General features: G+C 46.4%; 2 protein-coding genes and 1 long non-coding RNA gene across 8 annotated transcripts in view; all 3 read left to right on the top strand.

The window, feature by feature from the left end:
- Positions 1-1,694: 1,694 nt before the first annotated feature.
- tyn (trynity) lies at positions 1,695-135,949 on the top strand. 6 transcript variants are annotated; one of them, XM_070532705.1, is made up of 14 exons: positions 1,695-1,808; positions 61,570-61,673; positions 76,490-76,759; positions 76,899-77,165; positions 80,334-80,446; positions 94,183-94,417; positions 98,343-98,477; positions 108,030-108,205; positions 110,675-110,808; positions 110,909-111,054; positions 116,395-116,476; positions 116,567-116,711; positions 134,159-134,333; positions 135,028-135,949. In XM_070532705.1, the coding sequence occupies exons 1-14, from the start codon at positions 1,771-1,773 to the stop codon at positions 135,183-135,185; spliced, it is 2,178 nt and encodes a 725-aa protein (XP_070388806.1). In that variant the 5' UTR covers positions 1,695-1,770; the 3' UTR covers positions 135,186-135,949. The 6 variants fall into 6 exon arrangements, with proteins under 6 accessions (XP_070388806.1, XP_070388799.1, XP_070388810.1 ...); XM_070532698.1 differs by having other exon boundaries at positions 1,696-1,808; positions 110,894-111,054; XM_070532709.1 differs by having other exon boundaries at positions 1,697-1,808; positions 110,909-111,048.
- A 21,735-nt stretch (positions 135,950-157,684) lies between these two features.
- LOC139055012 (uncharacterized) lies at positions 157,685-248,238 on the top strand. The gene is made up of 3 exons (XR_011511620.1): positions 157,685-158,233; positions 161,426-161,483; positions 247,953-248,238. It is a non-coding gene; the product is annotated as an uncharacterized lncRNA (long non-coding RNA).
- Positions 248,239-256,311: 8,073 nt separating this feature from the next.
- The window catches only part of LOC135899324 (cytochrome P450 4V2-like), a 69,938-nt gene continuing 37,891 nt past the window's right edge, over positions 256,312-288,358 (top strand). The window contains exons 1-4 of the mRNA XM_065428558.1: positions 256,312-256,543; positions 266,535-266,647; positions 274,386-274,471; positions 285,615-285,802. Coding sequence (XP_065284630.1) covers positions 256,312-256,543; positions 266,535-266,647; positions 274,386-274,471; positions 285,615-285,802 — 619 coding nt within the window. The remainder of the gene's footprint in view (positions 256,544-266,534; positions 266,648-274,385; positions 274,472-285,614; positions 285,803-288,358) is intronic.

The following is a 288,358-nucleotide window of genomic DNA, read 5'->3' on the forward strand; positions in this document are numbered from 1 at the left end:
TGCTTCCAACAGTCACTAGAACTTAACTTTCTATCTCAGATGCAGCAAACTTCATTAAAATCGGTCCAGGGGTTCTCTCAGAAAAACGTTTTTGTGGTTTACATGTATTTTAATGGGCCGCATTGGAGTTGGGCCCAAGCTAACGCTTCCTATTAAGAAGTCACAGTTACTATATCACAGTCACAGTTACAGCACTGAATGAACTACACTTGGGCCAGCTAGCGTATATATACAGAGGGTGCCCCAGCTCACGTTAGCCAAGCTGTTCAATGAAAAATTTGCAGGTTGTCCCAACTATCATGCACCAAGATTTAAAAATATGCGAATACCACGTAGCTGGACGGAACCATGGCAATGCGTCGCTTGGAGATACTGAGATGATCTTTTGCACTCCGCCTAATTACATAATTAGTCCTACTTAATTACTCAACTTCTGATATTATATTTTGATGAAAAGATGCACGAAGGCAAGCTTTCTTGTAGAAACGCGGCCTCTTTTCCGCGACATGCGGAAACAATGCTGTGCCGCTTACGCTTGGCCGTCGCATCCACCAGTGCATATACGTGTTTGATTGGAATGGCTGATGGCGCCGACTGCAATGCCTGCGGTGTCTAGGAGACTATAGAACGTCTACTGTGTTACTGCCCATCTTTTGAAAATGAAAGGCATGACCTCTGCCCAGCTCTAAATCAGTTAGATAGAAAACCGTTCACCTCGAACAAGATATTGGGACCATGGCCTCGCATATCGCAGCTACAAAAGGCCACAAAAGCGCTGCTGCGATATTTGAAAGCTACCGGGTTGAGTCACCGTCTGTGATCCGGACTGAGTGACCTATCGATATCCACAGTGGACTTTCTCTCCTTCTTTTAATATTTCCCTCCCCTTTACCCTTTCCTCAGTGTATGGTAGCCAACCGGGCGCAATTTTGGTTAACCTCCCTGCCTTTTCATTTACCATTTGCCCTCTCACTGTCTTGCGTGGGTCGATGTTCTGTTATTGTTTGGTACTTTTAATATTTCAGTCTTAGTAGAGATAACATAAAAGATATGCACGGTCGGTGTTTATTTTTTTTCATTATATTTGTTTGTGGGCTGCCGTTATCAAAATTCCGGGGAATAGCTTTATAAAGATTGAAAGACAAGGTATGAGCAACTTTGGATGTAGAAGAGTGGTTGGGTTCGGAATTTGATTCGAAATTCCTCTTGCGGAGGCGACGTCCGGCGCCGGACGCGGGATGCCGGACGCCGACGCACGCCGCATATTCTGCGATACGGGGCCCTTAACGCTATCGCGTTAAAATTCCTGATGCAGCTTTCTGTTGCTCAAAACGTGCTGCATAATAGTGTTTTTTTCCGAGCGTGAAAGAAGCCCGCCAATACACGCGAAGTGCCCGGAGTGGCCAGTCGCGCGGCAATTCTGCGTGCAGTGTAATTTTATTTCCCCTCTTTCTTGCTAAAGTTATAAAGAAAGCGAGATTTGTGGCTGCTCGTGGAAATATATGCAAGGGGCTGCGCGCTGCCAACTGACGTGATGTATTGTTTGAAGAAGCATTCGGAGCGAGAGTTTACGGCAGAATTCAACGCTCCCCGGCTGCGAGTACGAGCGCACGGCGTCGCACAGGCGTTTTCTCGGAAGTTGCGAGGCAAGGCCGGCAGTGCCTCTGGCCTCTGCAAGTTGTACAAAGGATAATTCTAGCCTAGTGGATACCGCTTGCCGTTGCTGTTACCGATACAGCCACGTACCAGTTTTGTGCGCACAGAAGCGATATGAAGAGGTGTGAAGGAACTATAAACTACAATGACAGGTAATACAGTAATGCAATCAGCTTTGATGAAGAAATCAGCAAAATCTAGCTATTCCGTTGATTCTGCACACATTTCCTTCCGTTATCTCTACTTTGTTACCACTTTACCTCCCCCTTCCCTCTCTCCCCAGCGTAGAGTAGCAAACCGGATCTTCCCCTCTGGTTAACCTCCCTGCCTTTCCCCTTTCCTCTCTCTCTCTCTCTCTCTCTCTCTCTCTCTCTCTCTACTAAGGCAGCAGTTACCACCGCAACAATTCCAACTTAGTGCAACCGTTCGCAATGCTTATTTTTTCCCCCTCTCTCTTTGTTCACTTGTCTTGAAAAGACTATCTGCCAAGCGTTTTTTGAAGTGCTTATTAACACCACAAAGAAGGCTTTTAGAAGCCGTGCTTCAGTAAATCAACCGCAGGACCGAAGCTTTAGGTGGAAAGCTTTTAGGGAAATGACCTGGGGAAGCACTCTTCCTCGGCAAGGTTCCAGCGTTATCGCCTGATATTTCACGACCGCGGACAACTCTGTTAGTTTTTTTATGAATCCGGTCCAGGTACTGTGAGCGTAATGGGACCGTTTAAATGGCATGACGGTCGGTGCTTTTTGTGTGTGTGTGTTTGTTTAAAAAGCTTAGCTGCAGGAGATGCAAATGAGCGCATGATTTTCAGACAATTAACTGTGCCAGAACTGAAACAAGAAAGCAAGAAACCAAGCAAGCAAGCAAGCAAGCAAAATTTCAAGCGCAACGTAAACGATTAACAACCGTATCGTTGTCTGCGATGACGACCACCGGTAGCGAGCTTTCAATGCATTAGCGCAATCAGTGCACGTGCGTTTCAGCCAGGTTAACGTATTGTCTGTCTAGCTTCGGCTCCTCTCTCTTAGGCCACGCGTTTGAAGCGAAAAACCGGTATGCGTACACGTCGAAAGCGTATAGGCCCGAAGGCTGCCGGACAGCTTGCGTTCGCGCCAAGCCTGCACCGTGAGCGCGCGCGTCGCGCCATCGGGGTAAATGCTCGCCCATTAGAGGCTGGTACGGCCGCGCGCGCCATCGGCCGAACAGAAGAGCGCGCGATGCCACCCGTCTCGTTCCTCGTCCGTCGACCGAGGAACGCCAGTGGCGCGTGCAAGTACAAGCGACACGCCTGGATGTGGGTCGCGTCGCCGCATCCGACGGAACCGCGCGCGCAGCCAGAGCGAGCTTGCGCGCTTCGCAGTGTTTCTTTCGGCCCGCAGAATTGGGTGAAACAGAGTGTGGCGCAACAAGCACTCGACGCGGGCTTGCACTGCCTCGCGCCAGAGTTGCACCACCGTGTAAACGAGGAGCGCGGCGCTGCGGCAGCGCCGTTTCCTTTGATCGCGCGTCTTTGTGTGCTGCTGCGTCTGTTCCATATCCAGCACCAGCAGACGCGCGGCTTCCACTTGTGGAAGCGTGCGTATTCCAGCGACCTCTTATGGTTCGTTAGGTATATGGTTTTTTTACCCTACGGCGGGTGCTCAGTGTAAACCATGCGCAATAATCCTTCCAAGCTGGGAGGTGGTGGGTTCAAACCCATTGTGTTGTGTATTGCAAACCGACTCCCGGGGAAACCGTGATTACGTGCAGCTGTACGTGCAGCTGTGTAGGCCTGGACATTACGGTGTGCCGTAACAGGACAACACACACACACACACACACACACACACACACACACACACACACACACACACACACACACACACACACACACACACACACACACACACACACACACACACACACACACACACACACACACACGCACACGCACACACAGACACGCACGCACGCACGCACGCACGCACGCACATATATATATATATATATGACAACCTTTTATTGGGCGACACTTTTGCGCACAAAAGCAGTTACACTCTTACACTCAAAGCACCGCGAAAGCAGCGAACACGGCCGGCAGTCGTAGAAAATCTGATCCGCGGGACAAGCGCGTTAATCGCTGGTGCCCGCGTGTCTTCCAGAAAGTTCTGCACCATTCGCGTCGCACATACGTGCAATGAGATCACACAAGTATCGCTGACAACAGACAACGGATAGAACCATCGATAACATTCCAGAAACTTCCGATACATGCAGGCGCGTCCTGCGCTGAGCAGTAACATTTGTTAGACGACGAAACGCGGTCACCGGATAAACAATTACGCGTCTCTCTCTCTCTCTCTCTCTCTCTCTCTATATATATATATATATATATATATATATATATCACAGCGAATCAAATGTAAACGAGTGTGTTGAGTTACGCCAGAGCTGAGTAATCGTTCAAAATGCGTAGCTTCCGTTTACATTAACGATTGAAGGTAATGAGAAGGGGGAATGCTGAGAACTTGGAAAGTTTATTCCAGATATCAATGCTGCGGCCTGAGCTCACTGGATATTTAAAAGTGCACAGCGTGCGCTATAGTCAAGACATAATGCGCGAGAGTGATATTTCCCGAATGCGATCGCGCATATCGAATAGCGCATTATAGACGTTCAGTAACGCCAAGACGCTTATGATGTGTTACGCCAACCACTTGCTGTACTAGCGACGACCGGCGGCACTATTTCGCTGACTTTATCCGAATCCTATCTCGGTATATGCTGATACACTACCAATTTTTTATATTTAATATATTAACGTGACAGGTAACGCGATTCTGTCACATCGTTTAGCTTACTTGAAGTGCCTGATATTATACATAACAAATCATCATGCTCAATTAGCTAATTTAGCAACGTTTCAGCAATTGACTGTTGCATTATTAACTTTGTGATGCGAGCTACAAATTCCGGAATTGAAATTGGGCTGTAATGAAGTTATATGTCCATGTAGCAGATTTTTGACAACCGCCCCAGGTTATAAATAATGTCCTTAATCTGTGTTACGAAAAACATTGGCGTTCCACTCAGTTTTGTCCCCGCGTCGCGTGAAGGATGCCTTTTGGAAAAACGTTACCTGGCAGAATGTAAATCGAGCTACCGCGGTAGCTCGATTGTACGATCGCGGTGTACATTAAGCAACTGCAGATTGCCTAAGTGGCACTGCGCGTGGGGGGTCTTTAATTGTGAATGGATGATAAAAACCTACCGAGCCAACTCACGCGAAGTATGGAATTGGTTTTTCAAAGACCACCGCATAGGAGTACACGTAGGAGTACAACGGTGGTCTGATGTCATAACGGTGCGCTTTCGTTTACGGCGAACAGCTGTTAATTCCGCATGGGGAACGAACCATGTTAGCCACGCTGGACGTTTGAAAAAAAAAATACCGATGTCGCAAACTGCTTGCTGTTGAAATGTTCTGCACCATGAAATGTCACGTGACGAGGAACACGCCGCTTTAGAGTACGCCACCAGATAGCACTACCTCCGCGCGTCGCTTCACAGCGACGCGCGGGTGTGGCGAAGGAAAATGCTACAGTGAAAAGCATACATAGCATCCCTGATTAACTCAAGGAGGCTAATGATTATTTGTCACCGCCCCGTTTCAAAGGGGATGCCAGTAAATCATCTTAATCAGCAGCAGCAGTGGTAGGAAAGCCAAGCGTTACGCTTGTCAAGGTGACAGTGACAAGAACTTTATTAGAGTGCCCTGAAGAACTTGATTGGAGGGAACCGAAGGCTCCTCAGTCAAGTTGGTGGCTCCACCCACGACGGGACAGGGAGGTGGTGACTCTCTGCGACGTCGCGGGCCCTCTGGATGGCCTGTATATATAGTTGGTTCGTGAAATCCGAGCTCGTCAGCAAGGCGTTCCACTTGGACTTGTATTGAAGGTCGGAGCCCACGTTGTACGGGCACAGCCAGAGCATTTGGTCGAAGGAGCAGCATGTGGGATCGCTTTTGGAGCACGACTGCGGGAAGTTCGGGTCTATCCAACTAAGCGCTCTGGGGGTTACGTAGGACCTGGTCTGTAGGAGCCTGAAAGTAACGGCCTGAGCCCGGTTAAGTTTCGGGCTGGGGAGAGAGAATTTCCTCCTGCTGTGTCTGCAATACGACGTGATTTCGTGAAAGGTGGTAAGATGATCTTTGAAGGGGCAATCCTGTGGGAGAGCCGGACCTTTAGCTCGGGCTCGGTTCGTGAATTCACGCGCCAGGCAGTTGCCCGCTCGTTAGGGTTGCAACCCGCTTTGTTGGTGAGATCGTTCACGTGGGCCGGGAACCACGCTATGGTATGGCCTCTAGTTTCTTCTCCCGTACTAATACGAAAGGATCTGTTGACCAAGCCGGCTGCGTGTTTAGAAACTAGAGCGGACGAGAAAGCCCTGACCGCCATGCGCGAGTCGGAGAAAATGGTCGTCGGGCCTTTTGCGGCTTGAAGAGCCAAGGCTATCGCGGTTTCCTCCGCCTAATTCGTGTGTTTAGTGTAGATTGACAATGCGCTGATAAGTGTTCCGCGCGCGTCAACGATGGAGATTTCAGACCTCTCTTCGCTGCCATATTTGGCGGCGTCCACGCAGAATGCATCTGCCCCGTAAGGATCTATTCGTCGAAGGATGGTTCTAGCCCGCGCTCTTCTGCGACCTTCATTATATATTGGGTGGATGTTCCTCGGTACGGGCTCAACTTTTATACCTTCTCGGGCTAATTTAGGCAGGAACTGTCTGTCGAGCGGTGCCTGTATAGAGAGTAGACCAGCTTCATCAAGAATCTTAATTCCCGGCTTAGTTGACGAAAGCCTGGAGATCTGTGCAATAAACTGGGCTTCAACTAATTCGTCTGTGGTATTGTGAATTCTGAGTTCAAGTAGTTTTACCATGCTAGCGGATTGGGGAATACCGAGTGTTCTTTTGACGCCAGACCTGATGAGCGTGTCGAGTTTGTTCTTTTTGATTTTGCTCCATTTGAGGTACGGTGCAGTGTAAGTAATATGACTGACGAAGAAAGCTTGGAAGACCCTGAGGAGGTTGCCCTCCTTGAGTCCCCCATTTTGCTTGCGATTATAGTTCTGAGTTTTATTATATTTTTTGCCTGTGCGCCCAGCTTGTTTAGAGATTCTGCATTACAGCCTTTGGCGTTGATTAAAGGTCCTAAAATTTTGATGGAGTTCCCCCTTGGAATGGGGTGCCCTTCTCATGTTGTAATTTCGACTGGCAGCGTTTCTAGAGGCTCGAGGTTCCGAACGCCCTGCCTCGACTGTCTGTAGAGGAGGAGTTCGGATTTGGTCGGTGACAGCTTGAGACCCGTGCATATAAGAAATTCTTCCGTTACATCTATGGCCACCTGGAGACATTGCTCTAGATCGGCCAGGGATCCCCCCGGGGGCCAGATTGTGATATCGTCTGCATAGATTGCGTGGCCTATTTTTGGGAGTGCGGGCAGCCTTTCGGAGAGTTTATGCATGGCAATACTAAATAGTAGCGGGGATAAGACCGAGAACTGGGGGATTCCGCAGTTGCCCAGTTCGTAAGGACCACCCGAGATCGTGCCCAGTCGAAGGAACGCTTGTCAAGGTCTCTCGATTAATTCCGCCACACTTTGTACTCGGGGCTGCAATATACAGTATAGAAGACATTGCCGACACAGCACCAAATCTATTCAGGTAAATTTTTTCTCCCGCCGCAGAAGGCCTCGTCAACACCGAATCATAAATAAATACCTGCACAATACCAAAAGCATAATTGTTCATGTGACAGCACCGCACGCGTAATGCGGAGGATGCGGGTTCGGCTCCCAGCGGCGGCTGTTTTCGTCCACATACATTGCCCACTTCCTTATTAACTCCACACTTCAATTGAAAAGAACACGTAATAACCCGTATGTTTTGCTTGACTTCACTGTCTGTTGGCTTCATGTGGTAGTAAGTAAGAAAAAAAGAATCTGAGCCCTTTATTATTTGCACTCTCTGCAACTGCGGCATGTCAATGATTCGCTGCCTGTGATGTTTGTATACCTGCTGGAAGACAACCTGTTTTCACTACGTTTCGTTGCTTGATAGTTTGACAGCAGGCATACTACAAGGGCCTGCATACCGAGCTGATACAGAGTTAGCCTCCCGCTGGCGCAAACAGGAAGAATGAAGGTTGACTGCGTAACTTTTTTTACCGTATCAAATTTGTTCGTCCTCCTCTCCCCGAGAACACCTGACCTGGTCGACTTTCTTGGTGCCAGACTCTCCAGTGTGCCTTGATTAGACTGCGCCTTTTGTCGGAGCAAAGGTGCTGGAAGCCTTACCATTCATATCTCGCCATTAATCAGCCGGGAAAGCCACCCGAACTCTTCCGCTCTACATGAAGGCGACAAACTTGGGTGCCTCACTGTGGATGCGCTGCACTTGGGTTAGTGAAAGCAAACGTGGGATCTAGACACATGTCTTCTCTCTCCCTTTTTCTTCCTTTCACTCCCCCATTCCTCTCCCCTCGTGTAAGGTGGAAAACTGCACAAAGTGTAGTTAAACTTCCTGCCAATCGCAATGCCAATCGCAATGCCAATCGCATTCACTCTAATAGGCTTAACCAGCTGCTGAGTGTGCTGCTACTGCAAGCACGACCTCTGCGTCTGACCACTGCCTTAAAGATCCCGTAAACTAAGACGTTTATAAATGTATCTTCTTCACCCTCACTTTACAAACGTCCCGACTTCAACCGGTCGTCGTCCTTTTCATGCTGCTCATTATGGACAATTGATCAGCAGCTAGGCAGAATTAAAAAAAAAAGAGAAGGGCGACAATGGAAGAAAGTCCAATTAACAGCTCTGCTTAGAGACCAGCAAATGTTATCGAAAAGAAATGAACAGACCGCATGGCTGTGGCGTTGAGTGCATTCCCCTATAGTAGGCGAATTAAGCACACTTTCCTCTTCCGTCAAATTCCCCGAAGCTCCCTTGAATTAGAGACTAATATACTTTTTATTCGACCCACCGCAATATACATCACACTTATCAAGAACGAAGGAAAGGAGGAGAAGGAAGAAGAAGTGTATCTGTTCGGTCGCTGTTTTTATGTGGTGCTCTGAGTTTTCTGGTTTTTTGGATAGTTACGGTTACCTTTGACGACGATTGAAGATCGGGTGAAGTTCGGGTGAAGATTCGACGAGCCAGGCGCCTTACAGGTACGACATTTCTTTTTTGAAGACCTGGGGCCCTATAACGTAAAACTATTCCAATATGTTTCTATTCCAATTTCCTGACGTCAAATTTGCGTAAACACCGACGCAAGCACCGGGTGGTCACTCATAGGGTTGTCTGAACAGACCAATCAAACGCTCTCCTCGTTCATAGGAGGTACCTGTTGTTTGCTTGAAAAACGAATAACATTGCCTACACTGAGCGGCTTGTTGTATCTAATTGGCTGACAAGAGGCGAGGAGAACGCTCAAGTGGAGAGGGATTCACTAGGGCAGAGCCAGTGCACTGAAAACCGATAACCGGATGAAGAGGGTGGTGCCGGCGTTTGCTATTGGTCGGCTTTCCCTTACTTAGCTTGTGGTGGCTGGTCAAAAATCGCGGCGGCATGCAACGGAAGCTTAACAATGAAGCTAAAATTGACCCTCAGCAAAGAATAGTTGGCAGAATGAGGTAGTAAACGTGTCGAAAGTGCTTAAAAACGTTACACGGTCACGCAAGAAGTTTTATTATACGCAAATACACCCATGCTGTCCGGCAGGTGCGAATAGCCAGCGTCTCAGCGATCGGCGGTAGCTATCTTTTATTCCTTTCGGAACGGGACAGCCTGCGGCTATTCCGAAAAAAAATCAGTTTTGTTCGGCATATTAATGCATCTTTATCGCGTACACGTCACTTTGACGCGGTGAGTTCGTGCGGTTTTGTGACGTCGCGTGACAGGTAGGTGAAGTGGGTGCAGCCCGAAAACTTTTTACCAATAGCCGAGGGCTAATGGCGAAAAGGGGTCGAATCAGAAATAACTGTTTTTCATTTTTCTGTCAAATCATGCATAATCAGTGTGCACACATCATATCAGATGGGGAGGTATTGCGGTTTTTGTAACGTCGCGTGACAGACAGGTGAAATGGGGGGTGGTCGAAAAAAGTTTTTGACCAATCGCGGAGGGCTGATAGCAGAATTGGAATAGAAAAGTTTGGAATAGTTTTACGTTATAGCGCCCCTGTCTATTACCCCGCCGCTACGGTGGTCGGAAGCCGAGAACATCGTCACGAGCCTTATGCTCGTCCAAACCTAACAAGCCATATGAATGACGCTACGGGCCGTAATGAAAAGCCTGGAGCCTTGCAAGCGTCACAAAACTTCATAAAGCCGGCACGTTTGGTTCTCCCCAACTCAGAATCAACTTCAGCGAACTCAGGAATGATGGCTGATGGTGAAGCCGAGACCAAGAAACCTCGCCTAGAAGACGGCAAGGACGATGATAGAACATCGACTTATGAGCTAAGTGATGATGAAGATATGGGTGAAGATGCGCCATTTACTGTGGTCACGTATAAGAAAAAGCGAGCCGAAGGCATTCCGGTTGTCTTTCGCCCAACAAATGAAGGTACTACTTTTTGGCAAGTAAATCCAAACCGAGTGTCTGCCGAAATAGTTTCTGCTGCCAAAGAGAAAGTACAGTCTTTCAGGACGACCAGAGATGGAAGTTTCAGTGTTAGCGTTGCTTCCTTAGCATCGGCGAAACGCCTTTTGATGCTCTCAAGTGTAGGTGGCCTGGAAGTCAAGCCATTCATCCCAGAGTCGTACACGCGAAACGTTGGGAAAATAAAACATGTGCCTCTGCAGTACACAGACGATCAACTCCTAGACTTCTTGAAAGACGCAGGAGTTATATCGGCACGCAGACAGATAAGGTATTCCCGCCAAGAAGATGGAGCAGTGAAGTCATATCCACTTCACACGGTAATCTTGACTTTCAGAGACGATCGCCCTATTCCTGGAAGAATTTACTTGGGTTTCACCAGCCACCCTGTCGAGGAATACCTAGGACCCGCACTTCGCTGCTATAATTGCCAGAGATTCGGGCACATGGCGAAAACCTGCCGTAGCACACGTAGATGCAAAATATGCTCAGAAGACCATGACCACAAGCAGTGCAAGTCACTTCTTCAACCTAAATGTGCGAACTGTGCGGGGAACCATGCCGCCTCCTTCTCAGGCTGCCCACAGAACAAAGCAGCGGCGCAAATGCGTAGACATGAACTAATTCATGGAAGACAACCGCGACGCAATGAACCCGCACCAAACCTCGAGATTGTTCATCCAGTGCCAGATCACCCACCTCAGCGGGCACCGGAACCACCACAGCCAAGAGCACCAACAAGATATCCCTCCTCTAGAGAAAAACCAACAGTGCAATCAAGCGACCAATCAAGAGGATCACAGTCAAGAGCCCAGTCCTATGCATCAATACTACGGAAACCCAGAGGACAACAGGCAGAAAGTAATACACAAGAAAGCTCCTGTACTCCCACACACTTCTCTCAGCGACCTTACGCATCCACTGCAGAAGTGACACCAGCTAATAGCGAACATACTACAGCATCGGTGACACAACTGATTTTGCCAATGCTTTTCGCAGCTCTTAAGGCAATCCTATCTGCTTTGCCGGAAGCAAACAACCTACCAGAAGTAAAAGCCTTGTTGCCTCTAGAAGCACTGTTGTGTCAACAATCCGGGCCGAAACTGCGGCAGGCACTACATGAATAACCGCTACAAGAATGTCTCCATATTTCAGTGGAATGCCAACAGTCTTCGAAGAAAGTGCGCTGACTTTCGTAAACTGCTTGTGCAATACAACTTCCCAATACTTTGCATTCAAGAGGCGGGAATCACTGACGACTTTCGCCTCTCGAATTATGTGATATATAAGACTTCTCGTCAAGGTGCTGTTAGCAGAGTGCTCTTGTGCGTCAGAAAGGACCTACCATCTTATCAAATTCAGTCCAGTGATTCAGACTTCCCGGAATTCATCGCATGTAAAGTATCCTTTGGCAAGCTCTGTATAACAGTGATTAATCTATATCTACAACCTTCAAACCGGATTTCAGTAGAAGCGCTAGTGGATATATTCAAAATAGCTCATTCTAATGTATTTATATGTGGCGACTTCAACGCACACAATATCATCTGGGGCAGTGATCACTGTGATGCACGGGGTAATGTTATTGAATGCGCCATAGATAAATGCAACTTGACTGTTTTAAACGATGGGTCGCCAACATTCCTTCGTGGATATAATTACTCAAGCTGCATAGATGTTACCCTGTGTTCACATGATCTAGTGAATGGTGTGGGATGGACAACAGATATGGAAACGCGCGGAAGTGATCATTTTCCCATTCTTGTTAACCACCCTAGCATGCGCTATGATATCAGGCGTTACAGCAGACTAACCAACTGGCAAGCTTTTCGATACCGCCTAACGGATCAAATTAACCAACATGCAACAGTGGAAAAATTTACAGAATTTTTGCAGGATAATATGAACATATGCACAAAGAAGGTCCCAATACCAAAAGACTATGCTGCAGTTGACGGAGAATATGAACACCTAAGAGCCATCCGACGCCGATCCGAAAGAGCTTACCGACGGAGCGGAAGTTTAGAAGCATACAGAAACGCTCAGAAAATACACAATGTAATGCGCAGACGAATGGAAAGCTTAGGCAAACGGCGCTGGCGCGATTTCTGCGGCACGCTGTCTCCTCACACGGCTGTCCCACGAATTTTTCTAGTAATTCGTTCTTTAAGCGGACCTGTAACACAAAGCTTCCCATTTCGTGCTCTCGCTGTAGCCAGGGACACGTGTGAAATATTAGTTGCAGATGAATTTTGTGAGCTAATTTCCAGATCTGCCTTTTCATCACAATGTGCAGAATTTGATATTTCAGTAGAGTTGGCTAAGCGAAAAATTACTGCTTGCTACTGGGCCCAACATCCTCAGTTAGATCACACTTTCACATTAAACGAGCTCCAATGTGCAATTGCATCATGTCGCCAAAAGTCCGCTGCTGGGCCGGACGGCATTACGTACAATATGCTAAGAAACCTCGGACCGACAGGTACAAATGCGCTCTTAGACATCTATAATAACTTATGGATAGAGGAAACTGTACCTGACTCTTGGAAAGTCGCTCGAATCATACCAATTTTAAAACCTGGTAAGACGCCCTTGTGCCTTGAATCCTTCCGCGCCGTTAGTTTGACAAGTTGTTTATGCAAAGTAATGGAGAAAATGATTGACGCGCGACTTCAATGGTGGTGTAATGAAACGAAGGTGTTGTCCAACTACTTAGTAGGTTTTAGAAAACATAGATGCACAATGGATGCAATATTAGATATAGTAACCTGTGTGGAGCACGAGCGTGCACGTGGAAACATGACGATAGCAGTATTCCTAGACATCAAGAGGGCATTTGACACCGTTAGTCACGTTCATGTTCTGCTAAGCATGTTGGAACTTGGTCTGTCTGGCCGGTCCTTGCGATGGATTTCTGAATTTTTATCAGGTCGCAAAATATTTGTTCAGACGGGTGAAGGAAAGAGTTCTGAACATATTGTCAAACAGGGAGTACCACAGGGAAGCGTACTCAGCCCCTTCCTTTTTAACTGCGTCATGGCTGATTTAACGCGAAGACTGCCATCACAGTTAAAGTTTTCACTGTATGCAGATGATGTGTGTATTTGGACATCTGGGTCTAAAGCTCAACTACTCCAGATGGCATTGCAAGACGGCATAAATATCATCAACCAATTTTTGAGCGAAAGAGGAATGGTACTATCACATGCAAAGACTGCTGTATTGCCCTTCACTCGGAAGGTGTTAAAAAATTTCACTCTTAATCTGGAAGGACACCCTCTAACGATTGTCACACAGCATCGATTTCTTGGCATAATACTTGATAGGCAGCTATCCTGGGCACCCCACTTAAAAAAACTCGAAAACGAGGTCAATGCCATAGTGACTGTACTTCGCAGACTTGCAGGCACATCATGGGGCGGATCAGTATCGTCCATGCTGACTGTTTACAATGCATTAATACGACAAAAAATTGCATATTCCGCGCCCATCTTACACGGACTTTCCCACACGTCAGAAGAGAGACTTCAAAGACTTTTAGCTAGAGGACTACGCCTGTGTCTAGGAGTTCCACGAGCGACTTCGAGTTCTCTTGTAATAGCTGAGGCTCGCCAATCACCATTTCCAGTTATGCGAACTACAGAAACATGCCGGCATTATTTCCGCCTTCAAACCCAGCATAAAAACCACCCATTGGCTTTAGACATAATGAATCGAGATAGAAGTTATGTTCATATAGAAATTCAAGAAAATCTTCACATATTGCCAGAAAATGAATTTTGGAACTCAGACATCGAATATCCTCCATGGCTGCTTGCAGTTCCAAAAATTGAATTATCAGTAGAAGGGATATTCAGCAAAAGAGACATGTTCATTCAAGCTGCTCAACAACTAGCACTATACCAAATATATATGCGGTATTCAGGATACACACACGTCTATACAGACGGCTCCAGTACAGCAACCTCTTCAACTTCATCATTCATTATACCGCACCTCAACAAACAAGAATCATTTAAGTTATCTCGTGCGACTTCGTCCACAACGGCTGAACTTTTCGCAATCCTATGTGCGGTAAAATTTATATTGTCAATAGCAGAAGCGCAAAAATGGGTAATTTTCAGCGATTCACAGGCGGCACTAACATCACTCTGCAGCACAAAGGGGAAAACATTCAGCGACAGTGTAATATATGAAACACTTAAATACCTCACAAAGGCAAGCGAAGCAAAACATGCAATAGCATTCCAGTGGATACCAGGGCATTGCAACATTCCTGGCAACACAGCAGCTGATGAAGCAGCACGACAAGCGCACCTGAAAGATGATACGGCTCCGCTCCCAATATCAAAGAATGAATTACGCTGCATTATAAGGACAACGTCTTTCAACATGTCTAGAAACACTTGGTTTGACCAGAATTCTAAGAGCTCTGACTTATATCATATTGATCCATTTATTGAATTCAAATTTTCATTGTCATTAGATAGAACTATGGAAACGCTTATTCATCGATTAAGGCTAGGCACTGCCTACACAAAGCATTTCTTACACAGAATTGGCCGAGCGGAAACCCCCGAATGTGATTGCGGATTTGTAGATGAAGATATATATCACCTCCTTCTAGATTGCCCACATCACGACACACCTAGATGCCGACTTAAATCAGCGCTAAGTAAATTAGACCGCAGACCTTTCAGTTTAAGGAAACTTTTGGGCCCTTGGCCAACAACGGCCTTGCAGAAGAGCGCTTTAAAAGCACTAAAGGCTTTCTTTGAAGACAGCGGCATCGCTGGACGCTATTAGTGCTTTCATTGCTCTGTTCATTTCAATGTGACTCTATATATCCATCTGTTTGGGAATTATGTTATGTTGACTGCTATGTTGTGACTGTGAATGAATGTTTACACGATGTATATACCACCCGCTGACTAGACAATGTGCTATTAGGCAACAGTATCGTTTGTACTTTTGATACTTTCGACTACATAAGTGTGGAGACATTTGCCATGTATACTGTATATACCCGCTGATCCGCTGACTAGAAAATGTGTTATTAGGCGACAGTATCGTTTCTACTTTTGAGACTTTCGACTACATAGGTGTGGAGACATTTGCCATAGTCTTCCTGTGGAAACGTTGCTTTATAAGTCCTGGTGCTTGTGTGAAATGATTATTTGATATATAACCGTGAACCCTGAATGATGTATGACGGAACCACCCAAGAGATAAGGAGTAGCCGGCGCCTTAAATTGCGCGCCAACATCTCCTTATATCATATCAATAAAAAAAAAAAAGGAAAGGAATTGCAGGAGAGGCATTGCATCCGGTGGCCTGTGATGGATAGCGTTTGTGAGATTCCCCGGGATATATTGTTTTATTACCGCGGAATCTTCAGCGTGAGCGCCCCGGCTGGGATGCGACCGCGACGGCTGGGAATCGAACTCACGGCCTTGCGCTCAGGAGCAAAACGCCGTAGGCGCTGATTCTAGGAACAGCAACATATCAGGCATATCAATGTTTGTAGTTCTCCCGGTACGAGTTTGAGCAGCTGACGATCCCTTTACTGGCGCTGTCTGCCGTAGCCTAAAGCCCATGAAAAATATTTCAGGGCCTTCACCGTAACCACATGAGCATTGCCTATTCTTCACGCCTTCATCTCTCTCCGGCAATCACTCGTTACAGTGTTTTATTTTTTATTCCATCTCCGGCTCTCTGCACGTGCTTTCTTTTTTTTTATCTTTCAGCCTGCACTGACCGCTTTCCCAGTGCAGGGTAGCAATTTAGATGTTTCGCTTAACGTCCCCACCTCTCGTATCTTATTTATCTCTATGTCGCTTGTTACGGCACTAGGCCAGCCTGGTCGCTCAGGATGAATGCGGATACAGAGAGCGTGTCGAGCACCACATGGGCTCGTAGAATTAACGCAGAGTGACGAGTGTGCAGGGGCGACGAAGTCGCAAAGTAGTCGGGAAATGACCTGCTGGAGTAACCCCTTCGTATGCCGTTGTACCGCGACAGGGCGCAACAAGAGATGGGAAACGAATCAGCCGCGGCTGTCGACGGTCCACACCGCGGTGCCCCAGCGGGTGTCGCAGGAGCGTCTCGTGAAGCAGCCGACATTTCCGTCGGCGTTGTGGGAATTATGGGCATGGTCGACTGGTCGGACCATGTCCAGAATAGGAGGACAATAACTCTTTCTTCATTCGGAGTCACTAATTAGCCTGCGCGGGACAGTGCTAGTTATATTTAGTAGGATGTAACGGGAAATAATCAATATGACTTACGGCAGAACGTAATGACAGCTGCTCAAGCGTATTGACGATTCAAATTACCGAGAAAGCACTTTCCTGTTTCTTTTCTTCTTTGAAACTTGACACGAGGGATAACACCAACTTGCATATCTTTGGGGTTCGTAAATGCTATATATACTAATTGGCCAGAGGTCTCACTGTTAGCTTGTTCGCTGTAACGATTGGTCGGTGCCCGTTTTCGGGATCCACTCTTGCATGTGCGAAAGAACACGTTGCGAATGCAGACTATTTTGCTTCGCTCCGGCGAGAAATCTTCCTCTACGTCTGTTCACGATCAGCCAAAAGAAGATCAAGGTTTTAATGTGTAGGTGCTTCCATCCTGGTCCTTTTGTTACAGCCTAATCGAACATCGATTTCTTTCTTTCTTTCTTTCTTTCTTTCTTTCTTTCTTTCTTTCTTTCTTTCTTTCTTTCTTTCTTTCTTTCTTTCTTACTTTCTTTCTTTCTTTCTTTCTTTCTTGTTGTCACTCTCGTTGCTTTTGTTGGTTCTTTTTGAGTCATGCGCCTGGAGCTGCGAGACGTGCTTGGCATGAGATCACAGTTCTAGTTTTTCCTGCGGCGTGAATATTTACACACGAGTGACCCCCCGAAACGTGATGTGGGGTTCGTTCTGCGCGACGCTTCCGATGAACCATGTTGCACGACCGTGTTGTGTACTGTGCCCATTTTCTTTTTATCGATCGATAAAGGTAAACGAGGCCACTCTCGTTGAAAAAGGACTTGCGGAGAAACAGATTCGACGGCTGTATGCTAGGTTTGTCGCTGCCTTCATGTGCGAGGCGATAGGCACGAAATCCTCGCCGAAGTGCTTGAGCAAACTGCTTTATTTTGCGTGGGTTATTTTCTGCTGGGTGTTACAACTCACGCACCTGTAGATGCGTATGGATAAGAAACGCGAGATATGTTAAGAGAATACTCACAGAACGTGAACTTTTCGGGTGAAGGCAACTGGTCAATAAGCCCACATATGCTACCTGAAGGCATCAATGTTGCCGGATTCGAGACCCTCGTATGTAATAAACGAGAGGAAAGGGGGTTAACCGAGGGACCCGATAATTATTAGTCATATAATGAGAAGCCAACAAACACTGACACCAAGTACAACATAGGGGAAATTGCATGTACTTAATAAATGAAATAAAGTAATGATAAATTAATGGAAATTAAAGTGGATGAAAAAACAACTTGCCGCAGGTGGGAACCGAACCCACAACCTTCGCATGTCGCGTGCGATGCTCTACCAATTGAGCTACCGCGGCGGCGTTTCCCCATCCACTTTCTTGGGTATTTATGTGTACTAGTAGAACCCTGGGAGTGTTAGCCAGCGCCCCCACTCACAGACCTTGGCGGCGGACGTGGAACGTCTTTTTTGCCGCAGGCGTCACGAGAACGTGAACTTTTCGGGTGAAGGCAACTGGCCAATAAGCCCACATATGCTACCTGAAGTCATCAATGTTGCCGGATTCGAGACCCTCGTATGTAATAAACGAGAAGAAAGGGGGTTAACCGAGGGACCCGATAATTATTAGTCATATAATGAGAAGCCAACAAACACTGACACCAAGTACAACATAGGGGAAATTGCATGTACTTAATAAATGAAATAAAGTAATGATAAATTAATGGAAATTAAAGTGGATGAAAAAACAACTTGCCGCAGGTGGGAACCGAACCCACAACCTTCGCATGTCGCGTGCGATGCTCTACCAATTGAGCTACCGCAGCGGCGTTTCCCCATCCACTTTCTTGGGTATTTATGTGTACTAGTAGAACCCTGGGAGTGTTAGCCAGCGCCCCCACTCACAGACCTTGGCGGCGGACGTGGAACGTCTTTTTTGCCGCAGGCGTCACGAGAACGTGAACTTTTCGGGTGAAGGCAACTGGTCAATAAGCCCACATATGCTACCTGAAGGCATCAATGTTGCCGGATTCGAGACCCTCGTATGTAATAAACGAGAAGAAAGGGGGTTAACCGAGGGACCCGATAATTATTAGTCATATAATGAGAAGCCAACAAACACTGACACCAAGTACAACATAGGGGAAATTGCATGTACTTAATAAATGAAATAAAGTAATGATAAATTAATGGAAATTAAAGTGGATGAAAAAACAACTTGCCGCAGGTGGGAACCGAACCCACAACCTTCGCATGTCGCGTGCGATGCTCTACCAATTGAGCTACCGCGGCGGCGTTTCCCCATCCACTTTCTTGGGTATTTATGTGTACTAGTAGAACCTTGGGAGTGTTAGCCAGCGCCCCCACTCACAGACCTTGGCGGCGGACGTGGAACGTCTTTTTTGCCGCAGGCGTCACGACAACGTGAACTTTTCGGGTGAAGGCAACTGGTCAATAAGCCCACATATGCTACCAGAAGGCATCAATGTTGCCGGATTCGAGACCCTCGTATGTAATAAACGAGAAGAAATATATATATATATATACATATATATATATATATATATATATATATATATATATATATATATATATATATATGGCCTCACACAATGGCCTCGTATGTAATAAACGAGAAGAAATATATATATATATATATATACATATATATATATATATATATATATATATATATATATATATATATTTATATATATATATATATATATATATATATATATATATATATATATATATATATATATATATATATATATATATATATATATATGACTGCTCACATACTATCTGACTTAGTGTCTAAAACAATGTGAACTGTCGTTTCTACTGTCACGTAGGACTCCCCGAAAAGATCAATAGGATGCAGTGCCGTAAAATGGGCATGCGGAGATTGATTTATAACCGGGGCGATTTTGCCTTCAGTGCCCTCATTCATTTCTCATCATCATCATCATCATCATCAGCCTGGTTACGCCCACTGCAGGGCAAAGGCCTCTCCCATATTTCTCCAACAACCCCGGTCATGTACTAATTGTGGCCATGCCGTCCCTGCAAATTTCTTAATCTCGTCCGTCCACCTAACTTTCTGCCGTCCCCTGCTACGCTTCCCTTCCCTTGGAATCCAGTCCGTAACCCTTAATGACCATCGGTTATCTTCCCTCCTCATTACATGTCCTGCCCATGCCCATTTCTTTTTCTTGATTTCAACTAAGATGTCATTAACTCGCGTTTGTTCCCTCACCCAATCTGCTCTTTTCTTATCCCTTAACGTTACACCTATCATTCTTCTTTCCATAGCTCGTTGCGTCGTCCTCAATTTGAGTAGAACCCTTTTCGTAAGCCTCCAGGTTTCTGCCCCGTAGGTGAGTACTGGTAAGACACAGCTATTATACACTTTTCTCTTGAGGGATAATGGCAACCTGCTGTTCATGATCTGAGAATGCCTGCCAAACGCACCCCAGCCCATTCTTATTCTTCTGATTATTTCTGTCTCATGATCCGGATCCGCAGTCACTACCTGCCCTAAGTAGATGTATTCCCTTACGACTTCCAGTGCCTCGCTGCCTATTGTAAACTGCTGTTCTCTTCCGAGACTGTTAAACATTACTTTAGTTTTCTGCAGATTAATTTTTAGACCCACTCTTCTGCTTTGCCTCTCCAGGCCAGTGAGCATGCATTGCAGTTGGTCCCCTGAGTTACTAAGCAAGGCAATATAGTCAGCGAATCGCAAGTTACTAAGGTATTCTCCATTAACTTTTATCCCCATTTCTTCCCAATCCAGGTCTCTGAATACCTCCTGTAAACACGCTGTGAATAGCATTGGAGAGATCGTATCTCCCTGCCTGACGCCTTTCTTTATTGGGATTTTGTTGCTTTCTTTATGGAGGACTACGGTGGCTGTGGAGCCGCTATAGATATTTTTCAGTATTTTTACATATGGCTCGTCTACACCCTGATTCCGTAATGCCTCCATGACTGCTGAGGTTTCGACAGAATCAAATGCTTTCTCGTAATCAATGAAAGCTATATATAAGGGTTGGTTATATTCCGCACATTTCTCTATCACCTGATTGATAGTGTGAATATGATCTATTGTTGAGTAGCCTTTACGGAATCCTGCCTGGTCCTTTGCTTGACAGTAGTCTAAGGTGTTCCTGATTCTATTTGCGATTACCTTAGTAAATAGTTTGTAGGCAACGGTCAGTAAGCTGATCGGTCTATAATTTTTCAAGTCTTTGGCGTCCCCTTTCTTATGAATTAGGATTATGTTAGCGTTTTTCCAAGATTCCGGTACGCTCGACGTTATGAGGCATTGCGTATACAGGGTGGCCAGTTTCTCTAGAACAATCTGCCCACCATCCTTCAGTAAATCTGCTGTTACCTGATCCTCCCCCCCTGCCTTCCCCCTTTGCATATCTCCCAAGGCTTTCTTTACTTCTTCCGGCGTTACCTGTGGGATTTCGAATTCCTCTAGACTATTTTCTCTTTCATTATTGTCGTGGGTGGCACTGGTACTGTATAAATCTCTATAGAACTCCTCAGCCACTTGTACTATCTCATCCATATTAATAATGATATTGCCGGCTTTGTCTCTTAACGCATACATCTGATTCTTGCCAATTCCTAGTTTCTTCTTCACTGTTTTTAGGCTTCCTCCGTTCCTGAGAGCATGTTCAATTCTATCCATATTATACTTCCTTATGTCAGCTGTCTTACGCTTGTTGATTAACTTCGAAAGTTCTGCCAGTTCTATTCTAGCTGTAGGTTTAGAGGCTTTCATACATTGGCGTTTCTTGATGAGATCTTTCGTCTCCTGCGATAGTTTACTGGTATCCTGCCTAACGGAGTTACCACCGACTTCCATTGCACACTCCTTAATGATGTCCACAAGATTGTCGTTCATTGCTTCAACACTAAGGTCCTCTTCCTGAGTTAAAGCCGAATACCTGTTCTGAAGCTTGATCTGGAATTCCTCTATTTTCCCTCTTACCGCTAACTCATTGATCGGCTTCTTATGTACCAGTTTCTTCCGTTCCCTTCTCAGGTCTAGGCTAATTCGAGTTCTTACCATCCTGTGGTCACTGCAGCGCACCTTGCCGAGCAGGTCCACATCTTGTATGATGCCAGGGTTAGCGCAGAGTATGAAGTCTATTTCATTTCTAGTCTCGCCGTTCGGGCCCCTCCACGTCCACTTTCGGCTATCCCGCTTGCGGAAGAAGGTATTCATTATCCTCATATTATTCTGTTCCGCAAACTCTACTAATAACTCCCCCCTGATATTCCTAGTGCCTATGCCATATTCCCCCACTGCCTTGTCTCCAGCCTGCTTTTTGCCTACCTTGGCATTAAAGTCACCCATTAGTATAGTGTATTTAGTTTTCACTCTACCCATCGCCGATTCTACGTCTTCATAGAAGCTTTCGACTTCCTGGTCATCATGACTGGATGTAGGGGCGTAGACCTGTACAATCTTTATTTTGTACCTCTTATTAAGTTTCACAACAAGACCTGCCACTCTCTCGTTAATGCTATAGAATTCCTGTATGTTACCAGCTATACTCTTATTAATCAGGAATCCGACACCTAGTTCCCTTCTCTCTGCTAAGCCCCGGTAGCACAGGACGTGCCCGCTTTTTAGCACTGTATATGCTTCTTTTGGCCTCCTAACTTCACTGAGCCCTATTATATCCCATTTACTGCCCTCTAATTCCTCCAATAGCACTGCTAGACTCGCCTCACTAGATAACGTTCTAGCGTTAAACGTTGCCAGGTTCATATTCCAATGGCGGCCTGTCCGGAGCCAGTGATTCTTAGCACCCTCTGCAGCGTCGCAGGTTTGACCGCCGCCGTGGTCAGTTGCTTCGCAGCTGCTGGGGACTGAGGGCCGGGGTTTGATTGTGTTGTTCATATAGGAGGTTGTGGCCAAGTACTGCACCAGGGTGGCCAATCCTGCTCTGACGAGGGAGTGCGTTACCGGTTCTGGTCACCGGGATCAGGCCACACTCCAGGCCTGTTTATGCAATTTTATCAACACGCGAATTTTTTTTTTTAATCCGGTGGAAAATTGCCGGCACCGGGATTCGAACCACGGACCTCTTGCACGCGAGGTGGGTGTTCTACCTCTACGCCACCGCTGCATTCATTTCTAAACATCATCATCTGTTCCAGCGAGAACTCGCCTCGCCGTGTCCCGTTCAGTCCGGTACCGTCCTCTCCTGCCCGGATTTGCCATTCTCAAGTACTCCATACTGGTGTAGAGAGATAGAGAGACAGAGGAAAGGGGAAAGGCAGGGGAGGTTAACAAGAGCGTAGGGTAGCAAACCGGATCTTACCCAGAGGGTAAGATCCGGTTTGCTACCCTACGCTGGGGAAAGAGGGGAGGGGGAAGTATAGTTATAAAGTAGAGATATAGAAAGAAAGGAGCATAGACACGCAATCACAGTCGGTCACTGTCACCGCAAACTGTCACCGCACAGGACAGTAACACTTGCAACACTCTAAACATCTGTTCAGGCTAAAGCCGCTTGTCCAATTCTGTTGCCCTTAAAAACTGCAACAGTGCCCTGGTCGCCCTCCACTGCGATGGCTTGTGATGACGGCATTTTAAAATAAGTTCCCCTGTGAGAAGTCTTCGGTCAAAGCGCGCTATCGCGATTGCGAGCGATCGTCTCCGTAAATTATAGCGAGGACAGTCACAGAGAAGGTGCTGAAGAATCTCCTGGTTACCACAGTCATCACGCGAGGCGTCGTCTGGCCATCCGCTTCGGAAAGCAAAAGACTTGGTGAACGCCACCCCTAGCCATATTCGACAAAGCAGAGTAGCTTCGCGGCGGCAGAGTCCAGCTGGAATGCAAAGGCGTAGAGAAGAGTCTAGGTTGTGCAGCCGGTTGTTGTGAGAAATTCCTGCGTTCCACAAGGAGAACGTGATATAACGGCTAAGCATTTGAAGTTTTCTAGCGGAATCTGTCCTTGATAATGGTATCGGCTCCTTTTCGTCGCCTTGAAGAGCCGACCGAGCAGCGTTATCGGCGTCTTCGTTCCCTAACACGACGCAGTGACTTGGAAGCCACTGAAACGTCACCTCGTGTCGTTTCTCAGTCAAGGTGTGGATTAGTTCTCTAATCTCGAATACCAGTTGTTCGTCTGGTCCACGCCGCAGGGCTGATAGCAAAGACTGCAAGTGCTGCCTTCGAGTCACTGAATATTGACCATCTTCGAGGTTGTTCTTGGCTGACTAGACGAAGTGCAGCGCGAAGAGCTGCAAGTTCCGCAGCCATCGGTGTCCTTGGGGGGCATGGCTTGAAACTGATGGTGGTGGCTTTCGCTGGGAAAACCACGGCTCCAGAGGAACACTGGAGAGTTGCCGATCCATCGGTACAGATATGTACGTGGTCGGGGTACCTCTAATTAACCATAAAGAGTGCGTGGTACAATCTTAGATTCAGTGATCAATGACCAAAGTTACGATGAGCCTTCGTAGAGCGGGTGGTCGTCGCGGTAGCCGGTGAAGAGCCTTCTCGAAGCTCCTAACAGTCTCCATAGAAAAACTCCAGTATCGCCTGAAGACTGCGTCTGGAAATGCTGGCGAGCATTTACGGTATCTATCTCAGCTGATGACAACGTTCTTGGTATACACCTAAGACAGCTTTTGTAAATCTGCGAAGGTTTTCCTTTAGGCATTGCCAACAGGACAAAAACAAAGCGGCAGCCAGATGCGTGAAGCCTTTCTAAGGCCTCGCAAGTGGCCCGCAAACGGGCGCCGTACAGTGAAGAGAGGCGACGAGGCGTTAACCAACGCGCCGGTCACGAAATACGCCTTACGTGTGAAACGTTTTTGAATCGGCGGCCCCTACTCACAATGGCTTCTCGTTCGCGTGAGATATTTGTGAGCGACTGGTCGCGCTCGCTGTCATCTTTGTTCACTCTCTCGATTGGGCGGCACCTCTTGTTGCCCTCTTATGCTGAGTCCTGTATTCAGGTGGACCCTGCATTCAGGAAATGCTTAGCATTGCAGTCGATTATGCAGATGTTTTTTGTGTGTGTGCTGCAGTTGTATTATTTTTGCTCAGGGTGTTGCTGTGTTATACCATATTTGATTATGTACACTTGATTATGCTATTCACTCGCCGAGGTGTTGTATTTCGGGGAGGCGGGAGCAAGTCAAGCTATTTGTTCAGCTATTTCTCTCACATCTCCTCAGCTTTATGATAAAAAATAAAGTAACTATTACGGTATTATTATAGTTTTTCATTTTTAATCGTTCAGCAATTACAAATTAGAAGTTAATTGGAAGTTACGTGCAGCACTTACTTCGGTCAATGTAACCATTAAACCATACAATACAAAACATAACCGAGGCAACAAAACAGCAGGGCTATCGGAAGATACTGCACCGGAAATTCGCAAATGTGCCTGTTTATGAAGGTACAGCTGAAATAGAATTGTAACAACTTTCGCTGCCGTTGCGAACAGCTGTTTTAAATCAGTTAGGTCACTGCGGATGCATTTACGAAGCTCATAGAACAGCTGGCTGTATACTGACCTATCAGCACAGTCAAGCATCAATAGTGCACGATCAGCATGACGCCAGTGGGCCATACGGTTCACCATTCTTTGGTGATGAACAGCTTTGTGAATTCGATGACTGCCCCTCCCCCTCTCTATCACAGAGTCAGGTACAGTGCAATTTTATCTAAATTGTTTGACCAGTCGCTTACGGTTCACAGCGGGTGCTTTTCAAATTGTCATACACATCACCACAACCACCACCACCACCACCACCACCACCACCACCACCACCATCATCATCATCATCATCAGCAGCAGCAGCAGCAGCAGCAGCAGCAGCAGCAGCACCAGCACCAGCACCAGCCTATTTTTTAGGTCCACTGGGCAGTACAAAGGCCTCTCCCACCTATCTCCAATTACCTCCGACTTATGCTAGCTGATTACAACTTGCGCCTGCAAGTCGTATACAGAAGCACCAAAAGCACACTTGCAACATGCATTTCGCGAGAAGACGCGACCTACCGTCTTGAAAATATAAACGCGACACAACGCGACGCATCACTTCCGCGATGCTTTGTCACGTAATCTTAAATGAAAAAAAAAAAAAGCTCGCTGCATTCTTTTTTCTACCTATGCACTGCCGCGACGCAACAAGGAGGTGGGGATAGTTTCGGGGTCAGAGCACATAGCCCCCATGGTGCCATTTCACTTAGTGTGTGCACAAGAATAAAGCGACGTCCAAACGTTCAGCTTGACGTCCTGGTTTCATCAAAGGCTTCTATGACGGGGCAACTTTTGTTTCCATTAGTGAGAGAAAAGGAAGAGACAAACAACACAGCGCCGCGGGCAGGTTGTCACTGGCGGAGCAGAGCGAGATGGTCGAGCGAGAGAGAGAATGCAGGGCAGGCATGGCGCGCGCGAGCGTGCCTCGCGCTCCAAGCACGTCCCCGCCGTACACACAGCGGCCGAAAGACAATGGGAGGCAAAAGAGGGGAGAGAGACAAAAGGAATGGCGGCCAGAAGGAACGCCGCGCGCACCTTACGCACCAGGCCATGTGCAGTCCAGTATAAAGTCATCACCGTATAGCAGGCACGCGGTGGCACACTGCGGCGGCCAAGCTGGGCCACTGTGTCTTACGAGGAAGCCGAGACGATTTGCGTAAGGACGAGTCCGTCCCTCCGCCACGCGCTTCCCGGTCCCAAGAGCGGGGGGGTGGATGCCATGTGGGTACTCTACGAGCACTCGCTGCGATTGTGGGCGTCAAAGGGCGACGCGATGTGCAGTGCACTCCGTGCACGCGTATAAATGACCAAAGCGAGACAACTGTGGTCAGAAAACTATGAGCAGCGAGACAGTGCAGCAAATGCTGAGCCTTGATGACGTCCTGTGACGTGCACCGCCGCTGAATGACCACGGAAAGAATGTGGAAAGAGTGTAAATGAACGACGCTTTGAAAGCTCTTGATGTACGAGATTTTGACGGTAAAGCCATTGAATCCGAGCAAGTAAAAGTCTTTTGAATGCGTCTTTATATTCTCCCTGCACCACATATAGAAACGACAACCACTGACGCGTGTAGACTGACGCAGGATCACTAAGGAAAATTCACCACGGAGACCGTGCATCAATCAGATTCTTGATTTTTTTTCGATGGGTTCGGGCGGCGTCGTCGTATCACCGTGATGCAGCTACAGCATCTTCTAATTCTAAGAACGTGTCAAGAGCGTGTTCATCCATCATACCAGTAATAAATCGCTGCACTGATGAATTGGATGTACGCATGTGCTGCTGTAGATGGGCGTAAGCATACGGCGCCTCAAGGGCACCATAGTGCTTATGTACTGGGCTCATTATCATGAATATATGTACATACGGTATCCCAACGTTCAACGAAGCTAATACTTGCACAAATACATTGTTCCGCGGTCTTCCAAAAAGAATGGCTCAGCGTTCTGTATACTAGAGAAGGACCTTTCAGAATGTTCAGAGCACTTGCACAGTACTCAGAGTGAGTACAGAACGTAGGCAAGTTGGTACTGCAACAACAGTTACGGGCGCGTGACAGATGGACAAGACCAACGGGGCCGGGCCGAACGCGAGCCTGCAATGCACTACGTGTATGCACGGCAAAAGCTCTCTCCTCGTCACCACTGCGACTTGGGCCTCCGCGAGGTTAGCCACGCGCTTCTGAATGGGAGATCGCCCCTTGGAGCACGGCGGCGAAGCGCAACCGACAGGAGGGCGCGAGTGAGGAGGAAGAAAAAGACGGGGAGGAGTGCGCGGCCCTGCCAAGGGGGAAGCGGCGCAGCTGACCCGTGCGATTTAAAGAGAAGCGGCGTCCGGAGAAGAGCTCCATTTGCTCTCCCGAGGAGGAGCGGTCCGCCGTAGCAGACAGTACCAGCGGCATACAGCGCGCACGGCGGTCGTTCCAAGTGCACCCATCATCAGCTGGTCGGCCTCGCGCCGCCACCACCACCAGCGCCGTGCGAGGTGTGCTCTCGGCTTTGCTGTGCGGACACCCAGCGGCCAAGCTCCGTACACTCCGAGTGCTGGACTTCGGTCTCCGCGCGATCTTCCGGACTGTGCGACACGGCTTGCGGCTAGTGCGGATCCTTCCACACAGCTGCAGACGGTGCTCGTCCGAATCGACTCGCCTCTGAAGAACAAGGTGAGTGATTCTGTGAACTTCCAACTGCAGCCATCCACCTGACTCGGCGGTAGTTTGCAGCTTTTGTGGCAATAATAGCCAGGGAATGCTGTGTCAAATGTCTCTGTCAACGAAGTACGGCGCTGGGCCGGAAACGCGTACGAAGTGTTCCAGCGGAAACTGCATCTTATGGAAATATTTGTCCACAAGACGCAGTTTCTGTGCGCGGAAACCATGCGATGAAGTGCACATTCAGGACTCGTAGTGAAGAGACTGCCCTTTCCTTCCTTTTTTTTTTCTTCATCTTTGCCTCTCGAGAAAATCACCTTCAACTGCTGCTATTCTACAGCGAACGCGGCTGATGCGGGCGCCGAACCTATTAGTGACCCATCACCTGTCTATTAGTCGAAGGACAGGCTTTGCTCGACATAGAAATCAAGGTAGCGTCTTACGAGATCTTGTTCGCCACTGCATGTCTCTTGGCCAGAGGCGTTCACAACACTGTCAGAGTATTAAGTTATTTGCTCGAGCGCTGTCGAAACCAGAAGCTTCGCTGTATACTTTCTTTTTTTCCGAAAGCGGAGACAGAAACGGCCACAAACTGCAACTAAATGAAAGGTGTCCATTGGCTCGTGTCTCATCATACCACATTGTGAAAAAAAAATGATTCGTACTGTTTCTAACACATTGTCTCCTTCTCACCGTCGTAAACACTTATTACCTTCTTCAGGTGAATTTTCACGTGTTTTCTAAAGGCATGGAAAGGACAAGATTTCTCTTCAAGTGTTTGATAACTTTGAAACTGGAAAAAGCTAAATGTACAGAAACGTACGACTTGCTGTATGATATACACAAAGATATACAGCCATTGACACCATATTAAAATTATCTACCGAGTATTTACGTGCGCATCGTAACCACAGGCAAGCTGTAAACATACGTCGCTATGCAATGTATGACTTCGGGACATTGCTCAGCGACTGTCTATTTCGTGTTCCAGTGTTTCGAAAAGCGAGGCCCTGTTTAGTATATATTGTGGCCTTAAAGCAACAGAGACGTAAAATTTTGTATTGTGTCTTGTTGTCTAACATTGATATTATAATAGCCGATCGTTATTTAATGCGTAGAGTGCACTGATTCCGGATAAGATAGACAAGAAGGCCCGCATTCGCCTCCCCCCCCCCCCCCCCCCCAAAAAAAAAGAAAGCTCTTACGCTAGAATTTTTCGTGAGAGCGAACTCCAGCCAGTCCTGATGCTGGACATATTATTAGTGAAGGTGACCGGCCAATGGCAAAGAGCCCTTACGAACAAAAAGCTTTGGCAATTTACGCTCAGGATTCTTTCTTTTTTTGTATATCCTACAATGTGGTTTGGCTTTTTTTCAAGCCTTCCAACCAAGTGAATTCCATAGTATAGCCTGCAGTCCCGTTCACCCTTGCTGCGAAGATGTTGCCCCGTAGTTAGACTTTTGTGATCTACTGGATCGGCGCTGCGATTTAAAGGAGATCTCGCATTTGTCACCGCGCAGTCACTGCCATCCGTGTGCGAAATCGCCGGTTGATAAAAAGCAAAACTTACCGCGAAATATACGCAAACACCATTTCTGCGAACTCTAAGGATTTGGATTTGCTGAAGCTCTTGACGAAGGCGTCGCTAAAGGGTGCGCACAATATTTCACGGGAAACTAAAATGGACCTCAGCAACTGCGTGCACACAGAGCGCGATACGTACTGCGAGATCACTGTTTTCCTCGTGCCTCGTAACTGACTTGCCAACCGTCGACCACAGCTTCATACACGCTCCTTAATTCATTACAAAGGACAATGACGTAACTTTGATTTGCCTGTCTTCCAGGAATTAGAGCCAAACCGCTCAACAGGCGAAAGCTTGTCAACACCCACAATAAGAAGAAGCAAAAAAAAAAAAAGCCCACCGGGTCCATAAAGCAGCTCTCACGTAAACGTTGCTTATTCGTAGGGTCACCGAGGAATGTTTGTTGCAAACGAAACTGGGCAGTGAAGGTAGACGGCTGATGACAAACACTTTCTGCGCATGGAAAGCATTGTGCTTGCATCCCCTGAAGTGTGCTAGAACTCTTCGTTGTGGTTCTTAGCGATGACTTCCTCTTAAAATTCTTCTTAGGTAAATAAAGAAGGAAAATAAGAACAAGCGATAGGGTTCACCCATTTGTGCGCAGTCGTAGCGCGTATGTACTTGTATCGGCGTTACAGTGTGCTGAACGGAATTATATTTGTGTTCACTTTTATTAGCAAGGCGTGCTTGGTGTCCTCAGTGGAGTTCAGGATGTATTTGTTGCTTATTATCATGGCGGTTGCTTGTTTGCTCAAGAAGTACTGATCACTTCACCTAAGTATGTGGCGCAGCATTGTTGGGCGCGCTGCTGTATAAGAATTCACAAATTTCCTGTCTCTCGATATCCATTTTTCCTTTACCTCCGTGCAGGGTACCAAAGCAGATTTTTTTGTCTGGTTAACCTGCCTGCCTTTCCTCTGTTTCTCTCCTTTCTCCCACGAGTAGGCAAACTGATGAGGCCAAATGAACGAGTGTCTAGTTACGGCCAAATTACGCATCTTAAGCAAGCGCTTTTCTCTTCCTTTTGCTCTTGTTAGGATTGTCGACAAACAAAACTTACCAGATCAGCTTAAATTACTGAATTAATTTTACAGGTCGGTGGCCTGGTAAAGTTTTTTAGGCCACAGGTAGCCAGCCCGCCTAACCGATAATGTCGTCGTCATCACTGTTGCAAACAATTTTACCGTTTTTTCGACTGTGAATTAAACCATCACGAATCATTACGGGCGTACTACCATGTTATTGCCCATTATTAATGTCTTTCGCAAAATCGAGGTTTGCGTCGGATAACCCCGCCGACCTGCGTGACGCTGATACAAACTGGATCGAACAAGATATGGGAGTCTTTATATCTTCTCACTCTTGGAAATCCAGAACGATTACACGCTCAGAGAAGCAAGAAAGTTGAACTAAAGAAGTCAGGATCAAGAAGCAGAAATCCTTCATCAGGTTCTCTTGTACGGTGCTGGCGTTTATCTCAGTAATTGAGCCTTTACAAAGCAGTCATCAGCGCACACCTCACAAAAGGCATCGAGAAAAAAAAAAGTTGGTGCATTATTCTTGCGCGTATTTCATTGTGCCGAACTTGACTGAATATGACTATGCAGTTCGGCTGCTGAGCACGAGGTCGTAGGTTCGATTCCCGGCCACGGCGCCCGCATTCCCATAAGGTCGAAGCGCAGACTCGTCCGCTTTAGATGCACATTGAATAAGCCGGCCAATGCAAGAGCCGCTGTAACGGTGTTTTGTCTCTGTGGTTGCGCTAAACCCCACCGATCCTTATTCCCATTGCTCCACGGTTTAAATCTGTCGTTGCCGTTAGCCTCCCTCGTGTGTGTTCCGACGGGCTTTTTATATTTATATAGGTACCATACCTGAATTGATAAGTGGCGGAGCTATCGCGGCCAGTATCTGCAAGGCTATGTCTGCCTGCAGCTAGCAACACTCCTGCTCCGCTTCTTGCTATACGTGAGGATTAACGCAAATAGAGAGAGAGAGAGAGAGAGAGAGAGAGAGATCATTGAAACAAAGGAAAGGCAGGGAAGTTAACCAGAAGAAAAATCCGATATGCTACCTCACACTGGGAGGAGAGGGACGTAGAAATACAAGAAGGAAACAGAGAGAGAGAGAGAGAGAGAGAGTCAGAAACAGAGCACATGTACACAATCACCGCGGTTCACAGCATAGGGTAACAGATAACACTTTCCAGTCTAGAGTCACCGCTTGTGCAATTTTTGTTGTCTATAAAGAACTGCAACAATTATTTCGTAGACCTCTGCTGTGACAGCTTGTGAGGACGTTATTCTAAAGTGATTTGTTTTGACAATGGTCTGTTGTCGGGACAACCGAGTACCAATTAATGGGGGAAGGAGACTACGGGTCTTGCATTACACCCAAAGAAGAGCTAGCATGCTAAGTTTTCCTACACGTTCTTGTTGCATATATGGCCGCTATTCCTTGCCAGTGCTACACTGACGTCGTCGCTAACTAAGGCGCATTCGCAACTATTTTGATATGTTTCGCCAAAGTGCAGCTCACTCCCCCCTTCCCCAGATCTTCTCTACTGCAGTAGCGCCGGTACCTGCATATACTACAACGGTTTCCTCTTCAGAGGTCGTAAAAGTGAACGCAACAGATTAAGTTGAAAAGCGAAGAGAAAATAACTGACATGCGGAACGCCTGATTCGCGTATATTATAGAATTTCGACGTGTAATCGCTCTGTAGCCGGGTTCTAAGCACGAAACAGTCGCAAATGTACGTTTTGAAGATGGAATGAAGCCGCGCCTACAAATGCAGGTGACCCTGGCAGCACGATAACGCATTCGAGTCGTTTCCTAATTGTTCGCGTTTGTATTTAGGCTGACGGCACAGGTGTCCTTTTTTTCTCGTTTTTTTTTGCCGTCCTTTCCTTCAGTTTCTGGCGAGATGTACTACGTCATGTATCAAAACACAAACGCACATAAAGCTCGATAAAAACGAGGGAATATATTGCTACAACTGTATTACCGATCACTATGCAGAGCTGCGGAATTTGGACCGCCGGCGTTCTTTACCGTGCGCACAAAGCACGCTACACGAGCATTCTCGCATTGCTCCCCCATCGAAATGCGGCCGCCCCGCCCATGAATCAAACCCGTGAGCTCGTGCTCAGCAGAAGAATGTCATATAGCCACTGAGCCACCACAGAGCGTTCGATCCGATTTTTCGGTACATCTATCGCTAAATGTTCTTTTTCCGTTCGACCAATGAGACTGAGTGTGCGAGCATTACAGAAAAAAAAAAAAGCGAGAGGGGTAGAGAGAAAAAGAGAAATGGTGCGGGAGAGTTTTGTAAGGCATGCCGTTTCGTTTTTATTACATTTATTTGTCATTTATACATAAATTCCTACAAGAACTGTTGGGCCGGTAACCAAATGCTATAGTAGAGGCCCCTAGTGAATGTATGTAGATACAGTAGCAGCTACAAGAAATAAGCACACACCTGATGGCTAGTGAAACAACTAGTTTAAAATATTTAATTGCACAAAATGAATATATACATACATATTGTTACACGTGTGAGCCTATTTAGAATATGTATTTACTAGCAGAGAACGTTCGACGGAAGGGAGCCCAGCCAGGCTGTGTCGACTTTTCGTCGTCTTCGGGACCTTCCTCGTTCTCCTCTTCGCCTCACCATGACACGACCTCCGGCGAAAAAAAAAAAAACACTGTCCAGGTGCGTCACAGGGCGGGGTAAAGTTTTAGTCGTGAGACGTGAACGACGTCAGGTGAAGTTATGTCAGATGAGATGGTGGAGTAGACGGGGACTACCTCATAGGTGAGATCGGTCACTTGACGTAGGACGAAATAAGGGCCTTTGTAGCAAGGAAGGAGTTTTTCCGAGAGCCCCACTCGATGGGAAGGCGACCAAAGTAGCACAAGGGAACCTAGTGAAATGTGTACGTCATGGTGCAGCTGATTGTAAACGTGCTGATGATTTTCTTCGGATGCCAACAGACGAGTACGGCTAAGCTACCTCGCGTGGTCAGCATGGACAATGGCGTCGCGGGCATACCCGCTGCTCGGGGCACTAGCAGAGGGAAGTGTAACGCCCAAGGGTAACGCAAGGTCGCGACCGAACAAGAGGTAAAACGGCGAATAACAGGCAATGGGGGCGATATGCGAAAACACCCGTGTACTTAGATTTAGGTGCACGTTAAAGAACACCAGGTGGCCAAAATTATTCCGGAGTCCCTCACTACGGTGTGCCTCATAATGAGATCGTGGTTTTGGCACGTAAATTACCATCAATTTTTAATAAACGGCAGTTTCGTTGCGTGAAGAACAGTAAGCGAACGTTACGCGTAGGGCAGTGCAATGTCTCAATCACTGTGGTCTAGCGAAATTTACTGAGCATGTCAGTGATGGTCCGGTTAAAACGCTCAGTCAGGCCATTGGTCTGAGGATGGTACGAGGTAGAGAGCTTGTGCTTGCTAGAGCAGTATTGTAAGAGGTGAGCAATGATTTGGGAGAGAAAGTTATGCACCACGGTCCGTGAGTAGCTATCGTGGGGCACCGTGCACTAAAATGATGTCGCGGAAGAGGGAATCTGCGGCGACAGTTGCACAACTGGTCGGAAGCGCTCGGGTAATGGCGTCGCGCGTCGCGTAATCTGTAGCCACAGCTATACACCTGTTGCCGGACCTGCACTCTGGAGAAGGGCCTAGAAGATCTAAACTCACTCGAAATAATGGCTCAGTTGGGATGTCGAGGGGTTAAAGATAGCCGTAAGGAAGCCTTGCTGGTTTTTTCCATCGCTGACATTGCTCGCACGCAGCAACGTATCGCTGTACACAGCGAGCAAAGCCGGGCCAGCAGAAGCGAAGGCGGACGTGGTCGTAGGTGGGAGTGACACCAGGCTGTCCTGCAATTGGCGCGTCATGAAGCTCATGGAGAACGTCTGCGCGAAGGTGGCGCAGGACGACACAGAGAAGGAAGGAAGGGCCATCGACGTGAAAATTATGGCGGCACAAAATACCGACTGTAGGATGAACCACCGTATGGAAGGTTCAGTAAGCACAGATTCAACTCGCTCAATGAGGGTCTGCAAGGGGGCCTCACGGCGTTGCTCTTTGGCCATGTCCATACTTTGGGAGACGGAGAGAACGCATGGCGGAAGTGTCCGTATCGTCGACGTCGGGCGGTTCTACGAGGTAACGGGACAAGCAGTCGGCGTCTGCGTGCTGGCGCCAAAATTCGTAGACCGCTGAATAGGAATACTCCTACTGTCGCAAAGCCCATCGGGCAAGCCTTCCTGTGGGGTCTTTTAAGGCCAAAAGAGAGTGTGGTGGTAAGTGGCAATAGAAAAGGACCAGCCCTGGTGGTAGGGACGGAATTTTGCAACCGCCCAGACAACAGCCAGACACTCTCTCTCGTTAATGGAGTAGTTTCCATCCAAAGGTGACAAAAGGCGGCTGGCGTACGCAATAACGCGGTCATGACCACGCTACAGCGGGTTTTTGACGAGTGCTGCTCTATTACTTCGTGAAAATACCATCCTTGTTGTAACGAACTTGTTCAGCTATCATCTGATGATTATGTTTTATAAATTACTAAGCAGCTTTCTTACGAATTCATTGATTCCAGGTACCTCATCAATAATAATAATACCAGGTTTGCACGTAACTCCAATTTTCTACTGCCTATGGTTCATTCTAACTATGGAAAAATGACATCATCATTCGCTGCAATATAACTGTGGAATGGCTTACCCAACACTATTAAATATTCATCCTTTCATGCATATAGTCGTACTCTTAAGCCTTTTTACATGCATGTAAAACTAAGTTTACATCATTCATTAGACTACATTTGTCATTTGTATGTATTGGCAGGTTCTTTATTCACTATAGGCTTGTATACTGACAATTGTGTCGTTTATTTAATTATTCTATGTTGTATTTTTCGCCATTGTGTTTCTTTCTTTTACTTAGCTTGCTCATCTTCATACGTCCCTCCATTGGTATTATTAACCCAGGGTCCCGCTGCAGTCTTTGACTTCGGGACCCTCGTTTGTATATTGTCTCTTACCCATTCAACGTATTTAAATAATAACAAACTGAAACTGAGACTGAAACTGAACTTGCGCCAAGACAGTGCCGATCCCATGGCCACTTGCATCGGTGCTCAACTGTCTAGGGGCTGAAGCGTCGAAGTGGCCGAGGATAGGCGGGGTGGTGAGCAAGGCCGTTAGAAGAGAGGAGGCTGCAGATTGGGAGGGTCCCCATGCAATAGGCGCACCTTTTTTGAGCAGGTCTGTGAGTGGCCGTGCTATGGTGGCAAAATCTTTAACAAAGCGGCGGAAGTAAAAGCAAAGTCCTGCGAATCTGCGGACATCTTTTGGTGAGTGCGGCACAGAAAAGTCTTTGACGGCGCCAATTTTGCCGGGTCAGGTCGGATTCTAGAAGCGACAACGAGATGTCCAAGCACAGTTATCTGACGATGGCCAAAATCGAATTTTTTTTTTAGTTGAGATGAAGACCAGCCTTGCGAAAAATACCAAGAATGGCTGAGAGTCGCTCAAGGTGTGTACCGAACGTAGGTGATAACACTATAACGTCATCCAGGTTGCAAAGACAAGTCGTCCATTTAAACTCCTGAAGTAGAAAGTCGATGATCCACTCAAAGGTGGCCGGAGTGTTACATAAACCAATTGATAAAGTCCGTCCGGTGTTATAAAAGCTGTTTTTTTCACGATCAAGATCATCCAACACAGTTTGATAATACCCGGACAGAAGGTCGGTGGATGAAATGTACTGGGCACCATAGAGACAAACAAGGGCGTTATCTATTCGAGGTAGCGGCTAGATATCCTTGTCTGTAATGTCATTGAGGTCTGAAGACACCCGGAAATTGTTGATATCTTCAACTTTCCCGACTACACCCGGGGTGGGGGTGACAGAAGACCTATGGGCCCCGGGTGCCAGCCGACCTATAGCTACGCCACTGGAGCCCAGCCAGGCTGTGTCTACTTTTCGTCGTCTTCGGGACCGTCCTCGTGCTCCTCTTCGCCTCACCGTAACAACATTATACATATATGCAAACATAGACACATAAACATTTTCTAAATGCGACATTAATACACAAATGTCAAAACAAATACAAATTACTACTATAACAAATTGCGGTTTTCTAGTTTTGTTAGAGGGATCTTGGCGTCAAAATTAGATCTGTATTCTTTTTTCCCCCCTTATGCTTTCAATGATGTAAATGCCACTGCTAAGTACGGAGTACAGTGTTAAGAAGCGCACTCCCTCGATTTTCTTTCTGCCCGGTTTTCGGGGCAGTTTCGACTTCTCAAAAACAGGCTCTCAAAGCGACGTCATGACATCATCATGGCGTTGAGTACGCCTCCTTAAGGAACGTAGCTGTCTCGATGCGCCTTTCCTAGGCATCTGAAAACAAAGCTACGTCTACGTGCATATTGGCGTATCACGTTCGTCGCGACAACTATTTTTGCCTGCCTGGCGTCATTTATGTCGTCTGTCTACAAATGTCACTTTGCTTTTAGCTGCATTAAGCTTAATGCATTGAAGAAAAAAAAAGAAAAAGAAAAACCAGGATAAGTTATAAAATATCCAACTTAATAACTATAAAGAAAGAAACAATAAATAATAATTGTTAAAGTAATTTCGCGCGTTCATAAGTTCAGCGTTGCCATTCATGATGCCGGTATAACGGCGTTCCAAAGAAGACAATGCGAATCAACGTCTTGGTGTGAGCACCACGGGGAAGCCTTCAAGCTCGCCTACTACTTTACGCCTACTTGCACGAGTCTCTTGGCTTAGCTCTACTGTATCCATTGCACTTATAGTTCACGGGAAGCTTGTAAGGGGCGCACGCCGGCCGCTCATAGCAGCGCCAGGCGCGGCCACTCGTTGCCTCGTGCCCCCTATTCGCTCTCACCGAGCGCCGTCTTTATCTCACTCCTCACCGGTCCGCTGACGGGAAACACACACACCCCGAGCTGATCGCATCGCGCTGCATATACTGGCCAAATAAAACTGCATGTCAGTCTGCCAGCACGCTCGCTAAGCAGCTCCATTGACATATCGGCCCATTTCTTACAGCCAGTCAGCAAATTAGTACTCTCAAGGAGTTCTCTTCACGGAAGGGAAGCCTTTTGTTTGGCTGCTCGCAATCGCAAAGGCGCCTGTCTTTACACGCGGCCAGCTTCTTGTTCTGCGAGCGCCCGCATTTCCGAGAGCGCAATCACGGCCTCCATCGTCTCAGCCTCGTGCGCCCCTGCGCAAACACGGCATCCCGAGGCAGCGCTCGACGGCCGCCGTCGGTACGTGACGGACAGGCGCCGACGCCCCCGGGATAGCCGCCGCCTCCGAGTGGTAGTGCAGTAGCAGCTCAGATGCCGAGCGGTGCACTCCGGTCGGCCCAGGCAGCGCCATTACGTGGACTCGCTCACCGACAGTGCCACGCTCGGCTGCGGGAGTGCTCGGGCGCGCGCGCGTAAATACACGCGCGGTTGACACGCTGCGCGACAGAGATTGCACTGGAGAACCCGTATATATCGACGGGCGCGTTCGGTGGATGGCAAGCGACCCCCCTCTATCCCCCCCCCCCCCCTCCACGCATCTCTCTCACCGTGGGGAGGCCGAGGACGCGCGCGCGCGCTGACCTTGACCACATGCCGCCGCTCTGCGCGCGCTTGTGTACCGACCTCTGCGGTGTGATTTATCTGACCGACTCTTGAGACGACGGGATCCTAAACGCCGCTGCTGGAGCTCGATTTTTATCGTTATTTTCCCTCTATTTGTACACCCACTCCTCTCTCTTTTCTCTTTTTTTCTCTCCCCCCCCCCCCCCCCCCCCTCCGCCACACTGCCCCAGACCCCGTTTCTCTAATTCCGCCAGCCGGAAGAAGCTCGCCGGAGGCGCGCTCAGGTTGATTACTGGGTGTCACTTCATCTCTGGTCAACCGTTTTACGATCAGCGAGCATTTTCGTTGCGGGTGATTGCGTCTTTTCCCAGCGCTCTCTGGATGCGGCGGCGTGCAGAGAACAGGGCCGCCGCCGCCACCCCGTCCGCCGGCCTATCAGTGACTACGCCACGTTCCACTACACTGCAGTGCGGAGGCAGTAAAGTTGCGCTGGTCGGTTTATTGCTCCAACTAGGGGCGCCTGTCGGTGTCGCTAGTATCACCGATAAAGGTATAGCGAGCTTTGCTACACCGTCAGCGTGGGAGCAACTATAGCCCTATATAAACGGATGTCCGGCACCGATACTTCACTGTCTTGTGCTTATATATACTTTATTACCGTGCTGTGCGCAACGTATAGTGCCATGCTGCGCACATAGTTAATTCCGCGTTCGAGTGCTGCAAGGCGCTTGCTCGCCATGTCGACCAGATATAACCGCGCTATTTAGTAACATGTATAGTGGCAGCACAAGTGCGTCGCTAAATTCTGATATCCGTTGCTAGCACTGCTAAACCGGACTTACGGTAAATATTTGCATTTCTATTTTAAAGCGAATCTTTATTAGCGAACCATCCTAGCCTTTGCAGACAGTGGCTGCTTCTGCTGTGTCGCCGAATTTCTCACACACGAAAAATAAAAAAAAGTTGACAGTCACTTTAACAAACGCTAAAGAGAATGAAGGCAAAGCCTTCGCGCTCACGAGACATTTATTAAATACTTGACATTCTCGTTCGAATGCGTTGTTACTTCCTGTTACTTTTCTCCCACCAAAGGTCGTGGGATCGAGTGTGCTAATTAACTATATCTTAATTAACTGTGCCTTAATTACCGTCGTCCTAATTAACACCGAAGGTCGAGGGTTCGACTCCCACCAGAGATCATGCGTTCGAGTGCCCCAATTAACTTTGCCTTAATTGGAACGAAAGGTCATGGGTTCTGCTCCCATCAAAGGTCGTGGGTATGGGTACCTTAATTAACTCTGTTTAAATTAACGGTGCTTCAATTAACCTCACCTTAATTAACACCAAAGGTCGTGGGTTCGACTCCCACCAATGGTCATGTGTTCGACCATCAATGGTAGAACACATTCGATCACTGGGACTAGCACGGTAATTGTCTTTGAGCATGTCCATAACATGCACGTCTTCGATCGCTTCTACATTGCCAAGACATTCCCCTCGGAGCAGCAACATAGGGTGTAGAAACGGGTTACAAACGAAACTGGTGCTGTAGCCCTGTGTGATGCCCACTGTGGCAAAAAGGCAGCAGCAGTGCGCGATGTTGCCTCCTTCCTGCTTCATCGATTCATCCTGCGTCATGGACCACCTGAGGAACTGCTCAGGGATCGCGGACGTGTCTTCCTATCCAAAGTAGTTAAAGCCATTCTTAAAAAGTGCCACGTTGCTCATCGCACAACTACGGTGCACCATCCTCAAACCAATGGCCTAACAGAACGCTTCAGCCGTACGCTCGGCAAAAATGTTTGCAATGTACTACGTCGCCTCCGACCACACAAACTGGGACGTCATTCTGCCCTTCGTAACCTACGCGTACGACACCGCTACTCAGAGCACCAGCGGCTTTTCACTCTTTTTCTTACTGTACGGTAGACAGCCGTCGCACACCATCGACACAATTCTACCATACCGGCCGGATGCATCTGAATGTGCGCCCACTTCTGTCACAGCAGGACATACTGAAGAGTGCCGCGATCTCGCGCGGGCCTTTACCTACAATGACCAAGAGCGCCAGAGGAGCACTCGCGGTGACACCACCTGCACACCCACCTTCCTTGCTGGAGCGCTTGTGTGGCTTTCCGTTCCTTCCGCTGCAACTGGGCTCTCTTCAAAACTGCTACCCAAGTATGAAGGGCCATACCGTATCGCCGAGCACGCGTCCCCCTTCAAATACGTGACCGAACCCCCTGAACCGTGTTCGGTCATGCGTCGTCGTGGACGAGACATTGTCAACGTCGAGCGCTTCAAGCCGTACTATGATCCACTCATAGTGAGGAGCTGTTAGGTCGCCGGACGGCTCCCTTTTTCGTTCTCGAGGGTAATTGTAGCGAAGAAGAGGAACACTACAGTGGGTCATCCTCTCCAGCGCTTTCTGGTGGGTCAAGCTCTCCAGCGCTGTCCTCGGGGAACGCCGCTCGTGCTGAGAGTCCGTGCACTGCGCTGACGGTCGGCCCAACCGCTGGTGCCTAATAAACATCTTTGCAACCTCGACCTTGTGCCGTCCTCCCGGGCGAGATCTCCTTTGGCACGAATCTTCTTGCCACTTGAATAGCCACGCTTAAGATAATGACTCTTAGCCGCAGGCATCGCTTTGAAGTTGCATTGTCCCTGCAGCTGCCTTGGCCAATTTAACACAACATCTTGTGTTAGCACGCTGTTCAAAATGAATACGTGTATTTCACTCAAGTGATATCGCTGATAAGTAGTGCATTATAGGTTTCTTCTGCCGCGCCCGACCACCTATCAAAATAATTTTACCTAAAGTAACAACACAAGCTACTCGTATTGGTGTCACTTGCTCGGATGTACCAATAAATAAAATCCGGACGAACTGATGTCAGGTAACATAAAAAACACAACTCCTAAATGCCTCAAAGCGCTAGTGCATCGACATATACGTTTTGCTCAGAAAATTAGCATTTCACCTCATTAGCATTCCAGCGTGTGAGCAGTTTAATTTGCATACACAGACCTCTGCATTAATCAGTTTATAATAGACTGTATGACACAGTCTACACTCTATATACAGTCTGTGGTAGACTAATGTCTCATTAATAGATATCTGCCCGAGGCGTTTTATGAGCTACCTTTTCCCCAAAAAGTAAATGAAGCGTTGAAGTCATACTGTTCAAACGCAAATGACGTGTGTTCCCTTACAGTGGGTAACCCTGTATATCAATAGTATATCAATGTTCGCAAAAATTGTATGCTTTCGGCGGGTCACACGTCCGTTTACGAGGCCTTGCCGTAAACCGTAAATCATAACAAAAAGAAAAAAAAGGAAAAAAAGAAGGCGGAGAGACTAGACCTAAATACCCCAAAAACGGAATTTTTAGGCTAATTGTACTCGGAAAATGCGAAGAATGGGAGCGTCGCCACGGCGTTGGCTCTATTAGCGACGGAGTTCAGTTCCGAAGAAACAATCACGGCATTTAATGTCCGCTAAGCTGCCAGCGGCCGTAGGTATAACAACAACCCAAAAGCCAGCCAACCCTTGCACCAACCTCACCTCCTTTAGATTCTTTGTTCTACTTCCCGCATAGCACTGAGGCGGTTTCCCGGCAGCGGCGCGCACGCGTACAAAACGCAGTGCGTGCCGGAAAGAAGATACAGAGCCTCTCGTTGGGCACTATTTCTCGAATAAAACGCTCCCTTGTTAAAACAACAACGCTGGCGCAGCGCGGGCGCAATTACACCCGCTGCCAGCCGCTTCCGAATGAGCGCACGCGCCGGCTGAGTTTGTGTTTACGCGGCGCAGCCGCGAGACATCCGAGAGCGCGGACGCACTTTTACGCGGCCCGCCGGCCGACCGGTCGTAGAGCATTGTGCCATTAAAAGGGGGCCGCCGCCATTACCGCTTCCTCGCGTCACGGCCGCGTAATTTATGGCGAGCGATGCTTGCTTGCCTAAGAGGAGGAGGCACCGTTTCGCCGCCACTGCCCCAAGTGCGGGAAAGGGGTGGAGGAGACGCCGCGTGCGGGATTGCCCGGCTCACTAAGGCAGCGTGTTCGGCCCAGCGCTGTCCTTGACTGAGTTCCGCGGGCTCTCTCGTGCGTGGCCCGCATGTGCGCGCCCCGCAGAAAGCACGAGCGCAATTAGCCCGTGTGATATGCCCTCCTAAGCCGGAGCTGTGTACGAGTCTCCTCGGTCGTGTGTGCATAGTGTGCATCGCGTTCGATGCGCTTCCGTACGCGGTATGCGATCTCGTGCTGGACGCTGCACGGAGTTGCACGTCCGTTGCCCGCAAGGACACCAGGACCGGGCTCAGGTCGGCGGTGCCTGAGAACGCGGCTCGCCAGTCGTAAAGTTTTAATGAGGCCCATTGCTACAGCTGAGTCCCTTCCGGGTTGCATAGAAGAGGGTATATCGGCGATTGAAGGATCAGTGTCGAAAGTAAAGACCGTTGCGGGCGTTCAGGAAGTGAGCCAGTGGGCACGGAACGAAGCCCGCGAGAACGCGAGCGCGAGAGAAGTGCCGAGATCAGTGCCGGACGCTCAAGAAATATAGAGGCCGCTTGTCATCACGCGGACACGAGGTCGACGGACAATAATGCCAATGGCATGAACGACTTCATGGGTAATTCAATCTCGGTGTTCGGATGCGAATAAGTCAATTTCGGATGTGAAGAAGTCATGTCCAGCAGTGGGTCATAGGCGCTCTCCGCTTGCTCTGGACGCCCTGTATGACGGTACAAGACCACGACGCAAGTGATCTTATTGGCTTGTTCGCTGCAACTCTTGTAACCATTGCAAATATATTGTGGACATGGTCAGGAGCTCGTAATATCCAGCTCTCTTTTCCGCAGTATCATCGGCCTATATAAAGACGTTCAAGTATTGCTCACGTCAGCGCAAGGGTAAAATTAAAAGAAAAAAAAGTATGGAAAGAAAAAGATAATAGATAGTATGGCCGCATGTAGGCACGGCTACACGCGTTAAAATTTAACTCTTCTCCCCTCAGGTGCCTCTGCGGTGCGCGAAGCCCGTCTTACAGTCGTTGTTACTTCAGCGTTTTGCCGGTTTGTCAGGTGCGTCATTATGCGAGTGGTGTAACTGAGCGCGTAGGGTACTTGAGCTGCGCGGTTCAGTAACGGTCCCCTGCTTTCCACGAAGCGAGAAGGAAAGAGAATGCCTCCTTGCGCTGAATGTCCCCCGTATACTCGCGCTGACGCGCCTTGACAAGTGCCGTACTTGACGGGCCTGAGAGACAGTGGTGCGGAATCGTCGAGCCGGATCTGCGGCTCGGCTGCACATGACGCCCCAAGTGCACAAACGAATAACGCTCGGCGACGAGCGTGGCGCGTGGGCGGCCGCTGGGGGGCGGGGGAATGCCGGCGGGCCGCGCGCGGGCCTCGCCAGTGGCTCTGCGCGCATGTTTCCGGCCGTGCGTTCTGGAGCGAGGACGTTACCCAACGCGACCTGTTCGTCTCGCCAGGGGGGTTCCGAAAACAGCGCTTCATTCAAGTGCGCTCGCCCCAACAGAAGCCTCTGCGCGGTCCTTGCGTACGTGGGCGCGTCGTGTGCGCCACCGTCGGAATATGTTCGGCGGCGCGTTCTAGCCCAAATAGCCGGCCCCTGCCTTGCTGTCCCGGAGTAGTAGTACCTCTGCGTGCGGTTGCGCTCCGGCCGTGCGTTTAATGTAGTCGCCACTATGCGTCTCCTTGTTCCTTTCTCCTCCCCCTCTTCCAAGCTGCCCTGTTTTCTCTTCCCTCTCGCTGTCTTCCTTATTTTTGATACATTCGGTTGCACACCTCCGCCCCTGTCATCATTGTGTTGTCTTCTTGCATTGCAGCTGAATGCAACGCCACAAATCCTGGCCTTGAGCATAAAAAAGGCAGGTAAAGTTGAGATTGGGCTGTGTTATCTTTCGGGCGAGAGCGAGAGACAGAAATATGGGCTCCGGCAAACCAGAGCAGGGCTGCCTGTGTCTAATTGTCACTGAGGGCGTGCCTGCGCGTAGACTACGTGCATATATCTACATACGTGCGAACGCTAGACGTTTCGACACCGTTCGCATGATGGCCACTACTTCGCTGAATGAATACAGAATACGATCCTGCAGGCTTCGCGATGAAGAAGATGCGGCAGTTCTCACGCTCGTAAATTGTTTTTATCTTTGTTTATTCTATGCAAATACAGGTGCCTTAGGAAAATGTCCAATGCAATAATACCGCAATCACATAATCGCTGTTGTTGTGCAATGGCTTAGGCTTCAGCAAACTTTAGAAAATTAGAACAACAACTTCTCCTTCCCTAAAGGGATTCAAGTTTAAACAAAATACGTGCACATGAAAACAAACAAACAAAGCGAGAAGAAATAAAAAATAATTTTGGTGAGAAAGAGTAACGGGAAGGGGGCAGCTGGAACTAACAAATCAGGGAGCAAAATATAGCTACAACCGTTATATACATAGAAAGATAGCTCCTGCTGTAAAGGTGAGGTTATTGGAACAGACCCGTGTTAAATCAAGGTGCAAATGAATAGCAAATAATTTACAGGTATTAGTAATTTCCGTGATACTGTTGTTTAACGTGCATATGATGCGGATAATGTTCGGTACGGTAAAAGTACGCTGCGTAAAGGCGAATTGTCTTTTAAAGAGGTTAGTTCCATTAGTCAGGAGGCACACCACATGTTCACTGCATTCCGGCTATACTGAACGGCTAGCTGTTCACTGTTGGAAACAAATATTACCATATAACATAAACATCTGCAAAATGTCGTACTCGGTAGAGAAATATGTTCTTTGTGCTTCGGGCCCCACTCAAAGTAAATATTTTTTTTTTCGTTTTGTGCTAAGCAACAGATCATATATTACTGAACCGCACGATATTCGTGCGTCGCCTTCGAGGTATGAAGAAAAAGGATTGTATAGAAAGGACAGGAGGGGGAGGAGATGTCGGAAGGCAGAGGACAATGCGCATTGCAGCTTCCATATATGCCTACAAAAGCGATATTTAAGTAGCCTTTTAAAGACCATGCAAGATGAATAATTTAGCTTAGTAATCACCGCAGGAGACATTTAAACCAGACGGTAAATACCAGATCAGAGCAGAATATAGGACAGCAGCGATCTCTGGGTTCTGCTGTACAGAGTATTTCCGCGACGTCTGGTCAGCATTTATTGGAGGAGGAGTTCGAGATGTAATGATAATTCCTGTTGTCCAAAGTTCATAGTAGGGGCGGGCATCAGGAATTTATCGACAATCGCGAGTGCAAGCTCTTTAATTAATTAAATATCACCAATTAAATTTCCAATTAATTATTTTAGCGTAGATATAGCTAATTCGACAGTTAATCCTGTCAGAGCAGGCATCCTGAGATCAGACACAAAAATTAATTCTGGGGTTTTATGTGACAAAATCAATACTTTATTATGAGCCAAGTCGTAGTGGATCAATTTTGCCACCTGGCACCTAAATCCTGAGACTGGAAACACACATCCGGGTTGTTGAGATGAACGACGATATACACTGCCGGTGTTGAGCGTAGTTTTGTCTCGCATTGCTTAGTGAAGGTGTTGTGAGAAACTGGTACGTGGAACAACAGTGCATTTCGCCGCACGGGGACGAATACGTCAAAGCTGGTGCCAGGCTCGGGGTTCGCTACAAGGTGGTCATGCATTTGGGCCCTGACCGGCTCCATTTTCGCAGTTGTAACACGGGCACTGAAATCAGTAGGGAAATTTAGATGGTTGAAGAGCATATTCGTGATTATTGCACAATTACCGATGTCCGTCAATGCTGTGAGTTTTGACGAAAAAAAAGTGTATCGTTCACTCGGAGGACAGCAGTCGCTGAAACAACTGACAGTCTTGCAACGCTAAGCCCAGTGATGCCTCCAACGCAGAGCCATGCTTTCCTATATGTGTACCACGTTTTCGCGGAGGAATTATTTGTCAAACGAAGCATTTCTAAACTTATAACGGCTTTGTCAGCTTTTTTGCCATTAGGTGGTTAATGGGCTTTATAAACCCACTGCAAGCCACTCGAACGGCAGATTTGGCACCCACCTGAAACGCTGGCATCCACCTCATTATTTCTCTATATAGAAAAAGAAAAGAAGTTGCATGATTGCACTTATTCAGAACAAGCCTAAACAATCTGGGCCCGTGATACGAAAAATATTTTACGCTAGTATTGTTCGTAAGAGGAAATTTTAACCAGTCCTGATGCTGAACTTACCGTTAGCGGAGGCGGTCGGCCAATGGCAAAGCTCACTTATGAATGACAAGGTTCGTGAATTTGACCCCTGGTGTTGCTCGCTTAGTCGTCTGGGCGAGAAGCATTTTCACTTGCCGAATGGCCAGTAGTTTCCTCGAAGGTTATATAACAGTGTCAACGCGACATGGCTAAGGCAGCCGTCGTCTCATAAAGAGGCCTTAAAATGAAAGCTGAGAGCCTTGTCTACAAACTGGCCTGATTCATTAATGGTTGACAACGCTGTGCATCATAAAACGCGCTCCTCTTTTTCCGGAGGAAGTTGACAACCTGCATTCCGCTCTTTTGCTTATGTTTTTAAGTTTTATAATGAATGAATGATTGAAGGAATTATCAATTAAATAATATATAATAATGACACAATGCTTACTGATATGCTCGGAAACAACTAACTTATCTTAGTACCGGCATACTTAGCACAAAGGATCGAAACATATGAACCGTTTATGGGACTTCACTATAGAAATATAAAAAAATATATTACGCGAGCGCCGTTACATAAAGCAGGCATAGATATGCACAAACTATCTTTTTCTTTTTAAAGGTTATTTCCTTTTATCCAAAAGCATAAAAATATTAATATAAAAATTTGAACAAGATTCTATCTATGTTTTTTTTTTGTAAAACGCACGGAAATCTTGTTGAGACAGAGTAGCAACTGAAAGCACCGATACTGTAACGATGTATAGTCGATATTTGGATTGCGCCTAATTAGCACGAGAAACGGTATGCGTGATTGACGATGTCGGCGAGCTCGTCGCCTGAGACAAACCGCGAGTTCGCAAGCGAATAAGAGGCAGGGCCTCTTAAACGCGCACGGATTCAGCTCGCACTGACGGACAGGGGCCAGTAGCTGCTGGGAACATATGGGTCCCGTAACTAGGGGACCACCCCGTCCGGTGCCTGCGTGCACCACCGATTTACTTCGGGCCCAGTAAATGTTGATTCATCATCATTATCGTCATCATCATAAACGCGCAGGTGAGCGAACGCGTCGCACGAGTTGGCAGGCGAAAGCTGCAGTGATGATAAAGGCGCGCAAAAGCGGCCGCCGAAAGCGAATTGGCGAAGCTGGCCGCATTCAAGTAAACGTCTGGCCACCGACGCTATACACTTTGTTGGATGAAACGAGCGATAGCAAACATGTCCTCCTAGCAGTTTATTTCTTACTTCGTTTTTTGCTTAATCAGGCATATATTAGCGCAACTAATTGGCGGGAAAACGGGTCCGTGCACGGCCGATGCAGGTCGGGCCCGCCTCTATATGCACGGCGCGGGTGGACGTGCGCCGCTGCGCACAATCTCGCTGTGCCATTCTCTGCCTAATCACTCGCGCCGCATGTCGCTTTGCCTCGCTAAAGAAGTTTGCACGAAGGAGCAGGAGATTTCCCGAAGGGCTGACTGTATAGTGTGCACCTTTTAGAACGTCGGTAGGCCTTCTAAGCACTGGAAATGGCCGAGCGTGTATAGTGAGCCTGCCACTCTTTACTGCACTGCCGTTTCTTTAGATAAAAAGCTCTGGAAAACGAAATGCGTTGAGAAAGTATAGACCCTTTCGGTGGAGCAGTTTCGTCTAGAGGAACCAGATGGCGCTCTTGGAGGCGCGCCGCGCGTTGCCTCGGCGAACTAAAGCGCACGAATACGACACCGTTACCGCTTCTGGCCTGCAACTGTGGCGATCGGCTGTTGGAAAGGCGTGTTCGCCAAAGCATCGTGGTCTATCCATGCTGCAAGATGTGGAACGGCAGACAGAGGACGTGTGCAGTGTTTGGCTGCAAAGATTGAGGTATTCGGGAATGGAAGGAATCTGTGCGGCCAAATTCACAGACCGCTGCTACATAAGGACTGACTGATTTGCCGGCCCTTCGCGATGCACGACCTTCCTCGTGGATTAAAAAAAAATCCCTCATTGCCAGAGTTGTTCCGCTAGCCTCCACATAAAGAATTTCGGACCACAGATCGTCGGCAAGAGTGAGTGTCGCTTGCTAAATTGAGACGTAGCGAGTAGCGCCGCTTCCTGGCGTATCGCTCGTTATCTACACACGTTCAGCCCCACTCGCACGCAGACTTACCGTATCTACTCAATTTTAACGCGAGTTTTTTTTCATGATTTTTGCAGCTTGCACTCTACCTTCGCGTTACATTTGACAAGGACAAAATTTACGACTTTAAAACAAATATTCTAAATTTCAGCTCTTTTCGCGCCGCATGTAATACTTAGCAGAAACGGTCACTGGAGTGCATTGTATGCACAGCGCTTGTCAGCTCAAAATGGCCAGACATGGTGAGGAGGCCTTTAAAGGCTCACTTGCAATTTTCAAACAAATAGCATGTACATCTTTCGGCTGGCAAAAGCTGGAATATGCGGGTTTTATACATCCGCGTACTAAGGCTAATATCGATGCCCCTGAAAAAATTCAGAGGAGCGCAGTCCGTTTTAATATTTCTGAGTATATACGACTGCAATGTATATGTTTAGCAGCTTATGAAACATAACTAAATCAAAGCTTTCAAAACAAGAAGTAAATTAAATCGACTTATATTTTTATATTTCTTGTTAGGCCAGAAGTCGCACTTTGCGCTATTAGATACGTTTAAGCACTATTAACATCAAAATCCCGCCACTCACATTCACTTTAGTTGACCCCATATTTTTCTATGGCAAATCTGCTCAAGCAATCCTTTTACACCGTACAAATGCTGATCGGGACAGAATGCCTGAACATTGCCTTGGATCTGTAAAAGAAATCATTTCGTGTATTAGCTTAATATTGTTTCCCTAACTGCTTTGTTTTATAAGGTACACCATTATTTTTCAAGTTCTGTACTTTATATTTGGTGCTTTTGTATTTTTGCCATTCCAAAAGGCCTAATCTGCTACCATGTTCTGAATTATTGTCCCTCTTGCTTGGGCCTTCCGGATTTCAGTATGCAATAAATAAAATGTCGCCATGGGAGACCTGAGCCCGGGTCGCGTTAAACATTGCCGGACGTGCAATAAAGTTGCAGCCATCCATCCATCCATGTTGATCCGTGAATACCGTATGCATACTGACGCTGCGGAACGGAAAACATCACCTGATGAAACAAGGATTTTGAGTAGAAGCTTAGGTCCACTCAGCAAGAGAGGCCATACGTTTAGCTTCCATCTATATTTTTGAAATTTATTTGAAAGCATCGGACCGACGTGACGGAAATATGAAATCAGCATTCATCTACGGCTTTTTACTTTGTTGATATTCCTGCCTGTTGCACAAACTACGTGGCTCGACTGCCAGTGCAGCTTCTCCACACTTTGAAGAACCATCGCAAGCTCTGCACTTGATGCACTACCTTGGGGATTGCACATTAAGCCAGGAAATGCACTTGGACCAGGACTAGTGCCAACTGTGCGTCCCCCGCTATACGAAGGCACATTTAATTTTTCTGCGATACACTAGCCTCAATACCAGGCTTCTGGATGCTGCGCACTTTTTGTGCGTTGTGCGCTTGACTTGTGCGTATCATTCCATTTATCGCAGCAATCACCTGGGGTAGCATGCTGTAGGCGTTCCGCCAGGGAACCCTCTCCAGTATTCGTTAAAGAGCCTTTCTCTCAGCGCAAACCGACTTTCAAGTCTCCACATAACTGTTGCTCGATTACTCGGGCGCACACGAACAAGTATTTTTTTCTTTTGTGCAGGCAAACACCGAAACGAACAGCATTTATTTATTTTCTTGCTCGGCAACCTGAGAAATGTTCCAGTGCCGAGACGAGGTCATGGCTGCTAATCTTTCCCAAAGAACACAGACAAGAATAAGGCCACTGCGTATGTTATTGGTGCACTGTAAGCGATTTCGCCCAGTCCGTATCCGACATACTCTGAGAGGGACACTTGGGACATAGCGTAAACTCGCGTTTCTCTACCTTCCGTCTCTCTCCGCCGCACCTTTAATCCTGGCCAAGCCTAGCCACCTCTCTCCACTTCGCCTTATATTGGACGCGAGAAATATGCCGCGCCGAAACGACACGCGTGCATGAGCACGCACGTCTCTGGGCAGCGCCGGCCGTCGCCGTGCTTTGTACACGCTTTGCTTTGTGCTACTGCCTGCGTGGAGCGCTGGCGACCCCGAGACCGGAAGATCGACCTGGCCCTTGTTAGAAGGCGGCCGTGCCACCGCTGGACGCCTGCGTTGGGACGAGGAAAGGGAGGAGGGGGGGCGAGAGCATGCTGCTCCTCTCTTATTGTTCCCGGCACGGGGGAGCCCCGAAAAACAAACGAACAAGAGAAACAAAAGAGCCGACTCATCCTAGGAGGCGCTCTCGCGCGCGCATGTGTGCGCACGGCAGCCGTTTCCAATCACGCGCGCGCCCTTGCACATACCACACGCACGCACGCACTCGCTCACTTTGCTCCGAGTGCGGCTTTGGCAAAGCGAGGCGCTCCTCTGGGAAAACGCTTTGCATCGGGAATTAGCGAAAGGCCCATCTATCAAGGTAACGGACGCGCGTTCGACTTGCGGAAACGTCCGTTGTCTCCCCGAACGGGCGTCTCTGTCGTCCGCATGAGACGCGAGGCAAATGCGGCATGGCATGCAAGAACAGAAAGAAAGAAAGAAAGAAAGAAAGAAAGAAAGAAAGAAAGAAAGAAAGAAAGAAAGAAAGAAAGAAAGAAACGGCGCCTCTTGTCGCTACGGCTGGCGCCATAGAGCGTGTGCGTGTATATGCGTTGCGTTTGGGTTGGAGGGACGCCGATCGTGGGATGGAGCCCTCCTGTCGAGTCCGTTTCTCTTCTTCCCGGGACTGACCCAAACGATTCTCATCGATGCCTCGTCTCTGCTTAGGAACAGCTGTTGGCAGCAACTAAGAAACACCAATGAATGCCCAGGCCAGTGAAAGCTAACCTAAAAGTTCATGCAATTCATTTTTTTTTTCAGTAAGTTGTTAGTTTTTGCTAAGCGCTATCTTGAACATTTCGTGGAAGGGTCTGAAGAAAGAGATTGCCTCTCCAGCGTTTTCCCTTGCATTGACTGTTATAGGTTGAGCGCAGCGTTCTGCCATCGTTCAAGACCTTTCAGCCAGTGACATACATACTGTGTAGCGTAAGCACCGACCACCCATACTTTGGGTGTATTCCATAGAGCATCGCGAACGCCTCATTCCGAGTGACCTTGTGTTTGCGTTTTTGGAAGTAGCGGCTTATTTATGGTACGCTCAGTTTATAGCAAATGCTTCGACGCGCCATTGATTAGCATGAATACTGTGAGACGGCACTTAGGACAACCCTTGATCCGCCCGAGAGACTCCGCTAAAGGATCCAGCGCAGTCCACAATAAGGATGGTCACACACGCGTGATGGAGAGAAAAGACAAACGTATGATGACGACAATAATACACAGACGATGGAGAAGCGCGTAATCGATGCCCACAATGCCCAGGAAGTACGAAGTCCGGAAAGCGCTAGAAGCGTTCGTATAAATTGGCGATTTCAACGAGATTATTTACCTGCCACTAACAAACACATAGGATACAATAAATCGAAGATGCTCCGCGCAAATACACGCCACTCGTCCTTGGTGAGTATTCGATTACCAAAAAGTTTCTTAAATGTTTGCTGCGACCGACTTCAACGCGCTCCAAAACCTCATCATTATTTAGAGGCAAGAACAAATAGAACGCCTACAAAAGTCCTCGACGGAAACATACGTACTGAAACATACAGGGTGTGACAGCAATACACCGTATACTGTTTGGACCTCCCCCATCTTTGCCACAAAATCCTTCTAGCCTGGGAGGTCGTTCTAGTTAAAAAAAAAGAAGACTTATCTCACACCGCATCTGCAAATGCGCCAACAGAGGCTATTTACAAACCAGCCCACAATTACTGGTTCCGCTTAACCCGAACGCTCGTTTATTACGAACAGCTTTTCACCGCCAGAGGCAGCACGCCGCCCACTAGGGGCGACTTCGTGTGCCATTTCGCTTAGAACGAACGGACTGTAGCCCAGCGGCGTGACCACTATACGCCGCGCGTAAATTGGGAGCCACAAAGGAAATCTTGCGCGCTAGCTTGTACACCCGGAAATTGGCGGAAAAGCATGTTTGATGCCCTTAGAGGCACCAATAGAATATTGAATGTCAATTATTCTGGTGCCAAGTTGCCAAGAAGCTGCCTTCGCGGATGTAACAGAAAGCTTGCACGTAAAAAAAAAACACGATAATTAAGCGCAAAAGGTAGTAAAGTTTTACGACGAAGTTCACGCGGCATAGGGTATACCGCGCAGCGTGCCCTCACATGTGCAGCGACAACCTATATGCGCGGCGATCGTTATCTCTGACTTACTACGAGAGTGCTGTGAGAGGGCAGGTGCTACGGAACCAGATAACACGGAGGAAGAAGAAGAAGAAGAAGAAGAAGAAGAAGAAGAAAAAGAAGTTGCTGCACAGGTTATTTTCGCGCCTCAAATTTTGTTCCTGCTAAGCGTATGCAATTTTAGTTAATATCTCCGATAGCGAACAGCCTTCGCCCTATGAAGCGTAGTTCGCTATAACATATCTCGACGGTATACTTAGGCTGGCAACTTTGGTGTAACACCAATGCGGACGTGATACCGCAGTCACCAGTTGCCATGTTGCAATCCCCTCTGTGTTTGATCCGGACACCTTGCCGCTAGTTGAAGCCCCCCAAGAGTCCCTGCATACATTACACACGACACATAATTATCCGCTCTGCCGCTGTGACTGTCAAGATACACTCAGGATTTGCGATAGCACAGTAACAACACACATTCAGTGTTCGAGCACAACCTTTTTGTGTTCATCCCAATTCGCCCATTGCCATAGAATATAAAGCCATTCGCTTTTTATGCCAGTGTTACGATCGTGACTCTTCGCCCTCTTCTTAGCTCTCTTATTTTAACCTCACACCTCTTGATTTCCACCGACAGGCTGAATGCCTGATTTTTTTTTTTACATAGTAGTTAATACTCAACGGGAAGCACGAGGTCGCGGGATCGAATTCCAGCCACTGCGTCCTCATTTCGACGGGGGCTAAATGCGAAAACACCCCTATACTTAGATTTAGGTACACGTTAAACAAATGGTCCAAATGATTCCGGAGTCTCCCACTACGTTGTGCCTTATAGTCAAATCGTGGTTTTGGCACGTAAAACCCCAGAATTTATTTTAATTTTATACTCAATGGTTTTCATCTTTACATTACACAATTTTACAAATCTTAGGCTAGAAATTATCACCCTCTGAATCTTGCACCGATTTATGCCTGAATTGAAAGATTTAAACATAGAAACATAGCCTCTTCCGTCGTGCTACTATTGAATGCCGGAATATGTACGTTGCCCAGTGAATTGAGGTCCCTGTCCCTGAGGAAATTTGTACAGCTGCTGACCCCCACTTTGTGTAAACTTGACTTTTTGCAATGTTTTCTTAAGCCCAATTTCTACAATAGGTCTTTCCAGGGCTGCAGTATAAATAAATAAATAAATAAATAAATAAATAAATAAATAAATAAATAAATAAATAAATAAATAAATAAATAAATAAATAAATAAAATTCTTTTTCGCAGAGAGCATCGAGCCTACGATCTCTCCAGCACCGCGCCTTTTTTTGCGTCCTCCCCGCGTTCGAACGGGGATGTAGACCTTGTATATAACGAAGAGTTATTCTCTAACAAAGGGCGTCGTTCTCCTTCTTCTTATTCTGAGCTCTCAGAGCGGCAGTACTGCATATCATAGACCGGCGATGTTCGATCTATGATATCTCAGCTACCAACACTTGCATCCAGTTACGACTGCAGGGCAACCTCGCACCTGTTTTTTAAAGTTTGTTCGGATGAAATCGTAAATGCTGACGACTATTGTATTGCTGGTTTCTTCAAAAGCAATAAATTGCTCAGTCATTGAAGGATGACTGGGAACACTAGGTGACATGAAAAACGTTCCGGCAATAAACCATTTCACAGACGCGCTAAAACAGTAAAAAAAAAAAAGCAACAATATGGCACGATCTGCAGTTATCTACGATTAAACGCTAGGCAACCAATCAAGCCAATCCAATAACATAAATTTAATGTAAAAAAAGAACCCAATAACGTTATAAGATGGTAAATGTTAACAGATATGTGCGATATCACTCTCATTAAAGAAGGATGTTGAAACTTTTGGAGAAGATCACTGCAGTGATGCGTGATCATCTATAAGGCTGTCCTGGTAGGTTCACATACGCCCATACTCATTACTAGACCATTACTAAAGGCGTTTTGTATGTGAGGCCTGGTGAGAATACTCTTTCAGCAGCGGAACTGGCGTGTAAATATTCTCTTCGCGTTCAATAAAAGGCACACAGCTGCGTACACAGTACCAATTGCAACGCTCTCAGCAACATCAAGTTAGGTCCCCAGGGCATATGACTAGGGATTTTTCTAGACGTCGAAGGCGTATACGCAATGTGGTCGGATGTTACAAATGCGGAACTATTTAACCAAGAGCTGTTTCTTTGTGAAAGCGAGGAGGGCCCAAATTCAAACACCACATCTGCTGTGGCGTTCCACATGGCAGTGTGCAGAACCGTACATTGTTGGACCGTGTTTTGGCCATGTTTTGCGACTCGGAAGTAGCTATTCCTCATCCTCTAATTTTCTTAAGATAACAGAACGCACTCGCGAGCAGTTGGCGCCTGAAATAAGAGGAATGCTTCATCAAGCTGGGGAAAAAGGGCAGATCTAATTCTCTGAATAACTTCCGGCTCATTGGGGCATCGTCGGTAGCGGCTCTGCTGCACAAGGCTTCTCAGTGCACCCACAAAAGCAGCCCGATGGTCACAATTCCTTTGCCCGAAGAACTAACGTTGCAAGGGAACTCCGCATACTTGCTCGGAGAACGGCAAAAACATTATGGCGTTCGCGTAGCATCTCTAATTGGCGTTTGCGTGCGTTATATACGTTGTTACGGTTGCAAGGGTCAACTAGCCCCTCCTACAGTGATGCAACGTTACTTTATTGCATATGGGTGGGAATGACGCTTGTTCGCTTATTCCCCCTTATTCGTGAACACTTATTCTTTTTTTTATATTAGAATGGCTGGCAGACGAACGTGCCACTTATGTAGAAACCAAGAGACCATTGAACACCTGTTGGTAATGTGTCCCCGATATGGGGTCGAGCGCCTCTTTCTCTAGATTACGCGAAACCTGGGCTTCAGAGCGTTTTGAGAGGCTAATGATTCTGGGACCGTACGTGGCCGCATCCGTTGCTGGTGCAGAGTGCCATTCGTGCGCTTTTGCAGTTTTTTAGGAGCACCGACCTGAGTGCCCATCTTTATGCTTGCAATATCGTTTTTGTGCACGACCGACGTGGTGGTCTATTTATCTTTCTGTCCTCTTTTTTCTTGCCCCCAACCCAGTGTAGTGTAGCAAACCGGCCGTTCGTATGGTTGTCTTACCTACATTTCCCCTTTCATGCTTTCTCTCTCTTTCGCGTATAATTTTCCTGGACTGTGCTTTAGTTGCAGTACTATCAGTCGGCTGGGCAATATATGCACATGCTGGATGTGGAAGCAAAGGGGTTCCGTGTCAGGATGGAGCGTCGAGCTCATATTGTTTCATCCCAGCCCCTCCCACTACAGTCGAGACAAGGCGGAACTACATGGGATAAGTACACTAAGCGCCTGACCTATAGCACCCTGTGATGCGACAACGATCGACTTTCTCTGAAGATAAGCGCCAAGCGATTATTTCACTATCTACAAGTAATACTTTGGGTGAGCAAACTGTCCATCACGGCCAGGGATAGAGAGAGGGATATAAGGCAAGCAGGCATGTTAACCAGTCAAGCGTCACATCTGCGAAATGACAATGATTCTGCTTCATTTTCCTGTGCAGGCACATCAAATATCCAGTAAGGAATGTCGAGGAGCGCGCCATTTACATTTCCCAGTCGAATGGATCTTGTGAGGACTTAATTGAGGCTTTGTAGCGGCAATACTGATGTACAAAGACAATTCGCCCCATCGAAAAGGTTCGAGCGCTGCGAAACTCGATTAACGCTGAGGTCTTGTAGGCTGTGTCGGAATCAAGCGATTTCACTAAGGCGGAAGGCGCCGAACACAGCGTCGAACTTGCAACTATAGACACAGACTTGACGCCAGATGACTATAGCAAAAACACTATGGCAAGTCGTTATTTTCCTAGTCTGCTAGTCTTGCACGTCTAAAGCTATCTGCAAGCTGTGGACGCGCGTTCCAATGAGTGGGCGTGGGCGCACGCATACAGAAACGCGTGTGGTGCACATGGCGAAGTGATCGGAATGTCGGCCTCGCGCGGCTCGCCGTGACGCCGCGGGTCGGAAGGAGGAACGGCCGCGGGTCAGCAAGCGGGGGCGCGCGGCTTCCCTCCAGTCATTCACCGAAATCTCCCAGAGCACGCGAGCACGACGACGCAGTGGACGGCGGCCGCGCCAGACACGCCGCGTGGGCACGGGCTCCCATCGGCCGCCGGCGTGTGCTCGCTTTTCCGCCGGCGCCCACAACTCGCTCGGCGTGATTCGTGGTTTCTCTCTGGCGCGCGAATGACCGTCTCGGGCGCGGAAGCCGACGGAAGCCTCCTTTGCGGACGCCGCTCTCCCTCTTTCCGCTTTTTCTTTTCTTTTCATATTTAAACCACCGAGCTCCGACCTTCAGCGTGCGGAAAGCAAAACGCAGCACTGAGGAGGAGGCAGGAAAGAAACCCCGTCGATGTGTATATGCCACCGTCATGCGAGCGTGCAGGTCCGAGCTGCTTCTTTTGCCGGCAAGGCGAACGTCGTCGACGGTCGCGCACGCGGTAGCCGCGAAGCCCCGGTGCGAGGAGAACGATGACGGAAAATCGCGTCGTCTACCTGAGAAGTGAACAGCGAGCGACGACGAAACGTCCGGCCCCGAGTTTATTAGTGAGCCACGTTTTCACACGGCCGATCAACCGGCCGCGCATAGCGATATGTTGGGGAATCGCCGAAAGCTCGGAGGAGGACGGAAGGAGGGCCGATTCTGCCGGTACGCGTATACCCGCCGCTTCTCCTAGAGACCAGCACCACAGAACACTTGTAGCGCTCAAAATTGCACAACCCGATGCCCACTGCACGTGCCCACGCTCTTTGTCCCCTCGCGCGCCCGCCGCCGCCCCGCACCTCTTTTATTATTTTCTGGTAGCAGCTGGAGCCAGGTGCGCCACACCGGATCTATTCGCCTTGGTTCATTCGCACGAAGTTAACGGCATTCTCGGTCTGCCAATGCTCGCATTGCAACCACATACGTACGAGTATACAGTGATACTAGACAGTTTTAGTTACACGTACGTAGAGGCTTTGCGTACGTAGAGCTTCTACGTGTCAGCAGTGCGCATGCGTAAAACGTAGCGGGCGCGCGCGCGTCTCATGGACGTACGTGAGATTCAATTCTTTGCGTGCGTTCCTTGCGCACGTAGACAGCTTCGCGTGGGAGTTCCGCGAGATCACGAACAAGCGATAGCGGGCCGCGCGCGCGCAGACGGCTTGTATTGCAACACGGCGACAGGATCGAATTGGCTACCGCCGTGTTCACATTTCCCGATAGATGTGGCTACGGGGTCCCTATTGGCGTGCGTCGCGTACGTGTAACTAAAAGCGTTTCAAATGGCGTGCACGTAAGGTACGTAGGCTTTTCACGTTTGCGTACGTGAAGTCTCTACGTGCGTGTGACTAAAACTGTCTATTTATTGTAGCGTTACGCTTACCGTGTTAGTGTTCCACTTACCGGTGCTTTGTTTTCCATCAGCTTTCGCAGCAAGGTCCCATTTTTGTTCGAGTCGCTCAATTCGCCTTTTTCATGAGAGGTGATGCCGCCGTTGCATGTAGTGAGGGGAAGGAACACCATACGGATTGGACACAAAGTTACTGCGCAAACAAGTCTCTCCGCTGACTCATGCGCGGCCAAGGAGATGTGATCGGCTTGGACAGATGAGGTAGTGCGACTAACACATGCAAATGCCACAAAATAAGGTCACGTAGTTTCAGGCCGCTTAAACCACGTATTGCTTTCCAGTAATTCGAGCGCATCCATCGCGATTCGCTGGGGCCGTGAGGCCAGCTGAGGGCCGTATTCTGTGTCAGTCACTGTCGGGCACATCTACGTTCAACGGACGCGGGCGTAACTCCTATTGCTCTATATAGCGGTGCGTTTTCAAGGTATCGCTGAAAGTTGTGAAAATTCTTAGCATGCTTGAAACTGTTCACTCGAGAACATGGCTCCAACGCATGCCTCGCACAGCGCTATTCGCGGAAGCGCTCATCGCACTCATATATATATATATATATACATATATATATATATATATATATATATATATATATATATATATATATATATATATATATATATATATATATATAGAGAGAGAGAGAGAGAGAGAAATCTGTCAAAATTCTTGTTCTTGTGATCTGTTCTTGCTTTGTTCGCTCAGCGAAAGAGAGATACACAGATATGTAAAAGCAGAGGAAGGACAGGGAGGAAATGTGAAAGACCACTGTTGTATACTCAGCTCGCCATCGTAGGTGCGAGCTGCTGCAGAAATAGAGGTCTTCGAAAGAATGCGAGAAAAATACAAACCTATTTTATCGTAAACCCGAGCCGTTCGTTCTAAACCACTTGTTTATGCAGGCTTATGAAAACGTCTTGAGGTGAGAGAACCCTACCCGCGCTGCGAGAAATGAGAGCCGGGTGTGCAGCTCCCCCAGGCTACTCTGCAGCGCTGTGTAGATAGCGTCCACGTGTACGACGGTAGCAACTTTCACGCGTCTGGGCGGTGGCGGTGTGCGGGCCAACGTCGCCGAGACGTCATACAACGTCAGGCCACGGGATGTCATAGTAGGAGGAGAAGGAGAAGAAAAACAGAGAGACGGCGTCGCGGGCATGGGGTGCTGCCTCACGGCTGCGGACGCTCGCCGGCGCGTTTCGTCGGGGCGGCGGAAATACTTTTTGAGAGCCGGAAATACGAACGATGCTCAGCCGTCACGGCTCAGGGGTCTGCCGGCCGAAGCAGAAAAATGACGCCCTGCGTTGCTGTCCGCGCCCCCACGGCAATGGACACAAGCGAAACTTCCCTCCCTCTTTCCCCTTTACTTATTTTCTTCGTTTCTTCCCTCCGTATAGTTGAAAAACATTGGCGAAAAGGGGCAGCAGCTGGGCTTCGGCCACGCGTATGCGTGTTTGCCTGTCCTGTGTGCATAAGATATTGTAGACAGCGCTGCGGAATGGGAAAAGAAAAAGCTGGCTGCATGTTTTAAGTAATTCTCGAAAGTACCCTTAGAAACCCAGAAAAGATAACGCAAGAAAAACGAAGAGAGTAAAGGAACGAAGGGCCTCCGGCTGACAGTAGTGGCGCTCTTCTTTCGTGCTACGTTCTTCGGACGTTCCACGTGTTTAATGGTGTATCGAGGGCAAAGAGAATTACCCACAACAGTGCATTCTCGACTCCTCGGTTGGCTGCCTGGGTGCTAATCACACACTTGAGAAACCAAATTGCAGCCGTGTCTGGTACATGCAGGAAACTGGCGCATTCGCCTTGCCCGGCTAGCTGGCCACGTATGTGCAAACGCTGCCACATTTATTGCCTTTTAAGATGAGGGTCCTTAGTACTATTTTAGGAGCTGAAGTGCAAAGGAAAGTATAATGCGACAGAAGATGGCAAAAAGAAATAGAAGAAGGCAGCGACGGTTGTGATTATGCACTTTGCATTCTGACTTTTAAATTTCTGCATGACGCGCTTTCACCGCTTGTCATTCTCCTTCTCCCAGAGAAGGCAATGAGTTGTGTTTGTTCGAGTCATGTTTCGAGGGCAGCGAGATATATATAAGAAAAAGGAATTGTATGAACAACCGTAATGGATAGTTTATATCCCTAGAAGCGAATACGCGGATCTTAATTTGAATTGCCTCTGTTTTAAGGTGCTTGTTCGAGTAAAAGACAGGGTGAGACGCAGCTTTTCTTACCGATTAGTTGCGACGAAGTTTGTATAAGACTAAATATATATTTAGCTTATTGTGCAGTCTCTTCAATGAGACGTTACAGCAAAATATTAAGTGATGTTATTTGAGATAAGCACGCTTCTGGCAGTAGCAAAACGATCACTTATGCACCAAGAGCTGGCTGTTTGTAATCCAGAAAAGAAAAGAAAAAGTACGGGTGGAGCCACCACCCTGAGGTTCTTGCATCAGCTCGCCTCGACGTAATACATTTTCGCAAAGTCTGCTCGGGCCTAGTTTATTGATTAACGGCAAAGAATGACTGCATTACATTCTTAAGGAACCAAGTATTTAACCTGACACGTTTCAATAACCTTTCCTGCGCAAAAATGGTCTAAATGCAAAAAAAAAAAAATTGAAATCCGTGACTTCACGATCAGGTATCCGCGCCGAGGTCGTGGTGCCAGATTGAGAAAAGGAAGGACATTTAATCCTCATTTTTCTGGTAATTGCAAACTTTTTTTTTCTGTTCAATGAATAAAAATATTATTCGGTAAAAATACATTGGCAGCCTGAACTGATTAAATTGTCACTCTTTAGCGTCGGTTTAAACCTGCTTATTTTTCTGGCTGCCCTCCCTGCCTTTATAGGCCTACTTATTTTTATACTGTGTCTCATATGTTGAAATCTCGCTGCTAAAAACGTGTACATAACTACGATTTCTTGCGGCACCCTATGGGAAAATGAAGTAATAAAATCAAATAACAAGCAAATGAATATTTTCTTGGAGGAACCAGCTGTAGACGGGAACGTTACGGCTCACAAAAAGAAAGGAAAAACTGTACGAACGTAGCTTTCCGAACAGCTAAACTTGCGCGAGAAAAGTATTCGCGAGGACACTTTACGTTGTCACAAGAGACCGTGTACTTGTTGACGTACTTGCAAAGTAAACAGTGTTTCTGAAACCTCCGTATTACTCCGGCTCATTCACGGGCATTACTACGTTCTGCAGGAACGCTCCTGTAAGAAGTTGAACAACGAGCACGTAAGGTTGCTTGAGCCCTGTTCGGCGAAGCTTTGTGCGCCGTACTAAATAAAGCGCACGCGCAAAAAAAAGAAAGAAAAAAAAATAGAGAGGACGAAAAAAAAACATAACCTTACGGAGGCAGCCCATTTGAGAGCGTCCGCGAAGCGAGTGCGCTTTTTCGTGGCCGCTTCCGGCTGTGCCGGTCAGCAAGCATGCAGCCCGTAGACGTGCCGCGCGCGAGCGAGAGAGACAGAGAGAGAGAGAGAGAGAGATAAAAAAGGAGAGAAAAAGAAAAGATAAAGATGTGTAGTACAAATGTGAGCGTGTGTTAAGACGAAGTACGACTCCTCTCACGCAGGAATTCCGCACTCCCGGAGGAAGGGACGCAGATCGCCATCAGCATGAGGAGGCGGCACTGTGTCACGTTACTGGTGCTGGCCCACGTCACGACGCTCGTATCGGGTGAGTGTGGCGCTCTGACGAGGCGCGCGCCCGCGTCGGCCATACTGCTCGGCGAGCATTGCCGCACAGCGCGAGCCCTTTCTTGGAACGGAGGATACTCGGCCTCGGGACCGGGCCGCCACTCGCACACACCACACGGCATCGGCGCCACCACCGTGGACGGTGGTGGCGGCGATGGATTAATATCGCCGCGTAATATTCTGGCTAATATCTGACGCGAACTAATATCCTGGCAACGCCACTGCTGCAAAGGTTAAAAACCTGGGCTAGGTGTGCTTATGTGGGCTTGCGTTGTGTTGCTGCGGGTTTGGCTACGTATTTCTTTGTGAGATGGCGGCTATAATAATTTTTGCAACGCTTAGTCGCAAGTGAGCGTCTTCCCTGTCCACGTCTCCCTTTTCCGCAACGCTTCTGCGCTCCCCTTTGCGAAAATCATGTCAAACCAGCTAGCCCAACAGCTTACTATTCTAAAGGCTATAATGTGGTACTCTAAAACTTGGCCGTTAGTTGGAAGGGCCCTTCCGCATGTAGTCTCGAGCCAAGTAATTCCTTTTGAGTAAATAGCAAACATTATAAAATAATAAATATCAAATTATCTAGTGAAATGCGGCTCTAATCGCAAACTACTGCCGACTTGTGCTCAAAACGTTTGATACTGGTACACCTCTACTGCTTGTCTTTCGTCAGGATAGATACCAAATGTGCGTTCGTTTTATTAAAGTTTTTTGCCGGTTAGCCGTATGTACCGTACTCGAAACGCGCCACATGAAGGCTACTGCGAAATAAAGTGCAGAAGAGGACATTCATATATGAACGTCCTCCTCTTGTGGCGTTTATTTTGAGAAATACTTAGCAGAACCGGGAAGCCAGGCCAGTTCCATGTCAGGAGATCAGGGCTCTGTTAAAAAGTAGGGAGACGAAGAGCAATGAATGGTAGGCAGGTCAAGCAGACACGTGCCCGGTTTGCTACCCTACGCAGAGGGAAGGGGGTGAAGGAATGAAAAGAAAAAAAATAGCAGGGAAGGAAGCAGTAACCGTTGCAGCCAAGTGCTGTTAAATGTGTAGAACAAAGCCTGTAGCATCTGGCGCGTTTTGCGTCCGAGCCTCGGTGGTGTTGCCACCATAAGAAATTCGTAGTTTCGTCCAAAGAGCGCCGCTGTAACAATAGCGTGCTGTGTCACCTGCGAGAGAGACAGGGGTAGAGAGAGATAGAGAAAGAGAGAGATATGTGAAAGGCGGAGAGGTCAACCAGAAAAACAAACATTCGACAAACATGCAATGAGGGGGGGGGGGGGAATCTCCTGTGTTGACTAAAGCCCCAACCACAAGGGACAAGCCTCCGACGCATTTTCGGCCTCAGGCGGCGTCGGCCAGTGTAGTCAGGAGAAATGTGACGCAGGGAGAGCCGCGCTTCCTCGACGCCGAAGCCTGCCCATGCCAGATCACAGCGCCGACGCCCGAGGTGGCTAGCAAAGCACGAAAGCCGGCCGACACCGCGTGACGCCGGCGGGTGCCGACGCCGAAAATCTGTCGGCAACTTGTTCCTTGTAGCTGGGCCTCAATGGACACGTTTAACGCACACCCTTACGCAGTCATTCTAAATACTAAAAGGTGACTAATACTTTCTGAAACGTAAGTATGTACGTAAAAACGATAGCTATAAATGTGCACGGCTCAACAATAGTGATAGTTTTCCAGTAGGCACCCTGTAGTAAAGGCAGATCAAATGAAAGCGGAACAGTGCTCAGAAAAAGGTATGAAACCCCATGTTCATGTACACATAATTCCCATGGACACTATGGACAAGCAAGAAACGGACACCCTATCGGCACTTCTTCATAACTCAACGTACCTCATACAAGATGCAAGTTATTATACAATTCGATGCCCATAACTCCGGGTGTTCCACTTTCACACTACCTCTGGTTAACCTCCCTGCCTTTCTCTGCATTATTTTCTCTCTCTCTCATACACCTTTATATGGTATACCAGTGAAATTATACACCATCTTCTTCCTTCTTTTTTTCTTTTTTTGTTCAGTTCGAAGAGATGTTAAAAATCGCTTTCGACAGACAGCACTGTAACGCTTTTTGAGATACATTTTTGGAAGAGGTAATAATTGCCTACAAAAATAAATCGTGATGTCCAGGTGGCTGATGAGAAGGGTTTGCTAATGAAGTTTTTAATTATTCACTTGAGGGCACATGACGCAATCGCGAAATTGAAGAAAAGCAATAGTCAAATCATAATTGCTTAGTAGAAATCGTGACCACTTTCGAGATACATGGCCTTAACCTGTGCCGCTAAATACATCGGCGCTCCGGTTGACAGTTTACCAAACGCGAGCGTCAACTATTTTCGGTCAACCTCAATTGAAGCGCCATTGCATGCTTTAGCATCTTTTGGAGACGGATATATCGAAAATAGCGCTATAGACTTTGGACTTCTGCTAAGCAGACGTTACTTGATTACTAGTCAGCTTCAGCTTCACAATTGAAGAATGCTTTACTTCATTACTAGTCAGCTTCAACTTCAGAATTGAAAAACCCGCGACCTCAAGCGCAGTAGCGAAACGCCGTAGTTATTCAACTACCACGGCGGGTAAGATTGTGAAATCCGTCACGCACGGACGCAGATCATTGACGAAGTTGAGGGAAGATCCTACAGTAACGACTATCACTGTGAAAAATCGACCTGCCCAGGTGAGGTTTAGCTAGTGCGCGCGGGCGCGTTAGGGAGCTTTAGCGGAACGTTTCGGTCGCCCCGCTGCGCTCAGCCGCGAGCGTGTGAGCGGACGGGCGCCTCCGTTCCGCTAGAAAGCGCGCGGAGCGGATCGCGCAAGCGCGACGAGCGAGGCGAACGAAAATACAAAATGGCTGCCGCCACTGCCGCAGGTCGGCTGATCTGCTCGGGAGACGCATCGTTGACAGAGTGCATAACGAAACGAGGTGAGGGTAAAAACTCGGCGCCAAAAGCACGGTTGCGAATACGAGGATTTGTTGACGAGCACACAAGTGGCACAGCAAGCGTCTTCGACTAGGCGCAGCCTCGCGGCCTTCGTGTGACAATGCACCCGGCCGGTGTAGGAAAAAAAAAAGAATGAAAAGAAAAAAAAGGAGAGAAAGAGAGAGGGAGAGAGACAGAAAAGAAAGAGAAAAGAAAACGCCAATTATCGTTTCAAAAAGTGCAACATAAGAAAATTTCACTGCTAGGCACTGATCAAGTTGAATATGCTATATACTTTTGTCTATTGTCTCATATTCTACCACCAAGTGGCACAGCATGCGACTGCACGCCAGCCGAACGTGTGAACGCACAGCTAAAACAGATTCTTTTTCCGTTCAACCGCTGGGGCATATGTACGCGAGCGGATCGTGGAGCAGCAAACGTTCTGCTAAAACTGTCTATTAACAAGCAAACGGTGCGGACAGTGTTAAACACCGTACACGTCAGTGTTGCAGTGTTCACAGTAACGAGAGATTATTTAGCTGACGAAGATGAATTACACGGCTTAAGTTTCTGCGCATAAAGCTGCATTTGGCGCACGAATAAAAGAGACGACTAGAAGTGATCAAAAGGAATCGAAACCACGTGTTTATGTCTGACCTCATGTGGTTTGAGATAGAAAGTTGCTTACCTTGGGTCATCTCTCTTATTCGCGCCGACTGAGTCCAGGCTGACTACTACTACTACTACTACTACTACTACTACTACTACTACTACTACTACTATTACTACTACTACTACTACTACTACTACTACTACTACTACTACTACTACTACTACTACTACTACTACTACTATGCATGTGACAAAAAAATCGAGCCCCTCCGACCACCTCATTCTTCTCGCTCATATATCGAACGAAAAATTTATGCACCATCTTTTTAACCGGGTAATCAGAAGATTTACTTGACGCATATAACTGCACACAGGCGAAGCGAGGAGCTGGCAAAGAGGCCTTTGCAACCTCTTCAATTAGCTAGTTCCACGATAGCGTGCCATCAAAAATGATGCCAAGGTATACGGAATAATGCACTGAGGTGAGGGGCGTGCAAGAACAGCATGATGATTTGTACTTACGTATAAGTATACTTGTCGCTTTGGAATAATACTTGACATTTCAGGTTATTTGGAAATATATTGTTCCAGTGAAACACATCAGCCGAGTGATGTAGGCTCGTTTTGCTAAGTGTACGCTCCTTCATCGTAGAGTGTTTTCCTTATTTTTTAACTTCGAACATTTAAATATAAAGAATAAACCTACATAAGTTACTTGAATCACGTCACTACAGATTATTATATACGAAAATCATTTGGAAAAAAGAAACAAATGATCAAAAAGCACAGCAGTTAATTTACTAGTCACATTAACTAACGTTTTACTTACAAACGTTACGGCAGATGTCCATGTACGAAATTTGAATGGAATCCATCATAAATGTCTAGTTACGGGCTTCTACATTTCAAAACAACCATGTAAACCGAAATAACTGGCATCAAATGGCTCGTTCAGTTTAGCTGATCACGTACGCAACGCTGCGAAGGGCAGCTCGCTCCGCGACCCCCTTGTGACGTAGTAGGGCGGCGTGAAATGAAGCTTGGCTATATACGACGCGGCAAAGTGATCCTCCTCGTCCCTGCCGGTAAAGGGACTATGCATACAATCGAGAGTTGCGCATTGGGCCAATCGAAACGAGATCGCGGCAAAAGGGAAACTTCATTTTACGCCGCACTCTTACGTCACGCAGGGGTAGCACAGAGGGCCGCGCTTCACGGTTATCCGTACGTGGCCAGGTAAAATGAACGAATAATTCGACGCCAGGCTATTGCGGCGTTCACGGTAATTTCGAAGTGTCGAAACATGGAGCTAGACTTTTATTGCGATTCCCTTGAACTTTAGAACATAAACCTCTGCCGTAAAGTTGGTAACTAGGAAATTAATTAATCCGAATAGTTTAATAAGTAAATAGACTCGCTTTGTTTTTTTTTATATTGAAAATGATGCCCACCTGTGCAGATAATGCATATGTAGTGACTTAATTCAAGTACACTCTCTAGGATTTTAAATAACAAAGTTTTTGAAGTAAACAGAAAAAAAACCACACGCACACAAATAGAAATGTCTAACATCGTAAATTCCAAATAGAGCGCAAAAAATACACATACACAGAAAGAAGACGCGAAAGACACGGACAAGTGCTTTCGTGTGTTCTTTATGTGTATGCGTATTTTTTGCGCTGTATTTGGAATTCACGTACTATAGGCTGTACAATGCAAAACAAGACGTGTTTCATGACACACGCACGCACGCACGCACGCACGCACGCACGCACGCACGCACGCACGCACGCACACACACACACACACACACACACACACACACACACACACACGTATATATATATATATATATATATATACATATATATATAGTTATTAAAGATCAAGAAACCTAATTAATATACATATTATTTTCCTGCCAGTCGCGGCTGCTCTGCATTTGCGGCATTCTGCCGCTGGGTCGCGCAGATACGGGCTTGATTCTTGGTCGCAGGGGCTGCATTTTCACCGGTGAGGTATGCGAAACCGCCCTTGTGCTCATGTGTGTGTGAACATTAAATATTTCCCAGACGGACTGAACTAATTCGGAGCCCGTCACTGTGGCGCCTTAAAAAAAAAAAGAAGATTCTGTGGTTTTACGCGCAATAACCGCGATCTGATAATTAGGCACGTCGTATAGTAATGGACTCCGGAATAGTATTGACCACTTGAGGTTCTTCGACGTGCACCTAATGCACGGCACATGGGCGTTTTTTGCATTTCACGCCCATCGAAATGTGGCTGCCGCGGCCGGGATTCGATGTCGCGCCCTCGGGTTTAGTAGCGCAACGCCACAGCCACTCAGCCAACACGGCGGTACACGGCTCCTTTTATCCAGCCTGAATTTTAACACAACATCCTCACTGATTCAAATCTCTGCTTGCGGTGAAGTCTATCCCGTCATCAATGTTCAGTAGCCATAACTCACGTGATCAGTACCCGTAATAACCGAACATACCTATTACGATCGTGCGAAGATGTGTACGCTGGCATACACGGACCGTGGTCAATCAGAAAAAAAAAATAATAATCATACAAAAAAATCATCTTAAAGGACATGTAGTGGAGTTCTTGTGGCAAGTGACGTTGCATAGCGATGGAGGCAGTGGTATTTCTTTTATCTTGTCTTCTGCCCGCTAAGCTCACACAGAGCTTTGTGTTTAGGCATTACATCCATTTTAGTATGCTGATGAGTCCTGCACGACGGGCTAAAGGTTGGTTAAAGGTGTATATATATATATATATATATATATATATATATATATATATATATATATATATATATATATATATATATATATATATATATATATAAGTGGTGCTTTTTGCCACGGGCCGAGAATGTGCCGTATAGTGGCAAGCTCGAGTGCCCTTGAAGGTGCAGTGACGCCTTCAATGACTCTCTCTCTGACGCGTAGCGGCAGCAGTCACACAGAACATATTGCAGGTCTTCAGGGACGTCACATTCAGAGCACATTAGTCATGTGGAGGAGAACTCTCGTTAATTAAAATTGTCATTGGCACCTTTAACGCGCACTGCAACGACGGTGTGGGAGTAGGCGTTTCTTCTAAACCCCTCGCTTTTCGTGAAGTAAGGATGTCACCAACACTGGAAAAGAATGTATCCGTGAGAGCTTCGATTCGCCGCCGAACGTCGTGGATTTCAAGCAAGTGCTTGCATAGCGGGGAGCCAATCGACACCTGCGGTGCTATTTGTTCGAAGCTATTCTTGCGTGCATTGTTCACTGCAAACGTACGACGACACCACCCGTTCTCGCGGAAAGAAGTGCACATAGGCATAAACCGGGGCCCTCACGGAGGGGGGGCATCGGTGGAGGGACGCCGCCACAAAGCAGCCGATTGAAGAAAGACGCGCGCGTACAGCCGCGAGCAGCGGGAGTAACCGCAGAAGAAGAAAAAAATGATTCGCGTGCCTACGCCGTCACATGCGAGAACGGTCGCGGGTCATTGCGTCGCCTCCACATCCACTCAAGCGGGCCGCGGATGCTCCGTTCCGAGCCAGTACGAGCCAAAGACGCCCCACGCGGAAATGAATGTCTCCGATTCCGGAACTGCCTGGCGCTGCCACGCTTATCTCGCCCGAGCAGCGTTCGAGTGCGAAATAATGAAGGGGCTAAGTGCTCCGCTCGGAGCCGTGTAGACGCGGAGATCCTCCAAACAACCGGGATGACGCCGCGTTGACAGTCGCGCTTGTTTTCCAACGGGCGGCTAAACCGATGTCGAATCGTTTAGAGAGCGCGATGGAGGGGAGCGCCCAGGGCGTTGCCGCCCCCCTGTAGTGAAAACGACCCGCGAAAGGCTGTCCCTCTGGCTCTGGCCACTGCACCGGCCCTTCTGGGTGGCCCGTGGAAGGGCTGTAGTTTGGAAAGCGCAGGCTCTGCATTTCACATCGCGGTTCGGTAAGAATGGAGCTCGACTGGTAAGGCAACGGCTTTTTCGAGCTGCGGATGCGCGCGGCGGCGCATGGCAGAGCGCTTTCTGTTCCAGAGCATGCGCTCCTCATGTTTGTGCCATTCACGAGTTTCATGTTTGCATCTAGTCAATCATTCTATAGTATCCGGAGCGTGGGTAAGCTGAAGCTTGCCTGACGCATCCCTTCGGGTATGTCATGCTGCTAAAACTTTGCTTAGCACGATTGCAATATCTTTTAAGACAAATTACAATGATTACTAAAGGACGACATCGCTAACACAGAATAGTAATGCGCGGGTTTCTACAATCACTGTGTGTGCCTGCGTGTCCTCTCATCTGCGTGCTGAGCTGCAGCTACTTGTATACACATTCGTTATTCCAAGCACGGCTTACGTCTTTAGAAGTTGCAAATACATATGTCTAATCAGAGTTGTTAACTACTTCAACTGCGCTTTCGTTCAATTTTCTTTTTGTGCAACGAATTATTTTGTGCATTTTAAGCGTTATTAAAGCGATAGCTCTTTAAATCGGTGTCTTTCTTTAGTTGTTTTGACCTCTTGGGATGGTTGGATGGTCTCGCAGAATAAACAATGGAACATATACCTAATGACCCAAGTTGCCCGAATAGACGACTTGTTGCTGGCTGCTGCCTGGCCCAGTAAACAACTTGGATTCACTGGGTATGGTGATACTGGGCCCGTGCCCGAACAGATAACTTCGGCACAGGGTATGTGATACTGCTACGTGCCATTTCTTGGCCAATGCGATAGAATAGATGCGCCAAGGTGACGCAAGGAAAATCTAGCCTTAAATGTATTAAAGCGATATAGCGCCGAGTCCGCAACAGACACCACCCCGTCGAGCGCGGCCTCTTGATGGATAGCCATTGCCATGAAGAGTCATCCAGGATACTACATAGGACAGTGGAAGTTGCTACGGAGTTTCGATTGGGGAGACTGTGATTACAACGAGACATACTGTGTCGTGATATCATTCGGCATGGCGGTTGGAAGCGCGATTGCCACTCCGTGCGTCTGCTGATGCGCCCACAATGTTTCGCGATTCGCGGATGGCATGGGTAAATGCAGGAGGTTATGCAAGATAGCTATCGCTGACTTTGACAATTACCTTCGATGGTTTCTGCCACATTCTTTTATTTCGTCCGGTCCCTTTGAACGTAATCTGAACGAGAGCAGGAAGCCAAGTAATAAGCTACAGGCAGCTTCTCGCGAGTAGCATAGGTTATGAACGCACGTCGCATGACCTATTTCGTTACTACCTATAAAGACAAGGTATCATCACTGTAGGATCAGAGGACGCGGCACCCCTTATAACTTCGTCCCAAATCTGAGCCTTCTCGGTGGAGCAAGAAATGACAGGAGAGCCTTTTCTGGAACAGATGAACGGAATAATGATATTGTAACCAGGGGGCACATAAATCATGCACCTGTCCCACGCGAAGCGAGGAAAACTAATAAAAAATCTTTACCAGAATACATTTTTGCTTAACCTCGTGCTGAAAATGGAAGTATACATTATTATTGTGATTGTTCAACGCCACGCTTAACCAATAGCACGCAAGAGTCAACCGGACGGCAAGCCGTCTCGTTATAACGACGTTAGCGACGAGACCTGCGGGAACGAACGCTCGCGCGCGCGGCTCACGCTGTAATACAAGTGTCCTCTGCTCCAAGCCCTTCTCACAAGCACGCCACAGACCCTGCCCCGGCTAACTCGGTGGCCAAGCTTCTCGGCCGATCGGAGATAACCAAGAACGCGTGCAGCTATTAAGTGCACCGGTGGCGATGGTCTTTGTTATCAGCGTGAATGCGCTCATCTGGCTTTCCGGCGCATTTGTTCGACGTTCGTAACTAACGCAGAATACGCGGCAACAACTTAGCTTTTACGCCTGTGTGATGAAGCTTTTGAATATCGTGCGCTCTTCTATTAGCAGGTTTGTGTGCATTAAAGATGTATATATAAACCCGACTATGTATATACATAGAGGAATACCAGCTATCATGCGCCAAATTTGAGAATAAAGCGAAGCCTTGTATGTGGATGAAACCAAGCACTTTCCTGATGAAGCGTCCAGTACTTTTCGTGTTCTTCCTAGTTTGATTAATTATAATGCCTAAGGAACCAACGTTTCAATTGTTAATCTTAAGAACGTAATTTTAGCAGAAGGTGTCGAACACATTCGGTAGCACCAACTTTAATTGTCTGTGGCCCCCTATACCATTTGCGCGGCTCGTTTTGGGAACGGAGAAGTTCTTGTTGGGAACCAATGCGCATATTTTGATCAGGTTAGTTGAATTTAAGAGAGAAGGTCAAAATCTAATAGATAAAAAAAGTGATTTTAAATTTATGCCACACATTTTATATTTCCTGAAAATTCCAATATTTCGAAAAAACTCAAGTATTAAGTCTGCGACTCTGTACCTCAGCAGCAAAAGACAATGTCACAGTTATATAAACTTCACCTAATAATACATCTAAAGCGGAAAAAGTTGATGCATTATACACTGTTATTAAGTATACCAATAACTTGTAAGTATAGGACTCTTGCAAATCCCTCAACCAGTGTAACAATTTCACGTAATATGTTAATTCGTTAAAACAAGTTTGTCCGCTTCAGATGCTCTATCGGGTGCGTTTGACAGAACTGCGCATTTGGTGCAGAGTTGAGGATTTGTAAGCTTTGTGCCTACACTTTTTTTTATTCACCAATGTTCTGCAATTTTTGTAAAAACTTCGAAGCCCTAAATGAAAATTCTGTTTCCTGCAGTCACTAGAATTTAAGTTCTTCTATAAAATGCAACAAATGTCCCTCAAACTGGTACAGTGGTTGTCCCATCGAAACATGCCTGTGTTCAACAGGCATTTGAATTGGGAAATCACAGCTGGCCCCGAGCGAAAGCTTCCCTTTAAGAGAAGGTTCGCGAAATATATATATAAAAAAAAAGGTTACCGGGCTTTCCGCCGGCTCGCCGCAGCCGTAGGGCTCTCAAACACGCTGCACGGAAACTAAGTGCACTCCACGCCTGACACAGCGGTTCCATTGCTTTGACAGGCCGTCTATCTTGGCATGGCCACAAAATTCCTGCTGGCGACAAGCCGCGCATCTGAGCGCCCGGCGGTCTGTGACAGCGGTAAGCAGACTGCCAAAGTCAGGTCATGAAGAATCGCATACGTGCGCAATGGATTTTCCGCGGAAGGCCGACACAAACATGCCTTGGCGTAAATGTAGCAGTCGCCTCGATGAAATTGAACAGGTCATACTGTATCACCGAAATGGTTCATTACACAGGTGGAATTAGTCCGTTCGCCGTGCGTTTGGGAACTGCACTGCGGCTGCGTTAAAAACAACTGTTACCCCTCCCCCCCCCCTCAAAAAAAAAATAAACAGAGAGAGAGAGAGAGAAAACAAAACAGTGAAGATGCCATAATGCGAAGGAAAAAAAAAATAAGATGCTGTTCTTTTAAACACTGTAATGCTGAGAACTGTAATATGTTCAACTTTTGAATACTGAATTTGCACTGTAATGTTGAGAAGTCAAGAGGCGAAGGTTGCGTTTGTTGTTTCTAGGTCAACTTAATGCAAGCTATAAAATATATCTAGTAATGACAAAGCAGCTCTTATATAGTACGACCTAGTGTGCTGTCTCAATTTGTAGAAGTGGTTGTCTCGTTGTGTTAGAGGACTTTACCGAAATTTAGAAAAAAACCTGAGCTACCTGAACTGCGTCGCAGTATTAGTTAAAGGATATTTTTACGTGACTTCCGTCAAATAACGCTGCCAGGAACATTATAGGCGGAGTCGCGTGCCAACAGAATGAAGAGAATCATCCCGTCACTTGTTATCTGTCTCGACTGCGATACACGTCATTTCTACGGGTGGTTTGGTACTCGTAGAAACGGAACGCGCACTTGCAGCTCTTGCGGGGCAGAACTTATGCGATTGATCACGGCCTCCAACCGATCACTCTTCAGGAATCATGACTGGCGATTTCTTTTCACGCTGACCTTTAAGCACAAAATGGTGAAAATCCCGAAGGCAGCAGATCTTGTATGAATCGCTCGCGAAAAGATCCCGGATAAAAGAATGAAATGAAGGGAGGCTCCTTTAAGTGAGAAAAATTGAAAGAGAAACGGATCGCGTGAAAAGCGTCCGACGCGTCTGGATTACAGTCATCCGGTGACACTGAGCTCAACTACCGCGTTCTGCATGGTGAGCTATATCGATCAGGCTAACCGGCCGCCGCCGACACGTAGCTTCGCCAAAGGAAAGGGGTGGAGTACTGGTGCTGACCCTGACAGGCGCGTGGCGTCGCCTGCTGACCCTTGAGGCCCCCTCCCCCGCCGACCTTGCCTCGCCACCCACGACCGGCGGCCACCGCGCCGCGCCGCCGGCGCCCATTGTTTCCGGCTGGCTCCGTTTCCCTCCTCGTTCCATGTCCATTCACACGACCGCGGTGCCGGCACGGGGGATACGCCGTTCTCTCAGCACTGGGTGTGTGGGCCACCCGGAACTTTCTCAGGCCTGTCGGCGTCATTAGCGCTTTCGGAGAGCACGGGCGTCGAAATGCTCATTACGAGCAGCGGCGCTCCACACCAGGCCGTGCGCTGCCCATCTCCCGGGGGCCGCCGAGAGATCTGCTGCTGCCCGATGAGCGCGCGCTGTCACCGCGCGGTGATGTACGCGCCGGAGGAAACGAGGGAATAAATTGGCGGCGTTGAAGGGGGAGAAACACGTGTTCTCTGATGAGACGAAGGACGAAGGGGAAGGTCTACTCTCGTATTTAACGTGCAGCGCAGTACCAGACTGTGGCACCGCGCGGCAAATGGGCGAAACGCAAAATACAACCGCAGCCTCGGAAATGGGCAGACTTTTGTTTCAAATGAACGCGTTCGCCGCAGAGTAAAGGACTTCGCCTGTCCCACTGGCGGCCATGGCGAACCGATGAACGCTGTGACGTGCACGTGCACGCCCGGCGCACGAATCGCGCTCGTTTATCGCCGTAAACCAGGGTGCTTCGGGCGCGTGCCTTATCGCTCAGGGCCCGTGTTCGCAAGAAGGTTCTTACGCTAAAGCTGGTCGTAAGATTCCAGCCAATCATGATGTTGGACATTAGGACATTAACATGTCCAATCATGATCTTGGACATGTTGGACATTAGCGAAGGCGGCCGGCACTTCTGTGCACCAAAAAGCTTCGTGAATTCGGCCGCAGTTTTGGACAGGCCATCAGTGTAGATATTACGGCTTGTTGGTGTAACATTTTGAAGTTTTTCTTGTAGCGCAAAAGAAAAAGAAAGAAAAAAAAGCACGAGAACGTAGAAAAGAAACACAGACACACACAGGTTGTTGGCAGTTAGCGCCTGTGTGTGTCTGTTTTCCTCTTCTTTGGACAGGCGCAAGATTCCGAACTATACAAATCACGAGTGGCTGCCTATAATTTACGAAGGCAGTGACGGTTCTCGACAAAGAGCACCCGGTCACCGAATCGTGCGCGCGTTCTCCGTTTCGGAGTCCCGCCGGCGGAGACCTACATTCGTGTTTTCCTCGTTTCGTTCGAAACTTAAGCCCCTGCTGGATATCATTTTCTTTTTTTCCTTTTTTTTTGCTCACGCGGTGCGTTTTTGTTCAGTCGCCCTGAACATCAGATGACCTGGAACGCCGTGCAGAGCGTCTTCTGCGTTCAAACACTCGCCAAGTGTGGGAAAAAAGGCTCACCACTGAATAGAAGATATCTGAAGCTGCGCTTCGCTGGTTGGGTCTCCACCGCGCCTTTTATTATGACTTTACTTCCTCTGCCTAATAAGCAACTGACTCCTTGCGTTTGTTATTATTGTCATTGCTGACTGTGATGATGTGAAAAAAAAAAAAAACTTGGTACAGGCACTGATGTTACGTGTGGATAACAAGTGCCCCTGTGATCTCGAGTAGTGCACTTTTGCAGAAAATCATCCATGAACTGATAAATTAAAAATATATTATGGGCTTTTCCGTTCCAAAACCACGATTTCATTATGAGGCAAGCCGTAGTGGGGGACTCGGGAAATTTGGACCACCTGGGGTTCTTTAACGTGCACCTAAGTCTAAGTACACGGGTGTTTTCGCCTCCATAGAAATGCGGCCGCCATGGCCGCCGTGGCCCGGATTCGATGCCGCGACCTCGTGCTTAGCGGCCCGACACCATAGCCACTAAGCAACTACGGCGGGTCACTGATAATCTCACATCAACTAGGGTTTGATGGTATCATAAGCCGACATCATCGTCTTTTAGGGGCTTCGTAAGCTTTATTATTGCATTTATGGCAACGTCCCTTTTCAGAGTGCACGCACTGTGTAAAAACAGGGTGGCTACGAGGCAGGACACCGATACGTTGAATTAAGTAGCTGTCAGTAGAGCTTATATTGCCGTTGGCCATGCGTCGTGCCAGCGATTGTGCTTGCCGCAACTTCACATTTGCCCATTAGCGTTTTCTGTTTTTGTACACTTTATGTTGTTCATGTGTGTGGGCGTTTTTTTGCACGTTCTCTCCTGTGGACATTTTTTTATACGTGCTTTTCTGTGGCTGTTCACACTATAGGTTATCCGTCTTTCTAGGGGATACGGGAAATAGCTGTTGAGCATTACGTGTCATGGCTCTTGTGTAGGTTATTTTTCATAAAGTGAAATTGTTACATAGTCACATTGTGCCATTTCCTTCGCGATACCTCATGTGCAATAATGGTGTGGGTGTGTGAACAAACTCGGAATTCGGGCAACAAGTACACGAGTATCAAACAGTTAACAACAGTAAAGGGGCATGAATTGAACCAGTACAATATGTAGAAAGAAATGAGGAATGTGGCTATTGAAAAACCTCTTGCCTGTTTTGATTGCGAGAACAATTGCATTTCTGCTTAATTCCTCGTCGTATACTCACGGCTGTATCGTGACTGTAACAAGTGCTAATATAGTTTTAATGCGGTTTTCTCTCTTATACGTTCTGATTGTACTTTTACGCAGTGAAGTTTCAGCGTTGCATAAATACCGAACATAATTGCCCGAGCGTTTCTTTCTTCCTTCCGATGCTTGTATATCATTTTGATTTTGTTTGGTCCTGAAATCACAATGTAAAAAATATATACTTTAGTTTTTCTTACTTGAAAATGTGTTGCTTTTAGCCAAATGCGCTGAACAACACTAGTATCGTCATGGAGGATTCATTCATTCATTCATTCATTCATTCATTCATTCATTCATTCATTCATTCATTCGCTGACCGCAGCCAAGGTGAGCTTCGAGAAGCTGACCAACCTAGACTTCGCGGGCAGCGCGTACTACACCATCCGCAACCTGTCGCTCTACGAGTGCCAAGGCTGGTGCCGCGACGAGAAGGAGTGCGTCGCGGCCGCCTTCAGTTTCGTGCTCAACCCGCTGGCGCCTCAACAGGAGACCACCTGCCTGCTGCAGAACAGCACGCAGGCGCGCAAGCCCACCGCCAGGCCACAGCGGGCCGTCAACCTCTACTACCTCGTCAAGAACCACATACGCTCCGGTCAGTCACATTGCGCGCCCAGCAAGTAAAACCATTGTAGTGCGCAGAAGTCACGTTATAATGGGCGTAGGAGCGAGCGGCCCTCGCCCGCGCCAACAGCTTGTGTTCACGGGGGGGTTTTTCTCGCTCGCGTGCGCAGAGAAAATCTGCGACCGGCTATGGTCGTTCGAGCGGTTCCCGAACAAGATGGTGCGCGGCCACGACACGGCGGTGCTCTTCACGGCAAGCAAGGACTCGTGCCTGGCGGCCTGCATCAACGAGGACCGCTTCGTGTGCCGCTCGGCCGAGTTCAACTATGTAACCCTGCAGTGCCACCTGAGCGACGTGGACCGGCGGTACGCGGGCGTCCAGGAGAAGTACGGGGACGCCATCGGCGTCGACTACTTCGAGAACGCCTGCCTCGAAGGTTGTCCCCATTCTCTCTAACCTGTCATTCTCTAGGTAGCCTTGTTGCCACTTGCTATTGAGCTGCAGCTGACGGGCTTGTTGCATGTCTCGTACGTTCATGCGCGCAAGCTTTCTCTAGTAAAAGCTACACGTGCGCAACGCTTCTCTGTAGCTGAACGACCACGTCTTGGCTTGACCAGCTTTGTCAGTAACCGCGAATAAAACCGAGCAAATATCTAAAGGCACACGTGGCAGAGTGTTACTGTATGATCCTATTGAAACGGCTGTAGTATAAGCCATAACCACGGAAGCAGAGCATACTTTTGGAAATGCGCGCGACGCGTGTTTTCCGCTACCCTCAACGCTTGCTTTGCTGGCTGTTTTTGCAATAAGAAACTAACCTAAACAAAAAAAGAAAGAATAAGAAAGGAGATATGAAAACTGGTCCCCTGGTCCACCTCCGCCCCCAAAGCGGCAGTTGGTCCACTCATGTCATTGTTTCTGGAAACGCGTATCGACAAGAACGCGTGCGGCTGCGCCGCAGTGATTTCTAGATGTGCGGCAAAGCCCGCTGCACCTAACTTGAAGAAATGCATGTAAAAAGGAGAGATGTCGGAAATTGATCCATAAACTATCTTTATTTGTAGCATAGATGAAAATAATAGCTTATTTATTTTATACCGAGTGTTTCTGCGAAGACGTCAAGCAATTTTTAAAAATCTCCATGGCAGATAGCACAATTCTAGTCCGTGGGATGGCCCCCTCGAAGAGGCAGACATTACTTGCACGAGAAATCCAAATGTCCAATAGACTTACAAAATTTCACGTAAAGAATTGCGTTACGGCGCCCACTGCAATTTACAATTTACAAAAAGCCAGTGGGCCTGCAAGGCATATCCACTAGAAAATAAATCTGGGGATGACATCATTTTCAATATATGCTGCATCAAACTTGCGGTAAAAGTGCATGGTCTTTCCACAAGCTTTTTCACAAAACGCCATTTTATACATTGAAACACATAAGTAACTGGCCTACCAATTTATTTCTTCGCCATGTTCTGCAAATAATGTATCGAAGCTTGTGTTCTCCTGAGAATTCATCCCAAGTAGTCCACCTTGTAAACTTCCCGGCTGTAGTTTGTAAATTACAATGTGCGCAGTAATGTTATTAGTTAAACCTTAATTCGTAAATTTTAGTCAGTTATGCATTTCCATTTTAGGTGCAAATAACGTCCTCCCGTTGAAGCAATAGAGCTCGACGATTAGATTTGTGCTATCTGCCATAGGGCAAAATTAAACATTGGTTGGAATGTTTGCAGAAATACCTGCTAGATTGGATAATCATGTTAAGGAAGAGCAATGTATGCAAGAAACCACTGCGCACCGCCCTTTTAATTCTAATTGTTAAAGGTAAGGCTTGTTATTGCTGCAGTAGACATGCATTGAAGCCTGCTGCAGCGTCGATTAGCGCGAAAAATTCCCCATTGATTATAAAACATGGATATCTTTACAAGTTTTGATGTTGTTGAGGCTACTTGCAAATGACGTGCCTTGCCTTTAACTTAATTCGCATTAAATGAAGCGTTGTGTACACGTAAACAGAACTTCTTCCTTATGAGATATATCTGTCTTTGCTTAAAAGGGCCCCTCACCAAACCCCATAGCACATTTTGATTATACGCTGGAAGTTGTTGCGTGTTCTCTAGGGAGAATTCTGCCGCAAAAACGTTTTAAATCGGCTCATTAATGGCCGAGATAGAAATATTTCAGTGTCGCGAACCCATGATTTCAAGAGGCGAGCTTCACCGCAAACATAGACGCTCTCTCCTCTTGTCCCGTCTAGCCCCCGCAAGCGAAATTCCTTCCCTGCGTTCTCCAATATCGGAACTCGAGGATCGCGTGACGCATTACCTCACGGGCCCCGCCTTCATTTTTTTTTCTGTTCACTTTTTTTTTGTTCGGCGTGGCGCACTTCCGCTGACGGCGTCGCGTGCGGGCTGTTGCGATTGTCTCGTTTCGCGCAGCACACGAATCGCGCGCTGTGCACGAGGACACCTGACTAGCGGTATAAGTCTGTGCTACACGAATACTGAGGCAGACACAAGTGGATCACAGAGGATGATCCCGTACTAGAACACGGAAGAAAATGACATAGTTTCGGTGTCTGCGCGCGCGACTGCACGACGTGGGAACAAGCAGACGAAACGGAAGTACATCTTTCTTGCTGCGGTGCGAAGTAAAACAAAAACATGCAGACATTCGGTTTGTGTGTTTTATTATTTCTCTAAGATTCAATTCGTCTATTCTCGCAACATATTACACAAATAACAGATGTTGACTTGAATAATTCTCGAAGTCCCGTGTCACCACTAGCGACGTCACAGCGCGAACGCGTGTACGTAGGCACGCTAGCACGCGTACGTCATCCTCCGGCTTGGAGCCTGGCGACCGTGAGGAGAAGGAAAACGGCGTTCGGTTTGAAATTTCAGATCTTTCCGCGGCGCGTACAGATGTAATACTTTGCAGACACGATCGTTATCGCGCAATGCATGCTTTGCGCTTGTCAGTTCAATATGGCCAGAGCTGGTGAGGGGCCCTTTGAAAATGTGACCGACGTCTTATCTTGATCTTGACTTTGCTCGCACCCGGAACGTGCTTACCTAAATAGTCGCGGACGTTTTTTTCCACATCATAAGAAGGCGTGTGTCGTTTTCTTTTTGTTTACTATATCAACACTGCCTATATCTCGATCATATTCTCCTTCATCCTCTTGTTACAAAAGTGAAGAACTGAGGTTGAACAGAGCGAATACAGCAAGAACATGAAGAAACGAATACCACAGAAAAGCGATGAATATGAACCTACCAGCCCTCATTACGATCTTACTAATGCAAAAGTTAAGCTTTCTTTAGGTCAGTTCCGATGTTCGCGGTTTGATTTCAGCTGGTTGAGATAATCAAATCTAAGTATACGCTAAGGATGCTCTCGTATGCACTATATTAACAGGCATGACTAGTCGATCGAGTATCCTAGCCTACAGCTCTTTCTTTTTTTGTGTGTGTGTTCTCCTAGGCAGCCCTCTTACTTGCACAATTCGACGAAATTAAATGCCAGTTTCTGGATAGGGTGGCTAGCGTGGCTTTTCACCTGATGGGCTGTGTCGTCTTTTGCGTCTTGCCTGAAACAGCGAGTGCCGTCTGTTCGGGGATGAGGACGTACGACTTCGCTCAAGTAGGAGTGTCGCAAGACGTGGTGACGCACTATGTGGATCTCAACTTCTATCCGGATAAAGAACTACTGGTGAGTAGCCTCGTGCTAGCGATTTCGAACTTGAAATAGCAGAGGCTATCGGTGCCTGATAATACCACGTTTAGCGCTAAAAGAGTTCTGCAGCACCTCTAGTGCACGACTGGCAAACGGGGATGGTGTCTAACATCGGTTTTGGTGAACCAAGCAAAGTGGTGACAGGCCACTCGTGGCGTCTACTTTCACTTCTGTTTGTTTTGATCATGGATGTCCCCCTACATATTATTCGATCCTGTTTCATAATTTCTGAGCTGTACCTACCCAATGACCGTGTTTTTCTTCCTGAAATTGTTTTGAATGCGAATACACAACAAATAGAGCGAGGCTATTCAACCTTGTTATATGACGACTTGAATTCAGCGTTCACCTGCCGCCAGTGACATCCCCTTGACCTCATTATTCAGGTTGAATTAATCTCCTCAACCACTGACGTATTGATTTGTATTTCTCGCGCGTAAACTTACGTAACCATGTTCTGATAGTGGCGTTAAAGATCTATCAATATTATGATGCTATAGCGAGTTGACTATAACGCTTTATTGCACTTGTTAAGAGGAAGGCTTCAACGGAAAAAACAGGTTATGGCTTAGGTAAGCTGCACCTATACCTAAACTATACACGATACGTGTCAGAAGTCCAAGGCAAGATATGTACCTGCTATATACAAGCGGCTGAAGCAGTACCTGTTGCAGTCCAGCCTGAAATATTTCAGCGCCCACCTAATTTTTTTTTAATGAGAAGGTGCATTCCCGAATGGGTGGAGTGGGTAGCTGTGGCAGCTGGTAGCAGGCGTAGATTAGCGCGAACACTAGAAACGGGGTTCGACTCGCTAAAAGATTGGTGAAAGCCGCGTGTGCGAGTGCAATGCGCAAGTTTAACAGAAGTAGCAGCCACCGCCCGGGGTTAGCAAAGGTGTAAGTTCTGCAAGCTGAAGGCGGCGGAGACCGAAAAACCTTGTAGCAGCGTTGCAAAACAAAATAGGTCGAACAGAGCGGCGGTTGCGAATGGCAACGTGCCTCACCTTTGTATGCGGCTGGACGATACGCAAGAAATGACACTTGTTGTACCATTATGCCTTGTGTGCTTCGACTCAACGGGAACACTACATCGAGTTTGTGCGGTATGGCGCAGCAGAATGAAATTAATAAGTGACGTGAGTGGACATGTTCCTGTAGGCCGAGCACAATTCCCGCAAATGCTTCGCAGAAGCATTGGAACGGGAATTTTGCGCCATGTGCTTTCAGTCATCTGTCACTATCTTATATCCGATAGGGTTCTGGCTTTTTCAGTGTTTATTTTTGGTGGAATTGGACAAATGCTTTTCGGAGTTTACATGTATTCGAAACTTTCGTGCTTACTAAACTTTAATTATCTTTGACATTTCAATTATCTGAAATTCGGGCTTGTAGTCTTTAGAATCGTTGAAAGCTATACAAGCTAATATCATGGGAAAAAAGTTAAGAATGGTGACAGTAATCTTTATTAGGCTGAAATATCTTCAATCGGCATATGCTTCGGTCCATTTAAACTCGAACACGTCCAACACGAGCCCTAAAATACAGGGCGGCATGCACTACAGCTTAGCTGCAGCTAGGCGGTCGTACATAGCGAAGCTTCGCAGGTCCTTAACCAGGGAGAGTTCTGCATGTAGGATGCGGAATCGGAACGCAACAGTTTCATCAGCTGAAGTCATTCAACTTTGTGACGGCTTCTATCAACATACCTTTCGAATGCCATACTGTGCTTCTGGAGCACTTGAGCGTATATCGTCAAAGACCTGGGGTGCTATGCAGGATGCCCCGAGTTTCTCGTTCACCCGAGTTTTGCCCGAGTTTGCTCGACGGCAGTCAGTGAACGGAGATAGCGCGCAACGGGCCGAAGGTGCAGGCAAAAAATATGTAGACAGAAAGTCGCGTATGACAACATGAGCGCACCCTGCGCGGCACGCTGCTTCCACGTTTCAAGCGCAGAAGGCTGCACAACGAAACGCGCCAGCGCCGCGTATTGTTATCAACGGATTATCGCAACTTAGCGATACCGTGACTGCCCCGCTGTCTGTCAGCACACTTGCCGTGAGCCGTTTGCCACGCCTTTCCCGGGCGCGTCAAGGGCGTGCCTCATCTTCCGGGCGCTATCTATCTATCCTCCATCGGATGCGAACGGGGTACATGCGGCGCATTCTTGCACCTACACTTTCACTCAAACGAATACGTTAAAATGCGACAAATAAAATAACGCACATTTTTATTTCTTTAGGTATCTGTTTTTCGTTTTCAATGCTAGAAATTTGTGATGATAAACGGAGATCGAGCAAATTATTAAATTTTGCACATCTTGCCGTGAGTGGCGACAGGGAGGCGAAAGCTTAGAAGCGGTACATTGAAACGGGTCGCACGCACGAGGGCGTTCATACGGTGATAAGTCGCCTAGGGGCGCTGCAGTGCTATTCTCAATAAAGTCGGTCATGATCCATGGAGGGTCATGGCCACTCTTTCTCTATTAGGGGAATAGAAACGCAGCGCCGCGGTACGGCTGTTCATCGCAGGCGCTTCACTAGGCTATTAAGGCCCCCGCTTTACCGACTAAAAACGACACAACAGCTGTCGCTGTAAAATGGCGGTATGTTATTTTAGAGTGCGTAGTGTCGCAGTTCAGTGAAAATGTACCATTTCATCTTTGTGCGCGAAGCCTTTGCGATACATTGCGAAACGTGCGTGCTTCCCCAGCGACAGAATTCATCGCTTGTCATCGCTTGCCCAGTGAAGGCGCCTCTGAGCGCACGTACGCAGTATATGAGTGTGTTGTGCAGTCGAAGGTGCTTGCGGATTACCTCTGCTGGAGCCAGCAGCGATCGCAGATGGATATCGTAACGACACCGCAGCACTCGCATTTTGGCAGGTGAGGACTCTTGTGTGCAGTTATGAAATCAGATTTCGAACGGAGAGATGTGTTGGAACTGTTGAGTGCGCAGTGCTTGTGATGAAGAAATGTCATTGCACTGGGCCTAGAAGAGCGAGCGATTCTCGGACGCTGATCGTGTTTACGACGTTGTGGCTCCGTTTCATCACCGATGACAGAGCAGCTATCTGAAACGACTGCTGCAATAAGCCCTCCTCAGCATCGTCGTCCCCCTCGACGCCTTGCAAGCACCTACAGTGACGTGCCGATAATTATTTACTGTGCGCTACGCGCCGCAATGCAGGCAATGAAACCGTGTTGTGCGGCCATCTCAACCCGAGAAGATGTGTGCCAGCGACAGTCAACGCTTTGTTTTCGATAGTGGTGCTCAGTACATCACCGATGACAGTGCGTTGTGCGTGTTTTATGTCGGCGGTCAAGATTGTTGATGCCTCTCAGCTCGACACCGCGTCGCTGTTGCCGGCAGATAAGTTGGGCGTGGCCCAACTGTAGTGGGTGCGCGCGCAATAGTTACATGCCTCGCGCGGGGCGTGACCTCTGGTTTTGATTGACAGGCGAACTCGTGCTAAACTCGTACATCGCGAAACCCCCTCCGAGTTAAACTCGGGAACATGGCGGCGGCAGCAGCAGCGGCAGCGGCATTGCATCCAGCGGCAGCAAGCGTCAGTATGACCGTCCGGACCCGTTCACCTGCATGACCGGCGGGGAGTTTCAGCGTCATTTTCGCCTGTCGAAGACATCAGTGTGCTGGCTGTGTGACGAGCGAGGCGAAGACTCTCGTCTGCGGTGACAGCGTGGCGGGCTTCATTCGCTCACCGTCTTAGAGCAAGTCATCTGTGCCCTCCGTTTCTACGGGACTGGGAGTTTTCAGGGAAGCGTCGGCGCCGAGCGTTACATCGGACGCCATCAAACTACTGTTAGCCACTGTGTCAGAGATGTGTCTGACGCGCTTATCGATGCGGCAGTGCGTAAGCGGTGGCTAGCTTTCCAGAATACTGCGGCGGAGCGGGCATATATAAAAGAATGCTTCCCACTTCGTGGGAACATTACGAACGTAGTCGGGTGTGTCGAAGGAACGTACGTAGGAATTAAGGCGCCTTCAATGTCAGCGTTACTGTGATTAACAGACTTTTTCGCTGGTTGATCACTTTTTGTCGATTGTTCTATTTATCTGTCAGGGTGCCTTCCAAATGGCTCACTTTCTTGGGAAAGGGGTTAAGTATAAATAGATAAATGGATATCACTAATTGTGTGAAGTAACCTATGAATCCTAATCTCATAAAGAACTTGGGGTTCTTCATTGGTGAAGTTACTAAGTATGCACAATGCTGAATTTTGGTCATGCGTAATCTATCGGCCGCACTATGAAACAGCGAGGCATTGCACAATTTGTTGCAGCGCGAGATGTGGATGTTGCGCCAAGCCGGTTGTGCCTATGCATTTGTGGCGAAATGAAAATGCATTGAGAATCTTAGTGTGTTGGCTTGCATGAAGAAAATACTTCAGATTGTTTGCTCTGTTCACTGTCGATGCATGTGCCAGAGGTTCAGTGCATCTTCTTTTTTTTGGGGGGGGGGCGGCGTTATTTTGGATGGATAAATTGTATATTTTCGTCTCATAATGGGGCTCTAATTCTTAAGCATTAGAACAATGCACATCCGATACTCTGCAGAACTCTCTGTACGTGAAGATGTCATGAACCACCAAGGCATTATTACATATCGGGAGAAATGTGGTGCAGATGCCAATGAAAAGTGGGTCTTTAACCTACCATGATAAAAATAAAACTTGCAGAGCAAATAGACCATTTGTACAGCTTTAGAGCAATAACTACACAAAACGTGATATGCCCAAACGAGTAAACACTTGCCGCATTGCCAAAGTAGGCTGAGCGACATGCAGCATATGTTGGCATTGAACATGTCTCGTAACTGTTATTTTTATTGTAAGCCCTCGCTGTCACACCTTTCCCTCCAGCACTCCCTTTACTGAAACGTGGCACTGTATTTCCATTGGTGTCATGATGATAATGGTAACGGCGGCAGCAAGGCTCGTTAATGCTTGCCTCTTTGATTCCTGTGAGTTTAGTGGTAAAGAATATGGCACGTTCATACATACAGCTGTGCTGCAAAATTTAACATTTGTGATTTTTTGGAGAACTAATTTGTGTTGGGAAATTTCAAAGATGTGCACCATTGTGGCCTAATAACTAGAGCATTGGTGAGGTTGAAGACGGTGTATTGGTATAGAAGCTTGAAGTTTAATTGCACAACAATTCGACGGGGCACAAAGAGAAATACACACAGCAGAATGCTTTGCTGTGTGTGTTACACTCCTTTGTGTGCCGTTGAATTGTTGTGCGATCCAACTTAAAATAGAGCATTGGGCTTCTTTGGTGCAGGACCGAGGAAGTGTGAGCTATTCGACAACATGCCAGTGCCTTGCCACACACTTATGGAAGTCGGAAGGTTTGCAAACAAAGCTTTGCTTTCAAATCCACCTGCTCATGTAATACAAGCGCTGATTGAAAGAACTATCACACAAAAATAATGGTGAAATCAATGGCCTGTGAAAAGTGTAATTTGTATATAGATACTGTTGACATAATAGGTGCCATACCGGTGCCATAATAGGTGCCATACCGGCCTCAAAATTGTACTGGACAGAGCAGTTTGTTTCCTATGTGAAGCTCGACCTCCCATTACATGCTGTGCAAATAACCAAGCTCAGTTTGTTTTGACGTGCTACACAACATTCAGCGTAATCTGTTTTTGATTCTAAAGAAGTGCCAAACACCACCTCTTTTTCAAGGACGTCATGGGAATATTTGGCAAGACCTTTTTCAGCCCCTCATAATGGAAGTGTGGCCAGCCAGCTTTGCTTGGATGCCTTTATAGATTTCTGCTCCTGATCATTGTGTGCTATCAAATTGCAGAAGCCTATGCAACTGGTGCAAGGCATTACGTGTTTCTATAGTCGGATACAACTTTAGGAGGCTGCGGAATCTGCACTTTAAGGCAGGTGAACACAAGCCTGCACCAATGGGCACGCACTCGAGACTGATATCGTGCCGCCAGACAGACTAATATTGCTCATTGGAGAGGGACTATTTCTTTAGACGTGTAGGCAATCGGCTGCTGCGCTTTGGTCATCTGGGTGGGGCCTCTCCTGTCTTCTGAAGTTTTATCCGACTGTAAAGGATGCTGCTTTTCATACAACACAAAAGGACAAAGTGTACAATTATTTGGCCTATGAAATGGATACATCAGAAGTGTGCTATGCAAGGGCTTAAGATGTGTGAAATATGGTACATGCAATTATAAGACAATGTTAAAGAATATGTGGTATCGAACATGCATGTAATTTGTAAATGCATGGCACATTTGAATTGGGGAGTGTTGCAGTCATATGCACAGTCTATAGGTGATAGCATTATTAAGCTCCTGCTGTTTCCTTTCTTCATTGTGAATTACACACACCGTTCATCTTGTGGCTAATGAACACGCACTGTATTCTTGCACATAGAAAGAACAAACAGCATGATGACGTGTATGCTGCATTAGTGTATTTTTTATTTACATGGTCCAAGAGCGGCACAGGTTGTCTTACGTTTTTGCCTATTTTGAAGGGACACAAAGTGCATGTTATAAGTCTCCTAATATGCACAGCACAATGTTTACTGCAATAATTTTATTCATGTTCCTGAATAATAAACAAAATATTAAACTGAAAGCTCCTTTATAAGGTGCCTTCTGTGGGCTCGACAGGAGAGCAGTGAGGGCACCGATACTACTGTTGCGGAGCAGCCCTCTGGACCTTTGCCACACTCTCAAGAGCACGTGCCTGGCGCTCGCCTACTGCCACCAGGCGGTTGAGTGGCTCCAGCAGCAGAATGTTTTGCTGCAAAAAAGTGTATTGGAATGAATCAGCCACGTACAAACCATTATTTACAAAGAAAAATGCTTGTTGCACTATTAGTACCAAGTGCCCTTAAAGGTGGAAGCCTCTAGTGTAGTATGCATAGTAAAACAATGCGTTGGGACAACATTGCTTTATTTTTCAAAACTGGGGTTTTCTTTTTCAGAGCCAATTGTCATGTTGATTAGTGTGCCAGCAGCTGAGGTGGCCCTGCACCTTCACGAGTCTCTACTGTCAGCACCACAAACCTATTTTTGTTCGCTGCAAAACAAATGCCTCACCCTACAATCCCGTCTTATACGAGCTGATTGCATCCTATGCCTACAAACATCATATTCTTGTCCCATTACGCAATTTTCTACCATCCTTGGCTGTAGTTCTCTCTCCTTGACATTCATTCTGTAATGCTTATGTAATCACCTGATATGAATTGGCAACAAGTGATCGAATACGTGCATGGCCTGCCTGCCGACTCCTTTCTTTTTTAATCTCAACTAGCATATCAGTTGCCACGGTTTACTACGCCACTGTCTTCCTGCCTTAATGCTATCTGCAACAATTTTTGTTACTTCGCTTTCTACACAGTCCTTGACATCTCAAGTTTCTTTGTTAACCTCCAGGTTTATGTCCCATATTGCATAACCGGTGGAATGCAATGATTCTAGACTTTTTTCAAGGATATCGGTAACGTGGCGATCACGATTCGGTAATGCCTTCCATGTGCTGTTCAACCCATGAAATTTTTGTATAAGTTTCCTGCTTTATATCAGTACTTGCTATTGATATTTCACTTGGATAAAGATACTCTTCCATAAATTTTCTAGCTTAATGTCACTCATGAATTTCTGTTGCCTTACCAAGTTAGTGGAGGTTACCTTCATCTATTCCATATTTTCGCGGGCCCACTTGCACGTAAAAGCACGAACACTCATTGGTTCTCACTGCCTTCTTTAAACTGCTGGACATTCAGTTCGTTACTACGAAAGTGACTTAATCCGTGCACTCTTATTATGCTAAATATGAAACAGTAGAAATATACTTATCTGCAGTTTGTCGAAGTCTCCTTCACTGTGTTGGTAGCGAGATCCATCGTCGGTACCACCTCGTCGCTTCGTAGCTATATAGGATGTCTACCTTTTGCCCACACAATGTAATGTTCGTGACGCTCGCAGTCACGCAGAGTGGAGGAACTCGGCGCACTCGCAGAAGCAGCACCGGACAAGTTGTTTCTTCAGCACTTCGCCGTGAACAGTAGGTGCGCGTTGCGATCTGTAAAATCGCCGAAGCTATTGGCAGTCTTACCGGGTGCACGGGAAGATTGCCCACGGAGGAACAGAACTATCCAAGAAATAGTGGCCTTCGTCGAGCCTGATCACTACGTCGCGCACTGCAAGCTCGTTGTACGGGTTTGTTTACACTGGGCCTCCCTGATGCTTAGCCGCCATGCTTGCCCGGTGAATGGATGTGATGACGCCACTACAGCGCTCCCTCGTGGTATAATGCGAAGGGTACTAAATTACAAATTAGTCTAAGACGCATTCAGTGCACATCTCGTAAGCTTCAAAATGCTTCTAAACCACGTTAAAGTAACTAATAATATTGTACTAAATGCATTTGTTTTACAACTTGCTTCTGCATGTAATGCACTCGGTGGAACGACAAACAAGTGAAAGAAGGCACGACCATGCACCGACGGTATGATCACGTGAGCCCCAGTTTGTCGACCGCCCAGAAGGCAACGCCCAAGAAATGATAGCCAGCCAGAGTGAATCTAGATAAACCAATGAAACTGGAGGCTTGTCGAAAGATAAACTGTGTCTCGGTACCATTCGTGCTTTCATTTTGGGGTGTCGCCAGAGCTCGTGAAGATCCCGAGTTTCGCCAAACTCGGCGCATCCTGCATAGCGCCCCTGGGCCGCTATTTTGTAGCGATGCCTTATGCCTTATTCTATGCTATTCTTATCATCCACCACACACGGCCGCCTGATCCCGTTGATAATGTGGGCAGACCGTCGCTCTGACCAGTGGCCAAGCGCGAAAAGCCTGAAAAGGCATAGAATCGGAAAAGGCGTCGCTACAAAATACCGGCCCTGCTACCAAAAGGGCAACGATCTTCTCACGTTACCGGCACTTTTCCTACTCTGGCGTTAATTGAATCGGGGATCGTACCTTCTTTCATTATATTTCACCATAAGTGTAACAATTTCTTAATTTTGCTTTTTTTCTTTTTACCCACACTACTCAGCGTTTTGCTATGGCCAGAAACTTGCTTCGAAAGCAACATTCTTTTTCGGCGCCATCACTTATATTCCAAAAACGGTGGATGATATTCATTCTTTTTTCACCATCTTGATTCCATAGACCAAGGCGTTTAAGTAAAAAAAGAAACAACAATAATAATAAAACAGCCGGCGAAACTTATTGCCGAATATTATCGCAATATTTTTTTTTTCGGCCTTAACTCTGAACACGCTACATTACTGATGATTATCCCCTTCGTGGTTCGTACAGTGATGCTCAGGCGGATCAGTAGCCCGATTGCAGCCACTGAAAGTCCTGCTTGTAGACCGTGAAAGGACACGCACTGCAATGCCTCATGCAATCCAAATAGACGTATACTTGTGAACTTGTAGAGAACATTGTAGAGAAACGAAGGCAGCACCAAGCACGGGAGGAGATAGATAGATAGATAGATAGATAGATAGATAGATAGATAGATAGATAGATAGATAGATAGATAGATAGATAGATGGATGGATAGATAGATAGATAGATAGATAGATAGATAGATAGATAGACAGATAGATAGATAGATAGATAGATAGATAGATAGATAGATAGATAGATAGATAGATAGATAGATAGATAGATAGATAGATAGATAGATAGATAGATCATGCTCTGCGCTGCAAATAGAGGAAGCCCGCGAACACAGCTCGCATCACAGCTCAGTGTTGTCCGGCGGTGACTCGTCGGCGCCGTGTCCGCGCATCGCAGAACGCGAGTGCGAGCTTAACCGAGCGAGTGAGCACGCGCGTTTCCGTATCGGACGTCTCGGCGAGGGACAACGGACGATCTTGACCGTCAGGGGCGGCTGGACAAGAGCGCTTCTTTTTTAGCCACTGACGCGGCGTTTCACACCGCTTCAGTTCACCGCACACCTCTTTCGGCGGCGGAGTACCACGCACAAAAGACCGCTGGGGGGCAGCCGCGTCCGGCGCAACCGATCAACACCAGCCGGAAGGCGTTTAGGTCAAGAGAGAGGGGAAATAACGGTGCGCGGTGCCACCGGCCCGTGGGCAGCGCGCGAACACTCCGAGCTATTCGGTGGACGCCGTCCCACCGCTTCGACACCAGTTGACCGTGTCAAGAAGCAGCCTCTTCCCCAGCGCGGCGCCGTCCCCGCCTCCCGTTGTAATCGCTGCAACTCCCACTCACCCGCGTGGCGGGTTCCGTCGCTTCGCACTCTCGCGAACGGCGGCACTTTCTTCTCCCGAGATGGAACGTGGATCGATCCCTCAGGCTTTCTTGAACGAAGCAGTCCGAGTGCCTCGACAGGTGTGCTGTCGGTGAGAACAACGGCAAAAGCCGCTGCTAGCTGCCCGAAGTCGAGCATAGCCGTATACGACGTTGTACCGAGCAGTAGGATAACGATATAAACGTGGACCTTTATCCCTTGCTTAAAGATGTGGGAATGGTCTTCGCCCAGAGCAAATTATTGCCGACGCAGAAAAAAACAGTGCTGCTACTTTGAAACAGACAGCGCAATACTTCCAAAGAAAAAAAAAAAGGAGAAAGAGGTCGAACAAAGAAAGGAACTGTGACGTACGGCTAACGAGAGCCAGGTTTTTGGTTGCCAACTTTCCCATCTGTTATCGCTGATGTCGGCTACAATGACAATTGCTTTCTCATGTTAAGATGGTGCGCAGCCAAATTATAGGGGTCAGAACTGAACTGTCGAGCATATAAGAGCTCTACTTTGACACTTGGAGCTGTGAATTCGAGTCCTTAATGTCGACACTGAGGCAAGCTGAGCGCCTAGCGACGCTCGTTTGTGCACTTTAAATTATTACAAACGTGCTTATCATTGCTCCATGTTCTGTAAGTTAATGTGAATGCAGAAATTCTGTTCTATTAATCGCGCAGAGAGGCCAATAACTGCCGAACTCAGAGGCGTCCCGTTTACGTCGTTATTATTTTTCTTTTTGGAACTGGCAATAACATCTTATGTGGGCAGCAGCACCTCGATAACACAGTTTTGAAGTAAACCTCCGAAAGCGCGCATGATACTAATATAGCGGCTCTGTACGGTTGGTGGCGTACTTGTGACCCTGCCGAGTGCGTCCTGGGGAGAGCACCACAGCGCTGCTCTTGCAACGAAATTTATTCAACCACCACGTTCTTAACTGACTGTTTGAATAAAACGTCTTGTCAGTCCTACTATTGTAGTGGCAGCCTTTATTGCCATTTCACATGCATTCAAAAGTGGTCTGAATACCGACTGATTGATCGATTATATGGGGTTTAATGTCTCGAAGGAATACTGGGCCTATGAGAGACACCGCATTGGAAGGCTCCATATTAGTTTTGACTACCTGGCGTTCTTTAACGTGTGGCTAAGTTTACGTACGCGAGCGTTTATGCATTATACCTCCATGGAAATGCTGCCGCCGTGGCCGAGAATCGAGCCCACGACCTCGGGCTCAGCATCTAAATGATATAGTCACAGCGTCAGCGCGGCGGCTCTCAAAAAAGAAGCAGTGCATGATGCACAACCTCTCGTATAATTCGCGTCGGAAGATAAATTTTTTCCGTGAGCAGAAACCAAATTACCCAAAGGCTGTCGCCAGTACAATTTGTTCACGCGAAGTGGGAAAACATTGCAGTTATTATTTCCTTCCAACTCCTAATGATCTTCAGTTCACAAAGAACAACGCTTTGCGCCACTTTTGTCAGGCTTGACAACTGCCCCTTGCTTTGGATAGTGAAATCCTCAAATCCTGGTCCCAGGCGACGTGAGCTTGAGTTACCTTAAAAACACTGGTGCGTTTTTTTTTAATATCTGGACTGCGTCAAATGCTGTGACCGCTGTCAGTATGAGTGTTGTCAGGATGACCATTGTCAGAATGACCATTAATCGTTTCTGTGTGAACCTAACATCTTCGTACCTTCGTTTCTTTTATCTTTATCTTTTTTTTAAACCTCTTATCTTACCCCCAGTGCAGAGTATCTAACCAGATAGTTCTTCTGGATTACCCCTCTATATTTCATCTCTTACTTTCTATCTGTGCACCATCCGAAGAGCTAATACATTTTTTTATTCAAATGAAAATAAAAGAAAGAGATATAGTCACCTTATAATGGTGACGGCTACTCCTTTTCTCATAGCGGAAACAACAATATAAATAAATATGTTGGAAAATGAAAAAAAAAATCTCTTCATAGGGTGAGAAAGCCACAGCATAGTCCTATACGCCCATGAATATCACAGTGTAAAAGTCAAATGTAAGTTTCACCACAATGAGCTCGTAAACAGTCACAAACACACACAAACGGCCATGATGTAGACTTCGATGAGCATATAAACACATGAGGAATTACAGTGTTAAAATAATTCATGCACAACAACAAAAACACCCTTCTGCATTTCATCTCTTACTTTCTGTCTGCGCACCATCCGAAGAGCTAATACATCTCTCACGCGAACTTCACTTTTCGGCTCTCTCAAGATACGGAGAGGTTCTTGCACCGCTTAGGTCCACTTAGCTAAAATCCATGGGGGAGAGGTTCATCTGTCAGTTGGATACCCGCCGAGGTGGCGCAGGGGCTGCGGCGTTCCGCTAACAAGCCGGAGGGCGCGGGATCGAATCCCGGTCGCGACGGCCGTATTTCAGTGGGGGTGAAATGAAAAAAAAAACAAAAAACGCCCGCGCTGTACCGTGCATTGGGTGCACATTGTGAGCCCCGTCATAATTAATTCGGAGTCCTTCACTACGGCATGCCTCATAATCAAATCATGGTTTTTGGCACGTAAAACTTTAGAATATAATACATTTTCATTATTTTGTTAATGAGGTTGAGAGGCGACAATAACAGCACGTTTGCTCTTTCCGCGATGCGCCAACAGTTCCCGGAGGTTATTGCGTGCAAACATCAAGAAAGCGCGCTGCCCTGAGCGGTGAGCCTAAAACGAACAGCTTGCTTTCCCACCGTGAGACTGCTTGATATCGCTGCTATCCCGTGCACGAAGGCGCGTTGTCACATGGTACTTTTCACATTTCGCGGGCTATCCTGCTATCTCTCTTCGCAAGAAAAATACACGCCCGATGTGTACTGGAAGATGTATATTTGCCGCTGAATGCACACACGCAAAAGGAAGGCACATTGACGGCAGCATTTTGCTGTTGTGCACATTACCGGAAAAATCTCATTTTGACGGATTTGCTACAGCTATTTAATTAACGTCATGACAATTAGAACAGCAATTAAAAGCTAGCCAGTTACCTTTATTTAGCGAACTGGATATCAGGGACTAAAAAATACTGGTGGTTTCTGAACAAGAATTCCTTGGTCTTGTTCACGTAAAATAATAAGTCGTCTTTCTTTTTTTTTCTTTATATATATGGACTCCCCTGTATATTGCCAAGAAAGCAGTGTAACCTGTCATGTCATATACATAAATAAGCCGTGTGGCGGCGCTGTCTTTACCAGCACTGGGTTCATCGAATAGCGTAATATGTTTGCAATGCCACCCGAAAAATTTATCAGCCCCAATGACCACGTAGCTCCGCCAAACTTATTTATGTTCAATCCGGGCGTGAGTGCTATAAGCCTGGAAAACCTTGCGCGTCTTCGCCGGCAACACACGCGTTCCAATGACTGGTGTCGCACAGGTCAACAGCAAATCGGAGTGCCTGCGCGCCTGCACGGTGGACAACGACTTCGTATGCCGCTCGGTGCTGTACAAGCCGAGCCAGGACGGCGCCATGCAGGGCTCGTGCTCCGTGTTCCACGTCGACCATCTCATGCTGCCCGACGGGTCGGCCACGTTCGCGGGCTCCAGCCCGCCGCTGCCGCTGCTGGACACTGGCGAGACCAAGGGCATCTACTTGGAGTCACGCTGCACCAGTGAGTGTCCCGATATGGCGCACGCTGCTGCGCCACGAGTCGACTCCCCCTAATTCGACTTTTCGCTTAATTCGAACACTGAAAGGTCCCAGCGAGAAACCGTACATTGTTGTCGAACGAAGACTCGCTTAATGCTAACTTGAAAGCATGCCGCTTCGGTTAACTCGATCCCTACCGACCCGCAACGGTGGTGCCTCCTCAAGCGCGCACCGGTTACTGTAAGCTTGAAAACACGATAAATTCAGCACACGATGCTACTACTTCCCTAGGCGTGAAGGTCGTTTATATAAATTAATTTTTATCTTTTAGTGGCCGAAGCTCCTTCCGCCAGTGATGCAATCCGTTCACGCTTGTATTGTGTCGAGTCACGCTGAGCCAGTGTTTAGACATGTCGGCGCTCTTCGCTTCATGCTGGTTGCGCCACGCTTCCATAGCAAGAAACCAAATGATATGACAGAGTACTTCAAGCGAAAAAAAAAAAGAATTCGTTCATTTTGCTGTCATTTGTTAAGTTGTCCTTTCGGATAATTGGACCGAATCTTGCGGTTCCGCAATGGTCAAATAAACAGGACTGTACAAATGCCACAGCGTCAGCACGGCGCAGATGCGTGCATCTTACACGCACGCGATGTCCACGCCATTTTTTGCAATCGTAACGTGCCATGGTACCGGTAACCGGTAACCGCATGCAATCAGTAACCGCATACAACAAGCTCATATTCGGCCGAGAAATCATGCAGCATGGATATCGCACAGCGTGACATGGACTCGCGGACATCGTCGAACTCGAGGCTAAAAAAGCGTCGCAAATAAGCTCCACGTTGCTGTTGTTTGAGCGTGGCCCCCTCAACGACAAATACGTCCGCCTCGTGTTCGGCGCTGCTCGGTTGGAAGTTTATCTTCGGCTGATTGTTTCAGGTCACGTAACACAGCAGCTAATTTAAACTGTGTTCCAATACAAACAAACAAACAAACAAACAAACAAACAAACAAACAAACAAACAAACAAACAAACAAACAAACAAACAAACAAACAAACAAACAAACAAACAAACAAACAAACAAACAAACAAACAAACAAACAAACAAACAAACAAACAAACAAACAAATCGGACTTGAGTAACGACAATGCAAATGGAATATCGTGACTCAGCAAAATACTGCTTGAATGCTGTGTTACGCAATCTTTGGAGTGCTCCAAGCGTGCTCTGAAATGACTACTCGAAGATGCTATTAGTCGTTAGGGCTTTAGAGGACGCGGTCGCTATTGGCTCAAGGATCGCGTGTACCGCATATCATCCGTGACCTTAAACTTTAGCCTGAAGAGGAAGCTTTAGCTCAGGCCCAACTCCGACGCGGCCTATTCAAATACATGTAAAACGCAAAAACGCTTTTCTGAGATAACCCCTGGACCGATTTTAATCAAATTTGTTACATTCGAGAGGGAAATTTAATTTCTAGTGACTGCTGGAAGCGGAATTTCGATTAAGGCCTGAATATTGTGAAAATAACTTTCAAGAATTCGGAAGTTCTAAAGAAATAGAAGCACAATGTTTACGAATTAATAGCTCTGCACCAAAAACAAGTATCACGGTTCCGTAAACGGCACCCATTAAACCATTCAAATTGAACAAATTTGATATGCCAATTTATATTCTACGTGATTTTTTTACGTTCTTTACAAGGGTTCTGCAAAAGCTGTATTTACATATATTTTTTTTTTTAGATTCATGTGTAACATATAAGTTTTGTGCGCTTTAGATTTACTATCAGTTGCAATTTACTTAATTATGATATCGTTTTTCCTTGCTGAGTTAGAGAGTTGCAAACTTGATAGTTTCGTGTTCTGAGAATTTTCGAGTTCTGGCAATTTTCAATAAAAAATTGAAAACTTAAATCGAAAATTTGAAACAAACAGTCACTAGATCTTAAGTTTCGCTTTTAAATGCAACAAACCTCGTCAAATTTAGTGCAGTGGTTGCCTAGAAAAACAAGTTCTCCTTTCACATGTATTTAGATAGGAGCGGCCTAGCTGAAGCTTCGCTTAAATAGCTTAGTATGGAACTTTATGGAAGCTAGAACTAGAGAAAACAGAAATACATCAGAAAAATGAAAGAATAATTCCTAAGCTTTTGTGCAGCTTGCTTCAGGAACCTGACTTTGTTCTAGAAGTATAGAGCCGTTGTTGATTTGTTTATAAATTCCGCATAGAGGATGTCATGCAAGAACAAGCCGGTGGTATAGACGTTAGCCTTGAGAGGACGCCAGCAATAATGTGTATTTAAGGATGGTCTTGGGCAGGATATCCTTCTAAAAGCTTTGTTTGCAACATTAAGAGCTCACAATCTCTGCTCACAACACGTGACCTTTCCGAACGAATAGAGAGCAAATAAATAAATAAATAAAACGAAAAGAACGTCCATAGTGCACAGTCTCGTTTTCTCCTTCGTTTCTTGGCACCTTTTCTTTGCTGCGGTTGACGTGACGCTCGAGCTTGTGGCTGGAGCACCTCAAAACGCGGCTCACTGCAATCAAATGCATTAGGAAGAGAATGGCTGCGCTGCCCTCTCGTTGAGTGAAGCCACGGGTCTGTACGTTTAGTACTTGCTTCTCACACCTAGTCCTACGGAGCACGAGCAGTTTATCGTTGGGCGCTGATGCGATTAAGAAGGACGACAGAACATCACATAAGTAATCCGACTTGCCCACTTGTCACTCTGGATCATCGCAATGGTGCAATACTATGATTAAGAAAACGATATTGCACGAACGTAGCTTTTGTAACTTTAGTGCAGGTGCTGTAGAGAAACTTGACCCCAAGCAATGTTTAAAGCATGCCTTACGTGACCGAGGGTGCTCGCTGTGGCTGTCGTCGTTGCCCGGAAATTGCTGAGACGATGTGTTGGCTCTCTTCGACAACTGCAGCAGCAGGTGAAGTCAACGTAACACCCGTGACAGAAATAAAGTGTTGGTTCTTCCCTATACAGCTTTTTTTAGTGAAGTGCTCTTTGCGCGATGTGTTGATTCAAAGTACGGCTGTTGTGGTTTGCGCACTCTTTGCGAATTAAATGTTGCGCTCCAGGGTTGCCTTTATAAAGAGAGACGTTACCGGAAACACACAGAGACAATAAAGTGCCATACAACGCAAGTACTATATGGAACGTTGTTTCGTGATACATACAATAATTTCATCAAATTCGACTCATATAATGAGCATATTGAACATTGCGACGCTGGAAAGGCAAGGGCCTGAGTTAGTCAGGTTGTTGCAATATTGTATTTGGTTTTGTAAGGTTTCCTTTCTATACGGCAGTCGCAATTTGATGGCGGTAAAAAAAAAACCCAAATAAATAAAAGAATATCGTGAGTGCAAGAAGCTCTCGTTAACGTTAAAAAAAAATGGCCCCATAAGGTGGTTAGAACAAATTATGAGCTCACCATTATGACATGCCTAATAGCCAGTGGTGTTCGCTGGCCCAGCGGAAGACTGGCCGTGACAAGTTATGTCACGATTATTCTCTTGCATAGTAATTAATGCCAACATAACTGTATCATTACTGTCGCGCGGAGGCTACCAGTCAGACTAACCCCTGTGGTTTGCCGAAGCCTCGTCGCATGTGGGTGAAGTGCACACAAATAACGCGAAGAGAAGCAAAAGAATGAACGCCCGTCAAAGGGCCTTTATGGCGCATTCAAGTGTGCCGCGCGTCCCCGGGCGGGGACAATCGCTGCGTGTAAGGTCGCTGCTGACCCGGCCGGCGTACTAGAACAAGCGGCAGCGGCGGCAGGGCACTGCTACCCCGTTCACGTGCTGGTCAAGTGGCCGCCACCGCGGCTGCTGCTTTATGTGTGCGTGCAGCCTGGCGCCGCCGCATGTGCGTTGGCTGACGCGATGCATGTCTCCCCTTCGCGTGTCGCTCGCAGACAGCACGAGGCAGTACACGGCCAAGCCGGGCACGCTCAAGAGTCCGCCAAGCGAAACGAGGACGTCAACCAAGTCGCCCGTCTTCGCCGACTCGCCTGACCCTTCGTGCGACGCGTACGGGGTGTGCTACGACGGTGAGCCTGCGTCTTCGTCCCGCAATTAGGCGGCTCCCTTTGGACGACCTTGTCCGGAGTCGTGCTTAAGAGGTTGGTGTAAAGAACGCCGGGCCTGCACAAACACGAGGCGCTCTCTTCGACCGCGTAGCAGCGGTCAGTTGGCTGGCTGACTGGAGAAGAATAAATGTAAATTCTCCCTAAGAGCATGGGTAGGATACAGTACCGTCTTACTACGCGTGATAATCATGTGTGTTATCAGTTTGTGCTCACTACGAGTGCAGTTCCGTGTGGTCATGTCCAGGAATATTGGACATTGCCCCTGGGGCCACCTCTTGAACTTCACCGCAGTGCACCAGCGTAACTCAATGGACAGAATTTTCAAAAGCTCCTATTTAAAAATATCGGTTGACGTTCAGCAATTTTCAATTAAGAACGAGAGGTTACTGCCTTCTAATAACATACGCATTTAGGACGCTTATATTGTTGTTTGTTTAGAGTCGGATGAAAAAGTAGATTGCGTGGTTGATTTGAAGTGAGAGAGAAAGATCATAAAGCAAGGAAAGCTAAGGCAGGGAGGTCAACCAGACGAGCCTTCGGTTTGCTACCCTACACTTGGGATAAGAGAAAGGAGAAATGGAAAGAGAAAACGAGTGAGAGGAGAGAGTGTGCACTACATGCACGCGGCAGGATGCGTAGAGGGGAATCTATACGGTCACTCAGGCCGGTGCACTTCAAGAACTGCACTACTAGCTGCATGAATAGCGTCTTGCCCCAGCGAAGAATGTGAACACGATCCCAGTGTTTCTTTGCTCAGAAAAGGGTGCGGAGCCCAGGCGATTTAAAGTTGTTTGGAGGGAGAGGCGTCGGACGTTGCAGCGAAGAACACGTGGATTCCGATTTGCTCTGTTAGTGTTCTGACATTTTGTAATAGACTCTTGACAGTGCTTTGTGTTTTGAGTGATATTGTTGTTGTCGTTGTTGATGCAGCTGTTTTTCATGCCTAATGATTTTGGGATAGCCGGCCCTACTTGTGCCCAAATTTGCCCCCTTTTTTCTCACATTTCATCAAGAAGAAGGTACAAAACATGTGTTGAATGAAAAGAGAGAGAGAGGGAGATAACATTGCCCCTGCCGCCATCTCTTGAACTTCACCGCAGTGCACCAGCGTAACTCAGTGGACAGAATTTTCAAAAACTCCTATTTAAAAATATCGGCTGACGTTCAGACTTTCAATTAACAACGAGAGGTACTCCCTTCTAATAACATACGCATTTAGGACGCTTATATTGTTGTTTGTTTCGAGTCGCATGAAAAAGTAGATTGTGTGGTTGATTTGAAGTGAGGGAGAAAGATCAAAAGCAAGGAAAGCTAAGGCAGGGAGCTCAACCAGACGAGCGTCCGGTTTGCTACCCTACTCTGGGGATACGAGAGAGGGGAAATGGAAATTGAGAGAGAGGAGATAGAGAGAGCACAGTTTCGCGCACATATGAAGGTCCGCACCGAGTCTACACGCGGCTGCCGCTGTCCTCTGAGTAGCTTTCCCAACTTCTTGTGGCCATTCTGAATTTAGATCAGCCGATAAAGAAGTCGGCATCTGACAAAAGTGGAAATAAGGGGAAAATTGTTATGAAGTCGAAAACAAAACAAAACCGCGTACAGCGTTTATTCAGCTATGTGTAAAAATATGGCATATGGTGCATTTGATGTTAGATAGACTGACAGTTATTTCTGAATACTTATTAGAAGTCATCTTCTACAAGAATACAAGCATTGCCGATGTTGTGAAAAGTAAATATATGTAAAAATACCATATCACTCATTAATTTCATCACTCACTAATTTTATGCCAGTCTGGTGGTATTAAAGCACATGACGTAGTATACATGATTGGAGGGCACAGTGAACTTCATTTAAGGAAGTTTTTAACGAAATGAACGACGGGCTACGGCATCGTCCTCTTCAAGTTGTCGCACAATGCAAGTTACGCACTTTGCCGGTTAAAATTTTGCAATCCTTCATTTTTTCGTGATAACTACGAAGCCTGAATTTCTTTTATAAAGCATATTTAGCGCCAGCAAAAAAGGACGGAAGAGAGACGAGAAGGGAGCACATTGTGGTGTCGTCTCCCTTCCGTCCTTGTTTGTTGGCGCTAAATATGCTTTCCAAGTCAGTTTACACGCCCAACAAATGGCAATGTTGAATTTTTTTTCTAGATCACAAATGTCAAGAAAATTCGTGACCAAGGGTATTTGACTTCTTTTTATCCATAAAATAACCTTTCGCTTTCATGGCAACTATACGAATATTTGCAAGGTATATGCAAACACAAGAAGTAAATCATTGCGAGTCAAGGGTGATCATGACGTATTCATCGCATTACAACAGTAATCTCACTCAGTTCATTCTATCACAGAAAGCACTTCATTGCATCTAGTCCACTTATGTGATTCACGTATGCGGTACAGCTGTTACAAAAGTCTACAGTTGTGTGCATATTCAAACGTAGATAAACTTGAAACGGGTCCTCCTGACGTAATGTTGAAATCGCAGCATTGAATTTGAATTGAACTGTTTTACGTGCCAAAACCACGATTTGACTATGAGGCACGTTGTAGTGGGGGACTGCGGATTAATTTTTCTCACGAGGGGATATTTAACGCAACACCGTAGCCGTTAAGCCACCGCGGCTGTTGAAATTACTCCACTCTCAGGACAGCAACACACGACGGAAGACGCTGCAGTCAGGCCAGGTACAACCGCTTCGCGTCGTACATAGAGACTCAACAAAACCGCTGCTGTTCTCGGCACCACGAACGCACGTGTAGAGGCAGTCGAGCCACCGCATAGGGAGTGCTCCATCTTGATTATGCGTAATCACGTCGGTCGGCTCGCGTCCGGCACGCCGCAGGATCTGGCAGGAAACGCGCCCGCGTACCCGTCGGACCTTCTCTGGGAGACTTCGCGTGCCGCCGCATCGCGAGCAGGGGCCACCGGGGACGCCGTGCCCCGATCAGCAAAGCGCGCCGACCGGAACAGTAGCCAGCGGCGGCCCCGAGCGCACGGTCGGCGAAAGAAAGAGTACCGTTCGATTGCTTTGTCGCTGTCCAGCGCCCGGCGCCGCGGACAATGCGCCGCCCGACTGTGTGGGCGCCCCAGCGTAGCGGGGCGGCCGGTGGCGTAGCAAACCGCTGCAAACGCCGGCCGACCATCCATCACGGCGCTCGGAACGAGAGCGGCTGCATACGGAAGCAGTCGACAAAGGCCAGACGTTTACGCGCTTGACCGACATCGCATTGGAGGGCAGTGGCGCGGCGCGGCCGCTTCCAGAGAAGGTCCAGGAAACCGCCGCGCATCCGAGACGCTGCTCGCCATTCTCGAGGCGCGAGTTGTATGGTCGCCCCCCCGCCGGAGAAAGGTGAAACCCGCCGACCCTAACGTCCATTGTTCGGCGCCGCTGGGTGCTACTCTTCCGCCTGGATCCTCCTACACTTCAAACGCTCGAGTGTGCCTAGTTCCTTCCCACATCTCGCTCCTCCGCTCTTTACTTTTTAGATTTCTTTAAATTTTTTTATTTAGATTGCCTCCAGACTTCTTAAAGTACAGGGAGGTGAAGTTATGAACCCGAGCAACTGATGCCTCAAAGGTATTGCTAGAGCCGATACACCGCGTGGCTCGAATCGTAATATACGACCGTGATCAATCGGGCAGGGGCGGCCAAATTATTTCCCCCCGGAACCGAAGGTCAGAGAAATCTTCCAGCGCGTTTAAAGTAGTTTTTTAAGTGGCTTGGAAGAAGGAAGGTTCCCTATTTTTTTTAGGAAGATAGCGGAAGTGATCGTAGAAGGAATATCATGGTGCTCACCCTTATCAAAAGCAAGAAGAGGAAAGAAGACCGTGTCCCGGGCTTTAAACGTTTATGGTATACAAGAGAGAGAGAGAGAGAGAGAGAGAGAGAGAGAGAGAGAGGTCATAAGGGAAAGGCAGGGCGGTTAACGAGGCTGAGCCCGGTAGGTTACCCTGCACTGGGGAAGCGGGAAAGGGGATTGAAAGAGGAGACGCAAGAAAGAAGGTCGCAATCTCCACTGTTACGCACACGAGCGTACACCACTGAATCAATTCACAGGCGGTCATACAGGCTGGCGTATTTCAAGAAACGCACCATCGCCTTTGTGGCCCATTAAACCAGTTGTCTGTTCGCCTTAAATGAGCTGCGGCCTCATTTCGACCCCAGCAGAGTGCTAAATTGCTCTTGACTTTGGGTGCATGTTAAAACAGCCCTAGGTGGTCGAAATTAAATCGTAGACGAAATTGAACTGCCTGTAGCCGTTAACTGTCTGTGTCACGAAGACAAATGGAATCTATGATGCTTGTCGATGGAAGAATGGCAGTGAAAAGTGTATGGCATACAGGAGTACTACACATATATGATTATAATTAAGGCTTCTATATAGTCACCCCTGACGAAGACAAGCCCCCTTGTCGAAACGTTGGCTTCGGCGACATTGCTTATTCGACCACTGTTAATCACTTCTACAACTCTTGTGTCACAGTGGCACTTACAATTTCTGGGATAACATAGACTGACTGCCCTGTGAGGACAAGAAGCATGACAGCAACTTCATAACATTTCTAGTAGGTGATGGCAAGTCAGCGTGGTTCTTCAGGAATGAAAACGCAGCCGCTTAGTTCCGCTGCTAAAACCAGGAATGTCACCGTTGCAACGCTGCAACTGGCAATCATATCGACTTATAGCACTCGACAGTTGTATAAATCATGGAACCAGTGATCCCCATGCGTCTAGATTGGTACCTTGAACAATACAAAGTTTATCCTGGAAGTCACCCAGTTCATCGAATGACAACGTATCGATCTAGTGTCCTCTATAGACCAGCAAAAAATCTGGGTAGCGACTGTCAGTGGTGCTTTTCTTCGACGTGAAGGCTGCTAGGACAACATTTCCCATGAAGCCATTCTAGGCGTGCTTATTACAGTTGAACTGGGAAGACGAGCATTTCGATGAATCCGAAGCTACCTTACACGAATACATTTGTTTGTGCTTACGTAAGGGGCGCCACTACACATATCGTGGCGCCCCTTACGTCACTGTTTTAAGCCATATTCTTTTCAGCCTCGCGTTTCTCGGGCTGGACGAATCGCTGCCGGAAACAGTCAGTGTCTCGATATACGCCGATGACATCTGCGTCGGGGCTTCGGCAGTGACGCACCTGCAGATTCGTGCAACGCTATAGGAGACAGAAACGCAGAAATCTGGCTATCTTCGAAAGCAAGACTATAATGCTCTCGATGAAAACACGCGGGTTAGTCACTTTCATGCGAAAAACGACGACTTGTTATTCTGTATGTATGAATGGCCAGCCTATCTCCTACAGGAGTACTTATCAGCTTTTAGGTATTATTGTTGACCGAGACTTCTCCTGGAGTCCTCATGCAGCACACTTGAGAATGAACTCATATCTATTGTCTCCTGCAGCCTTCAAGTTCATCGCTGGTGAAAAATGGACACCATCAGCGGGCTCCATGCTACTGCTGTGCTGAGCGCTTTTAATTGATTTTTTTGCGCTATAGTTCTTCCGTGCTCTTCAAAATCTGCAAGTCAGACCTCTGAGCGCTTTAGAGCATGCAAGCACAGGCACTCCGCGTTTTCCTCAGCCTTCCGCGGAGCACTTCTACAGCCGGAACTGTTATAATGGATCGAGGCCATTTGATCATGACTTACATTACCACCGATACGCCGAGGGCGCATATTCGACATATTTTACGGATGTAATCGAAGCATCTTGCTTGTCTGGCCAGAACGGCAACTGCAGGCGTCATTATTCACCATCGCCAGCCCTCATCGTGACTCCCTTCCTACGGGCTTCACGCGCTAAGCACGTCCATCGTCAGCGTTGTGGTGTCAACAACAACCTGAAGTGTACCTTTCCATCCCAGGGATACAAAAGAAGGCAAACGTGCATATCTTTGCCTAGAGGCAAGCAACTCAGGATTATTTGCATGCTTTATGCTTTGACAGACTCCACATATACACGGATGGTTCTTCGACTGAGACCAATTCCACCGGCACAGTGGTTATCCCGTTAAGATCCATCAGCATTAACTGCAGGATTTCTTACGTCACAACATCGACAGGTTTGGAGCTTGTTGCCCTCCAAGGCACTATCTGCTATAGCAACCACAAATCGACTAATTCGTGGGCAATATTCTGCGATTCAAAGGCGTCCCTACAGTTTCATTTCAGAGTTATTCGTCACGGGTCCTGCGAACAACTCGTGCCGGAGATACAAGAAATGTACGACCACATGATCGTGAAAGGACAAAACCTCGTATTTCTGTGGTAGCCAGGTCATTTCACTATCTCCGCCAACCAACTCAGCAACGAAGCTGCTAGAAAAGCACATGAAGGAACAAGCCTGGTCTCCATACATTTATCGAAGAGTGAAGCAGCCCACCACCTAAGCAAGCAAGCGCATAATTTAACATTGCATAAGTGACACACACCTGAGTTTAGTCCCCATAGATTGAATTCACTCGACCTTTCTTCGCCGAAGTGAAGGAAGTATGGGGTCCGTTACGCCTGAGCGTTGTATTCACAAATGCATAGTCAATATTGACTGGAATGACCGATAACGCCGAATGTGAAGACTGTAGCTGCGAAGAAACTGCAGAATACCATTTGTGCAAGTTCCTGTTTTCTGAAAATGAAAAGCTTGCCTTTTGCACCGCTTTAAACGAGCTAGACGGAAGCCCTTTCTCCTTGGACCGGATCTTGGGACCATGATCTCGCATATCACTGCTACAAAAAGACACAAAAGTGCCGATACGATTTCTTAAGGCAACCGGACTGGGCGGCCGTCTGCGATACAGCGTTGATTAATTTTCACTGTATCGGCAACATCAACACTGGAATTTTTCTCCTTCTCTTAATCCTTCCCACCCCTTTGCCCTACCCCCAGCCAACCGGGCTCAGTCCCTGGTTAACCATCCTGCCTTTCATTTATCCTTCTACCTCTCTATAGGAGATCTAGGAGATATCTCTATAGGAGGAGGTCTCGGAGCATGCGTGTTGTGCGTGGGACCCTCGCCAAAAAACCTTGATTGACCAAATCAGTCCAGTAGTCTAAAAAGTCTTTTTAGTAGAACTAAAAAGTAGTCGGCTTCCAGATTTTAAGATTCTGAAAGTTTTTAGATACGTCGATGAATTTTTAGTTCCACTTGACTGCAGCTCTAACTGTTTTGATTTTTTAACCACTAATGCACTTTCTTTTATACGCCAGGGTTTATCTCCTCTAAAAGTAACGCATGGACTGCCGATTGACAGAAGTATCCGATTTCTTGACATTAAGGTTTTATTTTCCAGCGACCATGTGCGCTGGAAGTAGGAGCCTCGCGCGAACAAGCCACTGCTCCCATATCAGTCGGCGCACTTTAAGTTGGTTAAGAGGGGAATCACAAAGACATGCTTGTCAAACGCAGTATGTAAGTCATGCCCGCAGCTGATGACCGAAAGCATCAAGGATCAGATCCTCCGTCTTCGATTGGCAGGCTACCCTACACATGTACTTATTAGCGTTGCTGAGGGTCTGCTCAAGTCGAAGCTATCAAAGAATTCCGCCAGCCTGCCTTGTGTAGATAAGAGGAGCGTTGCTGTCATCCCATATATTCACGGCCTATCGCGCCGTTTAAAGAAATTAGGTGAACGTGCGAATGTTAAGGTTGTGTTTTCAGCGTCTACAAAATTGCAATGTCTGTGCAGACTAACCAGACCAGGCCTCTCTGACAAGCGCACGTGCAAAAAGAAGCACCAGGACCCGTTTGTTGAATGTGTGGAAGCAGTTGTTTACGACCTTCCTTTAAAGTATGGGTAGAACTACGTGGGGCAAAGCGGAAGGTGCCTCAACGAGCGTTTAAAGGAACACCGGTATAATGTAGCAGAAAAGCGGGGTGGGTTCCTCGACGCTCACTGTAGGCATTGCAAGTGCGCTGTTGCCAGGGTTGATGACGGTGACCACTCGACGTGTGCTCCAGCATACAGAGACTGCTCCATTGAGAGCAGAGCCCGAGGTAGGATAACTCACGAAATTATAGAAGCAGAGAGAGAGAGAGAGAGAGAGAGAGAGAGCAAATGATAAATGAAAGGTAGGGAGGTTAACCAGGACTGAGCCCGCTTGGCTACCCTACACTGGGGAAAGGGAAATGGGGACGGAAAGATTAAAGAAAGAAGAGAAAGTCCACCGGGGATATCGTTCAGTCACTCAGTCCGGATTACAGACGCTCACTCAATCCTGTATCTTTCAAATATCGCAGCAGCGCTTTTGTGGCCTTTTGTAGCTGCGATATACGAGGCCATGGTCCCAAGATCTTATTCAAGGTGAACGGTTTTCTATCTAACTTGTTGAGAGCTGTGCAGAGATCTTGTCTTTCATTTTCAAATGATGGGCAGTAGCACAGTAGATGGTCTATAGTTTCTTCGACACCGCAGGCATTGCACTCGGCGCTATCAGCCATGCCAATCAAAAACGTATATGCATTCGTGAATGCGACGCCCAAGCGTAAGCGGCACAGCATTGTTTCCTAATTACGCGGAAGCCCTGGTAACAGCCGCAGTTGCATAGATGGATCGAGGGAATGCAATCGATGTTGAGTGAAATCAGGTGTGTGCCACTTCTCCAATGTCATACGGTGCGCTAGCTTGCCTAAGTGTTGGGCTGCGTCAGTACGCGATAAAGGTATAGAAACAAGGGTTGCTCCTTCGTGTGCTTTCTTAGCAGCGTCGTCAGCGAGGTCGTTGCCGGAGATACCGCAATGGCCAGGCAGCCACTGAAACACGACGTCGTGCCCTTTAGCAATCATGTGATGGTGAAGTTCTCGTATCTCCGATACGAGTTGTTCACAGGACTCGCGACGAAGAGATGACAGAAGACATTGTAAGGCCGCCTTTGAATCACAGAATATTGCCCACCGATTAGCCGGTTGGTTGTTAATATAATCAACGGCACCTCGGAGGGCAACAAGCTCCGAACGGGTCGATATAGAAAAAATATATATAGAAAATATATATAGAAGCAGAAATGATTGATAGGCTTGGGGATAACTGTATGTCAAAACCATTGATTGCTCTTTCCCGCAAAGAGTTATCGTACCTGCGCAATGGTGTGTAAGGAATTTTCGTAAACAGAGCATGTATGATGTACGCGAAAAAGTTGTATATATGTTTGGGTCCCTTGGTAGAAATAAAGATTGTTGCAAGTTAGCGCCTGTGCGTGTCACGTCTCCCTTTCGTCCTTGTCTTTTTCACGCGCTATAAGCCTCACGCTGTTAACGACGAAAATACCAAAACGAAAGAAAAAAAAAAAGCAGAAAGGATATGGGTGGGGGGAGGCAGACAAGGCAAGGCGTAACCAAAGCCCTAGTTGGAGGCTCAAAGGAGGCATTAAGTAACCATTGTCGGAATGAAGCGCGAAACAGCACAGTTTGTATCTTTGTCCTATCTTTCAGCACTGTGTACTGAAACGTACGGCGTCCTTACCCGCCGATGTCTCCCGCTCGCAGTGTCCATTCAGTGCACGGACGCCAAGATAGTGGTGTACGTGAAGACGAGCCGGCCCTTCCACGGTCGCATCTACGCCATGGGACGCAGCGAGACGTGCAACACGAGCGTCCGGAACAGCCAAGCTTTTCGGCTCGACCTCTCTCTCACGGGGCAAGACTGCAACACACAGTCAATGGTGCGTTTGCTATCGCCAATGGGAAGCGTATACGGGGCTCCATCTGCACGTGCCAGCAAGCACTTGTAAACCGTATCTCATGTGTAACGTGGGCGCAGGTCAGTGTGGCATGTAAATAAGCAAATTATTCTCAGATGCATCGCCTTGGACGGCGTCGTTGTGTTTTGGCCCAGTCGAGCTGGAATCCCGCGCTGAGGTGGCATGCAAAAGCAAAATGAATATGTAGAGCACCAATAACACTTTAAAAGTTTATGGCCGACCGCTACTGACCGATGAAGAGGTTCGCGTTCATGATATATAGCAGCGCACAGCAAAACGAAGTTACAGAAAGAGGAAAATATCGGATAAGCGCTGTCCCGGCTTCTCCTCTTTCTGCCCCTTTGTTTTCGCGTGCGCTGCTGTCATGGACAAGTTCCAACTCGCCCGATTCGCCATTCTTTTGCGGTTTACGTTCTCTGGAGGAGACCAGAGGTGGCTTGCACGAGCATTTAATGACGAAAATAATAACGAATTTAAGAACGCGTTCCTAAGTGTTCCCTATACAACTCCTAGTCCGCACTAGAACGCGTTCTGAAATTTGTTATTTTTTTCTGCTATTAAATGTTCGTGCAAGGCGCTCCTGGTTGCTTAATGCCTGTTATAGAGCATTATGAAACATGTTACCGGCTCAAACTCTAACAGGGAGTACACACAGAAAGCACAGAGGCTGGTGGAGTCCGTTATATGTGGTATTATGTTATTTCTATTATAATGTCTGTGTTATAGAGAGAAACGTTGTTATTGTAGGTCTGTTTTGTAGATGTTTTCGGGCATGCGACTATTAAATCGCAGCTGAGATGAATTTATTCAGAAAGTCACACGGTAGAAGAAAAATGACGTAATGATGCAGTATGTGAACAGACAAGCAGAGAAAAAGAAAACAGATGAAGTTTGTCTTCGTAGGTGTATGAATGCGAAAACGTGCGGACAGAGGAGGGTAATATACACACACAGTCATATACTTTCATGAGCAATTCAGCGTCAAAAAGTTTACAGTGCGATTGAATCTTTGTACACGAATGCACTCCGGATTTATGCGGGAAGTAAACTTTCGAGAAACGTAACACAAAGAGGCATTAGTTTAAACAATAGTTTAGAAACTGTGCGCGAGTTTATAAAGTGCAACCTCTGTCTCAGCTCGTCATTACGAGCGTGGCTCTTCAATCTCGAACGCATTGGTTCTGTGTACGGTGTGCGCTGCCTGGCAAGTGTATGAAAATGAAAAGCGCGCTGCTGACACTCAGCTGCAATAGCGCTGTAGTCTCGTATGCAGCGTACTCTTAAGAAACCGCCTTCTGCCGCGAACCTTACCTCAAAGAGGTAACATGTAATTACATAAAAGAGCTCATAACAACAGGTGGCTCCCCTTGCCTCTTAGTTGTTGGGTACTTTGGCAAGTTCGCTTGGATTATAGCAGACTCTGGGCAGCACACAACTTGTCAAAAGCGACGCACTATCGTTGACTAATGAAAGGCGAACAGCAGAATTCAAACGCGAACAGACGCACTCACATACGCCGAAATGTCGGAACATTATTTGATTGTTAAGGTGGGCTAGTTACTCGACTATTATTGTTATCGAAGCAGCGGACTTCTAGCCACAATATCGAACACAGAAATCGAAAAAAAATTGTACCTCCTATGTCCGACCTCTATTCACAAAGACTGATATTCCCCTAGCTGAAGCAAAATCTTCGAATTCTCTTGGTCTGATTTAAGTTTTCCTATTCGGGTTGCGTTTGCCCATGGTAGTAAAAAAAAAGAAAATAAGAAAAAGTCATATTAGCACTGTGTTGCACGAGACCCGCTGAGCTGTAAACACGGCAGTTGAAGTTTATCGTTGCATAAAAGCAAGACCGCAAAATGGGACGAAAAGACAAAAACACACTTGTGGTGTGTATATAGTAGCTGGTTCGTTTTTCTAACTGAAATAAGTAGGATAGACATGCCCCAGGTGCGGGTATCGAATATTTCGCGCGAAAATAATAGACGTGACATTAATAATAATTATAAAAGATGCAGCTACGAAAAAAAAAAATCCTGCCATCATGCTGTTTTAAGAAAATGAATCATATTACTGTTGTATGCTTTTTCTCTCTCAAAAGGTCGCTGTGTAGTGTTTCAGGTATTAAGTCTCTCGGCTACCGCATCCCTTTGTTCTCTACAGGCTACAGGTGAATAATACAATAATAATAAAAAAGAACAATGTAAGTCCAGGGATGCGTCAACACAGACTTCAATAAGTCACTCGCAGCAGTCAGTTCTATAGCTACCACACATATATGACACTCATTACAGTTGTTTGCATTTTTCTCTAGAAGTCTTGCGGAGACCATATTACTGTTGCCGCATTCACCACCCATCGCTAACCACCGGTCGACGTCATCACGAAGATTCGCTTTTTTTGTGTGTTTTTGCTCTACTCTTCTAGGGGGGCGTATACACGAACACGGTCGTACTGCAGCACCACAACGTGGTCCTCACCAAAGCAGACAAAGTGTACAACGTGCGTTGCACCTACGAGACCTCGTCCAAGAACATCTCGTTCGGCATGATGCCCGTGAGGTAAGCGACCGAACGCACTTTCGTACTCCCTTCTGTCCATATTCTCACGCTTACCTCAGCAGACCTCTGGCGGTAACTGGAGCAGTGATCTCGATTTCAGAGACCCCGACACCACCCAGATAACGGCCTCGCCGGAGGCACCGCTCCCCAAGATCGTCATCTTCGGCGTCGACGGAAGGGAGGCGTCCACGGTCAGGATCGGTGATCGGCTGACCTTCAGGATCGAAATACCCGAGAGCAGTGAGTGTACGCAGCTGCAGTTTTCTAGCGCTATACTCTAGAAATCACTAGGAAAAAAAAAACATCAGTTGCCAGGGTAGGCCTTGCATTATGTTAGTGCAACATCAATATGCAAACGCTGTCGACTGTAAGGCAGAACCACCAGACTGACATCCGCCTTGGCTGGAAACGTTCATTACGGTGATTGTCGCAATCTGGAACCCGTTGACACACACAAAAAAATTTGCGTGAGATTAAATATCGCACTTGCGAATGCGTCGTTATCAGGGGCCCTTTAACGTAAAACTATTCTAGCATGTTTTTATTCCAATCTCCGGACGTCACGTTTGCGTAGCCGTCGACGCAAGCATCGGGAGGTGACCCGCCAGGGTGGTCTCACGAGACCAATCAAACGCTTTCCTCGTTTATAGGTCAATTTTGCTTGCTTTAAAAACAAATGACATTGCCTACGGTGAGCTGCTTGTCTTATCTAATTGGCTGACAAGAGGCGAGGATCACGCTCAAGTGGAGAAGGATTTGATGGGGCTGCGCCAGCGCGCTGAAAATAGATAACCGGATGAAGAGGGTGGTGCCGACGTCTGCGATTGGTCCGCTTCCCGTTAATTGGCTCGAGGTGGCTGGTTGAAAATCGCGGCGGCGTGCAACGGAAGGTTAAAAATGCCGCTAAAACGGAGCTTCAGCAAAGAAGAGTTGGTAGAGCGAGGTCGTAAACGTTCCGAACGTGCCTGAAAACATTATACGGCCACGCAAAAAGGTTTATTGCACGCAAACAAACACATGCACTCCGGCAAGTGCGAATGCCTGAGCGATCGGCGGCAACTATTTTTTATTCCTTTGGCAACGGGGCAGCCTGCTGCTGTTCAGAAAGAAATTCGGTTTTGTTCGACATATTAATGGGTCTTTAACGCGTACACATCATTTTGACGCAGTGAGTTTTCGCGGGTTTATGACGTCGCGTGACAGGCAGGTGAAGTGCGTGCAGCCAGAAAACTTTTGACCAATAGCCGAGGGTTAATGGCTAAAAGGCCTCAAATCAGAAATAAGTATTTTCTTTTGTTCGGTCCACTGATGCACAATCAGTGTGTACGCGTCATATCAGATGTGAAGGTATCGCGGTTTTCGTGACGTCGTGTGGCAGACAGGCGAAGTGGGGGTGGTTGAAAAAAGTTTTTGACCAATCGTGGAGGGCTGATTGCGGAATTGGAATAGAAAAGTTTGGAATAGCTTTATGTTATAGTGCCCCAGGTGGATTGCTAGCATCAGTGGCAGGCGCCCAGACCCCAGCCAATGACAAAATGCTCTTACGTAAGGAAATCTTGTGAAGGCGGATCTAAATCATTAACTCAACTTTTGATACCCACTATAAAGGTTACTTGGAGTGAGTGGACAGACTTCATGTGGCAAAGAGAAAAAGAACTGAACAGAGTTTCTTTAAATGCAATAAATTAGTCACGACAAGATAGCACTTCCTGCAGCAGAAAAGACGCGAGAACATATAAGGGAACGAACAGATTGGAAAGAACGTCGGTAGGGATTATACCGGCCAAACATGCCGTTATCAAGGCAATAAAGCACGAGCTTTCAATCAAGAATAAGATTTCTGTGCATTTGCCTATGCACTGTGGCTCCTTCACGTGTGTCTTTTTAATAACTGCGTATTCGCTAAAGTAAAGAGGCCTTCAAACACGAGTTAATGGAGCCATATTACATCAGAAATAAATGATATATTATTATTATTATTATTATTATTATTATTATTATAAGTGAGATAGTGATCATGTATACCCCTCAGGCGCAATTCTGCCGTCTTCGTCGCCGTCATGTTTCGCATAAAGCCTGGTTTCGATAACATCGTGGTTGCGCTCCGTATGCTGTGGGTGCGAGCGAAAGTGTGCGAAGGTAAGCTGAGGATGGTGGCTCGATCTCACATGGGCAAGGGAGGAAGGCAGGGAGGAAGCGCGCCGTCTTCGTGTGCAAAGTACCGAGGACGTTCTACTCCGGCGGCGGCTGCGTATGGCGCAGCTGTGTGCGGCCGCGCGGGCCCTATCTTGAAAGCAATCTGCAATGAGTACATCGTCTAAGTGCGCCGAGAGCGGAAAGCTTTCTGTGCGCTGTATTCTTGCGGCTTAGTTCGCGTTGAAGTGAGAGGCAGCATGAAGGTCAATTCGTTCGCTCCTGCTGCCACTCTTCCCTACTCCAGGCTTTTGACAGCGAGTGTACGCGGTCATCGAGTTTGCCTCTGTGCTTTACACCATGCTTGTTTATTTAGCTAGTGTAAGCGAATGTTTACGGGTTTATATGACTGATAAAACTACTCTCCTTACTCCGCATACTCTGTAACTGCTATTGCAATCGATGCTTCGCATTTCGAGGCCTACTGCAACTTTCTTTTTGTGTCAGCGATACGGCTGTTACTATCCGCAGCAATGAACATCCGTTCTTCGCGCTATGGTTGGAATAAGCACGCATTTGAACAATTTAAGGGCTATTGTTACGGGTCTGTTTTTGGTGCGCAAACGTATTTGTGCACGCTAGCGCCGTCTTTAAAGAGTGTAGCTGTCTTCTCCGAATAAAGCGAGTTGCTAGTGATGTTCTTCCCAGTCCAGTCGTTTCCTTACATGTTTTAGCGTTTATCCATGGCGAGAAATATGAAATAACTAGCCCAGGAACAAGCAGTGATAAGCTAGAAATTCCTATAGGATATCAAGAAAATAACACATGCCAGAGCGGTGTTGTGTTGCTCCTTCTCTTTCAGTCGCCTCTTTTTTGTATCGCTGTTCTTCAAAATGGACAGCTGCATAGCACTAGCAAGGATACATGCATAATACAACAAATTAAAACCAGGAAACAAAACAAGGAAGCAAGTGATACATAGCAATATATTAACTAACGTGACGTCAATTTTACAAGCCGCGCATACGTTTTACTTCAATTCAGTTGCAACGTGTGTAAGGTCGGAGTAATGTAACGGTTTATTCTGTTCCAGTTCTGTTCTTTTCACTCTTCGCTAATGGCGCGTGTGGCGTACTGCGACGTTAACACAAGAATCAGCCGCCCATGAGCGGTGGGTGACATGAAGGGAATAAAAATGGCAATCTTTACAATCTGAAAAACAGGCTACGGAGGGACGGCTTTTACTGCGTTAATCAGTCAAAGGTACTGGTCGTTATCTCCATTCGCATTGTAGACGTGGTGTGAAGCTAAAAAATCTCTTACACAGCCAACATAGTCACTCTTGCATGCTTTTACGACAAGAAGAGAAATGTCAAAAAAAGAAAGAAAAGTAACACGAGTACAATAAGTGGTAGTCGGCGGAATGTCCATGAAATACCGAGTCGAAGAAGTGGCAGGACGACGGTATGTCAAAGGCCCATATCGAGAAGTGTAGAAACGCTTGAACCATCAACAAACGCTTGTGGCAGAACATTTCGGAATATGCTCACTGCCTCTTCGGCCAAGCTACAGTAACGACGTCACCTTCGCGCACGCATATGGCGTGCGCGGAGGTTACATCTTAGGCGTTTATCGTGCCAGGGCTGCGCGAGGCAAACCGTCTCACAATTGAAATTATGAGTTATGGCAGCTGTGCACATTCATCTTTATTTTAATTTTAGAGTGAAGCTGTTAAGGTAACTTCTGCAGTAGCTTTTACGTGGGCGGTGAGCTCGGTATCAAATGTCAATTAAAGAACAGTCAGCAGCTTGCGTAGGGGCCCCGGGTTTGCTTTGAAGGGAAATAAAGAAGATTTATAAAAGTCACCTTGCGTATATACGCCTCACTCGAATATATAACCACTCTTCTTGCGCGGTTTATCTGAGCCAGTAATCCACAAGCGTTGTTTCTGATGCCGCGTTTCACTGGCTACATGTTGGAGGTCAGCTAGGAGGGGCGCAAATCGATAAACACTTTGTGGGTATCGCGTATGGGCCTTTTGGCTGTGATCAATTTTAGTAGATATTCATATGAGTACATTCGTGCCAAGCCATTTCTTTAATGATTTTAAAGGAAAAACGCAGGTCTCTGTACAAAGCTCGGGTACAGGGAAGCTTACGAAAATTCTCGCGTACAGTGAAGGAATCGCACTAGATGTAGTGGAGTTTGCAATGACTTGGGTTGATTTCGTGAAGTGTCAAAACAGACCTCTTGGATTTCCGTAAGGTGTGAGAACTCCCTTATATAGCTTCGCTGTCTTTGATGGGTCAGTTGCTCGTATTGGCTCACATATGTGAAAGTGTCTATTTTTTTTATTATCTGTAGAACAGGGGGACATGCACTCAACGTTAGACGGAGTAGCCGAGGTATGTTCTACCCCAATCTTTCCACAGCAACTCATTTGTTAAAGAAAAGCATACGCTATGTACTGCCCCGCTGTAAAACAATTGTCAGATAGTTGTCAAATACTTGTTCATACTTATGCCAGTGATATTAATTTAACTCAACAGTGCGAAGATCCGTGTAACTTGGTTAATGTTTTACCGGAAAGGCTATTCCACAGTAAGGTTTCAAACTTTGTGGAATAAATTGATAGTCGCAATTTCTGAGACATTGCGCTCATGACACGCTATAACAAACAAACAAACAAACAAACAAACAAACAAACAAACAAACAAACAAACAAACAAACAAACAAACAAACAAACAAACAAACAAACAAACAAACAAACAAACAAACAAACAAATACATAAATGAACGACCGAACGAACGAACGAGCGAACGAACAAGCAAGCAAACTAAGTGCAGCTTTGTTTCAATGTACTGTCGTGGGTAAATTGAATACAAACTAGAAATTATGAAATAAAACACTTTTCAAAAATAATAATACGAGAGTGCGACTTTGTGCCGCTACAACCCTGTCCAGCACAATGATACAGGCCTCAGTTGATGCGTAGGAGCGAAAGTATGTCGACATTACACAAGTCTTCAAAGCGGAAGCGAAATAACACGCTCTTCCTATATTTAACTCGTTCGCATTTGATTTGTTCGAAATTGTACGCTTTATGAGCTTCTGAACAAGTGGAGTGCACTTCCGACGTTACTGTGGCTCTCTTAGAAGCTCTATGTTTTTAACGAAATACCACTTATAACAAACTCCATTTTCTGTCACGGTGATCTTGCTATACCAAAGATTTACTGTATTTTTGGTATGACAATAGGAAATGGGAAATAAGGTCGGTAAAAAAGAACTCTCCGCCGTTCGTTGACGAGAAAGCTCACGGCGTACTTAAGTGGCGAACCATGCCCGCTATCGCATATCCTGCCACGCGAAAGCCATAAGCATGCAAAAGAAAGAAAAACCGCTAGCAGAAGATGAATTAAATCATGGTTCATTTCTTTTCATTTTACAGCTCCCTATGGCATCTTCGCACGGAGTTGCATCGCCATGGCTAAGGATGCTAGGAGCACGTTTGAAATCATTGACGAAAGAGGGTATGCCGCTTTCTTATTCACTCATTCGCTATTCCTTTCAGCATGTGCCCCGCCAATGCATCGCAACGCTCTTTGTGTCCTTTCCCACAGCTGTCCTGTGGATCCTACCATATTCCCCGGCTTCATGCAAATTGACAGTAGCCTTCAGAGTTCCTACGAGGCATTTAGGTTCACAGAATCCTACGGTGTCATCTTCCAGTGCAACGTGAAATACTGCGTCGGCAGGTGTGAACCGGTGAGTGGTCCTCCTTTTCTGCCTCCTTGCACGCCACAGGAATGACGACAACAAAAGTGGGCAAAGAAGTAAATGGAGAGAAGGACAGAATGAGAGGCAAGAGAGGCGCGTTGTATAACTGCGGCACGTCGCTGAGTGTACCTTTTGTCTCGTGACTAGCAATTGCCGTCCGCATTAGACGAAATAGATTATTCAGGGGATAGCCGTGTGGTCGGATGGCATCGGAGAAATGAAGGTGAAAAGAAAGGAGAGGATGTTGAGCCCCGCCAACTAACTTTTCATGCACTAAGATTTACGGAATCTTGTCATCACCTTTTTCGTTTGGCAACACAAAACGCTAAACATCCACTATGGCAAGACCTTCAGGATAGAGCCGCTGCACGCATACATGAAGATATACGGCGGCGCAAAAACTTACTGTCTGCTTACGAATACTGGCCTACTTGCGCTACTCATTCCCCGTGGTGACTAGCAATCCCAGAAATAGTCACTTCAATTCCTGGAGTAGGTCGCAGATGTGATATGCCCATAGCTGTGATAAAGCAATTCATTTTACCACACCTTTACACTAAGTATGTAGATCGCATTCACGTGTATACCGATGGATCATGCTGGAAACAAAGCTCTACATCTGCGTTTCATATACCTCCATACCGAGAGAGAAGAGCTTGTAAGCTTTGTCAATTTACAACGTCCACAACGGCAGAACTTTACGCAATACTTTCTGCGTTACGTTACATATGTCAGCAGTCAGAACCACTTCACTGCGGGTAATTCTGAGTGACTTACAAGCCTCATTGCTGTGTTTAATGAAATCAACTTAAGAAAAGCAAACAGCACACTGACATATGAAATACAGAAAACATATGCCATAGCGAAAGATCTACAACACAACATAACTATGCAGTGGATTACAAGTCGCTGCAAAATCATAGGAAATGTGACAGCTGATCGCACGGGACATGTAGCATATCAAGAGAATGACCACTACTTCCTCTAGCCGCGAGTGATGCGCGATGTCTATTGAACAAACTATGCAGTAGATTGTCCAACGAAACTTGGTTAATAAATTATGCGCAGAACTGTTAACTGTATAATATAGATCTTGGAATAAAATTAATTATTCCATTTAAAATTACTCGGTCTGTTGAAACAACCGTTCATAGGCTTCGGCTAGGCAATGCCTATACGAAAAGCTTCCTGTATACGATAAGAAAACTTACATTGCTACATGCTGATGTGAAGAGGCCGAAGAAGACATGGAACACCTTCTTTCTTCTACACTGTAAAAATCTTGATGTACCCCGTAAGATCCTTTTGGAAAAACTACATGACTTGGATAGACGGCAACTATCCTTAGGAAAAGTTTTAGGTCCATGCCAACAGAAAAACTTCAAAACATCGCTGCGCGCGCCTTAGTACAATTTTTGGAGGAATGAAAAATATCACAAAAATACTAAGTCCTACAGCAGTTATTGCTCGCGTTGTCATTAACAGGCACCCTTAATTACATGTTCATTGTGTCTTCGTGTTCATGTTGCTTTTGTATTGTTGCATTTAGAGTGCGACATTCAAGTGCCCAACATCTGTGTGAACGCATTGGTTTTGTGAACGTTTATGCTGCGTGAACACATGTGTTTGCGTGTGAACACTTCCGTTTTGTGAGTATGTATGCTACGTGAACTCTTCTGTTGCGCAAACATTTATTTATATTGTAGTACTGAGACTTAGTACGTGAAAGTTTGTTCAGGTGTTTATTGGTTCAGTTTGACGATTGTTGACGACTTTTCGACAACAACTATCATGTAAGAGAAGAGGAGTAGCCGGCACCACACATAGGCGCCAACCTCTCCTTAAATACATTTAATAATAAAAAAAGTAGAGGGTGATGGTGGCAGTGAAACAGAAGACAAAGATGCAAATTACTTTCATAGAGCATCTTTATTCTTTATTCTTTATTCATCAATTACCCCGCAGCGCCCGAAGGCGTTACAGCAGGGGGGTTACAACATGGAATAAAATTCACCTTCGTTCACACAATGCACTTGCTTTTCAGTCAGCCTATTCCACTGTTTAATTGTTCGAACAAAAAATGAGTTGGCATACATGTTCGTCTTGGCAGGATACTCGAGGATTTTGCAACTATGATCAGTTCGTTTTGAGATGTAATGAGGTTTCTGTAGGTAAATTTCCCTATTAATTCCTGTTTTATTGTAGTAAATCGAATATAGAAATTTTAATCTCAGTTTATTGCGGCGGGCAGAAAGTGATTCCCATCCTAGCTCAGCCTTCATTGCAGTCTCCTTTCTTCCGTACCGCCCCAAGACGAACCTGGCAGCACGGTTTTGTATTTTTTCCAGAGCGGCAATGAAGGTTACCTCGTGGGGGTCCCACACAACACAGCCATATTCTAAGAGTGGTCGAACACAAGTTGTATATGCCATACGTTTTAAATTCGCATGTGAACATCGCAGGTTTCTCTGAATGAAATTCAAAGCTTTACCAGCTTTGGCTATGATACTGTCTACCTGTGGTTTCCACGAATATTCAGACGACAGTAGCACACCTAAATACTTATACGTACTGTCTTGCTTCAGTAGTACGTTGTTCAGATGATACCGTGACTGAATTGGTTTCTTCTTTTTAGAAAATGAGAGATGTACACACTTTGTTATGTTCAAAGTCATTTTCCATTTAGTACACCAATCATGAATGATTGATAAGTCGTTCTGAAGTTCAATTGTATCATTGTTATGAGAAATTTTTTTGTACACAACACAGTCATCCGCAAACAACCGTATAGAAGATGAAATTCCGGCAGAGATATCATTAATATACACCAAAAATAATAACGGACCCAGAACGGAGCCCTGTGGGACTCCTGACGTAACATTTGAATATTCGGAGCATTTTCCATTCAGTATTACACATTGCCTTCTTTGGGAAAGGTAACATTCAATCCATTTAAAAACAGTTGCATCAATGTGTAGGGTATTAAGTTTAAACAATAAGAGTGAATGTGATACTGTGTCGAAGGCTTTCCGAAAATCCAGGAACACACCGTCTACCTGTCCTCCTGCATCTACGCTGGATATTATGTCATGATAAAACTCAACTAATTGTGTTGTGCAAGATAGTCCCCTACGAAATCCATGCTGCTCGTTAATTAGTACCTTATGCTTATTTAGATGATTTAGTATTTGTTTGTATAATATATGTTCAAGTATTTTACACGGGATAGACGTAAGTGATATTGGCCTGTAGTTACCAACGTCTTTCTTGGACCCACCTTTATGTATCGGAACAACGTGTGCAATTTTCCAGTCATGGGGTAAAATACCTGTCGATAAAGATTTTTCAAAAATTAAATAAAGGTACATAGAAATTGGCCCCGCGCAACGTTTGAGTACACGTGGAGAAATACCATCCGGACCACTAGATTTACTCTCATCAATATCTTTCAATAGTTTTTCAATTCCATTAATACTAAGCTCAACAGGAAGCATAGTCGAAATATTAGTTGTAGGTTGATGAATATGACAGGTATGGTTGGTAAGAATACCGAATGAAAGAAGTTGTTTAGGCAGGCAGCTTTATCTTCGTCTTCCATAATTATCTTACCGTTATAATTTAACTCCTGTATTCCGAAGGAATCTGATCCACACTGTTTTAAGTACTTCCAAAACATTTTAGGGTTTGATTTCATTTTGTTGCTCAGCTCGCTGAAGTAGTCATCTTTAGCTTTTCTTATTTTTAGCTTATATTCGCGTGTAATCGTATGTAGCTTTGTAAAATGAGCAGCTGATTTGCTTTTCTTGAATGCGTTAAATGCCCTCATCCTTTTCTTGATAAGCTTTAGTATGTGTGTTGTTACCCATGGCTGTTTGTGCTTTTTAAGCCGTGAAGAATCAACATTTGGGATATGTACACTTACCAGCTCGAGTAACATATTCTTAAAATTGTCCCACATATCGTGCACATTACGCTCCTCAGATAAGCACTCGAAAACTGAAAAGAAATTACGAAGTTTCTCAGAAATTGCATCGTAGTCACCCTTCTCATAAAAGTAGACCCTCCTAGTCGTGGATAACTTCGCACGGTTCTTTTCTTTATGGATACCGGCAACAACAACCAGATGGTCGCTAATTCCCGGAATGACATTCACATTTCTTATGAAATCCGGCGAGTTACAAAACAGCAAGTCTAACACAGCGCCATTGCGAGTAGGATCGGTAACGTACTGCGTCAGACCAAACGTGTCTACAATATTTTTCATCGCAAGGTTCATGCGCCCGCCAGAACTTAAACACGTATCATTGCACCAAGATAACCCAGGCAGATTAAAATCCCCCCCAAGAAGTATCGTCTGAGCTGACTCCTCTGTGAGAATTTCATATAATGTTTCCACTGTGCTGATATCCGAGCTGGGCGAGCGATAAACCACACCAACAATGAACGTGAAATTATCTGATAGGACTATCTTGCACCATACAGACTCCAGTGCATTGCACTTGTAATCAATTGCTGAAGACTGTAGTGATGAATGAACAAGCAAAAAGACGCCCCCACCTGCAGTGGGCCTATCTTTGCGATAGACGACGTAGTTTTCTGGAAACACCTCTCTATCAGCAATTGAAGGCTTTATCCAAGATTCGGTGCCAAGGACTATGTCAGCGTCAACACTTTCTATCAACCCAGAAAGTTCGGCTGTTTTATTAACGACGCTTCGGCAGTTCACGACGACAGCAACGAGTCGTCGACATCGGTACTTCTGCTTTTTTCTGGTCTGTCACTGCCTACGCAAAGGGACGACCTCTTCTTTGTCTTCATCCCACCTGAAAGCCCTGCCGTTGATAATCAGTTTGTCAAATTCAGTTTTACTTTATTGTTCTTATCCTCTCTTTTTGCCTTAGCGTATTCCCATAACTTCTTCCTAATACTTCTTGTTTCAGGTGAGTAATCTTCGCCGACACTGTACAATGAATCCTTAAATTTTTTAACATTAAGAAGCACTGCCTGGCGGTCTTTGTACAAGGAAAATTTGACAATAATCGGTCTTTTTCTATTTTCTTTATAGCGTCCTAAGCGGTGTGCCCTTTCCAGAGACCCGAGCTCAATTCCGAGGCTCGTTTTACAAATGTTCTTTACCATAGCTTCGGATTCATCCCATGATTCTGAGGGTTTATCTTCAACACCATAGAAAACAAGATTTTTCCGGCGACTTCTGTTCTCCAGGTCGTTTGTTTTCTTCTGCAAATCTTTTACCTGTTGCATGAGATGCCGTATTATAGCTGCCTGTTCTGTAGCAATCACACTGATGTCCTTTATCTGGTTCTGAGTTTGACTGAGATTATTTTTCATTTCCATCAGCATGTTCTCATTCCTTTCGAACCTGGCTTCGATGCCGTTTAACTTTGAAATTAAAGTTTCCTGCCCACTGCGCAAACATTGCAGCAGTTCCATCTGCGGTGCGTTAGTAGGCCCTGGATTTAGTTCAACGTCCCCCGCGAGTATTAACAACAAAATCAAGTAGAGCACTCTGTTGGAAAATAAACGGAATCCCTTCAGACGCAATCTGTGCATGCTGCATCCGCGTTTTTTGTTACAAACACTTGGCATCGTGGGAGGAGCCAGCAACGCACACACTAGCTTCTGAAATTCAGATTCATAGTAATGACTAACCTGCACCAGCAACAGCGGCATTAGCGTCATGTCGGCAAGTGTGCCGGCTCCAAATCCCACGAAGCCATCGCGCCGAGTGTCTATATAGCCTTGATCGGCATCACGTGGGTCCTGTTGGTCGAAGTCGATTGGTCGGTCCTCGCTGATCCATCCACGGTTCGCACCACGCATGCTGCCAACGATAGATGACGATTCATGCACACGGGTGGACGATAGCCGAGATATTGCAGACGTTATCCAGGGCTTCGACGAAAAAGGCCATGCCCCGTGTTCCTCTGCTTCGAGACGAACCGCCGAGACAAGGACCAAATGTACCTGCACCAGCAACAGCGGCATTAGCGTCATGTCGGCAAGTGTGCCGGCTCCAAATCCCACGAAGCCATCGCGCCGAGTGTCTATATAGCCTTGATCGGCATCACGTGGGTCCTGTTGGTCGAAGTAGATTGGTCGGTCCTCGCTGATCCATCCACGGTTCGCACCACGCATGCTGCCAACGATAGATGACGATTCATGCACACGGGTGGACGATAGCCGAGATATTGCAGACGTTATCCAGGGCTTCGACGAAAAAGGCCATGCCCCGTGTTCCTCTGCTTCAAGACGAACCGCCGAGACAAGGACTAATGCTTTCCTTAAAGTCTACATACTTAAAGGCTTGATATCATCAAAGAGAAATAGACTAGAATGGCGGGTAAAGTGTCAATTTAGAAGGCAGACAACGAACACTGCGCACTTTTGTGCTTGTGGCGAATTGAACGGTTAAATGACTCGTTGCGTAGGTGTGCGTGCATAACTTTGAACTTCTCTCCATTTCATTTTTCAGTCCCCCTTTCCCCCTTCCCCAGTGCAGCAGTGTAGACAACCGGGCTCTGCCTAGTTAATCTCCCTTACCACTTTTATCTCTCCCTCTTTCGCTCTGCACGCGCACGCGAGGTTGCGCAGCTGCACGGATGCAAGCCGTCATCGATGCCTGAAGACTTGAAAAAACATTAGCAGCCCCCAAGTGCCTTTCCGAGTCACCTATACCTAGGTTTAACTGGGAGATGGTCAGAGTCTTTCTTTGATTGAGTCTTTTATTCCAGACATGCATGCATAGGTACATGTTTGCGAAGGAGGAAAAAAGAAAACAAAGCCGCTAAGTCGTGGTTTGATGGTGCTCCCTTCCTTTATGTATACATCGGTACAGCGGTACACACACAATAAAAGCAGACAGTACAGGTCAAAGCTATCTACAAGGAAAACTCAAAACAAATGTTATGTAGCGGCATAAAATGAACCATACATAAATACAATAACATCTCATTGCGGAAATTTAATACATACTAGAAAGAAATAGGGGCAGGACAATGCACATAAAAAACTTACGAAAATTTTTTTGAAGAGATCATAAGGAATTGCACTGATCGAGGTGTAACATGAGCCAAACACACACACACACACACACACACACACACACACACACACACACACACACACACACACACACACACACACACACACACACACACACACACACATATATATATATATATATATATATATATATATATATATATATATATATATATATATATATATATAAAGAAGTATATTTTGGAGTCTGAAAGCCGTGGTTGGTACGCGGGAGAGACACACAAGTATTCGTGGTGTCATGTAGGGTGGTAGTGAATGCTGGTGTGGAGGTGTGCAACTTTGGATACGAATAATATTCCGTCTTCAATCTGTGATGAGGGCAAACCGAGCAGACTTGCTCTACGTGTGCTCCCGATTCAGTTTGCAATTCCTGCGGATCGCCCCCTCGCAACGCTTGACTGTCCGCAGCATTCGACTCAGCTCAAGAAGCGCCATTCAGAGAGACCACGCACACCGCCGTGAGTTTCTTCTTCACGCAAGTACTAATCCTGAAACTTGCAAGGTGACGGCCGTGCCCAGCTAAGCCTACTCGCGATCGCCGAGCCCTGCTGCCTGAGGCTCCGCTCCTCGCGCCTCGTGCCTCGAGATCCACGTGCACGCCGGGCCGCCCGACAACGGCTTTTTTAAATGTTTTTTCCCTCTTCAAACGCAGCGGCAACCTAGCATTATGGAAGTTGACCGAACGAAGTCCATAACAGGAATAACAAATAATGAAGCAGAGATGAACGACACGGAGCCGACGTTCGACAGCAACAGCGGAAAAACACTACGCCAGACCGGACCGTGGGTGATGCTACTAGCGCGACAACAGAAGAAGAAAGAATCCATCGCAACTTCGAAGACGCAGAAGGAGTTCTCATGCGAACACAGCACGAGACAGAACACGAATGATGGAAAACGGCAAGCCCCTCAAAAGCCATGGGGCCACAACAACGCAAGCAAGCCACGGCCTCGCTTGCCAACGACCCCACCGCTACCAGAAAACCATTACAAGATTGTTTACAGACCTAAAGCCGGTGTGAAAGTGTCAAACTGGAAAGACGGAGTGATAGCAAGAGGATTAGCCCAAGCATGCGGAGTCACACCCCAGGAGCTCTACGCCAAGGTGATCATACAGACACAGTGGCAACAAAACTTAATTCTGGCAAGTACCGAAGAAGAGGATTGCGCACTTAAACTAGCAGAAATAACAAGCATCGAAATAGGACACGCAACATACGAAGTCACACCTTACCTCAAGCCAATTCCGGGCACTGTACGTGGCGTTGTTCACGGAATAGAGGAAGGCACCACCGACGAGCAGCTAGTAGATCTACTAGCAACAACCAACAAGTGCAAAATCCTATACGCTAGAATGCTGGGAAGATCGACGTCGGCAGTGATCACCTTCGAGGGCCCGCACGTTCCGTTCTACGTTAAAGTTGGATGTACGCTTACCCGCTGCAGACCCTACCGAAAGTCAGTGCAGTACTGCAGATCTTGCGGGGAGATAGGACACAGACAAGACGTCTGCCCTAATCCAAACGATGAACTATGTGACAACTGCGGAGAAAACAACGCTGATCCAAATAACCACCAATGCGAACCGAAATGTAAGCTCTGCGGAATGCCCCATGAAACGGCGGGTAGAGACTGTCGAAGGAAGCTAAAACCAGCCCCGCCACCGTTGAGAGTCAGGGAGCGGTCAAGATCGAGACAGAGACGCTTCTGGTACCAGGCCAGCATGGTACCTAACAACGACAACGAGCACATGATGACCATGTCACCATCGCCACAGTCACCGAATGAGGCCGAGCAGACAAAAAGATCCAGATCCAAGTCGGGATCGCGATCAAGGGAAAGACAACAGAGCGTTCCCCGGACAACGGCAACGGGCGTGGAACACGACAACACACAGCGCAAGGTAAGCTGGGCCAACGTCGTCAGAGGGAACATTCATACGTCATACGTCAAACCACAAGACACTCGAGGTACGAAGACACGATAATGATTCTCCGAAAACAGAACGATGAATTGAAGCGAGAGCTAGAACAGCAAAAGAAGAAGACACAAGAGAAGGAAGCCAGCCCACAAAAACAGCTCGAGTACCTGATGCAAGAAATAGAACAACTACGGAGAGAACAGACCCAGCAATCGCAAACACCCCTACCGCGGCCTTCATCCCCACCCCCACCACCATCACCAACAGAGTCATCAACAACAAGTCAACAAGTCAACAGACCAGAGCCATCCACACTGTCGAACCAAGCGGTGATAACCCAGAACGATCTCAAGACACTTGAAGACCGCATCAACGCCAACGTGACCATCATGATGGAAACCACACTGTCCACAGTAACGCAGGTTATGCAAAACACGGTAACACAGATGATACAGACTGGCTTCCAATCTCTCAAGAACGAAATAGAGAACCAGATTCAGGCTCTACAGACCAAAATGACACAATCCTGAGAAAGTTTCAGTCAACGCATTCACATGCTAGAAGAAAGAGATAATGCTCGCAAGAAACCTAAGTACCCTGCGCGAGAAGCCAAGATGATGCAGACCCTAAGCGAACAAGATGGCGAGGCAATCTAAAGAGGAAGATGACTACAAGCAACACCCACGGCTCAAAATTTGGCAATGGAACTGTCATTCTATTCGAAGTAAGAGAAGCAACCTTGTACAATTCTGCAAGCAGTTTGACCCAGACAGTATAGCCTTACAAGAAACCGAAGCAGAAGACTTCAATGTCAGTGGTTACCTCACTCACGTCACTGACGGTAAAACGAGGACAGCAATCCTGACCAAGAAAGCCATCAACGCTCAACGACACGATATCCAACACCGCATCGAACACACCCTCGTCGAAATCGTACCCGAGAAAAAACAGCAGCAAAGCCTCTTTGTGTTAAACGTGTACAGCCCACCAAAGGACCACCTAAAGGATCTAGACAAGCTTATGAGAGAGGTGAAGAAGCTGAGCAAGGGTAACGGGCTGATAGTCGTTGGAGATTTTAATGCTCCCCATGTGGCCTGGGGTTATGCGGCCTCAAAGAAAAAAGGAGAAGACGTGCACGACGTCGCCCAACAACACCTCCTCACGCTACTCAACGACCCACAGACACCCACGCGCATCGGCAACAGTGTATCTAGAAACACCAGCCCCGACCTCACATTCGTACACGGACTCAAACAGTATGAGTGGAGCTGCATGGACGAGAATCTTGGTAGCGACCATTTTATAGTGCAAACGATCATTCCGCACCACAAAGCAACGATGAAGATAGGAAAAGCCAAGATCACGGACTGGCAGGCCTTTCGCAAAGATGAGAGTGCCATTAATGCGACGATAGACGACATAACAATATGGATCAGAGGAGTCGTGGAAAGAGCCGAGAAGCATACGAGGACAATCCAGCTGTCGCAAATCACCCCCGTGGTCGACCCGCACTTACTCCACCTGTGGGAGGCGCGGAGGGGTCTCGCCAAACGCTGGCAGCGTAACAAGTGCAACCGGAAACTCAAAATTCGAATCTCTAAGCTGATCAAGGAAACGCAAGAGTACTCTGAACAACTTGAAAGAAAGAACTGCAACAAGCTGCAACATGCAACAAGCTTCAAGGTACCTTAAGCAGCAAGCGTACTTGGGCGGTGCTCAAGACTCTCCTATCAAAGAAGGAGAACAAGAACGCCACAAAACAGAAAATGCAGCGACTCATACACAACCACCCGGGGAAAGAGGAAGACATTATCAGAGAAGTGAAGGAGAAGTTCCTCGGTACTGAGCGAAACATAACTGTAGATTCGCACTTCGACGAGTATCGAGGCAAGCCAAATATGGAACTGGATCGGCCCTTCACAGAAGCAGAAATTGAGAGGGCCTTGAGCAAGCTCACCCGCAACACGGCGCCGGGGTACGACAGAATAAACAACAAGACACTCCGGAACCTTGACGGACCCTCTGTAGACGCGCTCTTAAAATACATCAACGAGTGCTGGCAACAAGGTAAAGTACCACCGGAATGGAAACATGCCGAGGTAACCATGATACCTAAACCCAACAAGCCCATCAGCGTGCAGAACCTTCGACCTATATCCCTAACCTCGTGTGCTGGAAAACTCTACGAGCACATGGTGCACAACCGCATGATCGACTATCTCGAAGACAACGAACACGTCCCAAGCACTATGTTCGGATTTCGAGCTCACCTGCCCGCGCAAGACGTGTTGCTGCAAATCAAGGAAAAAGTCATCGACAAGCTGGACACGCACAGCAAAAGAGCCATCCTCGCACTTGACGTGAAAGGGGCTTTCGACAACGTGTCACACGAAGCCATACTGCAGCACCTCAACGTATATAACTGCGGTGAAAAAGTATATAATTACATCAAAGCTTTTCTGAAAGAACGTACAGCCACAGTGGGGATAGGCAACTTACGCTCTGAGAAATTCGACATACCGCGAAAGGGAACGCCACAAGGCTCCGTCATTTCACCGATGCTATTCAATCTGGCGATGAGCACACTACCCAAGCAACTGAAGCAAATAGAAGGGATTGGTCACGCAATATATGCTGACGACCTCACCATCTGGACTACGGGAGGGTCGACAGGTCAACAGCAAGACGCTCTGCAAGAAGCGGTTGACACTACGGAAAAGTACCTGGAAGCATGTGGACTGACGTGCGCACCTGAAAAATCGGAGCTCTTGGTGCTAAGGAAGCGCACAAGAGGCCGACAACCGCAGCAGATACCAGGCCCGGTAGTAAAGGTGGGAGGCATCATCATTCCGCAGGTTACGACGCTCCGCATCCTCGGACTCCTGATTCAAAAGGACGGGGCCGGGGGAGCAGAGTTGGAAAAAATTCAAAGAACAGTGCAACAAATAACCCACCTTATCAAAAGAGTGACGAGCAAAAGCCACGGACTCAAGGAAGAAGACTGCACGAAAATGATACAAGCGCTGCTCACGAGCATCGTCACGTACGGGACCCCATACGTTGACATGAAGAACAGTCAACGAGACAAAGTAAACGCCCTCATCAGAAAATCATACAAAATTGCCTTGGGTCTGTCCCCCTCCACGTCCACAGCGAAATTACTCAAAATGGGAGTCCACAACACGTGGGAAGAGCTCGTGGAGGCGCACAACGTCAACCAACTGGAGAGACTAAAGCTGACAAGGACGGGAAGAGCCCTGCTGCAAGATCTGGGCTACCAAGTCGAGGATGAAAGGCACCTACCTCAGCGTATCCCACACGAGATCGGAGACAAGCTACACATAAGTACCATTCCCAGAAACATGCATCCCGAGTACGACAAGGAAAGGAGACAGGCGAGAACACAGGCGCTCAAGCGCATACTCGAACGCACCAACAGCAAAGAAGAAAACGTTAGATATACAGATGCAGCTGCGTACAGTACCAACGACCGATTCGCAATCAGCGTGGTCGACGAGAAGGGCGAACAACTTACAGCCACATCCATACGTGCCAAGGACGCGAGCACAGCGGAAGAGGTGGGCATAGCCCTGGCCATCGCAACGTGCAAGAAGGCCATGGTTACCGTGGTGACGGACTCACAAGAAGCATGCCGAAGGTATATGAACGGAAGGATTGGAAAGACAGCGCTTCAGGTCTTGAACACCACCAAGATAGAAGCAGCACAAATCCTCTGGACACCGGGGCACGGGTCTCTCACGGGGAACCAGGCGGCGCACGCCGCGGCTCGAGATCATGCACGCCGAGCCATCTCCGACGCGCAGAGAACGCGTACCGACGACTGTGAAGAGGATGAAGAACGCATATCCAAGAAGTACTCGGATATCTTGGCGCACTACAGGAAGCAGAGGCGTCGCTACCCGCCCGCGCATAAGACGATGAGTAGGGACAAAGCGGTAACCTGGAGAAGACTACAGGCTGGAACGTACCCACACGGAACACTGCTGCACGCCATGTACCCGGGCATCTATGGGCGAGACTGCAAGTTCTGCCCGCCGGACACGCCGAACACCTTGCGCCATATGGTGCTGGAGTGCAGAAATAACCGCGAAGTACCACCGTCATCATCGCCACCAAGCGATAACAACCAGGAAGAAGCGGATATGGAGGAAGAATCGAAAGACCAGTGGGAGGCTCTGCTGGTGACGCTAGACCTTGACAGCCAGCTGCGGTTGGTGAACAGGGCTCGGGCGGCGGCAGCGAGCCATGGCTACCTGGACTGAGGAGGCCAACCACCTTTGGGCTCAAGAAGCCTGGTCTCAAAATAAAGTTTATTTCTCTCTCTCTCAATCTGTGATTTTACAGCTGTAAAAGACGGTAACGGTAAATGTTGGATAAGCGCATGATGTTACAGGCGGTGAACAGTGGTTCAGAACGTGTTCTGTAAGGCACGCTATCAATTGATCTAAGCGCATTTTTGTGCATAAATGAGAGCTTCAAAATGCTTGTTGGTGTTGTACTGCCCCATACCAAATGCACTATTTGAATCCCGATTAAACTAGTGCATGGTGTAACGTAAGCTTTGCTTTCACAACTAATAAATGCTGGAATATTTTCATGATTCTAACTATACGGGCAAGCTCACCTGCAGATGCTCGTAGTGAGCATCTCATAACATGATTTCATTGAAATGTACTCCCAGAATTTTGACTGTGTAATTTCAATGGCATTGCCTCCTAAGGCAAGAGTAGCGCTGACAGAAAGAACTAGATTTTTAGCTCTGAAAAATGTTTCTTTACTTTTGTTACATCAAGGGCTCAACTTGTCTAAGGAGCTATTCGCTTGTTCGACAATATCATTCTCATTAGTACCTGATAAAAATAAGCTTGTGTCGTCTGCATATATAATATATTGAATAATTGTATCTATCTATATTAAGGCGTTAATATAAATAATGAATAGGAAAAAACCAAGCAGGTTATCTTGAGGAGCACCGTGTTTTATAGTATAACAGGACGAGTGATCGTCACCAATAACCCCGTAATAAACATGATGGCGCAAATACCTGGGCATTAAATCGAAGAGAATACCTCGCACACCACAAGACATACTACAAACGCTTTAGAAAAATCTGCAAATATCTCTAAATTTATTATTTCGTTTTCTATATTATTAAGAATAAGTTCTTTTTGTTTGAGCAATGCAACTTCACTAGAATATTATTCTATAAAGCCATACTGTTTGCTCGTTATTACACTATATTTTTGAAAGAAATGAGAAAGATGCACATTGATAAATCGCTCTAATCGTTTGAAAAAAATATGGGTAAAATAGGTATGGGCTTATAATTATTGAGAACTGCCTTAGCACCTCCTATATGTAGAATATCTACTTTCGCCTCTTTGAAGTGAAGTGAAGTGAAGTGAAGTGTGAAGAGACCATCAGTCACCTTCTGTGCCACTGTTCTCGCTTCGATAATCAACGTGAGACTCTCCAGTGTGCCTTAAATAGACTGGATGACAGGCCATTTACGGAAGCGAAGATCTTGGGAGCCTGGCCTCACAGTTCCTTGGCGCAGAAAGCCGTTCGAGCGCTTTTTCGCTACCTAAGGGCAACAGACTTGGGTGCCCGGCTATAGACATCCTACACTTAAGTTCTCTCTCTTCCTCTTTCACTCCCCATTCCCCTCCCCACGTGTAGGGTAGCAAACTGGACTCAGTCTGGTTAACCTCCCTGCCTTTCCGTCTTCCCTTCTCTCTCTCTCTCTCTCTCTTCGCCTCTTTCATCTCTGATTGAACAATACCGCTACTGAGAGACGCATTTTAAATATACGTTAGGATTAGGCAAATAACATCTATGACACGTAATACAGGTGGCATTCTCAATCGAAAAGCGTCTGCGCATTTTCTGACTTTCATACGCCTAAACGTGGCTACTACCTCATCGCAATCACACTCAATAAGACCTATGGTATCATGTGCCTGATCTTTCCCGTAATCAACAACACTAGTGTCATGCTCACTTTAACAAGAGAGGTGAAATGGTCGTTAAACATGTCAGTTAAGTTTCTACCAGCACATCTAACACCGTCAAGCCTAACAGAAACGGGTGAGCAAGGTCATTCAGAACCTAAAAGCATGTTTAATCTACTCAAGAGGACCTTTAAATTACTCATACCTTCAAATAGGCGTAAGTGACATTCATTTTTAAATTTCCTTAATGTGACACTTAGTTTATTGCGGAATTTTTTGAAAACTATGAAATTAAGGAGGTCCCGAATCAGCCAAAAATTCTGGTATAGCTTGTTGTCCTTAGAAATCACTCTATGGTTACGGGACGTTATCCATGGCTCATGAGCTTTCTTTTTTTTAAAATCCTGCATGGGAATGCTTTATTGTTAAATAATGTTAATTGCTTTAAGAAAAAAAAATTAAAGGCACCGCCTGCAGTAACGTGGCTATACAGTAGTATCCAATCAAAATTTAATAGCATGGACCGAAATTGTTCTAATGAGTTGATGTCAGTAGTCTGTGTTTTAAAGTATTGGTAATGTGTAATTGTGTTAAAGAACAAAGGGACGTTACATCAGAAATACAGGGAGGTCATTACTCAGTCATCTAGTAATAACTCCTACAGAGATACATTCTAAGAATGCTACCCGTGAAAACGCTACAAAATATAACCGATTTTACGCGCTGTCTTGTTTCTTTTTCATTTGTTAGGTTCTCCACGCGCCGATCTTTTACAGCGAAGCGTCTATAGCTAGGATCCTGGTATTTATTCGTGGCGTAACGTCGACAGAAAACTACCATCATCAATGACTCATACCTCCAAATGCCATGGCTCATACACCCGTAAAGCAGAGGCTACAAGCACTCAGCAAATTGAAGCGACCAGTGCAGACATTCTTTGGAGTCACGCATACAACATACAGAACAGGAAACGTTTCATTAAGCATACGCTTCAATCAAGAGCAAGCTCAACAAATCAGCATCCGAACCAAATAATTGATGACAAGGCGCTCCTGCGCCTACATGGAATGCGAAGCACGGAGCGCTCCCCGAATACGTTTCCCCGTAAACATTAGAGTTGCGCAAGCTGCCGCGGTGACGGCTGCTTGCGAAGTGGGGAGTGACGTCCCTAGCCTTTCGTATACAAAATAAACAGCCTATCAGCTGATTTCAATGTTGTTGCAGCACCGCTATGGGTGGCGGCGTGCTGTCAAGTTTGCCATTACTCCCATTAGTACCATTATTCTAAAATAGCACTACTGCCATTACTCTAAAACCATAACGAATTGCATACCCCCCACAGCCGTTGTAGTGGTGACTTTCAACTGCTTCGCTGCACACCCCCTTTCGCAGGGCCAGGATGGCGAGTCGATTTTTCTTTAGATCAACTTCAGTTTTGAACCAACGTCGAACACCGAGAAAAAGAATGATTGCCAGCGTGCTAGAACTCATGTCGTTTGTTTCATCACCATTATCAGATATAATCTGAAATACTGAAGAAACACTGAATCGAGAAGAAAAGCGGTGTTGTTTTGGTGTTAATGTCAAGTCCGCATGTTCATCAGTGCCAATTTGCAGCTGCGCTCCGGTTTAACTGCTCCAGTTATAGAACAACCACAACCTCTTCCCCGCTCTCGGTCTTTTTATCTGAACGGCGTGACCCCCCCCCCCCGTCCCCCCGCTCCCGTGACACTCATATTTAAATCTCATTAATGAATAAACATACCGATAGAATCAGTTTAGGTATATACTTCCCGGAGAAAATGACGGGCGTCCGCATTGTGTTGTACACGCGCTTTATCCCCCTCTGCTTGCTTCCCGACATCTAAGGTTTTAGGGGCTGGTGCGCGTACACGTGGGATCAGAATGTAACATGAAAACAAAAGGTAGAAGGGCACCAACTATGTAAATGTTAAAACAACAGTGAACTGTTGAAGGTGCTATAGGGTTATAAGCTTATGAAACCCATGTCATTAAATTTTTTTTTGCATCATCCTTTGTGCCGAAAGTATGTTCCCAGCAATTCAAGTTGCAGCGTCTTAGCCACTGACGAAGGGCAAGTAGCGTGGAAAGTGAAATAAATATAAAGTATTACCCCTGGATTTTGCGAGTGTGCCTCCGTATTCGTTAAACGAAATTTCTTAATCACATTGAACGTTACTCAGCTACGCCACAGAAGCGGACACCTCCACAGCTAAGTTGGCACAGCTCGTTGTCCCTTCTCTTTGCGAGAGGGAGAGAGAGAGAGCAAATCCTTCGCCAGAGGAACGGGTTTCCACCGGACCGTTTTCTGAAGGCATCACGCACGTCGCGCATACACGATGCATACGTCAGCGTTTTGCGCACCCATTCGGTGCAAGCGGGGTGAGAAATACTCGGCCAGAGACGGCTGAAATGACATTTGGTCGCCGCATTTTCAGGTTGTCTGCACGCACGGCCGGGAGAACATTGAGTCGTGGGGACGTCGCAGGCGGTCCGTCCGTATTTCCAAGAGGACCACGGAGGAAATGACGCTCAGCCAGGAGATACTGGTGCTGGACATCGGGGATGAACCAGCCGCCAGGTCTATGACAGAGAGGCCGCCCACAATCAACGGTGAGCGTCGAGCTGATCCCACATTGTGAACCTGCCCGAACGTCTGATTGAACGGATCACGGAAAGAGAAGAATCGCGGTTACATTTCTCATACGAGGCAGAAACGAAGAAAAAAGAAACGTTATCCGACAGCTTTTCCTTCTCGTGATCTGCTGAAGCTAACGATCTCGTTCCGCCGTTAGTTTTTTATTTGAGGTACAGGCAAGAGGGATACCCTCAGTACGACATATATGTAAGTCTTCGCAAGAAGCGCGCTTGCTTCTCTGAATGGATGCTATTGGCGTATTTTGTCCTTTGTTACACGCGCACTCTTAGTCCATTGTGATCCGAATATGTCTTTTTCGTAATTGTTTGTAGTTCGTGTTAACCATTGCAGTAGGTTCAAAGAGAAATAATGGAATCCATGTCGAAGGAATGAAATGTTTCGGTTGTCGCAGGACAAGTGGCAATAATAATGATAGCGTTTAGGTAAGTATATATATGAGCTGTTAAGGAAAAGCTGTGATCTACAATGGATGGAATGCCTCTTTCCCTATTATTTATGCGTTGAATGAAGCCGTAAACGACGATATGTCGACGGATGACGAAAACAGGACTCAAATCGGGGTGCGTCTTTGAGTGAACTGTCTTCGCCAAAGCCTCACCAAGCTAGCGCTTTTGCTGAACCGCAGCGTGTTTGTTTCCGTGTTTGCAGAGTCGCTCAGCTACCAGGAGACAGTGGCGCTGATGGACAAGTGCGCCTCCAAGAATTCTGTGATGGCACTCAGCATAACTGCGTCGACGCTGCTGGTGATTTACATCTGCACCGTTGCGTACTTTGTTGCCCAGAGAAAAGTGAAGTCCATAACGTGAACATAAGAACCGTGGACTTAGGAGGATCACATTCGTTCAACACAATGGCGCGGACTTGTAACTCTTTCACTCTGCCCATTTTTATTCCCACCGAGCGCTCTGATACACATTTTGGTACATTTTCAACTGCTGAGCATTACGTTTCAGATGAAAAATACCGAAGCGGTTTATAGCTCGCAGTTAGTGTTTCTGCATATACGCTCATATACAGGAACACTGCTCGCAAAAAGTAGAGAAGTTAGCGAAGCCTAGGAACCAGGCTGGAAGAGTCCGCTTCCCGCGAAAAATTCTCGCTTGCTGACATGCAGTCACTTGAAAACACAAATGCGGAGCGCACGAGGTGATTATTAACTTTATCTTAATCTGTGCCCGTGTCGAATGTAAGCGCGGCAACTCATAGCCACGTATGGGTAGAACTGAACTCGTCCATTTACTTTCGCAAAATTCGATGCCACGGCTTAATCAAGGAGCAGCGATGCTGTTTTTCGATAGGATCATGACTATTATCTGCAGCGATAACATTGGGTTCAAAATAGACGAACACACCTGGTGCGCATGCTCCAGGTGTGTTCGACGCCACGGCTTAATCAGCTTAAAAATTCGACGCCACGGCTTAATCAAGGAGCAGCGATGCTGTTTTTCGATAGGATCATGACTATTATCTGCAGCGATTACATTGGATTCAAAATAGACGAACACACCTGGTGCGCATGCTGCCGTGGGGGTATACGAACCGCCATCGCATCGATAAGCTTCGCCAAAGTCTCCACCGACACACTTTAAACATGTTGTGCATGTTGCCAGTGAGAAAATTAACTTTCGGAGGGTGGGGGGTGGGGGGGGGGGGCGCATCCAGATTCGTGAGTGCAATACATGAATAATTGGAGTGAGGCAGTCAGAGTGCGAGTCATATCGTGTAGATACTTCATCACGAGCGAGCAGCATTCGGTAACATGCGCGCACAAGCCGTGAGGGCCATACTATTAGAATGGTGGTGTGCGTGTCTGTTGCTCTCCGTATTTTACCGCACGATAGTAGCACTTGTGTTCTCCTGTACATCATTAGCGGCTCCGTTGCAACAACTTTCTCGTGTGATTACATTGTGTTGGGGGCATTTCAAGCAGGCTTAACCTCATTATCGTGTTCAGGCAGACTAAACTCAGATTTAGGCTTAAATTTCCGTACTTGTGGTCGTCAAATTACAAGAAGGCAAACGTGCGCCGGACTGGACAGAACACGTGATATGAGGCAAAAGAAACGAAAAAAAAAATTGACTGGGGCAAACAAACAGGGAAGGCTTCTGAACATTACTCAATTAACAGGTTACCTATGCAGCCATATAACTTCAGTGTAGTGATACACAGATGTTCAATGCAGATGTTTGAAGTATCTGGTGAAGTGTCAACAGTCGGCGGGAGCGGACTACGGCCCCTAGAAGTGCCGCCGCACAAAGTTACGACACGTCTGTAACGACGCAGTTGACATCTGCGCCTGTCTCGTTCGCCACGAGGCTGTTTTCTTTTTCCTTTTTCGTGGTGTCCTCGAGGACAGACATCAGGAATAAAAATCCACAATTAAAGGCGTGAAAAGGAGATTTCTAGAGTGAAATTTGTGGACAACCACTTTTTTTATGTCTCTACTTTAAATTTTAAGCAACCAGGCCTCCGATAATCACGCCGCACTTGCCGCGCATACCACATTCAGCCCCACGAATGCAACTGAAACACATAAAACTACTTCAAACGTCCGAAGCTGTGGAGCATGCGAGAGACTTAGTTGTGTGAACTCATATCAGGAGTGTTTAAATAGATATAGCACTTGGGGAGAAAGAGATGTAGTGCGTGTTTTCTTTGCCCCTTCAGCTCTAAAAGTGAGCTCCACTCGTGCCAGTGCGCTGAACATTTGTGCTACGAAAGGGTTACAACGTGCGCGGTTATTTTGTCGCGTTCTTATACGGTTCTTTCGCCACCAAATATTTATGCCCCCTTGCCTGTGGTGAAGGGCAACAGTGCGGGCATACTTCAACCAAAAAAAGAATGATGAGGGTTGTGAATACGGATCATGCTACTACTGCCTTACTGTGTAAATAGCTGTCTTTTCTTTTCTTTTCTTGCGTATGAATTTACCGTGTGTGCATGTGAACATCACTAGATTTTTTGTCATAAGAGGGTATTGTTATGGAAAGCTGTGCGAAATTCAAGTCAATGTTTCGTGCAGCCCAGTGTTTCTTCTCCGGGTCCTACAAACTTTTGTTGTCAACGGCATTTTTCCCCTTCATATTAATGTTCACTTGCGCTGTATTTATTTATTTATTTATCTATTCATAGCAACCACCGAGCTCCACGAGTGGGGCAATACTGCTAGAAACGACATGTGCCGGGTGCACCCTTCGCTTTATGTTGCGCGCCATGTTTCATTTTGCTGTCAAACGTGAGATGGGAGTGCGCATTTCACCCTGTGGTGGTGGTTTCGGTGCGTGATGGGGAACAGCCTACAACGCTTCTCCGCGGCTCTCTTTCTATGCGGTGTCAACGACGTTAAGGCTTTTATGTACGGCGGGTAGCTGCGCCCAGTGGGCAGCATAACAGCAGCACATGCACTGGTTTTGTATGATGTTTTCGAATAAACTCAATGTTGAGAAATCAATCAAACTGAGAGCAATCCATTGTGTTTGAAGCAAGGCGCCTAGACACTCTCGCCTTCTGAGATTTTGTCGTATGTTTCTCGGGAGGACCACGGGGTGGGGCAGTGAGTCCAGATCAACTATTTGATATTTTTAGCCGACACGTATGCATTTGAGCTCTGTTGTTTTATCGGAAAACTGGGAAAGCGAACAGCAGAGCTAGCGGTGACATTTAGTGATGCTGTGCTCATACCCTAATATAATCTGCTATTTGGTTCTTCTTGGCTTCCGATGCATTTAGTTTCTGTGACACTTTCGTTTTCAGTTCACCTACATGCTGGCGTGGCGGTTTTAGCAGTGACGCTGATTTATAACGCCCGATACCTCAGGAAGTTTGCCTAATTGAGAAAACACAAACGCCAGTAGACAAGAGCACACAACGACAGAATGTAATGAGAGACCTGTGCGTGTGGTTTGGTTGCGCTGAGGAAGGTAAGGATGTAAAAAAAAAACGTTGCATAATTCGTCTTTTTAAAGTTGGCTTCGTTGTAATACAATAATTTTATGCGGGGAAGCATACGAAATGTATTGCTGTGAAACATATTTAAAGCGGAATTGTTACGGGACATATCTGTTCCTTTATCATACACGCGTGCATCCGCCGTCTCCTGTCACAGTATGAGAACCGAGACGCCTGATAAGTGTAGCGACAGGCCTTCAGAGTTATTTTGGACGCTGCTGTGGTGATTTTATCCCTTGTTCCTTTCATTTTGCGCACGTCATGTATGAGACCATAACGGGGTCCTGCGCACGTGCCGTTTCCAGTCGCAGTACGAGCACAGATACGTCTAATAACTGCACTAGCGGCCAATGGAAGCTGTTTCTGACGTGCCTGTGGCCATTTAAGCCTCTTGTGTTGAATTGACAAGTGCGACCTTAGTTGAATAAAAAAGTAATATTTTGTTTGTCAAGCCATTTCACGGAGGCCATTTGTTTCTTTCAGCAGCGGCCCCTTTCGGGACCACCCAGGTGATGCATCGGCAGGGCTCGTGCCCTGCTCTCCCACCGTGATTCCACGCTGTTCGCGCCCTATAAAGGAGCACGGCCATAGCCCCAGTGCAGTTGCTAGACGTCTCGGGGCTGGTACTGTGCCCAGAGACTGCGCGTAATCTGTACTAGGCTGTGACATAGTTACTAGAGCGAGCAAGTCTAAGGGAAAAGAAAAGGGTCGGACAGGACAGAGCGCCAGCTGAAGTTGAACAGACGTTAGGAAAGGGTCCAATCTACTAGAAACCAGAGTAATTAACGCAGAAACTTGGGCAAGTTGGTGTTGATGCAGTTGCTATAACATAGTTACTAGCGCGAACAAGACTAACGGAAGAAAGGGTGGAAGAGGACAGAGCGCTTGGTCTTGTACCACGCTTTTTTTCCGTCAGTCTTATTCGCGCTAGAAACTATGTCACAGCAGGTGCAAGCCCAACTTTCTGCTTTATTTACTCGTATACCATTCCCTGTTAAGGTCTCATAGCATGGGACAAGCAAGGTGGGCAACACAAGGGCTGAAATCGTGACAGCCACGTCCAGAATAGCTCTGAAGGCCGGCCAGTACACTTATCAGGCCTCCCGGCGCTCCTATTGCGACAGAAGACGGCGGGTGCGTGCGTGTCTAATCAAGAAACAGTAGCCCCTTTCCACTTTTTGATGTTCTTCACTGCAATACATTGCGTAAGCTTCACCGCACACATTAGTGCAAGGCGGCAAAGATAACACTAGGGACCAAATCGTGCAACGCTTCCACGACCCTCGCCGTGAGCGTCACAAGATGTTGCCGCTAGCGCTGCTATTTGCGGCTGTGCGTCCCGGTGGTCCCGGTATTTCGCTAAAACGGTAACGCTGGAGCGCGAACGAACTGACTAAACCTTCGGTATTGTTTTCGGAATGCGTGAACCATGCAACACCAAACCATGCATATGCTGCAACTGCCTCGGTCACCAGCCAATTAGAGTGACATTAAAGGGAGTATATTTTGATCATATTACACTGTCACAAACATTCCAAGTGGATGCTATTCTCTTGCGTACGATGGGTTAAGGAGTTGACATGTCTAAAATATCGTGCACCCGCTGCGCTAGCCCAGTGGATATGTCATTGCGTTGCTGAGCACGAGGTCGTGGGTTCGATCTTGGCTGCACCAGCCACTAAATTAGAGATTAGTGGCGCCGGCAGAATTTCAATGAGGCTGAAAATAGAGCTCTTGTAACGTACATTTGGTGCGCGGTCAAGAACCTCAGTCGGTCAAAATTAAACCGGAGTATCCCATTACAGCGTGCCTCGCAATTAGATTGTGCTTTCGACACGTAAAAACCGAGAATTAATGAAAATTACGTGTGCTTAAGCGAGACCAAAACAGTGGCGTATCCAGCGCTTTAGCTCAACCTTAACGCTCAATAGCGGGTGCTATTGCAACAACCAGTTATCAGTGTGCACCGAGGTTTACTCTGCCGCGCATGCGCAAGTGTTGCCTAGCAGGGTCAGCAACGGTATCGGTCATAGGCAACGCTGCACTAAAGCGTTTTGTTATGCCTGTCAGGTTAAAATTATGTTTCTTTTAAATGTGAACCATTTCTTTGCCTGGTCAGGGCCAAGATCAGAGCAAGCACCCACTCGAGATTTGGCCTCGGAAAAATTTGGGCCTATCCTGGAGACAGTGCAGCTCGAAAAGCCGCCACTCCACACCCCCATGCAGACGCTCGCCTTGCTCCGCTCAGTGCTAGGGGAGCGCGTGCCAAAAACAGACGGCGCGGCTTGAGGTTCGGAGAGCTCGCACACGCGCTAGGTGTCGAGAGAACCGGACGTCCTGTTCTCAGGCGTTCTAGGCAGCCACACGCGACGGAAATGCACTCCCCGAGAAAGAGAAGACCCCCCTCCCCCGCCCCCTCTATGATTTTCATGGGGGATTTCAACGAGTACCAACCGTTGGTTCCCTGTTACACGGAGGGAAGTGTTCAGGGACAACTTAAGCACGACGAACCGACTATCCACTGCGGGACGTGGTAGTGTCATTGACCACGTGTTGATCAGACGCGTCAATCTAGCCACTTGCAAGTACGGCTCGTACTCCAGTACGCATAGCCCGCTACCATCTACAATAGGTAACATCCATGAGGCTGAAGAAGCATCAAACTAAATAATATAGTACTTCGGAATAGCACTTGAAGAATAAAACGTTCGCCCACACACTTGCGTCATCTATAACTATAAGTAATTCTTCGCATGACAATGATAATAATCAAGAGTGGTTTCTGCCTAATTAGTTTGCGTAGAAGTTCTAACATTAAAGCATTAAAAAATGCAGCGCTAAGTACATTGTTACAGAAAAATATGGCACCGGTCCTTCGCACTTGGTGAGGAGCACATGTGTCGAAGCATAATATTTTTCGATTCCCTATTAGTTCCGCTTGAAATGAAAGAGAAATAAACTGTTCAATAGTCCCGCTTTTGATTTCTTCAGCTTAGGTCGAGTCATTCCACATACCATAGAGTTGGCTATATTAGCAGTTTTAGTAATATTTACTACATACAGTGTTGTTCACTTCGTACTCTGATACCGTGGCGTTATTATCGTTGAGTTTCGGTTTTAATTCATAAACATGAAAGCTTAATATATTCATGAACTCACAGTTAGAGAGCCCACAATTTTGTTAAAAAATGAAAACACCTGTTCCTTCTTCTACAAGACGAAATTGCAGAAACTTTTCGAACATAATCTTGCGCACTCTTACACACGACGACATTTGTCCGGAGTTTTTTAGACGTTGTCATACGGCATTAGTGCCTCCGGCAGATGTACATTCTAGCAGAAATAAAAGAGTCAAGATCTCATTGGAGGTAGTGCCATCTTCTGGCAAAAAAAAGGAAAAGAAAAAAGATGACACCACTGCGCCCGTCAATGCCATGACCTCCGAGATTGAACACCACTTCGAACTCGATGACAAGTCGATACACTACTGGCTTGTTGACATGATGACAGCAGCATGGCGAGAATTTTCCCGCGTGGACGCGGTGGCAGAGCTTCGTTCGAGCGGAGTTCGAGTGATTAAAAGCCGATAAAAGCCGCGAAGGCAAGGCAGCGGAAGCCGATGATCGTAGATGGCGCCTTTACAAATGTTTTACCGGGTAACATTCTTAAGGAGATTTTCATACCAGACACATTCAGCATGTTTTGTAAGAGGTGCGGCAAGGCCCCTCCACAATAGCAGCACATGTATGAGCATGTATTGCATAGTGTACCTGCACACACAGAACCTCCTTCCATTAAATATATGTGCTATTGCTCACTGAACTACCCTGTGCGCGCACGCTCCACGCTGAATGCAACAGTTCGGGCAGCAGTACAGACAGGTTCAGGTAAGTGCTATGTTAAAAGGTGGATGTAAGAAAGAAAAAGTGGAGACGTCATCACTTTATTATGGAGGGATAGATTCGGGCGAAGCACAAATCACTAAAACGCATGCTAGCTCATGACTCCCGCTCTATACACTTCCCTGCTCGGTAAAAAAAAAAAATAATAGCGGTAATCAGGAGCGCTTCCACGTTACGTGAGGTTACATTTCGGATGAAACCAGGCTCCGCATTGAAGAGGTTATATCTTGAAAGCTTATTGCACTCCTGTCTCTTCCTTGCATTTACCAAGACTCTAGTGTCTATGTTTGAGTGAAAAGTGAAAGTGAAATGATAGCTGATTTCAACATTACTTGAAAGGCGCACGTACACATCCGATGATAACCCCGAAGTTGTGCTTCTCATTTTTCTAAATAGGCTTGGCCCATTGAAATATCCAGTCACGCTATACATATATACTCACAACCATACCAGTGACCGATATGAGCCCACAGAAAGCATAGATGAAGTTAATTGGGACCTTTAACTGAAATATGGAAATAGTGATGTAAAGGGAAACGAAAGTGAACGAAAACATAACTTGCCGCTACGTGGGCACCGAACCAACATTTCTGCATTACCCGTGTGATGCTTTATCAATTACGCTACCACGGCACCATCTCTCCGGCAACTTTCCTGGGTATTTGTGTACGAGATCAGCCCTAAGCACGGTGTAAAAATAGAGCTTATTCTTACACCGTGGTTCTGAGAGTGTTAGCCAGCGCCGCTCGCGGCCAATGTGGTGCACGTGGAACGTCCACTTATCTTCGTCCCTGCACGTGTGTGTATATATATATATATATATATATATATATATATATATATATATATATATATACATATATATACATATATATATATATACATATATATATATATATATATATATATATATATATATATATATATATTTATATATATATATATGTGGCGTATAGCACGTCGGCAATGACAACACGAGCAGTGCAAGCCGCCAAGGGGTGAACATGCTGAGCACTGGCTGTGCGGAGGGCCAGTCCAGAAACGGGCTTCGCGTGACTTTCCGAAATACACGGCAAAGTTCAGCGTTCATAACGCACACGATGGCTCCAGTGTCCAGGAGTGCAGGTGCGCGAACCTTAGGTTACGAAAACACTTTCGAAAACACTTCGATTACGTTCGAGGGACTGCGGTGAGGACTTTCACATTTCGACGTTTGCGGAGCTCTCGCCTCTGTAGGGGTTGGAGGACGGACTTCGGGATGAAAAACCAAAACTTGGGAGGATTTATTCTACATTATGTACAGAGAGGTGAGCGTCCATTAACATTTGTACAGTCATTACGGGCCGGCAGCAACTCGGACGCTGCGGCCCGCGGCAAGAAGTTCGAGAGAGGTGAATCAGGGAAACAGGGAATGTCCCAGAATGCTCAGGTCTCTCTGGAAGGCTTCTTATAAACCCTCCGAGCACTGGAAGTCACGTCATGTTTGACCAATGGGAGAGTCCGCTCCGATGACGCCACTTTCAGCCAATGGTAGGCGCCCGTGTCGCGGTGTCACACCTGGCGGCTCTCTGCGGTCTTGCCTCGCAGACTGGCAATGCACTTCTAACGAGGAGAAGGGGAGGGCTGCTCATGCTCCATTGTCCGAGGCCCACCTGCTAATCCCGGCGGCGCACGAACTTGTTGGCACGTGAACTTGTTGCCTTAAACTTGTTTGCTCGGCCGCTCCTCTGGAATGTGCTTTCCTGCTTCGGCATTCCTCAATTAGCTGTGCTGCGACTCGAAGTGGTTTGGGGAACTCGAAGTAATCGCAGGAAACAGCTCCATACCTAACAGCTCGTCCTCGCCCCGGTTGTTCTGAATGGCCGGTGAACTCAATTCGCTGGCCATGAGGAACGCTGAAAGAAGCTGCAGGGTACTGGGGTCGAGCCTCCTTTGACAACCCTCGGGATCCTGGTCCCTGGAGAACATACGTCAAACAAACCAAACAACACAGCGCTGCATCACGCGTAAGCGCAGGCTCTTCACCCCTGACTCGCCAGGCTATTACTGAGTCAAAATCAACCCTGATCTTTTAGTTCCCCAATTTTGACAACCGTTCCAACCACCCTTCCAAACAGCTATCCATTTCTCCTCGATTGCCGACAAGACCAGACCACTATTGTTGTTGCAAAACAAAAAGGTCGCCGACGATGCGAACAACAAATGAAAACAGCCGAACATAACTTAAGTGGCCTAACTACACGAACAGCATGTTTCCAACCTATCGCAGTGGCGTACTTATCGCACGTAATGGTGCCACTGAACAATCTGGTCAACCTCACAAGTACGTAATCACAAGCGCACTAGCCTTGTGGTCACTAAACAAAACGCGTACTTGCGTTGTAGGCAAACTTTTCATTTACGCTTACTCACGTTTCTTCCCTGAAAGTCCTACAGGACACGTGACATAAACGAACAATTAAACTTGCGGGACTTACACACTCCGCAGAACCCTTAAAATAATGCGTCTTTTAATAACTCGTTCCACGCGTACTTATCAGAGAAGTCAGAATACGGCTGCCCTCCACACACACTAGCAACCCAGTCATAAAGTCTGCTTCCTTCCGTCCACACAGGACACGCGCTAATGGAACTAAGAACGCCTCTCAGTGCAACTCATGCACTCACTGAAAATCTACGCGCTTAACCTTAGAAAATTCAAAACTTAAAAGAAAGAAGGTTAAATAACACACGCGCTTTACCATAGGCCTTTCGACGATAACCTTGACCTTCGGGTTACTCACACACACACACAAAAAGCCTATCTACTTATTAATGAGCATCTCGCGAGACTACTTGTTTACACAAACCTCATCTTTCAAATCTCGGAGCTTCTCAAACCAAAGCATAAACAAAGCTCATACCTTTACATATTGAAAGAAAACCTAGTCTCAAATCGCGAAATTTTCCGATGCTCAAAAATAAAACAAAATAACACGTTTTACTTCTACGGAAGCTCTCTTGGCTTCCCGTTCCCGATTGCTTACGACTGACTCATACTTTCAGCCTGACCCGGGGTGGTCGCAGTTTCAAAGCTACTCTGGCTACGGAGGAACAACAAAAGGGCTGACTCACTATCAGCTCCTTCAAGACGTTACAGTCTCCTGCCAATTTGCGTCCTCCCGCCCCGCTTTTAACAGGACCTCGACTGACCGCGTCGCTACTCCCCACCTGGTCTCGTCCTGCCACCTTGCGTTTCTTCGAACTGCACGCTGAGCTTTGAAAAGAACTACGGAACGACGAGGAGATTAACTGCCCCGTGCCCTTTGTCCGCGTCCGCGCAGAACATGCTTCGCGGTCCCCCTTTGACCTGTGGCTCGCTCGTTTTGGATGCGTCAACATCGTCCGTGACGACCGCACCTTTTTCCTCGCGCCCTGCCCATTTGGGTTTCTCGCCATCTTTGGCGGCGCTACATAAGTTACCGTCTTTCGGTCTTTACCGCGCTTCTTTTTACGGCGCTTTCTCTTCGCACTCACTTTCATGTCGCCTTCTCGTGCCTCGTGCTGGCCGGTACACGTTTCGTCGGCCCGGATCGGTCTCTTACCCGCACAGTCTAATTGATTTTCATTTAAATCAACATTCTCTCTGCCTCGACTGGCGGACAGCCCAACCGACTCTGGCACAATGCAGCAGGCTTTACTCGAGTTATGCAACTCGCACTCTTGCGAACTGCCCTCTACTACATTGCCCAGCTCACGCTGTGAATCGGCACACAGCCCGTCGGTATCGATCGCTGTCTCACGCGCACAGTCCGAATGATTAATAATGGAATCATCCCTATCTAGGCTATCTAGACTGGCGGAGAGCCGCACCGATCCCTGAACAATGCAGTTGTTCTCTCGTGGACTACGGAGCTCGCCATCCCGAGAACTACTCTCAACTGCATCGCTCAGTTCGCACTTCACTTCTGCACGCAGATCTGACCTGACATGGGTGCTTGCTTCTGTCGGGTCAGAAGTACCCTTTTCTTCGCTAGCAACCTCGCTAACATTACCAGCGACGCACACGCTCGGTAACTGTGCCAATTTGTTCGCAGCTGGCCTAGCTGTCTCCACAGTCATCTGTTGGCACAGCACCTCGTCGCTCTCACTACGGCCTTTAACGGCGTCTGTTGCCACTAAGGCATCGTTAGCAGCTAGCCTTTTCCCTTCACTTATGACTCTGCAGCTAATCTCACAGGCACTACTCTTCTCGTCGGCTCTTAGCGAAAATCCGCTCGATGCTGCCTCATTCTTTCTCTCTGTACTACCTACAGAATTCTCAGACAGCCGTTGTCTCTGTGCCAATAACTGCTCACAATACTGTATCTCTTTGATCAGTGCTGCCTTCTCTCACTCATACTTTTGTTCACGCTCAAGCTTACGTTCCTGATACTCACGTTTGCGTTCATTCTCACGTTCGTGACGCTGACACCTAAGAGTAAGTTCTTGAAGCTCCTGCTTCCGTTCATTCTCGCGTTCTTCACGATTAAGCTCACTCCTAAGTTCACGACGCTCCCGCAAACGTACACGACGCTCTCGCTCCCGTAGTTCCTGTGTCACCTCCCAAGCAAGCTCAATGCTTTTGTCATCATTGCCACTATCGTTAATCGCCTTTATGATAGCTGGCGTTTCCATCCGTTCGTCCGCCTCAACTTCCAAATCGTCGCACACCAACAACAAGTCTAACCTCGTCAACCTTCTAAGATCCATGGCAGCTGCCCCGACAGGTGGTTAAAACTGTTTTCCTTAATTAATTTGTGCAAACACACAATGCAACAAACTCCCGATTCCCAGAACTATCAAAATGAACACACAGCATTTGAGTCTGGCGAATCATAAGGAAAAAAACCACGCGCTCACTTACGGTTGCAGCACCCTGCCATCCGGTTCATTCGTCCGCTGTTCCCGGTTCCTCAGGACTCCCTGGGTCGAAGGCTCGCTCCTTCTTCGCTACTCCCAGTTTCTTCGGACCTCTTTCGACGAAGGCTCTCTCTTCTTCGCTCTTCCCGGTTCCTTAGGATCTCTCTCGACGAAGGTTGTTCCGTAGCGCTGCCACCAGCTGATGCATTCGGAGGCGATCCTACCGCTGCCAACCAGATGTAGGGCTTGTAGGACGGACTCCGGGATGAAAACAAAACTGGGAGGGTTTATTCTACATTATGTACAGAGAGGTGAGCGTCAATTAACATTTGTACAGTCATTACGGGCCGGCAGCAACTCGGACGCTGCGGCCCGCGGCAAGAAGTTCGAGAGAGGTGAATCAGGGAAACAGGGAATGTCCCAGAATGCTCAGGTCTCTCTGGAAGGCTTCTTATAAACCCTCCGAGCACTGGAAGTCACGTCATGTTTGACCAATGGGAGAGTCCGCTCCGATGACGCCACTTTCAGCCAATGGTAGGCGCCCGTGTCGCGGTGTCACACCTGGCGGCTCTCTGCGGTCTTGCCTCGCAGACTGGCAATGCACTTCTAACGAGGAGAAGGGGAGGGCTGCTCATGCTCCATTGTCCGAGGCCCACCTGCTAATCCCGGCGGCGCACGAACTTGTTGGCACGTGAACTTGTTGCCTTAAACTTGTTTGCTCGGCCGCTCCTCTGGAATGTGCTTTCCTGCTTCGGCATTCCTCAATTAGCTGTGCTGCGACTCGAAGTGGTTTGGGGAACTCGAAGTAATCGCAGGAAACAGCTCCATATCTAACACCTCTTAGACTGCGACGATTAGTTTTCCTCGTCTCTAGTTACGGGGTGAGGTCGCATCGGCGACAGTGAGCGACGGCGTGCTGAAAGTGAACGGCGCGTACTTGTCGTCGGGCGCAATGTCGGCGGCATAGCCGGCGCGGGGGCCGTGGGGCCGTAACATGGACGGTTGGACTGGCTTGTCATGGGTGGTGCGGCGCTAAGCGGCTGCACACGATTACAGAAACGTGCGACGTGACCGGCGTAGCCGCACGCAAAGCGTATTCACCGGTTGTCGGGAGTACGCCACCGGCTCGCCGGGGCAGCTCCCATCCATGTCACAGGACGCGTTGTACGGGGCGGCTGCTGACATGACTGCAAGGCGTGCCGCAGTCGGGGTCTAGGCACGAGGTCGGCAGAACGGAGGGGAATACTCGAAGAGAGTGGCTGGGTCCTCGCGACGACTTCAGAGCAGCTAAGTGGTGCAGCGGGCGCGACCTGTTGGGGCGCTGCAACGACGTCAGCGTAGCTTAGTGGTGCAGCCACAAGATGATGTTGGCTCTGGTCTGGCAAGACCTGGGCGATTTGCAGCTCGATCGCGCGACGGAGTGGAGGCATAAAATTCGATGCAGGCTGTTGGAGATGCGGCGGCTGAGTGAAGGGTATCACGGAGAGCTGGCGTGCAACTTGCTCCCGAACGAACGCTTTCATTTCAGCAAGCAACGCTGACTGGCTGGAGATGGTAGCCAAACCAGCGATGAGGTAGTCGCGCGACGAAGGGCGACGTGTCAACGAGCGCTGCCTGCGTAGCTCCTCGTAAGATTGGCATAGAATGATGATGTGGGTCAAGGGCTGAGGAATCTTGGCAAGGGGCATGTTGAAAGCATCGTCCTCTATTCCTTTTAAGACATTTCTGATGTTGTTGGACTCCGACATTGTCGCATTGCCTTTGTTACACAAGTCCAGTACATCTTCAATGCAGCTGGTAAATGATTCACCCTGCTGCTGTGCACGTTCTCGCAAACGTGAGTCCCGCTAGCAGCTTGCGTACAGCATGCAGGTGACCAAACAGAGCCGCAAAGGAGGTCTTGAACGCGGACCACGTCGGAAAGTAGGTCTCATGGTTGTTCTACCAGAGACTGGCGACACCCGCGAGATAGAAGAGCACGTTGCTCATTTTGGCGGGATTGTGCCATTTGTTGTGGGAGCTTACCCTTTCATATGTAGTTCAGCCAGTCCTCGACGTCGGTGTCGTCCGCGCCGCTGGAAATTGCAGGGACCCTGTGGATGGTGCACCAGAGCACAGGACCGACTGAGGAGGCCCTTTCTCGGATGGAACAGGAGGAGTTCGCTGGGATGCGTCCTCCGGCATAGTTGAGCGTAGGGAACGGGATCGAAGTTTCAGGGTTGACGTTGTAGGCCGAAACAACCTGCACCACTTGTAAAGACGTTTATTAGACACCGGCGTTTGGGAAAGACCGTTAAAGCCGTGCACGGACTCAGCACGAGCGGCGTCTCCAAAGAAGAGAGCGGGAGAGCTGGACCCACTATAGTGTTCCTATTCTTCGGTACAATTCCTTTCCCTATTTCTATTCCTCGGTATATATATATATATATATATATATATATATATATATATATATATATATATATATATATATATATATATATATATATATATATATATATATATATATATATATATGTCGGCATGTACAGCGACCCCTCGCTTGAGGTAGAATACCAGCAGGTCATGAGTGTGACATCAAATAATGTCAGAGCTTAGCAAAACACGCAGATTTTGTGCCTGTAAGCACTAAAAAATGCGTCAGTTATAGTTATTTCGATAATTAACAAATATGATTATCAATATCACCATTAGGGACCAGCAGATTATAAATGCATAATGAATCATCCGCATCCGTCTCCCTGTCTTGAAAGGGCAACTCCGGCAATTTTATGAACAGCTGGTGTCACAAATCAACGAAACCTGCCATTGCGCATCTGAACGAGGACATGATATCATATTTCAGTGGCTGCCGGGACACTGTGGCATCGTTGGTAATCACCTCGCCGATGACGCTGCCCGACGTGCCCAGGCTGGCTCACCGACACTCCTTATACCTTTATCCAGAGTGGACGCTGCAAGAGAGCTTCGCAGTCTTGCTTGTGCAATCACGTTAGGTTGCTGGCATACACCACAGAACTCTAAGTGTCGTTTACACAGCCTCGACCCATCACTTAAACTTACATTACCAGCGAACCTTTCACGACGTGACGCAACACTGCTGTGTCGGCGGTGGGTAGGAGTGGCATTCACCAACTCCTACAGTTACCGCATTGGAATGGCGGATTCACCAATGTGCGCTAAGTGCAAGTGTGAAGAGACCATCAGCCACCTTCTGTGCCACTGTTCTCGCTTCGATAATCAACGTGAGACTCTCCAGTGTGCCTTAAATAGACTGGATGACAGGCCATTTACGGAAGCGAAGATCTTGGGAGCCTGGCCTCACAGTTCATTGGCCCAGAAAGCAGTTAGAGCGCTTTTTCGCTACCTGAAGGCAACGGACTTGAGTGCCCGACTATAGACATCCTACACTTAAGTTCTCTCTCTTCCTCTTTCACTCCCCATTCCCCTCCCCACGTGTAGGGTAGCAAACTGGACTCAGTCTGGTTAACCTCCCTGCCTTTCCGTCTTCCATTCTCTCTCTCTCTCTCTCTCTCTCCGGCAATTTTTCGACCATGTCAAGGTAATGGGATATTTACGCACTCGAGACCCCCTTTCCCCCCCGTAACGCGTCTGATACTATTATTGTTGCCCAAATTCGAAAATAATCTTAAATAAGCGTAAAAGTGCAAAATCTAAACCGAAACCTGACTGAGCTGCCGAACTGACCTCTTCGTGTGATGTCACGCGAGGTACACAGGCGTTCTGTAGTTATTGGCCTCGAGCTCCACCACTGGAAAAGCTGGCGCCACCGTCGGCGTGACGTGCTAGGAGGGATCACGTGGACATAGCGGCCGCGTCGGCTGCTTCGGGAGCGCCGAAGCGAGCTGAAAACGAGTTTGAATTCCCTCGTACGCTGCGGTCCTCATTTAGTGGCGAAATTTTCCCGCTTCGAGTGTCTCCTTTACAACGCTTGAAAGCACTACAATAGGTAGCGGCTGCCTTTGAAGGCGCGCGACATGGTAGGCTACTGCTCGGTGCCGCAGGGCCGGACGCACGTCACGGAGGCCGGTGTCAGCCTTATTCACACGTAGCCGCAGGACAAGAAGCTGCGTGAAGCTTGGCTCGCGAAACATAAAACCGGCAAACAGTCATCGGCTACAACTCGGGTATGCAGCAAGCACAGACGCGAGGAAGATTTCTGCTACGGCGCCCGGTCTGCGATGTTCTGAAAACGCGCACTGAGACGCTCGCCCGAGTCTGCTGCACGACTAACGTCATGATGGTTTGGTCTATTAACTTGTCAATGATATAGATACAGGCAAGTTCAGTGGAGTGGAAAGGCAGCGGTAAGAAGCACATTTAAAAAAAGCATGGCATATGGTCATGTTTGTGCTATGAATTAATGCACTGGATTACAAAAAAGGAGCAGCGGTAAGTTGCACGCTGAGAACACCAATAAACATACAGTGCGACGCAACTCGAGAAATAATATTGAAAGGTCAAAGAATTTAGAAGAAAAAAGAAGATTGAATCGTCGCGACGGCACATCACAGTCACCCGTAGGCGTCGAAGTCTCTACAATGAAATTATTTTTGAACAGCTCTGATAGCTCCCACGCAACAATGGTTGCTTGTATACTGTCAAATGCTCATATTCCGCGGCCTAAAGCTCATGGCACGGTGCGAAAACGCGCACGCGACGATAGCGAAACAGTGCGGGGACAAGCATGCAGACGCGCAGTTGGTTGCTGCGAATCTGTCTGATCGCCGCATTGAGGCTTCATTCTATTACGCTCCATTTAGTTATACAAACACTATAAGAACATATTTCACTTAGTTTGCGCTCAACGTTTACCTACCTTTCACGCAAGAAGCCGGTTCGGGCGACTCCATCGAGGCGACCGCGCGCAGTGGCGTTCACTGTACGTATTCGGTAAAGAGAAAGCGTCTGTAAACGATTCTGTGCTTTCAGTTTGCCCAAGATTATTATTTAGACAGTAAACAACTTCTCTCGTTTCTAAAGTACATACAGAAATGTCCGGGAGAGCTCGCGCGTGGTGTTTTCAGTGAGCGCTGACAGCAAAACCTATGAGGAGCGCGCCGCGTGATCCCTCATACTACGCCAGCGAGGCGCTTCCGATAGATGGCGACTCCGTAACTCCTCGCCGCCAATACCAGCGGGGAAGGCGCACAAGGTATGCCGGTCTCGCCCTTGGGGCGAACGAAACCAGCGAAGAGCAGGCGCTCAGCTCATGGGTAACCTCGCCTGACCTTCGGGTGACAATGTCAGCTGCGCCAGCTCTTAAAATTTGTCAAACAGTGACAGCTACGACTCCGATGAATTCACTAGCCACAAATCGATGATCGACCCGCTACCCGAGAGCCAGCGCCCATGCGCAATATATCGCGCTGCAACATTAAGATGAAGGGTAGCCCTAACCACTGATTTTATATGTGCTGCTTGCGATTGTATGTGTTTTACCCCTTCTTGGGGAAGGGCTTCGCATACACGACTTTACTTATTTGTAACTCCTAAGGACACCGCTGACAGTCCAAAGCACCGACCGGCGCATTTGTTTACATCGGCAGGTGCCGCGACCGCTCTTCGTTCGCTTGAGATAGAATGCTAGCCAGCCACCAGTGACATCAATTAATGCCAGAACATAGCAAAACACGCAGATTTTGTGCACGTAAGCACCTCTGCATCACTCTCGGTTGCGCTGATATGAGCGATCACGCCTTTCTAAAACAGCGAGCGGGAGACCGTAGTACGGAAGCGTTGTTATGCTGCCTACTTACCATTCTTCGTATTATATTCATGCACGCAAATAATGCATTCCGTAAAGTAGATATAGAAAGAAAGATAGATAAAAATTAATTTACAGAAATGCAGGGAGGTTGGCCTGAGCTATAGCTTGCTCTGGCCTGCTGTTCTACATTGGAGGAAAGGGCCGGAAAGAAAAAGGGTCGATGATGATGATGCTGATGCTGCTGCTGATGATGATAGGAGAAAGTGCGTATATACAAGTTCACAACGTTGCGGCATCTCTGAAGCCGTGCGTTTGTACACCTTTCTTGGAAAAAGCTAGCACCCTGTCGAGATCAACAGATAGGCTAACAGGGAGATTGTTGAAGCGCTAGAGACAAAGAAGCTAGGTGGTTCTTGTGTTAGCAAGCCGTCCGTCATGCTCTCAGATAGCGACGTCAGATTCCTTACAGGAACCGTTCTTCACGTATAGTAGGCTTGACCATGCGATGCTCTTTCACGCTTCTTATGTTTTTATATCTTCTGTTTATTCATATTCAGTACTTATTCTGCGCATCCAGTGAATAAACTTTCAGTTGTTAGTGCGCTCTGTGCACGTGTCGCTCTTCTTCGTCTGGTCCCTTGGGTTCTCTGGCGCTGTTTTACTACGGATATGAAACAAATAGCCAAAAAGTACGTCTTCACCAGTTACATCTCTAGTTCTGTGGGCCCCCATTCTACCTCTTTCAACACTGCCTATGTTGCCTCACTCATCGCGGTTGCCTACTGCCGTGGAAGACAACTGGGATTTTGCATAAAAAACAAGGTTCTTCCTCCTGAAGTCGTGGATCTCTTGGGCTACGTTTCGCTTTCGACAGGACATAGGGGCAGAGTCTGTAAGATCTTGCGTTCGGAGTGGCTACGGCAAGCTCGCCTCTACAAGGACCACCTTCAAAGATCCCTTAAGTTCAGTTAAACGAAGGATCGTGCTGGGAACGAGTGGAGGGAATGGATGCGTGTGGTAAATACTGCCACTGACGTCCTGTGGCAGCAAATACTCCCTAGGCTTCGAGGTATGCTGCAAAGAAGACTCCTGTAAGTGGAAATTCTGTTCACTTGTTGGGCAATGCTTCCATCTCGGGGTCCGTGCAACAAGTATTAATATCTGGGCCAAAGTTCACCGTCCAACTCCAGAAGAGTACTCTGGAGCTCCTTGCGATGGCCAAAAAACTGTCTAGCCGTGCGCCCGAAGTTCAGCAGGAGATATATGCAGCCGAAGGGGGAGATGTGCTGATCCGCTGTGGTTTATAAAAAAGAAGCGTTAAGACTCGTTCTTACCTGAAAGAACATTCGCTATCTCTGCTATGTGCGAATAAGGAAGGCAGTTTTGCAGGATGTCCAAGTCGTGGTACTTGTCAAAGGCATCCGGAACTTTAGCTTCAACGTTTAAGCAATGCGTGGACACTTCTTTTCCAAAGATTAGAGCCAAAACCGTAAGTTAAAAAAAGGCTCAATCTCACCAAGCTATCCAGTGCTATCAATTCTAATAAGTCACTAAGCTTCACGTGTTTTTTGTAGCTAAGACCCATAAAACTGAAGGTCCTCTACGTGTAATTGCATCGGAAAACAGAACTTGGCAGAAATCATTATCTTTGTACTTGAAGTAGCAGCTAGATCAATTGTTGGTAGATGGCCCATTTAATATAAAAAATTCTGAGGAAGTTGTATCCTTTCTTGCAAAAATTAAACCAAACAGATGAATGCTTTTTCAATAGATATGAAAGATCTGTACTATTCGATACCGCAGGATGCCCTTCTAACTAGCGTAGCGTGCTGCGTAGACAGCTACGGGGCAGTGGCTTTCCAAAATGCTTCCGGTTAGTCGCAGGTTCTTCTTAGAGCTGCTAAGCACCTACCTTGGCTCCACTTACGTGAAGTGGAATGGGGTCACCTTTTTACAAAAATACGGTATCTGCATTGGATCCTGCATTGCTCGCGTTTTAAGTGACGTTTTCTTAGCGAAATTAGACAGACTGTTGCAGCTGCTACTAACACCCATGCAAGTACTACGTCTGTTTAGATTTGTTGATGACTTTTTATTGGTCTTACAATGTGACGAGAAAGACTTGTAAAAGCAGCCTTCTGAACTAATTTCATTTTTGCATCAGTGCTAAGCATCTTTAATAGTGACCCGCAAGTTTCCTGTTGACTGATATTTACGTTTCCTTGATTTAGGGTTACATTTCTCATCCAAACAGGTCTGCTGGGAATTCTAGTCTAGAGGAAATAAACAAGTTTTGATGCCTCATTCTTCGTATTCTAAGCTCGTAACGCGCAGTGTCGTTCATTCATCCTTTGACAATGCCTCGAAGAAATCATGCGTTCATCAGTTGCGAAAGAGTTTCGACGAGCAGGTTTATCGACTTACTGAATCGGGATACCCGCGAGCAATGCTCTCTGCATCTGCAGAAAAGATGCTTAAACTGAAGGAGCAAGGCACTAAGGCCAACCGTGCGGGAGCACATTAATGTTCAAAGAATGTGTGCTGTATTTTTTACATGCATTTCATTTGCCATAACCTGAAGAAAGTGGCGGAAAGGCGAAAATTGTCGATTGTTGAGGTCGAAGTTGTCGCAGGAGGAAACCAGAACGAGCATAGAGCTGCTGCTTGTTCAGACGTTAGGTCCGCAGCAATCATGGGACTAAATGTGATATGGAGGCAAATTGCATCCTGTGGACATACGGAAAAATCGGAGCTGACGTCTTCTGAAAGAGTGGTGAGGTGGTCATCTGCTATAGCATGGTCACCGATATACCTTCGGGTAGAACCTGCTTTGTCAGGCGAAAATTGATAACGGGGAGACATGTCCGGTTATCCGCAACGGGTACGACGGAGTGGGAGGCAATGATATGGCGCACCAAAAGGACATCAGGAGCAGGGGTCACGACGCAGTCTCTATTGGGTACAGGGAGAGATGATATCAAATCGACAAAAGTCAAGGCTTTAAGCGGTATAGGCAGACGCAAATGGTCGTACTAAAATTGTTCTGGAGTTCGGTTCGAGTATGCGGGCGAAAATGAAGTTCGAGACAAAGGGTACCGGCAGAACACTTGACTAGAGCGTAATGCGCTGTAAGGAAGTTTAGTCTGAGTATAAGGTCATAGGGACAATTGGTCAGCATTGCAAAAAGAACTGTGACGTGGCGGCCGGCGATGATTATATGGACAGTACATATTCCAGTGACGGCAACAGTGTTGCCATCGGCGACGCGTACGGCTCGTGTGGTAGCAGGTGTTAGAACCTTCTTCAGTCGACGACGGACGTTAGCGCTCATTAGGGATGCTTGGGCTCCAGTGTCAATTAACGCTGTGAAAGGGATACCGTAGACGCGAACATTCCGCATGTTCTGGTTTCTTTGGGCGCCTCAGTGTTTTGTATAAAGTCCAAGTGCGATAAGGCCCTATGGCGTACCACATATCGTATGTTGTAGGCTCGAGGGGAAGTGTGCAAATCCTAGGATGATGGTGGCTTGATGCGCAACATCTCGCGCGCGCAAGGGAAAGGGGGGGGGTGTAGGAGGCGAGCGCGTGGTATCGTGATCAAGGGTTCGCGAAGAAAGGAAGGGTAGAGGCGGCGACAGGTGAACCGGTTGAGCCATTGGCAACCGCCTCTTATTTTGGAAGTAATCTACGGCAGCGGCAAAGAATGGGCGAACCGCGTTCGCTGGTGGTTGCATGTGCGCTGTCTTGCGTGCGCTTAGAGCTAGATGTCATGTAATATCACGTTCTGGAGGCGCGTTAAAGTGAGGCAGCAGAAGCGTTCGCTGCCCTCGGTTTGTGTTCTTCATCACGCCGGTGCTGCGACAGCACGTGTTCGCGGTCATGGAGTAAGAATTGAATCCTGGGGTTTTATGTGTCAAAATGACGATTTGTTTATGAAGCGTACTGAAGTCGGGGATTCCGGATAAATTTTGACCATCAGGGGATCTTTAACGCGCCCCCAGTGCACGGGACACGTGCGGTTTTTTCATTTCAACCCCATAGAAGTGCGGCCGCCGCAACCGACATTTCATCCCGCGACATCGCGCTTAGCAGCGCAACACATATCCGCTAAGCCATCGCGGCGGGTAGTCATTGAGTGAGATCGAGTCATGTTTGCATGTGCGCAGGTGACACGCTGCTGGCTAATTTAATTATTAAGCGAATGTCTACTGTAATTATACGGCAGATAAAACTACGAACCGTACTTCGCACAGTTGTGTAATATCCATTTTACACGTGCACCCACGAACTTGTGGTCGTGTCACACGGCCAATCGAGTTTTTAAAAGAAGCCGCCAAAGGCGCTTTCAGCGGCGTTTGGTGTTTGTAGAAATACAAGAACGAAACTTCTAATTACGGTCGTAGCTATTTTAATTAACGTCCCTTCCATAAACAGTACTATTCATTATATTTGATGCGAAAAACATACACCTTGGTAAAAATCCAAGTGCGCTCACTAAACATGGTAGTGCTGACAGCGCCGCTTGCCACCCTGTGCTCATCTGTGTTTTCCTTTGCGGCGTGGCGAGTATGCTTTGCAAGGCTAGTGTACTAGAACAACTGGTTCACTATAGCAAAGCTGTGCGTTCTACTGCCGGAACTGCTGCAAACTAGACTCAGAACGCAACATTTCGTGCGCGGTAACCTCGTGAGCTTTCCTTTTATTTCGTGTATTGTGCCGTGTCAGTGACGAGTGACGAAGCGGGAGATGTGAAGAAAAGGTGCGAGATAGCACTCGTCATGGCGATGATTGCTTCCATCGATATATAAATCGAAGCTGCCAAAGTAGAAGTGCGCACCATCAAGCGTCATCTTGTTCTTAACAGCCTCATGCTGAATACGGATGGTGTTGTCCGGGAGACGCGCGACAAGGCAAGTTCGGGCGAGCCCAAGGTGCGCGCGTTGGTTTGAAGACATGCTGCCGAACCTAGGTGGGCGGAGCTTCCGGCAATCATGTAGGGTCTCAAGAACGACATTCAAATACTGCGTAGACGTCTGCAGGCCCATGATGCATCGCCAAACAACAAACGTGACAGAAGCGGTGTCAGTGGGGAAGCGGGTCGCTCGTGCTTTGTACAAGCTGAGTTCCTTTGCCGAGGTCAGAACAGTAGCCAATTTGTTTGACTTGGGAAGTCGACAGTGAACTTAATTTACAGAGAATTTTGCCGGACCGTCGTTGATACCCTATAAGGCCAGTGGATCAAGATGATCGCAGGAAATGAAATGGCAGACCATATACGGGAGTTTTGTGCTGTCACTGGCTTCCTACACGCATTTGGAGCACTGGATGGCTGTCATTTTCCTTTATCTCCACCAAAGGAAAACGCCATCGATTACTACAACTACAAAGGCTGGTAAGTGAACTAACTACAATGCGCGGTATCTGAATGCGCAGAAGCAAGAAGCGTAATTAGTTAAACTGTAAATTAAACTGATAGTAGTTAAACTATATAAAAATTATCATAAAAATCTCGCCAGTCTTGTTCCATTGTTGCTATCGCTTCAATGCTTCGCCTTTCGGGTACTGCGACTGTCTTCACATTATTCTCTTCATCGGTGCCTGCGAATTTTACTCCAGTAACGCCAACATTTGCTTGGTCATTGGTGGCTGCCTATTAAAAAAAACCCGAAATCCATGTTAATTTCCCAGAAGGTTACCTGGACATTCTTTTCAGTATTACTGGTTGCATTCAAGATCAATTTAGTACCCACAGATTTGCTATAATTTTGCCAACCGCACATCTTTCTCACTTCTATAAATATATTTCTAAATTATAGTTTGTTTCATTATTATTTGTGTATTTAGCACTTTCGTTTCCTAAATTTGTTCTTTAAGTTTCACTTGGACCGCCCCCTCTAACGGTCCATATATTACGCCGAATGCTGGGTAGGACTAACCTTCCGTAGTTTTTTCGGCGTCCACACACAAAAAAATCATCATGTGGGCCGATTCTGGTGATAGTGCAGAAAGAGTCCACGCTCAATGGCACATACCGCTGTGGGTATGTGCCACAGGAGTACGTGCCACAGGGGTCGGGGTGTGAGCCATTCAGCAGCTGCGTTATCGATGGGCCGGACACGTATCGTTCATACACCCGAAGAACAACATGCGTACGAGGAGCGCTGGAGGGAACAGCAACGAGAATGTAAACGCGCCGGCGCGAAACGACCACTGACGAAGAACGTCCCCGTGATGCTGAACGAAAACAACAATCGCGAGCCCGGGCGCCTACGAACGAGCAACGACGCCAGACTCATAGAGAAAGAAATTCAACAAGAGGGGACACTCTTCAAAAACTGGCAACAGGAAACACGTCATGCCTAGTTTCAACTCCATCCGTTAGTTGACGCGAGCGTCAGAAAAAAAGAATGTGAAATAAACTTGCAGACAACGTTTTATTTCTTTTTATTATTTCCCACTAAAAGTGAAAACGTTTTGCGTGTAAATGCACTTCTACTTTGCGACTTATTTTCGTTGCCTAGCAACAAGCTAGCACGCCAGACTGCACACCAGACGCACGTGCATGCGTCATGAGCCAGACAAGCTGTAAGAGTGAGCGAGGCCGGCTGCGCATGTGAAGCTCGCGTGCTCGGCGACCCGTCTTTTTTGGATGTAGCCCGTTTTTTGGGCTCCCGGCGTTCTTTTGTGTTCCGTCTGCATTTCGGCACGGTACAGCTGCCCTATACTGGACTACAAAAAGGTGAGGAATTTTGTTTGACAGTCTGCGACGCACTTCAAGCACATTTAGGCTTACTGCACAAAACTGAACCTATATAGTGACGCAGTTATCGAAAAACAGCTCCGCCGTCCAAGCCAAGCTAATTTGAGTTAATTATTCGTACTGGGAGATGTTTGCAACGCTTTCTATGAGCCCAAGCATAATTAAAACTTATTTCGGTAGTTTTTGGGCACGCTCCCCGCACCTGGCTTTGTGACGAAAAGCACCTTGGCCGTGTGACGCAGTTTCGCGTGTACTCAATCTTACCGGGACAAGATTTGGCACTTTCTCTGACCCCATACATTATTGTAACTAATTTCGCTACTTTATGGGGTACTTTTCAAGCACAGTGGCCGCGCTCGGCGTAGTGGCGCAGTTAGCGAAAAACAGCTCAGCTGTGAACCGCAGTTAGTTTCGTGTGTACTGAATCTTAATGGTAGAAGTTCGTAACGCATTCTCTGACCCGAGGAGGAGGAATGAACGTTTATTGTGTGAAACAGCGAGAAAGTGTCTTTTCTTCGCCCTAGGTGGGCGGCTCTCTTAGTCCAGAAAGCCGTTGGCTAATGCTGCAGCTCGGGCCCGGTCCACCAGACTTCGCTGATCTTCCAGGCTCTGTGCCTTTAACATTGCCTCCCACGCTCTGACCCGAAAAAGTGTTGTAATCCATTTGGTAACTTTTTGGGATATTTTGAAGCATGCTCGCCGCGCCTGGGGTTGTGAAGCTGTTAGCAAAAAAGCAAGCCGGCCATAGTGAGTTAGTTTTGCGTGTACTGAATTTTAGTGGGACAAGTTTGTGACGCATTTTATAGCCCTGCAACAACATATACCTTAATTCAGTACTCACGCTTGTCGAAAACGCGACGAGTGATTGCCGAGAGTGATAACACGGGAGTGTTGCTTGCGCCGGCAGGACGCGTAAAAGATAACACGGAGGAGCTCAAGAACTTGACATTTATGTATTCTAAGAGACTGAAAACAGGCTTTGCACCCACGAATCTGTCTTGAGTGCGACTAGAAGGCATTCTGCGAGCGTGTAACCTGGTCTGGCTGAGCCTGTGTTGTAGCCATCTCTGTGTACTTGGCGTACCATCGCGTCGACTGAGGCCAAGTTATTTTGGAAACGCGCAGTCACCCGTGTATTTGTGCAGGAAGTGCAGGAAATAATGCCCGGGAAGGGAGGCATGCTTGAAAATCGGATGTTTTCTTCACATTTTATGGCATTGTTTGGGAGGAGTCTTTGCTGCGAAATGTACGTAAAAGTGAATTTATCTGTAATGCCGTTCATTCACCACTTACGCACGTTTCACCCCTACACGCATTACTCCTGTTAGGTCAATATACCAAAATGATACATGCTTGTAATTTACTTTCTTTCAGCTGATGGCATCCGGCGGAGCTTCGTACGGCAACGACTGCTGCTTACCTGGTGCCACAACTTTGGATGAATGCAGAAGCCCGGAACGAGCATTTGTATAGAGCAAAATAAACATTTCATCATTTCAGAAGACCTCTTTCGTTTTCTTTATGAAATTGCACCTTGCAGATTTGGCGCAGTCTTGTGAAGGTCGTTCACAATCATTTCTACTAAACAATGAAACGATTCCAAACCAAGGCCACGCGGGGTTCAGTAGAAGCGAAAAAAAATAAATGAATGCCGCGCCGAGCAGCGGAGCCGGCGCGGCGTGTACAAACTAGTGTTCAAAACGCGCGCGTCCTGAACCGAAACTGGTAGGAGTTCATACCATCCGCTTGGTGTGCTACAGTCGATTCGGCCGCTGGGCTCTATGGGAGTGTCCGCTCTTGTTGAAATTTTTTTCTCTATGCCAGACTCGCAACGCAATATGGTGGCAGAGGTACCGGATAGACCGAGTGAACGACTTCAAAGGTGCGTATCCCAAGTTCCGACAAAGCTTTCTGGATAAACATTTTGTGCTATAGATAATTTTTTCATGAGCGCCACCACATTGCTACGCAGTGGCGCCACCTATGGGCAGTCGGCATGCTGGCTTGGGCGAGCACTCTGTTTAGCATGGCAGGTATAGTCTCCGCATCTTTTACGTGGAAAACGGTTCTGTGAGACGTAATGAAGTGGTTTAAGTCGGTATGGCCGACCTTTATGCTGGCGTTGAGGCGGACGGAGCACGCAGCGCGATGTGAGCGCGCATATTTGAGCCTACAATCAGCCACGGAGATCAGTTGTGCATTTGTGAAAGTTCCATTCGGTAATGTGCCCTTATAGCAGTATTATCTCCTAGTTCTAAGCTGTGGTTTACGAGCGAAGAAACATACGCGACGATCGTAACAGCGTGGGTACCGTGCTGCTACGATAGTCATGAGCTGTGATGTTATACTTTGACAAGCATTAAAACTGTTAGCTGCAGATTACATTACGTGACTACTTGGTTCTGTGGATGAGGTTTCCACCCATGAATAAAATAGTTTTGGTTAGTAATAACAACATACTTTACAGTGTGAACTATACTTGTCCACCAAACGACCGTTTACGAACTGTGCGAACATAGGTGCTGGATTACAGATATATTTGTTCTATATAGCGCATGGTCCAAGCATGCGGCATCAACGTTTATAGATCTATAAACGTTGTTCGGTGTGACTATACGAGGTAGTACTATGGCGTTAACCCGTTTTATTTCTTTTTCGAGAAAGAGTATGATAACCGATTTTTTTTCTGTTGTGATCGTTCCGTTCTCTACGACGCACTCACACGCATTACGGAGTTTTTGTCCTCAAAAATAGCCATCACATTACTTTTATGCGGTCCATCTCAGATATTATGGCTTTACAGGACAAAAGGCAATGCTGAAGCACATAGCTTATATAGGTATCATGCTGGTTCACCAATCGCAGTGATCTCTGTGTTGAGCAGCGCCATTGCCCTTATGCAGGAGGCTAGCGAGGAAATATAGTGATTTCAAGCCTACTAGACTTGAAATGCGTCTGAAGGATGCCGGTGTATTACTAATTTGATAGCGCCTGCCGCTTAGATGTTTCGTGGTTGCCTTAGGTTAGCCGAGCATGCGCTCTTATGTTTTAGTCCCTACGCCAAGCGATCAGATAGTGAGCAGATTGTCCATTTCATGCTGGTAATACAGAGACGGCGGTTCTCTCCGTTGAATTAAAACCGATATAGGCAAAATAGTTCCCATCACATAAACACGCCGCGGCTGTTAATGCGCGTCGCGTGTTTGCGCCCGCAAGATATATATCCGCGTACTGTAGTTACCGATGCACCGAAAGGCTTCCCTGACGACCTTATATGAACAGACATTGCATAAATTTCACAAAGTACGCGCTAGAACATATCGAAATCGTTCCGCAGCACGCGACAGCAACACCTTAAAACAGCGCCGCGCCGGATAGCACAAGCCAGAGACGAGGAAAGGCTCGCCGCGCACCCTTTTCTCTTCGCCCGATGAAAAGGTCTATACAAACTGAAGAAGGAATCGTGATCTTGATGGTGTGTACCTCGCCCGTTACTTCGAAGTCCGAAATCAAGGGATTTATGACCACGTATTTCCAGGTGGGTTAGAAAGGATAATACCACACCTGTGATCATCAACGGAGACTTCAACGTGGACATTTCTAAGCCAGAGAAGGAACGACTCATGCAATACATGTTGGAAGAGTTTGGCCTGCAGTGTTACTCTAACGCCATGATACCTACCACGCATGACTGGACGTGCATTTTACCCGCCGTGGTTGCTCAGTGGCTATGGTGTTAGGCTGCTGAGCACGAGGTCGCGGGATCGAATCCCGGCCACGGCGGCCGCATTTCGATGGGGGCGAAATGCGAAAACACCCGTGTACTTAGATTTAGGTGCACGTTAAAGAACCCCAGGTGGTCAAAATTTCCGGAGTCCCCCACTACGGCGTGCCTCATAATCAGAAAGTGGTTTTGGCACGTAAAATCCCATATATTATTATTGGACGTGCATTGGTTTGATTTAGGCGAAGAACTTCTCTAGGGTGGCAGTCGAACCACTGAGTGTATATCACAGTGATCATAAAACAATCCTGACTTCCCTGACAAAATAAGGACTCTCAAACGAACATCAGCCACTGTCCTTACTGAACAATCCATTCAAACACATCAACTTCTATAATCAGACACTTCAAACAAATGACAACCATTCCACTCTGTGAAGATAAAATAGCAGCGAAAGCTGACGACAGTCAAAGCTATCAAACGAAAGCAAAGTGCTTTCGGTGCCATTTCATCTTCACAGAGTGGAATGGTCGTCATTTTTGGTTATACTCCTCGTAGTGGGAAAGGGGCATGTTTCGGAGAGAAAACAAGCACAAACTACCACTATCAGCATCACACCCTCAAGAGCACGCCACGTGTCGAAGAAGAACTGCACCAGAGCACGAGCTGCATGCGCAGAGGCGCTGGCGGACGCTGCTCGAATGGTTCGACTTCCACAGACGAGCGGCTGTCCATGTACTTCGGAGACCAGCACGACATCCCCGTGGTTGACGACAGCACAGCGTGGAGTCGTGTAGCCTGGGTAGAACAGTCGTGAAGTCGTCCGTCGGCAAACCGGGTAGTGAGGAAGGTCGATACAAGGCGCTACCCACAAAGCGAATCAAGATGCCGTCGGGACAACTCAAGACGCCGATGCAGGTGACCGTTTCATCACCCTCGCGTATGCTCACACGAAGTGAGGAAAAAAAACTCGCATCGAGGGAACCCAGTATAAAGGCGACGTCATCTACCGGGCAGGCGCCACCGAGCGAACCTACCATTCGCATGCCCCGAGCCAGGACAGGGAAGCGACCTGTAGAGGACGCATTTACCCCGTCCAAAAGTGAGGCCAACGCAAGGGAACATGCTCGCTCTTCGACAAGCAACGGGACAGAGCAAAGTGCCAGAAAGCGACGTCGACCGATTTACGAGTCCTCGGCCAACAATGACGGAGAAATGAAGAACGCTACGGGTGTAAATACAAGGTCTCCCTACGACAACGGCGGGCACAAAACTATGTCCACGACGCCCCAATCACCGGCTAACACGTCATTGCGCCACGAGACCAACATGTACTGGACCAAGAGAGGAAGCCTTCGACAGTACACTTCACGTGCCACTCAAACCGAGAAGGGGATGGAAGTCTATGGAACATACAAGAGCAAGCGGCTTTCCCTACATTTCGACCTGGTTGGGACTGGATCGCATGGAAGCCCAATATTTGGCAAGAAAATGTCAAGCGTTCCATGGTCTTTGCGCACAAGCACACCCGTCAGTCATGGTGAGAAAACGCCACAGACTCGCACACGCAACGGGACCACAGAAAACAGCAAAGGTGTGGAAGACAAGTTCCAAAGTACTTCATCTGGATCTTCTAGAACGCCAAGAAGCACAAAGAGCAGAGGAAGAAAGTACAAAGGATGCAGGAGGAGGATCCTAGCACAGCCGATCTCAGACAATGGAATTTCTACATCAACCCATTCCACAACTTCCAATGCCGAGATATGTTACCCTTCGATTGGATCTTGTCAGGAATCGGGCTTGGGCTGTGTGCTGATGTAGTACGGTTCCCGAGCAGCAGAGCAGTCTTGTCAAGTTGTGGCTCACTAACGTGTTTGCACTGTACGAATAAACTTGTGATCGCTTCTTCGAGACTAAACGCCTTCTGATCGAAGTAGTACAGGCTCAAGCAGCGCGAGCTCCGCTCTCATGCATTCCATGAATGCGGAGTGCATTGTATGGTTAAGCGTTATGGCCAGTGTCCTTTACTGAATGCGTTCCAGTTATGAATGCATACGTAGAGCAATCGCTAAGCAATGATATTGGAGTCGCGCCCACGTGCACATGAGTACGCTCTGGACAACCTGCGCAGACATATGAAAATCAGTCTACTAACTTTTATGGGCTATAGAGCGTATAATAATTACTCGCCGACTGTTCTAAGCACTTTTGATTCACGAACGGAGTCCAAGTGCGCATCAGGGTTCCTAGCTGAAGACCCACCGTGGTGGCTAAGAGGCTGTGACCTTGCACTGCTAAGTAAGAGGTCACAGGATCGAACCTCGGACGTGGTGGCCACACGTTAATGGGAGCGATATGCCAAAACGCAAGTGTATCGTGCATTGGGTGCACACTAAGATCTCCAAGTGGTCAAATTTATTCCAGTGTCCCCCACTACGGGGTGCTTCATAATCGGATTGTGGTTTTGGCGCGTAAAACACCGCAATATAATTTTTCATTCCCAGCAGATGATAAGAGTGGCCACCACTTAAGGCATGCCGAAGTTTAAGGACATTTTCATGTTTTCTTCGCTTAATCGCATTGTTTGCATAAGTAGACGACGTTTAGACCGCCACATACTAACATACCAGAACCGTCAGTACTTAAAATTCCAAAGATTATTTCGATTTGAGGTCTGTCTTGCATTTGACTAATATGTTACGGGGATGTTGGAAGTCTAGAAAGACTGTATTTACAATATATATACAAAATGAGTTACAGTAATGATGGCTGACCACCAAGAACACGGAGTAGCCAGCGTCTTGCGATTTCCTTCTTCCTTTGTTTTCTTTTATCCTTCCGTAACAGGACCCCCGGGTGCTGAAGCGCCATCTCGGCGCATGGTAGGCGAAGAATTACGAGCGAAGTATGGCTTCAGCCGCGAAATGTGCACGACGTCAACAGGCGGCGCACTTGAGGATGGATGAAACTGTAATGGCACGACCTTATAATTGACGTCGTTAACTTGACAAAGGACTTCATAAGGCCCTGTGTAGCGAGAGAGAAGCTTCTGGGAGAGGCCGACCTGACGACATGGTCACCAAAGCAGCACCCAAGCAGCTGGGGCGGACTGAACATCGCGCTGGCACTGGTCGTAACGCTCTTTCTGCAGATGTTGCGAGGCTAATAAACGGGATCGGGCGACTTGACGCGCCATGTGAGCGCGATCGATGACTTCACGAGCGTACTCAGTGGCAATATGTAGCACAAAAGGTAGGAGGTGTCACAGGGCAAAGTGGGGTCGCGACCATACATAAAATAAAAGGGCGAATATCCTGCGGTGTCATGTCGGGACGAGTTATACACGAATGTCACGTAGGCCAGTGTGACGTCCCAGTCGTGGTGATCGTTGGAAACGTACATCGACAGCATCTCTGTGACTGTTCGGTTGAGACGTTCCGTAAGACCGTTCGTTTTGGGAGGTGGGTGGTGGACAGCTTGTGCTCAGAGGCACAAGAGCAGAGGAGGTCGTCCACAACTCGAGACAAGAACGAGTGGCCGTGGTCTGTAAGTAACTGTCGAGGTGCACCGTGCTGGAGAATGACGTCGTGAAGGAGAAACCCGGCGACATCTGTGGCGCAACTAGTCGGCAACGCCTTTGTTATCGCGTAGCGTGTCGCGTTATCAGTAGCGACGGCGATCCACTTATTCCCTCTAGTTGTCGTGGGAAAAGGGCCAAGCAGGTCAAGCTCTACGCGTAAGAAAGGTTCAGGGGGAACTTCAATTGGATGGAGTCGTCTGACAGGTGGCAAGGGAGGTTTCTTCCGGCGCTGCCACAATTCGCAAGTTGCGACACAACGAAGCACAGAGCGGAAGAGACCCGGCCAGTAGAACCGGCGTCGTACGCGGTCGTATGTACGCAAAACTCCAATGGGTCCCGCCATCGGTGCATCGTGAAGTTGTTCGAGAACGACGGATCCCAGATGATGAGGAAAAACAAGGAGCAACTCAGGGCCGTCAGGGTTGATATTGCAGCGGTAGAGGATGCCGTCGTGCAGCACGAACATGCCGCACGTGCCGTCGGTGCTGCCAGATTGTACTCCGGCAATGATGGACTGTAAGGATGCGTCGCGTTGTTGTTCAGCGCGCATGTCGGTAATGTCAGCCAAAGCCATCACGCAGGTCATCGGATCATGCGCAACAGGATCGGGAGGATCCACGGGGTGCCGCGAGAGGCAGTCAGCGTCTTTGTGCTGACGTCCAGAATTATAGTTGACAACAAATGAAAATTCCTGGAGCCGCAAAGCCCAGGGACCAAGCCGTCCTGCGGGGTCCCACAGGGAAGACAGCCAGCAGAGGGCGTGGTGGTTTGTAACGACCGAAAACGTGCGGCCGTACAAATATGGCCGGAACTTGGCGACAGCTCAAACTAAAGCGAAGCACTCCCGCTCGGTGATGGAGTAATTTCTCTCAGCAGGTGACACCAGGCGGCTGGCGTAAGCTATCACGCACTCGGTACCATTCTGCTGTTGGGCGAGAACAACGCCGATGCCGTGGCCGCTTTCATCAGTGTGGACTTCGGTCGGTGCAGATGAATCAGAGTGGGCAAGTATGAGAGGGGTGGTCAGAAACCCGATGAGAGCGGCGAACGCGTGAGCTTGCTCAGGCCTGAATGAGAACGGCGTGTTCTTCTTTAGAAGATCTGTCAAAGGCCGAGCAACGTCGGCGAAGTTTTTGACGAAATGGCGAAAGTAAGAACATAGGCCGACGAAGCAGCGCACGTCAGAAGCAGCTTTTATTCACGTTTTTTTATTCAGAATTGCATTGCTGCGTTCTCCGCAAGAGAATGTGCCATACTAACTAATGCAGAATCACTGCTCTAAGCATATGTGCGCGAAATTTGTGTTTTATTGAGGTGCGGTACATAGACATGCATGACCACATAAAGCCAACAGACAATCAAACCAAGGAAAGCAGCGGGAAAATTAACTGTGGTTGAAATTGGAATGAAAGGCCGAGAGTAAGGGTGATATTTACCGCACCCGACAAGCTAGCAGAAATGTGCAGTACTGTTAATAAACGTGATAGAAAATCTGCATTTACTAATAATCATCGCTATAAGCCTGTACAGTGCGCTGAAAACGTGGTCTGTGTAGTTCCTTTGGATTGCGGCGCGTCATACATAGGCCAAACGGGAAGATGCCTAAATGACAGATTAACAGAACATAAGTACAACGCAACAAAAGTAATATCAGGGCATCTAGATATTCATTGTAGGGACTGCGGCTGCACACCGTTATTGAAAAAAATTAACATCATGTCCAAATCAACGGATAAGCTAACAAGGGAGATTTATTGAAACCCTAGAGATAAAAAAAGCTGGTCGATTCTTGTGTCAGCAAGTCGTCCGTCATGCGCTCAGAGAAATACGTCAGATTCCCTACAGGAACTCTTCTTCACACATAGTACGCTTGACCATGTGATGCTCTTTCATGTCTCTTATATTTTCCTGTCTTCCGTTTACTCATGTTCAGCCAGTACTTATTTTGCGTATCCGGTAAAGACGAAGTGTGTCTCTAGTTGACCGGTGCATTCCAGTCTCCTGCTGATTATTGTTTTTCCGGAGTTTACCTGCGGGACATCGGTCTCCCACCGGCAGTGGTGGAAGTGGACACTGTCCGGCTTGTTCCAGACCTGGCCTCGCGTTCTGCGGTGCCATCGCGGAATCGTAACAGTGAACTGAACGATACCGCCAGTGACAGCACGGAGCTCTATTTGGCCAGCGGAGAAGGCTCCGAAGACTGCTTCGACTCCTTGCGAAGCCGCAAGGCGAAGCGGAGGAGCCTCAGGACACCTTCGCCTTCAAGTACGTCCACAGTACAGAATACGAGCCGTCCTCATGCCCCCGCCATACTCTTCAAGCCGGTGGTTCCCTCTGAAAAATCTGCGCCATCTGAATAAGCAAGCTGTCTCAACTTTCCTTGAAAGATTAGTACCAAATGAGATTAACTGATATAAGAAATAACACTCCAAGAACATAGTTGCCAACCCGCCGAGGTTGCTCAGTGGCTATGGTGTTGGGCTGCTGAGCACGAGGCCGCAGGATCGAATCCCGGCCATGGCGGCCGCATTTCGATGGGGGCGAAATGCGAGAACACCCGTGTACTCAGATTTAGGTGCACGTTAAAGATACCCAGGCGGTCGAAAAAACGGCGTGCCTCATAATCAGAAAGGGGTTTTGGCACGTAAAACCCCATAATTTATTTTTTTCAACATAGTTGCCGTAGATGTGGTACATTCAACCGATTTTGATGACTTCCGTACAGTAACCCATTTGAAGGGAATCAGAGTGCGCTCCCACATTCCAGTCGACAAGGATACAGCAACAGGCGTCATCTACGACGTAAATCAGTGGACTCGGCAACGCAACCGCGATGGGCTTCCCTCTAACTCATCGCCTTTTTGCCATGCACGTAGTCAATCTTGCCGTGGCCTGTTTTTCGTCTACCTACGCCTTAACCGGACCCGAGGTACCAAGAATTCACCGTTCATTTCCCTTGGACTTACACCCTCTCCCGTCTGATGCGTCGCCAGCAGAACGTTTGCCCTTGCCCTTGCACAGCAGTCCGGTACTGTGTGCTCCAGAGCATCCAGTCTGCGCACTGGACGGGCCTCTTGGACCACAAGCCAACAGATCGCCAACAGCATCAAGCGAAGATGATAAAAGAGGCGGCGCGCTCGTACTGCTCTTAAGTGGGCTCGGCAACGCAGCAGCGATGGGCTTCGCTCTAACTCATCGCCTTTTTGCCGTGCAGGTAACGAATTGCTTTCTTTATACGCCCCCCCCCCCCCGCCCCCGTACTCGCTACCCTGTGCTGTTAGCGTTGCCGAGCCCACGCTGTTGTTTAACCGTTGCATATGAGTGTGCCGAGGTTGTTCTATCGCTGTTAGTTCTGTCGGCCGATGTGGAACTAAACCCAGGGCCTACTCTTCGTTCCGCATCCAGTCGAACAGCTGGTAATAAAACGGTGCAATAATGACCGCACTCGAAGTACTGAAGTCAAGACAGTCATCGCTACTTAATGAAATAAAACATATCCACGCCAAGTTGTCCCAAAATGAGAAAGCGTTCGAACAAATTCTGAACCGCCTACTAAAAATTGAGCAGGATTGTTCGTCCGTTCCCGCACTGAAAGAAAAGTTAGATGATGTTGAAGCTGTCGCAAACAAAAACGGAGGTAAGCTTTCCCAATTTTCGTCAAAAATGGATGCCTACGAAGATAATGCCCGCAGTCAAACCCTCTATTTTATGACATAACCAACAACTCGGAAGAAACTTGGAACAAAGCCGAGGGTTTGGTGATTGAACTGTGCAAAATGAAGCTTAACGTTGATTTGCAGCCAGTTGACATTGAACGCGCTCACAAGATTGGCTCTTTTGCTGTAAACAAAACAAGACCTATAATTGTCAAGTTCGCGCACTTAAATGTTAAAGAGCGCGTTGTGGCAAACTGGGGAAAATTTAAAGATACTGATTTCAATGTATCACCACACTATTCACCAAGTACTCGGCTCGCCCGCAAAAAAACTTGTTGCATTTGCAAAACCTCAAGGCAAACATTATAAGCTTCGTCACAACAAGTTAATAATGTATAGCACCACCTATGTATATGATCATTTTACGGACAAAGTAATCCAACGACCATCATAGCTAAAAGATGATCATGGTGAACAACAAAGAAAATGTTTTCTTTCGATGTTATATACCAACATTAGAAGCATTTTGCCAAAGTTCGACTCAGTTTCTAACCTTATTTCCATCACAGATAACAACGTGCTCCTTCTAACGGAAACTTCGTTAAACACAACCATTGACAACACCGAAATTCAGAATGCCTTAACCGACTTCGATATCTGCCGTTGCGATCATGATGTGAGGCGACGTAAAGGAATGTTAATAGCCACTAACCGCAGCCTTCATTGTTTCAAAATTGATATGTCTCCATTGGAAATACCGTTTGTGTGCACTAAACATTCTCACCCACCCTTAATATTCGGACCTTGTTACCGTCCTCCTGATGCCGATTCAAGCTTTGTTGCATGCTTCCATGAGGCACTTTATACTCTGGCACATTCTTTTCCTAATTCGCCAATCATTCTGTTCGGTGATTTCAACTTTCCAACAATAGTATGGTCTGACATAGCACTAACGTTATCGAAGCACAACGCAGAAAGTGAATTTCTAGACACGTGTCTTACGTGTGGTTTACCTCAGCTCATCTTCAACCCAACAAGGCATATAAATCAATCGTCCAGCTTGTTCGACCTCTTGTTTATCACGCATCCTGACAACTTTTCTGAGCTAACATTTTTGCCCGGGCTTAGTGTTCATGCTGCAATTCACGCTACTTATCAATTTCATATAGCGTATCCCCACAGAATAAGAAAGACCATGACGCTCTATGAAAGAGGTGATTATGTTGCGTTCAATGAAAAGTTAACTCAATTCAGTTACTCCTTTCTTGAAACGTTTACTTGTCGTTCCGTTGAAGATAACTGGTTAATCTTTAAATCCAAAATGCAGCAACTAACGAAAGCCCATACTCCTACCATCACTGTAACTGAACGGCCTCCATCCCGTTGGTTTATTAACGCATTAAAATGCCTGAACAAAAAATAAAAGGCTCTATCGTATCACCAAGCTATCTAACATGCCACGTATATGGGGAAACGTACCGCTGCATTGACAAAATGTTTGTAACAAGCTAACTAAACTAAGCGATCATTCTTTTTAACCTCACTTCCTGATATGCTACATAATAACCCTCGTCAATTCTGTGAGGTTGTCAATCCATACCTGAAGAAATCGATAAAAATATTTCACCAAAATGGCATCCCTATCCCTGATACTGAACTTCCAGCAACACTTAATTCAACATTCTGTTCAGTTTTTACAAAAGAATCTCAAGGCAATCTTCCTTATTTGCCTAACCCTCAATATCCTCTCATGCCAGCCATCACGTTTGAACCTGATGACATTTGCAGTATAACAGAATCTTTGAAGCTAACTTCATCGGCTGGTATTGACGAAATTACCGCGAAAGTGCTTAAAAATACGAAAGATGTCGCTTGTGTCATTTTATCACATACTCTTCAACAGTCACTCTCGTCTGGAGTGGTGCCGCAGGACTGGAAGACAGGTAAGATCATTCCAGTCCCCAAAAAAGCTTTTTCAACGTCATGTCTTGACTTCCGGCCAATTTCCATTACCAGTGTTTGTTCCAAAGTGGTGGAGAATGTAATATTTTCCCACATCATGAGATTTCTAATTTCTAAGAATTTTTTTCATCTTAGTCAGCACGGATTTCTTAAGAATTTATCTTGCGATACTCAACTTGCACTCGTTTAAATGACATTAATTCCCAAATAGACCTTAATGTACCCGTACACTCATCGTTTTTAGGCTTCGAGAAAGCTTTTGGTAAGGTACCCCACAATCGTCTTTTCTTGAAACTTTATGTCCTGAATCTCAATCCGCTAATTAATAATTGGTTACGCATTTTTCTGACCGGCCGGCAACAGTTCGTTTTTGCAAATAACTTCATCTCCTCTGTCTCCTGTGCTTTCTGGTGTTCGTCAAGGTTCTGACGACTATGTTATTTACCGACCCATTAACAATAGCTCAGATACCCCTGTCCTACAGCGTGACTTACAAACAGTTGAAAAATGGTGTAAGACATGGTTAATGTCATTAAATATAAATAAAGCCTCATTAATCTCTTTCCATCGTCGGCATTCTTACGTAGCACCCTAATATCTCTTAGGTAACTCAGTAATATCATATGTGACACAATATAAATACCTAAGGCTCATTTTAACGCACCATCATTCATGGTCCTGTCGCATCGCTAAAATAACTAACGAGGCTAACCGCACGTTAGGCTTTCTCCGGCGAACTCTGAAATTTGCCCCTCCTTCGGTAAAAACTTTTGCCTACAAATCTGTGTTAAGGCCCAAACTTGAATACGCATGCTCACTTTGGGAGCCTCATTATACTAATCTTTCTAACATGCTTGAATCTGTCTAAAACCGCGCAGCCCGATTTATCTTCCATGACTATTCTTCATATACTAGCGTCACAGCGCTAAAATCTAATGCGAATCTTTCCACTCTATAAACGAGACGTCAAGTGTCCAGGCTCATTCTATATCACAAATTTTATCATGCCCCGATCGGTAACAGCGTCATATCGCCCGCTCACCGCCATTCATCCCTGACTACTCATTCAGTCAGCATACCCCCTGCATGCGCGCACATAATCCCATCTGCATTCGTTTTTCCCACGTACAGCGAGAGACTGGAATGATCTGCCTGAAGAAGCGGCGGACCACTCCAGTGAGACTGATTTCAGGACTGCCATCGAACACCATGTTCTTTGAAGCTGCCTATCCCTCATGTAAAACCCCTCTCCATGGGCATTTGAGAAATAAAATAAATAAATAAATAAATAAATAAATAAATAAATAAATAAATAAATAAATAAATAAATAAATAAATAAATACAATGTTGGAATACCAAATGAAGACTTGCCTATACTAGTCGAGGCAGCCACTCCTGATTCTGCCATCATGCATGTATCCCGGATCTGCAAATCACGGTGCGTGAAGACACTCTTCAAGGGCAACACCATACCAACTAATGTCAAGGTGGGCCATATTGGACACACCATAAAACCGTTCATTCCGAAACCTTTGCAGTGACACCAGTACCTTCGGTTGAGTCACGTCAGAGACGTTTGCAGTAACATGGCAGTATGTGCGTGCTTCGCTGAGCCCCACACCACGGAATCTTGCCAAGAAACTGTACGTAAATGCAAAAACTACATATAGTCACACGAAGCGACCTCCAGAAATTGCCCCTTAGTCAAGGAGTAGAGTATACTTAGAGATGGTAAGAAAAGGCTCTACGCACCGGGAAGCAGCCGATTCTGTTAAACTACGTTCCCGCCGCCACCACCGCCGACATTCGCCAAAGAACGCGAAAGGTCCCCCACAGCGCCAACCTAGTCCAGCGGCGTCATCACCTCGAATTGTGGAACAGTAGTCATTGTGCGAGACCAGACGCAACATTATGAATGACAAAGAATCCCAGAAAAGCGTTTGACATTGTCTGGCCTGCACTGCCAATTATGCACGCCCACCTGCTGAGCTTGAGCGGCGTACATCGCCTTCATCGAACGCACCTCCTGCTTCCGACAAGTTGTCTGAACAGGATGTGCAGGAGCTTATATTGCTGAAGTCGCTAATGGCTGCGATTCGCACACTTTTAGTAAATGCACAAACATCGACTGCCCGATGCCCTTTACAAGTACTGATTTGGCTGTTTGTGCGCGGAACGTTTGGGAGCAGTGCAATCAGGACGCGCAAGCGGGGCATGTCACGTGGTTTTTTATTTCGCGGGCATCATCAGTAAGCTGAAATACCTTAATACTTAATAGTTAGAAAGACAGATACTGTTTATTCGGATGTTTCGTAAACCGCTCTGCAACTTTCTAATCAGAATTGTTTTCTAGCTTTGTTACTTCAGAAGTTCGTTAATTAATATTGAATAAAGTCTAATTAATCCCAATATAAATAATAGCGTGACAAACTACATAAAAAAGTGAGCAACATGCATTTGGTCGCGTCGTCTTAGAGGGCATCGGCATATTTTTAAACTCTGGCTAAAGTTAGCTGAAACACTCTGTATACAGTGACTTTTGCTTAGATACGTAGATTTATTGGTGAATTATGCGTATATTTAAATATATTGTTGCCAGGTTTTGTGGATACATGCAGTGAACTTTGTTTCCAGTGACGCTTTTTTGCCCTTTATTTGTTTTATTTATTTATTTATTTAGAAAGACCTCACAGGCCTACGAAGAGGCATAGTGTGAGGGGGGGCATATGGTACAGTTTATCACAAGGTACAATCGGTAAAAAGATATCGATGCATAAAGAGATTCAAATATTGGCACAAACGATTAAATTTACATATGTACAGAATGATGTCAACAAAAAGAAAGAAAAAGAAATGAACAGATAAGCATTGCATAAAAACAGCAAGAAATATTACATAAAAGCAGTAAGATACTTTGCGTTGAGACGTTATACACATGCAGCGTAATGTTATCAAAAAGAAAAAGAAACATGGCATAACGCGTGCCAATACACTGAAAGCGTAAACGTAATGGGATTGATAGGTACCCGTGTGCGAACTCAACCCTACGCGCAGTGTGGAGAAAAATGTTTGATCAAATTACTGCAAAAGGCATCATGATTTCTGAGCGAAGTAATGCTATCCGGAAGGCTGTTCCAGAGACGGATAGCGCGACGCAGTAGTGAAAAGTTAAATGCTTGTGTCGCTCCATATACGCGGACATAGCTGAAATTACTGTGCAATCTGCGCGATGTGAAGACGTGGTGTTTCAAGCATGGTAGGGATAATCCGTCAGAGTGAATGAGTTTATGGAATAATAAGCTTTATCTTCGCATTTGTGTATTCCATTGTATCTCCGTATTCCTAATGTATATTTTGCAAAACTCCTGCTTTCTATATGTGATCTCTGTTGCGACTATAACTTCGGTGCAATTATAATACACGACCGGTGACAGTTGCTCCTGCGAACGAAGGGCAGCGTCATTGAGATTTTTCCCTGGCGGTTGCATATGTACAAAAACGCAAACAAGGTTCTTGAATGAGAAAGTGTCATTAAAATATTTGACCTCAACTGGTTCATTTCACGGCCTTTACATTTATCATATCAGCGGCATGCACTGCTTTGCTCGTTTCGAACTGATACAGTTCTAAAGTTCTTGTGATATTTTCTTTGTTTATTAAACAGACAAAAAACGCGGAAGCATTCATATCAGTTATTGCTGGCAAAATTTTTGGGACATACGAATTTATTCTTTTATGAAAAAATGCATACTTGTCTTGAAATGTGTAGCGTCGACGAATTCGTTTGCAGCATCTTTGACAATGGCGATGCAGTTATTATTTATGTATTTGATCTCTCGACAAATTCTGTAAGGAGGGGGCGAGCTCCGCTGTGCTGAGAAGTGCTGAGACTACTGAAGCGCTCAGTGTCGGCGCTCGTTAGTGTCATGATGCAGTACTTCACTTCACCGCTCATAGATGGCAGCGCCATCCTCGGCCCGTTACCTTTGATCTATGAAAGTAAGAGGGAGAAATTTAATTTCACTCGTGTGGACCGTTGGCCATTACGTCGGTAATATACATGTTAGCAATGCAGACAATCAAAGGTGCAAGCATGCGCAGGGATTTGGAAGGCATATTGGAATTGGATTTGGCAGGCATATCGGAAGAATTTCAGAAAGGCTTCAGAATAGATAGGCGTTTGGATGATAACTTATTTGTTCTTACTCAGTGTATTGAGAGAGAGAGATGCAAATGAGAGAAAGGCAGGGAGGTTAACCAGACTTAAAACCTCCGGTTTGCTACCCTGCACTAGGGGAAGGGAAAGGGGAAGTAAAGACGGAAAGAAGAGCGTGACAAAAATAAAAGCGTGAGAAAAAAATATGAAAAGGGATGAAATGGGGTCATTATAGTCTTTCTAATAGGCCACTGTCACGTAGAAAAGTCAACGAAGCCTTGACCGATTTTTGCTGCGACGACAGTTCACGTCGGCATTCCAAAACTGACTGTTCTGAAAGTGGCCTGTCGTCAAGGCGTGCCAACGTGGTCGCTAGTGACAGCCGGTGCGCGCTATATTGAGGACAGTGGCAGAGCACGTGTTCGATGGTCTCCTCGCCGCCGCAGTGTCTGCAAGCCGCGCTGTCGTCCATACCGACTCGGAAGGCGAAGGATCTTGTGTAGGCGACACCAAGCCACAGTCGGCAAAGTACTGCTGTTTCTAGTCGAGAGAGTCCAGATGGGGGTCGAAGTCGAAGGGTTGGGTCCAGTCGGTGTAGACGTGTATGCTTTAAGCTTGGTGTGTTCCATATAGTTTTGATGGCTTCATTTGCAAGCACACGAATTTTCGTTGCAGCGTCTGTTCTTGAGAATGGAATGGAGTCTTGCAAGCCCTCCTCATGTGCAGATCGTGCTGCTGCGTCGGCAAGTTCATTGCCCATTATGCCACAGTGGCTTGGAATCCACTGCAACGTGATGTCGTGTCCTTGCTCGACGAGGTGGTGAAGCAGCAGTCTGATTTCTAGAGCTAGTTGTTCGTGGGGTCCTCGGCGTAAGGCAGAAACCAAACAATGAAGTGCAGCCTTGGAGTCAGTGAACACGACATCTGTCTTTGGTTAACCGGATATCAACACAAGCGTTTAGCTCTGATAGGTCGACAGGCATTACTTTCAGTTCAAAATTACCTTCAAGGTGTGGGGTTGACTCTCTCGGTGGAAAAATCTGGCTTCATAATGTTTCCAGGTAGAGGAAGAAAGTATGCGCGGCTGAAGATAGACCTTAAACAATCTTGTCTTCGACAATTTAAACACAAGCGCTTTTTGGGCGTCATTATCGACTACCGCCTACAGTGGCGACGAGCTGTGGACTCGATTGTGACATCGATATCTTCGCGTCTCAATGTAATCCGTAGAGTTGCAAGTGAGCATTGGGGAAATCACCCTTCTTCAATGATCAGGTTGCACGATGCACTAGTGACGAGTCGAATAATGTATCAGCTCCCTTTAATTTCCCCATCGATATCACAGCTGGAACGACTTGAGGTTCTGCACAGAAAGGGCCTAAGAAGGGCTCTTGGCGTTCCGCAGACTGCTCCTAACAATGCTGTACTTTATGAATCTCTATCCAGACCTCTTAGCTTAGTCGCTTCACAAAGGTTATTGATGCAAATTGGCCGCCTCAAACAGACGGCAGCCGGCCGAGCCCTTCTACAGCGCCTTCGAAAGAGATCCGAGTCCCGAGCGTACTTGGCCCTTAATACTCTTGGTTACCTGGGTCTTGACGCTAGAGGTCGAACTAAGAGGTCGAAACCACATTGGTCTTTCGCTAGCCTCGATAGTTCGTTGGCAGTTCCTCACGTTCGTGCTAAGCGGAGTTCTCCTTTGGCAGCAACGCTTTCGCTCGTACTGGAACATCTTGAAACGGAATATGCACGTCATCTTCAAATTTTTACTGATGGCTCTGTGGACAAGGTCAGAGGATCTAGTGCAGCTGCTTTTCACATTCCCTCTTTGAACTTTGATTGGTCCGTTCGCTTCACTGCAGTCGTGTCCTCCACAACGGCCGAAAGCGTTGCCATTGAGGCAGCTCTCAAAAAGCTACGGTTTTGTACGCCTCAACCTCTGGTCATTCTTACAGATTCGAAATCCGCCCTTCAAAGGTTAGAGCACGGATTCCCTACTGATGCCTTATCTCTAAGCTCCCTACGTTCGGTGCAAAATCTCAGTGTCAAAGGCTTCTCCATACGATTCCAATGGGTGCCATCACACATAGGTATCTTAGGCAACGAGATGGCGGACAGCCTCGCCCATAGAGCGCTGTCTGGGAATCCTTCAAGAAAAGTGCCTCAAGAAGACGGGAGACTCTTCAGAGAAGCGGTGTCGTGCCACTTCAGTTCTTTGTGGAGCTCACCTCACAAGCCATGTGTGATCAAGGGTCTCCAAAGAAACCAAGCAACCTTACTGCTCCGCATTCGCACGGGCTCTGCTCGTACCCCTGCGTGGATGTTTAAGACTGGCCTGGCGTTATCACCATTATGTTCAACGTGTGGTGTGTGTGGTGACATAGAACATTACCTAATGCGCTGTACTGTGTATAACGCGGAAAGGAGGGTGTTATTCGGGTCCCTCAAGAACACAGGACGTCCTCACAGTTCGCTTCAGGACATAGTTTTCCCGCGCGGGAACCGGTTGTGTAGGAAGGAGGTCTCTCGCCTTCTGTTAAATTACCTACAGGACACGGATTTGGCTTCCACATGGTGAACTGAGGAGTGCACATTTGTAATTGGGAGGTCTGTGTCGGATTACGTGATTTAATTATTTTAAGTGTTGCTACGGTGGAGCAATTGCCGGCAGCAACTGCAAGGCTAATCCCACGAGTAGCCTACAACAACTCAACTCAACTCAACTCAGTGAACACGCTCCATTTCTTGGGTATTTCTTCAGAAATTACACGAAGTGCACAACGAATAGCAGCAAGCTCCGCGGCAGTCGATGTAGTCTGGTGAGAGAGTCGAATCTTTATGGTGGAAGGTTTTGCAGGAAAGATCACCGATCCTGCAGACCCATTCACCGTGGTTGAAGCGTCAGTATACAGATGATGATGATCGTTGTACGTCTCGTACAGCAAGAGCAGTGAAAGCCGCTTGAGTGCTGGAGACGAGAGTTCGTATGCCTGGTACGATAAGTCGAACCTTTGCTTGAGCCAAGCACCATGGTGGAAACGGAACTTTCGCTGGAGCTGTATAACCTGATGGAAGGTATGCACGATAGGGCAGGACAGTTTCACAAAAGGAAGCACGTGGTCGATCCTCTGGCAGTGTGGCTAGGTGATGGGCAGGGGCTCGAGCAAGGTGTCTTACGTGTGCTCTGAGTGCTTCCATGACTATATGGGTCTTGGCTGGGAAATCGTGTGCAATAGCAATGGTTTCAGCCGTGGACGAACACCGCGGCAATCCAAGACACACTCTAAGCGCCTGGGCCTGGACGCTTTCGAGTGTACGGATATTACTTCTGCAGGTGTTGGTCAGCACAGGCAAGCTGTATCGCAAATACCCAAGAAAGAGCGTGCTGTACAGTTGCAGCATTGCATGTACTGAAGTACCCCAGACATTTCCTCCAAGAAACTTAAACAGATTAGAGATATCCGTCAGGCGCTTCTTTAGGTAGGCCACAGGAGGACTCCAGCAGAGGTCGCGATCAATGATTACTCCTAAGAATCGGTGCGTCCTGACATAAGGAATGTTTTGACCGTCGATAGAGACATCGTACGATCTCATTGGCTTCCGGCTAAACGCGACCAATGCGCATTTTTCTGGCGAGATCTTGAGGCCTTGTTCATTTAAGTAGGCCGATGTTGACGTGGCAGCTTTCTGAAGCCTGGCGCGTACTTGCGGCCGTGTCACACCAGATGCCCACACGCAGATGTCATCGGCATACATTGAAATTTTAACTGTGTTCGGAAGTCGTTCCACGAGACCAATGAGTACAAGGTTGAAAAGCGTGGGACTCAAGACACCACCTTGTGGAACTCCATGGTGCGTATAATATTGCGAGGTTGGGCCAGCTTCAGTGTTAAGAAATAGAGACCGCCTATGTAAATAACTGCGAGTCCAACGATATGATGGACCGCCTAGGCCCACCGATTCCAATGCTTCAAGTATGGCGTCATGAAGAACGTTGTCGTAGGCTCCCTTTATATCTAAGAACATTGCGACAGATAACCTCTTACACGTCTTTTGGTGTTGAACATAGGTTACCAGATCGATAACGTTGTCGATAGAACATCGGTGACGTCGAAAACCAGCCATGGCGTCCGGGTAGATTTCGTAATGTTCTAGATACCACTCAAGTCTGGCGAGGATCATTCGCTCCATTACCTTCCCAACGCAACTTGCCAGCGCAATTGGTCGGTATGAAGTAATCTCTAAAGGAGACTTGCCAGGCTTAAGAAGCGGTACCAGGCGGCTGAGCTTCCAATCTTGAGGAACTTTGCCCTCTTGCCAGGACTCGTTATAGATATGAAGGAGTGCACTTCGTGCCCGTTCACCAAGGTGACATAACATGCGGTAAGATATGTCATCCGGACCAGGCGACGACGACCGATTACATAGGGCGAGCGCCGCGTCAAGCTCTTGCGTCGTGAAAGGCAGATCCATGCGTGAATCGCGTGAATCTGGAATACGGTTCAATGTAAGCGAACCTGTGCGAGTTGGCTGGCCCGCAATCATAGCAAAGAAGTCTTCCGCCACATCAATGTCTTGTCGGCGCTGGAATAGTGCTAGGGCCTTAAACGGGAAACGCTGTTCCGGAACAGAACGTAGACCTCGCACAGTTCTCCATATTTGAGATAGCGGTTTGCGGGGATCAAGCGACGCACAAAATTTCGACCAACGCTGAGCCTCAAGTTTATCCATGCGGCGTTGTATCTTCTTTTGCATTCGCCTGGCTGTTCTGAGATCCTGAATTGACTTAGTGCGTCGATATCTCCTTTCGGCACGACGGCGAATCGCACGAAGCCGCTCCAGTTCCAGGTCGAATTCAGAATACCATGGAGAACACGTAAGTGTGCGCGTGGCCGCCTGTGCCGTTTTCTTAATAGCTTGTTGAAGTCCACAAGAGACGCCTTTGTGACAAGCGTCCTCAATCTGGGATTTAAAGACAGACCAATCTATTCTTCGTATCGTGGTGAACGTATACGTGTTCGACATTCCCTTGATCTTGAGGTAAGTGGGGATGTGGTCACTTCCGTGCGTTTCAATGTCCAAAAACCACTTAACATGTGTGGCGAGGCGGTGGGAGACGAAAGTCAAATCGAGGCAGCTGCTGTACGTTATTCCCCGCAGAAATGTTGGACTCGCGTCATTCAGCAGGTAGAGACCATTGTTGGAAGCTAATGAGGCTAGTCGTCTTCCCGTCGCGTTAACCTTTGAGCTTCCCCAAATGGTATGGTGAGCGTTGAAATCCCCTGTGATAATCCATGGACCAGGATGTGTTTTCAAGATGTCTTCTAGTCTTTTGGTGTCAAATCGATGTGATGGAGACAGATACAACCCCAAGAGTGCAAAGGTGACTTTCCTATTTTTAACAGTCATGCACACATACTGATTGTCGTCATGATGTTGCACCGGTTGGACGACGTAAGTGAGTTCACTGCGAATGAACACGACCACCTTGCTACTTTTGATGTCGCTTGATGAGAATATTGTCTCGTAGCCGGATAGTCTCATTGGATGGGATAATCTTGGTTCACAGATGACAATGATTGGAAAGCGGTTAGTGAGAACAAATTGACGAAAATCGGCGATGCGAGATCTTAGACCTCTCGCGTTCCACTGAAGGATCGACGCTTCTCTGACCTCCTTACGAAATGACTTGTGATTGTCAGTCATGGTTTCACTCAAGGCTTGCTAGGACGGGGCTCAGCGCGTCGAGCACTTGTAGTCCACTACGAGCAGATGGAGTGTCAATGCTTGTCAGCATGGCCCTGATGACATTCACAATGGATCGCAGCACCGGGATCATTTGGCAGTCGACTGTTGAAGCCTCACCGACAGAAGCGGGCTTCGATGGGAGCATCAAGCGTGGAGGCTCCTTAGAAGACTGAGAGCTTGCAAGCGCCGGCCACTCTTCCACGGGGGCAGCATTTCCCGTCTGAGGCCTCCTTGTGCTCTCCGGCGTTCTATATGAAGATGATGGCGTTGGCGCAAGCGGCGCACGAGCTCCACCCTGTCTTGAGCGTTTCCGTCGATGACGACGTCGACGCCGGATCTTTTCTGAGGCTTCTCTATGGGTTGAGTTATCCCTCACCATTTGTTTCAGAACTTCGAACTTCAGTGTATTGAAGTATCAACAGTAGGAAGCAGATCGTTATATGTGGCCTTTTTAGACATTACAGGAGCCTATGACAACGTGGATCGCAACATATTGTGGCATATTCTGGAAAGGGCAGGCTTAGGTGACCATTGTCTACAGCTTTTGAGAGAGATTTACCTAGAAAATACCGCTTGCGTTGAATGGGAAGGGATGAGGAGCGAGGAGAAAGTTGATATCAAGACGGGACTGAGGCAGGGGTGCCCTTTATCCCTACTGCTGTTTATGATGTAGATGGTAAGGATGGAGAGGGCGCTAAAAGGAAGTAATATCGGGTTTAATCTCTCATACAAACATGCAGGTACATTCGTAGAGCAGCAGCTTCCATGTTTATTTTATGCGGACGACATTGTGTTGCTAGCTAACAAGCAAAGTGATTTGCAACGCCTGGATAATATCTGTGGACAGGAAGGCCATAATTTAGGTTTGAAATTCAGCGTTAGAAAATCAGGTGTTATGGTATTAAATGAAAACAGTGAACAGACAGTGGCCACACAGGACCAGGAAATAGCTCAGGTAAAATAACATATATATATACCTTGGTATATGAATAAACAAAGGCAATAGATATATTGAAACACAGGAAAAAAGAATAACAGAAAAGGGGAAGAAAAATGCAGCCATAATGAAACACAGAACGCTATGGGGATCCACTAGGTACGAGGTGCTCCAGGGTATGTGGAAAGGTGTAATGGTTCCAGGACTTACTTTTGGAAACCCCGCTGTTTGCTTGAAATCAGGCGTAGAATCAAGGGTGCGATCTTGTACTCGTTCCAAACTCGAACGGAAGCGGTCCGTTCTTTCCGTCGCGAAATTGGCGGTCCGTTCCGTTGCGTTCGTCCGATAGCAGACAAACACGGAATGATCGACAGCAGATATCACTTCACAATTGACGTCATGGCGTTCGACACCGTTCAAACTAACCAAGCGTGTGCGGCTCGGTGGAACGGACCGCCTCCGTTCTATTTTGGAACGCGTACAAGATCGCACCCCAAGACTCGGTGGCAGCCAAAGGTCAGTGGGACGCCTCGCATTGGGCGCTCACGGGAAGACTACAAATAAACCTGTGCAGGGTGATATGGGCTGGACAAGTTTTGAAGTGAGGGAAGCTCACAGTAAAATTGATTATGAAGAATTACTGAGGAATATGGAAGAAAGTAAATGGGCTGGCAGTGTCTTGAGGTATTTGTACAGGAAAAAAATTGATTCACAGTGGAGGACAAAAACTAGGAAGCTTATCAGCAAATATGCGGCATGTAGGGTGAGCACACAGCAACAAAGAACATCAAGCGGAAAGTCAGAGAGGCTGAAATAATATCATGGGTGGCGGCAATGGAAAAGAAGCCTGCCATGTGTAACTACTTAAGACGAAAAAACGAAATCAGAAAGAAAAAGAAACAATTTCTGATAACTGAAAGGGAAGATCATTACTTTTCGAAGCGAGATCTGGATGCCTTAGAACACGCACCTACAAAGCGAGATATAAGAAGGAAGAAGCATGTGCTTGCTGCGTTAAAGCTAAGGAGACTATGGAGCATGTTTTATGAGAATGTGAAGACGTCTACGCAGCGGTCGATTTAGGCACCACTGGTCTCCTTGAAGCCCTTAGATTCAGTGAGAGCAGGGGGAAAGTAAACATATCCGCAATAGAGATTAGTAAGAAGCGATTGGAAGATTGGTGGAAGAAAAGTAGGGAAGTGACAAAAAACTGAGACGTACAAAAACAAAGTTCACAATAGGGGGTCAGAAAATTTAGTTATGGGAATTCATCGTGGTTTTTTTCTGTTTCTTTTTTTTTTCTTCTTTAACCTAGGTAGGAAATTAGGCAGTATAGTAGCCAGAGCTTGGTCGCGCAGCCCACCGCCCCGTTCCATAGGGGACGCTCGTAACATCCATCCAGAGAGAGCATATGTTACGCGTTTGCGCCGACGTCACATCCGTTAGAATTAGTTGATGGTAGAACTCGGTATAAAATACTTTCGTGGTAAAAAAAAAACAAGCGATTCTTTTTAACCACTGCTGCCAGAGACAGAAGTATCTACCAAGGGGTTGTAATGAGCAAAGTGGTCTGCATTATATTAATTTCATAGTCATGGAAGTATAATCATGCAAAAAGGACACATTGAATCAAAAAACACCGAAGCGATACTTTCTAACAACTCCTGCTAGAGACAGACGTAACAACCAGGGTGTCGTGATAAGTGGAGTGGTCTGCGTCAAACCTTCATTCAAACTCGAGATATATTCATACAAAAAGTACGCAATGAAATAAATAAATACAGAGCTTGTGGCTTGATGTGGGACTAAGTGTTATAACATCATCCGTATTTATATATAGCTCATGAGCTGTATGTTAAAATGATTATGGCATTAGTACTGCGGCAAATAAATGTTAAAACATGATCAACTCATGATGATCATGAAGGCGGTACAACGTCGCATTAGCGGCGTGTACCGCCTTCTCCAATTTATATCTCGAAACTGGTGTCATCTTGAAAATTTGTTCCAAGTGGATCCGCCTTGCGAACTCCACAGCTAGAATTTGTTTATTGCAATATGGGACATTATGTAATTAGTTAGAAGCTTAATTAGCGCATTTTTATTAATTAGACTATTTTGCATATCAATTTTTTGTGCAAGTATTGTACGCCCCTTCGAGTAGACCAGCTCATGAACTAGAATTGTGGTATATCTGCCACAGGCAACTATTAAAGATTCTTGAAAGTGTTCGCTGAAACACCCTCTATATCTATCCTGTACAATTACCTATGCCCGTAACGGATAGGGTCCTATGAATCTCTTCCCTACTTTTTTTCCCTCAAATACTCTAAGCGCATCTAGCTCATCTCCACCACTGACCGGTTGATGCTACCATTCGCTTGTAATCCCAGCGCTTCTGAAAGGTGAACGTTACCTGGTTTCGACCGAAGAATATCTTCGCTTTTCATTAGGATGCGATGAGTTGTCTCCAGATTTTCACTGCTCCAGAGACAAATACGTCATCCTGTGGGAAATATATGTTCTTGCATGTTTTTGCCCTTAGGCAACCAGCTTGGCCCTCAAATGGCGAAGAGTGCTTGGCAGCGCCGCTCACGGCCATAGTGGCGACGATAGTATTTACACGTGTATTTGTCTTTATCGGACGACACGATTCACCGCCTAACAAATGTTATCGCACAGCTCAGGACGCGCCTGCATGTATCGGAAGTTTCTGGAATGTTATCGATGCTTCCATCCGCTGTCTGTGACCAAACCTTGTGTAATCTGATCGCATGTGTGCGCAACGCGAATAATGTAGAAATTTGTGGAAGGCACGCGGGTCCCAGCGATTACTCCAGAACATTCGAAAACTGATGTATAAAAGCCGACGCGCTTGACCCATTCATCAGATTTTCGACGGTCGCCGACCGTGTTCGCCGCTATTGTTGTGGTGTAAGTGTAGCCTGTTTTTGTGGACACAGGTTCGCCCAATAAAAGTTAGTTTTGTCTTTCACAGTATTGCTACTGTGTTCTTCAACGTCACCACCACGTGACAGTATTATCTGCAAGAGTGCAACCTTTCATTTGTTTTACCGTGACCCAATCACTAAGCGAAACTATTCGTGTAAGCAGTCGACACGTGTGTTTAAGTGTGCACCTGAGTAGCGGTTTGTCTCTCACTCTATTTATTGCAGGAGCGCACGCTATTCCTCAGGTTACAGTAGCCATCGTGGCTTTCTGTTTTCTTCATAGACATGGCAGGTACATTAAGGACACAGACAGTTTCACACCCGAGAGGATCATGGGGGCAAAAAGCATGCCTACCTACGCATACGCGCCCTTCTCAGCGCGACCGCGAAACTTTCTCGGTGAGCGAAAAGGCTGTTGGCGGCTTGCAATTGTGCTCGCTAAAACGGCAACTTCAAAGCAGCAATGCGTCTTTTTGATAAAAAAAATACTTCTGTGGTATATGGCTCAAAAGCAAATTAGCAATATGTTTTTTATACTTCCTTCTTGTTCTACGAGAATAGTTCTACCAACGTGTGCAGTCGGTTATGTTTTGTAAATGTGACCATATTATTATCAACTTCTCATCGAATGTATATCCATTAAACCACCGTACCAATAAGTTGTGTAATGTACTTTTAGGTAAGCTATCCTCTTTGTTAGCCAGTAAACAGGTTATTATCTCGATTACCGAGCATATTGTCGAGTAGACGTATTATTTTCCACGGTTGCCTCACTTCCTGACGTAATAAAGTGAAAAAAAAAGAAATGGAGATCACTGCTGTAGTCTTAGTTCCAGTATTATTACCACCCTAATTTTCTCCCCTTTTCCTTTACAGGGCAAAAGTTCGCTCTGAGAGAAGAAAAAGTGTTCTCGCGCACAGTTTACGCCGCGTTTACGTCAGTTCCAAAGTTTCTATCGACAAGATTGAGTTCGCCGTAGAACTAGTTCTGGAGTCCGTTCAAGGCATTGAATTTAAACTCACGAGTCCCACCGAGAACGCTTCCTTCGTCAAGTTAAAAGCACCTGAACGTAAGGGCAGCTACGCGCACGGATCGTGGGCCGTGTTACTGTCTTCATTGTCATCTCTCGCTGAAATGTTGAATGCACATTTAGTTTACCGCAAAATAATTTTTTTCCAAGGAAATGATTGTGAATTATCTTCAAGATACTTCATCGTAACTCCGAAGGTCTGCTTAATTTATCACCGCGGTAGTGAGAATGTAGAAACATAAGCATGGCAACCACAATTTATTTCGTAAACTTTTTTCAACATTACTGCGTCGTTATCATGCTCTATCATGAGTACCCTTACGCAAAAGGGTATCATGAGTATCGGCTACTCTTATGAAGAACAACATAAAGGAAATGGGGAGCTAATAAACATACTTTGTTGAACAATCTGATGTTAATTCTTTAGCGTTTACTGCTTTAAGGTTGACTAAGTGATTTAATAAAGGACTTTAATCTTCCAAATCGGCTCAATCAGCATGATTAAATAGACGAACCAGGGTGCTCAATCTTTAGAAACACCAATGTAGATCCATTCTATAATGAAGCCAAGGTGAAGCCAAGAAATAACGGCTGTTTTATTGAAAAGTAGAATTTAAATATGAAATAGGGATAAAATTGTGATAAGCTCCATAACCATAGTAAAGGAAGAGGGAAACGAAAGTGGCCTACTTTTCGGCGGTAGGAACCTAGGGGTATGCGAATATTTGTAATTTTAGATTAATTAATCGAATATTATCCTACTCAATCCGGTTTCCCTAGTTGAACAGTCACTTTTCGATTAGTTAGTTGAAAGTAAAGCGAACGCGGACACTTCTCGAGTAGATATCGAATATTTCACTTTGTCAACTGCCCACAGAAGAATGCGTAACTGAGGCGAAAATTCGACTTTACTCCCGACCGCATTGTGCACATAACATCGTACAGCATGCTACGTCGCTTAGGGAGCCATACCACTCTTGCGAAATCGTTAGTATTTCCACTCAAAGTTTGTTGTTATATAACATTCGGAAATCGATATTGTTTCGCACCATACATATGTATATGGAGGCATCACTTGTATGCTCTTTTCAGATTAAGTATAATCACGTTCTAATTCAATATTGGTTTATATATTATGTGTACTTTCTCCCACACCACTCCTACCAGAGAAAAAGTGCCCTTTTCACTCTGCCATCTCTCCATGCTTTACTCTCGAAGCTGTAGCTGTTAACGCTCTCACACAAATGTTTCGTAGCCCTTCATTCTGATAATGCACATAGACCTATGTTCTGAGCAGTTATGCGTTCGCGAACAAACTACTTATTTGTTCCTATTGTTCCACTTATAGTTTTAATAATCTGTGATCCATAATGTGCAGTTTGAAGACAGAGACTTGCCAATGTTGTGAATGCAAGGATGTGACTATATAACTTTTTAATAACGATAAAAAAGGCTGTTTGTTATTCGAGAATTATTCACTATTTCATTAGATTCGTTTCTGCCCCTACTGATTCGTATTTGATTCGGTTTCCGAAAAACCTTATTCGTGCATTCGTACTCAGAATATAACTCCCACGCAGCTATCATTTGTCTAGCTAGCTGGAGCCGGTTCTGTGTAACCCCCCCTCAACCCCCCCCCCCCCCCTTCGAGAGCCCTAAGCTAGAATAGGCGTCAGCAGTGTGGGACTGGTGTCAAGATTATCCTATTACTTCTCTCGGACATGTTCAGAATATTGCCGTTCGCTTCTTCTTTTATAACTGTAATCGAATTGCGAGCATAACAGCTATGCAAACTAATATCACTTTACTATTGCTCGCATTTCACCGCAAGATACTCTATTTAACTTTGCTGCGCTACGTGGGCAATTAATACTGCGAGCTCACAAATATTTTTCATATTGTAGCGCCAATCTAAGAGCCAACTTTCTTTTTCTTCCATCACGGCGCATTAGCACATGAGCTCTTGCTGCCCACGCCTATTTACAAGTTTTACTGTCTCATCATGATGCGCGAGAAGAAGTCCGTGAGTGAGCGGAATTTTAATGAAACGGCGTGGATCAACTGGCTTGCTTGCGATGGGAATACTAAGCGCATCGGAAGGTCTTCCACGAGTGCGAGATCTCCAAGGAACATCAAAACGAAACGTACGCTCACAAACGGTAAAGGGCGATATACGAGGTAGACAATAAACGAAGCAAGAAACCCTCCTTGAGCTCGCACGTGTACATGCTTTGGCGGAAGAAATATAAATGAGGTCTACTGTGAGGTACTGTCGCTCTTGTGCGAATGTTTGTGCAGGCTAGACCCGCGTCCTCGTGGCGAGGATACTCGCTGAGCACGAGAGCAGGAAAAGCGGCGAAAACCCGGTTTGCGCGCAGTTGGTTTAAGAGGACTTGTACCTTGACCGCTTAGATGAAAAGATGTGGGTACGAAGAAAAGTGTCATGCAACTCAAAAAGCTTGTCCATAAGCAGTTTCTACAGCTGTTACTCAAGCAACAAAAGTTAGAAAATATGGCTCAAATGGCATGCCCCGAGATCACCCCTGTTATACGTTTACACGTTTATTTTTCAGGGTGGCTTTTTTGGCACTGACACATTCTCAACTCCAACATTAGCAGTCGAAATACGATACTCAACTAAATCGGGCAGCACTTCACATCCGATATAATATTTTGAATGTTCCATAATACTAAATCAAGTACTTGTCCTGTACCACCGTCACGTGATACATCTTGAACGTATTGTCGAAACATGATATTACCAACAAAATATAAAAAATGTAGACATACGTATAACCAGTGACCGATGCTACAGGTTACAGGAGTATCCACATAATTGCTATCGTCTGGGCTGGTTAGCGGGAAAAGCCGTAATGAATGTGCTTTCTTGTGCTAGTTCTTGCAGATTGACGTACCGACTTTCAACGTGGCGACATTTTCTTGGTAGGCTGCAATCCGCAATGCCGACAAAGAATATACCAAACCATTCATTACGCTGCCAACTTGAAGAGGGGATCATATTCACCTGTAAGCGTATAAATAGCTGAAAGGCCACGTGCAGTTCAGAAAGCTTGACTGAGATTGTTACTTCTACTCTGTCCAAATTTGTGGCAATATGTCGACGCACTGCTTTTAAATTTCGGTTCTACAATCATAATGATAACACATTTTTGTGGTGGAAGCCGTAGATCGCAACCAATTATACACGAGTTTAAGCACACTTTGTCAGAAGCTCCAAAAACTGCAGGTGCTCAAACTTCATTGGCAACAAGCATGGGATATCCTAAAGAAACGACCAGTATTTACTCATTTCTACGACTAGCATACAACCAAGATGACAGCCGCTGTGGAAACAACTGGTCGGTTGTACTAAAAGCCGTGTTTGCGTTATTTTTGCCCAAAGAGCTGCTAGTTGCATGAATTGAGGTCTGAATGACTCAGGTTATTTTGCAACGAGGGGTATTGTATTTGCTGCAATGAAGCTGGGGGAAACCATGAAACAGTAGAATGAGATGAGCAGACACCGTTTGACGCAACTTCGTTGCGCACCAGCATATCCTATAGAAAGGAGCGTGGTGTTGTCCTTAGAATATACTGTAATGGTCGCTTGAAGGTCCACATTGAAACTACTTTTTATTATGCGCAGATAAATTAGTCCTCGCTAGCGTCTCCGAAGAGCCGGAACCAGAGCGATCGGCGGCCAGCCATCTTTTATTCCTTCCTGTGCAGGTCCAGTCTCAGGCCACTAAAAAAAAATCATTTTTTGTTCAGGATAAAAATGCATGGGCAGTACATACACGTCGCCTTGACGTAGTGAGTTTTTGTGGTAACGAGTGACAGACAGACAAAGTGGCTGAGGCCGGAAAAATTTTGACCACTAAAGAAAGGCTATGCTGACAAAGGCGTAGAATCGGAAATATTTTTTTTTATTTTGTTTAGCATAAGAATGTATAATGTATTCACGTCATTTTGAGCTGGCAAGTTCGCGCGTCTTCATGACGTCGCGTGACAGAGGACTAATAGGATGGGGCCCGAAGAATTGTGACTATTCGCGGGGGGATAACGTCATAAATGGAATAGAAAATAAAAAAAAATGACAAGCGATCAGGAATACATGGCGTCAGCGGAAAAAAAATATTACAGTGAATATTACAGGGAATCGATGTTATGCGAAGGATCGTGCAGGTAGATCGCTTTCAAGCTTTGTTTGAGAGAGAAAGGAGGAAGGAAAGCTAAGGAGGTTAACCAAGCATCGTGTGAGCATCTTCAAAGCGTTAACGAACATGCGATCATGTTTGTGTCAGGCTATTGCAACGTCTGTGTGTGTGGGAAGAGCGGGGAGGAGGGTGGAGGTAAGTTACTTACGCAAGCGTTCCAGATCGTTTTAGATGTTTTAGATCGATTTTACGGACCATCTCGAAACCTTTCCTGCTACGTGACAGAACTATTACTGGCAGCGAATACAGATTTGGTGAACAAGATGGGCGCATTTTATTGGCTAGTGTGCACGCGAAATTTAAAGTGTGTGGATTGACTACGGCCTCTAAAGTAAATTATATATTCAACTGCTTGAAAGAGTTATACAGCCGTCATACGCAACGCTTCCCCAGCATTCATGGTGAATTGAACGTGGCGCCATATTCACACCTGGCGGAAATGCATGTTAGCGGTGATATGCAGCCAAAGTTTAAAGTTTGTGGATAATCGTAAGCTTCGAAGTAAATTACTTATTCCGCTGTTCGAAAGCGTTGTACAAGCATTGTACAAGCGTTATACGAATGTTGTCACAGTGTCCTGACAGAACTGAACGTAACACTGAGCTTAAGAGGGTTGCAATGTGGGCTTGTTGGTAGGCGCTACCATACTCCCCTAGAACTGAGTTTAAGTTTGCAGGAAATGGTGGCCATGTTAGTCGTTATATGCGAGAAAAGTTTGATATTCTGTGATTTATTGGGGGATATTGGAAAATTGTTAATACAACCACTCGAAAGAAATTGCTTCGCTAGAAATTGAGCTACGATTCTCCAAAATTGCACCAGTCTGTTTTGTGTTTTTGTGTTTTTACAACGAGATTAAAACGTATATGGTTTGTATTTTCTTTTAAAAGCCCATTGTCAGCCCAGTCACTTCATGATTGTTTTTTACACAGAGACATACAGGATCTCTTCAAATCCGTAGAACGTCAAGACGTGACAGTTGCTTTCTTCGATTCGTACCCAGTTCTTCTTGGTGCAATGCCACAATTTAAGTCGCAGAGGTAATTTCTTGAATTATTCCCTTCGTTATACTCGTAACGTGTGAGCCTCACTTACCGAGCATAATGAAAGTGTCACTGAATGCTCGCCACGTTTCGTTACTTTGCAAACACCATAATAAAGTCGACGTAGTAATTAATGTCGTCACTTCTCATCAGTTCGGGATGACTCGCGAAAACGAGTGAACTCGTTCGGACGTGAAACAGAAAGAGTTGTGCTTTACATTTACTGAAATTACATGACCTCATCAAGCCGGCTTGATCACAACAGTCTCATGGCGCTTTCCGGAAGTGTCTAAACAACATTCGCGCTAGGTGGCGGCAATAAAAACGGCGTGCAGCTCTCTGCAAAGCGCCTTTAGAGTGTTCCTGGGCACCGCTGCTTAAATGCACATCGGAGGAGCACGTTAGAGAGAAGCTCAGATTCTTCAGCCCTCACTCCCATACGCGTTGTTCATTGCCAATGTGTACCTTTAGGGTCTAAAGCCCTCTCATTTATATTTCAAACTAATCATTATAGAGAGCACACTTGAGCGACGGTCCTGCCAGCTACCTGAAGAGCCCTGCATGCAACTTAAGCTATATTTCTGACGCGTAGTAACAGCAATGAGGACACATTTTAAGTAGCTTTAGAAAGGCTTCGGCCAATTTGTTGGTGATTCGAACGAACAACCTTTTTATTTCTTTCTAAGAATGCGAACTTACTGCATGCCGATGGCCGTCATATGCGGGTCTAGACTGCTTTATTTCATGCTAACCAAGAAGGAGCAGATTTCGAGGCCATTTCAATGACAGTACTCGATGGAGAGAGAGAGAAGCAAAGCCAATGATGTTAACCAGACCTTGCCCACTTTGCTACCCGACATGTCAGGAGGATGATTGAGCAGTGGAAGAGAGAGAAGACAGATTAATCACACGCACTGGTCAAGGTGCAGCGCGTCACAGTCGGACACTCAAGCATGTCGCTTTCTGCTTCTGTACAGGAGGTCATGTGGCTTTCTGGGCTGACGAGCGCTGAGGCAATGCTCCTAGGACCTCAATTTATGTAAAATTCCGGTGACCCAGCCTGCTCATGGCACACTGGAAAGTCTGGAATTTTTCGTCGAGGTTGGCACGGCCTTACCGGTACTCGTACGCACAGCCAACAAAGCCATGTTGCGCCACATCGGCACTGATTCGGCGGTAACTATAGAGTCGTAGTGATTTCAGTGCGTGCGTGCGTGCGTGTGTGCGTCTTTTAAAGGCTTTAAAAGACAAATGTCCGTTGTCATTTTATCCAGAAAGAAATGTTACATTCAGTTTAAATCCTAATACTGGTGGAGTCAGTGGCATAGCGAAAAATCTTTTCTGAAAGAAGGGCGGGGGGGGGGGGGGGGGCAGCCACTTGGCCGGGGATGGGGAGAGTGACGGGATGGAGGGTGGGGGCTGGGCATGCTCTATACTAACAAATAACTTTTAGTGGGAGAGTGGTGGTGGCACTCCACTGGGTTAAGTATTTTTCATCTGGCGGAGCCACTGGAATCACATAAAAGTTCAAATTTTTCGGGGAGCTTGCTATTGGTTTGGCCACTGCGTACAACTTCGTGGAGTTTTAATAATATCGCGCGAGCATCGACCTCGCGGTATGTCAGCGCCCTAGTGACGGCGCGGAGAGGTGAGATCAGTGACAGTGTGCCCAAGCGCGCAAAGCCCTCTCCAGTGCGAGTATACATGTAGTGTGCTATGCAGCTCTCTTCAGGAGGACACAGACCCTACTAGAGTTTACAACGACAGAGTTATCTACAGAGTCTAATGACAGTGTTTAGAACTACCAGAGTTATCTGCGCCGCCTTGCTTACAAAAATATAGGTGTGAGTGCAGGTGTACAACTCAGATGTGTCGTCTGCATTGCGATTTTCGTTTTTCTTTTCCATTACTGAAGCCCGCACATGTGCCAGGGAAGGAAGACACAAGAAGGAAATGAACTTGACCAGCACTTACGAGGTTGGCTATAAAGGAAGCAGAATCTATATGGTTGCAAAGACTCTTGGCTACGTGACCTGGTTGTATGTGGCGGTGCACAATGGCTCCTGACAGATAACAAAGCCGGGGCGTGCGCACTCCTGAAGCGAACAACGTCACTCGCACTGGAAATTCATGGCATGTGTGCCTGCGCCTGCTATCGTTGCCACTTCTCGCTCTTGTAAGGGGTTGGCGTGCCCTGCGGTCCGTAGAGTTTCCTACATTCACTAGACAGAAGTCTGGCGCTGCGATCGGTCAGCCACCATGGGGTTGATGGGTAGTACATGGATTTCCCTGACCTTCATGCTTGGGGCTTCGGATGCTCTTGTTTCTCCGTTTCTTACGCTTTATCTGGACTTAAATTGCCCGAAATTTTAAAGCAATCTATATTTTTTTTACTGCAGAATATAATAAGACTCTGCAAGCACGCATAATTTCTGCTAATTGCAGTGCTTCTGCTTGTCCAGTCGTCCGTGGCGTAATGGTTTCAATACTGGGCTGCTGTGCTGCAGCTCCAGTTTTCGAATCCAGCCGCACGACAATTTTAATAATGTTTGTCTGATTATTTCTATCGAAGTACTCTCTAAAAAACGATAACTTCGCGAAGTCAAGGCGCCATTTAAAGCTAGAAGGACAAAGTTTAAGCAAATTCATGTACTGCCCATCATTCCCATGCTGACTGAACTGCCCTGCTTGCAGATCCCCTAGACACTACCGCGCCACAGCTCCCTCTGGTAATTGTGTGATACTCAATGGTGCGGTCGATACTCACGCGATAATATTAAGAGGAAGCTTTAGCTCGGGTGCTCCTATCTAAATACATGTGAAGGGAGAATTCGGTTTTCTCGGCAGCCACTGCACCAGATTTGACGAGGTTAGTTGCACTTAAAAGGAAAAATTAAAATCTAGTGACTGTCGGTCTCGAATTTTTCAGTTAGGTCGTCAATGTTTTATTAGAAATTGGCAGAAATTGAACATTTTCAGAAAACGAAACTATAAAGTTTACAACTCTGTAACTCAGCAATGAAAAATAATATCACAATTCTGTGAATTGCATCTGATAGTACACATAAAGCAGACAAAATTAATATGTTTTACATGAATCTTGATTACGAGAAAGCGCTTAAGTGGCTCGTTGCGCGATGGCCTTGAAAAAACGCGGTGTCTTGTCCAGTGGTGCAAAAAAAAAAAAACACGGGAGCTTCTCTGAGCGAGCAGCGGGTGGAGAGGGGAATGAGCGGCGCGCGCAGACGTTGCGTCGCTGACGTCACGCGGCGACGGCGGCGGTTGTGGCGCCTGTCGACTGCGAAGCCAGAGAGATGGCGACGGAAGACGCTCGCCCGGAGCCTAGCGGATCGTGCGGTAGACCTCGGAAGTACGGTACGGACGAGTATGCTCGCCAAGCGAGAAAGGAGGTGCGACGTGCGAATCGGCGAAAGCAAAACGTTCAACCGCGAGTGCTGCTTTCCCCTGCTGAGACAATGCGACGCAATTGTGTTCGGACTGTGTTAGGCATTTCTAAAATGGCGAGAAGTATGCTGCACCTTTAGGTCGGGCCTTAAGTGAAGTGCTCGCATGTGTAGTTGAGGAGGTCGATGTAAAGCCCCACACGTTTACTTCACAGTGCGGCTCGTGATGTCTTGCCAGTAGTCTGACTCCTTCACACACACACACACGCACGCATATATATATATATATATATATATATATATATATATATATATATATATATATATATATATATATATATATATATATATATATATATATATATATATATATATATATATATATATATATATATATTTATATATATATATATATTTATATATCTGATACCTGCCCTTACGCGCCATGACATTCGAAACAACTTGGTGTGGGCTAGTTGGTGAATGGTGCGATATAAGACTGGAGCAAAAGATGAGCAAAACGCAAAAAGAAAGTTAATGAAACAAAGAGAATGGCGCTCGTATTGTTCATCGCGTTAATTACGCGTTTATTATTGGTTTTCGCGCTGTCTTTTTTTTTAACGTGGCACACACAGAACGCCCCTAAAGCAGCTCAGATGCCAGGATTAACTTCATTATACTCGCTCACTTTAAGAACACGCTTCTTTCGGAGAATGAAACATTATATATATGAAAGGCTGAACTAACGTATTTCATGCAAGAGCTCCGCGATCCCTTAGATGTATAGTATAAGCGCCGCATAGGTGTGATTACAGTGTTACCAGCCACAGTGCAGTAGTGGCTATGGCGTTGTGCTGCTGAGCTCGGGGTCGCTGGTTCGATTCCTTGCGGCGGCGGATGCGTATTCCTCTGGGGACGAAATAGAAGCGCTCTCGTCTACTGGGCTTTGGGTGCTTAAGAGAAAGAAAGAAAAAAAAAACGGTGTCTAAGATTGATCTGGATGTCTTGCCCCTCCACTATACAGCATATTACATAGGCCTTGAATTGCTCTGGGGAATTGAACGGGTTAAACCGCGCAACTTAAATAGTTTTCCTTAAATGTCACATTATTTCCTTGCTGCCGTGTATGCCCGGTATCCATTATTTTTTCCATACCCACTAAGCTTTTATTCCGCAGGATATATCTTAGCTGAACTGAAACAACGGTAAATATTTTGTGACGAAGAAGATCGGCAGGCTGAAAAAGCCCCGTCGCCATCGCGTGGCTCGTACCCAGTTCGTTCGCTGGCTGCGCCCTACCTGCTGTTGCCGCGTTGGTCGCTGCTTCTCTACGACCCGAATAAACCCCCTTTACAATTGGTGGAAGTGTGGGGTACAACCGGAATTCTGGAACTTCGCAACCGGACACTGCAGCCTGTCTTCGTTATGCCGGAAGTAGGACCACCGCAACCACAGCCCGCTGCCCCAATGACTACCGTGGTCTGCCCCGGCCCGTTGCGTCAACGCGACCCACCCATCTTCAGCGGTACCGAAGACCATGACGTAGAAGACTGGCTCACTGACTACGACCGGGTGGGCATCCACAACCACTGGGACGACACCAAAAAACTGAATAACGTATCGTTTTATTTGAGTGGTGTCGCCAGCGTGTGGCACCGCAACCATGAACGGGATCTCACGACATGGCCAGCCTTCAAAACTAACGTGACGGAGGTATTCGGGCGCCCCGCCGTTCGCAAGCTTCGTGCCGAACAACGTTTGCGCAGTCGTGCGCAACAGTGCGGGGAGACATTTACAAGTTATATAGAAGATGTTGTCGACCTCTGCAACCGCGTTGACGTCACAATAGCTGATGCCGAGAAGATCCGCCATATCTTAAAAGGCATTGAAGAGGACTCCTTCCAGATGCTGTTGGCGAAAAATCCGGCGACAGTCTCTGAACTCGTCAGTCTCTGCCAAAGCTTCGACGAACTCCGCAAACAACGCCTAGCCACCCGCCAATCTCCTCCTCAGGCGACTTCAATGTCGAGCTTGGCTGTTTCCCCGGATAACACGTCGCTACTGCTACAGATCAAGGAGTTCGTCCGTGAAGAGGTGGCTCGTCAGCTTTCTGTGATTCCCCTTACACACGGCCACTCGAATTCTCCGTTGGCGCCCGCTCTCCAATCTGTCATCAAGGAGCAGGTGGCCGACCACATTCCACATTCTCTGCAGCAGGCTCCGGTTGCCGCTCCCCTGACGTCCGCCGAAGTCGCTTCGAGACCTGCACCACAGACCTACGGTCCCCTTCACCCGCCTTTGCGCCCGCCCATATCCGCTCCAGTCCGGCCACTGGTGCAGTATGCACGACCTCAAGATCATTGGCGCAATCGACAATCGCCCGATTTGTTTTTATTGTGGCCGTGCTGGACACGTAGGACGTCACTGTTGCCTCTTTACACCGAACGTCCCCAACAATGTGCGTCCATATGCGCCACGTTTCAAACAACGCCGCAACTATTCGGACATATTTGAATCTGCTCCTGTTGTCGACACCGCATTCTCCGCCGCTCGCCGTTCACCTTCTCCTCGCCGCCGCTCGCTTTCCCCCATGCACCAGCGTCGGAGCCCTTTGCGCCAGGAAAACTAAATATCGCAGTTCAGGAGGCGAGAACTGCGGTGCCAGCGAAATGTATAAGGCCTCACACTTCCCTGAAGAACGTTATCGAAGTCGCAATAAAAGGAACATTGACGCTAGCACTTGTCGACACCGGCGCTGCACTTTCAGCGATAGATGCCCGTATTTGTCGCAAGATAGGAAAAGTGACGACGCCGCTTTCTGGACTGTCTCTTCGAACTGCCAACGCGCAGCACGTCGAGCCATCTGGCGTCTGCACTGCTCGTGTCGTAATTCAGGACGTCCTCTATATCATAGAATTCATCGTGTTGCCATCATGTTCACACGACGTCATATTAGGATGGGACGTTCTCTCCACACATCATGCGATCATTGACTGCGCCCGCGCCGAAATCGAGCTGTTTCAGTTTTCGACTGATATTATCACTGACCATGAGGACCATTGCCGCAAAATCTCTGTTTCAGAAGACACCGTTATACCTGCCTGGTCTTCCACCCTTGTCAGTATCTCTTGTGACTATGTAGATGACGGCACAGTACTCTTCACTCCGTCTGAACTCTTAGTTCGCCGCCGTTCACTACCACTGCCGTTCGTCGTCCTCGAGTTCCAAGCTGGCGCCTCTCTCATGTGCGTCTCCGACCCATCGGCTGAACCAATTACTTTACGCCGCCGTGAAAGCCTTGGCAGAGCAGAGTCACTGACCTCATCTTCAATATTTGACACGATGGACGACTCCACTTATATTGCTGCTCTCGAGGCATCGCGTCCACAGTCACTACCACGTTCTTTTACGCCGGCTATTGCCAGTGACCTTACGACGACGCAGCGCGACGAACTTCTTCGCTTGCTCCAAGGCTTCTCTTCGTCTTTTGACTTCCAAGCAACATCACTCGGCCGCACAACGATTGTTTCGCACACTATCGACACTGGGAGCCATGCACCAATTCGACAGCGTGGTGTCAGCGGTAGGGACACCATACTATCGGCGGTAGGGACGCCTACCGCCGATACTCGGCAGGCGTCCATACCGAGTATCAGAGACTGAAAGACGCGTTATCAATGACCAGGTGAACGATATGCTCAATCGCGGTGTCATCCAGCCTTCTAGTAGTCTTTTGGCATCACCAGTCGTCCTAGTTAAAAAGAAAGACGGCACCATACGATTTTGCGTCGACTATCGAAGGCTTAACAAGATTACCCGAAAGGTTGTATACCCGTTGCCACGTATTAACGACGCACTTGACTGTTTGCAAGGAGCGGAGTTTTTTTCATCCTTAGATCTCCGCTCTGGCTACTGTCAGGTGCCCATGGCTGACGCTGACTGTTTTAAAACCGCGTTTGTAACACCAGATGGCTTGTATCAATTCACTGTGATGCCGTTCGGTCTGTGCAATACGCCCGCCACCTTCGAACGCATGATGAACGGCATCCTACGTGGCCTGAAGTGGCATACTTGCCTCTGCTACCTCGACGACGTTGTCTCTTCCCCTGATTTCCCGACCCATCTTCGGCGTTTACATCAAGTTTTGACCTGTCTCCGGAATGCTGGTCTCCAGCTTAACTTAAGAAAGTGCCGATTTGCAGCTCGAAAACTGACTACATTAGGTCACGTTGTCTCCAAAGAAGGCATTATTTCTGATCCTGATAAACTTCGCGCCGTATCCGAATTTCCGAAGCCCACTAACTTGAAAGCACTACGCAGCTTCATTGGCCTATGCTCCTATTTTCGACGTTTCGTTCGCAATTTTGCTACAGTGATCGCACCACTTAACCAACTTCTTCAAGGTGACAATGAACTTTCTGCTTGGTCGGAAGCCTCTGATGATGCCTTTACGACTCTTCGTCACCTCCTCACGTCTCCGCCAGTCTTGCGCCATTTTGATCCAAGCGCACCTACAGAACTTCACACTCACGCCAGTGGTGTCGGCCTTGGTGGCGTGCTCGCACAACGCAAGAACACTATTGCCGAATACGTAGTCGCTTATGCTAGTCGTGCCCTCACGAAGCCTGAGGCCAATTACTCAGTCACAGAAAAAGAGTGCCTGGCTATCGTATGGGCTGTTCAAAAATTTCGTCCATATCTCTACGGTCGACGCTTTGACGTGGTGACGGATCATCACGCTCTTTGCTGGTTGTCCAACCTCAAAGACCCGTCGGGCCGCCTCGCTCGATGGGGCCTCCGAATCCAGGAATGCTCTTATTTGATTTAAGAAACTATTTTGTACGCAAGCTGCATGTTCTTGCTATGATACAAACGTCTAATAACGCGGTTCTACAAATTGCACAATGGCACAGAAAATGGATCAGCCGTGTTAAAGAGACGCATATTATAAATGTCGACAGTCCTACCATCAATGCCAAAAAAAAAAAAAAAACGTGGCTGCTCTTTTGCAACAGATCAATGAAGAAAAGGCAACAGAAAAAGAAAGAGAATAAAAATAGAAAACACCGCACTTTCCTACTTATACGCAGGTCATCATGGGTGACACAAAAACATGGCGAGAGCCTTTTTTTTTATATGGTGAAGGCATGGTCACATTGTGAGTGGCTTTTGACGTCGAATGTGTACTCACTTTTTCTGCTTTATGCAACCGGCCGGATGCGGTGAACCACTAGCACATTTTCGCGCAGCATTTCCAAATAATAATAATAATAATAATAATAATAATAATAATAATAATAATAATAATAATAATAATAATAATAATAACGACGACAACAACGATTGGTGTCGTCACACATGCAGCTGTGAGAGAACGCTCGAAACAGCGGAGTGGACGTCTACTAACATGACATGGAGCAGAAGCGTTTCAGTTACCACCAGTACTGAGAGAATAAATTAGATCGTCGGCTGCAACAGTCTCGAAGGGCTTTGAGGAGCGCCTGTCCGTCTGTTTATGAAGGTTTGGTCAGGGCACAGGAGATAGGCACACTCAATGATATGGCGCCGACATTAAATGCTTAACGAGCGAGCAGCGACTCTCGCTGCCCATAATATTGAAGAGAAAAAATTATCACGTGTTCCACAGAGGCCTCCTGGTCATCGCCGCACGCGCAAAGCACCGTGTTCTTGATATGTTGCAAAACTCTAGGTGTGCAGACCATGTACACGTGCATGCAATGAAATATGTCGACCGTGCGCCCAATCGTTAGGCAATGTTTAAGTTTACTGCGAGGCCCCGAAATCGGTGAAATCTATTATACTACCTGTTTTCTTTTTTTCTTTATTTTATTAGCTCGAACAATCTCGTTATAATAGCGTTGTTTCGCCTTTAGGACGGACTTTTAAAATTAGCGGAAATTATCTGCACGAGAAATAGCAACGTCCAGGTAGATAAATAGGAGCATTCACTAATTAACCTTTTCATTATTCACTTAATCGCCTATGTGGCAACTGAGAAATTGAATACGCCCAGCTGCGAAGTCATATCTGCTTAACAGAATTGATAAGCCTAGCACTGTATACGAGATATCTGTCTTTAAAATGTTCCACGAAGTACTACGTACATTGACGTCGCAGTTTACATTTTTCCGAAGGCGTCCCACTAGCAGTTCGGAACAAACTTAACTGTAACTCCAATGCATCCTTTAGGAGATTTTCTGAGCCAGTACTGAAAGTCGGACTAGTGTTACGATTTCTGTTAAGCAAACACGTCTTCACACAACTGCTCGGTTTCAATGTCGCAAGTGCAACATTTGCCCGAAAGTAAATAATCAAAGTCATTTAGCGAATCTCGATTATTAGCTACCAGGACGTTGGGATTTCTTGTGCAAGCAAGATACACCCCTTCGGATGACCTACCTGAGCAAGTCGATTGATTAACGCGGTTTAACGACCCAAACAAACATAGTGCGGCTTTGAGAGATGCCGTTGTGCAGGATTCCAAAATATTTTTTTACCACTTGGGGTTCGTTAACGTGCATCCAAATCTAAGTACACGGCCATTTTTGCATTTTACCTCCATATAAATGCGGCGGCTGCGGCCAGGAGTCGAACCCGGGACCTTATGCTCAGCTACAGAACGTCATTGTCACTGCGACACCGCGGCTGGTTACTTGAAGAGGTCGAATTGCGAGCGTTCTGCATGCTCCATCTGACTTTTAAAAAGTTTGTTTCAACTCAAGAAAAGAAATGAAAGAAAATAAACAGCATATAACAGTATGTTACAATTGTGTTTCAGTGTGCTCGTGAAATATGTGGTCACGCAGAGTTATTTCTGTAGACTGGATATATCTTTGGTGTGCGATATCGCGATTTCAGTGGGCGTCAAGGGAGAATGAAATGATATGGGAAAGGCAAGGAGGTTAAACGGAAAAGACACATCTGGTTTGCTGGTATATATACTACCACACCACTCTTCACGCCAAATTTATTCTATCACCGCAATATATGTCCCATCGCACTGATCATCGCCTTAAGGTATAGGTATTCCATTTTGTAAAACAAAAACTTTTCCCCAATATTTCATTCCGCGCACAACAATGAAGTGGAACCACCTTCCTGCTCCCATTGCATCAATCATTAACCAACCTTTTCGCAAGGAACTAACCACCATTGTTTAAGTTCATGCCTGTTTGAAATCGTTATTGTAACTCACTGCACCTTATTGTTGTCTTTATGATTGTATTTTTTCCCACTCCCCTGTGTAATGCTAATGGCCTTGAAGGTAAATAAATAAATAAATAAAAATACAGCAGCTGGTATATGTAAATTGCTGCTATATATATAGCAGCTATATAGTATAATCAAGGCTTGCTAGCTCAGTCGAGCGTGACTGCCTTTGTGCGAGGACAACGGTAAACAACGTATTAAAGATGTTTGATATGCGTAACGTGTGCGCAGCGGTAGCTTTTCTGATGGCTGTCTCACTTCCCGAGCAGATAAATGTGATTAGAATTCATTGAATATGTACGCGATGGTGAACCAGCAGTCCGACACTTTTTTTTTTCATTCACATCACGTTTTACCGGTTCCGCGTCGGCTGTCAGCTACGAGCTTGCACGGCTGCGGCAATGAAACCTCATGGCGTGGTGTTGCAACGCAGCTTGCGTGGGAGCTGCCACTACGAACAGCCAGTGAACAGGCACCTAGTGCTCCGTCAAGGTGAACGAAGTCACTTACAAAGCTTCGCTGTCTTTGGTGAATCAGTTGCTCAGATTGGCATACATCTGCGAAGGATTATTTTCCGAACTTGGGCTTTTTACGCTCATACCTGGCTTTTTAGCATGAGGTGGCTCATTGCCGAATATATATATATATATATATATATATATATATATATATATATTTATATATATATATACGAAACTGCAAGTCCCAGCAAAATAAATAATGTATGCTGACCGTTATTGTAGTGCAAGTAAGAGCACCTCTGTTCAGCGTAATAAAAAATAATTTACCACCTAAAACGTGAACATATCATGCCGGCCGTATAAGCATGTCTAATGCAGACAAACCTCATAACTGAATAGCGCACTATATTCAGCGGCTTCTTTGATGTACTTGATTTGCTGTGAGTTAGCCATTCGATATGTGCCACTCGGTGTGTGCCCCTCCTTTGCTAATGTTCCATAATGGGTATCTGCCACTCCAGAATGGTAGCTAGGTTGCACAGTGAAACAACAAACTGTACATAAATATCCTCCGCCTAACAAATGGAATCCTTCGAGTGCGGAATTGCTTTAATAAGGCGAAACCTTCTACGGCTTCCTTCTCGGGGTTTGACGCGTGTTCTCGGTCAGTTTCTTGCTGAGTAAGGCCAATCTGTGATGTTGGGTTGGAGCAACACGCTGGTAATTAGCTTGGTGATCCAGGCCAGCAAAGGCTCCGCCTGAGCATCTCCTACAGTGTAACTGTGGCTCGTTGTCACATGTCCACCCAACGAGTCTCTCTTAAGAATGCACGGAGGCAGCCGACCCTTCAATCATCAGTCGAGGGCATCTCAGCGATCCCGAAAATGTTAAAGTGCACCGACCGTATATATGGAGTAGATTCTTGAGGCCATCAGTTTTTTTAGAACCGTTGCTGAAGATAGCAAAATACGTTGATGTTCACACTGAATTCGAAGCTTCGTTCGGAACATGGACGTGTTACGCGATGCGTCGTCTTTTAGCATATTAGAAGTGTTGGCATTCAGTAATAATCTCGTTAACTAACAGGCTAAACGAATCGTCCGCGATCCCATTGAGTACGTGCGCGACGTTATCGGCGTCTGTCTTCCTGGCGCCAACTTTTTGTCAAAGAACCAGCATATCCTGAATGTACGTCAGGTGCGACTCGGTGGACGTCTGCACATGCGAGGCAAGTTCTTTCTTGGCAGCACGCTGCCAGTCTGCAGGTTGGCCGCACAGCTCGCGAAGTTTAGTCTTGCACGCACTCCTGGCGCGTGCGCTCCGCATCGCTATAATCGAACCAGGCCTTCGCAGTTTCCTTTAGATAAAGTATGACAGTGATAAGCACGTAGGTCGGTTCCCACCTGCAATATAGCGACGGCGCCGCCGTCAGTGCCGGAAAAGGTCGCAGAATCACTGGGTGGAGCCAGAATGCATAACGGGCATGGCGGCCGCGGCTGACTCAAATGCAGATCCGGTAGACGCGCCTAGAATGGCGACTTGGCGGCTGCTGCGGAGCTCCATCTTGCCTCAAACCACAGCACTTCCGTGAAGATGTTACGTGAAGGAAGACACAAAAGGAAAACGTGTACAATATATTTACAAGGCGATCAAGCACAGCACACTATATGTAGATGTAGATGCAGATCCTTGGGAAATACTGGCACGTACCCACTCTGGGTGATCAACAGTTTCGTCGAGAGCGCGCACCGCACTAAAACATCTTCTTCATCGACGCTCCTCTAGATCAATGATGCCGTGACAATATTAACAAAATGAAGCATCAAACTCATAATAAAAAAACGAGATGATAATTCTGTAAAAAGAATTTGTTGGGATATCTAAAAACGGACGACATCCATATATTGCACACTCCTCTGAAACTCTGAAAGACTTCGAAACCCCTTTAAACAAAGCAATGATTCACCTAAAGCTATGAATTAGCATATCACGTATTTACACATCAAATGCTCAATAGATCCAGTTATCAAAATTATGATAAATCTGTTTTATTTTACGGAAAGTAAGAAAGTGGTTGTGGCAAATTCTTCTTAATTTCACCAACCTTTGCAATTTATTCAATATAATGGAGGCCCTAAATGGGAATTCTGCTACGTACAATCATGTAAAGATCACCGATCGATTAGAGGAATTTTGAAGCGTAATCGACATTACCTTGAAGACCCGCAAGTACTGCTGCTGCCGTTGTCGTAACATGAAAGAGAGATAAACTATTTTTTGCGGACTGTTAGCCCGAGAGTGGTGGTCGCTGTCTGAGTCCAGCTGAGTCCCCGGTTTTGGTAGTCCATTTGCCTGGACCTACGATGAACTTCATCTGGGCTACCAGCGGTGACCGTAGTGTCGGGCGTAGCGCTTGCAACGGTGGGGCGGTCCAGCTCTCACAGGTGTAGGGATGGGAGGGCGGGATGTTCGAACGAATTAAAAAGTGTGGAAAAGAATGTGCTCTGTGGCATTCCCAATGAGTATGGAGTGCGTTGGGGGTATTTGCCACATACTTGACACGCTGGTGTTTCACGTCTGTTCACCACGTGGCGTCGGATAGCATCATTGCGTAGTGTAAGTGCTTGTTCTCGATGGATTTGTATAGCGTCCTCTCTACTCAATGTTTGTGATATGAGAAAGCTTGAGTTGTACAGAGACGGAGCTTCCAAGGCAGCCCTACAGGCTGCATTTTGCCCTTGGTCATGGTTCGCACGAGCAGCTTGTATACAATATTTCCCACGTACTTTGGGCCAGAATTTAAACATATGCAAACATATGAGTGGGCACTCGAGCAGCACTTTCGGCATGGCCCGTAACTTCTGCCTCTATCCTGTGCAGGCTGCTATCGGACTCCTGTTGGCGCTATCAACGGACACACCCACCGGCTTCGAATACGTTTCCGCGCATCTTCCATGGCGCAACCTGTGCTTACATCGACGTCGACGCGCATTTTCCTGCCGTGGTGTCATCAACAAGACTCGTCTTCCGTGCGCCAACCACATCGACCACAGCATCATCCATCAAGGCACATTTAAACGGCTTCCCTGGAATCGTCACCTTCAGTGGGCACTCGAGCAGCACTTTCGGCATGGCCCGTAACTTCTGCCTCTATCCTGTGCAGGCTGCTATCGGACTCCTGTTGGCGCTATCAACGGACACACCCACCGGCTTCGAATACGTTTCCGCGCATCTTCCTGGCGCAACCTGTGCTTACATCGACGTCGACGCGCATTTTCCTGCCGTGGTGTCATCAACAAGACTCGTCTTCCGTGCGCCAACCACATCGACCACAGCATCATCCATCAAGGCACATTTAAACGGCTTCCCTGGAATCGTCACCTTCAGTGGGCACTCGAGCAGCACTTTCGGCATGGCCCGTAACTTCTGCCTCTATCCTGTGCAGGTGTGTACTAAACTTTCCTTATACGCGAGAAAAAGTGACGACCGCTTCTTAGTGCTGTTCCCGTGCCCACGGGTGTTGTGTGAGACCATTTGTGAATGCTTGACTTCGTCGTTTGCCTTATTGTTGATCTGTTCAGGGGATGTTGAGACAAACCCTGGGCCTAATACTAGGACGGACGCACTTTTTGATATTGAAACACTGCCTGACGACCCTGCAGAACAAATGAAGATAATGTTTCGCTTTATCAAAGATATACACACTCGCGCACTCCAGTCCTCAAAAGCTTTAGCCGAACAAGTCGCCGATATTAAAACTATAAAGAATGGCCAAAAAACATGGAAGCGAAATTCACTGTATTGAGCAAACGGATGGACGGTATGGAAGAAAAATGCAATAATTTCGAGGCACAGGGTGTAGTACTGTCTACTATGAAGAACACTGTCGGAGCCCTAAAAGAAGAAAACGCAATTCTACGGGCTCGCGCCGATGACCTTGAAGACAGATCTCGGCGAAATAACCTTATCATTCGCAACATTCCAGACGCTAAAGAAACTTGGGAACAAACCGAGAACAAGGTTTTATCTGCTCTAAAAACCGTACTTCCATCTTTTTCATCCGACTCAATCGAACGCGCCCATGGCTTAGGCGTTGTTTTACCGGGAAAATGCCGACCTGTAATTGTGAACTTCTCGAGTTTCAAAATAAAAGAAAATATTCTTTCACTACGTAATCAGCTTAAAACAAACAATATCACTCTTAGTGAAGATTACTCCCCAGCAACCCGTCTCGCTCGGGGAAATCTTATCGAGTTTGGAAAAAGTCAGCCCGGCGCACCTGCGTTTAAACTCAGATACGACAAACTACTTATGAATGACAGGTGCTACGTTTTTGACGCCGAAACGAAATGCGTGACAGAAAAACCGTCGCAGGGCCAACACGCAAAGAACATACTTCCTGCAGGCAATTTAACCTAGCGGAGCGAGAGGGGAAGTGGACAGTCTTCACAACACCATGTGTCCATCTTTTTTACTAACATTAGAAGTGTACTGAACAAATATTTTTCATTGTCCTCAGCAATTGACACTTGTTCTCCACACATTGTTGCCTTAACAGAAACGTGGCTTTCGAACAACATTAATGATTCTGAAATCTTCGAGGATGCCCATCGCTTCGCTATCTATAGGGAGGATCGTACTCTGAGACGTGGAGGCGGCGTCCTACTTGTCATTTCTAACGACATTCCTTCTTCACGAATTTCTGTCGCTACTGACCTCGAAATCGTCTGGGCTTCATTTACCATTCATCACCAGAAGGCAATTATAGGCGTATGCTACCGATCTCCTTCTTCATCGTCCACATTCCTTAGTGAATTGCATGATGTAATTAATAACGTATCATCACGCTTTCCATCATCGCCCCTTTACTTGTTAGGCGACTTTAACTTTCCGAACATTAAATGGAACTCTCAGCCTCCTTCATTACTCCCATTTTCGTCTCAGGCTAAGGAATTTTTAGATTTGTGTTCCACTTTTTCCTTTTCGCAAGTGGTCACTGAACCAACTCGGAATACTGCTACTATATCAAACACTCTCGACCTAGTACTTACTACTGAACCCAAACTAACTTCCAACATTACCTTCCTTCCGCCTTTAAGCAACCATTCTGCAATGCATTTTACTATTAGTGCCAAACATCCGAAAAATATCAAGAAAAGGAAAACGATACTAGATTATAGTAGAACAAACTTCGGGGCCATCAATAATGAGTTAAATACGTTTCTTGACACATTCCTAATTAACTTTGATGACCGTTCTGTACAAACTAATTGGGACCTGTTTGCTCATAAAGTAAATGAACTAATGAACACATATGTTCCGAGCCGTATCTTAACTTCTAACCCACAAGCCCCCTGGTATAACACTCGCATTAAACGACTTTCTAACCGTAAAAAGCGTATCTACCGCTCAGCTAAGTTGTCCTCAAGTGCTTCTCGTTGGACGGCATACAAGGCGGCTTCTAACGAATACATTCAAGCTTTAAAACTCGCTAAACGTACTTTTCTTGCTGTTACTCTTCCATCTATTCTTAAAACTAGCATTAAAAAATTTTGGAAAATAATTAAACCTGTTTCTGATAACTTAATCTTATTAAACGACTCTACTGGGCAGCCTGTTCCAAAAAACGGTGCTGCAACTCACCTTAACGAAGCCTTTCTCAAAAATTTTTCGGGAGCTCTAAATAAACAACTTCCCGAGTTACGTAACTATAATTATCCAGTCATGTTTCCAGTAATAGTTCACACATCTGGTGTTGCTAAACTTATTGACAAGCTCGACTACAATTCTTCGCCTGGCTTTGACTCAATTAACACTAAGTTCCTAAAAAGCACTTCCGCATACAGTTCTATAATACTAACAAAAATTTTTCAACAGTCACTCAACACCAGCACTTTACCTTATCAGTGGAAGGTCGGGAAGGTGGTTCCACTCCATAAATCTGGTAACAAAAACATAGCAACAAACTATCGCCCCATCTCACTTACCAGCACGTGCTGCAAACTTCTAGAACACATTGTATTCACAAACCTCGTGGAATTTCTTGAGGATAACACATTTTTTTTCACTTGCACAGCATGGCTTTAGGAAATCATACTCATGCGAGACTCAACTCGTATCCTTCACTCATCAGTTGCATCGAATTCTTGATCGTTCATCACGCGCCGACTGCATATTTCTAGACTTCTCAAAAGCATTTGATAAAGTCTGTCACAAACTTCTAGTCCAGAAACTGATCCGTTTGAATATTGATGCTAATCTCTTAAAATGGATCGAATGTTTCCTGGTTCATCGCTCACAATACGTTACTGCTAATGGCTGCAATTCACCGGTGTGCTCTGTTGCTTCCGGAGTGCCCCAAGGATCGGTTCTCGGTCCTTTGTTGTTCTTAATATATATTAACGACCTTCCTTCACAAGCAACTTCTAACATTCATCTCTTCGCGGATGATTGTGTTATCTTTAGAGAAATAACTACGGATTGTGATACTAACCGTCTTCAATCGGACCTTGATATAATATCTAACTGGTGCAGTTTATGGCTAATGGAATTAAATGTTAACAAGTGTAAAGCTATGCAAGTATCTAGAACACCTAACGTATCTGAAGTGTACTATTTAAATTGTCTTCCTTTAGAACAGGTGACTTCGTACAAGTACTTAGGAATACATATTACATACGACCTTACCTGGGCAACTCACATTACTAATATAGTGAATAATGCTAACCGCGCTCTTGGTTACTTAAGGCGTAACTTTTTTAAGGCTCCTCACTCCTTGAAATTATTGCTTTATAAAACACTAATACGCCCGAAATTAGAATACGCTGCATCTGTCTGGGACCCTAGTAATCTAAACTTAATTAACTCATGAGAATTAGTTCAGAATAACGCTGCTCGTTTCATTCTTTCGAATTATAATAGAACTGCCAGCGTAACAGCCATGAAAACTGGCCTTTCCCTTCCATCTCTTGCAGCTCGACGTAAAGTCTCCCGTTTATCATTATTTCACAAAATTTTTCACCACACAAAACTACGTGATGTATTCATCCATACTCCACACTATGTATCTCGTCGCATCGATCATTCTTACAAGGTTCACGTCCCATCTTGCAGCACAAATACATTTTCCCAGTCATTCGTACCTCGGACATCACTAGAGTGGAACCACCTTCCCGCAAGCATTGTGTCCATCAATGATAAGCCTTTGTTTCGTGATGCCTTAACCAACGTTACTTGCTAAAATGCTGTTTAATGTGCTTGTATATCTTGCCCTTTTTTGTAACACCTTTTGTAATTGCTCATTGTAGTCCTACTGAATTATTTGTCAAATTGTATTTTTATGTTGCATATTTTTCTTTTGCAAATTTACTGTTTGAATTCACTTGTAACCCACTCCCCTCTGTAAAGCCTTCACAGGCCTTGAGGGTATAATAAATGAAATGAAAGTGCTACCTAGCTGGACAGAGCCAAGGTAATTTTAAGCAAGTCAGACTATATTGTTATTTCGCCTAATTGCATATAAGTTATTATTAATTAATCAACTTTTCAAATATTATGTTCGGAGCAAAAGTTTCAATCAGAAAATTGTAGACCATCTTCGAAAATTCCCGATCCAGCTTTCCGTTGCTCGATACGTGCTACATGAAAGTTTTTCCAAGCCTGAAAGACAGCCGGCGAAACAAGAAAAAGCCCTGCTCGACTCTACAATTTTTTCATTCACACTTTTGCTCTGTATGTAATGTTTGAGGAGTTGAATAATTAATAACTAATCACGTAATTAGGCGAAATACAAAAAAAGCGACGACAAACAAAATTACCTTGGTTCTTTACCCGCCGTGGTTGCTCAGTGGTTATGGTGTTAGGCTGCTGAGCACGAGGTCGCGGGATCGAATCCCGGCCACGGCGGCCGCATTTGGATGGGGGCGAAATGCGAAAACACCCGTGTACTTAGATTTAGGTGCGCGTTAAAGAATCCCAGGTGGTCAAAATTTCCGGAGTCCTCCACTATGGCGTGCCCCATAATCAGAAAGTGGTTTTGGCGCGTAAAACCACATTATTTAATTACGTTGGTTCTGTCCAGATACGCGTGGCACTTGCATGTTTTGGCACAAGTTACGTGGGGCACAAAGTATATGGCTGTATGAAACCCATGTAATTTATAAGTTGTCGCATGCACTTTTTAGGTAAGTTGGCCTGTTATTTGTTCGTTAGAGGTGAATATTCGGTGACCTTGAGACCTTTGCGGACTTTCACTTAGACTCATAATTTTCAACTGGTACCACAATCACCGATGTAACGAAGTGAAAAAAAAAACAGCAACTGTAATACAACACTTCAATGTGGACCACAGTGCTATTTCAATCCTCATTGTTTGCTATTTTCACTCCCAGGGCAAAGATCTGAGCTCCGAGAGGGAAATATGTTTCTGACACTCATTCTATCCACTTAAACCTCAGCTACAATGTTCCTATTGACAACCTTCAGTTGGTTGTAAGATGGTCCTCAATCCCGTTCAAGGTAACGAACTAAAATTGACGCCGAGGACGCTTTCTTCATCAAGTTGAACGCAGCAGAATTTAAGGGTAGCTACGCACACTTGTCTTGAACTGTCTTAATATCGTCATCATCACCAGTCGCTGAAAGTTTCTGTGTATACTTAGTCATGAAAAAATTTTGAACGTGGTATTTTAATGTTCACTTTAAGGTGAAGATAAGATTTTGTTTGAATGCTCTCCAAGAAATTTCATAATTCTGAAAGCCAGCCTAATTAAATTACCGAGGTTGCCGCAACGCAAGAACATATGTGTGGGGGCCACAATTTCGTATGTGTTATTCCTCCAATACTGCTACCTTTTTAATGGCCAACACAAAGAAAAGGGGAAATAGCTGCAGATTCTTTCGAACCTCCTGACGTTCGTTCTTGATATATTAACGCTTAAAGTTCGAGCGAGGGCTAGATTCAATAGCGCTAACGCACGAAAGCAATACACGTGCTATGATAGTCGCCCTTCCGAACGGTTCAGAAGTAGTTCACACCAGCTTGCGGCCGCCGTGGCCAAGAATTGAGCCCACCTCCTAGTGCTCGCGATAATAATGATTCTAGTTGAAGGAAGTAGTTTTTTTATCACCTGTATGAGGTAGCACACTTGTACACCTTGAACTTGATACTTGAAGGAGTGGATATTACTTGCAGAAGAAAGCGAAATGCATAATTGAGTAATCGAAATTTCGCTCATAGTCTTTTCACTAATCCCTTCAAGGCATATATTGGAAAATTTTACGAAATAGAGCCGGTGAGTTCGCGAGGCCGGCATACCTTAGAAATTCTGAGGGTGGGGGCACTTTCTTGACATGCATTCCCAAAATGATTTGGTGTTCCAACTAAATTTCTCTTGCACTGCCTAGATCGCGTTTCGTTAAAGATGTAATGGATCAAGTTTGACGACGCCTTTCTGAGAATTTGTGCTCGTTTAAAAATGCGTTACGAGTGAACTTAACTCTCCAGTTTTTTTTGTTTTCATTTTTAATATATGATGTGTAGTAGATGTTGCCACCTTTATTTGGTATTGGATACATTTTTCAGATAAAATGAAAAGAATTAAGGCCACACGTAATAGAAAATTAGGTAAAAATGCTATCAAACGTAAAATCACTTTTTATAGACAAATCTTGCCCACACAATATAAAATTCGAGCCACATCAAAAAGTAAAACACACTTAGTGTTATAGTAAAGCTAGGTAACTAAAGTCAGGGTACAAAAGAAAATATGGAATAGATTCACAGGCAGACACATGAAGTCAGGTACAGAATTGAACAGAGGCAGGTCAAATAAAGCCCACACCATGAGCTTGAAATTGATAATAAATACTTTAATCAATATTTGCCGTCAATATCGCAGGAGTCCTGAAACTTCTGTAATGCCATTAACGCTCATCTTTGTAATGGATATGTTGCCCATTACGACATTATTGAGTCTGAAGTACCTGTGGTCCAATGATGAATCACTCATTAAATGTAACTATCACCGCAGACTATCACACCACATTAGCGCTTTTTATTTATTTATTTATTTATTTGAACATACCTTACAGGCCCCATGAGGAGCATTGAGTAATGGGGGCATTACAGTAAGAAAGTTGCACACGAGAATACCGTACGCATGAGTAGAAATAATCGCTGCAAAACAGGATTACAAATGCGGAGCTGCGGTAGTAAACAAACATCGGGTGAATTATATCACGCACATTACTCGCACATATAATCAAAATCTTGTAAGAAAGGTGTAGTGTAAAGCATGAAAAGCAGAAAAAAGAAGCAATACTAACAATACTGATTTAAACAGAAATTACATTTAGGGGTAGCGAACAAAACACCTGAGATTTTATTACGCACATTGCTCGCGTACACGATAAAAAGTGTAGTTTAAGGCATGAAATAGAAAAAAAAAACTTGCCTGACGTTACAAAGGTATGCATAACATGGCATAAGGTACCACGCTTTTTTTATGACAGAAACTGCATGTTCAGGAGTTGCGTGAATTCATCTCTATCCGTTCGCGTGACAGCGCTCTCAGGAAGAGAATTCCACAAACGGATGGCTCGGGGCAAAGCTGACTGATTAAATGCATCTGTGTTTCCGTAGATGCGAGTGAAACTTAACTCATTATTCAGTCGTCGTGATATACAACTTGCCCGTTCTAGCAGCAATGACGATGACTTCATTTGATGAACTTATTTATGGAGCAAAGACAGCAATGACACATCACGACGACTACTTAGTGCAGGAAGTGAAAGATCAAGTTTGATTCGAGTTATGCTTGACTGCCTATCGTATTTGCGGGAAATGAATCGACTAGCTCGGTTTTGGATAACTTCTAACAAGCAGATTAGATATTCATGATGAGGAGATCATATCGGGGATGCGAACTCATGCTGCGGACGGACTAAAATAAGGAACGTTAATTTGCGGATGTTAGACGGGGATTTACGTAGGTTGCGACGAATGTATCCTAGCGTTTTTGAAGCATCGGCGCATATGGTTGTTATACGAGAGGCCCAAGAAAGATCTGGTGCTAGATAAACGCATAGATATTTGTACAGTGAAGCCTCCATTAATGGATCCGTATTTATATAATAAAAAAACCTTGATTTAAAGTGTTTGCGTGTGAAAGTGATTATTTTACATTTATATGACTAAGTGTCATTTGCCAGGTGTTGCACCAGTCGATAATGGGTTGAAGGTTACCTTGAAAAATGAGATGGTCCTCAAAACTGGTATGTGGTCGGTATATTATACAGTCATGGGCAAAAAATGCGCGAGCAAGAAGAGATGTTGTTGGGCAGATCATTGCTTTAGATTAGAGAAAGAAATGGTCCTAATACACTGCCCTGTGGTACACCGGAAGTTACGTAGGGGAAGGGAGATGTAAAATTGTTCACAACGGCAAATTGCTGACGATTAATTAGAAAGTTACGGATACAAGATAACGTTCAACAGTTTAATTTCCGAGCGGTTAATTTGGAAATTAAACGGCGGTGAGCCATACGGTTGAAAGCCTTAGAAAAGTCGAGAAAGATACAATCTGTTTGAAGGTTATGGTCCATGTGAGAATGCACGTCAGTAGTGAACTCTAATAACTGTGTCTCGCACGATAAACCTTTTCTGAAGCCGTGCTGGCTAGTAAAGAAAAATTTGTTGATTCAAGATGTTGATATATATGAGATGCTATAATATGCTCGAGCATTTTGCATATGCACGTTAATGAAATTGGACGGTTGTTTTCAGGGCAATTTCTGCTGCCACTTTTGACACAGGTACCACATTAGAAATTTACCAATCAGAAGGAAGCTGGCCGGTTGATAATGACTGGCGGAAAATATGGTGCAAAATTTTGCTAGATATTGAAATTTGATTTTTTTAAACTTTAGGGTAAATATTATGGACGCCTGAAGGGATAGATATCTTAAGTTTATGAATGAGACATGCGGTACCATATTTTGTAATATCGATGGGGCAGTACTGGCAGTAGACATAATCGACTTCAGGAATGAGTGAAAGGCCTTCATTTGTGAATATGGATGAAAAAACGTGTTCAAGCTCACGGGGCATTCACTATCAGGAAGCGGAACTTCACTTTCACCATCTAACGAAATACGGTGTGAACCCTGATTAGGTGATATTGCCTGCCGAAACGTTTGGGGGTTGGACTTAAGAAGGGAGGGTAGATCGTGGGAATAGTATGTATCTTTAGCCTCACTTACAGCTGAGCAGGAAAATTTCGAACATAGATTATATCTGTCCTAAGCCGTGGGCGAGCCAGTATACTTTGCATTCGTGTATAGCCGTTTCTCGTTATATCTTAGCCTTCGAAGGTATTGGCTGAACTATGGGTTAGCTTTATTACCTGATATTTTGATTAGCGGGATATACTTTTCAACTAATGCGCAGAGTTTTTCCTTGAAGAGAAGCCAGGTTTCCTTAACTAACCGGGCAAAAAAACGAAGGTAGTAAAGTGTGAGAAAGAAACGTCTGAAGTCCTAGTTTATTTTGCGGTAGACGCCTTTGTTGTAGTCACGGATAGTTTTCTTAGTGACACTTGTAGACTGCAAGGGGACGTTAAGAGTAAGTTGAAGCAACTTATGGTCACTAAAGCCTTCCAAGCAAGTCACTTCACCAAATGTTTCAGGGGCGCTAGTAAGAACTAAGTCTAATATGTTATTACCACGGGTAGGTTTGGTAACCATTTGGAATAAATTATTATCTAACGTGACTTCATTTCACGATTGGCATGATGATGATAGCGTATTCCACTCTATCAGTGGAAAATTGAAGTCCTCAAGGAGATAAGTGATATCAGCCTGGCAGATGTTAATTGTTTTTGTAATGCTACTGCGCAGCTCAACGAGAAAGCCCCGATTCAAATCGAAAGGGCGATAGCAGCCTCCAATTAACACTTTGTGGTCGCGGGATAGGCATTCTGCCAATACGATCACAATACACCAATGGGTGTTAATGAGATGTGATCTAATAGTTATTTTGACGCCCAAGAATAGGCCACCACCTCTTTTTCCAACGCGGTCACACCTGTATATGTTAAAAGAATTATCACGAGGGAAGATTTCATTATCGGTTATTTGGGGATGTATCCACGTTTCAGTGAGAACAACGATATCAGAATTGCAGTACTCAAGAAATGAGGCAACATGGTCGCGCTTGGGTAGCAGGTTTGTAATATTTGTGAATGATAGTGATAATGATGGCGCGGTTGCAGTTGACTCAGACTTGCGACCGATCGGATTGTGCGGCGTGGTTCGTAGCTATCTGCTACAAAGGACTACAGCTTTGCATGTGTTGTCCAAAACATAATTTGCATCTTCAATGCACAGTCAGTGAAGTGAAAGGCTAAAAGGCTTGGCTTTTCCTTCAGCAAATGCAGTCAGGTGCCTTCTTTCTTCTCGAGTATAGTTGGTGAAAAATATTCACGGATAAAGAAGCTGGATCCTTTAAGTTTTCGTGCAGAAGACAGAATGCCCCCTTTGTCTTTAAGAATGATCATTTTAGCTATAACTGACCTTTTCTTGTCTTTTGAATACTTTCCTCTCCATAGCATAGGGAAGTAACCTTTCAAACTGAGCAGCCGACATTTCGATGTCCAATTTTTCGGAGCAGAATTTAATAACCTTTTGTTCTGAAGCAGACCAGCCTTCTTTAGCTTCGTCGTCTAGTCCAAAGAAGAGCAGGTTAGATCGCCTCATTCGGTTTTCTGCATCATCGCATCTAGAAGTTATATTATTCAGCCGATTAGATACATCCCGCAATGTTTCAATACACGATTCCGACTCGGTAGCTGGTTGAGACGGGACAGCTGTCTCCAACGTCGCTATCTTTGTTTTTAGTAATTTAATTTCTTGCCAAGCGGCTGCGCGTTCTTCGTTCTCGTGTTTCAAATCATCGCGCAGAGCCTTTTCATTAGCTTCATGCTTGCATGCGGTTTCCAATACAGCTGCCTGCTGCTCATGCAAATTTTCAAAATCGGCCAGCATAGCTTTGACGGTGTCCTCCAACTTATAGATCCTTTCCAAGGCGGCAGCAAAGGCAACTGCTTCAGCTCTCGACATGGGACTGGGATTTTGCTCAACGTATATATATATATATATATATATATATAAGGTCGGCATTCTAAAATGATTTCATCTGATAACAGTCTTTGATCAAAGCGCGCTGTCATGATTTCAAGTGATTATCCCTGTAAATTGTAGTGAGGACAGTTACACAGAACGTATTGGAAAGTTTGCCACACCATCACGCCAGGCGTTGTGGGCCCATCCGATTCGAAAAGCAAAAGGCTCCGCAAAAGGCACTCCTATCCATAGCCAGCAAAGCATGAGTAAACCCTGGCGTCGGAAGAGTCCAGTTCGGATGCACAGAAGAGTCCAGGTTCCAAATAACAGCGATTTTGCGCTCACTCTTGCTGACTCCGCCGTGTGTTATGATGCTACATTGGCCCGCGCATGTAGCATAGGAGACAACCGAGCGAGTCAATGCACTGCTATTTTCGACTACCACGTGTCCACTTTCTTTGTGTTGACGTCACGGCACCTACAGCTCCTGGGAAACGAAACAGAAATTGGTTCTAAAAAAACAATTACAATAAATTATTCAGGGTACGCGGAGGTTAGCCAGTATTTGTTTTATGCTTTCGAGATCGAGGGCCTTGATTGAGGCACAACAGTTAATTACGTAATATAAGCAGATGATTCAACGATACTTATCTCTAACGTCAACCTGCATCATTTAACATCTAAAGCTGACGACGTGTTTTAGGAGATTTGCTCGTGGACAAGAACGAATCGACTTAAGATCAATCCAAATAAAACTCAAGCGGTTTTTTCCTGCTAAAAATAAAATAGTAACTCCTCACCATTCTTTAATTCATGATTCACAGCGAATAGATATTGTTGATACGCATAGAATACTTGGGGTTTATGTTTCATAGAACTCAAGTTGGGATGCTCACATTAGCTACCTCAGTAGGAAAATCTCGTCGGTAACAGGAGTCGTGTCTCGCTGCCATACTCTGCTGACACTTAGGGCCAAACTTCAAATATATCAAGCGTTGTTTAACTCGCATTTATTATGCGTTGATATGGGGCACAACAACAAAAACAAACATAAATAAAATTCTTGTTCTACGTTGGAAACATTGAACGTCTGGGAACCACTTGCAAAACTTTTTAAGGGTTCCGTATAATATGGGTTGACAACATTTACTCATATCGTTTGTTGAACACACTCTACTTTTGAAACAGAGAACTCGTGAACTTCCTTACAGCATTATCATGTCTAGAGTGCCATGTTGTTGAAGTGCCTATAAGAAACACCCATATATGGTCTGTACCTCGATTTCGTACAACTTATTAGTATCAAACTTTGGCATACAACGTCCCAACAACACTAAACACATTACGTTCACTAAACACACCAAAGAACAGTTACGTTCTTTCTTTTGTTCTATTATTTGCTAGCAAAAGATTTAGTATCTATAACTAATATCTACTATACTGCTTGCAAAGCAGTCAGTGAACTAATTTATTTTTTTGCAACATTTCCCGATGCATTTCTGTGAGTGATAAATATGTTGCACTATGTGTTGTAATTTGCACATGCGTTTCTATGTCACCGTATTTCAAGTGTATCCGTGTGATTTATGAATATGTTGTATTATGTCTTGTAATCTGCGTGTTTTCATTTTTGCCTTTGTCACGGCTTATCTTAGTCTCTACCTATGCACCTTGTATAGCTGCTGCGATCTAACGGTCACCTGAGCCCTGTCAAGCTGTTTTCACGGCTTTGAGCCCAGCTGAGCTTCCAGCGTATTGTCTGGTAGATAAACTTGAATTTGAATTTAGTTTGAAGTAAAAGAAAGTAAAAAAGAACTGTCACGTCACGCCCCCTCTAATCTGGAATGTGGTTTCACTGTCTTGCCACGAATACTTGAAGCAAACGAATGAAAGCGTCTTGCTTTGAGTTCTACTGAATTGGTCCACAAGATACTTCTCGCCAGGGTTTGAAAAATATATGACCATATTTTGAGATATTGAGAAAATGAGGCATCCACCCAAACGTAGCTAAGTACTACAAAGGAAACCCAAATACTTCTTTCCACATTGCAGGTTTCCGCAGAACTGTTACGTCAAACTCCTGCATTTGCTTCTGAGTTGTTGATGAATTCGACTTCACCTGCCACCTGTTAGCCGCCTGGTTAGCTCAGATGGTAGAGCGGCTGCCCCGGAAAGCTGGTCGTCGCGGGTTCGAGTCCCGGACCAGGACCAATTTTTCTTCATCTGCAAAGCTCTTCTTTCGAGAAACCCGCATGGGTTTCCTTTATAGCACTTAGCTACGTTTCGGTGGATGTCTCATTTTCCCTTAATTACTTCTCTCTACCTTGCCGGTTTCCGCAGAACTATTACGTCGTATTTTGGAGGAATTTTGTAGATGACGCCCGGATATTTTTCTTTTTCGAGGCGGATGCATGGCAGTCCTGGCAAGGACTGCCATGCGTGCTACGTAGGCAAGACGGGGAACTTTAAAAGAAGGCTACAGCAGCATCGCAATGATGTAGCCAATGGACACACGATGTCCAGCGCCCTGGCAGAGCATCACGAAAAGACTTGGCATAGTATTAACTGGCATTTCGCTTCTATCGTCGAAAGAGAGAAAAAATTATCATCCCGATTGCTCCTTGAATCATTCTGCATACAGTCTACTACTAATACGATAAACCGGACACGGGGACCCCTCCCTGAGTTGTACGCAAGCGCATTACGTCTTCCAACACGTATATAATAAAGAGCACCATGCATTCGTTCATTGTGAACAAGGCACACGTATTGGGCGCCGAAACGTCAATCTCTGTTTTGAATTTTTTCAGTTGGCGAGTGTACGTTAATTCAGCCATGTTCTTTCCTCGCCAGACGAGTTTTCGTCAAACCCTAGCCTTCATTGCGAATAATATTATACTGAGCAAAAAGATCCCCAGCGTGTGCTATACAGGGTGATACCTTTTAAGTTTTATGGAATTAAAAAAAAATCATGTAAGTAATGTCTGCCTCTCTGAATAATCCAGCTCAAGGACTAGAATTACGTTATCTGCAACAGGCTATTTTTAAAAATTCCACAAATCCTAAAAATTATCACCCTGTATAACTAACACCAACACTATGCTTCACGGCTTTTTCTGAAATATCAATAATCTGTTAAGGTTAGTTTTTGATGTCGTGCTCCAGACCAAATGACGTAATTAGCATGAGATTGAAAAACAACATGATAAATCATTAGTTTTAGCCGCGTATAGAAATCAAATCGACTTCAAGAATGTAAACCAACTGACTAACACAATGTTTTTTTCAATATGAGCTATATGAGTTTTCCATCTCATTGAGAAATCAAAAACAATTCCAAGTAATTTAAAGCTTTCAGTTATGTCTATTCAATTATTGTAAAGCACAAGGTGATCCCTACAGGTGACTACGCAATTTGCAGGTCGAAAGAAAACAGCTTTTTTTTTTAAGGTTTATGCACAATCCATTTGCTTTTGACCACTCACTCAGTAGTTCAGTATTGTTGCCTCTACTTATAAGCGCGTGTGGGTGTAGCCGCGCAAAATTTTGCTCCCACCGTTGGCATAAAGGATGAACTATGGATCTCCAGAAATAATAATTATAAAATTAATGTAAACATTAAAACTAAAAGGGCCCAGAAGGCTACTTTGGGGAACGCCGCATTTCATTGATTGCAGAGCGGATAATTTACCATCAACAGAGACTGATTGGTTATGCTAACTCCATTACGAGGTAAAAAGATCAGGGCAAGAGTCATGTAAGCCATTCTTTTCTAACCTATATATTAGAATCTCATGATTCAAAAAATCAAACGCTTTTGTGAAGTCCATAAATATTCCAAGCGTTCATTTTTTTCATGCCAATGTTACGTAAAATAGTTTCTTCTTGTAGCAGCAAGGCAGAATCAGTCGATTTCCCTTTACGAAATTCTAATAGGGATTTGCTTATAAAAGAGTGTTTATCTGAAATCTTACTGCACTCCTCAGCAAAATTTTGTTGCATCTTCGCCGCCACTGCAGCTTGTTATTCGCTTCGCGATCTTCTTGTTTGCTTTCTTACCTGAGCACCGATGAGGAATGGTGTTTAACGAGACGTGATGAGCTTCGAAATACAGTGCAAGATTGCGCTCTGAATCTACTTAAAGATGGGTGTGAGCTACTTGATTTCTATGATACCACGCGGGTCGTAAAATCTTGTGGGCGTGGGTTTTGCGAAAAAAACTAATTGCCGCCTAATTTAGAGGTACAGCCTGCAAGTCAGTACTGTGCAGTATTTATGGTATGTATACTACTGCAGGTGGGGGCGAATTTGATGTCCAGTGTTGTGATCGATGTCAAGTGTGAGAAGCATACAAACGGGCTTCCCATGTCAGCATATTTACCGTCTTCTCCGAATCGACGCCACCTTGTGAAGCAGAAACCAAACTCAAGACGACTTCACGCTTTTTCCCGAGCTGACACCAAGGATGGGCAAAAGGGAAAGACAGTCTACGGAGAAAGACTTCGATGACGACAGGACCACCAGTGGTTATTTAAGACCGTGCTGACCCAAGTTTTAATAAAACATTAAAATTAAATTATGTGGTTTTACATGCGAAAACCACTTTCTGATTAAGAGGCATGCCGTAGTGGAGGACTCCGGAAATTTCAACCACCTGGGGTCCTTTAACGTGTACCTAACTCTAAATACACGGGTGTTTTCGCATTTCGCCCCCATCGAAATGCGGCCGCCATGGCCGGGATTCGATCCCGCGACCTCGTGCTCAGCAGCCTAACACCACAGCCACTGAGCAACGATGGCGAGTCACGTGTTAATAAGAACCGCTCGAGACTCAGACGAGAGTCACATGCATGTACCAATGAAGTAAATACAACCTTTTCTACTTTTCTTCATCATCACGATGCCCGGCTTCGTCGTCGTTTCCTGATCCTTGCGGTGCAGACGCACCTCACCCGGTCGAGATTATATCAACTGGTAGGCAGCAATGGGATACTCCACCCTTCGTCCTGGCTTCAGCGTAGTGAGCGCTCGACTTTCTTTGAGAATTTTCCAAGTTTTAGCTCGTGTATTTTCTGAAACTACAAATTAGTTTCTGTGCGTGCAGGGTTCTGATGAAAGCTTTCTCACTTCACAGCACAGTAAGGAAGTCCTCGTTCGAGATTGACCATAGATTTAAGTAAGGGGAGGAAGCCAGAATTGTTAATAATTTATGAAGAGCTGGAAATTGAGGTCGAGAAAAGTCAGAGAAAACCGCAGCTTATTGAAGTGATTGAGAAGTGCGGGGCTCTGGAGGACGAAATTTCAGAAGCATGGGAAGAGATAGAGAAACGAGCTGAGAAAGCAGAGTAAAGGCAAAAGGCTGCAGAAGAAAGGCAAAGAGCTGAGAAAACTGAACAAAGAGCCGCAGAAAGAGAGGAAAGAGAGGAACAGAGAGCTCCTGAACTAAAGCTAAACGAACTAGACGTGCCGTGAGACCTGGTCATGCAATCGGCAAATAACATCACAATGAATGAAAGACGTTCAGGTGAAGCAGGAGTAAAAATAAGAGATCCCATGCCGTCGTACAAGGTGAACGATGACATGGGAGTGTTTGTCGTTACTTTTGAACAAACCTGCGAGAAAAACGGGTTGACGTTAGACACTTGGGCACGACAGATTCTGACCGTTCTTCCTGGTGAAGTAACCGAAATAATTCCAAGGCTGACTGCGACATCTGCTCTCACCTGGCAACCAAAGCCTTCCAGCGTCACGCGATCCGAGGGGCGGATATATAAGCAGCACTTGTCAGCTGAGCGTCCGGGGCACGACACTGCTCTGGCCATGTTCTCACACCCGTTCTACGCACAGGTCTTGGCGCTGTCCCTCCTGAAGGCTTCCTTCGGGGGCTTCGCTACGCCGGGCATTCCCTTGCCACTGGTGCGGCCTTCGACGAGTTTCATCGATGACGATGTGCTGGCTGAGTTTCGCCACTCCCAGCCAATTCCTTGCCAGCATCCAAGACTGACTGCGACATCTGCTCTCACCTGGCAACCAAAGCCTTCCAGCGTCACGCGATCCGAGGGGCGGATATATAAGCAGCACTTGTCAGCTGAGCGTCCGGGGCACGACACTGCTCTGGTCATGTTCTCACACCCGTTCTACGCAGAGGTCAGTTACTTACAAGCTGCTAAATGTTATCGTAGTTCTAACCGCTGTACAGTAGCGGTGTCGTGCCCCACCAACTTTCTATATGTTTTGCGAAAGTGCCTTGTAGGGTTGGTTTCTGCTTTTGATGCTGTATCGCGTGTTCTGTTAATGCTCTCGGGAGATATCGAGAGTAACCCTGGCCCCAGAACCAATGCTGCACCTACAGGTTCTGACAGTGCCAAAATCACGGAAATTTTTGAAGTTGTTAAAGGCTTGGAAACGAATCAGGCGAGATTTCTTCAAGAAATACAAGTTGTTAAAGAACAGCAAGATGTGCTGAATACGTCAGTCCAAGCCCGTCTTAGCAGGGTGAATCTTCTGGAAACTGATGTGCGTTCTCTCAAACAGATTGATACGCTCAATGCAGCCTCAGCTCCGTGCGCTCTCGACGCCCTTCGTGATGATATGGTGAAGCTTAGGGCGTCACTTGATAGCGAGAGCAACAGATCCAGACGAAACAACCTCATTATTTTCGGCCTGGATGATTCAACCGATGAGACATGGTCTGTATCGGAGGAAAAAGTACTGTCTTTCTTCGAAACGCAACTGAATGAACGGATTACCCCAGAAAGTGTAGAGCGTGCTCACCGGATTGGTAAATCCCACGGAAGCAAAAACAGACCTATCATTATAAAGTTTGTTAACTTCAAGGATAAGGAACGTATCCTATCTCGTGGTTTCAGGCTCAAGGGTACTAACTTTGCGATCCGTGAGGATCTCAGCCCTGACGTCAGACTTGCGCGATCTAAACTTGTAAGTTATGCAAAAACATTGAATTGCTCTTTCAAACTTCGATACGATAAGCTACTCATTGATAAGAAGTGCTACGTTTATGATGGAACTCAGGATATTGTTGTTTAATTGAAAAAGTAGCAGAAGGGGCGGTACCCGAACAATAAGTCCTCAAAGCAATGTGTGCGCACGGGACGTTCCGCTCATCCAATTTCAGAGCTTACCATTTTAGTCGTGAACTGCAGAAGTGTAAAAAAACAAAACTGATGAATTTGCTACTCTGACCTCTTCAGTAAAACCCCATGTGATTATAGGTACCGAGTCTTGGCTCGACGAAGCTGTTGGTAGTTCCGAAGTATTTCCGCCTGGTTTTCACGTCTACCGTTCCGATCGCAATGCGCATGGCGGTGGTGTCTTTCTACTTGTTGACTCGTGCTTGCAATCATCTCCCGTGTTAATCCGAACTGATTGTCCCGAGTCAGTTTGGTGCAATATTCGATTTGAAACTGGGCAATTACTGACAGTTGGCTCCTTTTACCGTTCCCCCGCTTCCACATCGCCTGAGACCTTCACAACCCTATCCGAGTTTCTTTCTACAATAAATAATGACTATATTATTGGCGGTGATTTCAACATGCCTGACGTGAAGTGGGTTCACTATAAGCCTGTCCTTGCCAATTCTTCCGCTCTGTCTATAGCATTCCGCGAGGCAATAGTTACCAATGACATTTATCAGTTTGTTACTGAACCTACTAGGTATGGTCCGAATAGCTCTTCTATCTTAGATCTGCTTTTTTCAAACCAGCCATTGCTTGTGTCTGATAACGCCGTAATTCCCGGTATTAGTGACCATGACTGCATTGTGGCGCATGTGCAGATTGTCCCCTTCTCATGTGCACATGATCACCCAAGGAAGGTATACTTTTTTGAGAAAGGCAATTATGTTTCATTGTCTAATGATCTTGCTATATTCCTGCAGGAATTCAGTCATTTAGCGCAGTCCGCAGATTGCAATACCCTATGGGATACATTTTGCTCCACACTAAAGCATCTGGTTGACACACATGTTCCATGGAAACATTTGTCTGCAAAAAATCGCAGTGATAAGCCTTGGGTAACTCGGGAAGTCAAGCAATTGATTAATAAAAGACATCGCCTTCTGAATGCTTATAGAAAGCAGCGTAACCAATCTGTATTTGTAATGCTAAAAACCCTTGGAAAAGATATAAAAGTAAAAAACAAGGTTGCTAAGGAAAAATACTTCTTAGCATTGGGCCCAAAGTTACAAAATAACCCGAAAGAAATGTGGAAGTATTTAAAAACGATTAGCAAAGAATCAATTGGCATCCCGAACTTAAAAAACGGTAGTGTACTTCTTACTAATGATGTCGATAAAGCTTCCTGCTTCAATCTTTATTTCCAATCATCTTTCTCAACTCCCTGCCAGAATGAATTACCGCCTATTCCCGACAATGTGTTTGAACCTATGCCAGAACTGGTCGTGACACATGGTGGTATACTTAAGTTGCTTGACAATATAAATGTTTCTTCTGCAAGTGGTCCTGATGGTATACCTTCTCATGTGTTAAAGGCTTGTTCTCACACAATTGCCCACTATCTGGTTATTATTTTTGAGAAATCACTAAGTACTTCTTGTTTACCTAAGGAGTGGAAAGTTGCAAACGTGGTACCAATCCATAAAAGTGGTCCAAAAAATATTGTCTCCAACTACAGGCCAATTTCTCTAACTAGTGTGTGTAGTAAAACACTGGAGCACATTGTATACAGTTCCCTAATAAAACATCTAGAAAACAATAATTTTTTTAGCAAATATCAGCATGGTTTTAGGTCTGGTCGTTCTTGTTCGACCCAGCTCCTAGAATTCAGCCACGATCTTTTTCATTCATTCGATCTCGGTGTACAGACTGACTGTATATTTCTAGATTTTAGAAAGGCATTTGATTCTGTTCCCCATGTTTTACTGTTGTATAAGCTATCATCCCTCGGTATCTCTCCTTCATTGCTTGATTGGATTAAATGTTATCTACAAGAACGCAAGCAACGTGTTGTAGTTAATGGCTCACAATCTGATTATGTTGATGTTACATCGGGAGTTCCCCAGGGATCTGTTTTAGGGCCATTGCTGTTTTTGGTCTACATTAATGACATTGCTCAGGTTGTGTCATGCAAAGTGCGTCTGTATGCGGATGATTGTGTGATTTATCACTCCATTAGGTCTGCCACTGACCACGAGTATCTGCAACGCAATTTGGACTGTATAACACGCTGGTGCGTTAGGTGGCAAATGTCTTTAAACCCCAGTAAGTGTCAGTACGTGTCCTTTACACGTAAACAAAATCCACATCTATTTCATTATACATTAGACAATGTCCAGCTATTGCGAGTAACTCAGTATAAGTATCTTGGTGTTTATTTTTCATCGAATTTAACTTGGACTAAGCACGCTGAATATGTTACAGCGAAAGCCTGTAAAATGCTAAATTTTGTTAAACGCAACTTCCGGCTAGCTCCTCCCAAAATTAAAGAACTACTTTATTTTTCGAACGTAAGACCCATATTAGAGTATGCCTGTATGGCCTGGGACCCGCAAACCAAAACTCTGTCTAATATGCTCGAGCATGTACAAAACCGCGCAGCCCGTTTTGTCTGTAATAACTATGACTTTACTTCTAGTATTTCAGCACTTAAGGATAACTTGGGGTGGGAATTATTAAGCACACGCAGACAAAACATGAGGTTGGAAATGCTTTTTAAAATTTATTTCGGCCTGGTTAAAATAGATAGAGAAACTTACCTTTTACCTCCTCATTTCTTCTCACAGAAGTGACCACTATTTAAAAATAAGAGAACTTATTTGTAGAACAAACGTGTTCAAGCATTCTTTTTTTCCACACACAATATCACAGTGGAATCAGCTACCGCAGGAAATTGCTGATTGTCACACTGAAGCATCATTCAGAGCATTTCTGCTGAGCATATAGTGGCGTGAATTTTTTCTATTGTTGTGTTATTTTTGTTTGACCAGTTCTGTATTTTGTCGAGCTTATGTACACTGTATATTCCCCCCCCTGCAATAATGCCTTCGGGCGCTGCAGGTACTTGAAATAAATAAATAAATAAATAAATAAATAAACGAGAGGCGACGCAGATGAGTATCAGAAAGTCAAAGCTACGTTGATAAGGAAATATCGGCTCTCAGCGGAGGCTTTCCGTCGTAGTTTTCATGAGGCAGCTAGAACACCGGGCGAATCTTTTCAGGTTTGCACTTACAAGCTTAAAGGCAATTTAATTAAGTGGCTAAATGGGGAAGACGTGTTCGGTTGTCACGATAAGGTCGTTCAGTCAATGTGCTTAGATCAGTTCTATGGGCCCTTGAGCGAAGAGATGGGCCTGTGGATTCAAGATAGATCGGGCTAAAAGGGCTTAGAACGTGCTGCAAGGCTAGCAGATGAATTCGCGGCACGTCGCGAATCCAAGGACGCGTGTAAAGCCATTCACTAAATTCAATAAAGAGGAAAATAGGCGCCCTTTTCACAAGGAGAAGGCTCCTGACGGCATTAGCGAAGACTACTTCCGCTAGGTCCAAAGTGCGCGAAGGCATCTTATCGCCTTTGCAAAAAACAAATCTATGCCTTATTCACTTCATTACAAAACATTGCACATCAACTCCAACCGATATGTCTTTGACGAGTCGTCTCAAGGTGTCCACGAAATAACATAGCTATCGCGCAGTCAAAAACAGTCTCACTGTGCTACACCTGCCGCCCGTTCAATTTCGTCCTTTTCAGTTATCTACTCTAACATACGAAGCATCCTTGCAAAACGTGATACTATATCAAATGTTGTCTCATCATCCGAAGGCAACCTGCTCATACTAACCGAAACGTGGCTCTCAGATCACGTTCCTGATACTGAAATATTAGAAGACCTGCTTAACTTTGAACTAATCCGCAAAGATCGGTAAGAACGCAGAGGAGGAGGCGTCCTTATAGCCATTACCATTGACATGAGCTCGGATGTAGAAATTTTATGGATCCTCTGTCGTGCCAAACCTGAGCTACAACTTGTAGGTGTATGATACCGCCCCCCCACCCCCGGCAGTTCTGCAGATTTTACCAGAACACTGAATAACATATCCTAAGCCAACTAGTTAAAAGATACCCCAACACGCACATTCTGCTATTCGGGGACTTCAATTATCCAAACATTGATTGGTCTAACCCTCAAATAACTACCGGTAGCACTGAATCCAAAGAGCTCGTTAATATCTTTCTGAATTATAACCTTTCACAATTGGTAACTGAGCCAACGCGTGTCACACATAATGCCAACATTCTAGACTTAGTACTGTCTTAAAATCCTGAAACACTATCGTCTCTTACTTACTGTAACGAAATAAGTGACCACAAAGTAAGTCATGCTACATTCACCTTATTCCCGACCCCGCGCCATACTCATAAAAAAACAATCCGCCTTTACGATAAGGGCAATTACCCGGCAATAAATAATGAATTAGAAGACTTGTACGAGGAATTCAAGAGGGCCTTTCAACACCAATCTGTTCAAGAAAATTGGTCTATTTTTCAGGAAAATGTGGCCCTTGTTACGTTTCGCCTACGACGCGCGGTATAGCCGGCGCGGATGCAACGGACGCCGGGGCTTCTTCAAAGCGGCGGACATTTTGGCCCGTTCAGCGCCGCCGTAACGCCTCCCCGCCAAGCGCGTCCAGGCATGTTTCAATGCCACGTGTCTTCGCGTGTGCGTGTGTGTGTGTGTGCATGTTGGTGCCCACGCATGTCAAAGCGCGGCAGCCGGGGAGAGGAGCTCCCCAAGTATGAAGCGAGGAGGTCTGACCGGCGCCGGCACGGCGGATGCGTCACCTACTCGTCTCAACGTGCCCGAGCGCCGCCGTCACGTGCTCCCCATCCAGAGCCGTTCCTTCTTGCCGTCAACTCCGAGAGTATAAAAGCAGCTGCCCCCGGTCGCCAAGAGAGAGGCTCCGAATTCTTCCGTCGAGTAGCGTGCTGTCCCGTCTCTCCACTTCGGTCGACCTGACCGGCCGCTCTTTTGCGATGCTAGAATAAACAAGTTGTCTGTTAGCAGTCGACTCATGCTTTGCCAGGACCTTCGGATGCTTCCAGTTGTGCCCCAGGCCGCCAGGCCAACGCTACCCTTGGGGCTTGCGACCCATTTGCAACAAGTGGTGGCAGCGGTGGGATCGCGACAACGGAGGCCAGCAGCGAAGATATGCAATCGACTGTATGCTGAGCAGCACAACGACCATCCGGGAGCAGTGCAACGAGGCCTGTGTGATGACTGGTTGCCTGCAGTGGAAAGACTGAGCTGAATTCTTGGCTGCGAGGTTTGGTGAATGCGGGACTTTCTTCTGAGTTTTGCCAGGCTTTTGTTAGTGTCAGAAACAGAGCTGGTAATTGTGGTTGTCGTTGCTGCCGGGTTAGTTTGCGGCAAGACAATAGTAGGCAGTAGAGAAAGCAGCATTCAGAGCAGCCATGGATTTGAAGTCGTTGCGCAAACCGAAATTGCTGGAGCTTGCAAGAGAGTTGGGTCTGGATGTCTCAGACAAACTCAGAAAACCAGAACTGCTAGGGCTATTCTTGAGTTAGAAGCTGAGGATGACGAGCTGTCGGAATGCCTTGAGACCATTGAGGAGAGGGAGACGGCAAAAAGACAGGAGCGCGAACTTAAAGAACAGAAAGAGAAAGATGAGCGCGAAAGAAAAGAACAAAAAGAGAAAGAAAAAGAAGAGCGCGACCATCAACACGCTTTGGAAATGAAGCGTCTCGAGGTAGAGATGGAACGCGCTCGTAATCGAAGTGAGGCACACGGTGCAGGAGAACGAGTATCGTTCAAATTGACTGACCTGATGCGGCCGTTTAAGCTTGGAGAGGACATTGGTTTGTTCCTGGTTAACTTTGAGCGAACGTGCGAGAAGCAGGGGTTCTCTCGGGAAACGTGGCCACAGCGCTTGCTCACTTTGTTACCCGGCGAGGCGGCCGACGTAGTCGTTCGCTTGAAGAGAGAGGAGGCAGAGGATTTCGACCAAGTGAAATCTAGTCTGCTAAAAAAGTACAGGCTGTCAGCGGAGGCATTCCATCGGAAGTTTCGGGAAAATGAGAAAGGCAGAAGTGAGTCATATACAGAGTTTGCCTACAGGCTAATGTCAAACGTGCAGGAGTGGCTCAAAGAAGAGAAAGCGTTTGGTGACCACGAGAAAGTTCTGCAGTGTTTCGTGCTGGAACAGTTTTATAGTCGGTTACCTGAGAAGGTGCGGTACTGGGTCTTGGATAGGCCAGATGTTAGTACGGTGGCTGAAGCCGCTGAGCTAGCCGAGGAGTTTGTGACGCGTCGGGCTCGCGGAGCTAAGGATGGCCAAAAGGGTGAATTTGACTCCAAGTTTGAGAGGCCGAAGTTCACACCCATGAGAGCAAGGGGGAACACACGTAGTGCGGATGCGAGTGAAAGCAGTCCGACCGAACTTAAGGAGACGGCGGCAGCCGAAGCCGAACGCAGAAAGCGGTTCGAGACGAGGCACGCGCGCGTGTGTTATACGTGCCAGAAGCCGGGTCACTTTTCGGCGCAGTGTCCGGAAACAAAAACAAAAGTCGTGTTTTTGTCATTATACAGCACTGACGAGAAGATGGAGCTTCTCGAGCCTTACATGCGAGACCTCCTCGTGAACGGGAAACAGTGCCGAGTGCTTCGTGATTCCGCAGCTACAATGGATGTAGTTCACCGCTCCTACGTAGAACCCGATATGTTCACGGGCGAGTGCGCATGGATCAAGCAAGCCGTGGGAGCTCATAGCGTGTGTGTGCCCGTAGCAAAAGTGCTTATTGAAGGACCTTTCGGAGCGCTTGAGACGGAGGCCGCAGTGTCATCTATGCTCCCCCCCCTCCCCAGTACCCGTACCTATTTTCGAACAGGTCCGATCACCTCCTGCGCGAGAAGGGGCTTTTGTTTGGTGAGGCTAGCGTTCAGGCCTTAACCAGATCGAAAGTTCGGGAGCTCGCTGCAAAGGCGGTAGTTGCGGGGCCGACGTTGTCGAATAATGAGAAACGGTCAGAGGCGCAGCAAGCTGAGATTCAGAGCACGTCCGAACTGAATAAAATTAAGCCTGTAGCGTTGAAGGCACCATATACTGGAGAGGAAATGCCCGACACGGAAAAGTTAGAAGAGCTATCTGCAGATTTGCTCATCGCGCCTACGTCAGACGGACTTAATAGGTTGCTAAAAGCCAGCCGGTCGGCTTTGACAGCCGAGCAAAAAAAGGATGGCAGCCTAGAAAACATACGCTGCAATGTCAAGGAAGGCATCGCCAAGAAAAATGCTCCTTTTGTGCAAAGAGGTGGGGTCCTGTACCGGAAGTATCTAGACCGCAGGGGAGTGGAGTTCGATCAGCTGATCGTGCCTCAGTGCTACCGTCAGGATCTGTTGCGCTTGTCGCATGGAGGTTCATGGTCTGGACACCTAGGAGTTAAGAAGACTAAGGACCGTCTCTTGCAAGAGTACTATTGGCCAGGGTGTTTTCGTGACGCAGACCACTTTGTGAGGACATGTGACACCTGTCAGCGGGTGGGCAAACCAGGGGACAAATCGAGGGTGCCGTTGAAGTTGGTACCTATAATTACGGAGCCTTTTCGACGGCTCGTTATTGATACACTGGGTCCTCTGCCGGTAACATCCACGGGATACAGACACATTTTGACTATGATCTGCCCAGCGATAAAGTTCCCTGAAGCAGTGCCGCTTAAAGACCTCAGCTCAGTTGAGATAGTCAATGCACTACTGTCTATATTTGCGCGAGTTGGTTTTCCTGCGGAAATCCAGTCATATCAGGGCACAGTGTTTACTAGCGCTTTGACGACAGCCTTTCTCGAAAGATGCGGGGTAAAGCTGTTACACAGCTCAGTGTACCACCCACAGTCGAATTCCGTTGAGAAGCTCCACTCCGTCATGAAGCGCGTGTTGAGAGCCTTGTGGTTTGAACAACAAACTGACTGGGAGCTGTTTCTGCCTGGGGTGATGTTTGCATTAAGGACCACGCCGCATGCGGCTACGGGGTTTTCGCCAGCTGAGCTAGTGTACGGTCGCTCGGTGCGGTCTCCACTTCGCATGTTTCGAGAATCGTGGGAAGGCCGGGGCGACGACCCAGTCGTGGTAGAGTACGTGCTTGGGCTTCTCGAACGCTTAAGAAGGGCACAGGAGTTGTCAGGTGAAGCAATGGCAAAGGCCCAGCAGAGGGCCAAGGTTTATTATGATCGGACAGCCAGGGCCCGTCGTTTTGAGGTAGGCGATGAGGTCATGATATTGCGCACATCGCTAAGAAACAAAGTCGACGTGCAGTGGGAGGGCCCAGCACGAATTGTTCAAAAACTGTCGGACGTTAACTACGTGGTGAGTCTGCCAGGAAAATGGAAAGCACAGCAAGTTTACCACTGTAATCTGCTCAAACCCTATAGACAACCGGAAGCAGTGGTGTGTATGATGGTAAACGTTCCCTGAGAGCTTCCGGGACTAGGCTCAGTGACGAACAGGGAAGACACCGATCAAATCATTAGTGACTTAATCAGTAAAGCATCGCTGTCGCCTGAGCAGAAAACCGAACTACACCAGCTCTTACAAGAGTTTCAAGGTCAGTTCTCTGAGAGGCCTGGTAGGACTTCTGTCCTTACTCATGACATAGAACTTACCTCGCCAGAGCCAGTACGATCCAAGGCGTACCGGGTGTCGCCCCGCCAGCGCGATATTATGGAGGCTGAGGTAAAGAAAATGGTACAGCTCGGTGTTATTGAGGCGGGTGACAGTGATTATACCTCCCCTTTGATTTTAGTGGAGGTACCGGGCAAGGAACCTCGTCCATGCGTCGACTACCGCAGGCTTAATTCCATCACTAAGGATCAAATTTATCCGATCCCTAACATCGAGGAGCGCCTTGAGAAAGTTAGTAGCGCTCAGTTTATTTCCACCCTAGATCTTGTCAGGGGTTATTGGCAGGTTCCACTTAAAGAAGAGGCTAGTAGGTATGCGAGGTTCATTTCACCAATTGGAACATTCCGTCCTAAAGTTTTGAGTTTTGGTTTAAAGAACGCGCCATACTGCTTTTCAAGCCGCACGGACAAAGTGTTGGGGGGACAGGAAGAATTCGCTTTACCGTATTTAGACGACGTAGCGATATTCTCCGCATCCTGGTCTGAGCATATGGCACACTTGCGGGTAGTGCTAACCCGCCTGCGCGAAGCGGGCTTGACAGTCAAGGCCCCCAAGTGCCAGTTAGTACAGGCCGAGGTTGTCTACCTCGGGTACGTGATTGGACGGGGTTGTCGCCGCCCCTCTGAAATAAAGGTGGCCGCTGTGCGAGACTCCCGCAACCGCGCACGAAGACCGATATTCGGTCGTTCTTAGGTGTCGCCGGCTACTATCAGAGGTACAGTCGGCCAAAAAAGTTTACGGACCACGAGATCTCAGAAAATTCTAAATATACGAGTAGCGTTTAAAATCAGCCACTAAAACCGGGCATCCGAAGGTTGTTCGCACGTACCACTAAAGGTTGGAGATGAGAACACCAGGCTGCGTTTTGAGGCTGAGGAGATATTCAGCTTTTTGTCAGATCTCTTGGTCCGTAAACTTTTTTGGTCGACTGTACATCCCCAGGTACTCTGATATCGCGGCTCCCCTGACGGATGCTCTAAGAAAAACAGAGCCCCAAACAGTCGTCGGGGACGAGACAAAAGAAAGCGCTTTTAGCGCCCTAAAGAGCGCCCTAACAAGCCAGCCTGTGCTACGATCGCCAGACTACACAAAAGGGTTCGTTGTTCAGTGCGATGCGAGTGAGCGAGGCATGGGCGTTGTACTGTGCCAACGGGAAAATGGAGAAGTGGAACACCCCGTCCTGTATGCTATTCGTAAGCTGACCAGTGTTAGGAATGGCCGTACGGGGTGGCAACGTGCCAGCTTTCAGCCCGCTGCACGTGTTCCAAGCCCACCAGACAGGGAGCCCTTCCGAGAACTGCGGATGACCGGCAGCCACGTGGCGCGCGGTCAGCTCAGGAATGTGGTACGGAGAAGAGTTCTACGAAGCCCTCGGTCGTCGACACCGAGAGCTATGCGGCACCGCGAGCTATGCGGCACCGAGAGTTCTACGAAGCCCTCTGACGTCGGCTCCCGAGCCTTTGTGTGTGGGCGCTCGAACTTGTGTGCCTTGGTGTGTGTGGGCCGTACTGCGGGGCGGCGGCAAGTTTACAATGATTGGACGAACGTTTCCGTTCACTCGGACTCCGTCCACGCCGAACGATGACGTCGAACTATGACGTCAAGGGGAGAGCTTATAAGCAGCGTTTGCCGGCTGCTAGAGGGTGCTCGTGCCCTGCTCGTCGTCGGGAGTAAAAGTTAGTAAGTTAGTAAAAGACACATTTGTTCAAATGTTTCTCTGTGTTGCGTAAGTTACGCAAGTGTGGTTGTTTGTTTAAGAAACGTGTCCCGTGTGGATTAAAGGAACAAATGTGAGTCAGCGTGATGAAAACTTTGTATGATGCAAGCACGTGTTCGGAATAGAGACCACCAAGCTAGCGTGATTGTATTGACGTACCTGTGGAGTTGGCCAGACGGTTCAGTGGCAGCAGTACATGTAATTAAGTACGCCACTGCGATAGGGTAAGAACAGGCTGTTCGTGAAGTTAAGGTGCTTAAGTTATGTTTGGGTATTCGTGTTTGAAAGCCTTCGGTTTAATTCTGCGTAAACCTTTACTCTTGTGCAGCGCGACGATCGGGTTTGGTCGAACTCAGGAGGAACGTGAACGCTCGCTTTGGCGGCACGAAATTTTGGGGCAAAATTTGGGTTTCCCAGTTGAGTGACTTGCATGGAGATTGTGATGGGAAGCCTGGTGGGTTAGCAGCTAATTCCGGGCGTTTGAACGCTGAGCGGTATTGTGTTGCCGGGTCGACTCTTCTGTGCCAGTTGTTGTAAGATGGTTGAAGGCATTCCAAGTACGCAGAGGTTGCAGAGAGCAAAGCCGTCATCTTGCTCGCCAGCCATTCTCTTTCTGCCCAGCGGTTGCGAGCACTGGCCAGGCGAGATTTTCCGGGCCGTGGAGGAGCTGTTAGGAATGGCCGTACAGGGTGGCAACGTGCCAGCTTTCAGCCCGCTGCACGTGTTCCAAGCCCATCAGACAGGGAGCCCTTCCGAGAACTGCGGATGACCGGCAGCCACGTGGCGCGCGGTCAGCTCAGGAATGTGGTACGGAGCAGAGTTCTACGAAGCCCTCGGTCGTCGACACCGAGAGCTATGCGGCACCGCGAGCTGTGCGGCACCGAGAGTTCTACGAAGCCCTCTGACGTCGGCTCCGGAGCCTTTGTGTGTGGGCGCTCGAACTTGTGTGCCTTGGTGTGTGTGGGCCGTACTGCGGGGCGGCGGCAAGTTTACAATGATTGGACGAACTTTTCCGACCACTCGGACTCCGTCCACGCCGAACGATGACGTCGAACTATGACGTCAAGTGGAGAGCTTATAAGCAGCGTTTGCCGGCTGCTAGAGGGTGCTCGTGTCCTGCTCGTCGTCGGGAGCTGAGTGCTCGTTGTTATGCTCAATATGTAGTAGTGAGCTGTGTGCTCGTAAACTGTTTGCTGTTAGTTTTGCGGGCTCCATATGGGAGTCGCGCTAGACTGCCAATGCATCTTGCTTAAAATGTAAAATCCTGTAAATAAATTCTGTTCACCGAGTTCATCTCTACGACCTTCGACTCCTTCAAATGGTGGCAGCGGTGAGGTCGTCCGACGACTCCTACATCTGGTTGACAGCAGGAGGGGTCGTCCGACGAATCTAATACCAGTCGTGAGCAGGCGTACAGCGCCACCGAGAAAGAGTGTGCGTGTCTCGTGTCGGCCGTTCAGAAATTGTCATGCTACCTAGCCGGCTCGAGGTTTATCATTGAGACGGATCACTGCCTTCTCCAATGGATGCAGACCATCTCTTCCAAAAATGGCCGTCTCCTGCGCTGGAGCCTCGCTTTGCAACAATATTCCTTTGAGGTGCGTTACAAAAAAGGGAGTCTCAACGGTAATGCCGATGGCTTAAGTCGAGGCCCCTAACGTAGGAATCAGCCTCAAAATTGTTTGTTATTGATGTTTTTCTTCCTGAGGCAGGATTTTTAACATATTGCTTTTGTTTAGTGTTTCAAAGTCATGACGTACTTTCTAGTGCAATTTTCCAATTTGTGGACGTGTTCTGAGTGCTGCTAGACTACTGTAAGGAACTAGGCAGTAGTATAAAAGGGGAAAGAGCTTGGCATGGCTTAGTGAGGGTTGTGTCATGCTTGCTGACTGAGCGGTTGAATTTCGGCGTAGTTCTAACGCTTGCTGGGAACAAAAGAAAAATGGCAACTCTCCTGAAGTCACTTTGCAGTGTGCTGTGTGAACCTGAACGTGAGAACGAGGCCTTCTCTGTGCGCTGCGCTCAAGAAACGCCGAGGGACGAGCGACTTCGGTTATGAGCATCATCGAGCGACATCCCTCCGGACAGCGGATGCAGTCCCCTGACCATCGGGATCTCCTTCTCCCGGCGGGGCGGTCTGTTACGTTTCGCCTACGACGCGCGGTATAGCCGGCGCGGATGCAATGGACGCCGGGGCTTCTTCAAAGCGGCGGACATTTTGGCCCGTTCAGCGCCGCCGCAACGCCTCCCCGCCAAGCGCGTCCAGGCATGTTTCAATGCCACGTGTCTTCGTGTGTGCATGTGTGTGTGTGTGTGTGTGCATGTTGGTGCCCACGCTTGTCAAAGCGCGGCAGCCGGGGAGAGGAGCTCCCCAAGTGTGAAGCGAGGAGGTCTGACCGGCGCCGGCACGGCGGATGCGTCACCTACTCGTCTCAACGTGCCCGAGCGCCGCCGTCACGTGCTCCCCATCCAGAGCCGTTCCTTCTTGCCCTCAACTCCGAGAGTATAAAAGCAGCTGCCCCCGGACGCCAAAAGAGAGGCTCCGAATTCTTCCGTCGAGTAGCGTGCTCTCCCGTCTCTCCACTTCGGTCGACCTGACCGACCGCTCTTTTGCGATGCTAGAACAAACAAGTTGTTCTGTTAGCAGTCGACTCATGCTTTGGCAGGTCCTTCGGATGCTTCCAGTTGTGCCCCAGGCCGCCAGGCCAACGCTACCCTTGGGGCTTGCGACCCATTTGCAACACCCTCCTAACTGAAAAATACATACCAACATTATCGATTCAAGCTAATCGCCATAAACCATGGTTCACAAAAATCTGGAAACACTCGCGAATAAGCAAAAGCGCCTATTTCGACAAGCTAAGCAAAACCCGAACGATCACTCGTGGAACAAGTACTACGAAGCACAACGCATTTATCTATCAGCAATCCGCTCACGCAAATATACTTTCTTTCATTTCTATCTGGCTAACATGATAAGTGAAAATATAAAGAAATTCTGGCAAATCATTAGCCCGCTGCCATCACGCACTATCTCCTTGCCGAATGAGCAGGGTGAAATTTTATCAGACTCGGACATTGCTAAAACATTTAATACAGCTTTTTCTTCAGTGTTCACTAAAGAACCAGACACTTCCTTACCTACGTTTATTGCGCCATCTCTGCCTACAATGCCGGCTATCACTTTCTCGATACACGGAATTTCAAATATAATAGATAATATTAAACTTTCGTCATCCGCAGGTCTCGACGAAATCACATCCAAGTTTTTAAAAAACACTAAGTTCATCTCTGCAGCATGCTTAACATTGTTGTTTTCACAGTCATTGTCTTCTGGAAACCTCCCGAAAGAGTAGAACATGAGCAAGGTCGTTCCAGTCTACAAATCGGGTGATAAAAGTTTGCCTTTGTACTACCGCCCCATTTACATCACGTCGGTGCCCTGTAAGATCACGGAACATGTTATATACACCCATATAATTAACTTCCTTGATACTAATAATTTCTTTGACCAATCCCAGCACGGCTTCCGCAAGGGACTAACTTGCGAAACACAATTGGCTATTTTTCTTCACGATCTACACTCAAATCTCGATATTAACATATAAACTGACGCAATTTTCCTTGACTTCTCAAAAGCATTCGACAAAGTATCTCACCAACAACTGCTCCTAAAACTGTAACGATTAAACCTACATTCTGCAGTTTTAACATGAATAGAACAATAGTCGGTGTACGAGAATAACAATACTTCTGAGCCCCTACCGTAACATGAGGCGTCTTTGAGAGCTCGGTACTAAGCCCCCTCCTATTTTTAATATACATTAATGATCTACCATTACATGCGTCGTGCAAAATGTGCATGTACGCTGATGACTGGGTCATTTACCGCTCAGTTACTAACGATAATGGTCAAATCGCCCTTCACGAAGACTTAAACAATATTCAAAATTGGTGTCAGGGTTGGTTAATGGTCCTAAGCCCTATTAAATGTAAACCAATGTCGTTCTCCCGCCGTTCTAACCCCTTGGTATTTCAATACGAAATCGCTAACGAACAAATTCAGTTTGTAAACGACTATAAGTACCTGGGCGTTACCGTCTCAAATGATTTGGACTGGTGTGTGCATGTGACTAACGTTATCTCTTCAGCTAACAGATCCCTTGGGCTCCTACGACGTCACTTAAAAAATGGACCGCAGCACGTGAACCTATTAGCTTATAAGACACTAATACGACCCAAACTAGAATATGCATCATCCATTTGGAGCCCTCGCCCGACTTTCCTCATTACCGCCCTTGGGGCATTTCAGAATGGGGCCATCCGGTTCATTCACTCCGCTTTTTCACACGATGTCAGCGTAACTTCATTAAAAACGGAATCAGGCATACAAACCCTTTCCCACCACCGTTTAATGACCAGCTTATCATTGTTTCACAAACTCTACCACTGCATACTCAATCGTGCGCCATATATCTTGCCACCATCACGCATATCACATCGCTTAGGACATTCCTTAAACGTTGCTCGTCCACAAGCGCGCACTATCACTTTTGCATCATCTTTTTTCCCTCGAACAGCCAAAGACTGGAATGGCCTTGCGCACAACATCGCTTCTATACCCAGCTCATCTGCCTTTATAGAAGAAATTGCCTCGCATTATGCCTTGTAACATTGTGATATTCTTTGTTTCTCATATTCTTTGTAGCATACCCCTTATGTAATACCCCGAAGAGGGGTCTTTAAGGAAATAAAGTGAAAGTGAAAGAATGGGCGAACGGGAAAGACAGGCTCCGGAGGAAGACGGCGACAACGACCGCCACTGGTTATTTGAGCCCGTGCTGGACCACGTGTTAATAAGAACCGCTCGAGAGCCAGACGACAGTCACATGCATGTATCAATGAAGTGAATACAGTGTTTTCTACTTGTTTTCATCCTGACTATGCCCGGCTTCATCGTCGCTTTCTGATTCCTGCGGTGAAGACCCACCTCACCCGGTCGAGATTATATCACCAGGCAGCGTCTCCCAAATTGCAGAAATTTTGCCATTATCGCAGAACCGCACCCAGTAATATTTTGTGGCCGGGCTCCTCGTACATGTTTCCTGCGATCGAAGGCAATTGCGAAAAATTTTTATCTTCATTCAAGAGATGCGCACGGACGCTTATCACTTGGAGATTTAAAAAAAGTAAGTTCATTGCGTCTGCTTGTATGAACGTAAAGAATTTCATAATTTCTGAGACTATCAAACACATTCTGTTGGACGACTACGCACAGATAGTGCAGACGATGAAAAGGCGGAGAAAAGCAACCCGACCGCATCAACTCCGACTTCTTTTGGCAAATAAAGATTAATGAATGAATTTCGCAATGCTTCGGGGGAAGGGGTAGCACCGAATAACTGAAGTCACTTAACAGAACGTGTTAAAAGGCTATATTTAGTCTATACTTGCAGGTTTAAGCAAGCGCACACTACGAACGTGGATGAAAGACCTGTGTCTGTCTCTTTCCCGTCCTCGTCTACAGCATGTGTTTGTTTAAACTTGCAAAATTACAGCCACCTGTGCGGCAAGATAGCGCGGTGATCCCTTCCTCAAGTTTGTGCAGGCTCTATATGTCCTCTGTCCATGTTGGCGTACGCGCATTGACGCCGACTGCCACGAGAACGACGCGATATATCGCACAATATTGAAATTCCCGGCTTCATATGAGCCGGGCACAGTTGTCCGGGCCCGCAAGCGAGTATTGTGACTCACCCTGACCGACAGTTCTCTTTGTTCTCGATGCCGCTGAATTCTTGCAATGAAATTTTATTGACTCCCGTTGCAAACCTTTCTGCCCAACTCACTCCTGACCTTTCATTTTACATCCGCGTCAAAAATAACTGTTCAGTGACCCCTCACCGGTCGCAGTAAAGGGAAAGCGTTCTTGCTGTCGAACTCCGCGTGTCATAAAATTACGATGTACACCTGCACACTCTCAGATTGCTGCGTTCTTCGTGCAGACAGGATCATGCTTGTGTATATAGTGCATGTAGAAGAGAGAGAAGATGAGAAGGGGGAGGCACAAGAGAGCCGAAGACGAGAATATAGGGTAGGTAGGCAAGCTAAGAAACCAAGTGTTTCATCGAACTTTTTTCTGGATGCGGTGAGCGCTTGCGCGAACCTTGTGGCTTGAGCAACGGCTCATAATATAATGCTTGTTCTAAATGTGACGTTATCACCGTATTCCCGTGCTCTTCGCAGATGGAAAAATTACAGGGCCGCGTTCTTTGGCGAGCCTTCCTGCCTTTTTCGCCTGTGTTCTTTAAAATTTTCTGTACAGTTACCAATCATGACGTAGCCTTGGCGATGTGCACCGTTGTATGTACAAGACTAATACTCGTTACAAATTGAGCAGGACCTGCTATAAATTTATATATTCATTGCCACGAGTATTTCCGAGCGCAAAGTAATATAAAAGCTTAAGCCTCCTTTGTCGACCATCGGCAGTTGAAGGCAGGCTTTTTATTTATTACTTATGAAGTCAAAGCACTGCAGCAAAAAATGACTTGAGGGCTCTTAAAAAGGGGTCATGGGTACAATCAGGACTCGATGGCAACCAAAGGGCAGTGGGACGCCTCGCATTGGGCGCTCACGGGAAGACTACAAATGAAGCTGTGCAGTTTGATATGGGCTGGACAAGTTTTGATGTGAGGGAACCTCACAGTAAAATTGATTGTGAAGAACTACCGAGGAACTTGGAAGAAAGTAAATGGGCAGGTTGAGTGTTGAGGTATTTGTACAGGAAAAAACATTGATTCAGAGTGGAGGAAAATAACTGGGAAGCTTACCAGCAAGTGTGCGGCCTGTAGGGTGAGCAACACCGCAACAAAGAACGTCAAGCGGATTGTCACAGAGGCTGAAATAATCTCGTGGGTGGCGGCAATGGAAAAGAAACCTGCCATGAGGAAATACTTAAGGGAAAAAAACGAAATTAGGAAGGAAATAGTTTATCATAACTCAAAGGGAAGCTGTTTACTTTTCGAAACGAGATCAGGATGCCTTAGAGCACGCACCTATAAAGCGAGATATAAGACGGAAGAAGAAGCATGTGCTTGCTGCGGTAAAGCTAGGAAAACGATGGAACATGTCTTATTAGAATGTGAAGATATCTGCCCAGCGGTCAATTTAAGCACCACTGGCCTGCTTGAAGCCCCTGGGTTCACCGATAGCAGGGGGCAAGTAAACATGTCCGTAATAGAGATTAGTGAGAGGTGATTGGATGTTTGGTGGAAGAAAAGGAAAAACAAAGTTCATAATAGGGGGTCAGAAAATTTGGCTATCGAAATAAATCGTGGGTGTCTTGTCTTTTTCTTTTTTTTCTCTTTTTTAACATAGGTAGGACCTTAGGCAGTATAATAGCAAGAGCTTAGTGGCGCAAACCACCGCCCCTTTCTAAAGGGGACGCTCATGACATCCTTTCATGCATGTAAGAGATCTTGCGACTGATGAGCTTGAAATGCCGAGCTGACATCTACCTGCGAGAACATGAAATCATTTTAGTCTAACATTTCGTCACTCTCTTTTCCCCCTGACGGCAATTTCTTGGGCAGAAACACGGCTTGCAACGCATAGCCCAATATGAGTTGAAGTCAATTATGAACGCTTATTTTTCTTGTATACATAGCCTGCAATAACATAGCAAGAAAATGTGCCCCCCCATGTCGTTAGCACATGAACGACGAAAGCAGCGCCTGCAGCAGTTTCGGACATTTCTTTGTTTATTCACCCTAACAGGCTAGTGTTCTTAGTTCCATTAGAAAAGAAAACGTAAATACGTTCAGCTTAACTCAACAAAACAACTGCATATGCTTTTCAAGCCTCAATATCGCTTTTCGCGATCGACAAAACAATGCACAGTTCTCGGTAACACGTTTTAGGTAGAATACTGCAACTACGCAGTGGCTAGAAAGGTGCGCCAAAAGGAAACGCAACTCTTTGTTTTTAGTGAGAAACTGTCAAACGCAGTCCAGAAAAGTTACAGAAGGGCCGGTTCGTGGACACCAACATGGTCTTTTTATGACAAGGGCTTCTTTTGCGAGTTACCACCACTTTTCCGTATCGGGTACTTATGTCTGTAACTTGTTTCTAGCCTTCTTCTTGGACCGATCCCGAGGATAGTCCAGCCTAAACATAAGTGCCATTGAGGCCGCTGAGTACGTGCTACTGGGTACCTGTCGCTAGCGTTACGCTGTATGTGCCGCCTAGTGAATCATTATCTAGAACCAAGGTTCCACCGCCAGTTAGCACGCTATATCGTTTTCCAGGCCTTGCTGTGCCAGTTTCAAATAATAATTGCTACTTAAATTGCGATCAGTATGCTAGATTCTGTCCCTATAAATCACAGTCTCTTCATTTCCGCGAACATCTCATAGCACGTTCCGGGCGGTTGTTGTTCCCTTTAAAGGGCTTGGTTAGTTGCCTTTCTCACGTTTCACAGAGCAGTAGAACAGCCACGCAGTGACCGCGACCTCGGCTTCACACAGCACACGCCGAGGAGCACAGGCACAACATATTACGATCTCAAAAAAAATTCAAGGGGCGCTTTCAAGCGCTGTGGCAACGTTAGCAGAAGCACCGCGACGTGACCAACAGTGTTCGTCAGAAGGTGCGCAAAGCGCAGTCATACTTTCGACTCCCACCAAATGTCGATGGCTCAACTTCGAGTTCGAGTGTCTTAAATTAAGTATATCTTAATTAACTATGGCCTAATTAACTTCACCTTGATTAAACCATAAGTCGTGTGTTCGACTCCCACCAAAGGTGGTGGGTTCGAGTGCCTTAATTAACTCCATGTTAATTAACTGTACCTTAGTTCGTATTAATTGACACTAAATGCCGTGGGTATAGTGTCTTAATTATCTATATCTTAATGAGCTGCCCTAATTACCTTATCCTTAACACCAACGATCGTGGGTTCGACTCACACCAAAGGTGGAGGGTTCGATTCCTTTTTGGCGCATTGGTGGTCACGCTGACGGCTACGCCAGATTTTCCGACTCATGAGCCGTATAATGCTCTTGCATTGAAAGACGTGTTCCAGTGTCGGCATCCCTTCGCCTACTGCCAGACTACGAAAAGTGAGGCGTGTGACGTCATGGGGCGAGTGAGCAGGCCTTCAGTTATATCCTGGAGGCGTTGACTTAAGGGGCCTGCTGACCTCACTTGGAGAACAAACCCTGCACAACGTCACGTACGCTCTCGAGGTGGTGGATAATAAATGTCTGGTTTAAACAGAGAAAATACACTACACGTACTGTGGTGTTATTTTGGATATTGTAGCTTCTAATGTACCGGCAATGAAGTCTAGCCTTATTCTCACTTCCCTCTCCACATGCAGAGAGAAAGAAAGCAGCCAAGCTTACGTATTTTTCAGAAAGGTATCTATCGCATACGCACAGCCCGCTGGGTTCATCCTAGTGCTTCCATATCTGCTTCTCTAGATCACCGTTAGAAAGTTCTCGCCCTTTGTATTCTATAACATTATCACAGACTGTTCTATTCACTCGATGTGGGTGATCACTGGTACCAGCTGACGCCGTTAGGAAGAATTAATCTTGACAAATTCCACGAAACAGCGATTTCCTTTCATATTGTTGCGGCACCTGCAATTTAACTCATCCAAGTGACACTGTGGAAGTCGTCAAATTACCGTTCTTGGCCATCTCGTCAGTGACGATGGCGTTCAACCCGACCCTGACAAGATTCGCGCTGTCCAGAACTTTCCTGTTCCGTCTTCCACCGTAGACGTAAGAAGCTTTGTTGGACTACGCTCGTATTTCCGTCGTTTCATCAAGACTTTCGCCGACACCGTTTGCCCACTCACCGACTTACTTAAGAAGTACGTTGCTTTCACATGGGGCCTTGCTCGAATCAAAGCCTTCTCCGCCCTCGTACGCTTACTAACGGCGCCCCCATTATTGTGTAATTATGTTCCATCTGCCTCCACTCAACTTCATACTGAACTTCACACTGAACATTATGTACCTATCCTTCTACTTGGGCATACTTACCTCGTGCGTTCATTTTTTTTTAAACGAATAATCTTTGCCTCTCTCGCCCGTTTTCATGGGTGGCCGTCGGCAGCGGACGGCGGTCGGTTGTTGGTAGTAGTTGATAAGTGGTAGGTCAGTGGCGGTCACTGCTGAGTTCACACAAGTTCATGCGAGTGTGTGTGCACGCTCGCGCGTCTGTGTGCGTGTTTCTGCTACCAAACTTGGCTCGAGTAGCCTACACCGTCACGGCCTTGCGCTGTAGTTCGAAACGTACCTTAATTAACCTCGCGCTCTACAAATATCGGAAAATAGCTCAGTGGCATATTTTGGTTGTGCCCCCGACTTTTTTAAAAATCTTTTCTGCACAAAATATAGGGGCCCAAGTTGCACCTGCTACTGTCTTCGATTACTCTCGCGTACAGGCACGTCGTAGAGAGACTAAAATATTAGTGTCGAAAAAAAAAGAAGGAAATAAATAAAACTGGGAAATAAGTCCAAGAACTTGGTTCGAGTAACTTCCCGCATGAAGGTCCATGGGAATAATGTCCACGTGGCACAAAATAAATGCTATCGCAGCCCATCTTTCAACTAATTTTCGCGGTAAGGTTGAAAGTGCAAGGGGCCAGAAGAAGGGGGCGGTGCCGTCCACCTTTTGCTAGAGAGTGCTCTCGAAAAGGTGTGCTTACCACGACGTAAGTCGCGGAAGGAAGATTACTCTCCTTTGATCAGAGAAGATTGGGAAACAAACGTATGCTGTACACAAATACACGTTACTCTCTCTTGGATGCGTGAACACACACACACATGTGCACGCATATATATATATATATATATATATATATATATATATATATATATATATATATATATATATAGCCACCTTGCAAAAGCTTTGCAGAAGCTACTCACCACTTCAATTGCTTTTATTCTCAGCGTAAAGTTATGTCAGCGTCCGCTACGTCATTTGCACACGAACCAAGACTTATACAAAAGCACAACCTGTGCATTATTATTCTTGTACGGGGAACAAATGTCTAGTTGCAGATGAAAGCCCCTGCCCACCGTTCTCTCCCATCCCGCCCTTCTTTTCTCTTTTTCTTTTATGTGACCTCAAGTTCTTCACTGATGGTGAGAGCTTCTTTCAGCATATCACTCCAGGGGACCTAGCTTTTGTCTTCGACCGAGCTAATAGCCGCTTCCACAAGGAAACACCGCAATTGCATCAGTAATATCTTTGCAAAAGTCCATACAAAACCACTAATTCAATCACACGAGACATCCCACGTATATACAGTCTTTATTGGGCCAGGCATAAGCGCGACTGTATATAGCTGATCACCCGTAACTTTGTGCCACATAAATCAGCACGCTAATCCAGTCTTCAGTGACAGTGTTGCCAATTACATAGGCTACAGCGCCCTCAAATATCGACCTACACCAGAGCACACTCTATCAGCTCGCGAAGGGCGCTGTACACTTTCTTCTTCTCTTTGGCACGCCACCAACCTTCCTCTGCTCGGCGTGTGTGCCGAACAAGGACACAGTGTCACTCGAGCCGGTTGCGGGGCTTATTAAAGATGTTGAAAATCAAAGCACGCTCCTCGGCCGGGAAGTGGGTCACGACAATCGGGGGTGGAAGCGGTCAGTGTACAGATAAAACACACAGGATAAACAGTAAACAAACCATTAATAACAAAGAAAGTGTAGTGATGGACGATAACTACCATCGAAACCATCACGAAACGCCAAAGGAGTTTCGGTCAGTTGAGAAGAATTGCCGGTTGCGAGGTCACAGGAGACTTCTGCCGCGATACTGCGTCGCGCAAAGACATCTCCGGTCATAATTGCCGGAAATTTCAACTGCCGTAATACTGACCAATTGGATTCCGTCAGTCATACAAGCGTATTCACGAATAGTTCGCGACTGGCGTGCTTCCGTACAAAGCTTATGTATGGTTGCCCCAACATATATGTCCGATTAAGCACACCCATGGCTTTGGGACATCACTTTTAGTTCATCCGTTACGTGACCGCGTGTCTTCTGTGTGGTCACTGCATTGTATACAGGGTGCTCTTTTTTTTTTAGCAGCATCACATATTTAAAAATTGCCTGTGTCAGATCGCGCAGTTATAATCCTCGATCTGAATTACAGGACAAAGTGTCCCTTACCTTTTACGAGAAATCAAAATGCTTAATTGAATAATTAACATAATTATTCAAATTAACTCTCTGCTTGATTGCTTGACGGCTCAGATTTCAATATACGAATTATAGCCGTTCAGTTCGCAAGGCGTATCTACTGAAAACAAATTCTCTGGACGGCACCATTTCGGAGATAATAATTTTCAATGTTTACGATGAAATTCGTTGGTGCTCCAGTTAGTTTTGTGCTTCAATGCCTAAAACAGCGTTTTCTTTTAAAAAGAAACTGCAACGCATATCCATTTCGCGGATGCTGCCTCGCAGTCGGTACATTTCGTAAGCACACCGGCCACAAATCGTAAATTACAATATGTGGCGCGAAATAAATAACTAGAACGCTGATTAGTGGATTTTTGTTAATCAGTAGTATATGTGTTTCATTTTCTCGTTGTGCCCCTCTTCGACTAATTCAGCTCAAGAACAAGAATTATGCTAGCTGTTACAGGCGATTTAAAAAGAAAAAAAAACAGGAAAGCTTAAAAATGATCACCCCGTATTTTCAGGGGCGGCCTGGCTAAATATGAGCAGAATCCGTTCCAAGCTGCATCAAGGACTACTGTGGTCGCAAGAGGGGCTGCTGCGGCAACACGATTCTCTGTCGCCACAAAAGAGGCGAACTCGTCGCCATGGCAGAACCCGAGGCCATAAACGAGGCGCCCACACCCGTATTCAAAAGAACTAGATTTCGCATGAGAGCAGGCCTTCAGTGCATACGATAGAAATTGTTGTTAGGGCAAGAAAAATCAAGAACCAACGAAGGAGTTGTAGCAGGACTATATGGTAAAAATACGTGGGAAATACTTTTGCTCATGAAACAATAAAAGCATTTAAATAACAAATATTTTGTTGTCCTTCTAGAATGGAAACACCTGCGTTATGGGCCGAGCCATAGTTACTGCGGGAAATTCCGTATCTGAAAAAAAAAAAAATGAAGCGGCAGCCCGCACCAGTGGATTCACGGACTTCTTTCCGCGCAAAGCACAGCTCAGTCATGTTTGTTTGCGGCGAAATGCATTGCTAAAGCAAAAGAAAAAAATGGACCGATGACGGGAGTGAACTGAATTAAATGACTAGAAGCACATTCGCGCATTCATTTCAGCGCCATAGCTTGACAATTTCTCAGGATCTGCCGAAAGCGAGGAAGCGAACTAAAGTTGAAATACATTTCTGGCTGCGACAACAAGCTATTGTAGAAGCATCATAAAACTTTTTGTGCGCAAACAAACAGAGACGAAGAATAGGGGCAACACAAGGACGAGCGCCCCTATTCTTCGTCCCTGTTTGTTTGCGCACAAAAAGCTTTAAGATGAATTTGTTCCAACTAGGCCGACTCGCAGTTATGCTATTGTAGAAGGTTCGGTGACAAATGAAGTTAGCAGAAGTGCGCAGTCACTGGACAAACAAAACATTTTGGTATCCGAAGAAAAGCGTTCGAATGTATTGTTTTCGGCGAAGTGCCTGCCACAATTAGGCGCCTTGCTTAGCAGGCCGGTGAGCCTAGAGACGATCTTTGTGATTTAAATTAACTGGCTCAGATACCATCTGTGCTTGCACAGAGTGCGCGCTGACCTCAGTTACTGCATCGAAAGATGTACGCATGGACTTGAGACTTGTAAATAGCTGCATGGTTAACAGCTGAATGGGACGGAGCAGCTGAAGCTTTGTCTCTTGGCTGTTTTTTTTGTTTTTTTGTACGCGATGTTCTTCTTGTTACACGCCACTTCTGGAAATCCCAGGAGGAAAAACATTTGACTCGCGCTTTTCTTGCGCGCGCTATGCCGGGCAAGAAGCATGCAAAACATTGCTCCACTGGCTGCCGCAAGACAACGCAAAAAACGAAATACTCAAAGCTGGTCCTGTAATCTACAAATAAGAACGCATCACTTTATATATACATATACGCAACCATGAGGGCTACATGTTTTGGTGAACGTGGAGGTGCGTGAACGTACTCCACGTTCGGAGCACGTATAGGCAGCATACTGCACATAGCGCGTTAATGACAAAAAAAGAATTTGGCGAGTGAGTAGAATTTCATTAAAGTGTTGCTGATCAACTGGGTGCGTTGGCAATAACCAGTGCCTCCGAAGGTCATCCGCATTCGCGAAATCTCCAATTAAGGAACAGCAAACATTTGAAGGACACTAAAAAATTAACTAAATTATGGGGTCTTATGTGCCAAAACCACTTTCTGATTATGAGGCACGCCGCAGTGGAGGACTCCGGGAATTTCGACCACCTGGGGTTCTTCAACGTGCACTTAAACCTAAGTACACGGGTGTTTTCGCATTTAGCCCCCATCGAAATGCGGCCGCTGTGGCCGGGATTCGATCCCGCGACCGCGTGCTCAGCAGCACAACACCATAGCCACTGAGCAACCACGGTGGGTAAGGACGCTTAAGCTTCGCCTTCGCCTTCAAAGATCCCTGACTGATCCCTGACGCTTAGTGGCAACTGTAGCTTATGTAACCGTAATATTTACCGGGAAACGCTGGCGGCGAACGTTAAGCAGGAACACGAGCTTTCTGGTAGAAACGCGGCCTCTTGCGTCGGCCGACCCCAGAGGTAGTGTACAGAAGAGTGTACAGCCGCGGCAAAAAAATTACATCATTAAAAAATTAAATTTGGGGTTTTACGTGCCAAAACCACGATTTGATTATGAAACACGCCATAGTGGAAGACTCCGAAAATTTGGACCACATCGGGATATTTAACGTGCACCTTAATCTAAGTACACGGGTGTTTGCGCATTACGCTTTCTTCGAAATGCGGCCACCGTGGTCTGAATTCCATTCCGTGACCTCGTCCTTAGCAGCCCAACACCATAGCCACGAAGCAACCACGGCGGGTGTTACATCATTTTCAGGTTTGTACTATTGTTTCGCACTTTGAATATTTGAGCCTGAGAAGACTTAACATAAAAAGCGTGCGTTGTCCGTGTTTTTTTTAATTACATTTGTTTGTGGGCTGACATTCTCAAAATTCCGAGGAATAAGTTTGTCAAGAATGTAAGGCAAGGTATGAGCAACTTTACAGATAGAATCGTGTGGCACTATAACCCGAATATGTCACATGTCACATAACAAGGCGTGCCATATGCATATACTTAAATACATACGGAAATTTTCAATCACGCGCAACTCTGGCGACGCCGGCACCGACACCGGATTTTCTACGATGCACGGCCTTTCACGCTATTACATATAAAAAAGAACGGACACTCAACATCAGTACAGGGCGATGCGAAGCACACGATATACCAAAAGCAAGAGGGAGAGAGAGAGAGAGAGAGAGAGGGAGATGCAAAGGAGAGAAAGGCAGGGAGGTTAACTATAGTTAAAGCCTCCAGTTTGCCAAAAGCAAGAAACCGTGTTTTAGCTGGCTGGAGCACACGCTTTGCTTTCAAACAGCAAGAATGGAACAGAAATGAGCTCTGCCATGACGTAACGCTCTGGCACGCTGCTGCTACTCCGCGAATGTTTGCAGAGGCCACGCACGTGTCCTGGCAATGACAATCGCTGAGCATGGGCTCAATAAAAGCACGAAAATCCGGTTTGCTCGCACGCATGTAAAACGACATAGCGAAAACGACCTTCATTGGGTTTTTTTTTCGTAAATAAGATTTATTGCCCTTGCAGTCGCGGCATAGCTAAAAAAACTTCATTACGCTTTTATCTACCTAACCAGCCGACCAACAATATTAAAGCTTTAAAGGTCTATTGGTTAGTGAAAAAAGCCGTGATGGTATAAGTTGTCTTCGCTGGTTATTGCAGGCTGACGTATCGACATTCAGCAAGGAGAAATTTGGTTAGAAAGTCGCAATTCTTAATGCCACCAAATAACACCGACAACTTCCCAACTCGGCCACTTTGAAAACATCACCACGTTAACCCGTGAGCGTTAAAACTGTTTGCTGAAGAGTCACATAATATTTTCGGGTATTATGCTAAATAATTAAGTTTAATTGTGCCAAGAAAGGAGCGGACAGGACAACGGTGGGGACAACACACACACACACACACACACACACACACACACACACACACACACACACACACACACACACACACACACACACACACGCACACGCACACGCACGCACGCACGCACACACACACACACACACACACGCACGCACGCACACACGCACACACACAAGTTCAGCAAGTTCCCTCCTGTCCATGCGATCATTGATGCAACGGCCTGTCTGGCCAACATAGGATAGTCCCCATGAGAGAGGTATTTGATACACGACCGAAGATGCATACTTCGTGTGAAAAAAAAGTGGTGTGCTTTTTTTCCACAGCCAATACCAGCATCTTTCTTCTCTCCTGTGATGTTTTTACACAACCTAACCCGTTTGCTCAGCGCCGTAAACACTAGCGTGACGCATTCCTAATGGCCACCCTCTTAAGTTTGTGAGACTGGCCATGCAAATGCGGCATCACTATGACCTTTTTTCTTTTTGAAGATTCATTGTCATCAGCCGTGTTTCCACGGCTTTCTTTTTCGTCATCTTTCTAAACAGGGATTCAGCCACAGCCATCAGGAGTGAGGCCGGGTACCCTGCCGACATTAACCTCGCCTTCTAGGCTTCAAAACTCTCATGCAAAGAGAGTACAGCTCTTGTCAAGAGCATTCGGGAAATATAAGGAAGTTATGCCTCCTTTTATTACTTTGGAGTGGGACGATTCATACGGGAGGCGCGATTTGTTCAATCTAGGGCAATAACACCAACACACATGCCTCTCACTATGAAATTTAATTTCCAAATCCAGAAATCTGATCAAGTTTTCTTTGCAGGTTTAAACGTGAATCTGAGGACCCAGAAGACTTTTCGAAACACATTAACATCCTTCTCGCTATCGATTCAAGGCTATCATCGGAATTTAACCTTAAAAGCAATAAACAATCATCTACATACCTAAAAATTTGCAGAATACGTTTGTCCTGCAGTCTGTGAATCACATTACTGTCGAACTTGGATAAAAAAATGTGACACAGTGCAGGAGCAACTTAGATCCTTAGAACCTTAGAAGTGGAAAGAGAAATAAGCGAAGCCTTCCACAGCAAATAGTTGGGTGCGCATATATGTGTGCGTGAACCTTCGCTCCATATCAATGCTAAAGAAATTAAATTTTTAGATCTATCATGTTAATCCAAGTGTTGTTGCCCTCATGCGACGCACCGAGTCTCCACACTGTGAGGTGTGCAATGTGACTGAAACTATAGGTCATGTGCTTTGTGACTGCCCTAAGTTCGTGGAAGAGCGTGATAGGTTGGTCAAGGACCTTACGCGTCTCGACAGTGCACCGTTGTCGGAGGATATTATTTTAGGCTCTTGGCCAGACGCTCAGTCGAGTTTTAAGGCCATCAAGGCATTACTGAACTTTTTAAAAATTACAGGCCTGGACTGCAGACTTTGAGCATGCCCAATTGCTTGCCATATTTTCTACATCTTCCTTCTATCGTCATCGTCACCCATCATGCACCTCTTTCTTCCCTCTTTCTTTCCCACTTCCCCTTCCCCCAATGCCGAGTAGCTGGCTAGAGGAATATACCTCAGGCCGACCTCTCGGCATTTCGTGTCATTAAACTTCTTTCTCTCTTCTCTCTTCTTGTTGCCCTATAGACCGGAAGGGGTGTGACTAGGCTTTTCGCGTGCGTGTGTGTGTTTTTGTTGATCTTTGACTATAAACCTTCTTATTGTCCTTGGTTTTCTACGCATGCGTGGCGGAGATTTGTGGATTGTATTCGCAGTTAACTTCAGTTGTAAGTCCAGCGTTGCCCTGTCCGTTCCTTTTACTTATGCTCACGCCCGTACTTGCTGGAACCTCCTATTCGTTCACGATGTGCCAACTGGCCCAGAAAACCACTCTACTAAAGTTACTATATGTGTGGACACGCTGCTTTTGAATTTTATTTCTGCAATCTTAAAAAGATCATAAAATTTTCAGTGAAAGCTAGTAAATGTAGACTGGAACTCTATATACCGCATTTCAAGTGCAATTCGTCAGTAAGATTTTAAAAAAGCAAAAATAAATATAGGGGAGTTATTTAGAAACGGCTCATGCTTGAGAACAAGCGTGGGATCCTTGCGATTTGACCACACCTTATTAGTTTCTACTAGGAGTACACGATCATGCTTAAGTCATCTCCCTCGAACGCTGAAGCATTTTCTTGGGCAACCAACGAAACAAAAAGCGAATATATGTTAACAATCAAAGCGATTGGAGGCGAGAATGCTCACTAGGTCCGCAACGGCCTCCTTTCCCAAATTGTTGCCCAAGGTGGCAAACACTTCATAATCCAGAGGTGAATTTAACTAACAACAAACAGACAAATGAAACCAGGTCCTGGAAGATCCACGCAAAATATATGGCGTCCATGTTTGTGAAAGAAGTGAATTGTTCAAGGCTCTCTGTTAATTTTCTATCGTTGTTAATTGTATGCGCCTTGAAAAAAAAAAGTAACTGTGAGAAAGAGAGCACTGCCAATCAGATTGAATCTCTCAAAAAGTTCCATATGAAAAAAACAAGATGTGATACGAAGTTAATCTGCCGTCGAAAGGCTTTGTATGAACTGAAAGGAAGCAGAAGAAAAGGGTACATGCTCTCAGTGGGAATCGGATTCGCATAGGTTTCGTAGCTGACAACATGAACCGAAGCCACGGACTCTGCGTATTGAGCGAAGTGCCGGGCCAGCAGAGCTTGCACAGCGGATGTTCTCCCCTATGTTTCTTTCTGAGGGACTTATGTGATCTTATAGCCGCACGCGCGTCGCAGCGTATGCTCTCAGCAACAGTTGTCACACATTTCTGAAACAAGCATTGACATATGCCCGTCACCGGGCCACGTCCCTCCGTGACAGGTAGGCGAAGCGATATCTTGCGAATGGACTGTAATTCACTTAAAAAAAAAAGAGAGAACATGGTCCCTCATGCAGGAGTAGAAAAAGCATTAGGGAAAGGCCGGGCATTGTGGTCACAGTAGGAGGCACCACGATACCGATAGTGGAGAGCCTGAGAATACTGGGACTCCGCATATCCGAAAACGGCCATAACGGAGAAACCATTAGACTGCTTGACAATAGTCTTCAACAAACAATCAGGCTAATAAAGCGGATATCCAACAGGCACTATGGCATGAAAGAGCACAATTTCATCCGATTAATAGAAACATTCGTAATCAGTCGTATTGTATATGTGGTTCCTTACCTCAAGCTCTACGCTGCGGAGAAAGCCAAGATAGACTGCATTATTAGAAGGGCGTATGAGCAAGCCTTGGGATTTCCGGCAAATACGCCAAACGAGAAACTCTTGGCGCTCGGCGTGCACAACACATTAGACGAACTTATTGAGGCCCAGAGAGTAGCGCAGTATGAAAGGCTTACACAGAGTTTGACGGGGAGACACATCTTAGATGACATCGGAATAACCTACGAAGCACAGCACGGAGTGCGGAGAGACATCCCAAGGAAAATAAGGGAACATTTATCAATACCCCCAATCCTCAGAAACAGGCGCACCCGGAGTTTCACGAAGATTGAAGAATCGCAAGAGCGAGAGCTCTCCACAAAAGATTCCGTAGTGCCAGGGGCGTGGTCTATGTGGACGCGGCGGAGTATGCAAATTGACAAAGATGTGGATAGTTGATACGAGTCTAGAGGGTGACTGCATAGTTAATGGCACGGTAAAAACATGGAAGGCAGAGGTGGCGGAGGAAGCTGCCTTAGCACTGGCAATTGCCTCCACGGAAGCTAACATCGTAGTGAGCGACTGCAAGACAGCCGTCAAGAACTATGCAAAAGGAAGAATCTCGCCGGAAGCACTGAGAATTTTAAACAACTTTCGTGAAGATCGCGACATTCACATTATATGGGCACCCGCACACTCCTCCCTTCCCGGAAACGAAATAGCGCACAACCTGGCTCGAGAACTGACAGGCCGAGCAGGTGACACGCACCAAATACTGGGAACGGAGAGAGTCCGGATGACCAGCTTTAACGAGATCACCAAACACTATAAATTGGGAAGGGCCCATTTCCCCCCGGCACACTCCTCGTTAAATAGACGGCAAGCGACGGCATGGCGCCTCTGACAAACAGATACATATTCGAACCCGGTGGCCTACCACCGCTAGTACCCGGACCTTTACACGGATAGATGTAGGTTCTGTCAACAAAGGGTGGACCTACAACACATGGTTTGGGTTTGTCCTCGTACACCCATACAGAATAAAATAATTAAGACCAGAGAGCAGTGGGAGACCGCGTTGCTCAGCTGTGCACTGGAAGACCAACTCAAGGCAATCCAGCAGGCCGAAGATGCCGCCAGGGCCCAAGGGCTCGAGGCCGTCATTTAGTTAGAGGCCTAGGTCTCAAGTCTGCTGTGCACAAATAAAGTTTATTCCCCCCCCCCCTCCTCCTCCTCCTCCTCCTCCTCAAACTACAATTAGCAGCTGCATGTGCTCGGAAATGCCTTCCTTTCATCTCGTAAAACATACCGAGCCTTCTCAGGCGGCACATAAATTGACGAACAAACCGAAAGAGGCGGAATAGCGAATATCCGCATCGCCGCGCCTCTTGAGGCAGTTAAAGGCGGTCACGTACCCATTCGTTCGCCGCAGGATCGCTACGCCGTGTCGGCATTCTGCAACACGTCACAGTAAGCTCTCTCCACTAACCACAACTCCCTTGCCTTCGCCGGGGCTCGCTCACAATCACCGCACCCTCGTACTCCACGGCACCCGTACAATATCAGCTAACTGACATTCCAACTCTGAGCCGGTTTTGGGGCAAGGAGTACAAAAACGTCGGTACCCTACCAGGCGCGCGTCAAACATGATTTCGGCACTGACAGCTATGGGGATGCTGGAGAAGGCGCCGGGTCTCTTCGTGTGGGCCCTAGGTACCATCGCCTGGATGCTCGCCACGGCGTTCCTCGTTCTCGTTGCGCGGGGCCTCGCCAATTGGCTGTGGTTGTGCTGGCGCCTGCGCGATGTGCCGAAGACCAAGCCGCAGAAGTCCTCCCTGCTGCTTCTCGACTTGTACAAGCACATGTCGTCCATGGGACCTAATGTAGACGTGAAAGTGAGTGAGTACGCTTCTTCAATATTCCCGGTCTTATCTGTGCGGTCACGAAGCTATATGCGTCCGTTGTCTGATAAAACTTGTCTGTTGTGTTGGCTGCCAACCAAATTCAGTCTGCTGGCTAATGAATAAGAGGAATATCTCATTAAAACTGAAGTATCGCCCTTCGTAAGCTATGCCCATCATTAGATTCTCTAGTGGTCGTCACTGATTCTTTCTGTACCTGAATTACTGCTTCTGGTAACTCGGAGGCTTTCGAGCGCTTAAATTATTAGTATCTCGCTACTTATATCGGACTGGTTTACTTTCCTGAGTATAACGGCATACCTCAAAACGGAACGGCAGGTGAATTAGCGAAGGCGTCCCCTGATAGCGCGGCTATCAATATTCTCGATTCATCAGCTTTCATCGCATTAAACGGCGAGAGCTTTGAGGTAAACGATGCTACGAGAATTTTATGCAGCACCTACTACAAATTACCCCTGTTGTGCCCCCGGTAAGCTAAACTTTGTGAAACAAGAAGGCTTTAAGTGGCTACCAGTAGGCTACGCTGTCGCATACCACATTAAAATCTTTATTTATATAGCGCAGGTCTGCACGTTCAGCAGTTTGTTCTATTCGTAGGGAAAATGAGACCGTATATAGTGTTTCTTTCGATTTGTTGTAAACAATTCATTATCTTACGAAAAATAACATTAGGGATACCGGTGCGTCTTCTAAGGTTATAACAGTTACTAATTTGCTGTCATTGGGTGCCTCGACTCTTGGGCACGGAGACAGGAAGATTGGCCCGCTATTCTTGTAGGGTCAATGCAATTTATACTCTAAATCTTACAGTTTTCTTTTATTTCTACCAAATCCAATGCAATTTGTTTCATTTTAGTCTTTTTATTTTCATAAACATTGATCTCCAATTTCTTTCTTTTTAATCTTACGTACATTTTCGCAATTTGCGTTTGACTTATTTTCATTTCTTACGCATTCTTTATTGAACTACCCGGTTCAACTACCCGGTTCAGAGTGACGGCATAGCTTTTGGCAGCGTCTCCTCGGCAGTAGTTAATTGTCCATGTATAAAACAAAAGGCCACCACCATCATCATTATTATCATCTTATTTTATTGTACACCTGTCTTGCGCCAGCTGATTCCAACTTGAACCTGCAAATTTCCTAATTTCATCACCCCACCTAGTTTACAGCCATCTTCGACTGGGCTTTCCTTCCCTTGGCATCCATTCTGCAACTATAACGGTCCACTGATTATCTACGCTACGCTTTAAATAGCCTGCCCAGTTCAATGTTTTCCCTTAATGTCAACTAGAATACCGGCTACCCCTGTTTGCTCTCTGATCCACACTGCTCTCTTTCTGTCTTCTGACGTTATGCCAAAATTTTTCCTTCCATTGCTGTTTGCGCGGTCCTTAAATTGTTCCTGAGCTTCTTTGTTAACCTGCGAGTTCCTGCCCCATGTGTCCCCGGTAGAATGCAATGATTGTACTCTTCTCTTTTAAGAGACGATGTTAATCCCCCAGTCACAATTTGGTAATGCCTGCCATATGCACTCCAGCCCATTTTTATTCTTCTGTATATTTCGTTATCATAACAAGGGTCCCCTGTGACTAATTGACCCAGGTAAACGTATTCCTTCACAGACTGTAGAGGCTGATTGGCGATCCTGAACACTGGTTCCCTTGCCAGGCTATTGAGCATTATCTTTGTTCTCTGCATAGTAATCTTGAACCCCACTTTTACACTCTCTCTCTTAAGGTCCTCAATCATTTGTCGTATTTCGTCCCCAGCCTTGTTGAACAGGACAATGTCACCTGTAAACCGAATGTTGCCGAGATATTTGCCGTTGATCCTCACTCCTAAGCCTTCTCAGTTTAATTGCTTGAATACTTCTTCCAAGCATGTAGGGAATAGCATTGGAGGGATTGTATCTTCTTGCCTGACCCTTTCTTGATAGGTAATTTTCTACTTTTCTTGTGGAGAACGCAGGTAGCTGTAGAATCTTGTTAGATATTTCCCAATATATTCACGTATGCCTTGATTACGTAATGCCTCTGTGACTGCTGGTATCTCTACTGAATAAAATGCCTTTTCCTAATCTATGAAAGCCACATAGAGGGCTTGATTGCACTCCACACATGTCTCGATTATCCGATTGAGGACACGGATGCGATCCATTGTAGAATATTTCTTATCGAGGCCAGCCTGTTCTCTTCTTTGATTGAAGCCAAGTGCTGCCCTGATTCTTTTCAAATTATTTTGGTGAATATTTCATACAATACTGAAACCAATCTAATGGTCCTCTAATTCTTCCCTTTATTTAACGTCTTCCTTCTTAAGGATTAGTATAGTGTTGGCGTTCTTCCAGCTCTCTGGTACAATTGAAATTGTGAAGAATTGCGTATAAAGGGCCGCAAGCTTTTCAACCATGATATCGCCTCCATCTTTGATTAAATCGACTGTTATCATATCTTCTCCTGGCGCTGTTCCCTGGGTCATCTCTTGCAAGACCCTTCTAACTTTGTCGCTAGGTATTAAAGGAACCTCGGTATCCTTTTCATCACTACGTCGTAGGGGTGTGCGAATACTCGAAACTTTCGAATAACGAATCGAATAGTCACAATTCGTAAAAGCTAATATTTTTCGAATATTTCAAAACGTTAAGTAAACCTAATTAAATATAGAATTGGAGCAAAATTACGGTGAATTTTCACCCCTGGGGGCATAGTATAAACATAAAAAATTAGAACTTGCATAGTGAAGCCGGCTACGCCGCTTAGGTAGCCCTACTTTACAGGCTTATACAGCGATCATTCGCAATCTCCGAAGTGTCCTGTGCATGTGAACTACTTGTTTCTTCTAATGCTTGATTTGAGCGTTTAAGAAACAACGCTTCTTAACTTACTATGTAATTACAGAAACTTCCAAACCTTAAGAATACTAGGATGTGAACGTCGTTCTATATTAATTGTGATAACGACTGTTGGTTATTCGAAAACTATTCGTTATTTGATTCGATTCGATTCGCTTCCGGCACTATTCGATTCGTATTTGATTCAGTGTCAAAATCACTATTCTCACAGCCCTACTACGTGGAATGAAGGTTCCGTGGCTGCTCAGGGTACTTAGCACCCTGAGCATAGGTAAGTATAGAAGTGTTATGTTGCGTTTACTATATTGTTACGAAGAGGAAGCCCGATGCACAAATGTATTTACAACTATTTACACGGGGAAAAGGTAACGGTAATCGCGCTGGCTGGTACAAAGGTGACAGCTCCAGGAGACAGTCTACCGCTGCTTCCTCTTCGTCACCCTCTTGCACGCACGCTCCTGTCCAAATGCACCGTAATATAACCTCCGGGGGCTGGAGCGCCGGCCGTCCCGGCGTTTCTTAGAATGATAGCGAACTAGATGAACAATATGAAGCGGGACACGTGGACTACGTCAGTTCGTAGCTGGTATGACAATGGCGCCGTCTTCAACAGGGGTGATTCCGTAGTTTATGTCATTTTATCTTCGCAATAGCCGGTAGGACCCGGCATTGCGTGACAGTTTTTTGGACAGGCCGTTATGGCGACTTGTAGTCCACAGCAGAACGAGATTTCTGAGAGAGAAGTGAAGGTTTCGGTGGCAACTGTCGTAGCGAGCCTTTTGTCGCACCTCAGCCGCTGTAAGTCGATCGCAGACAATCGGCGAGCCATAGGAGCCCGGCAAACGGCGTCTGAGCGTATTCCGTGGTTTGTCGCGGCACCGAAGGTAGCAGGGTGGCAAAAGGCAGAGTGGCATGGCGACGAAACAAGATGTAGAAACGCGAGAAGCCCATTGGTGTCATGACTTGACGAATTGTACGCATGTGCGACGTACGGCAAAGTGCTGTCCCAATCGCGATGGTTCTTTTGAAACGTACCTAAACAACATTACGGGCGCGATTCAGTCGTTTAGACAGTCCGTTCGTTGTGGGTGAACAAATAAGCACGAAATTTAACCACTGCCCACATCATAGCGAGGCACTGGCGCTCAGTGATAGAAAAATTGCGCTCTGAAGGGCACCAGAGGCGAATGGCGTAGGCAATGACGCGCTCGACTCCGTTTGCTGTTGGGCGAAGGCAGCGCCTATGCCATGATCACTCGCGTCTGTGCGAAGTTGAGTTGGGGCAGATGGATAAAAAAAATTATGGGGTTTTACCTGCCAAAACCACTTTCTGATTATGAGGCACGCCGTAGTGGAGGACTCCGGAAATTTCGACCACCTGGGGTTCTTTAACGCGCACCTAAATCTAAGCACACGGGTGGTTTCGCATTTCGCCCCCATCGAAATGCGGCCGCCGTGGCCGGGATTCGATCCCGCGATCTCATGCTCAGCAGCCCAACCCCATAGCCACTGAGCAACCACGGTGGGTTCAGATGGATCAAAGTGGCCTAATATGGAAGGCGTTGTTAACAAGCGGATGAGGGTGTCAAGGCGTCGGCTTGTTCGAAGCCCCAAAAGAACACGTGTCCTTCTTGACAAGGTCAATCATTGGCCGGGGGATATCCGCAAAATGTTTGACAAAGAGACGAAAATAGAACCATAAGCCCACGAAGCTGCGCACATCTTTTGCTGAGCAGGGTACAGGAAAGTTCTTGACTGCGTGAATCTTATCACAATCAGGAGGTATACCGGCAGCACTGACAAGGTGGCCAAGAACTTTGACTTCGCGCTCTTTTCACCTCTGTTTCCGTGGTGTTGCGTGGCAAAAGACGCACTGGCTGTTCCATTTCCGAGCGTTTAGTACGCATGTTGTTACGGTTCACTGTGTGCGGCTGTGAATAGAACGGATTCCAAGCGCCTGAGACGACGTGCCTGATCATCACGCTCCTAAAAATGAAAAGACTTGTCCGTTGGCGCTGTGCGACGGGACTATGCACCAGTGCAAATTACACTCTCCTTTGTCCTGCGTTCTCGCCTTCTACGCCAGGGAGTGGTATCACTTCGAATCCCTCTGTACGGGTTCGGGAGTTGGTTGACCAGTGTGGTGACGCGACGTGACCTAGGCTCCCCACCACTACACCAGAGAGTGGTATTTCCCCGTATTCCTCTGTGTGAATTGCCAGTGAGTGGTTTTTCTCCATATTCTTCTGTGTTTTCCGTGTCTTTGTCATTTGTTTATTCCGTATTTTCTTTCCTATTTCTTCGCTTCTTTTCTTCTTCTCCTCTTCTGTTTTCATTCCCTCCTCCCGAAAGCAGGCGTTGTGCTCCTCTCGGTCGCAGTTGTCAGCTTGGTCCTTCCCTGTTTCTTTTGTGTGTTTGTATGTTTCCATACCTAATAATACTAATATTAATAATGCGCGGGCTGACCAGTGTGCTTTCAAGGTCCTCTCCCAGGGCGCAAGAGAGAGTGAAGTTGCCGGGATGGTGTAGTGTATAAGAATGTAAGCGAGACGCTACGTACAGATACTCTGTGTCCATGCGTGCAGGAGCACGCACGCTGAACATTCGCTCAACCGTAATGATGGATTAAACTTCTGATATTTGCTTTTACGTTGCTTTTACATCATATCGTCTTTCCTGCCGGGCCCTCTAGGATGCTCAATCTGGTTCGAACTCCAAGCAGACGCTGTTTAAGGTCGCCGAAACCCTGTCTTCGTGGCGTCTGTATGTCTGTGAATCACCGGTCCCGTGAGGACACGTGATATTCTATAACGCGTGATCTGACGTGCTCTTTGTGGGTACCATTGCAGAGCGCTTTGAAGCCAGTTCGTATAATATCCATGTCCATCATCATCATCAGCCTGGCTACGCCCACTGCAGGGAAAAAGCCTCTCCCATACTTCTCCAACTACCCCAGTCATGTGCTAATTGTAGCCATTTTGTCCCTGCAAACTTCTTAGTCTCATCCGCCCACCTAACTTTCTGCCGCCTCCTGCTGCGTTTCCCTTCCCTTGGAATCCAGTCCGTAACCCTTAATGACCATCGGCTACCTTCCCTCCTCATTACATGCCGTGGCCATGCCCAGATATTTTTTCTATTTCAACTAAGATGTCATTAACTCGCGTTGGTTCCCTCACCCAATCTGCTCTTCTCTTATCCCTTAACGTTACATCCATCATTCTCCTTTCCATAGCTCGTTGTGTCGTCTTCAATTTAAGTAGAACCCTTTTTGTAAGCCTCCAGGTTTCTGCCCCGTAGGTGAGTACTGGTAAGACACAGGTGTTATACACTTTTCTCTTGAGGGATAATGGCAACCTGCTGTTCATGTTCTGAGAATGCCTGCCAAACGCACCCTAGCCCATTCTTATTCTTCTGATAATTTCAGTCTCATGATCCGGATCCGCAGTCACTACCTCTCCTGAGTAGATGTATTCCCTTACCACTTCCAGTGCCTCGCTACCTATCGTAAACTGCTGTTCTCTTCCGAGACTGTTAAACATTGCTTTAGTTTTCTGCAGATCAATTTTGAGACCCACCTTTCTGCTTTGCCGGTCCAGGTCAGTGAGCATGCACTGCAATTGGTCCTCTGAGTTACAAAGCCAGGCGATATCATCATCGAATCGCAAGTTACTGAGGTATTCTCCATTATCTCTTATCCAAAATTCTTCCCAATCCAGGTCTCTGAATACCTCATGTAAACACGCTGTGAATATCATTGGAATGATCGTATCTCCCTGCCTGACGCCCTTTTTTCCATCCATCTCCAAGGAAGTTAAAATAAATGAGAAAATATGATCGGGAAGCACACATGGGGCACGCGAAAGTTATGTTCGGTCACGTGATGCCCTTCGCCAGCTGGTCTGAGGTTCACTACCTGGGTACCACCGCAGAGCTTTTGATTTTCCCGTTCGTTTCATATCCATGTCGGTATGGTTGTAAATTAACCATGGGCTTGCGAAAGTTACGTGATGTTACGTGACTAGCTTTCACGTGGTCTGAAGTACGCGACGTGCGTACCGTCGCACAGCTACTTCGAAGCCGGTTGGTGTGATATCCAGGTCAGTATAGTTGGAAATGACCCATGAGCCTGGCGATAGATACGTAAGGTCACGTGACACCCTTCCCCACGTGGCTTGACGTTCACTGCGTGTGTACCATCGCATAGGTTTTGATTTTCCTATTCTTTTGATGTACATGTGGGCATGGATGGTAATTACCCACGGTCTGGCTAAAGTTACGTGATGTCACGTAACTCTTTTCCACGTGGTCTGAAGTATGCAAAGTGCGTACCATCGCAGACCTTGTTCGAAGCCCGATCTTCTGATATCCATGTCAGTATGGTTGGGGATCATGCATGGGCTAGCGAAAGGAACGTGAGGTCATGCGACACTTTCAGACGTAATTTGACGTTAACTACGTGTACACCATTGTATAGCTTTGATTTTCCCGCTCGTTTGATATCCATGTCGGCATGGTTGGCAATTACCCAACATCTGGCTAAAGTTACATGATGTCACGTGACTATTCTCCACGTGGTCTGAAGTACGCGCAGTGTGTACCATCGCAGAACTTTTTCGAAGCGCGATTGTTTGATATCCATGTCAGTATGATTGGGAATCGTGCATGGGCTAGCGAAAGATACGTGAGATCAGGTGACACCATTTCCCATGTGATTGACGTTAACTACGTGTACACCATCGCATAGCTTTTGATTTTCTTGTTCTTTTGATATCCATGTCACCATGGTTGGTAATTACCCATGGTCTGGCTAAAGTTACGTGATGTCACGTGACTTTTTTTCACGTGGTATTACGCAAGCGAAGTGCGTGCGGTGAACAAGGTCTGCGTGAATCGCAGACCTTGTTCGAAAACCGATCATTTTATATCCACGTCAGCATGATTGGGAATCACGCGCGGGCCAGCGAAATATACGTGAGGTCACGGGACAGGGTCTCCCACGTGATTTGACGTTCGCTACCTGGGTACCATCGCATAGCTCTTGCGATTCCCGTTCCTTTGACACCGATCTCACTGCGTTTGTGAATCACATGTGGGCTTCGAAAAGTTACGCAATATCCCGTGACATCCTTCACCACGTGGTCTAGCGTACCCTTCGTGGGTACTATCACAGAGCTCCTCGTAGCCCAATCATTTGATATCCATGCCAATATGGATGAGAATCAGGAATATGCTATCGAATGTTAGGTGAGATCCCGTAACACCCTCTTCCACGTAATCTCAGATACGTTACGGGGTTATAATCACAGAGATTGTTCGAAGCTCTTTCATTTGATATCCATGTCAACGGGCCTTGTAGAAAAATAAATGATGAGAGGTCACGTGACGCTCTTTTCAGCCTGCTTTTATCAGCTTACGAATCAACAGTTCGTTGCTCTATGCTCCTTTCTTTGGATGCATGTCAGCAAAGCCATCGAATAGCCACATTTTGCATGACCTGTTCACAGCAGTAATATAATGTCCATATCAGTGCAATATTTCGATGATATATCGCGCGGGAAGGGCATTTCTGTAGTCCTATGACAATGCTCTTCAAGAAACCTCTTCAGTTATGTTTGATCGGCGCAAAATTATAACGTTTAGTCATTGTTTTGAACTGCTATAACACCTCGAAAATGCATCTTTAATTTGGATTAAATTCACTGGCGTAAGGAACAAAATATGTAGCGCGGAAAATAAATTATTGGGCGCTGGGAATAAATTGACTGGCGCTTCGACTAAAATAGCTGACGCTTGGAATAATTTCAGGGGGAAAACCGGTAGTACTATTTTAGAGAGCACAGCAATTCGTATTGATAAATTTAAAGAACGAAAGGTAAGGAGGTTAACGAGACAGGATATCTGGCTCTCACGAGCGGTTGCAAAAATAACTACAGATCTAAGAGAAGAAAAAAAGAGTGACAATTTGGGCATGAGTAGACATGAACTAATACCAGGGTATCCGAATATCCGGTTACTAAAATAACCGAATAACCAAATGAATAACCGATAACTCCGGTTATTCTGGTTTTCAAATTCGAATGACCCGGGAACCGAATAACTGGATAACCGGTTTTCCGTAAAACCGGTTTAATTTTGCTGCACTAGAGTCCACAAATTGTGTGGCCCGACCAGGTATCAGTGTTAGGCGAAAATGAGCCCTCCAGGCTGCTAAGGGTGGCTGTCGACGAGGATGAATATTATGTTCTTGCTTTGAGCCCTTTCAGCTTGTTGTCCTGATAATTGTAATGATTATAACGGTACTGGGAGCATTTTCTCGCGTTGTAGACCAATCGATGACTACCACTCGCCAATCGATCAGTTTGTTTTCCTTGTCCCGCCGCTTGAGCTCGAGTGCGGCCATCGTTGAGAATAGCGCCGGTCCATGCCAAAGGTTACGTTGCTCCGGCAGTTGAATACACGGCTGAGTACGTGCTTGCAACACGCGTCCCACAAGCCAGCGCTTCACTTACGTGTGCTGTGGTGGGGAACGCCTTTTAAACGAGCGCATCTAGCTTGCGAAGTTTAATGGGCTCACCATGCAGCGCTGTAGCTCTTGCATGGCAAAGCACGCGCTGGAAGTGTCGGTGCCGTTGCGTGAACTTTGCAAAGCGAAAAAGTCTCCAATTGCGCGCCTCACAAGGCGTTACTGCTATGTCTCCTGTCCGCAAAATGAATGCGTGTAGCACAAGGCAAAATGCTTTACCCATACGAGTTCCACGCACCGAAAGCGTTATACGATCGTTATATATACGCATGTTTCATAGTGTACTGGGAGAACTAAATGCGACACAGAATTTAAGTTTGCAGGAAATGAGTTCCCTGTTATTGGTACTATGTGGGAAAAGTTTGAAAATATGTGGTTGAATGACGGGCATTAGAAAATTATTAATACAAGTGTTGCAACGCAATACTAGAAAAAAAAAAGCGGCTTCACTGAAATTTTGAGCTGCCTTGTCCCAAGGTCGTACAAGCCTGGTATTTTCTTTTTAGTAAGGAGATCTAAAGCGCGTTTCTTTTGTATTTTCTTAAAAAAGTGCATTCTCAACCCGAAATTTTTGTTTGTGTTTCAAAACAGAGGCATTCAGGTACCTAAAAGGGTTCTTCAAGTCCGTAGAAGATCAAGACGTTACAGTTGCTTTCTACGGACCGTTCCCAGTTCTTCTTGCAGCGACGCCACAAGTTGCAGAGGTAATTACTTGCTTTAATCAGTTCCTCCTACTGGTTATGTGTAACCTTTACTAATCAAGTGCGACGAGACTGTCACAAAAGGCATGATGTGTTTCGTCACCAAGGGGAGAATGTAAATATTTGTGTGCACAAGGAACTCGTGCTCACCGAATCGGGGGGAGTGCGACAATAGCTGAATGTCAGTTCACTGCGAAAAAAAAAAGAAAGAAGAGCTGTGCTTTACATCTGCTGAAATGGCATCCTCGTACTGGTTTGACTGCAAAAAATCTAATGACGCTCTTCTGAACTGCTTAAAAAGCGTTCGCACGAGGGCTTGCTCTCGGCTGGGTGGACCTATCGACAATAGTATGAGCTCTCGCCAAAGTACTAAAAGCATCAAGCGCCAGAGCATTTCTGACCGATCTTGTTTAGGTCACATTTTGGGTGCTTGTAGTTCAATCAAGGTTGTAAGAAGCAAATCACCCCCCTCTCCTGCCTTGTTCGTCTCATATCCAGGAAAGGCGCAGCTTTAGTGCTCAAAACATTACAATATGTTATTACTACCTGATTCTTAAAAACAGCATCATTAAAGGGACACTAAATACAAATACTAAGTCGACGTGGACTGTTTAAGTACAATTCCAGAAACCACGCAACACTTGTTTTGTGCGAAGAAAATACTTACTTTACGAGAAACTTGCATCTGAAGGCTCCGAATACCTTTATCGCAATTCAAATCTCCCGCCACCATACCGGAGGAGCGGTGACGTTGCATACGCCATCACCACCCTTTGCTGCTATCGGTGAATAAAACGGTGCCCGACAGACGGCGGTACCGAGCCAAGACAGAGCGGCGGATTCGTCGCTGCAGCTGCTTTTCGGTCAAGTGGCGTAGACTGTTTGGGCATCCCGCGACATCACATGGAAGTTAAATTCTCTGTTACTTGAAATTTGTGATAGTTTGACGAGCCAGCAAAACCAGCGCAGCACTACGCGATAACTATTGAAACGCGAAAGCGTGGACGGCGCGGAGTCGAGCGAAAACGAACCCTTTCGACCGTCCGCGTCGTTGTCAGGGTTATTTCAATTAGTTTTTCTTTATAAAAGTGAAATAGAACTGAACAGATAGCTTTTATTTCGTCTTATAATACAAGGAGGACAGTATTTAACTGAGGAGTGCTTTCGTCATCGGGCAAGTGCTTGAATGTACCGAGGGATTCTCTAATAATGTCCTGCATTTACCTCAATTTCTCGGTTATTAAGGCTCTGTTCGCGATAATATTGACGCTTTAGAAATTTTAGAGGAATAATCTGTCACTTTAGCTTGACTTAATATTGCCTTTTAGTGTCCGCTTGAGCGACGGTCCTGCCGGATTCCTTAAAATATCCTTCCCGCCCCTTAAGCTCTTATGAACTAACGTAGAGCATCAGCAACACGTACAAGCTCCACGTACATTTGGCGAGGCTATACTTCGAGGAATGGAAGTTTCGAGGCGATACGTAGTGACGGTTGTCATCTGTAGGTCGCAGCTATACCTACCAACTCTCGCAAACATTTCGTATAATTTAAGAATTCGGGCTCCATCTATACGATTTTAAGAATGTTGCGTCATGTTATACGTTCTTTTGTTTGACATCTCCTCCTTCAATACACATTGTGATCCCGTTCTGTTCACTTCTTTCTGTTTGCGAAAAGAGGAAAGGCTGGGAGGTTAGTTGGACGCTGTACAGTTCGCCACCGTATATACGCGTGGGAAGAAAATTGATTGGAAGAGAGCGGAAGAGAAATATTTCGACTTTGGATTAATCGCATGCCTTATAGACGAGGCTCATTATGACTGCATTCTGTTGACTTCACGTAGTGCGGGACTGTTCGTGTATGCAACGTATACTACATGGCTACATGTAACAAGGAAATTCATAAAATATCGTAATTAAACTAGAAATGGAGCGTTTACAAATCAAAGCAGGAGAGTACTACTAAATATCATCTCAGAATCAACAGAGAGAGCTGTGCTAACGAAATATCGATTTGATGCACACAAGCAAGATCAAAGTTACTGAATGTCGACTCGATCGAAATCAGTCAGTCAAGAACTTTATTGAGGTCCTGAGGGGTCTAAGCCGTTGGAGATCGCACGCGGCGAGCTCCTTGGGCCGAAACCGTAGGCGACGCCCAAGTCGGGACGGGAACGTGGTGACGCTCCGCCAGTTCTTGGGCCCTCTGGACGGCCTTGAATTGCAGTTTGAGGTCCGGGCTTTTGAGGGCTTCTTCCCATTCGCGCTCACTGGAGAGAGGGCCCTCTGGTAACGCGGTACATTGCCAAAGCATGTGCGAGAGTGAGCAGTAGGGTTCTGGGCAGTCTGGGCAATTTGCCGGGATTTCTGAATTGTAGTGGCTTAATAGGCCTCGTGACGGATACGAGGCCGTTTGCAGCATTCGAAACGCGGCCGCCTGCGCGCGCTCGAGTTTGGCGTGCGGGAGCGGGTATTTCATTCTGCCTTTTCGATAGTGTGAGGTGATTTCTTGGTATGTGAGTAGCGGGTCATTAAACTGAATGTCCAGCCCCTCGGAGGCCGTGGGACCGTCGCGGCGGGCAAGTTCTCGCGCACGGTCATGGGCCGTTTCATTGAGGTTGGGTTTTTGCGGGTGGATGTCCTTCCCCATGTGAGCGGGGAACCAGGAGAGGCACCGTTTGCACTCGTTTGAGCTCGCTAGTAATATATGCGCTACCTCTTTCGGTACATTGCCGCTTTCGTAAGCCCGAATTGCAGCACGCGAATCCGTGAGGACATGGGTAAATGTGGGGTCTGCCATGGCGATGGCTACGGCTATCTGTTCGGCTTTAGCGCTAGTGGTCGATTTAACCGATGCCGATGACCGTAACGTTCCGTTGCCGTCCACAACTGCTATCGCGAAAGTTGATGTATTGCCGTACTGGGCCGCGTCAACAAATGCGGTGGCTTCACGATCCGTGTCTGTGCGGTCGAGAATCGCGCGGGCGCGGGCCCGACGCCTACCCACGTTGTATAGTGGGTGGACGTTTCTGGGAAACGGTGAGACTCTGTAGTTGTCTCTAATTTCACTCGTTAGGGTAACAGCGTGCTCGAGATAGGGAGATGGGGAGACATTAGCTTCGCTTAAAATTAGTCTACCGGCTTTGGACGAGGATAGGCGGAGTAGTTGCGCCAGACATCATTAATTCTACCTTGAAAGATGATACACCAGTAAGGGTAACTATTTGTTCCGGGAAATGATTCCATACTTTTTGTTACAACACCAAATGGTAAGTTCTGATATTTCAATGTCGTTGCGAAAATTGGGTCTGCTTTCAGACTATGGTAGCTGCGTGACGAGGTGTGACGTGCCGGAGGGATATTCCTAGTTGCAATAACTGCATTGCTCTAATGCAGCGACTGAAAGAATCACAAACGAGATATCTTGCGTCTAGTGCAAAGATTAGAGTAGATAAAGTCTTCGCTTCAACACCGCTACGCTGTTACGCGATGAATCTTTAGATAAATTGAGCCTTGCTAGTTTGGTCTGCACAGATTCAAGCCGGCTTGAAAGGTCAACGCGATTCGAATGCCGTATTACCGAAGTGTATTCTAATGCTGACCTAATTAGTGCTGTGCAGGAATGCAGCTTCGTTTCAGAATCGGCCACCGACAAACAGCGCTTTATAAGCCTTTTGTCACCACAGCATAAGACCATGCTGTGGTGACTGGCATCGCAGTGACTTGAATCTCTACACATCCTTGCGCAATAGCAATAACAGGTGTTCATCTGCGTGTAACGCGCTGTCCGTCTGCGCGTGTTTGTCAAGCTTTATAGCAGACTTAGCGCAAGCACGAATTATTGCTTGCAGAATATTTTACGCATACGGATAAATATAACTTCTTTTTATTAAACACCCGATGAATCAAATGTGTACTGCCCCTAGAAAAGTGGTAATGGTTCCTCATTGTCTCAGATATCAAAAAAAGATATCACGACACAACAAACTGTTATACGTTCAACGATTACTCAGAACGCAAAATGTCGCTGGAAAAACAAAAATAGGCACGCGTTTAAATGTCATAAACACTGCAAATACTCAAAGCAGACAATGTTCCAAGAAGGAAAACAAAACAAAAAGATAGACACAATAAAATTTATGTTACTCCTTCCTAATAAAAAGAAGATATGCCGTTCCCACATGCTGTGGAAATTGGTTTAGGCGATGCTTTAATTGGTGCATGCGAAATTGGCGTTTCCACTTCTCACAGCATGGGTTAGCAAACTAGGGACAACCTTGTTACCCTCGCTGCCATTCTCTCGCTCTCTCTGTCGCATTTAATGCTACACTCATCTTCTATTTCTATACTTGGAATGTAATTTTTAAGCCCACTTTGCTTCTATTTTGGCAAGAGTATTTTTCCTGTAATCAAAATAACACTAAATATTTATGTTGTTACTTGAATGAAATAATATTTTGCTAACAAGCAGCATGTTCTTACCATGATAAAAATGCAGACTTACGTTGTTCTCCAAACTATACATTGGCGCGGAAAATGCATCGTCCCTGCGAGAGGCGATTATTGTAGGCTTCCACAGTGATATTGCCAATACGAAAAATATGGGAGCCTGCTGTAGCAGGTAATTGAAGGGAATGCATTATATATTGGGACGTGCACATTGCCAACGTGACCTCGAAGGCATTACGCAAGCTATTTTATCTCCGAAGATGTCGCCGCCTTGCACCAACGTCGACTAAGCTTCTCGCGTATACTACTTTCGTTAGACCGGTTTTGGAGTACGCTAACACAGTTTGGTTTCCCCACTCAGTAACTAACATAACAAAACTGGAAAAAGTACAGCGAAAAGCGCTGCGGTTTATTCACAACAAGTATAAGCGCACAGATTCACCCACTAACCTTGCGGCTATATCGGGTTTAGCGACGCTCTCATCAAGGGCGAAGCAATCACGGCTCAAATTTTATTTAACTTGATTCACAACTATTATAAGATTGACCTAACAAAATACATTTTTTTTTCGCAGTCACGATCATCGAGACATAAACATACACAAGCTTTAACAGAATATTCATGCCATAATGACACATTCATGTACTCTTATTTCCCCCTCGTGATAAGGGAATGGAATCGCCTGGATCCGTCAATAATTTCTGCAGACTCATTATCTCAGTTCACATCACGGTTAGAATCCACATCTAGTAATCAGTAACGCAGTCTTATTCACATAAAATATGCTTTGCAATTCTTGTAAGCCATGCTGATTATCGTGAAGGTGTTTACTGTTATTTTGTTCCCGTTTGTTGTTCCTTTCATGATGTATTCTCTGTATTGCTGCGCATGTCTCCTAGAAATGGGATATCTATATTTGTTTTTTATGTATTCTTACCTTGTTCCTTTACGTTCCTTGTTTGGTTTATTGACATGCAATTTGTATGTGCACGTTTATTACCATGTATTTCATTTCTGTATGTCCACCTGCTATGGTCCCTGATGGGACTGGCAGTATTGAAAATAAATAAATAAATAAATTTAAAATGTCGGAGGATCCCACGTCTGTGTGGGAATCGGTGATAAGCGAAGCTTTCTTTCATGTTTACGGAAATGTCTTGAATTCACTTCTGCTTCTTGTGTTTAATGTTTTGTTTAATTTGATGGTTTTCTGAAAGTGTACGCCTCTGTAAAATGTGTATGCCTCTGCTGCTGTCTTTGCCAGTATGGGGGCGAAGGATTCCTTCAAGCCATCCTTGAATGGCATTTCCCTTCGCCTCCCATCACATATATATGTGATAAACTAACAAAGAATCAATCAATCAATCAATCAATCAATCAATCAATCAATCAATCAATCAATCAATCAATCAATCAATCAATCAATCAATCAATCAATCAATCAATCAATCAATCAATCAATCAATCAATCAATACTGTATGTAGCACAACTCTTTTCGCTCAATGCACGCACTGGTCCCATTCTTGTCGTGTTTCCAAACAGTGCCACATACCCACTACGCTGGATTGGCCGAGAAGCAGGCGGTTTCGGGCATGTTTAAAATAAAAACAAAACTAAATGTGTTTAGCAGAGCGTTAGTTAATGCAATGTAATTTAAAAATGAGAAAAATGTTAAGAATTTTAGATAAAATAATTTAACATAAAGAAGGGAAATAATAGAAATAACTGATAATTTTAGAAAATCTAATGAAACTATAAACTGCGAGAAAAGCCTCTTTGTGGCTAGATCCCAGTGAAATCGCTCCAAAAGAAAGAATGGTTGGCGAGGTTAGCGATAGCCAAAATGTCCAAATTAAATTTCTAAAAGTTCTTTTTTTTGTCTTAAAATGGCTGGCACGGGAGAAAAATGATGCTCAATAGATTCAGGTGCATTGCAAACGGTAGAGAGGAGACATTGCGAGCAGAGTAAAAATTTAGAGGCGGTATATGACATCAAATTGCTTTGAAGGACAACAATCATTATTGCATGGGAAAGAAAGATGGTGGAATTCCAAAGATGATGTTAGAACTGATTTTGCGGAATTTTGCGATATAGAGAAACTTCTGTACCTAGCCGTGGTGACATAGGCTGAGGTCGGCAAAACAGAGGTGACAGGGCCATTGAGGGATGTTCGTGTAACTGAATCAGCCACTTCATTCTACTGCAACCCACGATGCCTCGGTACTAAACGCAAATATAGTTGCCGTATGTACGGAGGCACTATCGAACGAAATGTTCGCACAATTCTTGAATATGAAGGTGCAGTAAGTGTGGTGCATACAGAAAGCGAGTTGGTCAGAATAATGGCTAATGGGTAATTTTGGGGAAGCTTTTGTAATGCTAATACAATCGCTAATAATTATACCTGAAATATGGGTGTGAAATCAGGAAGGTGAACAGAGTAACACCATTGAAAAGATTCCGAGAAGAACCCCACTCCTGCTTTCTCGTTGCATATAGAAGCATCAGTAGCTATTATGTTGTCAGTCTTTAGCTGTTGTAGATGGTCTTGTCATATATTAATAGTCTGCTTGCCAATAGTTCAGCGTGATATGGTACTATATCCTGGAACACAATTTTGAGGTCTGGTAAGGCATCAATCGAATGGCAAACTTGAGGTATGGACGCATTCAATTACTGTAACTGTGCTTGCACAAATTTTATCTGACGGCTGTGCAACCTCGACCACGATATCTCAAAAAACTCAGAAGGTTCAGGGCTAAATATATATTGCGTACGTTTCCTTGAAAAATCCTAAATTTAAAAAAAAATGGCTGAACCGAAAGCATGCGAAATCTGCCATCTAGGGTGGGTATATGACCTTCCTGATATAAAACAGTGTTGACAGCGAATCTAGGTAGCCCGAGGCATAAGCATACAGCTTCTCTTTTTAAAAGTCCTATTATGTTCATTTAACTTCTTTCTTCAGACTGCTGCTTCTGTTACCGACTTCTTCACTTTTTTTCTGATTGTCTATTCGGGCACCTACTGATTGGTTCTAAACTTCATTGTCGTTCTAAGCTTCATTGGCACATACGCAATCTGAGAGATTGACCAAAAATGTGTTGAGGCAACAACAATAACAACAACGTTCACCTACCCAGTTGCACATACCCGGTGCCCCAGGTTGTACGATCGGCAAGAGATCAGCAACCAACAGTGAACCGAAAGCAGCCAGCACAATCAAAGCGCGGAGAAAAGGCAAAGAAAGCTTCGCTTAAAAAAACTGTACTTTTCGTCATATACGCAGGCCATCTTGGGCGACCTACACAACACGACCAGGGCCTTCTTTTACGATATGCTGAAGCCATGGATGGGTGAAGGCATCGTCACATTGTAAGCAATTTTTGACTCACAGTGTACATGCGCTTTCTCTTCTCCATAGGGGTCTTCCTATTGCTGCGTCAAAGCGCTCGGCATTTCTTGTGCAGTATTTGCGAAACAAAGTAATATCGGCTTCACATTCCCTGCTGTATCAGAACACTAGAGGCAGTGGTGATATATGCTAGTCTTAATAAGCATATAATAACTTTTTGCCACGTGGAGATGAAATGCGTTAGTTACGAAAAATGCCGAGCGAATAAATTAGTTCGTCTATAAGAAAGCCTTTAAAAGCAGCGAAAAATGTCTCCCTTTTATAAAGGTACCGTCAAGGTACAAGTTGTTACTCTTAATGAAAGAGCGCCGACATGAAATGCTTAACCCGGACGCGGCGACTCCCAGTGCCGGTCATATTGAGAAAATTAAATGATCACGTGTTCCACAGAAGCACACTGTTGATCGCAGCCAACGCAGGCACAGGGTGCACTTTTTTTCATACGCTGAAAAATTCAGTTGCGTAGGCCGCATCTAGGATTATGCAATGAAATGTGTCGGCCGTGCGGTCAATCTTTCTTGTTCTAAATGCGAGGCGCAGAAATCGGTGAACTACACTTTCCGCCTGCTTTCTTGGGCATTCTTTTTCTTTTTTAGTTCGGACATATTTTGAATAGTCGCCTGTGACGGTGCTGTTCCGCCTTTCAGGTGGATTTTTGGAAGATGCATTCGTCTGCATTGGAAAAAGAAAAATCCCGGTAGATAATTAAAGAGCTTCACTCATTACCCTTTTAATTCTTTACTTTCGTGCAGACATATCAATTGTGAAAGTGAAGACGAGCAATTGCGAAGTCATCTCTGCTAAACCAAAATCGTAAAACTAGCAGCATATTCGAGATGTGTGTCCTGGAACTGTTGTACGAAGTACACTGGCGTCGCACTTAACATTTTCCCTAAAATGTTTCACTAATAGTTAAGGCCGATCTTAACTGGAACGCCAATACATCTAACGCTAATACATCTCTAAGCGGGAGGACGACGAAGTTACTCAGTGCTAGAACGCACCTGTGCCAGCTAGCCAGTTTTTCGTCAAATTTTCATCAGTCTCTGGAGCGCTTTCCGCGTCCTGGCTTGAGGTGATGGACGCGGAACGTTCCGCAGGCTCGTGCAGCCAGAAGTCTGCAACTGCAAGCTCTTCTGTGAGTCAAGGCACCTGGTCAACCACCAGTGAACGCCCCAGAGAGACTCTTACTCCTGTGGCCATGGATGCAGAGCCTATTGCCGGCCCGTCTGGCCATATCACTACATTGACAAGCTCCTCAAGGAAACGAGGCACCTGGTCCAGCACCAGTGAAGACACAGAGGTCTACTCAATCACAGGTGACGACTCATCCGATGACAGCTTCGTGTCGGTGAGAAGCCGAAGGGCTAAAAGGAGGCTTATCAAGGCGTCATCACCAGCGAGTACGTCAACCATGCAGGCAGGCAGTGAACGCTGGCCGCACACCATCCTCTTCATGCCAGTGGATTCTTCCGTCAACCTTCGAGTATTGAACAGGCAAGCTCTCTCTGTTTTTCTTGAGGGAAAGGCGCCAAACGAAATCAAGGAAGTCCGGCTGAACACACGAAAGAATGTTCTAGCTGTCGACACAACCCGTGGAACCACGCTGGAGACGCTACGACAGATCACAGAATTGGGGAACATAAAAGTACGACCGATCATACCTATGGATGGGGCCTGCACTGCAGGCGTGATCTACGACGTTGACTTGGCTATTTCGAACTCGGACCTGCCAATTCTAATCAAACCGGCATACGAAGGAGTGGTCATCACGCACGTATGCCGACTCGGCAACAGCCGTTGTGTGAAGATTGTGTTCAAGGGGGATTCCATCCCTTCACACGTAAAGGTCGGTCACTTCCGACATGTCGTACGGCGGTTTGTCCCAAAGCCGCTTCAATGCCACAAGTGCTTCAAGATCGGGCATGTTAAGGGCGCCTGCGCAAACTCCCTAATGTGCCCCCGGTGCGCGGAGTCACACACTGTAGATGTCTGCCGTGCAACAAACTTTAGGTGTGGCAACTGTAAAGGCACCCATGAAGCGACGTCTAAAGAATGCCCAAGACTCAAAAAAGAGTTCGAAGTTCTGAAGCAAATGGTCAGGGATAACTCAACCCATAGAGAAGCCTCAGAAAAGATCCGGCGTCGACGTCGTCATCGACGAAAACGCTCAAGACAGGGTGGAGTTCGTGCGCCGCTTGTGCCAACGCCATCATCCTCAAATAGAATGCCCGAGAGCACAAGGAGACCTCAGACGGGAAACGCTGCCCCCGTGGAAGAGTGGCCGACGCTTGCAAGCTATCAGTCCTCTAAGGAGCCTCCACGCTTGACGCTCCCATCGAAGCCCGCTTCTGTTGGTGAGGCTTCAACAGTCGACTGCCAAATGATCCCGGTGCTGCGATCTATTGTGAATGTCATCAGGGCCATGCTGACAAGCATTGACACTCCATCTGCTCGAAGTGGGCTACAAGTGCTCGACGCGCTGAGCCCCGTCCTAGCAAGCCTTGAGTGAAGCCATGACTGACAATCACCAGTCATTTCGTAAGGAGGTCAGAGAAGCGTCGATCCTTCAGTGGAACGCGAGAGGTCTAAGATCTCGCATCGCCGATTTTCGTCAATTTGTTCTCACTAACCGATTTCCAATCATTGTCATCTGTGAACCAAGATTATCCCATCCAATAAGACTATCCGGCTACGAGACAACATTCTCATCGAGCGACATCAAAAGCAGCAAGGTCGTCGTGTTTATTCGCCGTGAACTTACTTACGTCGTCCAACCGGTGCAACCTCATGACGACAATCAGTATGTGTGCATGACTGTTAAAAATAGGAATGTCACCTTTGCACTCTTGGGGGTGTATCTGTCTCCATCAAGCCGATTTGACACCAAAAGGCTAGAAGACATCTTAAAAACACAACCTGGTCCATGGATTATCACCGGGGACTTCAATGCACACCATACCATTTGGGGAAGCTCTAAGGTTAACGCGACGGGAAGACGACTAGCTTCCTTAGCTTCCAACAACGGTCTCTACCTGCTGAATGACGCGAGTCCAACATTTCTGCGGGGAATAACGTACAGCAGCTGCCTCGATTTGACTTTCGTCTCCCACCGCTTCGCCACACATGTTAAGTGGTTTTTGGACATTGAAACGCACGGAAGTGACCACATCCCCACTTACCTCAAGATCACGGGAATGTCTAAGACGTATACATCCACCACGATACGAAGAATAGATTGGACTGTCTTTAAATCCCACATTGAGGACGCTTGTCACAAAGGCCTCTCTTGTGGACTTCAACAAGCTATCAAGGAAACGGCACAGACAGCCACGCGCACACTCACATGTTCTCCAAGGTATTCAGAATTCGACCTGGAATTGGAGCGGCTTCGTGCGATTCGCCGTCGTGCCGAAAGAAGATATCGACGCACTAAGTCAATTCAGGATCTAAGAACAGCCAGGCGAATGCAAAAGAAGATACAACGCCGCATGGACAAACTAGAGGCTCAGCGGTGGTCGAAATTTTGTGCGTCGCTAGATCCCCGCAAACCGCTATCTCAAATATGGAGAACTGTGCGTGGTCTACGTTCTGTTCCGGAACAGCGTTTCCCGTTTAAGGCCCTAGCACTATTCCAGCGCCGACAAGACATTGATGTGGCGGAAGACTTCTGTGCTATGGTTGCGGGCCAGCCAACTCGTACAGGTTCGCTTACATTGAACCGTATTCCAGATTCACGAGATTCACGCATGGATCTGCTTTTCACGACGCAAGAGCTTGACGCGGCGCTCGCCCTATGTAATCGGTCGTCGTCGCCTGGCCCGGATGGCATATCTTACCGCATGCTATGTCACCTTGGTGAACGGGCACGAAGAACACTCCTTAATATCTATAACGAGTCGTGGCAGGAGGGCAACGTTCCCCAAGATTGGAAGATCAGCCGCCTGGTGCCGCTTCTTAAGCCTGGCAAGTCTCCCTTAGAGATTACTTCATACCGACCAATTGCGCTGGCAAGTTGCGTTGGGAAGGTAATGGAGCGAATGATCCTCGCCAGACTTGAGTGGTACCTTGAACACTACGAAATCTACCCGGACGCCATGGCTGGTTTTCGACGTCACCGATGTTCTATCGACAACGTTATCGATCTGGTAACCTATGTTCAACACCAAAAGACGTGTAAGAGGTTATCTGTCGCAATGTTCTTAGACATAAAGGGAGCCTACGACAACGTTCTTCATGACGCCATACTTGAAGCATTGGAATCGGTGGGCCTAGGCGGTCCATTATATCGTTGGACTCGCTGTTATTTACATAGGCGGTCTCTCTTTCTTAACACTGAAGCTGGCCCAACTTCGCAATACTATACGCACCATGGAGTTCCACAAGGCGGTGTCTTGAGTCCCACACTTTTCAACCTTGTACTCATTGGTCTCGTGGAACGACTTCCGAGCACAGTTAAAATATCAATGTATGCCGATGACATCTGCGTCTGGGCATCTGGTGTGACACGGCCGCAAGTACGCGCCAGGCTTCAAAAAGCTGCCACGTCAACATCGGCATACTTAAATGAACAAGGCCTCAAGATCTCGCCAGAAAAATGCGCATTGGTCGCGTTTAGCCGAAAGCCAATGAGATCATACGAAGTCTCTATCGACGGTCAAAGCATACCTTATGTCAGGACGCACCGATTCTTAGGCGTAATAATTGATCGTGACCTCTGCTGGAGTCCTCATGTGGCCTACCTAAAGAAGCGCCTGACAGATATCTCTAATGTGTTTAAGTTTCTTGGAGGAAATGTCTGGGGTACTTCAGTAAATGCAATGATGCAGCTGTACAGGACGCTCTTTCTTGGGTACTTGCGATACAGCTTGCCTGTGCTGACCAACACCTGCAGAAGTAATATCCGCACACTCGAAAGCGTCCAGGCCCAGGCACTTAGAGTGTGTCTTGGATTGCCGCGGTGTTCGTCAACGGCTGAAACAATTGCCATTGCACACGATTTCCCAGCCAAGACCCATATAGTCATGGAAGCGCTCAGAGCACACGTAAGACACCTTGCTCGAGCCCCTGCCCATCATCTAGCCTCACTGCCAGAGGATCGACCACGTGCTTCCTTTTGCGAAACAGTCCTGCCTTATCGTGCATACCTTCCATCAGGTTATACAGCTCCAGCGAAAGTTCCGTTTCCACCATGGTGCTTGGCTCGAGCAAATGTTCGACTAATGGTACCAGGAATACGAACAAAGGCCCAACTCTCGTCTCCAGCACTCAAGCAGCTTTCACTGCTCTTGCTGTATGAGACTTACAACGAGCATCATCATCTTTATACTGACGCTTCAACCACGGTGAATGGGTCTGCAGGATCGGTGATCTTTCCTGCAAAACCTTCCACAATTAAGATTCGACTATCTCACCAGACTACATCGACTGCCGCGGAGCTTGCTGCTATTCGTTGTGCACTTCGTGTAATTTCTGAAGAAATACCCAGGAAATGGAGCGTGTTCACTGACTCCAAGGCTGCTCTTCATTGTTTGGTTTCTGCCCTACGCCGAGGACCCCACGAACAACTAGTTATGGACATCAGACTGCTGCTTCACCACCTCATCGAGCAAGGACACGACATCACGTTGCAGTGGATTCCAAGCCACTGTGGCATAATGGGCAATGAACTTGCCGACGCAGCAGCACGATCTGCACACGAGGAGGGCTTACAAGACTCCATCCCATTCTCAAGAACAGACGCTGCAACGAAAATTCGTGTGCTTGCAAATGAAGCCATCAAAACTTTATGGAACACACCCAGCTTAAAGCATACACGTCTACACCGACTGGACCCATCCCTTCGACTTCGACCCCCGCCTGGACTCTCTCGACTCGAAACAGCCGTACTTTGCCGACTGTGGCTTGGTGTCGCCTATACAAGATCCTTCGCCTTCCGAGTCGGTATGGATGACAGCGCGGCTTGCAGGCACTGCGGCGGCGAAGAGACTATCGAACACGTGCTTTGCCACTGCCCTCGATACAGCGCGCACCGGCTGTCACTAGCGACCGCGTTGGCGCGCCTTGACGACAGGCCACTTTCAGAACAGTCAGTTTTGGAATGCCGACGTGACCTGTCGTCGCAGCAAAAGTCGGTCAAGGCTCTGTTGACTTTTCTACGTGACAGTGGCCTATTAGAAAGACTCTAATGACCCCATTTCGTCCCTTCTCATATTTTTTTTTCTCATGCTTTCATTTTTGTCACGCTCTTCTTTCCGTCTTTATTTCCCCTTTCCCTTCCCCTAGTGCAGGGTAGCAAACCGGACGTTTTAAGTCTGGTTAACCTCCCTGCCTTCCTTTCATTTGCATCTCTCTCTCTCATCTCTAAGCAGAATTTTGGTACATATATTTCAGTTCCGCTGTTCCAGCATGTGTCCTAAAGAAAGTAACTAAAAAGCTAATTAACCAATACTAATTATTAGCTAGAGGATATTCAGGTTTGTCGGTCAAGTAATGTCCACCTGCTCAGGTAGCCACGTGAAAAAGTCGAATGAAGCACATAGCGCAGTTCGACTTTTGAATCTCTTCAAACTCAAAAACAGAAATAAAATAAATATAAAACCTTTGCATATGAGTTGTGTTTCCCTATGCTGATCAAGCCACGTATGGCCCCGCGCAGTCATTTTGGCAAACTGAACGGAAGGTGTTTGGTATGTGATACCGTGAATTCAGTTGGTTCAAGAGAGAGAAAGGAGATAGGAAAGCGACAGGAGAGCGAGAGGAGTAAACCGGAAGGGATTTACCCCGTTTGGTGCTCCGAAAGCGGCTGGCCATAGAGACGTGCCCGCTGTTACGAACTTGCACCGCTGCACCACGATTACGGCTTTGTGGTCCCGTAGCGCTCGTCACCCGTTTCGTGACAGAGCGTTGGTAGCGAAGACTCCGAGCCTGGCGTCGATGAGAATAACAAAAGGGACTTTATACATTATATACAGGTTATCATACAGGACATGAACGGGTCGGCACTGGGGCCGAGTGCTCACAACAAACGCGACTGTTCTCGCACGACGACGTCCGGCGAAAACGCGTGACACATCTCACCCCAGTCGGGAGCGACACTGTCTCCCGGTGGGTCGGCGGATCCTGTTTTCGAGGCGGCCTCCTCGCCGCTTTATAATCCCCGAGAACCATTGTCACTCAAACGGCCCAATACAAAGTCAGCACACGACGGTCGTCCGAGGGGTCCAACCAGCGACCGCGCTGGCCACCCGGTTCAAAGTTCGCGCGCGTGATGACCTCCATGCAAAAGGAGGTGCGGCGCCGGGCTGTCTGGCACACGCCGACACGTCCGAACACGCTGCTCACCGAGGCTTCTCCCGCAGGACACCGCTGCCTGACGGCTCAGCATCTTGCCTTGTGAAGGGAGAATTAGGGCGCTCGCAGGATAGATTCTGCATCTTGCAGATTCGGAATCCGGGCTTGTGGTAATGGCACAACACCGCACAGCCGCATGGCGACCGCCTCTGTCTGCTGTAGTGAGGGCAACGGTATGCCTTTACTAAATGTTTAACGTGCAAAGATTATGAGCAGCAGCAGCTTTTCTGTCTGGTGTCCTCGGTACGTAACGGTGATAGAAATTCACTGAATATTTCCACTTGATGGGTGCGCCAAAGAAACAATAGTGTCTGTTTTTGCACATTCTGCGATTTGCATTTACTGATACTTGTTGTGCGCAAACAAACAGGGACAAAGAATAGGGGCAACACAAGGACGAGCGTTTCGTCAACAACTTCACGCTTCGTGGGCGTTTTGATTATCGCGGCGTTGGGATGATTATGACATCTGGGATGCGTTCGCGTTCATTCTTTCATATAATTCGGTTCGCGTGCCGTGATTGGTGTTGTTTTGCAACCACTTGTCGTGTCTAATGTTTTGTCGTGCCTTACATTTACTTCTCGTCGCTATTACACAAGATTTCAGCCTGTCGGTTTGTGCGTGCGTGAAATATTTGAACCATTTACGCAACGCGCATTGGTAGGATCGTGTGAATGCTTATTTTCTCTTAGCTTTTCTGTTCTTTTTCTTCACCGAGCGAAGCCGAAGTAATCGACAACTCCCAGCAAAGGGACACTGAATGAGGCGAACAAGTTCTGCTGAAACCCGCAGGGTTGAGGAACCATCGCAAGAGAGAAAATTGTTTCAGAATTTTTTATTCTCTCTCATATGCAACAACGGTCATTCAAATCTGATTAGCGGTTGTCTTCTGAGAGTATTTGTGCGTTTCAAATGTATTTTAATAGGAAAATTGCAGTTGGGCTCTAGCTAAAGCTTCTTCCTAAAGGAGCCCATGGTGGTCTAAATTGCTACAGAGCCATACGCAATGCGGTTTGCGTCTATGCTATAGTTGTGGCTTTGCGAAGCAATGTTTCATAGATCAATAAAAAAAAAAATTGCGGACGCGTGTATTGCGCACACGTGCAACTTCCAAAGCGCAGACTTACGGCAGTATTCTGCTTGCAAACAGATGCTGAGCTCGGCAGGAACGCACCCTCCCCCACCTCCCCGTTCCCACTTCCACCTCCCGGCCCCCTAAAGAGTGATCTCTGTGTAGCATCTAAAGATTACTGCGGAGACAATTACACATATTGTGTTGAAATATCAAATTATGCATCAAAATATGGTTAAAAATGTGGTCAATCTCCATGAAGCCTACGGTTTCAAAGACAGTAATGACCGGGTAAACATTAGCGCAGTAAGCATGAGCAAGAGCCGTTTGGGTGATTGGTGGCGCATAGGTATCAGAAGAACCAGAGTGATATCGAATAAAGAATCGGTATATAGTCTCTGACTGATGTAACCATGGATTTGTTACACATCAAGGAGTTAGAATCGAAGCATATATGTAACGATAGCCAATTGGTTTATGAACTTAAATAACTGAACTGATGGTGGCACATACTATCGCTATTTAGAAGGGGAATGTAATAATAATAATAATAATAATAATAATAATAATAATAATAATAATAGCTATTTTATTGGCACCTTGAGTTTGTACATTGAAATGTCTGGTCTATCAAAGCCAGAGAGACGCTTGTGCGAAGTAACCCAGCCACATCGGCAACGGAAAAGGTTGTAAGAGACATTGAACAGGATTCAAATCTCTCGTCGGTACCTAGTGAATAAAATAAAAACAGGAAACTATGCAATAATATTCACAGAGAAATGAGTTAACAGTCGACAAACAAATAGATAGCATTACTCGAGTCAAAGATTATTCAACATATTCCCTACGGTGCGCTTTGAGGTCACAGTGAGTATATATACTCAGTGAGTGAGCCCGTAGCTGAGCGGCGTGGTTGGAGCTCTTGAGCGCCTCCTCCCACTCTTTTTCCGTGCGGAGATGATCGTGGTTTCGTAACGAGGGACATCCCCAGATGATGTGTTCTAAAGTGCTGAAGGGACCTCCGCAATCCGAGTCCGCGTACGAACGAGTCCGCGTACCTGCTGACCCTAGCTAGGCTGGGATAAGACCCGGTTTGCAGCATGCGAAGGGCGGAAGACAGGCCTGGAGAGCTTGGCGCGGGGCGGGCGATCGACCCTCCTGCCGAGCTTATAGTGCTTTGTAATCTTATTGAACGTATGGAGAGGGTCCTTGTGGAGCCCTGCGCCCGCGAGCGGCTTTTTCCCGGCGCGGTGGGTGAGTTCGCGCGCACGGGCGTGGGTCAGCTCGTTGGCCTTGGGAACGACGGGGGAGAGCCGAGGCGCCATGTGGGCCGGGAACCAAGTCATATTAAACAGCAAAGTGACTGAACGCAGTTTTGAACAAATAAGGGGTAAGTGATGTTGCCAAGGTAAGTTACCATCGAAAGATATTCAAGGTATTTAACACAACCCACGTATTGAATGGGCGTACATTCACAAGAAACACAGTATGTCTTATATAAGTAGGGAGGCATGTTAATTACGGTAGTCTTGAGTGAAGAGCGAAAACAGACAAGTCGTGTTTTTTGGGCATTGACAACAATTCCATTGTTAGTGAACCAGAGCATCGCATTTCAGACGTCACTGAAACATTTAAGTGGACATTTTGTAAGAAAGATTTTTTGCCAGTAACACAGCGTGGTCCGCATAATGGAACACGGCACATTTAGAAATTTGCCAAATGAAAGTCATTAACGAAGATGTTCAACAACAATGGCAATAAAATTGACCCCTCAGGAACACCAGCATTCAGCAATTACTTAGAACAGAAAACGCCCTTATCATCAATAGCGACCACTTGAAATCGGTTGCTGAAGTAATGTTTGAGAACACTAAAACTTCTGACTTTTCAGAAGAGATCGTGGTTAGCTTTGGTAAAGTTATCATTAAAGTAGATCTTTGGAAGTGATACACCTCCATGTAGTTGCTTCAGCTTTTCCCGCACTTCACACCATTTTTCCTTCCAAATTACAGATGTAAAGTGCCCCAGTACCACAGCTGTACCACCGATTTTGACTTTCAAGCGATGTACGGCCGCAATGTCGTCAGATGAAAAGCCAGACAGTTCCAATTTTCCTGCCATTTGCATGATTGTTTGTGTTAAGCTTGCATTACTTTTCTCTGGCAAACCATGAATGTCAAGATTCTTTCGTCTGCTGGACTGCTCCATTTCATTTTGGTTTTCTTCGAGTTCTTGTATTGCTGCTATCTGAGTTAACAAGGTTAATTGTTTCCAGAGTTTCCAGCTCAGCACCATCAGACGTTTGAATAATAATAATAATAATAATAATAATAATAATAATAATAATAATAATAATAATAATAATAATAATAATAATAATAATAATAATAATAATAATAATAATAATAATAATAATACGGGTGCGAGCCTGATGAAAGTATTCTTGCGAGGGCTCGTGCTGCCCCGGTGGGCAAGGCTGCCGCCACCGTCGTGTAGGCAAACCCCTTGGAAAACGCATAGTCATGGCAAACATCTTAGAAAACGACACCTCTCCTAGCCGTAGTAGTTATAACGGTTATGGATTCGACAGTTACTCTGTGTACGTGAATGACCAGTGGAAAGGCACTAGTTTTTGTTATATCTCTTACTTACGACATCCTCTTCCGTGGGTCCTCCAGGAATGGCAAGCCATGGAAAGCCCGTCGGAAGGCTATGACACCCTCCTTCCACTTCCGTATTCTTGACGATTACACGCCCATCATGGACAAGAGAGCGAAGAGGCTGGTGCAAAAGCTCGCCACTATGAGTGGGGAGTACTTCGACGTCTTCCCCGTCCTTCGTGCAGCCTCCTGCGGAGTACTCTTCGGTAAGTCGCGTGTGAGAGTGCACGAGGGAAAAAAAATCTAGCATCGCTGGACTTGCGTTATATCTGAGCAAGTGAAAAATAAGTTTCAGAATAAACAAAACTTATGAGCGATTCTGGGGCCAAATTCCAAATGTTTTTCGTTCTTAAGCGCTATTTGCCGTTGGCCGACCGCCTTGGCTAATAACATGTCCAGCATCAAGGTTGGCTGTAATTTTTCTCCCACGAGCAATTTTAGCGTAAAAGATGTTTGTGAATAAGGGCCCTAGTCTCGTATTCCCAAAAAAGTTCTTACGCTAGTTAAAGTTCGATTGTCAGAACAAAGACCATCCAATACTGACAGGAAACATATTATTAGGGATGGGCCCCGCAGAACAACTAGAAAAAGTTCTTACGTATGAAGTCTTGTGTGAAATTGGTTTTTGCATGGCAAACATATCGAGAAATAGCATCATAACGCGGTCATTAAAATTTCAGGCGTTGCATAACCAAGGCATGAATGCACACCAACGATCATAAATGTACTAGGAAAGCGCGGCAACGACAGTCCGCAATTTGGAGAAAAGGACAATCGACAAGGACGTTCTGCGGGATGGCATGATTCTCCCGTTATCTAATGCATCTCTGTCAAAAAAATATTCGAAAAGACGGGTCAGAAAGACTTGGGAATATGGGGAACAAGAAATACGTAAACAAACGAGAATTAGGAGATATTTTATTCGGTACAATGGGAGATGACTTGCAAATGTCGTTTTCTCTCACTCTCTCTCTCTCTCTTTGGTGGCAACCGCTTCTTGAAGGCTAGCAGACAGAAGCCACTGGGATAAATATGCAAGCAGGAGTGATGCACAGTTAGCTAAGGTGGGGTACATCCGCAAAGCTTAATTTGTTTAAACCATAGAATCTCGGGCGGGGCTATGGCGAAATAACTCTGAAAACGAGTCCGATGACTCGTCTTTTGGCTGAAAGTGTAGACATGGCAGTTCAAGAACATGGATGAAACAATTCTCCAGTTATCCTCTGAACGCTGGCAGCACGGCGGCTTCTGTGTGAAGATGTCCATTACAAGCCACACGCCCTGCGCTTGCTCAGATAATTACGCTTAGATGTCGCAGCTTCGTCCAAACGCATTGAACAAAGTTGCCTAACATTGCACTGCCACAAGATCGCAATTGAACAAACGCTTCAATCTTGCTGACACGACACATATTATTACGCGCAGCCTCTTACATGCTTCACAATGTGCTCATTGACTTAAAGATACTTATCCTTCACGATTTCAGGCCAAAAACCGCGGAAAACTAACGCGGCCTTGCCATATTGTTTACTGCGCAGCAGCCACGGAGCGCAGTACAACTGTCTGCACCCTAAGAAACTTCTTGCCCCGTTAAAAAATAAATTATGGGGTTTTACGTGCCAAAACCACTTTCTGATTATGAGGCACGCCGTAGTGGAGGACTCCAGAAATTTGGACCACCTGGGGTTTCTTTAACGTGCACCTAAATCTAAGTACACGGGTGTTTTCACCCCCATCGACATGCGGCCGCAGTGGTGGGCATTCGATCCCGCGACCTCGTGCTCAGCAGCCTAACACCATAGCCACTGAGCAACCATGGCGGGTTTCTTGCGCGTTATTCACAAATACATAGAAACGTTTTCTTAATTGAAATGAAGAAAATGTGAATATAGGATGGCAGACGGAACTACGTGATGCCCTTTTGCGCACAACTCATGCCTGATTTGTATTAAGGTCGACGTAGCCAATCGTCGCAATTGTGCCGGGACGATCGACACGACACAAACCATCACCCTAGCGGGCTCCTCGAAATCGGCCGTTGATCGAAAATGGCGTCTGCGGCAACGGCTTCGTATCTATTTTGTTTTATTTTGTAAGATGGGACATACAGGCCTGTGGACTTGGACGTATTGTTACGCTGACATATTACATAATTTCCTAGACATATTCCATAAGCTTTTGCGAAGTGGATAATAAGTTTTTCCTTGTTCCACAAAGCTGCGTGAAAATCTGCCTCGCTCGGGTGTCAGTATTGGCGGCGAGTACTTACGGAGTCGCCATCTGTCGGAAGCACGTCGCTTGCATAGTATGACGGATAACGCGGCGCGTTCCTCATAGGTTTGGCTGTCAGTGCTCAATAAAAACACCACGCGACAGCCTTCCTAGACATTTCCCGAAGCAACATAATTTTTTTACTGACAAAATATTAATCTCGGGCAAACAGGAAGCACAGAATGGTTTACAGACGCTGTCTCTTTACCAAATACAGACAATGAACGCCCACTGTGCGCGGTCATCGCGATGGAATTCTCCAAACCGGTTTCTTGCGTGAAAGGTAGGCAGTCGCTGAGAGCAAACTACGTAAAATCAGTTCTATTAATGGCCTGTCCGTATAACCAAATGGAGCATAACAGAATGAAGCCTCAATGCAGCGATCTCATGATTTCGCAGTGTCGGAGTGCGCGTCTGCATGCATGTCCGCGCACAATGCTTCGCTTGCGCGACGAGCGCGTTTTCGCACCGTGCCGTGAGCTTTAGGCCGC

This window comes from Dermacentor albipictus, chromosome 1 (assembly GCF_038994185.2).
Source record: "Dermacentor albipictus isolate Rhodes 1998 colony chromosome 1, USDA_Dalb.pri_finalv2, whole genome shotgun sequence".
In the NCBI taxonomy this organism is placed as follows: Eukaryota; Metazoa; Arthropoda; class Arachnida; order Ixodida; family Ixodidae; genus Dermacentor; species Dermacentor albipictus.

Bases quoted from the DNA above. Each gene is read 5' to 3' on its own strand.
- tyn (XM_070532698.1), top strand. From the start codon at position 1,771: ATGAAGAGGTGTGAAGGAACTATAAACTACAATGACAG. The intron at 98,478-108,029 runs GTGAGCCTGCGT...TCCCGCTCGCAG, and splicing joins GTACGGGGTGTGCTACGACG to TGTCCATTCAGTGCACGGAC. The intron at 108,206-110,674 runs GTGCGTTTGCTA...CTACTCTTCTAG, and splicing joins ACTGCAACACACAGTCAATG to GGGGGCGTATACACGAACAC.